Below are 286,443 nucleotides of genomic sequence, written 5' to 3' on the forward strand. Positions count from 1 at the left end.
TCCACAGAGCAGAGCTGTTCACAGGCCAGCTTCCCTGAGGCTGCTGAGAGGTGTTTTTAAGTAGGCACTGAGGGGCAATGGGGGGTGTAACCTGAACATGGCCAACACCAAGGTCAAGCTTTGCGAACTCGCGGAGGGGTCTCCGTGCTCACTCTTGCTCCTCAGCATGCATGTGGACAGGGCTGAAGGCCTGAGCCTCGGCTGCCATGGAAACACTGACACAGCTGTGGGGATGAGGACCAGACTGGGGAGCAGAGTGACGCCAGTGTGCTGAAGGGAGACCCGGGGCAGCAGAGCACTGGGATCAGAAGGTCAACTTCAGAAGAGCAGTGTTTGTGAAGTCCTCCGTGCAGTTTTTGTCATGGCGTGCTTGGCGTGAACTTTGTGAGACTGCCTGTCTGGCTGCCTCCACCTGCAGCCTGGAAGAAGGGGGACACACGTGGGCTCCGAGAATGCTCTGCTGGCAGATGGTCAAGAGCAAGAGACGGAGCCGCCAGAAAAGCAGAGAGTGAGGGCAAAGAGAGCAGAGTCTGGGCTCAGAGACAAACAAGGGAGCCCAGGAGACAGGGCAGCCTCTGGCTGGCCGTAACTCCGCTGGCCACCAGCTTTGATGGGTAGGCAGAATCATGTGCCTGGAGGCCTCCAGGCTCTCCATCAGCTCTCCAAGTGAGAGCAAGTCCATGTTCTGCTTGGGCTGTAAAGTGGGATTGAACACACAAGAGAAACTCTGTGGGTGTGACCAGGACACCCGTAGACCTTCCCAGCTCACTTCTTAGCAAGCCCTTGAGCCCCGGCCATGGATGGCAAAGCTGCAGCCTGATCCTTGAAAAGCCTGTGCCCTGGGCTCGTCCCGTGCTGTGGGCTCGTCCTGTGCTATAAGCTCACCCTCTGCCTGTGAGCTTGCCCTGTTTCGGTGAGCTCACCCTGTGCTGTGGGCTCGTTCTGTGCCATGCCCTGTACGAGTGAGTGCCCGTGAGCTTGTACCAGTGAGTTCGCCCTGTGTCCTGGGCTCGCCCTTGCTATGGGCTTGTCCTGTGCTGTGAGCTCACCCTGTGCTGTGGGCTTGCCATATGCCGTGGGCTCACCCTGTGTCATTTGCCATGGGCTCGCCCTGTCCTGATGGATTCGCTCTGTTCCTGTGGGCTCATGCTGCCTACCCTCTTCATCTCCAGTACTGGTAACTGACAGACACTGGTAAATGGCAGACAGTCATGTTCAGGGACACCTGCTGTCATAACCACAACAGGTGATGTTCCTGGGCGTCCTCGCTGCTGCCCTCAGTCATTAATTCTTAGGCCCAGTGAGGGCTTCTCTCTTCCGGACAAGAATGAAGTCATCAGCTTGTCCAGTGCTCTTACCTCTCATTGAAATGACCTAAAGAACACTCGGCCCTGTGATATTATTTCAGTTCCTTACTCCTGGCTTCATTCTGACCTTTAGGTAGCTCTAGGAATACACATGAAAGGGACAAGTAGGTGCTCACCGCTCACAACCGTAGCTTTCAGACCTGAGAAATGGAGGCCAGTTCCCATCTAAAACTCAGGATTTCACAGTGGGTCAGTGTCACATTATGACTTGACACGTGCTCCTCCAGTCCTGCTGTGGCCTCCCTCCAGCACAAGACACACACACCATCTCCACACTACTCACCCTCCCATGGCTCCAAGTGTGTGTGCCTGCCTCATCCTGGAGGCACTTGGCAAGACAGCGTCAGGTGAGGGCTGGCCTGTTCCCACCTCACCCCGCACCAGGGCTTTCTCCTACCCAGCATTCTATTGCTAGAAAGGGTCCCTGCCCATCCAAGGCAACTACTCCCCATGGATCTGTGCCACATCCATGGCCCAGATGTGGTTGGCTCTGCACCCTGCTCAAGGTGGCCCTTGCAGACCTGGCTCTGGAAGGTATGCTGGGGCCGCACTTGCTAGTCACTTCCAGGAATCTGAGACTTGCAAAGGGACCCTGGGCCCAGAGAACAGAGGTGTCCACTCCTGGGTCAGGGAGTCAGTAAGGGCGCCTGCCGTCCAGGCACTCCTCGGGGGGCAGGACCTTCCAGGTCATCCTGCTTGCACCTCACCCTTCCTGCCCGAGGTTCTGCCCTGCAGTCTGCCTCACACCCTTTGTGGCCTCCTCGTGTCTTCGCTGGTAAGGGCAGCCAGTAGTGGGAGGGACTGCTCCTACCCAGGGGGACTTCTGTCCCTTTTGCTTGTTTTTATTCTATCTTGGCAAATTGTAGTTGCAATACCACTTTATACCTCACAAATATGTATGACTTGAGTACACTGTAGAGTAATCAAACCAAGCCGACCTATGGGTCACTTGAAGCATTTGGTATGACTGACCTGGTGTGTCACACTGCGCCTAGTCAGCTGTCAGCTGCTTTACCATGGTGTGCTACAGTACAGCCTGATCCTCCTGTGTGGCTGTGGCTCTGTGCCCTGAGTCATCCACCTGTCAGGACAGCCCTGCTCTGTTATGAGCTTAGCTGTGTGTGATCCCACAATGCCACCATTATTCATTGTTGCTGTGTGCTCGGTGAGGGGTTGGAGTTCAAGTGTCATGGCCTCAGAGTGCGGGAGCAGGTACAAGGCAGAGGCCACGTGACAAGATGGAAGCAAGATGAACCACAAGGGACCAAGTCACCGTGTTTGTAAACCTGTTCTTTGGAAACCAGCTGGAGTTCCCAGAGAATTACTTCAGGGGCTGTAGAGGACAGAACCCCAGTGCAGTCCGTGGTGCCCCGCTCCACCTTGACCCTGACTGAGCATCCTATGCCAGAACTGTTAGGAAGTTGCTCAGACTGCTGCCCCCTCCATAAAGACACACCAGTGCTGTCTATGGCTTGGCGCATCTTCCCTGCTGATGCTGAGTGTTCCCTGCTGTGTGTGTGCCATGTCTGCTTCACTAATGGCCGCTTGGGTTGAATCTGTAGCTGGGCTTAGCTGACCCTCAGTAAGAAGAGTGTGGATCTCTCTGCCAATGTCCAGTTGCCTTTGTCATTCCTTTAATGTTTTCATCCAATTAAATAAGTGCAGACAAGACATTCTGGCAAGAACACTGAGCCTGGATTGGAAGTTTTGAGCCTGCCGCTAGCTGATGCATGACCTTGAGACAGCCCAGCCGAAAGACCCTCCCACCGATTTCCACGGCAGGGACAGTGAACCTCCTCAAAACCCATAGCTTATTCATTCGTTCATGTGGAACGTGCTGTATCAGAGGACAAGTGTGTGAGATGCAGGATGGACGGCGCCTCGATGCTCTGGGCCAGGTGCTGGACACTCCCCACCCCGCCCTGCCCAGGCCCTCCAAAGCCCAGCAGGACTGTCAGGAGGAACCATCTGCGCAGTGAGTCATGTGGAGAGCCGCATGGCTGGCCTGCTCTGGTATGGAAGGGCAGTATTGCTCTCAACGTGCAGCTGACGCATGACACCCAGGAAACTGACTGATGATGCCGAGTTTGCAGATGCCCCTCCTTGGGTCAGGAGAGCTGAATGATCAGCTGCCACTGCTGACTCCCAGTCTGGGCCTTTCCTGCAGGGACGCTGACTCAGGAAGTGCACCCACGGCTGCAGAAAGCCCCGTGGGGCCTGGTGCACGCAGAGTCAGCCCGCTCTAATTCTCCTGTTTGCCCTTGCAGCCTGCCTCTGGCTCCCTCACCAGCTCCCCAGAGCCCGGCAGCCTCACCATGTGCACCCTGCCCTCCCTTTTCCTGAACCGATCCATCCGTGTCACATCTGATTGCGTGTCTGTCACCAGGTTCGTGTTCCCAGGGGCATATGCGAAACCAGCCTCTGTAACTGTGGAAGAGACGCTTACTTCTTCGCCTTAGAGGGTTTGATGTTGCTACTTCTCTACATTTCTGCATAGATGCCCACGTTACTCTGAAAGAACTGCCATGGCCAGTTGTTGCTCTGGTTGCTCTGATGAACTGACCTCCAAGAATCCTGTAACAAGACAAAGAAACAGCGACTCGCTCTGTGTGAGGCCCGAGCGTGGGCAGAACCTTGGATCCTTAAGCCAGGTGCTGTGGCTTGGTTTTTTACATTTCACATTCAAGTCTTTGGATATCTAAAGTGCTGACTCCTCCACCTACACGTGTTAGGTGTAGATAGGAGATAGAGGAAAACTCGGAGCATGCATAGTTGAACAGCAAACATCCCTTCCATTGTTCCATGGGTGCCAGCATTCTTCACTGAAATAGTTAATTGTTTACAATTTTCTCCCAGTCCAACTCCCCAGCCAGAACCACTGCAATAATAATAGTAATAATAATGATGATGAAATTAAAAAGTGAACAAAAACAAATTAAGAACCTGCAAGTGCTGAAGCTACACTTGCAGGCAGGAGGGAGTGAAAGTGACACAACCCTGTGACTTCTGCAGGTGGCCATGTGCTGGAGCTGCAGTGCCTGAGTGCATGGCTCCTCATGTCCCCTATAGCCAGCCCCCTCCAAACACCTGCCCAAGGAGAGAGCTCAGGAGATGTTCCCATAGGTGCTCTGTTCTCCCAGTGAGCTCCCTGAGCTCAGCCAGCAGCCTCCTCAGTGACAGAGCCGCAAGCAACATCAGGGCTGTCAGCTTCCTCACTGCAGACACGCGTGGCTTGGCCTGTGGGTGGGGAGCCAGCCGCTCCTGCCCTGGTCCCCTGGTCCGCAGGCACTCAGCTCGCTGGTGGTGACTGAGCAGGGCAGTCTCCCAGTGTTGCCATCACAATTCTGTCAGCACGAGCCATAAATAGGCACGCACTGTGATTCACTGCGTTTGAGCTTCAGAGTTCACACAGCCCGACGGCAAACCCGTGGGAGCCGGGTGGCACACCTCGTTTGGCATCTGTTCTAGTGAATTATTTCCGGAAATTGGCTCTTGAAGTTAATCCCCTTCCAGGTTAGGATAGAGCACCTTCCAGAGTGCTCCAGAAAATTTCCCACTCACCAAGGGATGGGGCTGTCACTGCTCAAAGGCAAGGTGGTGGTTGGATGAGGGAAGGAGCACGTGTTTTGCAGTCAAGGCGGAGTTATCCAAATAATTGTCTATGTGCACGCACCAAGGGTGTCGCGCAGGACTCCCTGCTGCTGGCGGCTCAGATGCCAAGGAGACCGGCAAATGTGGCTTCCTGTGTGACCTTAAACAGCGTGTGGCATGTGCTGGGGGATTGAGGGTCTGGGTGCAGACGACATGGTGCCAGCTGTGGCGCCACCCTCTCCTGGCCTCTCTGGGGTTTGGCTGGCACCACTGAGGCTGCATTTTGGGGTATTATGGGGTTGAAGCTGGCAGTGCCTTTTCAGTGATGAATTTGTCACACTGAGTGTGAACCATGCTATTTTTCCACCCAGCAGCTGTGTAAGAGAACAGGACCCCCAGACGGAGTCGCTTCCCCTGCTGTGCTGCTAATAAGCAGTCGGTGGGAACTACCTACATTTTAAATAAAGGGAAGGGCGAATATTTTTCCACATACAGTGGGATTTCTTGATTTTTTTTAAAAAGAAAACCTAGAAGTCGATTTACAAAAGCTAATAAAGATGCTATGCATACTAATGGTCTTCACAAAATCCAAGGGAAGTTATTATGTAGGATTTGGATAACTTACAACATTTGTGATGATATTTTTATGTTTATCTTTGAAAGGCAGGGAGAGAGAGGAAGGAAGAGAGAGAGATGCTTTCTTCCACCTGCTACTTCACTGCCCAAGTACCCACAACAACCGGGGATGTGCCAGGTTGATACCAGGAACTCAGAGCTCTATGTGGGTTTTCCAGTTGTGTGTGATCATCAGTTGCCTCCCGGGATGCGCTGGCAGGAAGCTGGGCAGAAGACCCTATGGGGACTCAGACTTTCCAAGCAGTAGCTTAACTCGCTGGAGCAGAGTCCAGCCCTGGACTGCAGCCGTCTCTGCAGCCAACTAGAAAGCTGCTTGAGTGCCTCTGTGCACCACCTCCTGGCCATGCCCTCGTGTGTGCAGATGAGTTGCTGAGGGCGCTAAGCATGTGGCCGGCCTCACGGCTTTGTGTTTTCTGCTGCCACTCGGGGTCGGGGCCCACCTGTGTGCTTCCTGCTTCCGCTCTTCTGCCTGGAGCAGGTAGCTGTTTGCTGACACTGGCCTTATTTTAGCTTCAATATTTTAATACAGCCAATACACAAGAATGTCCAGGGCAAGTCTCACTTTGCAGCTGGGTGAATACTCACTATTTTCTTGGTTTCCTTTTAAGGAGAAATGGAAACAGCGGTGTTTTCTAGAGTTACAGAAACCACAAGCAGGCTCGTGGCATATTTAAAATTATCTCTGCAAACACTGTTGGAACCATTTCACTGTTTCAGTTACACAAATGGAAGCCATTTTCATGTTTTGTGGAGAAATTATGTTGCTGGATTATATTTTGTTTTATTAACATAAATGTTGACTTTTTAGGTTTTAGATCTAAGAAACATCTATTTAAATTCTTACCAAATAAGAGGGTTTAATGGAAAAAAAATAGGCTCATTGTGGTTCTAAAGTTCTACACATCTGTGATTTGAGATCTTCATCTAACAGATTGGTAACTGTCTGATATCACTTAATCATTGATACTGAGCCTGCCTGTTGCCTAAAGAGTTTGGAATCAGACTGGCCCACAAGTTGCCTTGTCCCATGCAAAAGCACTGTCATAAGTCTGTCACAGGAATTTTCAGCTTGAAACTGCTCTGAAGAACTTTTGCATAATTTTGGTACTGAGCTAGTTCTGAGGCTAACCCACTTGATTAGACACCAGCGCTGAAAGGAAGGCATTGCAGAGCTCACACCTTGGCCCAATCTCGGCACAGGGCACTGGTTATTGATTACATTAGTGGTGTCTGAGATTCTGATTTTTGTGTTTAGCCATGGCCAGAGTGAATACCAGCAAGTCATCATGGGCATTGACTGCTGCTCATGAGCCCCGTGACCCCAGGGAGTGTAACTCACATCCCAGAATGTTCTTTCAACTAAGACATGGAGTTAACCGCACACTCTTCCAGAGTATCTGAGGAATTAGAGTGAACAAGACATCTGACAAATGGTGGTGCTTCATAGCTGTGAATTTCCTGTTCAGCCTGTTTTCCTGTGGTATAACGGAGAACAAAAGTTTAGTTGACATGAAGTTGCTTTTCATAAGTAGTGAAAGAAGGGCTTTCGTAAATCCATGATGTACGGGTTCCAGCCTCATGGGCAAAGTTGTAAGTTTTATTCTGACTAGTGTGGTAGCAATGATGTGGCATATATTTGAAACCCTACCCCCCAGAGAGAAAGACCCTTGACCAAGATCAGATAGAAGTAGGCCAGGTGTTTCCCACAGGGAATGCTGGCCTGGGATAGGGGCAAGGCAGCAGGGGCTGACAGAAGAGGCTGGAGAGGGGGAGAAGGTCCTTCCTTGTGGATAGCAGCCTGTGGCAGTCCCTCCATATGTACCTCAAAGCCAAACAGCTCCCTGGCATGCCAGCTGACCCAGGGGCTTGTGCTGGTGGGGCACGCAGAATCCCACCAGCATGCCCAGAAGGAGCTCTGATGCCAGCCCCATGTCTGAAGTTCAGGAGTGAGCATCACTCTAGAACTATGCTTCTGGCAGCATTGACATAAATGACACTTCATGTGGAAGACCAGACAGATCAACAGGAACCAAGACAGGGCTGAGGACCAAGCAGTGCAGTGCTCCCCGTTTGGGCCGGAGGGAGAGCCAGTCTGAATCCCAGGAGAGTGGCATAGCCCAATAAAATGGAGAAGAGCTTAGAGAAGAGTGAAGGAGCCGCTGGGCCCATCTAGAAATCTTTGACTTTGAGAGGGATGCCAGGGATGCGGACAAACCCAGAATGCTTCTCCTGGACGTCTGTGCAGGAAGAGATGGGGAAAGAAGGTGGGGCAACACTCGTGCTGGACCCCAGAGCGAGCTAGTGTAGGGTGGCAGGTGGCCCAGGACCCAGGGTGTGAGAGGCCCAGCTGTGGAGGCTGCACCTCGGTAATGGCAGAGGGGGCCTGGGGCTGATGTCTTATGGGGTGTGGGAAGCCAGGAAATGACAGTGCACCTGGTGTGGGTGGATTATCTGGGTTGAGGAATGAAGTCCCTTTGCATTTCAGAAGTTCAGTCACACGGAGAATGCACTTCCCTTTTTACCATCTACGATGATCAAGAGATAGTGTGGTCCTTAGTGGATTAAGCTGCCTCCTGCAACACTGGCATCATGTGTGGGCACCAGTTTATATCCCAGTTGCTCCGCTTCTAATCCAGCTGCCTGCTAATGCACCTGGGATGGCAAAGACAGAATTGGTACCTGCCACCCGTGTAGCATCTCCAGTCTGAGGTCCAGCTTCTGGCTTAAGCCTGGCCATGCTTGGCTGTAGTGACCTTACCTGCCCATCTTCCGTGTGAGGCAGACACTTGCTAAAGGCAGGAGTGATTGTGCCCCTCCCCCCAAAGGCAGGGAGGGTGAGCTGCCTCACAGGCCGAGAGCAGACCTCATTTGAACAAGGCAAGAGAAAGCATCTTTGACCTGTTTGGAGCCAGCTCCAAAAATGGTCTGATCTGAGGCAGTGCCAGCCACACATGGACGGGGCCCACGGCTCAGTGAAATCATGTGACCTACTTCCAGACTACACAGATTGCAGAACAGTAACAGAGATCTGAGAACCAAGGGTGGCCCTTCTGTGGCTCTCCTGGCATACCCCTCTCGGTTCACCAGCATGCATCACCAGAAGGGCACCTACGGTCTAGGACTGTTTCTGGGAAACTGCACTTCTTACTTATGATAAAAAAATTAGACACGGCATGAGACAAAGGAAGACAGACTCCTCCATAATTCCTTTCTCCTCACCTGCAAATGTTTGGCTTTTGGAGAGAGCAGGGGGTAGTTGTCTCACCTGCCCTCCTGTCTTCTGGGGGATTCTATCCTGCACCTGACATCAAGCTCGTCATGCCTTAGCCACAGTGGCTGCTGGCAAACCTCAGCTGGATTTGTTCCCCGGGCTGCCATCTGTGCTATTTCGCCTCTATTTTTAAATATGGGAGAGCACAGTGGACTCAGACAGGCAAGGGAAAAAACTGTAAAAAAGCAAAACCAGGCTGAGGATTGACAGAAGGCTCCCTGGGGTAGTCTGTGTACGCACAGACGCGTCCCTGACATCCCTGCATTGTTCTTTCCAACAGTGTGTTCAGAAGATCCATGTTTCTTTCTTTACAGCTTACGGGAGCAGGCAGAGAAATGAATAAAGAAACAGAGACCAATCTCCCATCTGCTGACTTACTCCCCCAGTGCTCACAACCACGAGGGCTGGGCCAGGTGGAAACCAGAAGCCCAGAACTCGGGCTGGATCTTGTACAGGAGTGCCAGGGACTGGTTACAGTTAGAGTTAGCTGCCTCCCACAATGTGCGTTAGCAGGGTTGGGGTTAGAATTAGAGTTGGAGTTGGGGTTGAGGTTAGCATTGGGGTTAGGGTTAGGGTTGGGTTTGAGGTTGGGGTTGAGGTTAGCGTTGGGGTTAGCATTGGGGTTAGGGTCATCTGCCTCCCACGGTGTGCATTAGCAGGAAGCTGGAACCAGGGATGAGCTGGGCCTTGAACCAGGCATCCTAAGTGGCATCTTACCTGCTGAGCCAAATACCACACTGGAGCTTGTTCTCTGTCACGTAAAATTGCACCACACAATTAATACAGGTCAGGTGTTAACTCCACCCAGGCAGCAGGAGGCTGCCCATGTGGAGAAGCCTTCTAGTGCAGGGGGCCTACCTTCACGCTCACTTGTGCCCCCTGTGCTGCCAAAGCTGGGCCTTAAACTCTTCAGTTGACTTCAGAACAGGAAACTTAATGCAGTCCAAATGAAAATGACGTCATAAGTTAGGCTGGGTGGGTCTCCTTCCATCCAAAGGCTAATTGCAAAATAGACTCGAAACTTCAGCTTCTGTTTCTGTTCCCATATCCAGTCTTGAGAAGATAAAAATTGCTCATCTATAACATTTGGTAAAAATACATGAGAGCATCCAATATGTGGAGGAAATAATTTAAAAGTGAAATTTCCCAGTCTAACCATGCAGTGTTATCAAGCACAGCACCGCGTGTCAGGAAGGAACTGCCCAAGTACCGTGCTTTAACTGTAAAACAGCAGGATGCTGTTTGTGAAAGCAGCTGTTGACTGTTGCAGCTCGGGCTTTATCTGTGGCTGATTCAACCCTAACGTAGTTTACCTGAATTATTTTTTCCAATCATCTACACTCTGGTGTAGTAGGCAAAGTTCTGCCTTGCACATACCAGTTGGACTCCCCAGCTGCTGCACTTATCAGCCAGCTCGTTGATAATGCTCCTGGGAAAGCAGTGGAGGATGACCCAAGTTCCTGGGTCCCTGCACCCATGTGGGAGACCCTGAGGAAGCTCCTGGCTCCTGGCTTCGTACTAGTCCAGGTCAGCCGCTGTGTCTATTTGGCAAGTGAACCAGCGAACAAGATTCTCTCTCTCTATTCTGCCACACCAACTCTTTCAAATACACAGATTGTTTTTTAAAGATTTTTTAAAATTTTTTTATTACAAAGTCCGATATACAGAGGGGAGGAGAGACAGAGAGAGGAAGATCTTCCGTCCGATGATTCACCCCTCCAAGTGAGTCGCAACAGCCGGTGCTACGCCAATCCAAGTCCGGGAACCTCTTCCGGGTCTCCCACACGGGCACAGGGTCCCAAAGCCCTGGGCCGTCCTCAACTGCCTTCCCAGGCCACAAGCAGGGAGCTGGATGGGAAGTGGAGCTGCCGGGATTAGAACCGGCGTCCACATGGGATCCCGGCGCGTTCAAGGCGAGGATTTTAGCCACTAGGTCACGCCGCCGGGCCCACACAGACTGTTTTTTAAGTCCATGCTGGAGAAGCTGCCTGGGAGCAGCGTTCTCTCTCTCTCTCTCTCTCTCTCTCTCTCTCTCTCTCTCTCTCTCTCTCTCTCTCTCTCTCACACACACACACACACACACACACAGAATGAGTGCATGCTGTCTTCTGGAACTTTCCGAAGGGCTGACTTTGCTGATGTTGACGCAGCAGGAGCTCACACTGCTAGTGTCGTCCTCGGAGGATTTGCACAGAGTCAGGGTGGCCAGTGTGGCCTCTGCTGCTCAGCGGTCATCCCGGGCCCCAAGGGTTCTGTCTGAGACTTAAAGGCCATGAGGAGCTAAGAGGGACGGGGTGCTGTGCAGCAGGTGTACAAGGGGTATCTGATTGCATAGGCATTTTCGTCATCATTCAGGATGTAATAGGGATGATAATGCTTTGGATTCAGTGGAAGTTTTATAAGTTTTGGTCTCACTTTTTTTTTCATCTACTTTGTTGTAATTTTTTTTAGCTGTGAGGCTACTGAACTGGGCCCTCTATTATGCCCTTTTAATTTTTTAATTAGTTAATTTCATTTCATTTTATAACACAGTTTCATAGGCTCTGGGATTCCCCCAACCACTCCCTGTACCCTCCCCCATGGTGGATTCCTCCACCTTGTTTCAGTATTACAGTTCAGATCCAGTCAAGATTCTTTCATTGCAAGCATGTACCATGCATAGAGTCCAGCATCTTATCGTCCAGATCAATTCAACAGTTTCTTGGGAAGACCATCTCTGGTCTAAAAGCAGAGCTGGCAGAATATCATCCTGTCCAATGAAAAGCCACAACATAAGTTATTGTTGATGTTTTGTTGTAATTTCTGACACCATTTTGAAGATGTCAATTGGCAGCAGTTGTTTTCTGGAGTCTTGTTACTACGTCACTATGTCATGACAAATTTGTACTTCCATTTTAAAATTGGAGTCTGTAGCACAGTGTTGGAGGCTCCTCAGGCTCAGGAGCCCAGAGGATTCCTTGAGCCACGTCGTCTGGAGTTTGCCTTGTCCCCCTTAGCTTCTCTTGACACAGTCACAGGAGGAACTTGGCATGTGAGAATCTTCACTCACCACCGAGTCTCTGTGAGTACTCGGCACCTGTCAACATCCCGAGTCACTCGTTACAGAAGGAACATACAGGCCCGGGAGCTCCTCCGAGTCTCTGAGCTCTTTTCTCTGATTTCTTTCACCTTGGATCATGCTGACATGTATGCTACCCTATGTAGCATCTGATACAAGATCCGTGTCCAAGCTACGCATTTCATGGCCACAGTGTCTCCTAGACCTTGCAGTAATAACACGGGCTTCCATCTTTGAAAGTGTCAGAATCCACTCACCAAGGTGACATGCAAGGTGGGTTCGGGTCTAGCCTATGGGCGGTGTGGATGTGTTACATCGGCAGCCACGGGGCTGCTGGGTACGGCGCCCTCAGGGAGTTGCTTCTGGAACTTTCATCGGTGACCTCGCCTGTGTGTCTGCGCTCTGCTGAAAAGGAAAGACATGCTCTCAGAGTGTGCTTCTGGGTCTGCTTTTCGTTCTGACCAGATCAGATCTGTCCCAGCTCAGCCAGCACAGGAGGACACATGCTACCCACTATGGGTGGATGCCTCCCTGTCTCCTCCCTCACCCCCTTGCTGCTAGCGCTCAGCAGTCTCACTGTTTGTCCCTGAGTGAGAACATATGCAAGGTGGCCCAGTCCCCAAAAGAAACCTCCGGTACCTTTGGTACCTGCCACAGGTTGGAGCAGCCTCACCACAGTGCCTGGAGTGGATTTCTGAGGCCAGTTCTTGGTGAGAGTCTTAAAGTGTACTTTGGCGGGGAAGGGCAGAGTTAATGGCCTCTGACCAACAGTTCTGTGTTCAGAAACTATCTAGGAGATCCAGAGACCAAATCAGTCACAACCATCTCCAGTTCCTTCTGGAAGCTTCTTTGTGCCTGCATCAGCTGTGGGACCTATCATGTTAGTCACAGCTTCAGCCTGAGTGGGTCTCAGTTTCCGTTTTTGTGTGAAGCTGAGAGCACACTAGAAGAAGCCTTCTTCCCATTGTCACGTGCGTGGTCATGGGAGTCCTGATGCCCATCACGGCTGTTCACCCCTCGTCTGCCCACTGTGGCCCATTACCATGTACCAGTCTCAGGTCTGTGGTGTTGAGTTTATTCATCATACACCCAGTTTTGTCGCATAGTATTTCCTCATGTGAACTTGGCACATTTGTCTGTTTCCTGTTGATGGATGTTTGATTACTTCACATTACACACATGCAAGTTTCAGCCAGGTCGCAGGTTCTCATCTGTCATGGATCCACGCTAGAGGTAGGATGCTGATGGGTCATATGGTAGTATGAGCTTACCATCTTGCCAGCCTGCCCAGCCAGGGAGAAATTGTGATGGATTTTATGTGCAAGCATTCATTGGATTTGCAAGCATTTTCCTCAAGATTGTGACTTACTTGGTCATCCTCTCAACTGTTGCTTCTGAGAAATAGACATTTTTAAGTGCAAGCAAGCAACATAATTTTTGCTGAGTTGTGTGTTTGATGTTGTACCTCGGAACTTTGCCTAGCGCCAGGTCAGAAGGGCCCATGCTTTCCTCTAGATGTGGTGGAGCTTTGTTTTACAGTTACGGTTAGGATCCATGCGGAGTTCAGTTAGATGTGATACCAAGTATTCACCAAGCCTTCTTTTTATTCCTTGCTTTATAGCTGCCCAATGGCTCCAGCACTACTGGATTAAAATGCATCCTGTCTCCATTGGGTTGGCTTGTTGTCAACAGTGACTGGTCCAGGCCTGCGTGCGTCTGCTCTTCTTGGCCTGTCCCCATGGTCTAGGAGTCCATCTTGGGTCCGAGGTGCTACTCGGTGGTGAACCTTGAAGTCAGCTGTGCTCATTGTGCAGTTATTTCCTTTGGCAAAGTTGCACTGGGTAGTTTTTGCCATTGTCATCTCATCTGAATCTCAGAATCGCCTTGCCAGTCGCAGTAGGAAATGACTGCTGGGCTTTTATGTTTGCACTGCAGCTATAGCTGTAAAGCAACGAGGAAGAATTGTCATATTGAGAACTCTGCTTCCATTTGCCTAGGAAATTGATTTTAATATTTTAAAAAATATTTTTAGAGTGTAGGTCCTTTATGCTGTTGCCGCATTTTCACCTAGGTACTTGATATCTGTATGCTCTGTAGTAAGTGATTCTTTAAATTTTAATTTCTGGTCAGTCATTGCTGGCTTATTGCACTGATCTTTTCAGTTTTGAACTTGCATCCTGCAACCTTGTCAGACTCAGTATTTCTAGTAGCTTCAGATGAACACCAAGAGTCCGCAGTGTAGCATCGTGAGTAGAAGCAGTTGGCCTCTTTGTCTTGTGTCTTGCCCTGCCTTGCGGGGCTGCACTTATGTCTGGCGGCATGTTGAATGGAGGTGGTGGCAGGGTCACCTGTCTATCCAGCCCTGGGTGGTTGTGACGGCCTCTCACAGGATGAGTTCCCTTCTCTTCCTGCTCAAGTGAGTGTTTTTGTCAGACTGTCAGGTGGCTACTGAGCTGCATGCCGTCTCGGTTGTTTGTGGTGTCTTAACTAAACCCTAGTTGGCCCTAGACTTGCACTCGGTGCTCTCAGACTCCGTCTGTGTTTAGTTTAGCACTTTTACATCTTTGGATGTTGCCCTGCACTCTCTAGCCCTGCCGCTGTCTGATTGTGTTTTCTGAGAAATGTTAACACGGAGTTGGACAGTGTGTTCTCCTGTAAAACTTCCTGAGTGATTGGTGATGTTTCCTTCTCAACTTTCTGGTGCAGGGCTCCCTGGATCCAACTGGACCTGGGTTTGTGAGATGCTCTTAACTACAGATCAGATGTACTGAGTGGCACGTGTAGAGTGGCCTTGGTGACTGCGCCAGTCACGCTGTTCACAGTGTTCCGTTGCCTTCTTCGTGCTGCTGCTGCTGCCATCCTTCGGAAAGCAGGGACCGCCTGCAGCTTCTCACTCTCCCTCGCCCCGAGCAGCCAGCCTGGAGCCTCGTCTGCTTTATTGAGATTCTTAAGTGTATGATTTTGATGATTTTTTCCTCCATTGTTTTCTCACTTTAAAAAAAATTATTGCAAAAATCAGATATACAGAGAAGAGAGACAGAGAGAAAGATCTGATGGTTCATTCCCCAAGTGGCCGCAATGACCAGAACTGAGCCAATCCTAAGTCAGGAGCCTGGAGCCTCTTCCAGGTCTCCCATGTGCGTAGAGGGTCCTAAGATTCTGGGCTGTCCTTGAGTGCTTTCCCAGGCCATAGACAGGAAGCTGGATGGGAAGTGGGACAGTCGGAACTAGAACCGGGGCCCATATGGAATCCTGGCATGTTCAAGCCAAGAACTTTAGCTGCTAGGCTACTGCACTGGGCCCATTTTCTCACTTCTGTTTCACTGATTTTTCACTCTGATCTATGTCATTTTGTTCCCTCTTGCTTCGGGTTGAGTCTGCTGCAGGCTGGAACTGAAGTCACTGCTGCTGGTTCTTGGCTGGTGTGTGCCCTGGGGCTGGAGCACCCCGTGAGGAGCCAGCAGGCTGCAGGAGTTCCAATCCCGCCACAGCTCCCTGCCTTAAACCTCTGCTGTGACCCTCGACTTATTATTTAGTCCCAAAAGTTTGTGGAATTTCTCCAAAGAACTTTTGTTATTGACATTTTAGTTGATTATTCTGTGGTCAAACAAGATCTTTTTAGGACTTCAATCGTTTTAAAATTCACTGAGGCTCGTTTTTGCGTCCCGCAATGCTGTCTGCCCTGTGTTCTTGGAAATACATGTGTTCTCCAGCTGAACATCGCGCTCTGTGAATGTCAAGTGCAGTTGATTGACAGGCCCCATGGTTCAGTGGTTCTCTGTTGCCATGCACGCCCCTCTCATCCCATCCGCTGTGGGGGAAGGATCTCTGAGGGTTTGTGTTTTGACCGTGACTGGTTCTGCCTCTCCCTGTCATCCGCAGTTGCCCGTGTGTTTCCCACTCACGCCTGAGGTGCACGTGTGTCAGTTTGTCTTCTCCTCCGTTTGTTGTGCCAGTGCCCTGCATGTCCCTGGCGTGGTCCTTGCTCCGAAGGCCACTGTGTGCCTCACCCTGGCTTCCTTTGGTTGTTGTGATCATGGTATATGTTTTCCAGCACTTTGTATTTAATCTATTTGTGTCTTTAGATATACTACGTGTTTTGTAGGCTGCATGTAGTTGCATTTTGCTTTTTAACTGTTTCAACAACTTCTGCTTTTTCATTATGGTGTCTAGACAATTCAGGCTTAATGTGGATATGGATAGAGTTAGATCTACGTCTACCATCTTCCTTTCTGTTCCCTGTTTATCCCATCTGTTCTCCACTTCCTGCTTTGTTCTGGATTGATTATCTGTGATTTCACACTCATTTCTTTTGCTGCCTTAGTATTTATAAACTTTTGCTGTTGTTATTTTGTGGTTGCTTAGAGTTGGTAAAACACATCTGTTGGGCTTGTTAAGGCCTATCATCAAGCGACGCGACGTTGCCATGAGTGTGGTGGATGGTATTCAGGAGCAGACTCCTAGAGCTTGCTGTGCCGCCTTCGTGCTATTACCGTAAACTTTAGGTGTGTGACATGACTCGCCATGTGATTATTTTAAGGTTTATTCATTAAAATATTTTACAATAATAAACAAGTTTCATGCACTAAAATCTCTACCCTACAAATTGATTTTAAAGTCATGTTTCAGCAGATTTTCAATATTCAATTAATATATTGGCCCAAAATAATTTGCTTAAAGAAATGCTATTGTCATTTGCTTTTGTTTCTTATGATATGGGATGCATAATTTTATTTTATTAATTTTTCATGATACAGTTCCACGGTTACCTCCCCCTGCACAATTTTCCCCTTTATTATTACTTCAGCAACAGCCACAAGTCCATCATCTTGCTGTTTAAGTGTATCGTGACAGTGTAGGTTCAGACAGTGGCGGAGTCCAGCGTCCTGCTCTCTTGCTGGGAGTCCATCGTTGAGTTGAGGGTAGATCCACGCCGCAGCCTGGCTTCACGCCTCGATATGCTGCTTTCCAACATAAGTTCCTCAAGGTGAATGAATAGATATGCCTGTTGATCCAGATAGCTAGTGATCTTGGATTTTGCGTGAAGGTTGCCTTTGATCAAAGAGAATGTAGGATATTTAAGAAGAGTCAGTCTCACATGTCATTACATCCCAGGGTCCTGCGTGAGCCGCTGGGGTGCCTTTGACTTGGAGGCCTCCTTGAGCATTCTGGGGGCCAGTTTGCGGGCGCTGCAACTACTCCAGCTCCTGTGTGTCTGAGAAGGTCTCTGCTTTGCTCCACTGTGAACGGTCTCTCACTGGGTAAAGAGCTTTAGGTGCCTGGGAACTTCGCTGTGTGAGTTGTAGCAACAACTCTCCCATTCCTTAGCTCTGTTCCTTCATGCATTGCCTCTTCGCCCTCTGACTGCCTGTGCAAGTTTGTTTATCTGTTCTTTGGCGCATCCAGCAAGGGCCGGATGTCATTGTCCTCATCGTTCTTGTGCTTGGGTTTTATTGACTTAAAAAAATAGGTATTTCTGAGTGTCACTTGTCCTAAAATGTAGACAATTTTCAGTGACTTCAAATATGCGGGTTTGTCTGGGGTTTTCTCTCCCTTGGCTACTCCACTCTTCTACTTACGAGTCTTCTGAACACTGACCACCATCCTTTGGGGCACCGGCCATGATTTTAGTTTCTTCACATGCCTAGACAATTGTGATGAAATTTCAGGCTTTGTGAATTTAAACTTTAGGCTCTGGATATGTTTGCATTCCTGGAAATGTTTGCGTGCTTTTCTTTTTCAAAAAAATTAATTTTGCTTATTTGAGGACAAAGGATATGGAGGCCAAGAGATGCAGAGAGAGATATGCTCCATCTGGTTCACTCCTAAATGCCCACAGCTGGCCTGGGGCTGGGCCTGGGGCTGGGCCTGGGGCTGGGCCTGGGGCTGGGCCTGGGGCTGGCCTGGGGCTGAAGTTGGGGTTGAGCCTGGGCCTGGGGCTAGGTCTGGGCCTGAGGCCGAAGTTGAGGTTGGGCCTGGGGCTGGACTGGGCCTGGGGCTGAGGCTGGGCCTGAGGCTGAAGTTGGGGTTGGGCCTGGGGCTGGGGCTGGGGCTGGGGGTGGGGCTGGGAGTGGGGCTGGGCCTGGGGCTGGGCTGGGCTGGGCCGGGCCTGAGGCTGAAGTTAGGGTTGGGCCTGGGCCTGGGGCTGAGGCTGGGGCTGGGCCTGGGCCTGGGGCTGGGGCTGGGGCTAGGTCTGGGCCTGGGGCTGGGGCTGGACTGGGCCTGGAGCTGGGGCTGAGCCTGGGGCTGGGGCTGACCTGAGCCTAGGCCTGGGGCTGAGGCTGATACTGGGGCTGGGCTAGGTCTGGGCCTGGGCCTGGGGCTGGGGCTAGGTCTGGGCCTGAGGCTGAGGCTGGGCCTGGGGCTGGGGCTGGGCTGGGGCTGGGGCTGAGGCTGGGGCTGTGCCAGGCTAGGGCCAAGAGATGGCAAAACAGTTTAGGTCTCCTAGGTGAGTAGCAGGACTAAGCTGTTTGAACCAATGCTGCCACCTCCCAGAGGGCACATTAGCAAGAAGCTGGAAATGGGTGTGGAGTCGGAAATCAAACCAGGCACTCTCAAGTGGGTGCAGGTGGAGTCTTAATCCTTAACATCAGATGCCTGCTGTGCAAGCTTTTCTCTTGACAGCAGCTGAATTACTTAAAGACAATTTGTTCCATTATGATCTGGCTTTTACAGCGTGGTAGGCCACACTGCACAGTACTCAGTTTGTGGGTAAGTGTCCTCTGCTATTGGTGGGAACTGTTCAGAATGCTTTGCTCAATGTCCATGGGTTCTGAGATGGATGGGAACAGATGCTATTTCCTGGGGAGAGCTGTGTGCTCTCCCTTCAAGGGGTTCCAGGTGAGTTTTTCCTGGCCTCAGCTAGTGTCTTTAGAGTCAGGCTGGTCAACAGTCTGCTTAATACTCTTTAATTTATTTTATGGCATATGGGGAGGTAGGGAAGGAGGGAAAGAGAGAAAACTTCCATCTACCAGTTTGCTGTCCAACATCCGGGAATGGAGCAGGTGAAGACCAAGGTCTTGGTGCTCAGTCTCTTGGCCTTAACCTGCTGCCTCCCAGGATGGATGGCAGCAGGAAGCTGGCACTGAAACCCAGGCCCTGTGATTCAGGCTGCCAGGACCCAAGCAGAGTAAGCCACAGCACTGAATGCAGGGCCCTGGTGAATTCTTGCAGGGCTGCCTCTCAAGCCTTGAGGTCAAGGGCTCCTTCTTGGCACAGAGGTCCTGAGAACTGTGGGTATCTCCATCTCACTGGGCTCTTGCTGGTTGTCCTTCTGCTTGAGGTGTCACAGGCTGGAAACCCCCAAGGTGCTAGGCCAGGGGCAAGCAGAGGGCTTGGCTCTACCACGTACACCATGCCACCAGCATGCCAGGGCCCACTCTCTGCTGCCTTGAAAGCCGCTGCTTCCCAGAGCTCATCTGTCTCTGATTCCAAGTGAGCCTGGCAGCTGTCACACCATCATGGAGGAGACTGGAACCCAGTTCTTCCTTTATTCTTGTTAAGGTTTGTGCATGTATGTATGTGTGTGAATATTTATGCATACATGCATGTAGTGCAAGCCAGAGTGATACTGAGAAAGGGAAAGGAGGGAAGACAAGATAGAGAGATTCATTCTCCTAATACCCCTCTCTGTTGTCTGAGTCTGTGCCAAGAACCTGGAACTCCATCTGAATAGGGCCCAAGAACTTGGGCTGTGACTGCTGCCTTTCCAGATCCTTAGCAAGAGCTGGATCAGAAGCGGGGCAGCTCTGGATGTGGTACTGCAGGCAGTAAAACAACATGGCTGTGCTATAACCCACAGCAGCTCATCCAAGTATCTGTTTCCTCTGCTTCAGTCCTTACATGCCAGAGTCTGTGGTTGCCACCTAGCACCCCTGCCCTCCTCTGCACTCTTCACTGCCTTACTTTCCCTACAAAACAGGGGGTCAGCTCCCTATACTGTTCCCTATACTGTACCCACTGAAGACAGACAGTGGGTACCTGCCCAAGAGCCCCTGTATCCAGGCCACCCCTACACCTGGGCTCAAAACACTTTTATCAAAGTGTGGAGTTGAGGTTGGGAGAACAGAAATTTGGAGAAATAAAGTAATGGCATAACTCTGGTAGCTAAGTTTGAGGTCTGTTTCAACATTTGTTGAACACAAACAAATGTTTCAACATTTGTTGATTCAGCAATGGGTGTGGTGGTACAAGGGTTTAAGCCAGCCCTGGGGACACCCATATCTCACATCAGAGTGTCAATCTAATCCATGAAAATTCTGGTTCTGATCCAGTTTCTTGCTGCTGCGTCCCAGGAGCCACCAGAGCATGATTCACGTGCCTGGGCCCATTCCCCCTCAAGGGGAACTTGGATAGTTCCTGGCTCTTGGCTGTAGCTGGTGTAGTCCTGGTGAAGGTGTCTGGAGAGTGAAGCCCAGCATGGACACTCTTTCTCGGTACCTTTGTCTGTCTCCCTCCCTTTGTCTCACTACCCTTTGAACAGGTGAGAATCAATCCAACACTTTAAATGTGGTTGATGTGTATAGAACATATGAGAATATAGATCATAACACAAGAGACATTTTGGCGAGTAATAGATGATAAGGAAGGAAATGATAAATATAATTAGCCATGAGGTGTTACTAATAATAGTAATTCCATCTGTAAATTTAAATACAAGTTATACTTTCCATGTAGCAGAGTAATTCTAGGAGTTAAACCAAAGCACATGCATGTGCTAAATTAACAATGTATGTATTGGATTTAAAAATATATATGTATATTGTTACCTGTGGGTTTATTTAACATGTGTATTTATTGATTGTATTACTTATGCTTTTTAGTCACAACATAAAGGACACTAGAAACCAAAATAATTCTGGCCTCTCAGATCCACCTCAAGGATTACTTGGTACTTTGTCATTGAGGAGTGTGTCTTTGGAGCATTTGAGCATTGATGTGGGATCCCAGGATGTGTCTCCACAGCAGGATTCCCATTAGTAAGGGAGCTCTATGATATTAACGTACAATAAAATATTATAAATTATTGGTTCTGAAATTAATAAATGCATTGCTTTCCTAGTGTGAAGCCTTTGTGGATGTGGACACCCATTTACCTGTGTCCTCTCTGGCCCTCCAATAGGTTTGTGGTAAATTAGAGCACTACAGGAAAACCACTGGGGCCATAGAGCACTATAGTACAACCACTGGGGCCATGGAACTCTATAGGACAACCATGGGGGCCATAGAGCACTTAGTACAACCACCAGGATCATGGAGCTCTATAATACATCACTGGGACCATAGAGCTCTATAGAACAACCACCAGGACCATAGAGCTCTATAGAACAACCACCGGGGCCATAGAGCTCTATAATACATCACTGGGACCATAGAGCTCTATAGGATAACCACCAGGACCATAGAGCACTATAGTACATCACTGGGACTAGAGATTTCTATAGAACAACCACCGGGGCCATAGAGCTCTATAATACATCGCTGGGACCATAGAGCTCTATAGGATAATCACCAGGACCATAGAGGTCTATAGGGCAACCACAGGCGCCATAGAACTCTATAGGACAACCACAGGGGCCATAGAGCACTGTAGTACACCACTGGGACCATAGAGTTCTATAGGACAACCACCAGAACCATAGAGGATGCACTAGTGGTTACAGTGAAGATCTAAAGTTACTCCACTCTAAAGATCAGCTAGGTTCAGTTTGTATGTTTGTTGTATGTTGATCAGCTAGGAATGTTTGTTTATTTGTTTAACAAAAGGATTCATGTTCCAGATGTCCTAGGCAGGAATGACGGTAGCTGACACAGTGTGAAGGACACGGGCCCAGATGTCCTGCTCATGGAGGACAGTGCCACCACTAGGCTGTGTTTGGATCTGTTGGGAGAGCATGTGGAATTAAAGGGCATCACGATCATGAATGTCTAGGAATTTTGTTGATGTTGTTTTCATTTTCTTTGGTGTGTAAACTATTAAAAACTCTGGTTTGTATACCTTACATTGGAAAACAGAAATGCAGGTGCAGTTTGAAGAATTCAAATGGGTCATTTCCGTGAACTTGAGTACCTCCTCATTGGTTTGCAGGGGCTCCCCTCAACATTTGGCAATCGCAGAGATTGTCTGGATTTGCTGAGGTTCTGCAGCTTGCAGCTGATGGGAAGTGCTGTGGTGTGGGGATGGCAGTGGTGGCAGCGCCAACTGGAGAAGTGCTGCCACGTGCTGCCCTGGGCACTGCTGTCATTGTCAGGTGAAGACAGTGTCTATAGGCACTGATGGACTGTCATAGGCTGCCAGCCAAAGGTTTTGAAATAGTGCTATATTTTAATGTTTTTTTACCTTAACATGCTCTTCATACATTTCAGAAGAAAAAAGTTTGTAGTGTTCTCAAGAGTGAAACATTTAAGAGCATTTTCATCTATAGCTAAATCAAACAATTAAATATTTATTGCTTCTCCCGTTGGTGTATGTTGGTGTAGAATCTGTCTGCTCATCACATTGCTGCAAGAGGCCAGTCAGGGAAGGCAAGCCTGACCTAGCTTCTCCTTGGGGTGGGTCTCCCCAGGAAAGGCCCCGACTCACAGACTATGTGGCTGCGGAGGAAGAGTCTGTAAGCCATGGGAAGGCTCCTCTGGCAGGGTTCACATCTGAGCAAGTACAGAACTCGAATCGCACCAACCTATGGCACCCTGTCTACCCTTAGGAAGGGTTTCAGCTAAGATGTTGTCCACAGAATGGGGTCCAGTCAGAGTGGCACGGGTTGGGATGAGCAGGGGATGTGCACAAGACAGAATCCTGGCAGGAGATGGCGCCGGGGCAGGGCAGGTGTCGCACAGTGGGAACACTGCCCCCTCTCTCCTTTACAGTGGCTCCTCTGGCTCCTAGGGGAGCCTCTGCTTCCTGAGGACGTGAGTGTGTGATTGCCTGGGCTTCTATACCTGTATGCTGCTGAGAAGCCAGCACCCATGACTTCTCTCAGCCTGAGGAAGTCTGTGACGCCCCCTGAGCCCCACTGCAGGGCTATTCAGGTGGACTTTGTACTCTCTCCTCAGCAACCAGCAGGGTTAGCAGAGCTGCACGCGCACTAGACAGATACCAGCTCAGCACTTGGTAGAACAGCAGGCCACACAGCCCACGGCTCACAGGCTGGCCATCTGAGGCCAGTGCCTGCAGAGCAGCAGGCCACACAGCCCACGGCTCACAGGCTGGCCAGCTGAGGCCATGCCGGCAGAGCAGCAGGCACTGCTTCATGGCAGGGATTTGGGTTGAGCCAGGTTAAAACCTCGCTGCGTGTGCCTCCTTGTCTGCTCTAACTTAGCTACACAGTGCTTGTAATCCCGCCAGTTTCCGCTCTTTACGATAATCATACTTTCTAAGAGACTCAGTTCACATGAGCTCCTGGGGGTCCATGGGTCTGGGGGACCGTCCTGGGGGTCCATGGGTCATCTGCCTGCATGGTTACCAACTGAGCATTACATAGTCTCGTGCTATGTGTATTTCTATCATTTGTATGCATGTAAATGGAAATGTGTGCAAGTAAATATACATGTGCTGTTGCTTCATGGAACTCGTGCCCCACTGTGCGCTAATTCATGAAGGAGGCTTGGCTCGCATGTGTGCATTTTCCATGTGGCAGCCAGCCTTCCTACTCTTAGCAACACTAGACAGCACTTCTGTACCTTCCTTGGGGGTGTTTTAAACCGATCACAGAACAAGAGGGACAAGAAGCTGAGAATGTGTGGCTTCACATAGATGCAAAAAGGACACTTGGGTAAAGGCGATAAAAGTATCGACTTGTAACCACGGAATCTACAGATAATGAGGAACAACTCTGCGTTCATTTGATGGCAGACAGATTTCAGAGAGGCACCCTTGTGTGTAAGTTATTTGAATTGCAATTGTATTGAAGCATAAACTGCGCTGTTCTCTCCTCTCCTGTTCCTGTGTTGCCATGTTTGGATGTGATTGTTAAGACCCTGCAATGTTCCCAGTGGCCTGAGAAGGACAGTCTTGCCCTCCAGGTGCTCACACGTCGAGACAGGAGGCAGATACCAGCATGTTTGGTCCTGTGTGGAAGTACGGTGGAAATGTGGGCGAGAGTGACTGCATCCCTCTCAGCAGTTTTATCAAAAAACATCCATGAGGGCTGGATGGTGGACACCCACTGCTCCCTGAGGGAACTAGCCAGAAGAGTGTGGTGTGCATGAAGACAAACTCTGCAAGACACAAAGAGGTGGGAAGCCGTGGGGATCTGGGCCCTGACCCCTCAGGGGACAGACATGTGGGAGCTGTGGTCAGAAAAAACCACATGCTCCTGTTCATGTCTAATGCTTTGGACTTGACTTTGCCGCTGAAGCGAGAGGCTTCCTGAGGTAATCCTGCAGAGCGTGCTTGGCTGACAACCAGCTCTTGTTGTGTGAGGAGCTCGGTGCAGTGGAGAGAGGGAGAGAGTTCAGAGTGGACAATGCTGATAGCAGGGACAGTCACGGAAGGGAGAGAATTGGGTTTAGGAGGCTGATTTTGTCCAGAACCCATTGTGTACGGGTAGGGTGAGCCTATCTTGCCAGGATTAGTTCGTAGCCGGGAGCGTCAGCCTCCGGGCAGCCTCAGCGCGCTGCTCCCAGGTGGTTGGCGCCCTGGACCCAGCATGGAGGCCTTCGCCTGCTGTCTTTGACACCCATACTGTGCACTGGGTGGGTGGTGGGGTGTGAAAGGCCACGGCCGGAGGACTTGTTGAGCAGCCCAGAGCTGTGTCCCTCCTTGGCTGCCGAGCCCTCTGCTCAGATTCAGCCTAGCACCAGCCCTGCCAGGGAACAGCCCAGCTGGTGCAGCGCGGGGAGCGGCTGACTGTGCCTCGCCCCTTGACCTCTCAGTAGGCACCGCCCTTCTGAAAACGTGCAGTGACCACAGAAGTTGGCTTTTCACAGCGTTCAGAATCTGAGAACATGTGGTGTTCAGTGCTGAGGGTGTCAGGAAGAAGCTGGCTTTGTCCTGGAGATGCTGTGTGGCTCTGCCACCGTGGCCTTCCTCACGTCGCCCATTGCTTGTTCCAGCCAGCTCCAGCTGAACCCCCCCTCAGCCCTTGTCCCTCTGCTGCCACCTCTGCTGTCCTGCGTTCTGCCTTGTGAGACTTTTCCCTTGTTTTACATTTCTGCATGACTCCCCGACCTTTGGCTAGGTTCAGGTGTAGGAACTGTGAATATTATGAACTAAGAGTCGTGTTATTTGGCTCATAGTCGGTGTCCCTTGTTGTTGAAGGGAAGGAGCAAGCCTTCTCCTCGCCGGTGGAAGGAACACTTCAGCTGAGACAGCGCTTCTGAGCCGCGGCTCGGCCTCAGACCTGCCGTAGACCGTCTCAGCAGTGAGCTGCCTGTCTGAGAAGCATCTCACCAGCAACAGCAGCGTCTTAGGAAATGCTTCTTCCTTTGCTGCCGACTCAGCATCTGAGTGCGTGTGCTTGCACGTGGGTGTGGGTACTGGCACTTGGGGGATCGGCTGGTAGGTCATCCACTCTCAACAGCTCCACTTCACTGCTGTCTCCTGTCTGACTTCTTAGACCACTTGGACTTGGGATTTTATATTATCATTTCCCTCCATTAAACTGAGCTGTGCGTTCTTTTGCAACTCCTCACTGGTCATGCTGTGATTGCACACACATTGTCAACTCACTAAGCTGTAAAAGCAAGTGTAGTTTTAATAGTTCTCAAAAACTTGATGAGTGAGGTTTAATTCCATGGATGCCTCCCGTATGTGTGTCATTGTAGGGGATGTTTTATATACAATGTGCTATATGAATATTTATTAAGTATAATTATTTTCTAATAAGAGCATCACACCTTGCAAGACATTGTTCCTTTGTACAGTCATAAGCATTTCAACATTTTCACATATTTGCAGCTCTTACTTCTTTCATTTTTATTAGGAAAACTGTCTAGGGACACCAATATTCCCCAAATTCTTACGACAGCCCAGACTGGGCCAGGCTGACATTGGGAGTCTAGAACACAGCTGGAGTCCCCAACCCCACATCTCCTGCCTCTGGGATGGCTTTCCCTAGCAGGAGGGCAAAGTCCTGGCTGCTCCCGGTGCAGACGTTACAAGCCGAGGGGTCCACCGCTGTGCCCCACCCCCAGCACTCTGCCTCTTCAGGCGTCTCAATCTGCACCCCCCAGGAGCCTGTGCGTTGATTTTCATGTGGATTTACTGATAACAGACTCTGTTTTTATTTTCTGAACATGTCCTGTTGTTCTATTTCTGAAGGATGTTTTCACTGGATAGGCAGTTAGCTTCCTCAGTTGGTTTTTTTTTTTTTTCTTTTTAAAGATTTATTTTTATTGGAAAGTCAGATACACAGAGAGGAAAGACAGAGAGGAAGGTCTTTCGTCCGATGATTCACTCCCCAAGTGACTGCAATGTCCGGAGCTGAGTCGATCCTAGGCCAGGAGCCAGTAGTTTCTTCTGGGCCTCCCGCACAGGTGCAGGGTCCCAAGGCTTTGGGCCATCCTCAGCTGCTTTCCCAGGCCACAAGCAGGGAGCTGGATGGGAAGCAGGGCCACTGGGATTAGAACCAGCGCCCATATGAAATCCTGACACATTGAAGGCGAGGACTTTAGCCTCGAGGCCGTTGCGCTGGGCCCCCTCAGGTATTTTCTAGTAAGTAGTTTTATTGTCTTCAGAATTCCACCGCTTCTGCTGAGCAACTAGTTAATATTCTTAATGTCTTTTTTCTTGCTCTTTGGTTCCCAGCAGTTTTACTAAGGTTTCCCTGTGTGTGATCTCCTCTGGTTGATCCTTTTGGGACTCCTAATGCTTGTTGAATTTGTGGATTAATGTCTTTTATCAGTTTTGCACGTAATACTTTTGTTAATTTTCTTGCTGGGCCAGGCCAGAGCCAGGAGTAAGGAGCTTCTTTTGGATCCCCTACGGGGATGGCAGGGGCCTGGTGATTTGGGGCATCTTCTGTTGCTTTCCCAGGTACATTACCAGGGTGTTGGATCAGAAGTGGTAGCAGCCGTGACTCAGACTGACACCCAAACAAAAGCTTCGCCTGCACCACAATACTGCTCTCAACATTTGATTTTTATGGTAATTTATCTTCTGATATTTAACATCGTACGTTTTTAAAGCATTTCCATCATAATTAGGGCCCTATCAGAAAAATCCCAATATAGTACCTTCTGTTGGCTGCTTTGTTTTTTCCTGGAGTTTGGTGACATCTTCCTTCTTGAAAGCCTTGCCATATTTTACTGGAATTACAGATCCTATAGACAAATATGTACAGTGATCCACTGAGGCTGTACATTGTGTCGTAACCATCCAGAAGACTCTTTTTATGTAATTCGAAACAGAACACCTTTAGTACATTCAGGAATTGATAGTTCAAAGCTGAAGTCTATTACCCATCAGGATCAAGTTATCTCCAGTTCCGGCTTAAACTGAAAGTTTGTGGTTACCCAAGGGGATTCATTCTGGGCATAAACATATCCAACGCCCTCAGTCATGTCATTTTCTCAACCCTTTGTTAAGAAGCCTAGATTGGCATGGTTCATTTGGTATCACAAGTGCCCCAGGAACTGAAGTGGTAGAAAGCAGAAGCAATCTCTCTGGACCTATTCCTGCCTGGGATCTCGGCTGTGCACATCATGCCTGCTCTCTTCTGCCTGCGGGGGATTTCATGGGTAAAGCCCAACCTCACTAAGGGTTACTTGAGAGGATTATTCAGAAACTAGGCCAGAGGCTATGGCAACAGAAGCGCCTGTGCCTCCTGTCCACCATAACTGAAGACCACCACCGGGACAGAGGACACCTGAGACCCTGTCCAGCTCTCGTACTGTGGCATTCCATGGTAATGTGGAGACCCCAGGTGCATTTCATCCCAGGCACCTTTGGCCTACTGCTAAGCCTTGGTTCTTAGATTGGGTGGTGCAGAGCTGAGAGGCTCTGCTGTAGCCAGGGAGCTTCTTGGGCAGCCAGGTGTCAGTCTTTGCAACAGTGGGCATTGCGCTGCTTCCCTGTCCTCCCTGACAATCTCATCAGAACCCTGACCCTAAGAACAGCAGGACAAGCTTCTCTGCTGAGCCCTACTGGGTGCTTGCAGGTAGTAGAAGAGGCAGGTCCAGCAGGAGGAGTTCCCTGCTCTAATCAGGGCCGTGAGGGACAGGAGGGGTGCTCAGCTGGGTAACATTCCCGAAGAGATCCTCACGATGCCAGATTTCATGTAAACTAGGGAGCTGCACAGTGTTTGCTGTGCTCTAAAGGAACACTGGGATGAATCATAGCTATTGCATGACATTGGGCAAACCATCACTACTAAATAAGAGCAAAAGAAAACCCTAAATAACGTAGTCTAGGAAAAAATGATTTTATTTAAATCATTTTGTGTAAAATAGGAGTTAAGTCTTTGCTTCAGATATAACCCAGAGAAGGCAGATCTACCCCAGATCTCCCAAACCAGTCCCTGCGAGTCGTATGCTTGTCCGTTCAACCCTGCCTTGTTTTCCAAGTCTGCTTCTCTCATAGCCACATGAATGCTGCTGAGCTGTCTGTAATGCTTACCTTGTTTTCTTTTGTTAGAATTTTCCAGATATAAGTAGTATACCAAATACTAGACTTAGAAAGGTGATAGGCAGAATCCCAAATCCAAAATAGATCAATACCACACCACGAGCCCCACAGGTGGGAGATAGGACAGTCCACCAGCCTTCTTTACACTGGAGTGTCACAATAGGTCAATTCCATACCCCAAGCCCCACAGGTAGGAGATAGGACAGTCCCACACCGGCCTCCTTTAAGGCAGGAGTGTCAAATGCTGCAGAGGCTGGCACCTGGCTCCAGGGCACCGTGTACTGGGTTGTCAAGCATTCCAGCATTTCCACAGCCCCTGACTGAGGCTGCATTCAGCAGGAGGAGTGTCTCCTGGCCTCCAACAGCCCACTAGAGAGAGAATCCAGATGGCTTCCCACTACTGATGCTGACTCTGTCCTGGAGGCCCAAGGAGTGTCCTGTATTTCCCAGCAGCACTCCAAGTCTCGGTCCACAGAAGGCCCTGCAGCCTCATCTTGAAGGCTTTGAAGGCCCCACGGCCCACCGCAGTCCCCTGAGATGTGTAGGCCAATCTCTGCTCCCGCCCCCTCACTTTCTGGTCTGTAGCCAGCACCCGGCCCCACATCCCAGTGCTGCCCAAACCCAGGAGCATGGAAGGAGCTCCTGGGCTGGCCTTGGCTCTGCAGGGATCCATTCAAACAGCCGAACAGAAGAGAGAACAGGCAGGCATCTGTGGGGAAAGCCTGAAGCAGAGCCAGCCGCTGCCGAAAATCTGGAATGTGACAGTCTCCACCACGGCCAGCCCCAGCAGACTTCCCTGGATGTTCTGCCCCTTGTTTCCAGAAGGAGGCTCTTCTCCCAGGGCAGGCTAGCAAGCAGAAATATCATTTGCAAAATTGAAACTCGGACACATAACACCGAATAGAAGAGTGCAGGGCAAGAAGCCGAAGCTGCGGTGAGTTTCAGGTCACGTTCCTGAGACATGTGCCGCCACCCTCCTGCTCCCTTAGGGTGTGCTGTAGGGAAGCCCCCTTGTAGCTTCTCTTCTGCTGGATCTCGCTCGGGGTCTGTCTGCCCTGAGCTGACTTCACCTGATACATGTTTGTAGTGGATCATGGATCACTCAAATCAGGCCCTGGGTTTCAGCCTTTTGAATTCATGGAAAGTTACAGCAAAGCAAGCAGCAGCCCTGGGCTCCCACACAGGGCATGTCTGCCACACAGGCACTCAGCAAAATGAGGCTCCCACCATACCCTCTCCTCCCACCCCTGACCACCATCTACGTCAAGGGCCACTGCTGGACCTCCCCACCCCTGACCACCACTAGGTCAAGGGCCACTGCTGGATGCCCCCAATCCCCAACCACCATCTAGGTCAAGGCCACTGCTGGATGCCCCCACTCCCCAACCACCATCTGGGTCAAGGCCACTGCTGGATGCCCCCACTCCCCAACCACCATCTAGGTCAAGGGTCACTGCTGGATGCCCCCAATCCCCAACCACCATCTAGGTCAAGGGTCACTGCTGGACCTCCCCAACCCCCTGACCACCATCTAGGTCAAGGGCCACTGCTGGATGCCCCCAATCCCCAACCACCATCTAGGTCAAGGGTCACTGCTGGACCTCCCCAACCCCCTGACCACCATCTAGGTCAAGGCCACTGCTGGATGCCCCCACTCCCCAACCACCATCTAGGTCAAGGGTCACTGCTGGATGCCCCCAATCCCCAACCACCATCTAGGTCAAGGGTCACTGCTAGACCTCCCCAACCCCCTGACCACCATCTAGGTCAAGGGCCACTGCTGGTGGCTGTTGCAACACCCTATGTCCCCCTGACTGTTAAACAGCTGACTTCATGAAGCCCTAGCTGGCTAGTTCCAGACTGGATTTCCACTGTCTGCTGGGAGCTTCAGGCACAGAAAACGGGATTTAGGGGAAACCTGAGCTGGGAAACAAGGCCTGGATTCCCTGACTGTGCCTGTCCCCATGGCCTCGCTCTTCCTTCACAGCTCACACCAGCAGCTCCCAGTGTGGGCTTGTGCCTTGCTCCACACTGCCCTTCAGGAAGGAGTCCCGCCCCTGCCTCCAGGCTTGGCCTCTGCTAAAACACCTTGCAGAGATGCGGATCTGCTACCTGCACCAATAGTCATGAGGTGCGTTTGGAACCTGTGACATGATAATCTTAAATCCTATGTACCTGCCAGCAAGTGTTTTCTGGGTGCCGCTCATGGGCCATGCACTGTGGAGATGCCAAGGGCACTAAAGGTAGAGTGGACCTCACTGCACTCCTTTCTCTGGAGAGTAGAAGTTAACAGTAGGAAAATTGAAAATTCAAGAATGGAAGATCACAGTACTGATACGAAACGTGAGGAATCAGTGTTTTCAACAGAAGGAGCAGCACTTGGGTTGGAGTGAGCATGTCTGTCAGTAGACACTGCACGTGCCAAGGCCCACTGGCAAGGAGCGAGTGTGTCGGGCTTGCGCCTGTGCAGAGAGCCTCACAGCCAAGCTTGGGAGGCATGGCACCACCACAGCCTTTGTATCCAATGTAAGACTGAGATATTAGTAGTGCTTGCTATTTACTTATTTATTTAAAAATAAGGTGTGTTACAGGCAAGCATGAGCAGCGTATATTTGTGAGAAATAATCATGTGTTCCATAGCAGACAAATCATACTTAGGTAACAGAACAGCTCAGCTCCCACTGCCTCTGCACATGGTGTACACAGTTCTTCCCAAACCACCAGGAGGCAGTCCAGCCTCCCAGGTTCACAGGAGGGGCAGTTGGGTGTACAGGGAAGCCCTGCAAGTCCTTGGGGAGCCCCTACAGACTGGTAGGGGGGAGAGCAGCCCAGGTTGCTCTTGGTCCACTAAGATGCCAGGGCAGCCAATGTGGTCTGGCAACACTGCGAGGGCTTGGCTGCCCTGGCCCTGGCTGAGGAGGGTCAGCAACTTCCCCCGCTCACCTCACTGCAGTTCCCCTACTTCAGGCCAAGGACTGTGGCCTCTCTGGCACCTCAGAGACCAGGCAGAGCTGCTGTTGCCTGGAAGTTTTGCCTTGACCACCTGTATTTGGGCAGTGGCTCCCTTTGGCCCTGTAACTCCCAGTTCCCCATGTGAACTTGGAAAACACGAGTGCCCAGGTGGGAGATTGGCCAGAGGGAAGGGTCACAGAACACAGGGACACCCCACAGGGATGTGATCTGGCTGGCATAGCCGCCCTGTCAGGCCTGGGCATAGCAGTGGGGGTGACAGGAGACTCCTGCATGGGCACATGTGTGCCTCAATGCTGTCTGCAGCACAGATGCCTCCAGGGTGTGCGGCCATACCACCACGTCACAGAGCGTGCTGGAGAAACTGAGTGAGGCAGGGCTAACTGCAGGCAGTTGCACATCTTATAGGTTAGCCATTGCCGGGTTAGTCCATGCATGGATGTGGGAAGCAGCATGTGTGTTTGGGAGAGACAAGTTTTCCATGCTGTTTGAATAAAGCATTGGATATTTTCATGTAGACATAGCAAATGCCTGTGTGTGCCTATGCAAGGGGCACTTGCGAGCCTGTGAGGAGGAATGTGCTCTGTGCCTTAAGGTTTGGGGAATCAATGTGGAGCCATATGGGGACATGTCAGCCAGAGAGCGGATATCTGGAACTGAACGCTACTGGCTGAGGCACCCATAGCAAAGGAGACACCACGAAAGCAGATGTCGCTGTAGGAAGGGTGTATTTAGCAACGTCCTAGGTGCTAGGTTCCTCCAGGCGTTCTGCAATTATTTCCAAATTCCCTGGAGTGTGTGTGTGTGTGCCAGAGTCTGTTGTGGGAGGCCAAGCCGGCCCTTCCGATGCAGTCATCGGCACGGGGCCAACGTGGAGCAGAGCTGCACCATCTGAGGCCTTCCAGCCGTCAGCCCCACGCCTGCCTTGTGACTAGGGCCTGATGGCTGTGTTTAAGAGCAGCTCTCAGGGGATGGCTTTGATCTCCCTGTTTCCACAGGCTGGAGTGTGGGTTCTGGTGCTCACCTGGATCTGACCCAGTCTGCATGAAACTGTGATGGCTGGAGTGCCCGAGACTGGTCCAACAGATGGCATTTGTGGAAAAGCCAGCTCTGCAGCTCCTCAGGGAACCGCCAGACCAGAGCTGCTGAGTAGGAAAGCTCATCCCAGACAGGCTTGGGGAGAGCATAAGGAAGGGGACTGCAAATGTGTGCTTGCTTTGGGGAGGGCTGCACCCGTGGGAAGGGCGGCCCACAGCCCCCTCAGACCCGTGCTTGCTTGGGGGAGGGCCTCACCTGTAGGAAGGGTGGCCCACAGCCCCCTCAGACCCGTGCTTGCTTGGGGGAGGGCCTCACCTGTAGGAAGGGTGGCCCACAGCCCCCTCAGACTGTGCTTGCACGGGGTACAGAACCACCCCTGTGGGATAGGCAGTCCTCAGCCCCCTCAGACCTGTGCTTGCATAGGAGAGCTCTACCTGTTTGCTTTCCTCCTGCTGTTGTAATACGGACAGCTGTTGGTGTTCACGGAGGACACAGACAGGCCTAGCCCCCAGTGCTGGATGGCGTTGGAAGCCACTCGGGATGCTGCATGCCGTGCTGGAGTGCCTGGTCAATGGCTGCATGCATAGTCCCACCCGCCTGCCACTGTGCGTGCAGGAAGGAAGCAGGTGACGGTTGAACAGTGAGACCCTGCCACAGATGTGGGAGACCTGGGTGCAGCTCCTGGCTTTTCCCTGGCTGTCTGCTGACGTTCAGGAAGTGAACCATGTGTTGAAATGTCTCTGTCTTTGTATCTCTGCTTTTCAAATCAGTTTTACAAGGAAAAAGATTTGAATTTTAAAGTACTTATGCTATTGCTTCATGAAGGATTCAGAAACAAGCAAAAGTAAAGTAAACAGGCCCCTCTTCAGACTCACGTGTAGGTCCGGTGTATCTGTTGTCTGTGACATGCGCAGCGTGAGATATGTGTCACCTGATCTGACTGAAACCCGTTATACACATGTGGTAGAACCCATGGTTTAACCATCAAAGTCTGCACAGCTCTGTCCACTGGACTTGGAGCTCATACAGGCTGTCCCCAGCTCCAGCCCACAGGACCTGTGTCCACTGCGTGGGGCACCGTGGAGTTTCCACCGCTCTCCTAGGTCCAGGCAAGGGCTTGGTCTCCCCTGGTTGGTACTTGTTCGTTAAGCACCGTATTTAATGGCTGCTTCTGTCAGAATGCACAGGGAGACAGCAGGGCCTCTGTCCCCTGAGACTGTGCGTGCTGGCATGGCGATCTTGACTATGTGCTGGGCAGACCTGGGCCGGAGTCAGGGTCACTCACCTGCTGTCCTCTTGCCAGTTCAAGCACAGAAAGAGTCCCAAGAACATGGCAGCATAAATGGCTTCCGATTTCTTAATTTTGGAGATCTTCACATGTGTTTTCTCGAGATGCTTGGACTTTTAAACGCTTTATAAGATGTATTTATTTGAGAATCAAATTTGCAGAGAGAGAGGGAAAGATGGAGGAAGACCTTGCACAGCAGGACTTAGCTGGGCCCAAGCTAAGCGCTTCAGTTGGGTCTCCCACATGAGTGGCAGGGGTCCAAGTGCAGACCCTCCCAGTCTGCCTCAGCACGAAGCTGGGCTGGAAATAGCTAGGACAAGAACTGGCACCCGTACAGCATGCTGGCATTCGAGGCAGCAGCTTTGACCTGCCAGAGAGGGAGGGAGAAGCAGAAAATGAAACAGATCTTCCATCTACCAGTTTAGTGCCCAAAAGTCCCCAGATGCTGGTCAAAGTCGGAACTCCTCCATGGTTGCAAGGGCCCGAGTAATTGGACCATCTTCCACTGCTTTCCTCGGCACACTAGTCGGGATCTGGTTGGGTAGTGGAGCAGCCAGGACCTGAGCTGGGCTCCTATGGGGGTGCCAGCCTTAGCAGTGCCAGCCTAACCCCTCTGCTGTACCACCCATTCCTACGCAGTGACTTGAAACCCAATCCTGTGCTACTAGGGAGCAGACTCCTTGGTCAGCAGCCTGCAGCCCCCAGGGTGGGGCTCACATCCAGGTGGAGGACAGCAGAGGGCAAGTGCAGCCTGCCACAGTGTCCATTCAAAGCATCCAGGGTGGGTCGAGGCCATTCACTGTCCTCAGGTGTGGTCTTGGAACTCTGGTTGTTCCTCTGGCCTCTTCTGATGGCTGTTCTTTCCTGCGAGACTTACTGGCGATGATGACTTTTGTGGGTTTGGGTTGCATTTATTTTCCACTGAATTCCTTGGGGAGAGGGTAGAAGAAAAAAGGCACTCGCTTCCTCAGGCCCTGCTTCTCGCGCTGCCCAGGAAGTGCTTTCCAGACCACAGCAGCACAGCAGCCGAGCTTGGGCACCCTGGGTTATTCACAGCAGAGACTGTTCACCCAGTCATGTTGCTGCAACAGGCTCTGCTTCCTGTGAGAGGGAGGATCTGTTTGCACAATTAAGTGTTCACTTGGAATTCATTGAGGGATTTTATAACAGTCGATGAGGTTTATGCAAGAGTTATGTGAATTGCTGCAGGTGTGGAAGCAGGTCCTTTATGTACTAGAGTGAACAGAAGGTGGCAGCACTGTGGGGTCTGCAAATGGCAAGGTTTGTGTGAGAGGATTTGGTGGGGTGGAGCCATGAGCCCGAGGACCTGGTGGGTCCAGCTCAGCCCCGCAGGATCCATTAGGATCTGTGACTTGTGTTGTGCACACCAGCCTGGCTTCCGAGGGATCGTGGGGCTGCCACAGCTGCCCTGCTTCCCAGCAGGAAGGGTCCAAAGCCTGGGAATCCTTGCTGCCCTCAGGCACTCAAGTGCCAGTCACATGGACTGACCGGGTGAGCCTTGCACACCCTGTGACTTGTGCGTGGAGCTGCAGCGACACAAGGTGCTGAGAGGAGAATGATGTCTGCTCACGTCATACGAGGACATCATGCCAACTGTGTTAGAATCCACCGGTGCCCACTGGGCTTCTGCCGGCTTTCTGCTGCTATTTGTAAAAGTCAGTCCTTCCACAAGGAGGCTCAGGGAGAATTGTGTGTGGTGTTTTATGTGACTGAGATGTGAGCGTGCACCCCCAGAGCAGCTGTGCCTGAGCTAAGGTCATGCAGATATGCATGCACTAGAGCTCTGTTTGCATGGGGAACGTCCCAACAGCCTCCAAGGAGGCCTAGTGACCAGCTTGCCCTATGGCACCTAGGACAGAGCCCATGCTCAGAGAGCTGGCCCAGCACAGCCAAAGCAGTCTGCTGCCCGCAGGGCTGGGCATGTGTGGGGCCTGAGCCACAGCTCTCTCCTCTGACAGCTGGAAGCATCTAGTCCTGCTGGCAGCACAGGCCATGAGTCTGAGGTCCCACAGTCAGATCCAAGGGGAAAGATCTGGTGCTGATTCTGCGAACTGACAGGCAGGAGGCCCTGAGGCTGAACTCACACAGAGCCCCCACTTGCAGGTGCACAGAGCTCAGGTGAGGCCTGGGGTGTGCAACCTGGTCTAGGAGGCTTGGCAGGGCAGGAGGTTTCCGTTCTTAGAGCACTGATCTGTTTTTAGCACGTTTCTCCATCACCGGCTTCCTCACCAGGTTCAAGTCTCCACATTTGAAACGTGTCTGCTGAAAAGAAAAGCCTTAAGGTCTTCGAGTTGCTGTACCTTGATTCCTTCTACATTCAGCTACGGCCACAAGGGGCACTGGTGCAAATGGGATCCTTGCTGTTGCCCATGGAGACGCCTCGGACCTGGCCGTGACTTCAAGACCCTCGGATCTGGTCATGACTTATGGATGGTGTCAGAAGACCCAGGAGAAGCTGTCTCTCAAGCTTTGGTGTTGTTGCCACAGCCAGGAGAATGCAGTGACCCTGAGGGTACCTCTGTCCTCACAGGCCAGGTGCAGTTCCTGCTCTGGCCCCAGCCCATCTCTGCCCTGCTGCCCCCTGCCATCGGCCCCACCCCTACTCAGCCCCACCCACCTCTCTCCACTAGTTCCTTCCAGGACAGGAGGCAGCCTCTCCCTGACATCTCTCTTGAAGTTTGCATCCGCCTGGACATGCCCCCCTGCACCTCTCTCCTTGCACTGGGTCCCCATAGCACCCTGCCCTGTTAGTGCCCCAGATGCTAAGGAGGGGGCAGTGACCCTGCCCTGTGCAGTGAAGGGACCTGCCCATCCCTGGGGAGCTCCGCCCCTGATTCCCTGCGTGCAGGATCCTGGCTGTTGCTTCAGTTCTGACTTTCACCCAGTGGTACCTGCAGGGGTGTTTTTGCTTTTGTTTTTAAGACACAAGGGTGTGATTGTTCCTGCCAGCACCGAGGTCCCTGAGCCGAGTAGAGGGACTAGGGTTGGAAAAAGGACAACAGACAGTGGGTCATTTGTGTAAGGAGAATGCCACTTTATTGATAAAATGCTGCTGTTTTATGCTATTTTCTGGTGCTCTGTGCTTGTCCACCCTCACTCTTGGGGGCTTATCTATCTCTCCATGTGGCATTGTTCAACCTCTTTTAGACACACTATCAGGAAGCTGAAGTTGGGGGGATAGCGTCTAGGAGATGTCAGCCACAGCAGTTCCCATCTCTTCTTTTTTAAAGATTTATTTATTTTTATTTGAAGATTTACAGAGAGAGAGAAAGATCTTTCATCCATTGGCTGACTCTCCAAAAGGCCACAATGGCCAGACATGAGCTGATCTGAAGCCAGGAGTCAGGAGCTTCCGGGTCTCCCACATGGGTGTAGGATCACAAGGCTTTGTTCTATCCACTGCTTGCCCAGGCCACAGGCAGGGAGGTGGATGGGAAGTGGAGCAGCCAGGACACACACCAGCACCCATATGGGTTGCTGGTGCTTGCAGATGGAATATTGGCCTGCTGAGCCACCTCAGCAATTGGAAGTGGGGCAGCGGAGACTCAAACCCAACTTCACCACAAGCAGCAGCTCAACCCATTGTGCCTCAGTTTGTGTAGTTGGGGGAGCAGCTAACCCAACAGTGTGGCCAGGAACTTGCTGTGTGGGAAAGACTCCCACACAGCACACATACGTGCGGCTCCCACCGGCAGCACGGCGTTGGCTGAGCCACCACAGATGACACTCACTGCTTAGCTGTCAGAAGCAGCTCATGCTGGTTTTGAGTGCATGTGCTGTCCTGTCTGCATGGGAGATACAGAACATTCAACACCTTCTGCATTGCTGGGGACTCACAGACTCACCCGTCAGATGCTTCTCTCCCGGGCCCTGGTGCCAGTGGTGAATGAACACAGCTACTGTGCTCAGGACCCTGGGTGTGGATGGCGGCAGCAGCATTAGTGCCCTGGAGACTAAAGCCCGGCACCATAGTGGGGGTAACTGTGATCCTTACATCTCCTCCTCCCTCTCTCCCTCTCTGCACACTCGGAGGCATTGGGGTGAGGGATGGGGCCAACACATCTGGGACCTTGTCCTGGGCTCCCTTCTGTGACGGTTCTATCATCTCAGGCTGCTCACACGAGCATCCAGAAAGCTTGAGCTCCAATGCCCAGTGAAGCCGCGCCATGCTTCCTCCCCTTGCCATGTGCCCTTCTCAGGGCTGTGCGTTGGTGACACCCCCCATGCAAGTGGCTGCAGACTTGCAGCCAGAGGCCCAGGCGTCACCTAGGCCCCACATGCCTCCGCTGGCTGGGAGGATGGGCCAGGGCAGGCCTGTGCTGTGACAGCGCCAACCGCTCCTCGCTTCAGGCGCCTCCACTCTCACTGTCATTCTCTTCAGCCAGAAGAATTGTTTAATGAGCTAGAAGGGTCTAATTGTGCCTAACTACGCTTTCTGCTTAGTGCATTTATTGGTTTGTAAAGTTAACAGATCCCAGGACCTTTGTAAACTACCCTGGGAAGCAGTATGTAGGTTTGGGGAGGGGATTGGAAGAGGTACAAGACTTGTGATAATTATTGAAGTATAAATATTTAATCTAAATCTCCTGATTTTGCTTTACACTAATTGATACATACCCTTAAAACAGTAACATATCTAACAATTACCAAATTTTCATTACACAAAAATGCATGGATTTATTCTGACTTTAAATTTTAAACAAGTAGAAATGTTTCAAGTAAAAAAAAAAAAATGAAAGTCCTTGGTAGTGCTCACAGTCTTGCTTCTTTTCCAAAATGATTCTGAGAGCCATGGGGCTGGTCCTCCTGAGCGCTTCAGGGCAGTCGGACGCAGCCCCCGGTGCTGCGCTGCAGGATAGCCTCCCAGGGGACTGCTAGTGAGCAGGTGGGGTGACCATTGCACTGCCTTGCCCATGCAGTGCTGTGCTCCGTGCACTGTGCTCTCCCATGCACTGCCCTGCCCCGTGCCCTACCCTGCCCGGTGCACTGCCCTGCCTGGTGTCCTGCCCATGTGCCCTGCCCTGCCTGGTGTCCTGCCCGGTGCCCTGCCCTGCCTGGTGTCCTGCCCGGTGCACTGCCCTGCCTTGTGTCCTGCCCGCTGCACTGCCCTGCCTGGTGTCCTGCCCGGTGCACTGCCCTGCCTTGTGTCCTGCCCGCTGCACTGCCCTGCCTTGTGTCCTGCCCGGTGCACTGCCCTGCCTGCTGTCCTGCCCGCTGCACTGCCCTGCCTTGTGTCCTGCCCGCTGCACTGCCCTGCCTGCTGTCCTGCCCGCTGCACTGCCCTGCCTTGTGTCCTGCCCGCTGCACTGCCCTGCCTTGTGTCCTGCCCGGTGCACTGCCCTGCCTTGTGTCCTGCCCGCTGCACTGCCCTGCCTTGTGTCCTGCCCGCTGCACTGCCCTGCCTTGTGTCCTGCCCGGTGCACTGCCCTGCCTGGTGTCCTGCCCGGTGCCCTGCCCTGCCTTGTGTCCTGCCCGGTACACTGCCCTGCCTGCTGTCCTGCCCGCTGCACTGCCCTGCCTTGTGTCCTGCCTGGTGCACTGCCCTGCTCACTGCACTGTCCTGCCCGGTGCCCTGCCCTGCTGCTAACTCATCGGTCTGATCCATCTCACCATGTGTGGCTTTTCATTGGATCCAGTGGTTCACTGCAGTTCTCACAGTGTGTCTTGCACACATGCAAAGCCAAGAGCATGGCTGATGATGCAGACTGGAAGCACTGGGGTTGTGGACTCATGACTCTCATCCACTCTGCAGGTTCCTGACAAGGGAGCCCCATTCACTGTGCGCAAAACCACCCTGTCACCACAGGATAGCACAGGGGAGCCATGGCCCCCTTCCTCTGCACCGAGAATCCCACCAGCCCCACAAACCACAGGGAATAATGAGTTCCTGCCAAGTGTCCCCCTGAATACCCATGGGACTGGACGTTGGAAGCGGGTCTGTGCCTGCACAGGGTAGGTTTTTCAGACCATGTCCTTACCTGTGGACAGCTCTGCACTGAGAGCTACATTCCCAGCTCTTCTGCCTTGCTAATTAACATGCTGGAATCCATGATCCATTACTTACAAGTGAGTTCATGTTCTGAATGTTGGTAAAGGGCTGAAAACACAGAAATTAGTCAATTCAAGAAAGATGCATGTGAACTGAACCCTCTGAACTGACAGAGAATCCGGCATGCCGAATTACCGCAGTCACTGCACATGGCACATGATTGGCGTAGACTTAAAAACCCACACCACAGAGGTCTGTGAGCGTTAGAACTGAAAAGGGGGATTTTAAAAATTTCAATCATTGCTTCTGCTTTCTTCTTAGTGCTTCATCTTTGTTACTTCTTTTACTATATATTTTCTCTTACCTATAATATTTTTATTTCTGAAAATGACCCTTCTTGCTTTCCACTGAAAACTTGGGGATGGGCATGTTCTACTTGCCGCAGTCACCTGGACGCCCACTTCCCACCTTGTGTGAGTGTGTGAATGGGACGGACTTCCCAGCCTGGTTTCACCTGGCACAGATGGAGCCACAGTCCTTTCAGCCAAGCAGGAGTAAGAGAGAACCTGGCACCGGGACTCAAGTCCAGGCATTGTGTCTGTGTCAGGCTTTGCTCTCTGCTAGCCAGAGGGGACAGCAGAGGACAGGTGCCGTGTGGCCTGCAGAATGCAGGTGGCTGGGCTCCACCCCTGTCCACAGAGGACCTCTCTAGAGGCAGCTTTCTCATCCGACAGCAAGAGCCCTGGGGACAGGGCAGGCAGAGGCAGCACCTGGCACCCTTCCCTTTGGCCTCTCACTGCCTGGCAGCACTTTCAGCAGCCACGGTGGCAAGGCTGAATGCCACAACCTGCGACCTTCCAAAGAGTCTCCCAGACAGAGCTGCAGAGTGCAGAAAGCTGTGCATGCTTCCCCCCCCCATAAATCTGCCTTTCTAATAAACATCTTTTTTGAAAAATGTGTGTTGGAGGGGCAGCAGTGCCACCATATAGCACATGAAGTGCCTGCTGCAGTACTGGCATCCCGTATGGGTGCTCATTGGAGTCCTGGCAGCTCTCTTCTGACCTAGCTTCCTGCTGATGCACCTGGGAAAGCAGTGGAGGACGGCCCCGGTCTTTGGGGTCCCTGTGCTCACATGGGAGACCTGCAAGAAGCTCCTGACCCCTGGTTTCAGACCAGCACCAGCACTGCAGCCATCTGGGGAATAAAGCACTAGGTAGAAGAGTTCTAAGTCTCTGTCTCTCCTTTTCTGTAAACCTGCCTTTCAAATAAAAATACATCTTTTAAAAAAATAAGTTTCACTGAACATAATGGTCTCTAGTTGGGATATTTGGTTGCAAATAGTAGCATTTCATTTTTTTTTTCTAATGACTGAGTGATATTCCATGGAGTGGATGTACCACAGTTTCTTTATCCACTACTCTTTGGAATGGCATCTGGGTTGTTTCCATGTCTTTGCTATTGTAGATTGTGCTGCTGTAAACGTAGGATTACAGTTCCCCTTCTCATATGTAGATCTCATTTCTTTTGAGTATATTCCTAGACATGGGATAGCTGGGTCATAGAGCAGGTCAATTTTCTCTTAACCTTCTCCATACTGACTCCCATAATGGTTGTACTAGCCTACTCTCCCACCAACAGAGGAGAGTGTCTTTGTCCCCACATCACGCCAGCAGGTGTTAGTACAGTTCTGAGTGTAGGCCAGTCTCACAGGAGTTAGATGGAACCTCAGTGTGGTTTTCATTTGTATCTCCCTGACAGCTAGAGAGCCTGAGCATTTTTTCATCTGTCTATCAGCCATTTAAATTTGTTCTTTTGAAAAATATCTGTTCATTTCCTTCTTCCATTTCTTCACAGGGTTGTTTGTTTTGCTGTCCCTGGGTTTCTGAAGCTCTTTGTAAATCCTGGATATTAGGCCCCTATCAGTTGTGTAGTGTGCAAAGATTTTCTCCCATTCCATTGGTTGATTCTTAAAAGTCCATTTCAAAAGGACAAGTACCCTCTGTTCTCTCTGATATAAGGCAAACTTCATGCAAAATATGAGATCCATGGCCCTTTCAATACTGTTTTTACTGTATCTCAGGATGTTTTATATTTTTATTTTCATTCATTCAAAGAAAGTTTTTTTTTTTTTTAATTTCCTCACTGGCTCATAGGTCACACAATAGCATTGTTTGCTTCAGGAAGGTCTTTGATTTTATTTCTTATTTCTTCAGTAACACATTGGTCATTAAATAACAGGATATTTAACTTCAAAAACTTGTAAGTTTCCTACTTTTCTCCCTGTTGTTGATTTTGTTGTATGAATTTTCATTTAAGGGGATGTATAGTAACTGTGTAGTAGAGACTATCACATACAGATACAATGCAGTATGTGTCTCTACTTCCAAATCAAGGATGGACTCCCAATGAAACTGTTGAATGTCTCTTGACAATAGGATGCTGGACTTTACCAATGTCAGTACCCGCAATGATGAACTTGTGACTGATGGTGAAGGGCTATACTATAGTAATGGCATAGGGGAAAATAGTTAGGGGGGTGGTCTAGGGAGGGAGCAAGGGAAATCCCAGAGCTTACAGAACTATATCATGGAATAATAAAATACATTTTTTTTAAAAAAAAAAAAGAAGCTGGACATCCTTGCAGCTACTGCCAGCAGAGTCTGGCATGGAGACCAATGCCCTGGCATATGGGCATGGAAACGAAGGCCCTGGTATACGGACTCGAGGACCAAGACCCTGGTGTATGGGCATGGGGACCAAGGCCCTAGTATAAGAACTCGGGGACCAAGGCCCTGGTGTATGGACTCCTAGGTCAGCAGGGCTACCACCATATATCCAACGCAGCCCTGGCAAACCCCCATCCCCGAAGGGGGTTGCCTGGCTGGGTCAGGCCACACTAAAGGCTCCAGATTGTGATTTCTGGCTTCTGCCTGGCCTTGCCGCCCCCAGACAGGGAACCTGAGCTATAGACAGGGGACTCTGTTCTTGCCTTGCCTCTCTGACCAGGCCAGGACCAGCCATGGCTTCAGAAAAAGCGATATGAATTTCACAGTCTGATTGAGAAGCCAGAGAAGGGTGGATCACACCCACTGCATGCAGACCACCCACCGGCCTCGCGTCATCTGTGGCATCTGCAGCGGCCTGCGGAGTCATGTGCACACACGTGCACCGAGGTTGCACAGGACCCAGGCTCAGGTTTCACAAGCCGGCGCTGCTGGGCTGGGGTGGAGGGCACTTTCCGCAAGGGGTTCAAAGCTCTGCCTTGAATGCCAGGAACTGCACTGCAGATGTGCCACGAGGACGCACAGATCAAGCTCTGTGTGTGTGCGCATGCATGCGGGTCAGAAGGAGGTTGTTGGATTTTCAGACATCAATAGCTAAAGGTGAATAAAGGCCCACCTTATAGCTAGAATCACAACTGGAATATGTATAAAAATGCTGTAAAATAACCACAGTGACATCAGCCTTGAGCCGCGAAAGACTCCAGCTCGTCCTTCCCGTGGTTTCCTGTGAAGCCTCTGCAGCCCCGTGTGCAATGGACGGATAAGCATGTTCTTTGTGCGACTGTCAGCTCCCGTTGAGCGAAAGGAGATCCCATGGGTTGCCTGTCTGGGCCGTTCCTGGGAGCTTGTGCTGTGGATCCCTCACTGAGTCTCGCAGTTGTTTTGTGGGAAGTGGTTGCTCTGTCAAGAGGCAAGAGCCAGGGGCCTTTTGTGGTTGGATTTAATCTGAAATGTTGGGCTGCCACGTGGCATGTACAGTTTCGTAGAGCAGACGGCCTGGATACCACATCCTTGCCGTGTGTGTGAAGCCCACAGCCTCTCTGTTGCATTCTTTGTCCGGAACCTTCCGTTCTGTCCTGAGCAGTCCCTACTGCAGTCTGACACCTGGGATCCCAGGACCTCCTCCCAGCCTCCAGCAACCTGAAGCAGTGGCATCTGTTGGTTTTTTAGGGGATTTATGGTAACCCTGCTGCAGAGGCTGAGCTGGGCTTGGAGAGCCTCCTGGGCCTCTGCTTCACTGCCCTTCACACCTGCAGGCCTGCCACAGCCTGCATTAATGAGGCCCCTGAATCTGGGGTTAGCTCCAGAAAGAATAGCCTCCCTCCCTCCCTGCTTTGCCAGTTCATGGTGTTTGTTTTGTTTATTTCAAACAAGAGAGATTTTCTCCAACAGTATACTTTGAGATAATCTAAGCATTTCAGATTAGAGCAATCATTTCCTCTGCTGAGGAAATATTGCAGAAAAGCGCGATTCAAGCTTCAATTCTCAATTGACATGAACAAAGGTAATTTCTCCTTTTCTACCAGGATAAAATTGAACTGACAGTTGAAAGTGACCCTGTCCTTTACAGATTATATTTGCTATGGATGAAATGGTGTTTTTTCCAAGACGTAAACACCCACAGTAGCTGTCAGTTGCTGAGTTGCTTCCCAGTGCCGGCAGCACACGAGAGAAGGGGCTGGCTCTGTGGACTGGCTGGTCCCCGTGCACATGGAGTGTTCCATCGCAGCTTCACTCCAGACACATTTAGGTTGATGAATGTCTTAGTCTTCACAGTAAACAGTGTGGAATTTCCTGCCGGGATTCTGAGTGAAATCCCATTTGAACACCTTGTTGTTGGTGCTACCTCACGGTGGAGCACTGTTGGTTGTGGACACCTCGTGTCCTCAGTGAGTTCTCACGCTGTCATTCTGTCTTTCAGAAGATGACCTCAGAGGAGAGTTGGTGAACTCCCACCCCGTGGGCACTGCAGATCACTGGAAGCCAGAGGGAGCAGCAGCGGCCCGGGGAGCGTGCTGGCTGGTGGCGGATGGGCTCAGGTACTCTGGCCACGGGACATCTGCGGGTGGGCCTGGAGGCTACTCCTTGATGTTTTGCTTGCTGCCATGAGTGACTGTCTTTTGCCCCTCAGAGGCAGCTGGGAGTGGTGTGGTACGTTCTCTTCAGGCAGCCAATTTGTACTAAACTCAACCATTTGCAGTTATACCAGATGGTACATATATTGCCCTTGCTACTAAGATTGAATGGAGCAGGAGTGCCATGCAGACAGTGAGGTCTTGGGGAGCCCTTGGGCTGCTAGGGTCCTCCCCAGGAAGGCAACTCCCTATGGCCCTCACACCCAGGTCGTAGAGGAAGGGTGTTGGCAGTTGGCACGTTGTGACCTGGAGGGCAGGTGCCTTAGCTCCTGCTACATGAAGACCGGCCTGTGGTGCAGCCAGAGCCCGCATGGGTCTTATGAAGGTTCTGCTCTGAGCTGGGTGGGAGATGAGCTCCTAGAGCTCAGTGGCTCTATGCCCACGGGCAGGGGTGCCCACTGCACACCTCGCTCTGCCTGGCAGAAGGGCTCCATTCTGAGGAGCTGCAGTCTCTGGAATCCGTAAGGGAAACCATGTGTGATTTGGGATTAAAATTCAAAAGTTTGTTTGTTGGCCGACTTTGCCATTTGCTGTCTGATAATAGAGCTACTTGTTCCGTCATGGGATTATTAGCTGGGATCGTCTTCCAGATGCTGTGGCTCTGTGGGTGCCTCCATCTTTAGGAACTTGTGCACAGCGGTAGCAGGTCGCGGTTGTCCTCATTATTTTCTCAGTGCACACTGTTAGTCCTCCTCTGCCTGCATTGGCCATGGTGGAGAAGGCATCATGTTTAGCTGTATCTGCCTGTGGTTAAAAGTAAAAAACATTTACATTGGATGTTAACTCACACTGGCTCTAGGATCTGCTCAAGTCTCAGATGTGTTTTGCACATGAGACAGTCTCGTATCTAATCTGAGCTTTGATATTTGAGTGTTTCGTGTGGATCTAGTTCAGTGGCTTCCCTGACCCAGCATTTATTTCTGGCAGGTCACGTTAAAATGAGGGTGACAGCTGTGGGTAAAGCAGTCAGCACCAGCTGTGTGGACACTGGGGTTGTACTCAAAAACTGTGCCGTGTGCGGGCCACGCGCAGGCCTCTCGGCTGACCAGGAGAAAATGAGATTGCACTGCCCCAGGAGGAGCAGGCTGTTGAGGCTCTCGCAGGACCTTCTCTGCCCACGCTGAGCTCTTGAGCATCCAGCCACTCCCCCTGCACCAACACCAGCGTGGCAGGGGCCAGGGAGCTGACCTGGGGTGTGAGATGTCTGGTAGCAACAGCGAGATGCAAAGTAGACCAACACCTGTTGCAGGATACATGCCTTCCATCACCGCTTCCACTGAGTCATTGTTGGGCTTTGAGGGTCTTAGGTGAGCGTGCACAGCAGGTGGCCACACAGAGGGCAGAGTCTCTCGGGTTCCCACTCTGCAGCCTCTCCACCCGTGCTCCCCTGCTCTGGAGATTGATACTTGCCCTAAAGGGTAATCGCTGTTTAATTCCTGTATGTATGGTGAAGTCAAATCCTGTGAACCAGTATAAACAAACAGATTGGCACCACACAAGGGCGTGCATTGCCCTATCAGTCGGGACACAGTGTCCAGCCCCATCCATGGCCAACTGGGCATGCCTGCTGCTATGGGGATGGGCTGGGTACCATAACCGACTGGGCATGCCTGCTGCAGGTATGGACTGGGCATTCTCCCACATAAAGGGCCAGCTGAGGGTGCTTAAGTCAGCCACCCACCCCTGTTCTTGTGTGAAATGAGCCGCAGAGAGTAGGCAGAACCATTTACTATTCACAAAGCAGTAGTCAGAGGATCTGGTTGTAGGTGTGTTCTTCTTCAGCCTGAGGTGAAATCCTGCATACAGATGTGGCCTTCACAGCCACTGGGGGGAGGGGGACAGCTGCTGAATGAAGTCATTGTCCTGACCAGGCTGTGGGCTCATTGCACTTTGCTGATGTGTGGTTGCATGGTCAGGTTCAGCACAGACAGAAGCTGCAAAGGAATGAACCCAGGTCCTCCTCACTGGTGCTCCTCCACGTCCATCTACCTCCCTTTGCCCTGCCCCATGTCCTCAGCAGGTCCTCCTCGCTGGGGCTCCTCCATGTCCATCCACCCTCCTTTCCTCAGCTCCATGTCCGAAGTTGGCCATCCTCCCAGTAGCACCTCCACATCCCCCTCTCTCTCTTTGCCAGGCCCATGTCTTTCAGCAGGCCAGCACCATGTATCTTGACATTCCTCAGCCCCACACATATGAGGGCACCTGTTTTTTTTTCTTGGTGGTGTCTGATTTTCTTCTTATGGGTTCAAGCAAGGTGAGGAATTGCGCTACATTTAAATAATGTAAGTGACTGATTTCAAAATAAACATGCATTCCTACGTGTTCCAGATACCATTAGTGCTGTCCTTTTAAATCAAAGCTACATGCCAGACACTATGGATACCAAGAAGGAATAAAATTCTTGCCTCAAAGCTTTTTTGTTGCATCACTTACTGAGGGAAGTTATACCAAACAAAATGAGAAATGAAAAAAATGTGCATGGTTCACCACAGTGTGAAGTCAGTTGTGGCAGTGGTGTGCACTGAGCTACAAATCAGAAAGTACCCAGGAATGGGAGAGTACCCTGGATTAGTCAGCAAGGATCAAAGGTCATGAGTCCCAGAGCCCCCTCCAGGCAGCCAGGGATCAGAGGTGGCAGAGTGGGAGACCCTGCTGCTCTGAGCCGATTTCAGTTCCCCACACAGTGAGGGTCCAGGGATGAGGCGAGCAGAGAAGAGCCAGGAGTGCTGCTCTCAGGGATGGGGAGTCTTGGGTTGGAGGAGACCGAGCTGGGCCAGGGTCTCTCTGTAGGCAGGACTGTGTGCAATGGGGAGGGCAGGGGAGGGATCTGCACAGGCCTTGTGCACAGGTAGGCAAGCCAGGCCAGACCGGGGCTCAGGGCCACACCCCGCTCTCAGTGGCTGGAGCTGGTGTGAGTGCATTCAGGTCAGGGTGGGGCTCAGGGCCACGGCCCCACTTGCAGTGGCCAGAGATGCTGTGTGTGCACTCAGGCCAGGCAGGGGCTCAGGGCCACGGCCTACTTGCAGTGGCCAGAGATGCTGTATGTGCACTCAGGCCAGGCAGGGGCTCAGGACCACAGCCTACTTGCAGTGGCCAGAGATGCTGTATGTGCACTCAGGCCAGGCAGGGGCTCAGGACCACAGCCTACTTGCAGTGGCCAGAGATGTTGTGTGTGCACTCAGGCCAGGCAGAGGCTCAGGGCCATGGCCTACTTGCAGTGGCCAGAGATGCTGTGTGTGCACTCAGGCCAGGCAGGGGCTCAGGGCCACGGCCTACTTGCAGTGGCCAGAGATGCTGTGTGTGCACTCAGGCCAGGCAGAGGCTCAGGGCCATGGCCTACTTGCAGTGGCCAGAGATGCTGTGTGTGCACTCAGGCCAGGCAGGGGCTTAGGACCACAGCCTACTTGCAGTGGCCAGAGATGCTGTGTGTGCACTCAGGCCAGGCAGAGGCTCAGGACCACTGGCCCACTTGCAGTGGCCAGGATGCTGTGTGTGCACTCAGGCCAGGCAGGGGCTCAGGACCACAGCCTACTTGCAGTGGCCAGAGATGCTGTGTGTGCACTCAGGCCAGGCAGAGGCTCAGGGCCATGGCCTACTTGCAGTGGCCAGAGATGCTGTGTGTGCACTCAGGCCAGGCAGGGGCTCAGGGCCACGGCCTACTTGCAGTGGCCAGAGATGCTGTGTGTGCACTCAGGCCAGGCAGGGGCTTAGGACCACAGCCTACTTGCAGTGGCCAGAGATGCTGTGTGTGCACTCAGGCCAGGCAGAGGCTCAGGACCACTGCCCCACTTGCAGTGGCCAGGATGCTGTGTGTGCACTCAGGCCAGGCAGGGGCTCAGGGCCACGGCCTACTTGCAGTGGCCAGAGATGCTGTGTGTGCACTCAGGCCAGGCAGGGGCTCAGGGCCACGGCCTACTTGCAGTGGCCAGAGATGCTGTGTGTGCACTCAGGCCAGGCAGGGGCTCAGGGCCACGGCCTACTTGCAGTGGCCAGAGATGCTGTGTGTGCACTCAGGCCAGGCAGGGGCTTAGGACCACAGCCTACTTGCAGTGGCCAGAGATGCTGTGTGTGCACTCAGGCCAGGCAGAGGCTCAGGGCCATGGCCTACTTGCAGTGGCCAGAGATGCTGTGTGTGCACTCAGGCCAGGCAGGGGCTCAGGGCCACGGCCTACTTGCAGTGGCCAGAGATGCTGTGTGTGCACTCAGGCCAGGCAGGGGCTTAGGACCACAGCCTACTTGCAGTGGCCAGAGATGCTGTGTGTGCACTCAGGCCAGGCAGAGGCTCAGGACCACTGCCCCACTTGCAGTGGCCAGGATGCTGTGTGTGCACTCAGGCCAGGCAGGGGCTCAGGGCCACGGCCTACTTGCAGTGGCCAGAGATGCTGTGTGTGCACTCAGGCCAGGCAGGGGCTCAGGGCCACGGCCTACTTGCAGTGGCCAGAGATGCTGTGTGTGCACTCAGGCCAGGCAGAGGCTCAGGGCTATGGCCTACTTGCAGTGGCCAGAGATGCTGTGTGTGCACTCAGGCCAGGCAGGGGTGCAGGGCCACGGCCTACTTGCAGTGGCCAGGATGCTGTGTGTGCACTCAGGCCAGGCAGGGGTGCAGGGCCACAGCCTACTTGCAGTGGCCAGGGGTTTCCTTCCCTCAGGCTCACGGAGACCCCCACAGGGGAAGGCCCAGGAGACAGACAGCTCCAGCTCCTCACACACTGTCATCCCATTACTGCTCACAGAGAACCAGCATGCCCTGCTGTAGCCATCTGACTGGTAGCCGGCTCGTGCTTTGTGCTGCTCCAGGCTGCAGGCCCGCCCTCACGTGCAGCTGGACAGAGGCCAAGTGCACTGTGTACGTTTGGTTTTATTTTTTTCACTGACATAAAAGTATTGCTTGCTCAGAAGATGAAGTTTAAGAGAAACATGAAAGCATGCTTGCAGAGGAGACAGCTAGCTTGGGTGCACAGGCCATGGTATGAGGCAGGGAAGGCACGTGGGCACCCCAAGGATCCCTGATCCAAGTGGCATGACCAGGTCGGACCGGGCTGCCACCACTCCCTCCTGGCTACAGGATTGCCTCTTGTACTAATCACTCACAATTCCTTGTACTTGGTGCTCAGAATCCAAGGAAGAGCTAGGTGAACCAGGCCAGTGGCAGTGAGAGGAAGCCTAGAGCGGAGCATGCTGCCTGGTCAGCGAGGGCTCGACCAAAGTTGCACACAGGCCAAGCAGCTGTCCTGGCTCATTCATGTGCAGTGGTAGAAGGAGGGAAGAGCTGGTCTGGGAGAAGTGGTATGGAGGAGAACTCACCAAAGGCCCAGGAAGCAGCAGGACACACAATATGCACAACTACCTTTTAATCATTTAATTTTTTCGTGACTCATCATGTTTCTTTTTTTTTTTAAGATTTATTCATTTTATTACAGCCAGATATACACAGAGGAGGAGAGACAGAGAGGAAGATCTTCCGTCCGATGATTCACTCCCCAAGTGAGCCGCAACGGGCCGGTGCGCGCCGATCCGATGCCGGGAACCAGGAACCTCTTCCGGGTCTCCCACGCGGGTGCAGGGTCCCAATGCATTGGGCCGTCCTCAACTGCTTTCCCAGGCCACAAGCAGGGAGCTGGATGGGAAGTGGAGCTGCCAGGATTAGAACTGGCGCCCATATGGGATCCCGGGGCTTTCAAGGCGAGGACTTTAGCCGCTAGGCCACGCCGCCGGGCCCGTGACTCATCATGTTTCATGCATGCGCTCTAAGATTCTTAACTGAAAGTTGGCTTATGAAATACAAATATGTAATAATAGATTGCATCATTGTTTGTTCATGCATTCGATATTGGAGTTGTAATTTTAAGGTTAAAATCTAGAATTAGAGAAAAAGAGCTAGGATCTGACAAAAATGGGAGAAACAGCTCAAGAGAGAAGAAATTCTGTAGAAAAGTAATAGGGAGAGTCATTGTGTTTCTGAGTTGCTTCCTGCAGGGCAGCACCGTGGAGAGCATGTGACAGCTGGGGACTCGTGGGAGCTGTGGAGTGACTGAAACAGGGCGGCTTGCCTTCAGGTGCTGATCACACACAGCTTATCTCAAGGTTGCAATGGAGTGTGTGTGTGTGAAATGCCATGATGCCTGTGGTCTACTTCTGATGGATTCAGAAAGGCATGTGTGTGTGTGCATAACTCAGCACTTGAGCGATTGTGTGTGTGTGTGTGTGCAGCACCTGTGATTTGATCCACAAAGTCACAAGGTGGAGAGTAGAACTCTGAATGTCCTTTGTCCTTGAAAGGAGCTGTCCTGGGCAGGTTCAGTGGTTTGGTCCCTGGTCCTAGGCCCCCAGGGCCCTCCCTGCCCTCTTTGAGACTCAGCTTGGCAGGATTGACCAACACCGGCCGCCCCCCCAATCCCTTGTAGACGAGCTCAAGATGGAGAGCTTGTGCCAGGAGAACGCGCCGCTCAGGAGAGCTCAGGAGCTCTGGAAGTCAGAGCTGCCCTCCGCCCCACATGGCGTTTCCTGTTCTTCACCCAGTGAGTTACAGCAGGTTCCAGCACAATGCTCAGTACAGTCCTTGGAGGAGAGGAAATGCAGTTCTGTAGGCAAGGGACAAAGGCGAGTGCTGGTGGTAAGCGGCAGACGCATACTCAGTGAAGACTAGGGCAGTAGTCTTTCTCCTTCAGATGGTCTGAAAGCACCATGCAAAATGTCAAGATTGTATGCATATAGTATTCCGCCCAGTTCATGTTCACACAGAAAATGAAAGGAGTAGTCACCCACGTGGGCAGCTGCTCGTGGGAGACCTTGTGCCAAGTCTTGTTTGAGGAGAGGAAACAGAAAGAATTGATACTGACATCACCAAGACAGCAGAAAGGAGTCTGGGAAACTGGCCAGCATGGACCCACATGGACTAACTGGGGAGGTGGCCAGCAGGTGGTGATGCCAGGCCTCCGCCCATGCCTGTGCAGTTGCCTGCACTCACAAGGGACAGGCAGAGGAGCTTCAGATTAGAGATGCCACGCAGCACACACTGAGCCAGGAAGTGACAACCCTGGGAGAGCAGAGGCACAGGGAGCAAGGGAGGAAGGAAGGGAGGAGAGACAGGTGGCATGGGCCAACCCTACGAAGGACAACCAAGCTTACTGCTGCCCCAGAGTAAGACACCTGTGTGTGCCTTTTGTGTGGCCACTGAGATGCCCCTCCCTTCAGGCCTGCTTCCCTCCTGGTCAGGCTCCCTGCTGAAGCCATCCCTGGCAGTCAGCAGGTGGTGATGTCACCATTGCTCTGGCTGCCACACACTTAGGGAACCGGGATGGAGTTCCTGGGAGTGTTCCAGGCCCAGTCTAGCCACAGCTGTTGCAGGCAACTCCTGGGAGAACTCTCTCTGCCTTTCAGAGAATTAAGGACAAATATATGGACATTTTAATATCATTATAATCAGGAAGGGCAAAGAGCTATTTATTATTTTATTCAATATCTAAAGGAGAGTGCTATTCATAGAGAATGTGAATGGTTTTTGTAAATCAAAAAAACTGCAAGAGATTTTCAAGCTGTTGATGAGAAATGTGTATGATGAAAAACTAAACAGAATTCACAAAATTTTGCGCCAAAACAAACTTACTTTAATTCAAGCTTTAATTTTTTATTTTTATGAAGGGAATCAATTTCATTTTTTAGTATACAGTTCCAAGAGAATGTGACTTCCCTCCCTGCCCTTCCTGCTTCTCACTCCCACCCTCCTTGCTCTTTCCTTTCTTATTTTGCTCTTAACTTTTACAGTCACATACTTTCAACTTATAATCACAAACGTACTCAGTAAAATGAAGCGCTCAGCAGGTAGTAAGCACAGAAAAGCCACTGTTTCTGAAGATTGTAGACAAGACCTGTAAACAATGACCAAATCTGTGAATTCCACCCGTAAACACTGCACATCTTGTAATGTGAGTTACCACACATTATTGCAAAGACGTATGGTATTTGTCTTTGGGGACCTGGATTATTTCACTAAGCATTATGGTCTCCAATTGCACCCATTTTTGTTGTAGAAGACAGGATTTCATTCTTTTTTGTGGCTAGGACGTATTCCATTGTGTGCGTGCGTGTGTGTGTGTGTGTGTACACCCCATTTTCTTTGTCCAGTTACACATCGAGAACATCTGGACTATTTCTGTATCTTAGCTCTTGTGTTGAGCTGCTGTAACATGGATTATAACTGGAGGGGAGGACAGAAAGGAGAGGAAGGAACTTGGGGGCGGGGGAAGGGACAGCCCAGCACCAACTAAATTGTATCAAAAAACAATTAATTTTAAAAATACATGGGTTATAGATAATTCTCTCACATGCTGTGCAAAAGCTTCTTAGCTTGATGCGATCCATTTGTCTATTTTTGCTTTTATTGCCTGTTATTTTGGGGTATTTTTCAGTGCCTTTGCCTTATGCCTGTGTCTTGTCGTCTTTCTTCTGGTAATTTGAGTGTTACAGATCTGAAGTCTAGCTTCTTGATGCACCGTGATGTTACTTCCACATAGGGTGTGATAGGGGTCCTGTTTCTCACTTCTGCATAAGCAAATCCAGTTTTCCCAACACTATTTGTTGAAGAGATTGTGTTTTCTCCAAGGAGTGATTTTAGCTCTGTTATCAAAGATAAGTTGGTTGTAGCGACAAGGATTAATTTCTGGGGCCTCTAATCTGTTAGATTGGCCTACATGTATGTTCTTGTGCCAGTACCAGACTGTTTTGATTATTACTGCCCTGTAATATATATTGGAATTAGGTGTTATGATGCCTCCAGCTTTATTTTATTGCTTGGGATTCCGTAGCTGTTCAGAGTCTCTCATGATTCCATGTGCATCTTGGGGTAGCTTATTCCTGGTCTGAAGAAAAGCTCCTGGTGTTTTGATTGGGACTGCATTGAATTTGTGATTGCTGTGGGTAGAATGGTCATTTCAATGATAGTACTTTCAGTTCCTGGGAGATTTGTCTATGTGTGTGTCTTCTGTTTTCTTCCTCGATGCTTTGTAATGAGCTTTTAGACATGGCCTCATGCTTGTAGTACCACTAGGACAGCAATGAACTTCTGCCTGCTTTGTTAGGTGATCTCAGGTTTGCCTGGGACATCACAAGACAACATTTTGCTCCTCTGGATACGAAAGAAAAGTAACAGTCTGCTTTCTGCTTGCACACACTGGAGAGTATACAGAGACTATCCCTGGGGTTCAGAAGGGCACAGGAGGCATGGCCTGGACTTGTGCCAGCAGGTGACAGCTGTGCCAGGTGAGAGTTCTGCACACAGGTAATACAGCTTCTGTCTCAGCCATACATCTTTAAAATGCTTTGTCACAAATTCAAAACCAGTGGTTTACCTTACAAGTTGAGCAGGTCAGGTAAGATCGCATAATAAAGTGGTGATGAGGTTCCCACCCCAAAAATAGAAAAATTAAATTCCCTCTCCCTGGCCCTGGCCCTCCAACAATGCAACATCCATAAATACCTTCTCCCTGGCCCTCCAACAATGCAGCATCCATAAATACCTTCTCCCTGGCCCTGGCCCTTCAGTAATGCAACATCCATAAATCCTCTCTCCCTGGCCCTGGCCCTCCAGCAATGCAGCATCCAATGCTGTGGGGTTTAGTAGATGTTTTAGGGGGCTGTAAAGTTTGATGTGGCCTGAATCAGGTTAGGGGAGCCAGTGCAGTGCACAGCAGATTAGGGTGCCTCTCATGACACCATCACATCACGTGATGCTCCCCTTGCAATTCAGCTCCAGGCAAATGCACCAGGGAAGGCAGCAGAAGATACACAAGTGCTTGGGCCCCTGCATTCATGCAGGAGATCCAGAGGCGTTTTTGGAACCCTGGCTTCGGCCTGCCCAACCTGGCCACGATGGTTATTTGAAAGATTCTCATATTCATATTCTCTCTCTTTTTCTCTTGCCCCCACCCTGCCACCTCCCTGGCTACCTCCTTCCACTTCTGTAGAACTCTGCCTTTTCAAATAAATAAAATAGCTATTTAGTAGAATGCACTCAGACATCCTCAGATGGTGTCACAGGACACAAGTTATTTCTTGTCCTTGCCACAAGCTCAGGCCTGCTGGCACCCTCTTCATTTTGCAGCATTGCCGTTTGGGATTCATAGCTATCCAGCGTCCAGTGGAGGGACCGTCAGGGGCCTCCGCATTCAATCTAGATGTTAGGTGCCAGACTCCAGGGAGGCCAGGCAGTGTGGATGGCAAGTAGAGCATGCCCAGTAAGGGCACGGTGACGGCGGCCAGCCTGTCGCTGTCTCACCAAGCCAGCTTTCCTTATTCTGATCCTGCCTGACCACACATGTGGAAGTCACCTGTGGTAACCTGGTGCCTCCTCAGCCATGTCTTCAGGGCTTGCGTAGACTGGGTCTGCCAGGCTGCACAGATGTGAACATCTGAGGAAAGTTCTGGGCCAACCACGTGGACTCCCAAGGGGGCTTTCCTGGCCCCTGACCAGGCCTGCTGGGTCAGCACTTCCAGCACAGCGGCAGCTGGGTATTTTTAGTCAACACCCACAAGGTCTGCAGAGGTAGAGGTGGAAGTGGACATTGTGCTGCGGCTACATCCTCACCCCTCTGCACCTGCCTTGTGACCCTGCTGGGACCCAGAGTCTGACAGCCCGTCTGTCTGGTTCCATCCTGAGACCTAGTGGCCACAGCAGCCCCACCTTTTCTTCTCTGTTCTCTTGTTCTTTGTGGAAGAGCCCACGTGTGCCTGGGGCATGTGCCTCGGAGAGGGTCAGCAGTCTGTTCTCTAAACCGTCCAGCTCCCACCTCGCACGAGGGCTGCATGGAACAGATCCAAACCAGTGTAAAATGTAACCTAGAAATAATTCAGTATAAGTTTCCTTAATAAAAAGGCTGCCTCCCTGGGAGCCTTGGGAAGAATTCCTAGCAAGCACTCTTCGGGGATGTGTCAGTGCACAGAGCTGTGCAGGCAGCTCTGGGTCAGCCTAAGCCAGGCCCAGCCTCCTTAGCACACTGACCTCATGCTGCTCTCTGCTGTCCCCGCAGGGCCACAAAACCCAAGGGTGCTCCTCCGCCCTTCGCGACTCCCCCTCCTGCCGCAGTTTGAAGGAACTCTGCCCAAGTGTCCTCTCTGTCTGTGCTCTGATGCTTGGGGATCTGATCAGCCTAGAAGAAGTCTCTGCCAGCTTTCCCTCCCTGTGGCTCAGCAGCCAGTTTGCCTGGGCCTGAGTACAATCCCCTAGGGCTGTGGGGGCTGGCTGTCACCCCTTCTCATCATGAGCTAGGACCCCCCTTGCGAGACAGTGTGTGCTCATCAACCACCAGGGTCCCTGTCCCCAAGACAAGAGCTGGGCCGTGTGAGTTCAGCACTTGGCAGGCAGGAACGCCCGTGCCTTCATCGTGGGGAGAGGGATTTAATCAGAGATCTGGAGTTTCCTGAGGCGTTGCCTCCACTTGCAAGGCTGATGTTGAGAGCAGAAGCCACAGCTCTGGTGCATCGTGGGCCGTGTCCTCCATGCCCACGGGAGCCTGATCTGCTTCCTGTCTGTGCTGGAGAGCAGTTGGTCTTGCTGTGCCACAGGCATTCACACCAGCCTCTGAGAGCCCCTGACTTCTGGATTCTTGGGCGTCTGGGTGCATGTGTGTTAAGTAGGCGAGAAAGCCAGAAAGGCACCAAGAAGTGAGAAACAGCCCAGGTGAGGGAAAGGTAGTTGAAGGTCACCAGTGGTTCGCTGAGCTCCAGGCTGTCCAGGACGTTCGGTACCACAGCTGCTTGTATGTCCCTGTCCCTAGATTCAGGAGGGACAGCCTGGACCTGTCCTTCCCTGTAAACTCAGGACAACAGGCCCACCAGCCTCCACCTTTGCTGAGCACCCTCCCTGCATGGGTCTGTGACTTGCCGTCTGCCAGCAGTGACTAGGAAACTCTAGCACCCAAACAACGGGCCTGCGCGCTGGGTCCTTCCTCAGACAGGCGGCCCTGGCTCCACCAGCGCCATCTGCCAGGCCAGGAAAGGCCTGCAGTCACTGAGAGCCATGTCCTGACCAAATTCCAGTTTGATCCGGGAGAGTGCCTGGGCAGGTGGGCGTGGCACGAGGCTGCTGGCCTGGGGTGTGCTCAGTGCTGCTCGGGGACCCTGCCAGCCCCACAGGCTGGGTGGGTGGACATGGAGCGTGCTCAGTGCTGCCTGGGGCTCCTGCCGGCCCTGCTGCGTTATGCTCCCTGTGGACCTGCTGAACTCCTCAGCTGACCTTCCCAGGAAGCAAGAGCACTGATCCAGTGTGCCTCAGCAGGGCTGGCCACGTTCTGGGGCTGCTCATGGTGCTGGCAGTCAGAACTCAGGATGGCAGAAGCGGGGAGGCTCTGAGCTCATCACCTGAAGAGGCTGCGGCCCTGGGGAGGCACCAGCTCAGGGAGGAATGGCACACCCCAGGAGTCCTGGTGAGGTTGGACTTCTGTGGCATGTGGCTCCATGGTGGTTTCTAGAACAACCAGCCAGAGCTGCGCCTGCTGTTGACAAAAGACCCAAACTGCACAGGTGAGGTGACAGTCTCAACCAGAGACGCCAAAGGCAACGTCTTTGAAAACCAACAAGAGCATGTGGAGCAGCTCTGGCCACCAGGAACAGGAGAGCAGCCAGAGTGGCAGCCTTGGCCTTGGTCATCCGGGAGGCCTGTGCTGAGCGTCTGTGACTTCAGTCCTCTCCTCGCACGTGCTCAGCACTCACAGAGTCCCAGGGTCTGTCTGCTCATGCTCAGAAGGGGAGTCAGATCTTCCATCCCCTGGTTTGCTTCCCCGATGGCTGCAGCAGCCAGCACTGAGCCTGGCCAAGCAGGGGCCTGAGACCCAGGTCTCCCACACGGGTTCTGGGGCCCAAACAGCTAGACTGTCCTCCGCTGCTTCCACAGGCCGTTAGCAGAGAGTGGGGACACAAACGGCAGCCCCATGGGATGGGAAGGGGTGCAGATAGCGCTGTACTGGTAGCTGACACCCCTCCCTCCCCTCCTCCCTGAGGCTGCTCCCATGAGTGGTGGAGGCGCCTACCCAATAGCAGCAATGGTGGCAGCAAGGTGGTGACCGCTGGCCCTGTGCGGCCTCCTGGGCACACAGATGGGCAGGATTAGGACGCTGAAGCTGGTTCTAATGCCTCACGTCTGTGTGTGCAGCTTTCCTGTTTAAAGTGCTTTCATGTGTATTATATAATTTCATGACACATGTGTACAGGGACAAACCAGCCTCTCTTATCACTGCTTCACTCCCCAGATGTCCCCTGGCCAGGCTGGGCCAGGCCAAAGCGGAAGCCCATTTGGGCTCTGACATGGCAGCAGGGGACTTCCCTATCTCCTCCCAGGCTCACTCCCAGAGTGCCCGCGAGCAGGAAGCTCACAGGGACAGCAGCCCGAGGCCAGTGCTTACACCGGAAGCTCCTGTGTAGGATGTGGCATCTCAGCCACGAGCACCATGCCTGCTGCTGCACACAGATATGGTGAAGGCTGAGCTCTCAGTTTTACGCAGGGCATTTGTGGGTCGGCTTGGTGGCACTGCTGCCAGGAGGTGTCTCTCTAGCACCATTTCTCAGTGAGCAAGAAGCCATTGTTAGAAATTTCTGTCGCTTCACCATGTTTCATTAGAGCAGGTACTCTGCCAGATCAGTGAAGATGTAAATTCTGTTGTGCCTCAATAGGTGGGAATATCATCTTGAGTTCTCCTGCCTAGGCAGCACTGCTGGGAAAGGCCCAGACAATAAGAGCAGTTCTGTTTGGGGTGGGAACGTGACAAGGCCCAATGAAAACGTGTTTATGTCTCTCAGAACCGCTGACTGTGAGGGACACTCGTGCCTGACAAAGGTGCAGCTCCCAGGACAGCGAGTCATTCTCCTGCGCTGACATCACATGGTAATTCCAACATGGGTTCTCTTTTTTATTTATTTTATTGCATTTCATTTTATAACATCATTTCATAGGTTCTGAGGTTCCCCCATCCCCACCCTGTGCCCTCCCCCCATGGTGGATTGCTCCACCTTGTTGCAGTATTACAGTTCAGATCCAGTCATGGTTCCTTCATTGCAAGCATGTACCATGCATACAGTCCAGCATCTTATTGTCCAGATAAATTCGACAGTTTCTTGGGGAGACCATCTCTGGTCTAAAGGCACAGCTGCAGAATATTGTTCCGACCAATTAAAAGCCATAACATAACATCAGCAACAGTTTACAACATTATGGGTTAATTGGCATGGTATTGGGTGACTGACATGTTAGAAAATGCAGGTTCTTAACCACATCCTGTGACTATCATTAACATTTCAATTTTAGCTTATATACATCCGGCTTCTATCCACCCTAAAATGGCTATAGGATACTATTCAGCTGTCTCATGTCTATTTTCATTTTTGTATTTAGCCGTTTATTGTATTGAAGCATATTTTTTACTGAACTTGGCGGACTTTAGGATAGTCCAAACTGGCTTATAACTTTAACAAGGCATATGTCAACAGTTGAGGCACGGAACAGTTTTAGGAGCGGTGTGCAGAGGAATCTTTAATACCCCAGTGTGGAGTAACTTATTTTCGTGTCCTACCTAGTAAGGTATGTGTGAGTCCCCATTGACCATTTCCTGTTTGGTTCTAAGCTTTCCTTGCTGTTCTCTATTTATTCTAATTTTGTTGTTGTTGTTTGTTTTGTTGTGTTTTGTTTTTTAGGGGGGGCTCCGGGGCGACCCTGATAGCCATTGCAGGAGAGGGTGGGGATCCAAAGCTGGAACTAAGTAAGGCCCAGAGAAACTCCTCTCCCTAGTCCGGAAGGGAGATAAGGGTTCTCTTTTTTAAAGACTTATTTATTTGTATGGAAAGTCAGCTATACAGAGAGGAGGAGAGACAGTGGCTGCAATGGCCGGAGCTGAGCCAATCTGAAACCAGGAGCCAGTAGCTTCTTATGGGTCTCCCACACAGGTGCAGGGTCCCAAGGCTTTGGGCCGTCCTTGACTGCTTTCCCAGGCCACAAGCAGGGAGCTGGATGGGAAGCGGGACTGCCACTGGGATTAGAGCCAGCGCCCATATGGAATCCTGGCACTTGCAAGGCAAGGACTTTAGCCGCTAGCCTATCACACCCGGCTCTTTTTTGCTTCTATGAATACTTATCAGAATCACCAGCCTGTGCTGTTGGAGACAAGCTTTCTGATGGGAGCAGTTACACGCTGGCCCAGTGTTGACTTTATTCTCTATTTATTCAGTGAATGCCTCATTAATTTCAGGCTCCAACCCAGGTTATTTTAAATTTTCCTCTCAATTGGGTTAATAAATCTTAATTAATATAAATATTATTTAGCAAAGCAGCTCTTTCCCCAGGTGGGGAGTGATTTGAGGCCTTGGGGCTAAGAACCCCAGGAGCTAGGAAGGGTCCCCATGTCATTTTGAAGCCCAACTGGGCCTCCACCCTGCAGGGCAAGCAGGGGATTGCCAGGCAAGGACAGCCCAGCTGTCCTCCTGCAGAGACACGACCTAACTCCCCACTAACACTCCCTGCTCATGAGGATTCGGTACCCAGCCCACAGGCATCCCCCTAGCCCTAGGAGGAGGCAGCACCCTCACAGCAGACACAGGGCATGTTGATGGGCAAGTGGGGCAACCGACACAAAGGCACAGACGGCCCGGATTCAGCAGGTGAGTGTTGTGTGCATGTGTGTGTGGGAGAGCTGTGCCCTGCTAGAGCCCTTTGACACAGTGTTTCAGAATAGTGCATTGCTAGAACCCTCGTGACACAGTGTGTCAGAGAAGTGCACTGCTAGAGCCCTCGTGACACAGTGTGTCAGAGCGATGCACTGTGAGGGCCCTTTGACACAGTGTGTCAGAGCAGTGCACTGCTAGGGCCCTTGTGGCACAGTGTGTCAGAGCAGTGCACTGCTAGGGCCCTTGTGGCACAGTGTGTCAGAGCAGTGCACTGTGAGGGCCCTCGTGACACAGTGTGTCAGAGCAGTGCACTGTGAGGGCCCTCGTGACACAGTGTGTCAGAGAAGTGCACTGCTAGAGCCCTCGTGACACACAGTGTGTCAGAGCAGTGCACTGCTAGAGCCCTCGTGGCACAGTGTGTCAGAGCAGTGCACTGCTAGAGCCCTCGTGGCACAGTGTGTCAGAGCAGTGCACTGCTAGAGCCCTCGTGGCACAGTGTGTCAGAGCAGTGCCCTGCTAGAGCCCTCGTGGCACAGTGTGTCAGAGCAGTGCACTGTGAGGGCCCTCGTGACACGCTGTGTCAGAGCGATGCACTGTGAGGGCCCTTGTAGCATCATTTCTGCAGCATAGCCTTGTCTCGTGTGCCCAAGGGTGCACTCCATGGAGTCCCTCCTACTTCGCAGTGCTCTACAGAGAGCAGAAGGGAAGGCGCCCCGAGCACAGCCTGGGTTGCCGTCTCCCCCTTCCCCGCCCCTACCCCTCTGAGGAAATCTCTTCTTTTATTCCCCTCCCCTGTCACTCCATGCTCTGGACCCTGCTCTGCACTGGCATGAAGGGGAGCAGACTGAGATGAGGCGGTGCAGGGTGGGTACCTATAGCCTACACCTCGTAGAGGTGAGTGCTCTGGCCTCCTGCTTATGGCCCAGTGTAGTCTTTCTCTGGCTCTGGGAACCACAGTGCCTGGGAAGTCTGCAGCTCTGCTGCGTGGGGAAGTGGAAGGTGGCACTGACTAACATTCTGGGAGCTGTGACTCCCTGGTAACTGGGAGCTTTGGTGGCAGATGGACTGTGTCGCTAAGTGACGGGGGCTGCTGTCTAGTGAGGGGTCCCAGGTGGATGGAGCTGCTTGCTGAGCGCCCCAGCTGGCCGTCTGGGATGCATGCCTCCCCACGCCTTTGGCTGCCATTCCCACTCTGGGAAGCAGGTGGCAGCTTGTCACACGCGTCACGCTCTGAGCTGCTCCATCCCCAGACCTCATCCCCCTCACAGGCCCTTTTTAGGTCAAAACCTGAAATTTCAATAGCAGAAAATGTGTCCTCATGCCCAGATTGGGTTCTCTGAGCACACAGCTGAGACAAGCTCTGGTGGCAGTCTTGGGCTCCTGTGAGTCCTCACCCTGAGTGTCACTAACATGCAAGGTGCCTGCTGTGTGTGAGCACACTGTGTCATTCACTGTGGCTCACAGATGCCTGCGACCAGGAGTTGCCGTGTTGGCTAGCACCTCTCCTGTGTGCAGGCTGCACTGATCCTTGTTGCCACGTGCAGGCTGCGCTGCTCTTTGTTGCCATGTGCAGGCTGCTCCTTGTTGCCATGTGCAGGCTGCTCCTTGTTGTCACGTGCAGGCTGCTCCTTGTTGCCATGTGCAGGCTGCTCCTTGTTGCCGTGTGCAGGCTGTGCTGCTCCTTGTTGCCATGTGCAGGCTGCTCCTTGTTGCCACGTGCAGGCTGCTCCTTGTTGCCGTGTGGAGGCTGTGCTGCTCCTTGTTGCCATGTGCAGGCTGCTCCTTGTTGCCGTGTGCAGGCTGCACTGCTCCTTGTTGCCATGTGCAGGCTGTGCTGTTCCTTGTTGCGATGTGCAGGCTGCACTGCTCCTTGTTGCCGTGTGCAGGCTGCTCCTTGTTGCCGTGTGCAGGCTGCTCCTTGTTGCCATGTGCAGGCTGCTCCTTGTTACCGCATGCAGGCTGTGCTGCTCCTTGTTGACACGTGCAAGCTGCACTGCTCCTTGTTACTGGAGTAAGTCTGTGGTAGGTGTGATGTCCTCATGGGATACTTATCTTCACAGTGCATGTTCCTGAGCCATCCTGGGGCTAAGCTCTGCCAAGCCTGCTGGCAGACAGGCCAGGTGGCTGGACACGCTGCCCCAAGGCACAGTGCTGAAGAAGGCCTGGCTGACAGAATTCAAAGCCAGAAGCAGCCAACAGCAGGCCTCTTGTTCTCCCTGGGGAGCAAGTTGGTGCAGGGTTGTAGAGGGTTGTCCAAGGTTTTGTGGCTGGAACCATAGACAGTGCATCCTGAACTGACTGCCTGTGTAGCTTGAGGCTGTGTGACATTGTGGCAGCTCCTGAATCACCCCGGGAAAGCCATACACCAGTCTGAGCAGGGGTACTCACGTGTGCAGGGGTGATCTCCCCACGACTCCAGCTGCTCACGGGTGAGCTGTGCCACCTTGAGGCACAGGGACACACTCACTTCTTCTCTGTCCCCAGGGCTGCCTGAGAATAGAAGCCTGGGTGAGTGCCACTTGCAAAGCCTGTCCCCAGCAGCCCTCATTAGAGGAGGCCAGGCCGCCCCACTTGCCTGGGGTCCTCCTACCCTGCTCAGTGGCTCTCAGTTCTTGTACTCTGACGCCCACACATCCATCATCCCAACTGCTTTCCTCTTTATGGAAAATGAGGCGCTTGTCCCTAAGCTCAGTTGCATGCAAGTGTGTTTAACATTTCAGAAAAATATAAAATTCCACATAAATTTGTCCTCCTGTGTCACTGGCAAAGAGCTTGAAAGGAGTCTGGGGCACCACAAGGTCCCTGGACTGTAGTGCCAGCAACTCCTTCTGTTAAGAGAACAGTGCCTGGGTCTCACAGGCATCGTCAACACTATGGGGCTGGGCTCTTGATGTGCCAAGCAGGAATAGGGGTCGTATGCATGAAGGGATGTGAACACAAGGCTGCAGCTCAAAAAGGATGGCTTGTAAATTGCTGCACCGGCATTTGCACTTTAGTGCCCCACCAGGCTGGTGTGATTGATGGGCACTTACGAAAGCTTTACAGCAAAGTCTGTAAAACACAGATGGTCTAGGTGCTTCCTTGTGGCTCCAAACCATGACTTCAGGTCTGCCTTTCTGGCTGTGTGAACATGTATATCCTGTATGTATGCACTGTCCATCTTTTCTATGTGTTTCCCTTGTATGAGTACATGTATGTATGTATGTGTTAATCCTGCTTCTGTTAGTGGGCTACAAGTGGTGGCATGTCCAATTGCATCAGCATGTGCTAAGCATGCACAAATCTGTATTAATCTTTGTGAATTCATGTGCTTTTATGGATTTGTGTTCTTGTGTGGATTTGCACACATTTGCACTTGCACATGTGCGCATGTGAAGCTTCACACAGATGTGTGTCTTTGGTGGTGCTCTGAGGTTTTTCCTTTCTTTTCTCTGTTATGTTCCATCCTTTGAATTGAAAATACGTGCTCCAGCCATCCTCCTCTCCCTTTGAGCCTTACCCTGCAATGATCCTTTTGTCCCTTAGGATCCGGTAATGCCGTGAGTCCAGCAGCAGCAGAAGGGGGGTGTGAAGGCTGGGCCATTTGTGTCATGTCTTTCAGCCGCGCTGCCGCTGAGGTCTCTGTTTCACAGACAAAAGCTTGGCTGAATAGGCTCTTCAGACACAGGCGGAGGAGCTGTGCTGCCTCCGTTCAGGCCCGTCTCATTCCTCTGCCTTGAGTTGTATCTCTAAAGCCTCCCCTGAGGTCATGGTGTGCTGTTGGCTGTAGCTCAGGAGGCATGTGGGCACCAATCTGGGGAGCCTCACTGGGGTCTGCTCCTGCCCAAAGCCCCACGAGAGCCCCCCCAGGGTGTTGCAGAGAGCTGCGTGCAAGCACGCGTGACTGCTCTGCCACAGGTGCAAGCACTGCTGAGGGCGCTCTTGTCTGCGGGCCGGGCTTCACCCCTGCTCTTGTCTGCGGGCCGGGCTTCACCCCTGCTCTTGTCTGCGGGCTGGGCTTCACCCCTGCTCTTGCTGAAGGAAATCCATAGGGAGAATCAGCTAGGAAGCTGGGACCCACCCTGTGCCCCCAGGGCCCCTGGGAGCAAAGTGAGGGACCTGTTGAGGCTGCGAGTGTCCTTGCATCTTGTCAGCACTATACCTACCATCAGCTGCAGCTGCACCTGTGTGCTGGCTGATTGGGAAGCCACGCACACTCCCGTTTCAGGGCGCACTGGCAATGACCCAGCACCTTGGCCTCTGAGAAGTCATTTGGTTTAACGTGAGCGCCTGCACACAGGCACTACCATTTTGCCGGCAGGTGCTGCTCCAGAGTTCCCAGGACAGGCCCCAAGGGAGTCACCTGTGAGCGGCCCAGGTACCCACTCACCATGCTAGGGCAGAGAGGCAAGGGGCCCGTGCCAAGCCCTGCTATCCACTCATGTGTGTCTGCAGTTAGTTACTGACAAAATGTAGAATTATATGGGGAAGAATAAATTGATGGCAACCAGTTGATGGACCTGGCTCTCTAGACGTAAGGAGCACAACCGGCGGACAGTACACTGAGGTGTGCACACAGAGGCATCATGGAAAGGCCACAGAGGTCTGAACCCTGGCTGCAACTAGGACCTGCTTCTCTGTTGCCCACTGGGACTCACACCCCGCACACCGACATCTTCCCAGGCACAGGCTCAGCCAGCACTCGTTACAGCCAGACCGATCTGTCAGGGACAGGGCCTCCCACCTCACCGAAAAGCCTGACCTCTCGTCCTTGAGCCACCCACACGGAGGCCAGGGAAGGGCAAACGGAAATTACAGGGAAGCCTGCTGATGCGGTACAATGCTAAGCTGCTGCTTGCAGCACCAACGTCCACATCCAATGCCAGGTCAGGTCCAGCCGCTCTGCTATCGGCTCCTGCTGACCTGTCCTCCAGGTCGTTGGAAGATAGTCCAAGTGCTGGCACCCTTGGACTCTAGTAACTAGACTGGGATGACGTTCCTGGTTCCTCTTCTGGCTTAGGCACAGCCAGAACCTGCAGCCATTAGGGAGTGAACCAGTGGGTGGAAGATCTCTCTTTTCCTATCTCCCTCTCCTCTCCCCAACCTCCTTTCCCTCTCTGTCTCCCCTCTGTGTCCCCTCCTCCCTTCCTCCCCTCCTCCCTCCCCTCCTCCCGTCTCTCTCCCCCTCCTCCCTTCCTCCCCTCCTCCCGTCTCTCTCCCCCTCCTCCCTTCCTCCCCTCCTCCCGTCTCTCTCCCCCTCCTCTCCCCTCTCTCTCTCTCCCCTCTCTCTCTCTCCCTCTCCTCCCCCTCTCATCCTCCATTTCCCTGCTCTGCAGAGATATGAATGGAAGCTCCGTGTTAGACCTAATGCTGTTTGTAGGTGAAATTGCTGCTAACTGTCACAACATTCCCCAGTGTTGGAATCTTATAAGAACATGTATCAGTGTGTTACACCATTAAGTCCAGTGGTATGGGAGTTAATGTAAGTCTGAGGGATTTTAAAGAAATCCAAAGTTCTGTAAGTTTGTATGTTTTGTTTAATTTTAAAATGTTCCTTTATAATCAGTTCTGCTATGCAGATGCCTCATTCTGAAAGTTCAAGACACCATCCTGGGCTCTGTGTGGGCCTCAGCTGAGCCGTGTCCTCCATGGCAGGCACTGACTGGAGACAGCCCCTCTGCAGTGGGGGTCCCCAGGGTGCCTGCTTTCCACCTCAGTTAGATTTCAGAATGTCTGATGGCACATTTTTCAGATACTCAGTCCACATGGAGATCATTTTATACTCAGCAGGAGTGTCATAGGATTCTCTTTACTTGGGAGCTGTAAGTGGGGAAGTATACATGTTCTTGAGTAAATCAGTGAAGGACTTCATTGCGCCTCACTCAGTCCGTAGTCTGCTTCCAATTGTAGTATACAGTGTGCACTGCGGCATTCCCGGGTCTGCAGTGCCCTAGCCCCTGTTCCCCAGCTACCGAGCCAGCTTCCTGCCTGTGCTCAGATGGCTGGGCCTGCCCAGTGTCGGAGTGAATCGAGTCCTTGGGCTCCCGGCATCTCCTCGCCCAGCCCTGGTGCTTTCCAGCATTCGCAGGCAAAGCAGAGGTTGGATGGGCTTTCCCTTTCCTCCTAGTCTTGTCTCTAAAATTAAAAAGAAAACCAACCAGAACAAAGATAAGTCAATACACCTAAGAAAATTCAGACTCATTTTCACTTCTTGAGATGCTGAGTTTAATCAAGAACCTAGTTTTTCTCGAAATAGCCAAGAGAGTGGCAGCCACAGGGCTACTCTGACAGCTCTGTCCTACTTCGTGGAGCTGTGACGGCGCGTGTATGCTCCCAACTTTGGCCCACGCATGTTCCTGTGACTCTCTGTGGTCCAGTGGAAAGCAATGACTGACGTCCCTCTAGTGGCACGTGTCAGCTCTGTCTTCCCACGTGCCACTCTCACAGGACACTGCCCTGGACTGCCTGGCCACTGGCTTCCCCTGTAGCATCACAGCCCCTGCTGAATACCACCATTACTATGTGTGTGGTCAGTGGTGTGACTCCCAGAGGCCAGAACAAGTAGAGAGGACACAGCCTGTTCAGTGCTCCCAGGAGGGAGGACTCAGAAGGTTCCATAGCCCCTCCTACAGTCCTTGTAAGGAGTGTGAGATGAAAACAGAACACGGTAAAAATTATATAGATTTACTGAAATTGAAGGTTTCGTGACCAAAATGAGTAGAGAAAACAGGCATTGATTTTGAACCAACAAAGAAATGGGCTGTACCACCAGTGGGCCCCTGTGAGGGCAAGGCTGTCTCTGGGCCACATGTCCCAGCGACTGGAGCGTGGAGCCTGACACAGGTTTGCTATCAGGATGTTCAGCAGGACTTTCGGGGTGTCAGAGGGACCTGCAAGGGGGAGTCAGGATTGTAAGCCGCTTGCTCTGGGGCTGTGTGCTAACCCCTGCTGGCTCTACAGGAGGGCAGCCCCTGGAGGGACACGCAGCCTGGGCGGAGCAGGTTCTTTCCAGCGGGGCCTGCGAGGAGGCAGGGGACCCAGAGTGAGGAGCAGGTGTGTCCTCGTGCCCAGTGCTCAGTCCTACAGGACAGGGTCTGATGTGCTTCTCCTGAAGCTTTGCTGCATGTCCAGCTCCCCACTCCTCACAGAGGGGTGCGTGCTGTACTCCCCACTTCTCTGTCCTTCCTGCCTCCTCACCACCAATCCTTGATCTTCATGTTGTCATCAGCTACCTTCATCCGCCCAGCAGCCCATCCATCCTTTCTTGCCTATTCACCTGTTCCCATCCAGTCCTTCCCTCCCGCTCTCCCTGTCTGCCCTCTGCTCATCGTTCTCCCGCCATCTGCTTTCCTCTGCCTTGCCTGTACACCCCTTCCCTGCTGTGTTCAGAGACTATGGGATGCCTCAGATTCTGGGACAGAATGGTGAACAAAACACAAGTTTTGTTGTTGTGCTGAGCTGGCAGATCAGCGGACCACACCGGTGACTTAATTATTAATTAAACCCACAAGCATTGCTTGATCCACACAGGAGCTGTGTGCAAGAATGTGGGCAATGGCTCCAGAGATGAGCAAGTTTGAGGACTTGTGGGAGAGCTGACAATGTCCTTGTGTGTGTCAAACAGAGGCTCTCCCTGCTATTGCAGACCTAGCAGGTGCTGGTGGGCAGCACGCAGAGCAACAGGCCGTCAGCCCGGGGAGGGGTGACTGGTGTAGCAGTACATGACAGTACGGCCAACGGGGCAGCTGGTACAGGAAGCACCCCTCCCACCTCTAGAGGAGGACCACGGCTGCGACAGACGGCCAGTGCAGTGTCCATGAGCCATGTCCTGGCTGCAGACAGTGGCTGACTCACTGTGTGGAGGGATGCATGGAGCTCTGGGCTCTTCCTGTTCCCTAAAGGTACCAATACCACATAGGGGAGCTCACTGTCATGATGTGAGCACCCTGCCAAGCATCCCTCCACTCCGAAATCCCGTACTGGAGGTTTGCCCTTCAACATGTGACTCTAGGTGACATGGTCAGAAGACAGGAACTTGGAGGCATAGAATGTGGGGCACAGGACACACAAGACAAGGACACAAAACGGGGACAAAGGACATGGGACACACACCACAGGACCTATAGGACACAGAAGAAAGAGGAGCAAAGGACATGGGACAGATAGGACACAGAGGGACACAGGGGACACACAGGACACAGAGGTCATGGGACACAGGGACACAGAACACACAGGACAGAGGGGACAGAGGACAGAGCACATGGCACACAGGACACAGAAAACACAGAAGACAAAGAGGGAAGAGGGGACAGGGGACACAGGGCATAGGGGACACAGGGGAACACGGGGGACACAGGGTACATGGAACACAGAAACACAGGGACACAGGACAGAGGGGACACGGGGGACACAGGACATGGGGACACAGGGGACATGGGGGACACAGGGGACACAGGGGACATGGGGGACACAGGGGACATGGGGGACACGGGACATGGGAGACACAGGGGACATGGGGGACACAGGGGACACGGGACATGGGGGACACAGGGGACATGGGGGCATAGAGAACACAGGACATAGGGGACACAGGGGACATGGGGGAACACAGAAAACATAGGGGGACACAGGTCAGAGGGAACACAGAGGACAGGGACACAGGACACATAGTACATAGAAGTACATAGTAGGATGCCTTGCTACAAGGGATAGACGCAATTGCACTTGCTTTCTCATCAGACTTGCCAAATGCCATGGGAGAGTTGTCCAGGCAGCAGAGGGGCAGGCGTCCAAGGAGCCACTGGCCCTGGGACATGCCACCCTTCAGCAGTGAGCGCTTTGGGGCAGTGACTGCAGCTGTGGCGTGGGGAGAGTGGTGCTATACTGCTGGAAGGCATGTCTCTAAGGATGGAGCCCCAACAGCACAGGGCGTCGGGCCTGGATCCTGTACCTGAAGGGTGTGGGGGTGTCCCCAGGACAGATGGTGTGCACGTGTGTGTGTGCATGTGTGTGTGTGTGTGTGTGTGTGTGTGTGTGTGTGTGCGCGCACGTACAGCACCTCCTTGTGGCCAAGCATCAGAGGACCTTGCCTTGACTCACAGTAGCCCCTGGGTGCCCCCCAGCAAGCAGGAAATGGGCTGGGATTTGTGATTTTACTGTAGAAGCCACCCACTCCATGTCCCCTTGCACAGTTCAGCACAGGTGACACCCACAGCCTGGGTAGGAGTACCAGCTACTGTTTCAGATGCAGATCTCTGCTGACGCACTCCTGCAAGGCACTGGTGATGACTCAAATACTTGGGGAGAGCCAGATGGGGCTCCTGGCTCCTGGCTTCAGTCTGGCCCATCCCAGGCATATGGGGATTGAATCAGCAGATGGAAGGTTAATCTCTCTCTTTTAAATAAAATGAAAATAAACAACTTTTAAAAGTAACCATATGAATGGTGCTCGGCACAGCAGCCTAGTGGCTAAAGTCCTCGCCTTAAATGCACCGGGATCCCATTTGGGCACCGGTTCTAATCCCAGCAGCCCTGCTTCCCATCTAGCTCCCTGCTTGTGGCCTGGGAAAACAGTTGAGGATGGTCCAAAGCCTTGTTATCCTGCACCTGCTTGGGAGACCTGGAAGAGACTCTGGGCTCCTGGCTTTGGATCGGTGCAGCACCGGCCATTGCGTTCAGTTGGGGAGTGACTCATCGGACGGAAGATCTTCCTCTCTGCCTCTGCTCTCTGTATATCTGAATTTCCCACAAAAACTCTTTTAAACAAGATATGAATGGAAGACTGTCCTATCATATCCATCTTATGAAGTGATGGTGTCTGTAATAGAATGTTTGTACATTTGGAGTTTTCACAGAGATCCAGCAAGCAAACCACTTTCCTCGGGATTAGCCCCTGCAGAAAAATGACTTAGAATTTATAGCATAGCAGATAAGTACACTTGAAAATTTGAAGAGAGACTGACTTGATGGTCCTAGTTCAATCTGTTCCCTTCCTTTGGCGCACCTTGTTTTGGGAGGCACCTCATCACACATGTTTCCCAGTGCACATGTGTGGCAGGACTGTGCGAGGTGCCTTGTGCCAGGGAGTCCCACAGCTGGGAGTGCTTTGGCAGTGAGCAGGACTGGGTGCTGGTCGCCTGCTGTCGTCTTGGCCAGGTGGGGCTGCTCAGTGTGAAGGTATGCAGATCTCCTCTCTTGGTGTTCTGCACTGGGCAAGACCAGGTCAGGTGTGCCCTGGTGGAAACTGTGCGTGCCGGCATGGGGAGGAGCCACCATCACTCAGGCCAGCTGCTGCTCAGGGCAGTCTGTGCTGAGAGCTGCTTTCAGCTCCAAGGTAGGCAGGTAACCCTCACTCTCACTGCTGTGGATGGGCTGCACAGCGGGTTGCCCACCCTTGCCCACAGACTGCTTCCTTCTCAGGGGCCTGCTCACAGTCTTCCCACAGACGTCTGTTTGTCTTCACAGAGACCATGCGTCAGCAAGACACAGTCATTCCTAAGAACTCACGGCAGCTGAGGTGGCCCAGAGGCTAGGGCTTGCCCTCCATGTCTGGCCACTGTACCTCTGCGGGTGGTGGTGGAGTGTTTCCCATGTCCTGGGTTGATGTATGACCTGCCACCTTTGGCTGGGCCTCTGGGTCTGCTCGCTGGACCAGACTCCAGTGGGGCAGGGGTGTCTGCTTAATCAGCCCTTGAGGCGCTGGAACTCAGCAGGGATCCCTGGGTCAGCGAGTCCAGCCACCCATGTGCAGCCTGTGCACAGCCAGGTAGCTGGAAGGTAAGAATGAGGCATTTCCTCCGAGCACCTGCCACGCCTTCCTGCTGCCAGATGACCAAGCTCTGACTGCTCTGTCAATGTGTTAGGGTGTTCTGCCCTTGCCTGAACCGTGTCATGGCATTTGCAGTTATTTGCTGGCACTTACACGACAGAGCCTGGCTGGCCAGTGCAGACCCGTGCCTGTGTTAACTCACATGACATGTTCATTGAGTGTGTTTCCTGTGTTGGGCAGAGCACTGAGCTGCAGCCGTACAGGTGCGAGAATTGCACACATGCTGCCCTGCCTGCAACGTTAGGAAGCAGGGACAGGAGACTCCACTCAAGGTTTGCTCTGCTACAAAACCATTGTGCAGTGCATTCATGTGCCACTCCTTCACAAGGCTTGTGAAAATACTGGAAAAAACTGCAGGACTTTGAAATGTTTTTGTAAATAAAACTCACCTTTCACTTCCACTTTCTCAGGAGCATCTGGAAGCATGCTTGTTGACTTAGATCATCGTATTTTGTACTAAGTGCGTGTTTACCTGTTCTAGGCAGACTCACAGAAATTGTTCATTGCCATGCAGCAAGTTTTAATCGGGTCGGAAATAGACCTTTGAGGCGGTACTGTTTGCTGTGGGTGCAGCTGGGTGTGCAGTGTCTGACAGAGGCCAGCACTCCTGCACCCGGGGATGCCATAGGTGCCCTCGGCAGGGACATGAAGCGTAAGCATGCTGAGCAGCTGTGAGCTGATAACTGGGACAAGTTCTGTGAACGTCTGCGGAGCGTTTCACCCTTGCTTCTGTGAATCTCAGATAAGTGAACCTTGATTATCCAGACAGGAAAACATGAAAATGTCTTTTCAAATGTAAAGGAGAGTGGACCACTTGTGTGCTGCTGCACAGAAGTGATGAGGGTGGGATAATGGTGAGGGTGGGACGCAGGGAGGGCCAGGCATCCTTGGTGCCCATCATGGCATGAGAAGGCACACCTCCAATCTGGCTGAGGCACTCAGGGAGGCCAGGCATCCTCGGTGCCTGTCATGGGGTAAGAAGGCACCCCTGCCACCAGCTGAGGCTGTGGTCACCTGTGGCCAGCTGCCAGCTCGAGTCCCATGCACTCTCGTTTTGTGGAAAGGCCGATCTTGGTAGTCTGTGTCTGCCTGTGGGAAGTGGACCAATACCCTTTATCCATGCCCCAAACTGTGGCATGCAAGAGAAGCTGTGAAAATCCACGAGGGTTGCGCTTGTCTACTGGTTGACCTCCTACCTCTAACTGGATTCAGTGCTACTGTTTTCAAATGATGAGGAACACGGGCCCACACTTGAGGCCCTCACTGGGCCTGTGAAGGCTCCATGTTGCCAGAACTTGGCAGCTTCGATATCAGTCATCTCCTCCCAGCTCCGAGGCTGTGAGGACACCACGAGTCATTGGCGCTGTGGCCCTGGAGGCTCTGCCTTCCGGTGGCAGCTGTGTCCCTTCCATCCCATGTTAATCCCTACTCCATATTCTGCTGGCACTGCGTCAGTCACACCATAGAGGCCCTGGTGTCATGGAACAGGTGCACACACTTTATTCTCATAGCCTGCAGTGTGAGAGGCCCGAGGAGATGACATCTGTTTTTGAGGGAAGGAAAGAGCATCAGCCTACCTAACACCTGCTCCAAAATGCACAAAACACCCCCAGCCAATCGCATGTTTCAAACCTGTGGTTACACAGAACGGAAGCCAGGGTAAGGCAGCCCCTGCATGACTCCACTCAGCAGCCATTTGGGGACCTGGCCACAAGACCCCATGGGAACCAGCGTGGTTCCCATTGGGCCGGGCCCAAATCCTCAGTGGCTTTCCCTTTCTGCTCCTAGCCACGGAGTCCCTGCCTGTGTGTCTGTCCTCCTTGTGCTGGGTTCCCCCGTCTGCTTAGAGCCCTGGGAAGGAGGCCCCAGGAGGATTTCCATGTTACTGAGGAGTAATTGAGCCACAGAAAGCTGCAATGGGGCAGACAGAGGAGTCGGGTGAGATTGGAGTCCGGACAGTGAGGGGCTGGGGCACAGGGGTCACAGCTAGAAGAACACGGGGCAGTGAGCTGAGAGGCCCAGCTGAAGACCACCGTGGTCAAGGCCAGCCCCAGCCAGCCGCAGAGCAGGACCGTTTTGAAGAGTGAAGGACCCTCCCTTGTCCTCGCTGTGGGCAAGGCAGGTGTAGCTGTGTTCTCATGCTCCGGGGGTCTGCTGACCACTAGGGGCTCATGCTCAAGACAGGAGACAAACAGAACGGACCTTGAGACAGCAGACAGGCTCTCTCCTGCTGGGAGTTATGCAGCAAGGGGATGAGGGCCTTGGCTCGTGTGGAGGATGACACAGGGCACGTGGGAAAGGTGAGGTGGGAAGAATGGTGAACCAGCAGTTGAATGAGAGAACGTCCAGCCAGAGGGCAATGGACGGTGAAGCACACGTGCCTTTGATGTGAACTGTTTGCTTAAACATTTAACATAAGGAAAGTTTGATGGTCGGCTGAGCTGTGACTGCAGACAACGCTTGGTCCCGGGTCACTGGCTTGCCTATGACGATGGTTAGCACATAGTAGCCAGGGCTCTAAAATCCAGAGCTAGTCAGCTGGTTCCAACTTGCAAATGCAAACAGAAGTCAGGAGGCAAAAATCCCATCCAAGAGTGAGCCCCCAGTGAGGAGCAGCCAGTATGGGCCCTGGGGACCATGCTGCGCTGGGCCTGTGTGGACGCTGGGCACCATGCTGCCCTGGGCCTGTGTGGACGCTGGGGACCATGCTGCGCTGGGCCTGTGTGGACGCTGGGGACCATGCTGCGCTGGGCCTGTGTGGACGCTGGGGACCATGCTGCGCTGGACCTGTGTGGACGCTGGGGACCGTGCTGCGCTGGGCCTGTGTGGACGCTGGGGACCGTGCTGCGCTGGGCCTGTGTGGACGCTGGGGACCGTGCTGTCCTGGGCCTGTGTGGACGCTGGGGACCGTGCTGCGCTGGGCCTGTGTGGACGCTGGGGACCATGCTGCACTGGGCCTGTGGACACCTGGGACTGTTGTGGGCAGGAACACTGCTGTGCCAGGATGAGAAGAGCTACCCTCCCTGCACCCAGGAGCTACACCCTCAGCCAGATTCTGTGCCCAGCTGGACTGAGTGTGCTGACCCTCCATTTCCTTCACTTCGGTAGGGGGTATTTTTATCCATTGGCAAGGCCAGGAGGCAGAGATCTCCTGTCTGCTGCTCCACTGCCCAGATGACTGCGAAGCAGATGCCGGGAGTGCAGAACTCCACCAGGGACAGGGACTCAAGTGCTTGCCTCTGGAGGTCCACGTTAATAGAACGCTGGACTGCAGGCTGCAGCTGGGACAGGAGCCCAGGAACCTGAGCCAGGGGGCATGTGTTCCGGGCACACCCCAGCTGCTGTGCCGGACACCCACCCCAGAGAGCCCCCATCAGCTGCATTTCCTTATTCTCTTTCACATACTCTTCGCATGTAAAATGCTGCTTCTCACAGTCTAGTATTTCCAGCAACCACAGGTTCTTCTTAGTTACCTGAGCCGGCTATGATTAGAAAACCAGTGCCACATTTGTGTTTTAAAAATTAAAGCACTATGGCCTGGAAATAATAATCCCCAACTAGAAGAAAATGCATGTAACTGAATGTGTCCTGAGGGGCTCCCTGTGGCAGCACCAAACAGGCATGTGTTCCTGTGCTCAGGCTGGCACCTGGAGGGCTGGGGTCCAACCCGGGCTGGCCTGGCGAGGAGAAAGGTGGGGTCCAGCCCGAGCTGGCCTGGCGAGGAGAAGGGCTGGGGTCCTGCCCGGGCTGGCCTGGCGAGGAGAAGGGCTGTGGTCCTGCCCGGGCTGGCCTGGCGAGGAGAAGGGCTGGGGTCCTGCCCGGGCTGGCCTGGCGAGGAGAAGGGCTGTGGTCCTGCCCGAGCTGGCCTGGCGAGGAGAAGGGCTGTGGTCCAGCTCGGGCTGGCCTGGCGCAGGGCTGTGCCTGAGGAGTTTCCCAGGCTCCCAGAGCAGCATTTCAGGTGAAGGTTTCCTTGCACTTTGGCACAATGACAGTTCAGTCCTTGAATCGTGTTGCAGAATACAAACTAAATCCAGTGTCCTACCCCAAGATAAAAGGCTTGATGTGTTCCTCACACAAAAACTGGAATTTTCCTTTGATTGCTAGATAGCACCACTTGCCGTGCCAAGATGATGCATTTATGAATCTTTGCATTACGCCACAGTTTTCAGAGATTGTTGTTAATTGCTGATAAACAGGAATTCCCCAAGTGCCCATTTATACAGGCTAAAGGTAGTGAGTAATATGTAGCACGGTCTGTAATTACTGATAGTATTTGCTCCTTTCAAGGTCTAGCAGATTGTTCTCTTACTGGTCTGGATGGCTAATGTAGGGTGTTGGCAAGTATAGCCTGCACACCCACGGAAAATGCACGTGGACGTCCCTGTGGGCTGTGGGAGCCGTGGTCCTGAGCCAGCGTGAGGCCCCACCACCACAGACTCTGCCCAGCATGGCACGCTGCGATCACACCCACAGCCACAGACTCTGCCCAGCATGGCACGCTGCATTCACACCCACAGCCACATCTGGGGGTGGAACGGCCAGGACACGATGGCATGCCTTTGCCAGACCTCAACCTCATGCTGTACCCAGAGCTCCCGGTGGGTGATCAGCACCCAAGGGCCTGTGGCTGTGTTTGCCCTCACTCAGGCCTGAGTGCAGCAGAGCCATGGCAGAAAGCTCTCGTGAGGCTGGGGAAGGCACCTGATTGGCTGCTCAATTCTGGCTTTCATTCCTTGACTCATGTTAAAGAACATAAAATGGATAGTAAAGAAAATGAGCTGGATGGCAGTTGTCACTACTGATCACTGAAAGTGAGGAGCTGAGTGTGACAGAACTGCTACTTCATTGTCCATTTTAAAATGTCAAGAATTCTTTGTTGGTGCAGCTATGCCTGCAGTTGGCGTTCGGGCTCCTGAGTGTCTAAGTAGGGTACTTTGGGGAATTTCTAGCACCACTGGCTTTTGATAACTTCCTCAACTTTATTTATACCCTTGAATTATTAGGAAGATCATTAATTTCAGTATTTTATACCAGTCGTTTTCTTAAATTATTTTCCATGAGGATTTCAGTCAGGATTTGATTATCTTAGTTATTTTGTTGGTTAATACACTAGACTGTGTGCTTGGCACGTTGTAAGCAATTGCCCACACTGAACATGTTGAAATCATTTAGAACACGGGCCCTGAGGGGTCCAGTCACAGTTATCCCTGCCCATTGGTCCCATTCTGTGGACCCAGCGCTGGCTGCTGTAACTGCACGGCCGTGTGTTGTCACAGGTGCTAGTCCTGTCATGTGTGTTAGTGTTGTGTTTGTGTGTAATCCTGTCGTGTGTGTGTGTAGTCCTGTCATGTGTGTGTGAATGTTGTGTTTGTAATTCTGTCATGTGAGTGCTCTGTGTGTGTTTAGTCCCATCATGTGTGTATGTGGGTGTTGTGTGTGTGAGTGCTATGTGTGTAGTCCTGTCATGTGTATGTAGGTGTTGTGTGTGTGTAATTCTGTCATATGTGTATATGGGTATTGTGTGTGTGTGTAGTCCTGTCACGTGTGTATGTGGGTGTTGTGTGTGTGTGAGTGCTGTATGTGTAGTCCTGTTATGTGTGTGTGAATGTTTATAATTCTGTCATGTGTGTGAGTGCTCTGTGTGTGTAGTCCTGTCACGTGTGTTAGTGTTGTGTTTGTGTGTAATCCTGTCGTGTGTGTTGTGTGTATAGTCCTGTCATGTGTGTATGTGGGTGTTGTGTGTGAGTGTGTGTGAGTGTTGTGTGTGTGTAGTCCTGTCGTGTGTGTATGTGGGTGTTGTGTGTGTGTAGTCCTGTCATGTGTGTATGTGGGTGTTGTGTGTGTATGTGTGTGTGTGTAGTCCTGTCATGTGTGTATGTGGGTTGTGTGTGTGTAGTCCTGTCGTGTCTGAGTGTGTGTGTGTGTGTAGTCCTGTCGTGTGTGTGGGTGTTGTGTTTGTAATTCTTTGTGCTCTGTGTGTGTGTGTAGTCCTGGTCGTGTGTGTATCTGGGTGTTGTGTGTGTGTAGTCCTGTCGTGTGTGAGTGTGTGTGTGTGTGTGTGTACTCCTGTCGTGTGTGTATGTGGGTGTTGTGTGTGAGTGTGTGTGTGTGTAGTCCTGTCATGTGTGTGTGGATGTTGTGTTTGTAATTCTTTGTGCTCTGTGTGTGTGTGTAGTCCTGTCATGTGTGTATGTGGGTTGTGTGTGTGTAGTCCTGTCGTGTGTGAGTGTGTGTCTGTGTGTAGTCCTGTCGTGTGTGTGGATGTTGTGTTTGTAATTCTTTGTGCTCTGTGTGTGTGTTCCTGTCGTGTGTGTATGTGGGTGTTGTGTGTGAGTGTGTGTGTGTGTATGTGTAGTCCTGTCATGTGTGTGTGGATGTTGTGTTTGTAATTCTTTGTGCTCTGTGTGTGTGTGTAGTCCTGTCGTGTGTGTGCTCTGTGTGTGTGCACACATACTGATGGAGCACCGCTCTCCATCTGCTCATAGAGGAGCACTTACTCAATTGCAGACATCCCGTATTTGGGGCATTATCGACTTTGACAGTTTAATCATGTGGAAACTCATTGCCGTTTCCTCTTGGCGGCGGCGGCTTCCATGGTGCTGTCTGCTGGAACCACAGCTCACGGCTCTGATCTCCTGCTTAATGTTTCCTACTTCATGGCTGACAACATGGTTTTCCTGCCCTAGCTGGTTTGTGCAGTCACCTGGGAAAGAGGTGAAGGAAGAAGTTGCTTCCTGGCAAAGGTGCTGCCACAGGTTTTCGGGTGTTATATGTTGCTGGTCCTTAGCGCACACCCTGCAGACACCCCTTTTTCAGTTCCATGGCACACAACACTGCAGCCCACCTGCCGGTGCAAAGAAGGCCCAGCATGCCTGCTGCAGGTGCCAAGGCCCCAAGAATAGGCAGCCCTGAACCCCACAGCCAATGTTCAGCAGAGTATTCCCCTGCTGCCAGATTCCCCTGCTTTGCCTTCAGGTTCCCTTCACCACTGCCTTCTGTTGCAAACCACCAGATGGCCGGTGTGTGTGGGGGTGGTGTGTGTTTGTGTGGTGTGTGTGTGGTGTGTGTGTGTGGTGTGTGTGTGGTGTGTGTGTGTGTGGTGTGTTGTGTGTGTGTATGGTGTGTGTGTGTGTGGTGTGTGTTTGTGTGTGGTGTGTGGGTGTGGTGTGTGTTTGTGCGTGTGGTGTGTTGTGTGTGGGTGTGGTATGGGGGGTGTGTGGTGTGTGTGGTGTGGCTGTGTGGTTGTGTGGTTGTGTGGTATTGCGGTGTGTGGTGTGTGTGTGGTGTGTGTGTGTGGTGTGTGGTGCGTGTGTGGGGTGTGTGTGGTGTGTGTGGTGTGTGTGTGGTGTGTGTTTGTATGTGTGGTGGGTGTGTGTGGTGTGTGGTGTGTGTGTGTGGTGTGTGTGGTGTGTGTGTGGTGTGTGTGTGGTGTGTGGTGTGTGTGGTGTGTGTGTGTGGTGTGTGGTGCGTGTGTGGTGTGTGTGTGGTGTGTGAGTGGTGGGTGTGGTGGGTGTGTGTGGTGTGTGGTGCATGTGGTGTGTGGTATGTGCGGTGTGTGTGTGGTGGGTGTGGTGGGTGTGGTGGGTTTGTGTGGTGTGTGTGTGGTGTGTGGTGCATGTGGTGTGTGGTATGCGTGGTGGGTGTGTGGTGTGTGTGTGGTGGGTGTGGTGTGTGTGTGGTGGGTGTGTGTGGTGTGTGTGGTGGGTGTGTGGTGTGTGTGTGTGGTGGGTGTGGGTGGTGTGTGTGTGGTGGGTGGGTGTGGTGTGTGTTGCGTGTGGTGTGTGGTGTGTGGTGTGTGTTGCGTGTGGTGTGTGTGTGTGGTGGGTGTGTGGTGGGTGTGGTGTGTGTGTGTGGTGGGTGTGTGTGGTGTGTGTGTGGTGTGTGTGTGTGGTGGGTGTGTGGTGGGTGTGTGGTGGGTGCGTGTGGTGTGTGGTGTGTGTGTGTGGTGGGTGTGTGGTGTGTGTGGTGTATGTGTGTGGTGTGTGTGGTGGATGCGTGTGGTGGGTGTGGTGGGTGTGTGTGGTGTGTGTGGTGTATGTGTGTGTTGTGTGTGGTGTATGTGTGTGGTGTGTGTGGTGGATGTGTGTGGTGGGTGTGGTGGGTGTGTGTGGTGTGTGTGTGGTGTGTGTGGTGGGTGTGTGTGGTGTGTGGTGTGTGGTGTGTGTGTGTGGTGTATGTGTGTGGTGTGTGGTGTGTATGGTGTGTGTGGTGTGTGTGGTGGGTGTGTGTGGTGTGTGGTGTGTGTGGTGGGTGTGGTGGGTGTGTGTGGTGTGTGGTGTGTGGTGTGTGGTGTGTGTGGTGGGTGTGTGGTGTGTGTGTGTGTGTGGTGGGGGTGCTCTGACTCTGTATTAAAGACAGGACATGTGAGGAGAAGGCAGGCAGGAAGTCACTGTCTGGCTCAGGCAGGAGACAGAAATGAGCAGGAGACAGAGGGACGCACAGGCTGGGCGGTGAGGCCTTGAGTGCCGGGAGTCCCAGGACTGTGGCTGTTTGGGCGAATTCTGCACAGTCAGCACGTGCCGCAATGACCTCCTGGCCTCGCTGCAAGGTGGCCGCTCCACAGGGGTCCGGCGGGCACTCCTCCCTGGCAGCAGCAGCAGCTGTTTGTGTTGATGTCCCAGAGGCTCTTGGAAGCATTCGTCCAGCCTTGGGCTGCAGCTGGCACAGGGGAGGGCCTGCTGCAGCTCTTCTCCCGCGTGCCCTCTCCCTACTCGACTCTGCTGCCTGGTGGGCTGCCGACCACCAGCAGTCTTCAGTGGTTGCGCTGCTGACAGGACTCTGAGACCTGGCAGGAGCTCGAGATGTCTCCCATGGTCCCCATGCCACTGTTCAGCTGGCAAGGATGGCGATGGCACAGGCTGGTGAGATGAGGCTGCATGTGGGAGTTGGTCGGAATGTGGATGATTGTGAAGACAGCCCCCTGAGGTCTGAGTGCTGCCACGGTGCAGTTCCGTCAGGGTCTGGGCAGAAGCCGTGGGGACAGGACATGAGTAACGAGGGCCAAGGACCGAGGGCTAACAAGATCTGTCGTTGAAAAATCAGCATGCACGTCAAGAGGATGAACCTTTGTCAGAGATGGGATCAGCAGGGAAGCTGTAATAGGAGGCAACGGAGTGACAAACTCCCCTACCCCCTTGCTGGCTCGGTCTCCGTGGTCCCTGCCCAACATGGAGTTTTATCCCCAGCCCTTAGTGAAAGTTAACCTGGAGCAGGACCAAGCTCGGGTCTCCTGTTGTCCTGCAGGGGACATGCCCAGGCGTGCCCATCCACTGTCACGCAGCCCGCACTGGAGACGGTACGGCATGGGTCATGCTGAGGTCGAGTCTGCCTGGAGCTGGGTTTCACATGGGACTAAGCTGCCTTGTCTCAGCTCTCACCCAGGCCTGGCCCTGTGTCACCTGGCAAGGATTTGGCTAGCTCAGCCTTCTGAGATTCGCACGATGTGCTAAAAGTCCCTTTCCTTATGTTGTTCTTTGCTGTCCGCTGAGTTCCTGAGGGCATCTGAGAAGACAGTCTGTCGCCCTGAACCCATGAAAGCCTTGACAGCAGCAGCTCTGTGCGACCGTCATCTGGGCTGGGAACACAGCCGGGAACAAACCAGCAGACATGGGACCCTGGAGGACTGCGTGGCCTGTGAGGCAGTCTGATACTAGCAGAGTATGCAAATACATTTTCTCTCTCTTACAAAGGATTATGTGTCACTGAAAAGTAGAGCTGTTGCAAGGGAAGAGCTACAGCTTTGGCACAGGTTCAAGTGGGACGGCTGGGGACACTTGCTTATGGCGAGCATGCACATATTCAAGACACGGTGGAGACAGCAGGGGATGCCAGGCACTGCAGCCTGGGCAGAGGGGTGGCCAGCAGGGCATCCCAGGCACTGCAGCCTGGGCAGAGGGGTGACCAGCAGGGGATGCCAGGCACTGCAGCCTGGGCAGAGGGGTGACCAGCAGGGCATCCCAGGCACTGCAGCCTGGGCAGAGGGGTGGCCAGCAGGGCATCCCAGGCACTGCAGCCTGGGCAGAGAGGTGGCCAGCAGGGCATCCCAGGCACTGCAGCTTCAGGCAGAGGGGTGGCCAGCAAGGGATTCCAGACACTGCAGCCCTGAGCAGAAGGGTGGCCAGCAGGGGGATCCTGGGCACTGCAGCCCCACGGAGAGGGGTGGCCAGCAGGGCAATCCAGGGCTCTGCAGCCCCATGGAGAGGGGTGGCCAGCAGGGCGATCCTGGGTACTGCAGCCCTGGGCAGAGGGGTGGCCAGCAGGGCGATCCTGGGTACTGCAGCCCTGGGCAGAGGGGTGGCCAGCAGGGGGATACTGGGTACTGCAGCCCCAGGCAGAGGGGTGGCCAGCAGGGGATTCCAGGCACCACAACCCCTGGCAGAGGGGTGGCCAGCAGGTGATCCCGGGCACTGCTCTCCTGGGCAGAGCGTGTCTAACGGGGATCGTAGCAGTGCAGCCCCAGGAAGACAAAGAGCCAGCATAAGGAGCTTGAAGCCTGTGCTGTGCATTTGGACACAAAGGGGGCTGGGCCTTTGGGCAAGTGGTTGAGCTGCTGCTTGGGATGATGGTTGCCAAGTTGGAGCACCTTGGTCCTACTCCAGCTTCCTGCTAATGCAGACTCTACCAGGAAGCAGTGATGGTCCCTGCTGTGTCACATGAGTCAGGGATTGAGTTCCTGGGTCCTGCCTTTGATCTAAGCTCTGACATTTGCAAGCATTTGAAGAATCAACCCACCAGGGTTGGGCGGGGTGCCCATTGTAGTATTTCCTTCCCTCCGTCCCTCCCTCCCTCTTTCTTTCTTTCTTTCTTTCTTTCTTTCTTTCTTTCTTTCTTTCTTTCTTTCTTTCTTTCTTTCTTTCTTTCTTTCTCTCCCTCCCTCCTTTATTCTCTTTCCTTTCCTTTCATTCTCTTCCCTTCCCCCTACTCCTTCTCTTCCCTCCACAATGTGTATGTTAGAACACACACACACAAAATAAAGAAGACTGTGTAAACCTAGGGATGGCCTTGCATCTGGAGGAGAACATGGCTGTTATGACTTTTAGAATGAAAAATAATGGCAGGAGAGGGTTGATGAGCCGTGGATGATGGAAGGGAGAGGTGATGGATATTAACCTGTTATGATTTTGAACGTGATAGGAAGTCTGAAAGATCCAGCTGAAGCAGCGGCTGTGCACATGGCAGTGACCTCTGTGGACATGGCAGTGACCGCTGTGGACATGGCAGTGACCACTGTGGACATGGCAGTGACCGCTGTGGACATGGCAGTGACCGCTGTGGACATGGCAGTGATCGCTGTGGACATGGCAGTGATCGCTGTGGACATGGCAGTGACCGCTGTGGACATGGCAGTGACCTCTGTGGACATGGCAGTGACCGCTGTGGACATGGCAGTGACCTCTGTGGACATGGCAGTGACCACTGTGGACATGGCAGTGACCGCTGTGGACATGGCAGTGACCGCTGTGGACATGGCAGTGACCGCTGTGGACATGGCAGTGATCGCTGTGGACATGGCAGTGATCGCTGTGGACATGGCAGTGACCTCTGTGGACATGGCAGTGACCGCTGTGGACATGGCAGTGACCTCTGTGGACATGGCAGTGACCGCTGTGGACATGGCAGTGACCTCTGTGGACATGGCAGTGACCTCTGTGGACATGGCAGTGACCTCTGTGCACATGGCAGTGACCTCTGTGGACATGGCAGTGATCGCTGTGGACATGGCAGTGACCGCTGTGGACATGGCAGTGACCGCTGTGGACATGGCAGTGACCGCTGTGGACATGGTAATGACCACTGCTGCCCGTGGAGACCTTAGGTCAGGTGGCACAGCAGTGACCTCTGCTGCCCGTGGAGACCTTAGGTCAGGTGGCACAGCAGTGACCTCTGCTGCCCGTGGAGACCTTAGGTCAGGTGGCACAGCAGTGACCTCTGCTGCCCGTGGAGACCTTAGGTCAGGCATATGCAGCATTGACTGGGCCCCTGAAACATTCAACATTCATCTGTAAATTACTTATCAGGTGCTTGTATACTCCAGAATGTTTATATGAGATTGAACTCATGGTGTGATTCACCCTCTAAACTCATTTATCTGCTGAGAGAAATGTGGGAGAGGAAGAGTCAATGACTACCTAGTTGCTATACATACAAGAAGGGAAATGTGTAACACACGTTCAGGAGCCTATGTTATTTTACTATTTAAAAAGTATTTATTTAGGGCCCAGCGGCGTGGCCTAGCGGCTTAAGTCCTCGCCTTAAAAGCCCCGGGATCCCATATGGGCGCCGGTTCTAATCCCAGCAGCTCCACTTCCCATCCAGCTCCCTGCTTGTGGCTTGGGAAAGTAGTTGAGGACGGCCCAAAGCTTTGGGACACTGCACCCGCGTGGGAGACCCGGAAGAGGTTCCTGGTTCCCGGCTTCGGATTGGCGCGCATCGGCCTGTTGCAGCTCACTTGGGGAGTGAAACACCAGATGGAAGATCTTCCTCTCTGTCTCTCCTCCTCTCTGTATATCCGGCTTTCCAATAATAATAAAAATCTTTAAAAAAAAAAAAAGTATTTATTTGAGGGGTGTCTTGTGACACAGTAGGTTACACTGCCGCCCGTGACAGCAGCATTGCATGTCCTGGCTCATCTACTTCCAATCCAGCTCCCTGATGATGTACCTGGGAGAGCAGGAGAAAATGGCTCAAGTCCCTGGGATCCTGTCCCCCGTGTGGGAGGGTGCAGCCTCAGCCTCCTGGCTTTGATCCGGTACAGCGCTGGCCATTGTGGCCACTGGAGGAGTAAACTAGTGAATGGAAGATTTCTTTCTATCTCTCCCAGTATCTCTAAGTGCCTTTCAAATAAATAACAAAAAGCAGAGAGAGAGAAAGATCTTTCATCTGCAGGTTCAGTCTCCAAATGTGCACGGTAGCTGCAGCTGGGATAAAGCAGGAGCTCCAGCCAGGTCTCCGTGCGGGGGACAGGGGCAGCTGGGCTCCAGCAAGGTCTCCGTGCGGGGGACAGGGGCAGCTGGGCTCCAGCCAGGTCTCCGTGTGGGGGACAAGAACCCAGGGACTTGAGCCCATTGCTACCTCCATGGTGCGTATTAGCAGGAAGCCGGGTCAAAGAAAAAGGCAGGACTCAAACTTAGACATTCAAGCAGTGGCTGGCCTCAGTGTGCCACAACCACCACCCTGGAGCCTGTTTGAAATGGGTTATGAAAGGACCCTGAGAAAGTTACTTTTCTTCTAAAACCCAAAGGATGGGAAGATAATGGTGTGTAAAATAGTATTTGCCAAGGTTAGATGGGCTTCATTACAAGGCAGTCAGTCTTCAAAATGACCCGGGTGCCATCAATGAAACTCTTGGGCTGAAAGCCCAACAGGTCAACATGGAGAAGCAGTGGCAGAGTCGTCTGCCCACTGCCACACCCCATGGCTCAGTGAGGAGTCCCTCTGAGCCTCATGTGCCCCTCCTATGCTGGGATGTGACCCAGGAGGCCCCCAAGGTCTCTGGCCTCTCAAGAGTGGGGAAGCTTTTGCTGTGCAGTGGACCGCCGCCTGGGAACCTGCCAAGGCAGCAGCTGGCAGCCGGTGCAGAAGTTGAGCAGAGCCTCCCTGACAGCCAGGGTTTTACCTGTCCCCCACCATGGAAGCACTGCAGGGCAGGGACAAGGCATATCATGCAGGGCTTTTGGACTCCTTCTGTGCTGGCTGAGTGGCGCAAGCCCCACCTGGACATGGGGAGCTTCTTTGGGGGCACATCCTACCTCTGTACGGAGAGCCGTGCCGTGGTCCAGGGGCCACTGCAGCATTCCCGGGCAGCTGCTTTGGCAAATCCCTAGCCCTTGTGCAGTTCTGCCCTGCCGGAAACAAAGCAGTACCGTGTCCCCATCCCACTGCTCTGCTCTGTTTCTTTCCATTTGAAACCAGAGAGTGGGAAATGAGATGCTGTGTTTTGCCTTCCTGGGCAACAAGACCCAGCACCTGCTGTGGTTAGCAACTGCCCCCACGTCTCCCTCCCCAGCGGGAGCGGCAGCGGTTGCTTCTGGGTCACTGTCCGCATCGCAGGCACTGCGTCATTATCTTGTGACTGCTCATCCACCCCGCTCTGGGGATCAGCACTAGGCATTGGCAGGTGATGAATGTTTGAACCTTGCTCCAGGCTGCGCTGTTCTGAACCAATATTTGAGCCCTCATCCTGGGCTCATCATCAAGTCCCCCTGGCAGGCACAGATGAGAAACAGTGTCATGCAGGGCCCTCCTGGGTGGATGGAGGTCAGCAGAGGACAGAGTTCTCATGACAGGCTGGGGCAGGCAGCAGCGGCCTTTAGCATGGCCTGGGACCACCTGCGTTGCTGCTGCCTGAATGCTTCTAGGAGTACACGACCAGGCTTCTCCAGACTGAATTCTGATTAAATGAGGGCATTCAGGAACACAGCTGATGCCTGTATTCTGGGCACGTGGCTCAGCTGGTAGACTGCACAGCCAGCCTTCCCGTCACCTCCTCCTGTCAGCATGTGGGTACCTGCTGGCTGCCCGTCAGGTCTCCTGCCGGGCAGAGCTCATCCTGAGCCGCACGGAGCTTCTCTTCTGCTTGACTGTGTCTGGGGTCCTGTTAGCCATTTTCCCTTTCATCTCCTTCCTAACATCTGGTAATCACGTTTCACATTCAGGTGCTTTTTTTTTTAAACTTCATCTGATGAAAGAGTACAAATGATATTTGTCATTCTATGGCTGACTCAATTCGCAGATTTCTAGACCTATGTATTTAGCTGGAAATGCCGAGATTTCAACCTTTTTGGTAGCTGAATCATATTCTAATGAATAAACGTGCCACATTCTTGTACATAGTCACCTGCTCGTAGACGTCTACGCTGAAGAGTGGTTTAATTATAAATATATACCCTAAAACAGGACTACTGGGCTACATGGTGCAATCATTTTTCTTAAGGATTTATTTATTTTTATTGGAAATGTAGATTTACAGAGAGAAGGAGATACAGAGAGAAAGATCTTCCATCTGCTGGTTCACTCCACAATTTGCTGCAATGGCCAGAACTGAGCCAATCTGAAGCCAGGAGCCAGAAACTTCTTCTGGGTCTCCCACATGGCTACAAGCTTTCTCAGGCCACAAGCAGAGAGCTGGCTGAGAAACGGAGCAGCCAGAACATAAACCAAATCCCATATGGGATCCTAGCACATAAAAGCCAAGGATTTAGCCACTGAGCCATTGTGCCAGGCCTAGTAGAATTGTTTTTAATTTGTAAGCAATTTCCATACTGTTCTCCACAATGGTTGTCCTAATTTGTTTACACCAACATTGCATAAGGGCTTGCTTTTCTAGGTGAAGGACACGAGCAGATATATTTCAAAAGGAGAAATTCAAATGAAATAACTACTTGAAAAAATGTTCAGGCCTCCTAGCAAATAAGGAAATGCAAACAGAAACCACATCAAGAGCTTGGCATGGTAGGCTAGCAGCTCAAGTCCTTGCCTTGCATGTGCCAAGATCCCATATGGGTGCCGGTTCTAATCCCAGCAGCCCTGCTTCCCATCCAGCTCCCTGCTTGTGGCCTGGGAAAGCAGTCGAGGACGGCCCAATGCATTGGGACACTGCACCCGCGTGGGAGACCCGGAAGAGGTTCCAGGTTCCCAGCTTTGGATCGGCACAGCTCTGGCTGTTGCACTCAGTTGGGGAGTGAATCATCGGACGGAAGATTTTCCTCTCTGTATGTCTGACTTTGTGATAAAAATAAATAAATCTTAAAAAAAAAAAACGAATCTTCACACACACACACACACACACACACACACACACACACATATGAAGGTTTAACCTAACTCCAGTAAGAATAGCCTGCAGAAATCTGCTAACAACATTTTCTGGCATGGATATAGGGAAAAGGTACTCCAATCCACTGCTGTGGGAGTGTAGACTAGTATACCCACTATGGAAGTCAGTATGGAGAGTGCTCAGATAACTGAGAATTGAGCTACTATTGAACCAGATGTCCCATGCCTGGAAATAGAGCCAGATGAAGTGAAATATGCCTTTGAGAATGCAACCTGCAACCCTACACTTATAGAAACACAGTTCACAATAGAGAAGGCATGGAAGCAACCCATTTGCCCATCAAAAGAAATGGATAAAGAAACTGTGGTACATCTACTCTATGGAATACTACTCAGCTATAAAAAAGAATAAAATCCTCTCACTTTAAAAAAAAATTACTCCAACTGGAGACTATTATGCTTAGTGAAGTAAGCCAGTCTAAAAGGTAAAAACATCATGTGTTCTTTCTGATATAAGATGGCATTTATGCAAAGTACACGATAAACAGATACAGGTAGTCAAGTGCATGCATGTGTTCTGATGGATACAGTGTATACACAAACTAGCAAACTGGGAAATAAACGTACGCTGGACTCTGTGTCCCCTAAATGAAAGTAAGACTCCCAATGAAACGCTTAAATACACATGTACAGTAAGATGAGGCCATGCCATGGCACGTTGGAATAGCAGAAAGCTAAAATGGTAACTGCTGCTAAGATCTCTACTACTGTGATAACTCACAGAAAGCGGTAGGAGGGAGGAAGGGAAAGGAGGGACCTATAAAACTGTACTTGGAAAATAATTTTTAAAAGAGTTTCTTTTTCTCTACATCGCCACCAGTATTTCTTGTTTTCTGATAACAGCCGTTCCTTTGGAGTTGTGATGATACCTAACTGTGACTGATTTGTCTGTTCCCAATGGCTTTATTATTTTTAATTCATTAATTTTTATTTTTAATTCATTAATTTTTTATTATTTTTAATAATTTTTAAAATTCATTTTAAATTATTTTTAATTCATTAATTACATTGTATTATGTGACACAGTTTCATAGGTACTTGGATTCTCCCCACCCCTCCCCAAACCCTCCCACCATGGTGGATTCCTCCAACTTGTTGCATAACCACAGTTCAAGTTCAGTTGAGATTCCCCCATTGCAAGCATATACCAAACATAGAGTCCAGCATCTTATTGTCCAGTCAAGTTCAATGGCTTCTTAGGTATACCCTCTCTGGTCTGAAGACAGAGCCAGCAGAGTATCATCACGATCAATTAAAAACTCCAACATACCATCAGCAAAAATTTACCTCATTATGGAATTAATTGACATAGTAATGAGTAACCAATATGTTAAAAGTAAATGCGAGTTCTTAACCACCTTCTGTGACCACCTCATTGACATTTCAATTTTAGTTTATACGCAACATATAACAAACCCAACATAACATGTTATACATAACATCATATCATCTTAAATTAAGGCAAACATGTGGTATTTAACCTTTTGTGATTGGCTCATTTCCCTTAGCATTATGGTTTCCAGTTTGGCCCATTTGGCCACAAAGAACTGCATTTTGTTTTTTTTAATAGCTGAGTAGTATTCCATGGAGTAGATGAACCATAGCTTTCTTATCCAATCCTCTGCTGATGGGCATTTTGGCTGCTTCCATGTTTTTGCAATTACTGATTGTGCTGCTATGAACATAGGAGTGCATGTTGGTTTCTCATAAAACAATTGTTCTGGATATATTCCTAGGAGTGCTATTGCTGGATCATACGGTATGTTGATTTTGAGTTGTTTGAATGTTCTCCATACTGATTTCCATAGAGGCTGTACCAGCCTGCAGCCCCACCAGCAGTGGAGTAGGGTTCCCTTTTCCCCGCAACCTCGCCAACAAGTGTTGTTGGTGCTTTTATTCATGTGGGCCAGTCTTACTGGCGTTAGGTGGTACCTCATTGATGTTTTAATTTGGATTTCCCTTATTGCCAGGGAACTTGAGCATTTTTTCATATGTTTATTTGCCATTTGGGATTGTTCCTTTGTGAAGTGTTTGCCCATTTCCCGTGCCCACTTCTTGAGTGGCTTGTTTGTTTTGGTGTTTTGGCTGTTTTGTAGTTCTTTGTATATTCTGAAGATTAGTCCTCTATCGCCTACGTAGTGCGCAAAGATCTTCTCCCATTCTGTGGGTTGCTTTTTTACATTATTGATTGTTTCCTTTGCTGTACAGAAGCTTCTTAGTTTGATGAGGTCCCATTTGTTTATTCTGGTCTTGATTTCTATTGCTTTTGGAGTCCTTCTTAGGAAGTAAGGACCTACCCCTAGATCTTGCAGAGTGTTTCCAACATTTTCTTCCAAAAGTTTAAAGGTTTCTGGATGTAGGTTTAGATCTTTTATCCATTTAGATTTGATCTTGGTGTATGGTGAGAGATGTGGGTCTATCTTTTTGTTTCTGCAAGCTATCAACCAGTTGTCCCAACAGCATTTATTGAACAGACCTTCCCATTTGCCTGGATTATCGTTTGTCCTTTTGTCAAAGATTATTACAGTAAAGAGAAATTCGAAGAATACATCAACACAAAACCAGCTCTGGAATCTCCTCAGGAAGGTGCTAAATCCAGAAAGCATTATTTTTAATGCATGCGTTACCAAATATATTTCTTCAGAGAAATGCCTTTTTAGCTCCTTTTCCATTTCTTAACCAAGTATTTTTTTTTTAATTTGAAATGCCAAGTTACACAGAGACAGACAAGTAGACACACAGAGAAAAATCTTCCATCCACTGGTTCACCCCTCAACAGGCTGCAACAGTGAGAGCTGAGCTGATCCGGGTCCCACACGCGGGTGCAGGACCCAAGGCTTCAGACCGTCCTCCGAGGCGCTCCCAGGCCACAGGCAGCGAGCAGCGGGACTCCGCCAGCACCCGTGTGCCACTGGGCTGTTGGGGTCCTACCTAACAAGGGAATCCTGATGAGCTGCGGTTTCTTCTGAGCGTTTTCTTCTAGCAGTTTCGTAGCTTCAGGTCTCACATTTAGGACTTTGATCCTTTTTTCTGTTTGTTGGTTTTTATGTAGGGTACTTTTTCTTTTATTTCTCCAGTGTCTTTGCCAAAAATCAGTTGGCTGGATGTGTGGATTCATCTCTGTTTTCCCTAGTCTGTTCCATTGCTCTATCTATGTGTTGTTTTTTATGTCAATACCAGATTGTTTCTGGTGGAACAGTGCCATGATAGTGCTGAGATTTGGTGTTGAGATGTCCACAGCTTTGCTCTTTTCCTTCCCGACTGCCTTGGTTATTCTTGGTCATTTCTGCTTCCACATGAGTCTTAGGGTCATCTTTTTCTAGTGCTATGAAGAATGCCATTGGTATTTTGAAGGCAATTTCATTGAATCTATAAATCACTTTGGTTAATATGGACATTTTAATATTAATTCTTTAGACCCATAAATATGGGACATCTTTCCATTTCTTGTGCCTTCTTATTGTTGTTTAGTTGTGTTCTGTAATTTTCATTATTAAGATCTTTCACATACTTGGTTAAATTTACCCCTATGTATTTGTTATTTTATAGGTATTGTAAGGTAATTCTTATAATTTCTTTCTCAATAAGTTAATTATTGATGTGCAAAAACACCACTAGTTTTTGTGTGTTGACTTTATATCCTGCAATTTTAGTGATTTTATCACTTCTAAGTTTTTCTTTTTGGCAAAATTTTCAATGTTCTCCATATATGGAATCATATTATTTGCATATCAGGAAAACTTGACTTCCTACCTTTGTTAGTATTTTGCTGCTGTTCTTTCTCTGGCCTTCCCACGTTGTCTATAGCTGCTCTCTCTGTATCTGTGTCTGTGGTGACTGGCAGAGAAATGGGCAGCCTCCTCCCATCCCAGATTTTGACTGTGCTTTTAGCCTTTCCTCGTTGGCTGAGATTTTGACTGTGGAGTTCTCACATGTAGGATGTTGGTTTTATAAGTAATACGTTCAAAATTTTAATCATGATGACTATCAAATGCTTTTGCTCCATCTGTTAAAAAGAGTATTGTTTTATTCTTCATCCTGTTGCCATGATGTGTTAATTCTATTGATTTGCAGGTGATGAGCCTTCTCCATAGCACTGGGGATGAATCCCACTGGTTTGTGGTATATCGTGGGTTTCTTTTCTTTTCTCTTCTTTTCTTTCCTTTCCTTTCCTTTTCTTTTCTTTTCTTTCCTTCCTTCCTTCTTTCCTTCCTTCCTTCCTTCTTTCTTATTTTTGAGAAAGCGTTGGGTTGATTTTGCCGAGATTTCCTGTAGAATCACTGGATCAGTGTTTTCCAACAATACTCATCTATAGTTGTTTTTGTTTTCTTTCTTGCACATTAAGCCCTTAAAAGGAGGAAGCCCATGAATTTGAGGTAACTCTAATTGGATTTTCAGTTTTAGGTAAATGATGAGAGAAAAGAATTTTAACAACAATACTTTTTCTTCATCAGTCGGTTTGCCCTGACAGGTTTTAGAAGCAGGCAGCGCTCTCCCCTCCACTGAGTCACTCCCTAAATACCCACGCCTGCCAGTGCTGGGCCAGGCCATGGCCAGGAGCCAGGAACTCTGTGTCTCCATGTCGGAGCAGCACTGAGGTTCTCTGAGCCATCACCACTGCCTCCTTAGGTGCAGGAAGCTGGGGTTGGACAGAAACCCAGGCACTCCGCTGTGGGGTGTGGTTGTAATGTCTTAAGCACTGTGCCGAAGACCCACATCAAGAACTGTTCTGCAGATATTTTAAATATGCTCCTTGGCTTTGCAAATGAGCAGACGCTGGAGGTATTGTTTGGTCTGGCATTGTGACTATGGTGGTTTGCAGACCTTGGGTGGAGTGAACGCTAGGCTAGGAGATTCCTCGCCAGGCCCTGGAGCACAGGACCCACACCAGGGGGCCTGCAGAGACAGCCTGGCCTGCCTGCTTCCTGGCAACAGGAAGCCATGCTTTGAATGTTAATGCCTTGGCTTTGGAAACTGCAAACAGCAATATCCTTCCAGTTTCCTATTCCTGTGTGTGAGTATGTAGCAAGGTCATGGAGTGGAAATGGTAGCTGTTAGGTTTTTATTTGTTTTCTGGTAAATCTATTTAAGTAGATAGTCCTGCCCCTCAGCTCTCACAGATGCCATGCTGAGCGCAGCAGGGACCAGCAGGATCAGTTTAACTGGCCAGCCAGAGCGACTTTCATCTCTTATTCCTATGCTTTATTTGTCAGATTGTCTTTGTGATACTCACTTGTTAGGAAGCTGGCAAAGAACCAGTATCCTAAGTGTGTGCTTCGGAGCACCTCCCAGCAGGCCCCAATGTGCAAATCACTTCTACCTGGGGTATTCAAGGGGTGGTGATAAGTGTAGGTCAGTCACACAGTCCCCAAGGGGAGCACGCCCCTCCAACTCCCAGTGGAGGGGAGTTCACCCTGAGAGGACCACCCAGACTACAGCACCCAGTGCCCCACCTTCAACGCCCTCAGCACTGCCTTTCCCAAGCACTTTGAGATGAATTATCCATGAATGTTCATTACTTGTCCATCACACGTGACCTGCCTTCTCTCACAGGTCCTGCTGAGGGTTCCCACTCATGTGGGCCACGGAGCACCCTGGCAAGGTCTAGAGTGTTAGTCAGACCATGGGCCTGCACTCCCGGTACAGCCCCGTCTGCTCATCAAAAACACACCATTGTTGTGGTAACTTTCTTGTTCTAACTGCATGAAGCTGATACACAGGCATGGTTTTAGTTCCTTCAGTACTTTGTGCTGCTCTTCACCAGAATCATTGGTGGCTGGTCAGAAGGTTCCAGAAAGGCTGCTTCCCCGGGGAGCCCTCTGGGGGAGACACATGCAGGGTCTGGCTGGGGAGGAGGGGTAGAGGACCTTCTGAGTCACTACCCTGGGGAAGGGCCGTGCTCAGGGGACCATTGGCCAGCAAAGTGCTGGGTTCAGGGAACATGTGGGCTTGCACTATTGGCTATCGGATAGGAATGCCCACAGGAGTCCCCATTTCCCAGCCACTTGGGATGTGGGCAAATAACTCACACTTGTGTGCCTCAGGGAGAATCTTTGGCCAGGGAGTGCCTCCCTGTGGTCACCTGTGCCCAGGGCCTGGGCCAGTGCCAGGTGCCTGTCCACCGTGTGTGAATGCAGCTCCAGGGGACAGAGCTCGACAGACTCTGTTCTGTACACCTGAGGTTGGAGGCCATATCAGGGAAATACCTGCTTCTGGGTGGGGGCTCCCTGCGGAGTCCCCGATGGCATAAGGCATACTGTGGTAAGAACAGCGTGGAGCAGGGGCTTCCTAAAACCTTATGGAAACATGAAATTACTATGTCAATTAATTCCATAATGATGTAAATTTTTGCTGATGGTATGTTGGAGCTTTTAATTGACTGGGATGATACTCTGCTGGCTCTGTCTTCAGACCAGAGAGGGTATACCTAAGAAGCCATTGAACTTGACTGGACAATAAGATGCTGGACTCTGTGTTTGATATATGCTTGCAATGGGGGAATCTCAACTGAACTTGAACTGTGGCTATGCAACAAGGTGGAGGAATCCACCATGGTGGGAGGGTTTGGGGAGGGGTGGGGAGAATCCAAGTACCTATGAAACTGTGTCACATAATACAATGTAATTAATGAATTTAAAAAAAAGAGAAGTTTATCTTCAGGCAAAAATGTATTGAAATCTATGCAAAGTTGTTTTTCCAAAAGGTGTGTGTGTTGGGACTGGGATTGTGGCACAGCTGGTAAAGCCACTGACTGGGGCTCCAGCGTCTCGTATGGGCAGTGGTTTGAGTCCTGGCTGCTGTCTTCTAATCCACCTTCCACTGATGCTCCCTGGAAGGTAGCAGAAGACTGCCTGAGGCTTTGCTCCCTGCATCCATGTGGAAGGCCAGATGGACATCCTGCCTATGGCCTAGCCCTTCCATACTCTTTCAGCCATTTGGGAACTGAACCAGTGAATCAAAATGACCACAACAGCCAGGTCGCAGTTAGCCTGGCACCACGAGCCAGAGCCTCGGCTGGGTCTCTGATGAGGTTTCATGGGACTGAAGATTGGGCCATCTTCTGCTGCTTTCCCAAGGACATTATCAGAAAGCTGGATTGGAAGTGGAACAGCTGAGACTCCGACTGGTGCCCATATGGGATGCTGGGTGTCAGAGGTGGTGACTTGACCTGTTACATGAAATTCTTGAGCTTCTCTGTCACCTGGCAAGAACTTTGTTCAGCGTCCCCTCTGCCTGTAGCTCGCTGTCTCCAGGAGCTCCATGAACGAGCCAAACACACAGCACTCTCCCAAAGAACTTGACCACTGGGGAGTGATAACAGCAAGCAAAGAAGGCAGAGAAGTTCTGGAGGGGAAATTAGAGGAGGGAAAGGTGGGAGTTGGGGATGAGATAGAGAGAGGTGTCAGGCTGGGTGGGGAGGAACAAATGCCCCTGGGTTTCAGAGACCCCGGGCCGTTAGTGCCTGCCGCCACCGGCTCAGTGTGGAAGCGGACTGGAGGCTCCACCGGTGTGCAGGGCGATAGATGAACTAACCGCAGACAACCTTCCTGAGAATGTAGGCTTTTCCATAAATGGGAACCAAAAGCGAGCCAGAAATGAACTAGGAAGTCGAGTGTTTTGCGCACCAGGCGACACTCAGGTTTGCTGTTAGCTTCTAGGAACATGCTGTTCAGTGGAGACGGAATGAAGTCTGCCACTTGCTGACCCACAGTGCACACTTACAAAGAAGAGTGAACACAAGACCTCACCTGCCAAGCCCCTCCCAGGCATCAAGACCACCAGCAGACTCCTCGACTGTGATGCCTTGGGGATGCACTGTGGGCAAGGTCAGTGGTCAGCACCCCGTGGCCTCACTGCTACCCTGCTTGGCAGTAATGAGGATGGGCCACTCAAACACTGTTGTGAAGGGTTTGTGAGTCAGATTCCCAAGGGCAGTGTAAGCCCTCATCCCTGATACTGTTTCCACATGTGCGTGTTGAGGGGGATTGGTTGGAGAGGTGGATCCTGAACACTAATTCACCATCCATTCAATTCAGAATCAAAACCTAAATGCAGTTCACATGCCTACTGTGTGTCCCTGTGCACGCCTGTCCTCTGCCCTCCCCCGTGTCCCTGTGCACACCTGTATCTCTGCCCTCCCCCGTGTCCCTGTGCACCTCTGTCCTCTGCCCTCCCCCGTGTCCCTGTGCACGCCTGTATCTCTGCCCTCCCCCGTGTCCCTGTGCACGCCTGTATCTCTGCCCTCCCCCGTGTCCCTGTGCACGCCTGTCCTCTGCCCTCCCCCGTGTCCCTGTGCATGCCTGTATCTCTGCCCTCCCCCGTGTCCCTGTGCACGCCTGTATCTCTGCCCTCCCCGTGTCCCTGTGCACGCCTGTCCTCTGCCCTCCCCCGTGTCCCTGTGCATGCCTGTATCTCTGCCCTCCCCCGTGTCCCTGTGCACACCTGTATCTCTGCCCTCCCCCGTGTCCCTGTGCACACCTGTATCTCTGCCCTCCCCCGTGTCCCTGTGCACGCCTGTCCTCTGCCCTCCCCCGTGTCCCTGTGCACGCCTGTATTTCTGCCCTCCCCGTGTCCCTGTGCACGCCTGTCCTCTGCCCTCCCCCGTGTCCCTGTGCACGTCTGTCCTCTGCCCTCCCCCGTGTCCCTGTGCACGTCTGTCCTCTGCCCTCCCCATGTCCCTGTGCACGTCTGTCCTCTGCCCTCCCCCGTGTCCCTGTGCACGCCTGTCCTCTGCCCTCCCCTGTGTCCCTGTGCACGCCTGTCCCTCTGCTCATTCTCTGCCCCCACAGAGTCCCAGCTGTGTCTGCAGCTTGACGTGAAGTCACATACCTTTCTTTGCTGGCTTGTCCCCCTAGAAGCTGTTTGGAAAGCTAAAGGAAGGGCAAACCCATTTAATGCATCCCTCAGACTTGTAGAACCCCATCCAGTCCAACTCCTTTGGTTTTCCATTTGTGCTTCTCATGTTTTTCCTCCTCTCCCTCCTCCGCCTTCCTGTCTGCAAAGCTTTTGGCAGCTTTTTCTGTGCTGTTGGAGCTCCTGAAGACAGGACCCGGTGTGGGGGTGTGCAGCTTCCCGGCCCCCGCATGACCTCAGGGCGGATGGCACCTGGGCCACACTTCTGTGGACTTCCTCTCGAGTGGGAGACAAGCTCTGTGCGCACTCCGTCGCTGATGCCTTTCTGCCGTCAAAGCCCCCCCTTCTCTGTGATTATTATAATTATTATAATTATCTCACGGGGCAGTCTTGACATCATCCAGGTGACACACGCGGACTTGAGCAATCAGAGATTGACTGCTGTGAGCTGTGCCTCTGCCCTTGGCGCTGTCACATGGGTGTGCTGGGAGGGGACATGCTCCCCTGTGGTGTGCTGTCACACGCCATGCATGTCACCAGGCGTGGAAGGGCTGCACAAAACACCTCCACAAGTCTCAGCCACACACTCGGTAGTGACAGCTGAAGGGACAGGTGCAGAATAAGACCGCGACGGGGCAGTAAGGAAACCCGGGCAGCATGCATGGCCGTCTGGGATGGCCCAGGGCCACAGTGCTGGCCTCCGCTGCATTTGGTGCCTTTATCTGGCTTGGACATCCTGTGGTCTGAGAGAAGCCAGAGGCTCCTGTTCGTGCCTGTCATCCGCTGCACTCACTGACAAGGCCATGGAGCAGCCGTCCAACTCGAAGGCCCCTGGGCAGGCACAAGGTGTGAAGCTGGGGGATCCACTGGAGAGCACAAGAGCCTCCTAACCTGGAGGGGAGTGAGGGTCCAGTGTGCTCTGAAGTGCCTGGCTGAAGTTTGCCAACAGTGACCTGAATTGTGCATGGCACAGCACAGCTCCCTCTGCCCCAGCCAGCACAGTGCACATGCCAGGCCAGGGGTACCAGTGGGCTTGGGGCACTGGCAACTGGTGAGTTGGATGGGCGCCTTACGTAGGGCCATTCATGGCACAGGAATCCTCACTGCCTTTCCCCACGTGAAACTCCTGATGGAAACCTCACGCAGTTCCCCTGAGGAAGAACCAGGCCCACTGTCATCAAGAAACAGTGCCTGATCCAAACCCACCGTGCCATTGTCACAGCCACAGGCACAGACGCAAGATTTGGGACCTGTGCCTTGGCTCCATGGGCTGCGTGTCAGAGGTGGGCTGTGAGCAAACAGCACACACAGCCTGTGATTCCAGGTGACACTTTAGGTGACATTCTGCATGGCATACTGGCCTCCATGTGATAATCTCTGTGATGTTGTGGGTGTTACACTGTGTGTCACAGTCCACGTGACACACAGTACAATAGTGATCTGGGTAATGTTTGGGTGACATTCTGCATGACACTCAATAATATTCCAGGTGATGTTCCAGTACGTTCTGCACAGTGCTCAGTGTGGTGCCGGGGTGGCAGGGTGCAGTGTGGGCACCAACACGCGGGCTCCCCTGTGCCCTTCCTCAGAGCTGTCTTCATTTGTTGTGAGAATCTCATTTCCCTGCAAACCACCAGTGGGTTAAATGTAGCCGACTGCTCCATTTGGAAACTGCCAGGCCTCTTTGTGGTTTAAGCATGCGAGCTACAAAGGACATTGAGGTGCTCCTTCTATTTATGCTCCGTTCTTTACTGGGTCTCCAACGTGTGGATGATGACGCCCTGAGCAGTGACCCTAAGACTGTCCTCAGTGGACTGCAGGTAATACATGGGTCTCTACTGGCTCAGTCGCTAACACTTCCTCTCGCCCTGCATGTGGAAGCCAAGAGCAGGCACAGCCACTCTGGCACAAGTGGGGGCTGAATCCTGCCTGACCATGTGCGAGCTAGCCTGGGATGGACACGACTGGCGGGCGTCCAGGGGTTATGGAGTCTGCCGAAACCAGCATCCTACGCTCACCCTCATGGATTTTCTCAAATTGCTTTCTTTGTTGCTACCACTTGCCGCTGCTGGCCTGTGGCTCATCATGTGGGTCAGTAAATCATAACTCTGACAGCTGCACTGGGAGATGGAGAGTGTGACATTAGAAGGTTCAGCCCAGCAGAATCTGGCAGATGCAACTGGGTCAGTGTCAAGATGTGGAAGGCTTTCTGACTGCAGGTGCCCCACTCACTACAGGCAATAGGGAAAGGTCGGGGTGCCTCTCTTTGCTGAGAAACACCCAAGGCCAGACATGTGGCCCCTAAGACTCCTGATGTGGCTGCCACGGTGAGAGCTGAGACAAGGCAGGGCATGGAAAGCCCCAAGTGATTGAACGGCTTTTCCAGTCATGGGTCATGCCTATGATCAGCCTCCCTCCTGGAGATGGGTCTAATTTTAAAACAAGGATCTGTTTATAGAGGCCATTTTCCCTGAATTACTGATTTTTTAGAACATTTTTAGAATATGGCCAATCACCATGAACATTGCATTTCACTTCTTTACCTATTCTTATGAAAGAGGGGGATGGTGGGAAAAGGAAGGAGAGAGGGAGAAAAGGAAGCAAAGAGGAAAAGAGGAAAGAAAAGCAGGTTTCAAAGTTTCTGAAGAAAGTGGGCATGTGGCTGCTCTTGCTTGTCCTAGCATCACAGCCAGTGCGGGAGCCTGGATCTGTGGGAGAGCAGCGACCCTTGGAGCCAGTGGAATCTGTTGTGCGTGAAAGCAGGCTGCTAACTTGAAGGCCTTTCACTTTGGTTTCAAGCAAGAATCGCTTTAACTGAATGCACACACTCAGGTTATCTGCATGAACCATCCTATTCTTGGTGTAAAAATTCACACACATTCAGCCTTTTGTTATTTATTGAAGTTTCTGAACTTTGTCACAGACTTCCACTCCTAAAATGAATCATAGAAGACACAGATCCATTTCCCTTCTTGTTGTCATGGAAGGCGATTCAGTCACTAATGGCAAGGGCTTCTCCCAGAACTGTGCCTTGTGCAGGCACTGAGGAGTGCCACGGTGATCTGCGGTGGTCCATGGTGGTCTGTGGTGTCGGTGCTGGTCCTTAGAGGCCCTTGCTGGCCTGCAGTAGTCTGTGGTGGTCTGCGGTGGTCCTTGGCAGCCTGTGGTGTCTATGGTGGTCCACAGTGGTCAGCGATGGTCCTCAGTGGCCTATGGTGTCTGTGGTGGCCTGCAGTGGTGCTCAGTGGTCTGCGTTGGCCCACTGTGGTCTGTGATGGTCTATAATGGTCTGTGGTGGTCTGTAGTGGCCCACAGTCACCATTGGTGGTCCTCAGTGGTCTGTGATTGTCTGAGGTGAGCCACTGTGGTCTACGGAAGGCCACAGTAGGCTGCTGGAGGGTCTCACAGGAGGACTTGGCTCTCTTCTTTGGCCACTTTGTGGGCTCTGTGAGGGAGCTGTCATTTCTGAGTACTGCTCCCTCAGTTTCCACCGGTGCAGGCAGGGAAGGGGTTTAAAAATGCTGGTATTTTGCTGTGAGAAAGCAAAAGCCTGAATAAGAGCTTATCAAATATACTGGTGAGGCAACTGCTCAGTCAGATGGAAACAAAAGGAGGAAGTGTTGTCCCGGCAAACCCCAGGATGACAAGAGGAAGGGACAGAGTGTTCATATCCCAGATTAGTCTGGGACTTTTATTTTATTAGTATTAGTTTTCATGTTAGTTATTTTTTTTCACTTCCTTGAAAAGCAGAGAAGGAGAGACATACATACATCCCGCCCTTGGTTCACTTTACATATGCTCTCAGCATCCAGGGCTGGGCCAGGCCCAACCAGGAGCCTGGAACACCATGCCAGTCTCCAGCATGGGTGACCGGGATGCCAACACTTGAGCCACAGCCGGTTGCCTTCCAGGGTGCACATCGGAGCTGGCCCCTGACCTGTGCTGTGCTGTGAGGCGGTTTAGCAGCTCTTGGCATAGGAGGTGGAGGTGATGCGATCGTGTGCCAGGAACACGGAGGGGCAGGGCCCGTGACTGCCATGGAGTGCCGTGGTCCGTGGCAAAACACTTCTGCATTGCGCAAAACCACATGTTAGGTTACATTTTCCCAAGATTCATTGGGTCAGCTTGTCCTAGGAAATAGTCATCGAGAATAAATAAAAGCAGATGATGTCACAGAAGTAGCACCTCATTCTCCCATGGAAACTTGTAGGTAGGAGCACAGCTGCTGTGTTCAGCAATGGCTGTGATGTCTCCGGATACAGTGGAGAACCGGGCAGAGGGTGAGAGGCAACACCGAGGGTGAGTGGTCACCTGAGTTGAGAACCACCAGTGACACATGTGGAAAACACTGTCAGGAACAGAGGGCACTTATGGAAGAGGCCAGGTGCTGGCACTGAGGCCCCCGGGGTCCCCTTGTGTGCCAGAAGAGTGGGACGAGCCCCTCCAGTTCCCAGGCAGAAGCTTCATTTCTGTGAATGCAGAAGGACGCCCTGCACCCTGAGCAGAACTATGCAGTGTGGGGATGGGGACGGTCCCACACAGGGCAGAACAACAAACCTGGTCCATGTGCACAGTGGACGCCCACACTCGCCCACTTAGCCTGAAGCTGTCTGCATTGCCACCTGATTGTTTTCCTGAGTTAGTTGTTTGAATCTCCTTTGCAATATCAATCCCCTGGCTCCACCCTTGGTCCTTGCCTCAGACTTCCTCCTCGTCAGGAGCTGAGTGACTGCCCACGGAGGCTCAGCCCCTCGGATCCCTGGGTGGCTCCCATTGGCTGCTTGACCCCTTTCCTCACGGCCTACGTGTGGAGCATCTGTGGCGTTGGTCCTGGCTGCACAGTGCCCATTTGGAGGAGACAGTGTGGTGTGAATGTAGCTTGAGCAGCAGGATTTGTTTTTGTTCTTACAGTGGAATGGAGAGTCTTAAGTCACACGAGGGACTCCCAGGCTGTGTCGGTGCCAAGGCACTAAGCTCCTGAGACAGCCCTAGGCAGCACAGGGTGGGCCTATGTGATAGGAAATGTGGTCAGATGAGGTGCACTTGGCCTGGGGCTCACCTGCAGTGAGCTGTGGAGAGAGCCGCTGTCCCCATGGCATCGCTGTCCTGTGGCCAGCCTACACACTACCCTCTACCCTACCCTACCCGAAGCAAGTGGGTGATGTCCCCTGTCACAGCCAGTGTGGGCTTGCCAGGGAGAATGAGCCCTGTCCCTAGGACACTTGCCCCTGCCAGGCACTGAGTGAGGTAAGATGGCAGGCGGGACAGCACCTCAGTGGTCTGCATGTTGGGATGTGCAGTGCACTCAGTGGGTGCTTCGCAGACTGGAAGCCAGGAGGGCAGCCTTGAGGACACTGCTCATCGGTGACATCAGCCCAGCAGGGCAAGCTCCAGAGTGTCACAAGATGCCTGTCCTCTCACTGCCCAGTGGCCCTGTGGAGGCCATCCCTGTGACCTCAGCCCTGCCTCCATTGACAGCTGTCATGCAGCTGACTCCTGTGCTTGGGGACTTGAGGCTGCATGGCCCCAAGAGATGTCTGGCTGGAGAATTTCCTGACAGCCCTGGCAAAAGCCACGGGATCAGAGCCCACAGAGCTGCTCGGCACAGGCCAGGCCTCCCCGTCTGTGGGAGCTCACAGAGGCATGGTCGCTTCCCCACCCCACACAGGGGTTTCCTGGAGACTTGAACAAGAAACAGGCAGACTGGCTGCAGCATATGCCTACCATGAGCAACTCTGTCAGCCTCCTGGCAGGGCAGTGTCCATAGCAACCGAAGCTGTGCTGTGGAGCCATCCCCCTCCTCCTGCTGTGCCCTCAGCCCTGCACACAGGGCATCCATCCCCCCTTCCCAGGCTGTGCCCTCAGCCCTGCGCTCAGGGCAGCCATCCCCCCTTCCCAGGCTGTGCCCTCAGCCCTGCACACAGGGCAGCCATCCCCCCTTCCCAGGCTGTACCCTCAGCCCTGCACACAGGGCAGCCATCCCCCCTTCCCAGGCTGTACCCTCAGCCCTGCACACAGGGCAGCCATCCCCCCTTCCCAGGCTGTGCCCTCAGCCCTGCACACAGGGCAGCCATCCCCCCTTCCCAGGCTGTGCCCTCAGCCCTGCGCTCAGGGCAGCCATCCCCCCTTCCCAGGCTGTGCCCTCAGCCCTGCGCTCAGGGCAGCCATCCCTCTCTGCTTGGGCAGAGACCTCCAGGTATTGGTTTGCATCATGTCATTGCACAGTATTAGCATAACTTAGTTTGCATTGCTCATGTTTGCCACGCACAGGACTTTCCTGCAGATGGAGATGCATTTGGAACGCGGCCTCCGATGGTGTGCCAGGAGTAGACTGCATTATTAGAGGCAGCTGAGTGAAGAGTGCTCCACTGAGAGTGCAGACGTCTGGGCTGTGCCACGACCTTGGAGGTGGTCTGCACCTCTCCGGGGCCTCACGTTTAGGGGTGAAGCTGCTTAGAACTCTTCAAGGGTTTTCTGGGATGGACATCTGGTTGTTTCTGTCTCCATGAGTGCATGTCACTGCCCATAGCCGACGACCCTAAGGAGTGTGCGCTGGAGGCCACCTTCCAGGCTGGGAGGGGACAGGGAGACAGGAGCTGTGCCTGTGGATGCCCAGAGTTCCAGAAGGCTCCCAGAGAGACCACCAACAATGCTGACATCTGTGGGAGAGTTGGGAATCAGGTGAATGAGAGAATAGAAAGGAATTGTGTTCCCACAGCAGATTTCTGTATATATTCTTGCTCCAAACCATGTAAACAAGTTACCTAGCAACAATTCCTTGAAAAGAAGTGGGCATTTTATCCATGACCCTCAAGCAAGTGAAGAGATTGTGCCTTGCACGGCTGTGGAGCACCCTGAGCACCTGCTCTGTGCGTGCCTGATGCTTTGCCCAGATCCTGCATGTCTCAAGGGGAGCCTCTGCCCAGCAGCCACAGAACTGCAAAGCGAGTGTGCCCAGTGCCCAGTGTGGGGCAGTGCACCGGGCCGTGGAGCTCTGGGGTCATTATCCACAGTGCCCAGTGTGGGGCAGTGCACCGGGCCGTGGAGCTCGTGGGGTCCATATCCACAGTGCCCAGTGTGGGGCAGTGCACCGGGCCGTGGAGTTTGTGGGGTCATTATCCACAGTGCCCAATGTGGGGCAGTGCACCGGGCCGTGGAGCTCTGGGGTCATTATCCACAGTGCCCAGTGTGGGGCAGTGCACCGGGCCGTGGAGCTGTCCGCCATCAAGCACATATGTTCAGTTTGCTCAACAGTCAAGGCACTGAGCTGTTGGGGGGGGACCTTATCTGAGATCCTGACTCCCAGGGCTGTGGCAGGCGATCCTCTGGCCACTGAGGACAGTGAGAACTGCACCTTAGCCACACACGGATGTTAGTCCAGCTGAGCGGAATGCCTGCTTTCTCGCGCTCTCTCTCTCTCTCTCCTGGTGCCTCTGTTTCTCTCTTTCAGCACCACAGGATCACCTTTTATTGTATCATTTCTTTTTTTTAAGTTGTTTAATTTTTATTTTTATTGGAAAAGCAGATATACAAGAGGAGGAGAGACAGAGAGGAAGATCTTCTGTTCGATGGTTCACTCACCAAGTGACCATGACGACTGGAGCTGAGCCAATCCAAAGCCAGGAGCAGAAGCCCGGGGTCTCTCCCATGGGTACAGGGTCCCAGGGCTTTGGGCTGTCCTTGACTGCTTTCCTAGGCCACTAGAAGGGAGCTGGATGGGAAGCGGGACTGCCAGGATTAAAACTGGTGCCTATTTGGGATCCCGGCGCATTCAAGGTGAGGACTTTAACCACTAAGCTATCATACCGGGCCCTGTATCATTTCTTAAGCACACACTTTGGAAAGCAATGCATCCTGTTTTTAAAGAGTCTTTTTTTATTTGGGTGGCAGGGTGAGGAGAAAGAGATTGTTCTCTGGTTGACCCCATATGGGAGCCAGCCAGATTCTAGAACTCCATCCTGCTCTCCCACACGGGGGCATGGCTCCATTGCTTAGGCAGTCTTCCACTGCATCCCAGGAGTATTAACTGGAAGTGCAGCAACCAGGACACAAATTGGTGCTTCATAAAAGATGTCAGTATTTCAAGCGGTAGCTTACCTGCCATAGCACAATTCCGGCCCAAGCTGGTCTCCTTCAGTCCCACCCAACGCCTCTGTTAGAGGGCCGATGGGGGCACCGACGGATAGAGACACTTAGTCCCTAGCAGAACTAGCAGCTCTTCTGCTGTTAGGAAAGCAGGATCTCCGTGTTTACAATGAGGCACTCAGGGACTGCAGATCCAGCATGTGGTCACAGGCCAGCTCAAGTGGGCAGTGAGGCTGATGGGCAAGCTCAGGTTGGCCCTGCGGGAGATGCGCTCTGCCGTTTTCAGCTTGGAAAAGAGAGAATGTGGGCACCGCCTGTGGGGTTCTCACACTTAGGATGGGCACATGGATCTTCACACTTGTGGTGGAAACACCAGGCTTCTTATACTCAGGAAACAGGGGAGCTGACATTCCTGACAAGAAACTCCAGGATTTTCACATTTATGATAGGAGCACAGTTGCTTTCCAAACTTGAGGCAGGAAATCTGGGCCATTTCACACTTGTGACGGGAAATTTGAGAGGTTTCACACTTGTGATGGAAACTCCGGGCTTTCCACATTTGTGACAGGAAATCCCCTCTCTCCTGAAGCCTACGCAGATACATGCACAGGGTGGGCAGGAAAGTCAGTCATGCTTGATCAGGATTCTGTCGTGAACTCTGGGGAAGGGAGTGGACAGAGCCCCATGCAGCATGGTGCTCACGATGACTGAGCTGGAGGTGGGCCTGAGTGAGAGACCTGCAGTCTGTCCTGCCTGTGGCACTGCTGTCTGCTGAGGGCCCTGCCCACCAGAGCTCAGCAGAACTGCAAAGAAGACAGGGAATGCTGGTAAGGCGAGGTCTGCTCCCCCACCTTCTCAGCACAGTCACCAGCTGTGTTGGAAGTGAGGGCCTTGGGAGCGCTTCCCGGGCCAGGCCCTCACACAGGGGCCAGGCCTTTCCAGTGAGAAGCCCTGCTTAGTGCTCCACTTCTCCTGCGATGTCTGTTGGTCATGAGCCTGTCAGGAGCCTTGGTAGACTAGCCAATGTTTTCTTCATTTCTAGTCATCCCTTCTTTGTTATTTTGGGAGATCCACAATAAGATATCTAAACAGATCAAAAATCAAAAGCTGGGATTCTCTGTAAAGATGGCAAGCAGACAATTTGCTGGGTAACTGTGACTGACCCCATAGCACGTGGGAGAAGTCACAAGAGCCTGAGAATGAGTATGTGTCAGCCCCTGGTGGGCACAGATGACTGCTGCCAGAAAGTTTCAGGGAATGGAGATGCAGTTTCCCTGACTGCATCATTATGTAACTGGTACATGTGTGGACTTGCTACATCATAGCCCATAAACATGTGTGACTAATACAAGCATGTCTGAGTGAAAAAAGCAGCTTGACACCTCTAGAGAAGCAAGTGGAGCTGTGTGCAGATCACTCGTGCCTTTCGGTGACTGCTGGATGCAGGTGGTGCCTGCTGGGCTGGCGGCTGACAGTGCCTGCTGGGCTGGCTGCTTGCTGATGGACTGGCTGATGGGCTGGCTGCAGGCAGTGCCTGCTGGACTGGCTGCTGGCAGTGCCTGCTGGACTGGCTTCTACAGATTAGCGGCTCTCAGCTGCTTGGGGCTGAAATGGGTGCCAGGCAGCATGGCCCACAGGACCATCCTTCAGACCATGCTGGCCTTCTGTGGGTTTGGAAGCTATAACACCCTTTAATTTTACCAGCAGGCACTGGTGCAGAAAGGAAATCAGACCAACCCTGCCTTTCATATGACACGGGCAAGCCATGACAAACTAGACCCTAATGTCCATGCTGGTGTTGGTTTTGAGGATTGACGTAACATAAGACAGGTGGATTTGGGTTCTATTATCATTTCATATTATTTGATGTTCAGATTCTTAGGAAATAATTCACGTTAGGTCTATAGCATGAATCATGAGCAACATATAAAGGTCATGAGGAAAGGAGGCTCATGGGAACCTGAGACTTCACACCCATAAGTGGTGGAGGCCCACAGTGGAAAGGGGGGGCTGCCCCCATGCCCTGTCCGCTCCCTGCTGGTGTGGACACAGGAAGCCCATCAGTGCGCAACTGTGACAGCCACAGCCTGACTCCACTGCCTGCACTCCTGCCCACGCAAGGTCTGTTCCAGGAGCAAGGCCTCTCTTCTCCCTGGGCCATAGCCGCCATGTGTCCTCGGCCTATGATACCACCTCCCTGGGCCACAGCCACTGTGTGTGCTGGGCCTGTGACAGTCTCCTTGAGCCACAGCCACAGTGGGTCCTGGGCCTGCGACATCATTTCCATGAGCCACAGCTGCTGTGTGTCCTGGGCATGTAACATCATTAGCCTGACAGGTGTCCAAAAGAGAGTTCATATCTGACTGTGAAACCCACGTGCAGCCTGCCAGCTCTGCCTGTTGTCCACCACTCACAAGAACCTTCCAACACAGGGAGAGTTTAAAACTTACTCAATGTATTTGAAAAAAAGAAAGAGAGAAAGGAAAGAAAGAAAGAGAGAAAGGAAAGAAAGAAAGAATGAATGAAAGAACAAAAGAATGAAAGAAAGAAAGAAATAAAGAAGGAAAGGAAAAAGAAGGAAGGAAAAAAATGTTGCTGGGTGAAATTCAGTCTATATTTGCAAGGTTTCTCAGTGTTGCACTCTTTGGGTTTGGTTGAAGAATGAGAGGGGTCTTATGCATTTGTTTCAAATATGTTACCCACTCCAAAACCAGTTGTAATCGCTGCCCATCTCTTCCTCAGGGTTGCTCAGAAAAAGATCATGGTGTCACTGTGTCCCAGAGTCTGTTCGCAGCTGTGGCAGGGAACCACCCATCCCTGGTTGTGGAGCTCTCAGAACTCAGTGTGGTTCTGTTTTAGTGAAGGGATCCCTTCTCCCCAGAGCTCCGAGTGCAGGCGACAACTGCCTGGGGTGGCCCAGCGGAGTCGTCTACCAGCAGGACCCAGTGATGGCGCTTCCAGCAAAACAGAAGCTGGCAGCATATCAGCCCAGCACCTAGTGTGAGCCTGGTGTCATCAACACACCTGTCCCTGAGAAACTGCATGTGGGGGAGACATGCCCTACACCACCACAGAGAAGGGCCCAGTCCTTGAGCCAGGTGACCACAGTGCAAGGGGGACGAGGCGGATGATGGGAGCTGGGCAAGGCTGGCTGTGAGGCACCGTGTGCTGTGCTAGCACCTCCTGGACTGGTTGGGTAGTGCCCAAGGGCTGGGTAGTGACTGGGCCTTCTCCAGCAGGATCTGGGGTTACCTTCCTTTCCTGTTAGTTCCTCATACTCTGGGTTCTGTGTAACAAAGTGTACCTCTGTTTGTGCCTAAGAAGCTCGCTCTGTTACTGTGGTTTAGGGGCCTAGACCCAACTAGAAGCTGAGTCGGGGCTTTCCCTGGGCTGCAGTGCACTCAGTACGAGCTCTGCCTCCCAACCTGAGGTCAGGCAACATCCGCTTCCCAGATTTTCACAAGGCAATCTCTGTGGGAGGATGGCCTCTGCACCTTGCTGGCTTCTTGCTGAGGCCACCCTTGGCACTTGCCCCTGGCAAGTGGGCAGAAGGAGGAGAAAACCAAGGTGGAGCTCATGCAGTTCCACCTGTTCCCTGACCTGTTGTGTCACTGTAAAACAAATCTTGAAAAGTTGAGAGTATTTTAAAATGACTGAATTCATATAAATTTTTTAATTTTTATTTTTGATGATGTTTACATAGTTGATTAAGGTGGGAAGTGTCCAGGATTAGGGGCAAGTAGATGAGACCATTGTTTCTGAATTTTCTTTTCCTTCTTCCTGTGTCTGGGGGAAGAAGAGAGAGAAGGGGAGAAACCGCACCCAGCCTCGCAACTGCCTCAGTACTGGGGATGGGGAATGACCACCCGATGTCATCCCAGGGGCCCCGACGCGGAGCACACTCTGAGCTTCTGCTCAAATGGTTGCGATATTCCTGAAATGCTGTCGATCTCGCTGATTCAAGAGAAGAAATCCAAGGTCCGTTGGCTGACACAGTCCACCTTAGAGCCTCCATTTGCCCGGATATTTGCCCAAGCCTCACTTGGGACAGCTCCCAGTGGAGCAGCACACATCACAGCACTGTGTCTGATAAATATGTATGTTAGTAAGTGCCAACTTAAAAAAGAAAATAAAAACAGGTCTTAAGAATAATCACCATCTCAGTTTTTGTTCACCCAAGAATGTCCTAATTTATTCTTTATTTTTTTCTAATTTTTACATAGTTGATTAGGGTGCAAAAGGTCAAGGGCTAGAGGAAAGTAGGTAAGAACATTGCTTCTACATTCTCTTTTGTCTTTCCCGTATCTGGGGGAAGGGGTAAGATAAGGGGTAAAATAAGGGGAGAAATCACACCCAGCCTCCCACCAATCCCAGGGCCCCTGACATGGGTGCGCTCCGAGGGTCCTGCTCAAGTGGTTTTGATAGTTCAACAGTTCTGAATTGCTGCTGATCTCGCCATTCCAAGCACAATGAAATCTCTCCAGAATCCACTGGCTGACACAGTCCACCTTAGAGTCTCCGTTCGCCCAGGTATTCACTGCCAACTCTTGGTTTGTTCTGTCCTCCATCCTCTGTTGTGGTACCAGGTGTCCTCTGCAGGCTCCAGCATACTGCCATAGCCTCCAGTTGCATCTGGATATGCTGTGCACTGCTCCATCTAAGCCACTGAGGAGGTCCAGCTCTGACACATGCACTCCACAGTCAGACCATGGAACCTGTAATTTCCTCCATGGTTCAGTTCTGAGTCCAGAGGTTCAGTTGGGGGGATCCCCATAGAAACCTCGTCTGAGGTGATTTCAGATCTGATTAATTTATTCTTAATTTTTAAGGTAGAGTTTAGATAGTTGTAGTGTTATTGTGTGTCTGAAAAGCACTGACACCTCTCAGATACACAACAGAGAGTGAGCGAGAGTAAGAGAGAACATATCCCTACATGCACAGTTCATTCACCAATTCTCTGCTGCACGGGCAGGTTGAAGGCAGGAGTTGGGAGCTGTGCCTTGTCTCTCAGACGCTGGCACGGGGCAGGTTGAAGGCAGGAGTTGGGAGCTGTGCCTTGTCTCTCAGACGCTGGCACGGGGCAGGTTGAAGGCAGGAGTTGGGGGCTGTACCTGGTCTCTCAGACGCTGGCACGGGGCAGGTTGAAGGCAGGAGTTGGGAGCTGTGCCTTGTCTCTCAGACGCTGGCACGGGGCAGGTTGAAGGCAGGAGTTGGGGGCTGCTGTACCTGGTCTCTCAGATGCTGGCAAGGGGCAGGTTGAAGGCAGGAGTTGGGAGCTGTGCCTGGTCTCTCAGATGCTGGCACGGGGCAGGTTGAAGGCAGGAGTTGGGGGCTGCTGTGCCTGTTCTCTCAGATGCTGGCACGGGGCAGGTTGAAGGCTGGAGTTGGGGGCTACTGTGCCTGGTCTCTCAGATGCTGGCACGGGGCAGGTTGAAGGCAGGAGTTGGGGGCTGTACCTGGTCTCTCAGATGCTGGCACGGGGCAGGTTGAAGGCCGGAGTTGGGGGCTACTGTGCCTGGTCTTTCAGATGCTGGCACAGGTCAGGTTGAAGGCAGGAGTTGGGGCTGTACCTGGTCTTTCAGATGCTGGCATGGGGCAGGTTGAAGGCTGGAGTTTGGGGCTGCTGTACCTGGTCTCTCAGATGCTGGCACGGGGCAGGTTGAAGGCCGGAGTTGGGGGCTGCTGTACCTGGTCTCTCAGATGCTGGCACGGGGCAGGTTGAAGGCAGGAGTTGGGAGCTGTACCTGGTCTCTCAGATGCTGGCACGGGGCAGGTTGAAGGCAGGAGTTGGGGGCTGCTGTACCTGGTCTCTCAGATGCTGGCACGGGGCAGGTTGAAGGCAGGAGTTGGGGCTGTACCTGGTCTTTCAGATGCTGGCACGGGGCAGGTTGAAGGCTGGAGTTTGGGGCTGCTGTACCTGGTCTCTCAGATGCTGGCACGGGGCAGGTTGAAGGCAGGAGTTGGGGGCTGCTGTGCCTGGTCTCTCAGATGCTGGCACGGGGCAGGTTGAAGGCAGGAGTTGGGGGCTGTACCTGGTCTCTCAGATGCATGGAAACAGCCTGATCTCTATGCCTTCTAGCATTCATGAGCAGCAGCTGGAGCTCGGTGGTAAACTCAAGTAATCTGACATGGGACAGAGCGGTCTTAATGGCATCTTAGCCAGTTTGGTCTTAAGTTCTAGATTTCCTGCTTGACGATTCTTTGGTGGCTTGAATAGGCCATCCCTCTGGTCTCTGCCCTCCTTGGAATCTGTAGCTAAGCCTGTGTTAATCTTACTAATCCACCTTGTAGATGACAAGTCACTCATCTCTTGCTGTCTTCAAAACTATTTTTCACTTTGACCCTGATATATGTACTTGTGGACAAATTTGAATTGATTCTCCTCTGAATTCATTGGCTTTATTTAGTGTGTTGGTTAATATTTTTTCATGAGTTTGGAAAGTATTAAGTACCTCTTTCTTCCAGTGTATTTTTCTGGCCCTTTCTATTTTTCTTCATCATCTGGCACTCAGTATATATATATATATTGGTATGCTTAGTGCACCATGGACCTGCATTTCTCTTCATTATTATGCTTCCTTTGAGAGTATGCAGTTTTTGTTATCTTCAAATTTCTGCTTTTCTCAAGTTTTGCCTTCTCCAATCTGTTGTAAAGCCCTGAGAATGAATTTTTATTCCTGTTACTGTACTTTTAAATGCCAAAACTTTTTTGTTTTCTCATTATAATTCCTACTCTGTATTGATCTTTTGTATTTGTTGAGATGTATTGTTCATCTGTTGCAGTGATTTTCACAGTTTTTAAATTTTGTATTTGAAACGCTGAGAAAAAGGATGGAGGGCAGAGAAAGAATAAGAATGAGGAGAGAGAAGGAGGGAGACTTCCCAACTTCTGACTCAGTCCTAAATGCGCACAGCCACTGGGGCCAAGCCACCTCAAACCAGGAGCTAGAAACCCAGGCTGGGTCTCCCATGCTCTATGCTGAATGCACTGGAACCATCACCTGCCTGCTAGGGCCAAAGTTGGAAGGAGGCTGCAATCCTGAATTGAGATGGGCCTTGAACCTCGTTATTGCGGCACAGAATGTCAGTGTCCCAACTAACTTTTCAGTTGTTGCTTCAGGTGCCTACCCTCTCCTCAGCACTTTGGAGATACTTTTTCTTAGTTAGCTGCAAGTCTTCCTTTACTAACTTCAAAGCCTTTGAGGCCCTTGATGCCAGCGTTGTGACCCAGCTAACACTGGCGTTAAAGCACCCGTTCAGACCCTTGCTACTGCACTTCTGACCCAGCTGCTTGCTGATGAGCCTGGCAAGGCTTAGATGATGGGCCAAGTGCTTGGATCCTTGCCATCCTGTTGCTGGCTTGGCCCAGTTCCAGCTGTTGCAGCCTTGTGAGGAGTGAGCCAGTCAATAGAAGAGCTCTCTGTTTCGCTCTGTCCTTCCATTCCCTCCTCGCTCCCTCTGCTCCTCCACCTTGCAGATCAATCCACTAACTTGAAAGCCTTAAGGCCCCTCAGGAATATTTCCTGTGGGCTGTTTTAATTTCCCTTCATGTGTATTGCCAGGTGCCACACCTGGCTGCTTCTCTGTATCTAATGTTTTTAAGAACATTAGGTCATTTTTAGATAATATTTTCCAACAATTTGGGCATCAAATTCTTCCTTTCCTTGAGACTTGCTGCTGTTGCTGATTTTTGTTTACCACTTTGTGTTGCTTTGTTTTTCTTTTTTTAGAGTTTGCTCAGTCATTCTCTGAGACTAATGCTGAAAATTTTGTATGTGCTGCATTGTGGGACTACGGAATCCTCTGTTAACATTTCTATTTTTAAAAAAGATTTGTTTATTTATTTGGAAGGCAAAGTTACAGAGAAGGAAAGTGGGGGAGGAGCGTGCGGGAGTGCTATCTTCTCTCTGCTGGTCACTCCCCAGATTTCCACAATGGCTGGAGCTGGACTGCACCCAAGAGCTTCCTCCAGATTTCTCAAGTGGGTGCAAAGGCCCAAACACTTGGGCCGTCTGCTGCTTTCCCACGTGCATCAGCAGGGAATCAGATCAGAAGTGAGGCACTGGGGCTCAGCCCGGCACCCATATGGGATGCTGGTGCCACTGATGGAGGCTTTGGCTGTTGTGCCACAGCACCAGCCCCTAACAGTTTTGTTTTTCATGTTCTTGGGTTTGTTATTATTTTGTTCACTGTTTTAAAGCTGAGTTCCTAGGATCTCACCTGGGTCATAGAAACAAGCAGCCGGTGTTGAGCCAGTGCCTGAATGCCTTCCCCCTGTTCCTTAGGGGTGACGCTCCCACACACTGCTTGCGCAGAGCTTCAAGGTCACCGAGAGGTGATTTTTGTCGTCCTCCATCTTTCCTGGGCAGGCATACAGCCTCTCAGACACCCAGGAATAGTTCATAGTCTTCAAAGCCCCTGCAGATTGCCAGTTCTCTAAGATTTCCTTTCAAATGCTCTGCCAAGCTTTTGTTTGTGCCGGTTGAAGTCGCAGCCTTAGGCAGTGAGCTGCTGCCAGCAGTTTGCTCTTGTCTGGGTCATGCCTAAAGCCACCTCCTTTTCAGGCCACCTCCTCCCACCTCTGAGCCCCAGGACCAGAGATTTCCCAGGGAGCTGTGGGTACACATGAACTATGACTCTGCTCTGGGCCTGGGCTTTGAGTGCAGCTCTGAGCCCCACCACACTCTGTGCCTCTGCAGAGCTGTTATCAGGGCAGGGCAGCAGCCTCCAGCTCAGCCAGCACACACGGTGCCTTCCTGAAATTCTGTCATGCCCAGGAGTTTCTCTTGAGGGATTTCTGTTTCTGTTCTGTGGATTTGTTTAAAGGACCTAATTCTAAAATAGTTGATTGTGTTTTCCTGATCCATCTTTCTTTTTTTCTTTTTTCGTTCTCCAGCTTTTCCTGACTGTTAATGGCATTCACAGTACAGTTCTGGCTGCCTTTTGTGTAGCTGATGATCCAGTTGGCAAAGTCCTGCTGACCTCTGCTCCTGAGGTTCTTCCGCTGATAACCCTGTGGCATGGCTGCCCAGGCCTTGCAGTCTCTCCAGCCATGATGGCGGCCACAGGCTTAGTCTGGCCAAGTCTGCACAGTCCCACCTTGTCATTCTCTCCTACTTCTCTAGCGAAGAGTGACTGACAAAGGTTAAACATCCTCATCTAGAGGACTGTCCATGCGTCCAGCCTGTGTGCTCCAGGGTGCCTGAGTGCCACAGCCCCTGTGACGGCTCCTGCTTCTGCTCAGTGCTTCTTCCGCTCAGCCTGGCCTTCCCAGTGAAGTCCTCCTGGGGCTGCTGCTTGCTGGACCAGTGCTCCTAGGTGTGGTCCTAGAAGTGCTTCTTCACCTCGCCCTGCCTTCATCTGCTCCCATGCAGGTTGTAGTCAGTCTTGGCTTCCTTGCAGAGGTTGTTACAAAAATCAGTTCCGTGTCTAACGCGGAACATATCCTGAGCGTGTGAGCTGCTGCTCTGTCTTTCCAGTGGCCTGCCGGAGACGAGCACACACCTGGCAGGGTCTAACTGAACACTGCCTACATTCCTGACACAATAGTCATTATTATTATTCTGAATTCCAGATGGATCTTTAATTTGAACTCAGATTCATCTTTCTACTTTTTTTCATCATGATCTTCCAAAATGTATTGACACAGTATTTCTCATATATTTCTAATCACATCTTGTAGGATGAGTTTCTTGAAGCCGCTCTGATATCTGAAGGCTGGTGTATCTTCCTTTGGGGTAATCTATAGTTTTAGCCATTTTTTGTAACATAAGTACTTATTAAAAGTATAAAGGGCTAAGTGTTTGTTGCAGTAAGCTCGAGCTTACAGTACGTGTAGTAAGCTAACTGGTCAACTTTGATTAGAAAACTTCAGTAGAAGATTTGTCATTTCTTTTTTTTTTTTTTCAAAGATTTATTTTATTACAAAGTCAGATATACTGAGAGGAGGAGAGACAGAGAGGAAGATCTTCCATCCGATGACTCACTCCCCAAGTGAGCTGCAACGGGCCGGTGCGCGCCGATCCGAAGTTGGGAACCAGGAACCTCTTCTAGGTTTCCCACGCGGGTGCAGTGTCCCAAAGCTTTGGGCCGTCCTCGACTGCTTTCCCAGGCCACAAGCAGGGAGCTGGATGGGAAGTGGAGCTGCCGGGATTAGAACTGGCGCCCATATGGGATCCTGGGGCGTTGAAGGCGAGGACTTTAGCCATTAGGCCACACTGCCGGGCCCAAGATTTGTCATTTCTACCAAGACTCCGTAGATACGATTAAAATGAAAGATCGTGCTTTTGTGTGTGAAATTAAAAATAAAACAACATTTAAAAACTAAGAGGAAATATTTTGACTGTTAGAAAATAGAAAACATCTCTACCATGATTTACAATTTTTTTCTAGTGATTCGGTGAGTAAGTGGATTAAACTGTTGATTTACTCAATTTAAGTCTCTGCTCAGATTTTCACCAGGAAATACGTCATAAGCATTGTTCTTTGTCCTGTTTGGTGACGGCAAGGCCACCATCCTGACAGGCCCTTAAGAATCTGGCGCACAATTTTAGCAGCTCTAATGGAAGGCATGCATGTTGTAAGCCACATGGACAGACAAGGACTGTGAGACTTGGTCTTGCCCTTAGCCCCTGGGGAAGAGGAAGAGAGCGGACAGGCTTCCTTGAAAACAAGGGCCTAACCTAGTTGTTGGAGGATCAAGTAGGGAAAGAGAACGAGAAGGAGCAGTTTAGGAGAAGAGAAGCTAAGTCCCATTCCAGCGTGGGGCATGCAGGGCTGTGGGCAGGTGAGCGTCGCTGATGGGCGGCAGCAGCAGGAAGAGGCCAGAGCTGTGGAGACATGGCATCCAGGCCCCTGTGGAGAAGCTCAGAAGTTTTGGACCTCACACATGTATGTTTAGACCACCTGCAGTGAAATGCTTCTCATTTGTTGTTTGTTTTGTCTTAACAGTGGAAGCCCAAAAATGATTTTAAGAGAAGTGTTCATCATGTTGATAACTGGACTGACGAGCTACAGGCAGGGAAACACAGGGTGGGCAAGCAGCAAGGTCGCCCTTGTTCGTACACTGGGGAGTAACAGGACCCTGGGCCCAGGCATGGTGGTTGAGAACACAGATGGAACAATCTGGAGAAACTCCTGTTAGCATGAGTGAGGGAGAAGAAGGATCATCCCTGGCATCACTTTGGACTAAAGGCTTGCATCTCCACATGGCTCACACTGGCACCCAAACCCCCAGTGCGGGGTTGGGAAGCTGAGTCCGTTGGAAGTGATTGGTCATGAGGGTAGAGCCTTTATGAACAGAGCTGAAAGAGGCTGCCGGAAGCAACGTCCTCCCAACAGCAGCCGTGTGTGGGCACGGGAAGATGCCACCAGCAAGGAACCCAGGGCACACTCTCAGCAGACAGCCATCTCCTTGTGCTGTGGTCTTGGACCTCTGACCTCAATGGCTGTGAGAAGAAAGTCGCACTGCCTGTGAGTTGCACTGCCTGCTTTGTGCCAGCAGCCTAGTGCCCGAGCAGATATCCAGGTGGGTGGGTGGGTTTAGGCACCCGGTTGCATCAGGATAGAAGCTGTTAGCATGTTTAGGGTTTGAGAGGTTTCAGCATGCGGGTGGTGAGCAGAACCCACAAAACACACAAAAACAGTTAAGGAAGACAAAACTGAAAACCATAAAAACCCTCCAGAAGCTCTTGGTGCAGCTGTGTAGGCATCTGAAGAGGATGAGTCCCTGGGACAGCTGTGCTGCTCTCGGGGAGTGTGCGGTCTCCCACCGTGATGGACAGGGCTGGATCCCGTGGTCAAGGGTTTGAGCAGACCCTGGCCCACCCCGACCCCCAGCCGGGAGTGTAGGTTTACCTCAAGCCAGACTGCAAGAAAATGAAAATGTCATTCCTCCCATCCTGTGTTCTGTGGCATCTCCTGTCTCTAAGTCTCTCTCCTCACTTCCTTTGCCCACTTCCACTGCCCACTTCCACTGCCCGCTCCTGTCTGGAGCAGGCCCTAATTAGTTTGCTTTCCTGTAAACTTAACTCCCTCTAACAACTCAATGGATCACAATCCAAAGTACCCTCAGCGATTCCATGCTGCAGAACATCTCCCAGTCCGGCAGTCACTGGGATGTAGTTCAAGCAACTCCCCCACTTCGTAATTCATTGTGTTTGCTTAATTCTCAGCATTGGTGCTGAATCTTATGGAAAGCTTTGATCACCTTCAACACTAAGTCCTCAGTGCTCCTGATGGGAGCCTTTTGTGCTTTGTTCTTGTGATAGTGTGTGGAATTACCTGTGATTAGATTAGACAAGTTAAATTAGACAGCAAACTCACTGAGGCCAGGGCCAGTGTTGTCCTTCCCGTTTTACCCTTAGTGAGCAACCCATAATTGAGCTCTCAAGCATTTGGTGCTCATCAGCAAGCACCTAATTATTGGTGGAGCTCTGCATAGCTGTTGTATGCATCAGTAGCTCACATGGCCCTGTGCCTTCTAAAGTACTGAGTTAATCCTAACCCATCGCAAAATCCAAATTGGCTTTACCCCAGCTAGGATCTGTGAGTTCTTACTAAACAGTAACTTTGCTGTGTCCGTAAGTCAGAAAGCCACAGGTCTCAGGCCTGCTCTGTGCACTGCAGTCTACCGCTCCACTGTTTGGGCCGTTACTATTAGCACCACCACCAGTGTCAGGCATTCCTACCTTTTGAAAGTATCATCTCATAGTTTCTAAAATGTTGTCATCATTTTTCTCTTATTTGACTTTCCAAATAATTTCTGAAGAATGCAGATAAAATATAATTCTAGATGTTCATCTTTCATGGACATCAAAACAAATCTCAATGATGTCTTCGAGGACACCCAAACTGACATCTTGGCAAGAAGACTAACATCTGGTGCTCATTTCATACCTGAGCCTTGATCTTTCTGTAAAATCAGTACTTAAATTATTGATTTCTTTTGTTCATTTTTGAGCTAAGAAGTTATTTTATCTGGTGTTTTTCTGTTTTGATATCTGGGAGTTCAAAAAGCTATGCCAGGGCTGGCCACTACATAGCATCCTGATATAATACACACATGTGCAGCAGAAATGCACCTCACCACTCTATTTCACCTTCAGAGTAAAGGGGAATGAGTCAACATTGAACCTCCAGATTGCCAAACAAGTGAAAAGTCAGAAAAAGTTTAATGTTTCCAGTGTGCTTCCATTGCTTCAAGCACTTGATTTCCAGTAAGTCTATGAGCTAATGAGATGTAGAGCTGAAATTGTTTAACTGTTGATCCCATAGGCATCACAGAGCCTATATACAAAGAATGGTTCCAAAATGTGGGAAATCAACAAAGAGAGATGGATGAGTGGAAGGAAGGAAGGAAGGAAGGAAGGAAGGAAGGAAGGAAGGAAGGAAGGAAGGAAGGAAGGAAGGAAGGAAGGGAGGGAGGGAGGGAGGGAGGGAGGGAGGGAGGGAGGGAAGGAGGGTATTTCTCTTCTGGAAAGAGTAGGGGAGATTGTTAAACTTGTCAGTGGAGCCTTTCTCTTACTCAGATTAGCTTTTTCTACTTTTCTTGAGAAATAATGTGAATGGAGCAGCCAGGCATGTGTACAATGGAAAGGTCAGTTTCTTTGTTCCTAGACATTCCTGCACAGACTTAATTACCACAGCTTCACAGCAAGTTGCCTTTCCCTGGTTTTCTTCTTCCCCTTTATCTTTCTGTGTAAACACTAGGTTCCTCACAAAACCCAGGCAGCATTTGAATTAAACTTGCATTATCCATTAATACGGAGAAAAAATGAAGCCATCGCAATGTTGTCGTTCTAATCAGGATGTAATTCAACTCCCCTTTGATTTCCATCTTTGACATCTCTTAATCAAGTTCTGTGATTTTCTCTGCAGAAGTGGACGTCTTTTGCTATATTTATTATCTTCTTTGTATTATCTGGCACTACTGTAAAAATTTTCCTGACTGGCACTTCTGTGTGATCTCTATGGATACCCAGCCCTAGTCCTGCCCTCTGATATCAGCTCTCACTACCCGTCAGCTCTGTGGAGAACAAGAGTTGGGAGATGCCAGAGCCAACTCCCACCATCCCTTCAGGTGCCAGACCACTCCGCACTGCCTGCGCAACGTTCATGCTGCTGTTCCCACGTCTGTATTGCTCCCTGTAGTTCCTCCAAGAATCGGTTTTGCTGAACAGACAGCAGCATTGCTCGTTCAGCTTTTTGGTAAGAATGAAGGCCGAATCTTACATTCATAGTAATTGTACAGAAGAATATGGAGAATATAATTTTACTCATGAAGAAGCTAAAAGTGCAGAGGTCCAGTCATGTGTCCATGTCCACACAGTTCCAAAGAGGCAGGCTGTTCTTCCAAGTGTGTTCCCAAGGTGGAGCTTGCCCTGCTGCCTACTCTTGGGGTCGTTGTAACGTTGGTGTGAATTCATGCTTATGAAATAACCCAAGCACATAGGGAGCACGGGAAGTGCTGTGTAGAATTTCTTGACACACAGTTTGTTGGGTTGTTTGCTTGTTGAACTCTAGAAAGAGATCTTCCACGTGCTGGTTCACTGCCCACATGGCCACAACAGCCAGGCCTGGGACAGGCTGGAACCGGAGCCTGGAACTTCGTCCAGGTTTTCCACATGTGTGGCAGGGCTCCGAGTACTCAAGTCATCCTCCGATGACTTGGGGGCATTGGCAGGATGCTGGGTTGGAAATGGAATTGTCGTGACTCACAGCAGCAGTCTGCTACAGGATGGTGGCTGTGGAGGTGGTGCCACAACACCAGCCCCTAAATGAGCTCTCTGTTGTTATTATCATCACCATCATCTTATGCCGATTGACCACAAAGTTCCAGCTTAAGAAGAGAATAAAGTGTGAGTTTTACCCCCAATACAAGGTATGATTTCAGTGCTACATTAGAAGTTTAAAGTATTTTGGCATTTAGGAATACCAGCAATATATTTTGAGAATTGAAGGCAAGTATGCTAAGCATTTTCTAAAGAGTAAAATTTAAGCAGGTATGTTTAGGAGAAAGTAGGCAATCTAAATGGAAGAAATGGAAGAACTAGTGTGAGAAATGATTTGAAGCAAAGACAACTTCTTTAACAAAGAAATAAATCATTCATGTAGAGCAGAAGAATTTAAGTTTTCTTGCTGTTCTTTTTTGTCTAGTGTCTTCTCTCTGTCATAACTCACACCTGGGCTTTGAGATTATGAATCTGTGCGTGTAGGAAGACGGAGAGACTGATACACTGCTAAGTCCAAACAGGCAGCATTTTGTAATTTGATTATAAAAAGTAGTGTCATTTGCTCTGATTAGGAGGCTAGCACTTGATCATACAGAACAGAAAACAGCAGAGAGGCTCGGCTGCTCTGAATGTAGGAAGGGCAGGAGAGTGAAGCAGGGTGCCCCTGCAGAAGCCACTGGAAGACTTTCCTCTCCCGTTCTTGACTTCCAGCCGGGGCAATGTGATTAGCATGACTGCTAGATGCACAGTAGGTAGACCGTCAAGGACTGGAGGTGGGGGACTGAACAGAAGGCTGCCCGGAATGGGCTGGGGAGCCGCGAAGGGAGCACGGCCATGCTGGGAAGCTGCTAATGCTATCATCCGGGTTAGCTGGAATGTCTGCGTGTGACTTGACATATGGGACAGGTGGAGTATCTTGGTTATTTAAGAATCTCTGTTAATCTTTTGGATATTTTAGCTGCCACTGTAATTGGTGAGCCTGTGGAAGTGTATTCCTCTCTTAAGTTTGATTTTATACACCCAAACATCAAGTATTTATTCCAGAGATAAATTATATTTTATAACAAAGACAATAGATAAAAGTTGTTGGGTTGAGAAGATTTCCGCTTCAACAAGTTTCTCTGAAAGCTGTAAGTTTTACTAAAAAGAAACGTGTGTGTCTTCAGCTATAGGGGATTTATGTTTTCCATAGCTATCAGGGATTTCACCAGAAAGTTTTATGGCTTGGGGGGACTGAGGTTGTCATAATTCAGAATTGTGTGGGTTCCTAAGTAGAAAAAGTCTGCTGTCCAAACACAGAGACAGTCTCCCCAAGACTATGATGACAACATTCCCAGTCTGGTTTTGTATCTGAAGGAAGCTGCAGCCTGGCCAGGGTATGGGTGTGATTTCAATGCCTTCCATGTCACTCTCTTCCTGTCCTTCTGCAGTTTCCACCCTGATAACGATGCCAAGTCATGCCAGTCTGGCTGCAGTGGTTTGAATTTCTCTTCCGGTAGAGGACTTGGGGCCTCTTCAAGTTACCTGTTGTGCTGGCTCCAACTCAGTCACATGCAGGCACTGATCTTGTGTTTAGCTCTAAAATGCCTCCTGTTACTGACAGGACACCAAGAAAGACCCCCCCACACACAGGAATTCAGAGCCTGATTCTGCAGCCCCCTCCTGGCGTCACAGTCGGCTGCTCAGGAAGACGGTTGCTAACGTGGGCACAGCCTGGAATTCCGGCTTAGTAACCAGTTGCTGAATGCACTTTGCCTTTCCTTTTGATTTACCACTGTAACTCTGAGGGTCCTTTCTCACGTGAACCCTAACATTAAGGCCCTGAGAAGGAAAAAGAAGAGAGAAACCTTAGAAAATGTCGAGGAAAATCCTGTTTGGAAAGTCTCCCCTACTTCCTCCCCCTGCGCGCATGCGCAGTTTATACACTTGGAAACAGATGTAGCTATCTGCAAGACCAAGACAATCACATTGCTGAGGGCAAAGCAGTGTCCTCGCAGCACAGAGCACCCTCGGACACACAGCGTCCTCCCAGCACAGAGCGCCCTCGGACACACAGCGTCCTCCCAGCACAGAGCGCCCTCGGACACACAGCGTCCTCCCAGCACAGAGCGCCCTCGGACACACAGCGTCCTCCCAGCACTGAGCGCCCTCGGACACACAGCGTCCTCCCAGCACAGAGCGCCCTCGGACACACAGCGTCCTCCCAGCACAGAGCGTCCTCGGACACACCGTGGGTTGCTTCTTCAGTGCCAGTACAGCGCAATGGGGCAGTACTGAGCTGAGTGAGGTGCTTGGTCTGCAAGATCAAATAAGCAGTTGCACGTGTGGTGTCCTAAGGCAAAGATGCAGAAACTACTGTGCACACACGCCTAAGGTAAAACTAAAAAGAATGAAGACAGGAGAGAATCTTGATGATCAGGTGCTCATGTTGCAACTGCTCAAGTTTTTGCTAAGCTGTTTTGTCCGTGTGCTAAGGACGGGCTATTAGCTTCAGTTATACAGTTGTGCTTTGTCCGCATGGAGGTCACAGAACAAGACCAGACTAGGAAATCAAATGTGCTGGTCATGTTTAGAAAGTGATGGGACATTGAATCTGGGTGGTATGGGAAGAGCATATTTGGGGAAGAAGAATGGGATTGGGGAAATCTGAACATGATGGAAAAGAGAGAGAACTATAGAAAGCAAGTGGAGGAAATGCACCCAGAATGAAGACATTGAGATAAGTAAGATTTTTCTAACTTGTTTCAGGTATAAATGCTGAAAATTAATTCACAAGTCTTACTTAGAATCAAGTTAAAACAGAATCTGAAATGTTTCATGAACTGTACTATATGATATTCTTCCTCTTGAAAAGTACTTGAGTCTAAAAGAGAGGAGTCGATGCCAAATCTTTAGAAGTTTGCTCATTGAACATATCTGATTGAAAACTATCTTGGACTCTGCTGTTTCCTGAAACATCACTGAAATGAGAGAGTAATGTTTATTAGAAATAACAATAAAAATAACCAGCAAAAAACTGAAAGAGGAGTCGGTGACAGCAGCACTTTGGAAGCAGAGACCATGCAAGGTGGCCACTAACCTTGCCGAGGATAAAGCCGGGGCGGGCAGTAGCACCATCCTCAGAAGTGCCCACAGGTTCTGGAATCTGGCCTCTAAGAAGGGAGGGTACTGCTGGCCCAACACTGGAGGATTGATGGGAACCTTGGGCTGGTAGATGCCCAGCTGCCCTTCCGGTAGTAGCAAAGTTGGGATTTGCTGTGAGGTTTATGCAGGGTTCCCTACTGAGGACACCGTGCTCTGAGGGTGTGCAGGATGCCACTGGGAGGGGATTTAGGGGTCACTCTTCCGTGCACATTCCTGTGCAACCCAGAAGCTGTTCTAGAATCACATCTGTTACACTTAGTATGCACCAGCCACACTCTCAAGGACTTTATATTTGTATTCTAGCCTCCTAGTACCGTTGTTTGATCAGTGAAGACTCTGATACAGAGAAACTTGTGACTTGACAGAGCCTTGAGGTGCCCAGTTGGAGAGCTGCTTCCGAGTCCAATCCTGAACTGTCCTCTCTGCTAACCTGGGCACCCCTGGTCCGGTGGGTCACCCATGGGTAAAGAGGCACCATCCACGTGGATAGGCCTCACAGAGAATTCTGACACTGCCCAGTGTACACGGATAGAGCCATGGGCTCCAGCTGCATGATCAAGGTCTTCTGACTTAGAAAAGATCAAACCAAAGCAAAAGAAGGAACAACACAAGTACAGGTGCCACACAAGAGGAGCAAGAATCCCATGCCCTCAGAGTCATAGTGGGAATGAGCAGGCTATCTCAACAGACGAGAAAAATGACAACACCAAGAACGAAGGGGTTCCTTGGGATTCAAGACTCTGGGTTCAGGGAATTTGAAAATATCCCAAAAGGAAGAGTGGAAAATAGAAGTACCTGATAGGAATGAAAAAACCAAGTGGTGAAAACCCAGAGCGGGTCAGGGGGCTTGTCCAGCCGGAGCACGGTGTGAGTGACACAGCTGGGGACAAGAGCCGAGGGGAAGCCACTGCAGGGCTCAAGGACTCTGCAGCTTGCAGTCACGAGTGTTGTGGATTGAACATCTCTCCAGACATAACTGCTCTGCTGTTCACACTTACTCAGCTTCCTCTTGGGTTTGTTACATCATTGATTTGTGAGAACTACTCCCCAGGTTTAGTGCTGATCCTTTTCTGCTGTAAATGTTGTGTTTGCTTCCAGACTGTAGTTTTGGAGAAAGAAAAATAAAGTTAATGGAGAAAAACCAAGTGCAAAAGATGTCGGATGTGAGGTGCTCTACACTGCACTCGCCCGTTGTGGAGAGAATTGGGGCACTGGGCGTGAGGCTGGAGCTGAGAGCACGCATGGCAGTGTGGGCATGGAGCCACTCCGAGGTCCTTGGGAGGGGAGGCCTCCGAGCACCACTGGCAGAGCCGTGTCTACTTCACGTGTTGTCACTCATGTGTCGTTAGCTGTCAGGGAATACATAGGCATTCTTCCATTCGGAAATCAATTGAGAACTTGTTCCCCAAGGGCCTGTTTTGTTTAAAGGAGCTATGGGATGATGTCAGCAGCGCAGGGAGGATGACAGCCACAACCAAGGGAGACTGAGATGCAGTGAGCAGAGCAATGAACAGGGCCCCTCAGGAGGACCCACACCAAAACAGCCTGTGAACAGCATCAGCTCCTGCTGTCACCTGCAAACACAGGTACCCTGTAGCCCTGGGGCAGGAACTCCAAGCTGAGGAGGCAGCTGGCCAACACAGGGGCTCCTAGGTGAGCAGGGACTGCACAGCCACACGTGCGACGCCCCTCATCCTCAGCAGCAGTCCCTGCTCTAGCTCAGAGGCCGGATGTGCAGAGCCTCACTGCACTGTTCTCCGCGGTGGACAGTGACAACCTGCTAAGTGAACTGAGAAGTCATTCAGTGACTCACAGGAATGGAGGTACAGGCCAAAAGGAACAGCCAGGAGAATCCTGAGGCATCCCCAGGGGAATTGAGGCAAAGCAGACAGCTTTCGGGGAACTCCTCAAGGGGCAATGTGACCAGAACTTTAGGTGATTACACAGTGGGAGTGTGTGTGACTGGGATGAGTTCAATGCTTACCCAGTGAGTGTGTGAATGGGACACGGCTCACTGTACACTGTATGCGTGTGACTGGGATGCAGCTCACTATACACTGTGAGTAACTGGGAGGAGGCTCATTGTACACTGTATGACTGGGATGTGCTAACAGTACACTGTGAGTGACTGGGACACGGCTCACTGTACCCTGTGTGTGACTGGGACACGGCTCACTGTACCCTGTGTGTGACTGGGACACGGCTCACTGTACGCTGTGTGTGACTGGGACACGGCTCACTGTACCCTGTGTGTGACTGGGACACGGCTCACTGTACCCTGTGTGTGACTGGGACACGGCTCACTGTACCCTGTGTGTGACTGGGACACGGCTCACTGTACGCTGTGTGTGACTGGGACACGGCTCACTGTACGCTGTGTGTGACTGGGACACGGCTCACTGTACCCTGTGTGTGACTGGGACACGGCTCACTGTACGCTGTGTGTGACTGGGACACGGCTCACTGTACCCTGTGTGTGACTGGGACACGGCTCACTGTACGCTGTGTGTGACTGGGACACGGCTCACTGTACCCTGTGTGTGACTGGGACACGGCTCACTGTACCCTGTGTGTGACTGGGACACGGCTCACTGTACCCTGTGTGTGACTGGGACACGGCTCACTGTACCCTGTGTGTGACTGGGACACGGCTCACTGTACCCTGTGTGTGACTGGGACACGGCTCACTGTACCCTGTGTGTGACTGGGACACGGCTCACTGTACGCTGTGTGTGACTGGGACACGGCTCACTGTACGCTGTGTGTGACTGGGACACGGCTCACTGTACCCTGTGTGTGACTGGGACATGGCTCACTAGCAGTTCTTCCTATGGACATGATCTGTGTAAATTAGATGGCATATACCCTGGCTGAAAGACAAAGAGTATAACCTTGGTTCACATATCATGAATATTAATAAAGATAGCATTAAACAAATTGCGTAACAAGTCATTCACAATTCATGGTTCTCACCTGGAGTTTTCACTAAGGATCATTCCCTTCCCACACCTGGATATGAAGCAGCAGCGTGAGTTGCTGAGAAGGCGCCCACAGCCCCACCTTGAGAGTGAACCGGGGCTGTTCCAGGGCTGCAGGTCACTATACTGTGGCCCAACAAGGAGTGCCTTGGCGGCTTCCCGGCTCTGAGATGCTTCTTTCAACCGGAGTCTTCCAGTACTGGGCTGAATACCCTAGCCTCTTTTCAACTGCTGCAATTTTGAGAGGTGAAGAGGTGAAGGAGTCGGATTATGAAGAGTTTCAACAGGAAGCTTTTCAGGACATGGTGCAGGGGCCCTGCTGAGCGTCAGCCCTCAGTTGATGGACTGTGACGTGACTTGGTGGCAGCACGGACCTCGCAGGACCCCAGCTAGAGGGTCAGTTGCTCCTGCCTTGAGCAGCCCCTGGAGGCTGTCCCACAGTCACTGACAGGACAGGGAGCGCTGGTGTAAGCTTGTTATACAGAACAGGGTGTAGAGTGCTCTCACGGAAAGCCACTGGGCGGCAGGAGCAACATTGGCTCCGTGCCTTCAGCAGGGTCAGGAGTCCAGGACACCAGGGATGCAGCCCAAGGGCTGTGAGCCTCCTTTGCAATGGTGACACTCAGGTTTTGCGAGCAGGCCAGGTAGGGCGAGCCATGTGTTCAGATGAGGACAGCTCCCCCTGCCCCACTGCAGTGCCTGGTGTGGCTCTGTTGTCCTTGGGTTTGCCAAGCTGTGGCCTTCTACATTGCCTGCAGTGAGTGGCTTCCTTAGGAGGGAGCACTTCCTTTTCTCTGTCCTTGGCCCCTTGTAGGTTATGGGCGCAGCAGGCACAGCCTGGGACGTGGCTGTGAGCCCATGCTCAATAGGCTGGTGTTCTCCTGGGAGCATGAGCATGCTGATAGCATGCAAGACACCTTGCAGCGTGACACGTGCTGCTTTGGGCATTGTGCCCCAGTGCCGGGAAGAGGCATAAAGGTCTCACCCCCTTTGTCATTTACTTACTCCATGTGCAGTTGGGGAGCTGCCCTGCTCAGCCCTGGAAACTTGTGACACTAAGGAATGCCTCACCTGCTGTGGGGCCATGTGGTTTTCCAGAAGAGAGGAGACAAATGTAAACATATATTTGTGCAAACTTATACCTGTGGCCCATGGGGAAAATGTGACATGTCAGAGCTTTTATCTGTTTCCCATGCTGAAAACCCCATACCCTTGAGAGATCCATGGTCCCACAGCCCATAGCCCTGCCATACCACAGAGTCCTGCCTGGTCTGAGACAACGGTGCAGTCTACAGCATGAACTTTCCAGAGACAGGCTGGCGAAGAGTTAGTCCCCAAGAGTGTGATCCCACCACGTGTTCTGGAAATGGCAAAATCATAGTGAAACAGATGAGTAGTTGCCAGGGCTGAGGTGGAGGACATGGGCTGAGGAGGCACTTGTGTGTGGAGAAGGACAGCTGGGCTGTCCGAGGTGAGGGACAGCCATGTGGTGGCTATGGCAGGGCACTTGTGGACCCACAAAGGTGATGGAAATACAGAGGATCACACACATGCACACACTATACACACACACACACACACCACACACAAACTCATGCATACCACATCTCCACAACCACACACAAATTCACATGCATACCTCACATACTAGCATGTACACACAAACCACATACCTCTCCACAGCACAGCACCCCCTACTCCCATATACACCCACACATGCACACCAATGGACACACATGCATGCACCCCCCCCCCTCCGCACACACACACGCACACAGGGATGTTGGAGGAGTTAGTCTCATTCTGTCCACAACGGTAGCCAGTTTTGCTCAATAGTGTTATTATGTGACACTGAGGGAACCACACATGGGATCACTGTATGGGATCCTCAAACTGCCTGTGAGTCTGCCTCATAGCAAAGAACAGAAAACCAAGACTTGTGTAAGGGAAAGTCAGCGGCGGGTGAGCGCCTCGTACAGGCAGACCCTGTCACCCTCACCAGGGAGGCAGGAGGGACACTGGTAGGCTGGCACTGAGCCTCCAGAGTGCTCCTGGACAGGCTGCCCTGTGTTTGCATCCCAGCTGCCTGCTGAATGCTGCACATGGGAGAGCAACCCAGGATTCCACAGCAAATGCCTGCTCCCACAGATGTGCCTGAGGGGGACCAGGCAGCACCTGGCATCCCTTCCTTCTGCTAGGCCGCATTGTGAGGAAGAGGAGGGGTCTTAGGAGACCACACTGCTGGGCCATCAGCAGTGGATGGCTCCAGTTCCTTCATGCCACGAGAGAAGTTCTGTCAAAGGCGCAGTGTGCATGGATGTCCACGGGCCCCCCCCACACACACACGCCACTCAGTCTGTGGCCCAGCAGTCATGTTTTCCTGTCTTCCTGGTAAATGATTCCCAGCTGAGAACACGCCTTGAGGCAGGTGTGGCATTGCCCCTTGCAGTTCTTGGAACTCACACCATCCCAACAGGGTGCTCAGCTTGAGAGGGCAAGAGTGCTGGCCGTTCTGAGCCCCAGGGCGGGAACCATGGCCCCCACGCTGGGAGGGCGGACCCATAATCCTGGAGCAGTCCCCTTCCCAAGAATGCCCAAGGCCCTGCAAGATGTACTGTGGCAAGTGGAGGAGCACTTTGCCAAGTAAAATCTGTCTTTTTCCCCACGAAATCTTTTCACATAGCTCCTGTCTCTAGTGGCAAGTTGGCCCCCAGCCGACAGTTGTCAGCCATGTGTTGTGGAAACCATAGCCATCGCTGGGTAGCAGGTGGGCTTGGGGTTCTCCCCTAGGGTGCATGTGGAAGCACCGCTGGGGGCCCTGAAGACCCACAGTGGTATGTGCTAATGTAACAGTGTGCACAACCTGCATGGACAGCGTCCGGAGCGTGTCAGATGGCTTCGTGGCAAACATCCAATCCTGCTAATATATCCTCAAGCACTTCTTTTCCTTTCTGTTGGTTCATTTCAAAATCTATTTAAATTTTCCTTCTTGGTGCTCTTCACATGGTAAAATTTAGCTTGCATTTTCATAAAGCCAATATATTGAATAGCATCCAGACTGCTCTTAGTCAGTTTAATAATATTATAGAGCACATAGCAGTAACTGTGCCCGCCACATAAATATGAATCATAGAGGCTTACATATAACACTTATTTCAAACAACGTATGTAGAAATTGCTTTACAGCTATATCAAATACGAATTTTAAATTGTTACTTAGAATGTTGCATTTCATTTCTGATAAGCAAATGATATGTTCTTGTAAAACGTTTGGATGGAGATGACGGGGGTCAGTGGGCTGTCTTTGGAACTCCGCAAGACAAGGTCAGCAGCAGCACAGAGCAGCCGTGTTCTCACACGTGCACTGGCTGTGGTCCTCTGTGCTCCTGGAGCAGTTCAGAGTTGGAGTCACAGTGAGAAGGCCCCCTGGTCCAGCTCAGGACCCTGTGGCCTTACAGACACAAGTGCAGTTGGTGATGCCTGTGGGTGGCAGGCCGTCATCCTGGGCCACCCACCTTGGCGCCCCTGCTGCTTTCAGAGACAGGACACCTCTGGGGGCTTTGCCTCACGCTGCTGCCTTCCTGTTCTTCTCCAGGATGCCCACGTCCAGGGAGCGAGGGAAAGCCATGTAGTTACTGAGCCAGCGTGGCGTCTGGTCTCTCCGCCTGTCAGCAGAGTGTCATCAGGACGGGTTCAGGCGGCCGGAAGGACTCATGGATGGCCAAGGAGCCACCTAAAGGTAAGGACTTGGTGCGTGGATGCTGTGCGTGCGGGTGAGCATTGTCACCCTGACACAGCCTGAAGATGGCACTGTGCTTGTCTTGAACCCCAAATCCAGAGTCCTCACAGACAGGCAGCCTCCTCGCCCAGCGGCTGCCCCTGCTCCGCAGCCGTGGTGTCAGCCTTGTTGACGCCCTGGCACCCACCCAGAAGCTGCTTAGCACCACACTTCTTTCCAGTCAGATCATGTCCACCACTGTCCTGCTTAGGGATGCTTTACTTCCAAGATGGTGAGCCAGCACCTTAGTGGCACTGCCCCCGGTACCTGCAGAACGCTGGCCTTGCTGCTGAGAGACCCCTCGCCAGCAGCTGTGGCCTGGAGACTTGGGCAGCTTGGCACACCGCTGTCCCTAGCTCAGTTTCTTTCACAAGAGAAGTAAGTGTGCTTGTGGAAATACTGATCCCTATAGGGTACATATCAGCAGAGTATCAGCCACATTCACCTGCTTGTACGAGCATCATCATCCTCCAAAACGCGTCTCGTCTCCCTACCAGGAACCCTAACCCTCAGCCCCAGCCCCTGGAAGCCACCACCCCACTTACTGTCTGGTTAACCGCTGAGGACTCGTGGGGGCGGAGCCCTCATATGTCTGCCCTTCTGGGACTAGGCTGTTTCTGTGGCACAACATCTGCCAAGAGCTCCCTGGAATTCCCTTCTTTTCCAAGATGGAGTGGGATTCCATGCCCCCTCCATGACATGGCCCCTGAGGCCACTTTGCAGCTGCTGCAAGTGTGCATGTGCAGATCTGTGCTGGAGTCCCTACCTACAAGGCGGGGGCAGTTCATGTGGTCTTCCTGTGTCTGAGAGGCTGCCGTGCCAGGCTGCGTGGTACTTGCCCTAATTGCATTCCCAGCAGCCCTGCGCAGGCTGGTTACGGCTCTGTGCGTGTGCGTTTGGATGGATACCCTCACGGGTACAAAGTGACATATCATAGTGACTCAGCTGTGCCTTCCCCTCAGGAGCAGTGCTTTGGAATGTCTTTTCATGTGCTTATTGGACATTTTTTTTAAGAAAAGTCAAAGTACTTGCTTTAATCAAATCTTTGAGTTACAAAAATTATTTATATATCTAAATATGGTCACCCCTCACTCAGATACATGATATGAAAATATCTTCTCTTGTTTCATGAGTTGGCTTCACTCTTATGTGGTGTTCTTTCATGCATACATTTTTTCATATAATACAATTGTATTCATTTGTATTCATTTTCTATGAAAAATAAGTGTATTAGAAAGAGAGGAGAGTAAACAGAGAAATATTTTCCCTGTAGTTCTGTGGCTTCTTCCCCAAATGCCCGCAAATGTGCAGGACAGACCCAGGTGAAACCAGGAGCCGGGAACTCCATCCGGGTCGTCCATGCAGGTGGCTGGGACCTAAGTGTTTGGGCTGCACCTGCCCTCTCCTTCGGACGCAGAGCCTGGGGTGATGGGTGTTCCAGAGGCGCCTCCCAGTGCTCCACAAAGCACCCACCCCATTTGTCTTCCAGTTTCTTCCAGTGTTTCCGGGTTTTTGTCTATTTTTTTCCTTTGGTTGCTATACTTTTGTACTCATAGCCAAAAAATCATCAAAAATCAATTCAAAGTCATGCAGCTTTTGCTGTGTATTTTCTTCACAAAGATGGTTGGTATGAGCTTTGTATGGAGGTCACAGCATTTTGAATGAATTGCTGTGTAGGGTTAGTGCCACTCCAGCTGTGTTCTTCTGTGTGTGGACCTACTGCCTTCCCAGCTGCACTTCCTGAAAAGCTGGTCCTTTCCCAAGGAGCAGTCTTTCTACCCTGTGGGAATGAGTCCTGGTCTCGGTTCCCTTGCTCGGTGTCAGCCAGGCCCAGGCCAGGCTGTCACTCTGCAACAGGTGCAGAGTCTCCTGCTGTTGTTCTTCCCCAATGTGCTTGGGGCTGCTGGAAGGCGCCTGAGATTCCTCGTGAGCTCTAGTTCCTGCCCTTGCGACATAGGTGAATTCCACCTGGAGCCTGTGGTCCTGGGGCCAAGTCTCTTAATCACACAGAAACAGTCATTGAACTTTCTAGTGATGAATTTCCACATGAAATCTGAGCAAGGAGCGTGACTTTCTTTTCAGCTTGGAAGCCAGTCAGGTTTTAGGACCGACTTTCTGCAGGTCTGATACACATCTCTGCAAAACACACTTCCCAGGATCTGCTCTAGGACACTTCTGTTGAATGTCTGCACTTCCACATTTCAGTAACTCCTGGGTGATGGGGTCAGCCCTGTGCTGGAGCAGGCTGAGCATGCACAGGCAGCCTTCAGCGGCCTGCAAGATCCGATGTTTGTAGTGAGAGACCGGAAGACACTGAAATGTAGGTGTTGGGGGTATCACCAAGGCCACAGTCAGTCCTGTTCATGTAGGGCCTCCTGTCCCCTGTCAGTCCTCAGGCAGCAAATGCAGTCGCGCAGTGTGGGCCAGTTCTGAGGGATCACTGCTTGATCTCCTGCAGGACTGGCCACTGTCCCTGCTTGGAGCTCCCTGAACCAGCACTGAGAGCTTTGGGGTCAGACTAGACAGGTAGAATACTTATCTGGGAAAGCAGCTGAGCCAGGGCCCCGTGTGGTTGTGAGCCAGGTGGCCTGTAGCAAGCTGGAAAGGAGTGTTGCTGGGACTCAACACAAATCTCTAGTTCTGAGCAGCCTTGAACTCTCACTCATCCTGGTTCATTCTACTTCCCAGCAAATATTTGAAATTTAGCATCAGAAGTTACACAAAAGGAAGTGCCCTTGGGAGGCATATGCACTCAGAGCACTGCTTCCTGTCACTGTGCATTGAGCACCACTTTCTGTCACTGAGCAGTGGTGAGTACTTGCCATTGTCATCCATGTCTAGTGGCTCCAACGCACCCAAGGGGAGGGGCATGAGTGGGTCCACACTGCCATTGTCACCCACAGGCCGCAGAGTGAGCGGCAGGCTGGAGGGCGATAAGGCCAGATGGAGCACCTGCCTGTTGCACACGACGCCCCCTGCCCCATTCTGTGTCCCCGAGCTAGTCGTGGTTGCTCTCCTGGGTGCACAGCACACCCCGCTGAGGAATCAAAGACAGTAGGGCAGGAGGAGCTGATTCTGCATTAGTACATCAGGTAAGCAGATATGGCAGCCACTTCCTCTTGGAGACAGCAGAACCCTGAGACAGAAAGCATCAGGCCACACGGCTGGATTACAATCATGTGCATGCACGCTCCCTAGGGTCTGAGATATTTGTAAACCAGCACAGTGGGCGAGGAGCACGGCATCGTATTGACTGAGTGTGGGTGCTGTGTGGACTGAGCAGGGTGCTGTGTGGACCTAGTGTGGGTGCTGTGTGGACTGAGTGTGGGTACTCTGTGGACTGAGCAGGGTGCTGTGTGGACCTAGTGTGGGTGCTGTGTGGACTGAGTGTGGGTACTGTGTGGACTGAGCAGGGTGCTGTGTGGACCTAGTGTGGGTGCTGTGTGGACTGAGCAGGGTGCTGTGTGGACCTAGTGTGGGTGCTGTGTGGACTGAGTGTGGGTACTGTGTGGACTGAGCAGGGTGCTGTGTGGACCTAGTGTGGGTGCTGTGTGGACTGAGCAGGGTGCTGTGTGGACCTAGTGTGGGTGCTGTGTGGACTGAGTGTGGGTGCTGTGTGGACTGAGCAGGGTGCTGTGTGGACCTAGTGTGGGTGCTGTGTGGACTGAGTGTGGGTACTGTGTGGACTGAGCAGGGTGCTGTGTGGACCTAGTGTGGGTGCTGTGTGGACTGAGTGTGGGTACTGTGTGGACTGAGCAGGGTGCTGTGTGGACCTAGTGTGGGTGCTGTGTGGACTGAGCAGGGTACTGTGTGGACTGAGCAGGGTGCTGTGTGGACCTAGTGTGGGTGCTGTGTGGACTGAGTGTGGGTACTGTGTGGACTGAGCAGGGTGCTGTGTGGACCTAGTGTGGGTGCTGTGTACTGTGTGGACTGAGTGTGGGTACTGTGTGGACTGAGTGTGGGTACTGTGTGGACCGAGTGTGGGTGCTGTGTACTGTGTGGACTGAGTGTGGTTACTATGTGGACTGAGTGTGGGTGCTGTGTGGTCTGAGCAGGGTGCTGTGCAGACTGAGTGAGGGTGCTTGGAGTGAGCTTGGTACATTATGGACTGAGTGTGGGTGCTGTGTGGACTGAGCAGGGTACTGTGTGGACTGAGTGTGGGTGCTGTGTGGACCTAGTGTGGGTGCTGTGTACTGTGTGGACTGAGTGTGGGTGCTGTGTGGACTGAGTGAGGGTGCTTGGAGTGAGCTTGGTACATTATGGACTGAGTGTGGGTGCTGTGTGGACTGAGCAGGGTACTGTGTGGACTGAGTGTGGGTGCTGTGTACTGTGTGTACTGAGTGTGAGTGCTGTGTGGTCTGAGCAGGGTGCTGTGCAGACTGAGTGAGGGTGCTTGGAGTGAGCTTGGTACATTATGGACTGAGTGTGGGTGCTGTGTGGTCTGAGCAGGGTTCTGTGCGGACTGAGTGAGGGTGCTTGGAGTGAGCTTGGTACATTATGGACTGAGTGTGGGCGCAATACTGACTCATTACAGGCACTCTAACGACAGATTTGAGCACTCATGCAGATGGGGTCAAGTAGCGGTACAGTACTGACTGAATACTCATTTGTGGATGCATGACCAGTGAGGCCTGACTGTTTTGCTGGGCATACAGTGTGTGGGACACAGAAAGTTGCAGGGTTAATGTGTTACCCTTGCCAATGACACCTGCAGTGAGATGAGCCAGTCTGAAAGTGGCTGGCTGCACGTGCCCTCACCTTGTCATACAAGCCTACCTGCTTTGGTGTCCAGTGCACTGGATGAATGCTGTGTGGTCTCACTGTTGGGCAGTCCTGGTGTAGCTCCCCAGTGGCTCTTACTGTGCCACTCGTACCACCCTGCAGTGCTGTTGGGCAGTCCTGGTGTAGCTCCCCAGTGGCTCTTACTGTGCCACTCGTACCACCCTGCAGTGCTGTTGGGCAGTCCTGGTGTAGCTCCCCAGTGGTTCTCATTGTGCCCCTCGTGCCACCCTGCAGTGCTGTTGGGCAGTCCTGGTGTAGCTCCCCAGTGGTTCTCATGGTGCCTCTTGTACCACCCTGCAGTGCTGTTGGGCAGTCCCCATGTAGCTCCCCAGTGGTTCTCACTGTGCCCCTCGTACCACCCTGCAGTGCTGTTGGGCACTCATACCACCCTCATACCACCCTGCAGTGGCTATTCAACAGTCTCAGTGTAACTCCCTGGTGGTTCTGCCTGCTGTGCCTCTCATACTGCAGCTTAGGGTCAGAAACACTGCAGATTCAGAGCCCTGACCTGTGGCCTCACTCAGTGGCTTCTGGGCACCCAGGCGCTGCTCACCGCATGTCATGCCACCATATGCCCTCCTTCAGTCCGCAGCCGCCCTTGTGCTTTTGCTTCTCCAGTTAGCCAGAAGGACTTTGGCGCTTGCTCTTGTGGTAGTAACAGAAGTGCTCAGGAATGCGACTCTGCTGGAGGGCGTTTCTGTGTCCTCTGTGTCCTAATTAGCTGCTGTGATTGCTGAGCCGGGAGCACCGGGGCGCCTTTGCAGCTCCTGCTCTAGGAAATCCAGTTTCCCTGTCCCCGGAGCCCGGGGGAGGGGTGGTGGAGATCACAGCCACTTCCAATTTCCAATGCTAAGGACACGCCTGAGTGAAATTCAACACACTTCCCAAAAGCTCCGTGAGCAGCATCTGAATGGCTGTTGTCCTGCTGACAGGCTCTGGGGCACTCTGCACTGCACGTGCCTGCAAATCCTACAGTTTCAGCAGGCCAGTGAATGCTGCTCAGTCGTGTCTTGAGCGGCCTACAAGTGAGTCTTCCAGCCTGGTGTACGCTGCACACAGTGACGTCCACCTGTGCATTGGCCAAGTGCTTGCTGTTGGTCTAGCTCGTTTCCCACGCAGAAGCACCCCGTGAAGTTCATGCTGCTGTCACCCATAGTGCCCTTACAGAGACCGAGCTGTGGCCAACTGGAACTGCGCATGCTTCCACTGTCCCTGCAGAGCATCGTTGGGATTTGACACACATGTGTTCTTGGGTCTTGTCCATGTGCGTTTGTGGTATATGTGTCCTGCATACCTGTCTAACGTGTGTACACACACACAAAGCTTTGGTGGAGCTGCTAGGTTGGTGCTGAAAGCTCTTCTGATGCCCAGTGCAGTCTGCCGCAACCTCATCCTCTTTCCCCAAAAACTGACTCAAGCATCTTTCGGTTTTCGAAATCACCCTTATGCTGTGAAAGAATGGCTTCCAGTTGTCTTCACGGTAATCACTTGCATTGCTTCAGCCATGATTGTCACGATGTTTTTAACTGTTCATTACAACAATACTTATTATAATATGATGTGACAATGTGTATGGGCAGTTGAAAGTAAATGCAGTTCTCTTTGAGACTTCTGTGTAAGCCGCTCCTGCTCTTGATCTAGGATAGTGATCTGCAGTCAGCCCTGTGACTGGAACAAAACAGGAAGTCCTGAGGACCTGGAGACCATGAGTCCTGGGGTGAGCTGTGCATCCTGAAGGGCTTGGGGGGAGCAAGCACAGGGCTCAGTGGCAGGATTCCCTGCCTCCCACTGGCCTTGCTGAGGGCTCTGCGGCAGCCAGCAGCAGTCGGCTGCTGGGAGCCCTGACACCCCGTGGCCAGGCGTACTTCAGGCACGTTGGCTTTCCGGGGATTTGGGACTGGCATGTCCTTTCTCCAGTCTCCTGCCTAGACCCGCAGGTGCCAGGGCACATGCAGCAGCCTTGAAGCCTTACCGTCCCGCACAGAGCTCCAGCAGCTGTGCCAGCTCTGAACTGCTCAGAACAGAGCCAGAAAGGGCGCAGGGAGCTTTCTGGGCAGGGGTAGCAGGTGCTGTCCTGGCATCCTCAGCTCCACCTGTTTGCAGGACAGAACACCGTGAGCATCAGAGAGTCCACAGCGGAAGAGCAGAAGCCCTGAGGTGGGGCAGAGGGGCCCTGAGGGGGACAGAAGGCCCCTGAGGCCTGCTGGCTGCTGGCTGAGTGGGACCGTGTAGCCACCTGTGGCGGGTGGGGTGTGTTTGTGCAGCCATGGCTGGGAGATTTTGCCCATGTGGATTTTGTGTATTGTTTTCATATTTCCTTGTAACCATGTTTGCATCCTTTTCTTGGGCCTGACTTTCAGGTCCACATAAAAAATTGTGTAATTTATGCTCCATATTACTCATAAAGACAAATTGGTACGTTTAGACAAGCATTCTACTTATATTGCCTGTCACACCTTCCAGCTTTTTGTAGTTCGGATCAATAGCCCTTTTCTGTACAGGGAGCCCACATTTTCCTCATGAAACCGTCGTGTGTTGGACTTTTAGCTTTCTTCTAAACCACAGAAGTCGATGATTGATCTCATTTGCTACTTGCTGTGCAGCTCATTGCCCAGGAGGGCAGAAATGGGCTGATGGGCGAGGTCTTTCCCCACTCCTGAGCAAGAATTCTTAGTGTTCACCCTCTATGGATGGTTCTAGAATGGCCACTGCAGGGACACCTCCATGGATGGTTCTAGAAGGGCCATTGCAGGGACACCTCCATGGATGGTTCTAGAAGGGCCACTGCAGGGACACCTCCATGGATGGTTCTAGAAGGGCCACTGCAGGGACGTTTCAGGAGGGTGAATCAAAAGCAGATCTCAGGTGAATCATTTTCTGTTATTAAGATTTATTTATTTTTATTAGAAAGTCAATTTATAGAGAGAAGAGACAGAGGGAAAGATCTTTTGTCTGCTGATTCACTCCCCAAGCAGTCTCCCACGCACTGGAGTTCTGGAAGCACCCAGCAAAGTTCTGCTGTTATCCGAATCCAGAAGTTTACAGGAGGGGTTTGTGTGTCCCAGACTGCAGGGTCCACCAAGGCAGCAGGCACTGGCAATGGGGGCTTACCTCGCAGCTGGGAGATTGTGTAAGCTGAGGGGGAAGTGAAGCAAAGGCAAGCCGGAGGTGAGGCGAGTGTGAGAAGCAAATGAGGTGGACGCTCCTAACTTACCTAGGAGGTCACTTCCTAGAAGGGGAACCGGGCAGTGGGGAATGATTAAAAATTTATGCGAGGTTACCGAATTAAAAACACACGGCAGGGGTGGGGTCTGAAAGGTTGTTGAGGAACTCCCTCCACTCCAACTATGGAGATGGAGGAACGGAGGATGGGTCCCCTTTACACCGAATATGTGGCTCTGGTGGCTAATAGAAAAGACACAAGCCTACCAGCCACTGACATGGTGACCCAGGGCTCCCCTGGCATGGTGAGTGATTGTTGGCAAGGTCCCCAGGCCTCCTCAGTCCTCTGTCGCCATGCCCAGCAATTCAGGGTGCGAAGGGGTGCCAGTCTACAGTCCAGAACCACTATGTGCCAGGGGACAGTCGGCTCCTCAATGTCCCATCTGGCAGCCACCATCTGCCACTATGGCAGGAGATGTCCCTTCCTGCCCCCTACCCTACTGGAGTAAGGGACCTCTTAATACCTCCTCGTGTCTGGTAAACCAATCGTGAAAAGAGGACTTGGCTGCGGGAATGAGCTGCGCGTAAGGACTTTAGGTGCATTTACAACCTAACACCATTAATGTGAGAGTTAACAAACAGAAAGAAGACAACTGCCACAGGGCCATCTCAGACAAGACAGGGCCGGGGCTCACCCCGTCTCTGGCAGTGCAAGCTGTGGCGTCACGGTTCTAAGCCTCGCAGGTGGATCGTGAGTGACTGAGAGGTGCGGGCTGAGTCCTGGCAAGATCAGTGACATTTAAAAGGATGGATCTTCCCTCTGGCAACTCCACTTCCAGATGCTCAGCGCCTGGAAAAGTTGTGTCATAGGCCACATGAAGGTGACAGCCTGGACGCCGCCTGGGAGACTCCTGCCAGCAGAGGTCAGGATGCTGCCCTCAGCTCCGTCACTGACTCTAACAGCGGTTTGTTGTCTGGGAGTGTGGGGTTTAAACACTCCTCTGCTCAGCCCTTGCTTCATGCCAACACATAGCCTGGAAGGCAGTGGGCAAAGGCTCTGACACTTGAGTTTCTGCCACCCGTGTGAGAGCCGGGGTTGAGCTCTCAGCTCTGGGCCATGGTCTGGCCCAGCCTTGCTCTCATGAGCATTTGGGAGTAAACAAGCAAACATGAGGGCTCTCCCTCCTTGTGTCTGTCTGTATTTGCATGTCTGTCATTCCAGGAGAGAAACTGGGTGGGGGAGAGGGAGAGGAGGTGGAGGAAGGAGATGCCAGAGAGACCCACTAGACCCAAATCCCGGCTTCCTGCTACCAACCCCCAACCTTGGACAAACTCCCTGCTATCAACACACCTCCGTTTCCTTTTATGTACATCAGGAGTAATCACAGGATTTCTACCAAACAGGGTTGAGGAAAGCACTTGTAACATAATGACAGCTTTAGAAGTGTTGGCTATTTTGTGCCATGCATTAGACTTTTGTTACTAAGAGCTGGTTTTGGAAACAACTGAAGTGTTTCTCCAGAAGTCTGATTTAGATGTCGCCTGTGTCAGAGAACCAAGTGTGTGTGTGAATGAGGGAAGACCTGTACCTGACACAGGCTACAGTGTCTGAGAACTGCAGCAGCAGTCAGCCGCATAAGTGATACGGTCATGGGTGCATCCTGAAGAGCATCTTCTCTGCAAGGGAGGAGCACACCAGAGACTGCCTCCCAAAGGTAGGGCTGGGCCTCAGAGGGAAGACCTGGGCCTGGGACAGAGGAGGCTGGGCCTCAGAGGGAAGGCTGGGCCTGGGACAGAGGAGGCTGGGCCTCAGCGGGAAGGGCTGGGCCTGGGACAGAGGAGGCTGGGCCTCATAGGGAAGACCTGGGCCTGGGACAGAGGAGGCTGGGCCTCATAGGGAAGACCTGGGCCTGGGACAGAGGAGGCTGGGCCTCATAGGGAAGACCTGGGCCTGGGTCAGAGGAGGCTGGGCCTCAGAGGGAAGACCTGGGCCTGGGACAGAGGAGGCTGGGCCTCAGAGGGAAGACCTGGGCCTGGGACAGAGGAGGCTGGGCCTCAGAGGGAAGACCTGGGCCTGGGACAGAGGAGGCTGGGCCTCAGAGGGAAGGGCTGGGCCTGGGACAGAGGAGGCTGGGCCTCAGAGGGAAGACCTGGGCCTGGGTCAGAGGAGGCTGGGCCTCAGAGGGAAGACCTGGGCCTGGGACAGAGGAGGCTGGGCCTCATAGGGAAGACCTGGGCCTGGGACAGAGGAGGCTGGGCCTCAGAGGGAAGACCTGGGCCTGGGTCAGAGGAGGCTGGGCCTCAGAGGGAAGGGCTGGGCCTGGGACAGAGGAGGCTGGGCCTCAGAGGGAAGACCTGGGCCTGGGACAGAGGAGGCTGGGCCTCAGAGGGAAGGGATGGGGAAGGAGGAGGGAGGACCTCTTTTACGTAAGGAGGCCCACAGCGAGGCACTGCTGTGTAAAATTCCTTGTATTATATGCATGGAATAAATGTGCAAGCTGCGTGTCAGAGCCCCAAGGACTCAGAGAATCAGGGAACAGTAGTGAGCGTGTGGGCTGAGAGCATCGGCGTGCCGCAGGGAAGGGATACGTGCAGTGACATCACGGAGCACCAGGGGAACCCTGGAGAATATGGAGGCTGTCTTGGAGACCCAGCCTGGTTTGGGGTACTTGAGAGGGTGGTGGAGAGCCTCCCACTGGCATAAGCAGGGACACCAAGGAAGAAGAGCATGCAGCCACACGTTTCCAGGGTGTCCAGTGCATGTACAATTCTCCAAGCCGAGGACAGGGATCCTCAGAACACTGCTTTTTTACTGGGCGCTTCCTGAACATGTCTTGCCTGCTCTGCTAAGAAATGTTAGATACAAGGGGCAGAAGAGGGGAGATGGAGAACCCGCAGGCTAAGAGCGTTTGCCTCATTGGTCTGAGGCTGCATCTCGTGAGTAGGTGGGTGGCCTGGCTGTGCTCCGAGGTATTCAGAACCCTTGCAGACATTCTTCCCACACAGCTTTGCAGAACACGGGCTCTGCCTCTCAGCACCTGCTGGAGGATAAGCAGAGCCTGGGTATGCGGCGGCTGCAGGAACCCTGGGGCTTCAGGGGACTGCATGGGGCTCACAGCTCCTCTTACGTGCTTTCACGGGAGACTTGTATGATCACTCTCATTAGTGCAAATGGAAGTTTCTTGAATAAATCTTACAAGCTGGAAGGTAAGAAAAAAAAACAGTTTTCTTTAATTCCTCATAGATTGTGTGCTCTGGGCTTCACTTTTAGCTCGGCTGGCCTTGTTGCCCTCTCAGACTCCTGCCTGGGCATTTGCATGGAAATGGGCCATAATCAGGGTTCTGAACCTACATGTTTAAACACCCCCCCGCTTGTGCCATCATCCCGCCAAGCACGGTGTCCAATTATTGCAACTGATCCAACACACTTTCATGTGTCACTTACACCTGCTGAGAATGTCCCCCTGCTCAGGGACCACAGGGATTGCCTCCCAAAATAGAAGCGGGAGCAGGCCAGGCAGCCCTTCTTGTGGCCTGAGGGTTTTTTTTTAAGATTTATTGATTTTTTTATTAGAAAGTTAGATATACAGGGAGCTGGATGAGAAGCAGGGCCCTGGGATTAGAACCAGTGCCCATGTGGGATCCCAGCACATTCAAGGTGAGGACTTAAGCCACTAGGCCACCACGCTGGGCCTGGGTTGAATTATTTTTAAAGTGATTGCAGATCACTTCTCAGCCTTTTGGCTAAGATCAAGTGTAAAGTGATTGCAGACACAGCCCCTCTTGAAAAGATGGTCTCCACACAGAGCTAAGTCTGGACTTAGGAGAGGGCAGCCCAGCTGTAAGTGCCCAGCAGCGGTCCCTTCAGCCCTGAGGTAGACATGCGGCCCGTGGCTGCAGCACACTGAACCCAGCCCGAGCAGAGATCTGTGATGCTTGGCATTTCAGTCCCCCCTATCTGGAGACAGACAGTTCAGCTGCCCCTGAGCCCACTGCCTGCTCCCTCGCTGTTACTTGAAATCCATGCCACTGACCCTCCTTCTCCTGTGCGACTCAGAGCTGTTAACGCACCTGCTGCTGGAGCAAGTGGGAGGCTGTGGGGAATTGGACTCTATGTGGAGGTGTTGCTTTGTGTGCACAACCTAAGGCAAACGTAGCTGCTGGTCAGAGCTGACCATGAGCTCTTGAGGGACATGGTGTTCTGAGTGAGGAACAGGTGTATTGTGGATAAAGACCTTGCTAGGAATGTGCACTGCGCAGTGACTTACAGAGAAGTAGACACTTCGCATTGTGTGTGGCCACATGCACATGCACAACCTTTTGGTGTCTGAGCATGGAAAGGGAGGCTGGTGGAGGATGCTGTCATTTTAATGGAAACCAGAGATAACCACTTTAAATAGCTTTTCTAGTGAACCAAATCATTAATAACATTATCAATGGAAGACTTTATTTTGATGCTTGTTTATTTGAAACGCAGATAACAGGGATGGATCATCCATCTGCTGACCTGCCCTTAGGTGCACGCTACCTGAGCCTGGCCCAGATCAAAACCCACACCTGAATCTCAACCCAGGTTTCCCATGTGGGTGAACCGCCACCTGCCCCCAGGAAGGCCGGCACACTGGCTCCCAGGCCCTGCACTGTGCGTTGCAGAGATCCCAACTGGTGTTTTAAAGTGCTGCACCACGACTCTTACTCCCCCAGACTTTGTCCTTTATGAAGAAGTTTTTACACAAAGAAACAAAACCCAAAACTCATTGAATCCATCTTTGTCAACCAGAATAATTAAAAAGTATGTTTCCCTTCAGTTTCTTATCTTAATGGAGCTGAGTATGAAGTTAAAGCTCACCTCACCTGTTTGTGGTGAGCCGTACACATCCAGCGGATGGCCCAGAAGGGGCAGAGCCAGACGCCCTTGCTGGGCTCAGCCTCCAGGAAGGTGTGAGAGACAGAGACTGTGACTCAGGGACAGAGGACCGCGGCATGCCGCTGCCACCTGATTCTGAAGCCTCCAGGGGGGTGGGCAGGACATCTGAGCTGGGCAAGGACTCACTTGCACCCACTGCATGGTCACCATGACAACCGCTACTATGAAGCAGCCCACCAGATTCCTAGTTGAGGACATAGGCTGGAGGCCAGAGCTTGGGTCGATCTGGGCACGTGTGATTTTCTGGAATGATCTGGTAGATGGCAGAGAACATGAAAGAGACTGCAAGAGGAGGGTTATTGGGGAGAGTTCCCGAGGAGGGTTGGGAGGAAGGCTGGGCTCTGGCTGGAGCAGGATGGTGTAGGAGTGTGGACGAAACAATGCCCAGGGGAAACAACCGCCTCAGGAGTGTATCCAGGTTGTTTCTGGTGAATTGGTAAGTGAGGCCTCAGCCGAGAATAGAAGGGATCCCAGTGTGGGGAGAGAAGGGCCATGGGGTGCAGGGGGAGGGCAGAGAGGATCCCAGAGTGGAGAGAGAAGGGCCATGGGGTGCAGGGAGCGGGCAGAGGATGTGGGAGGCAGGGGAAACCCAGGTGCCTGAGCTGCTGGGAGGTCTGTGGTGCCATCCATTGGGGTGGGCGGGAAGATGAGACCTGGAGGCCATCCTGAGCAGAGCAAGAGTCTGACCCTTCCATAGCGGCTTCACTCTGATTCCAAATGCACCTCAAGGCCCTGGAGGACCAAGGAAGGCGGTTGTCTCAATGGCATTCCCAGTGGAGATGCTGTCAGGAGATCTGGGGCTGAAGTCACATAGCAGTGTTGCTACCCCAGGCCTATGCTCACTGTGTGTCCAATGACCCTGCCAGGAATGAGAAGCCACTGAGACGGCAGCCCACCAACCTCATCCGGAGAGTGAACAAATGCACAAGGCAGCATGGCTCACAGCTGTACAGAATCGGGAGACTCGGGCCCTCAGGGTCAGTGCATCCTCACGGGCAACCTCGCTGCCGGAATGAGCACACTGAGCATGCTCTGCATGAAGCACTGGGGGCTCCTGAGGGTACAAGGGATGCAATCCCAGCGACCATAGAACTGAGTGAAAAGTAGGTGGGGACCATGCAGCTGAGTGCAGTAAGCGTGCTGCACAGAACGCATCCTGCAGGTTGAGAAAACCTGTAGAATAGCAGATCTAGTCTAAGCCAAGTGATTGAAACAAGATAAAAAAGTAAGCACAGGTGCTGGGCCTGGCATTATGGCATAGCAGGCAGGGCTGCCACCTGCAAAAGCAGCAGCCCAAATGGGCACCAGTTCGTGTGCAGGCCGCTCTTCCATCCTGCTCCCTGCCAGTAGCCTGCGGAAAGCGACCAAAGGTGGAGCAAGTGCTTCGATCCTCACCACTCTTGGCTCCTGGGTTGGCCCTGGCCCAGCCACTGCAGCCACTGGGAGAATGAAGCAGTGCAGATCTCTCTCTCTCTCTCTCTCTCTCTCTCTCTCTCTCTCTCTCTCTCCTCTCTCTCTCTCTCTCTCTCTCTCTCCCTCCCTCTCTCTCTCTCTCTCCCTCCCTCTCTCTCTCTCTCTCCCTCTCTCTCTCTCTCTCTGTGTTTCCTCCCACCCTCCCTATTTCTCACTCTCCTCTCGTGTGTGTCTCCCTTTCTCAGCATAACTCCTTGAAATAAATCTTAACAACATAAAAGTGCAGGCACTTGCTCTGAGGAGAGGGCATGAGGGTGTCTTACACTGAGAGAACTGGACAGGAGCGAGGCTCGGCAGTGCCCAGCAGGATGGGCCACTGCAGAAAAGAGAGCCGTGTGGCTGGGCAGTGCCCGGCAGGAGGCGCCACTGCAGGAAGGGGAGCTGTGTGAGTCACAGGAGTTTTAGATTCTTTGAACTACAATGGAAACCTCTGCTTGGTTTTCAGCAAAAAGAATGACAAAAATAAACTCCTGGCCTGAATGTGCTGCTTCCCGTGGACTGTGAAGGGACTGTGGGGACAGATGCCACGTAGAAGGTGATGGGGTGGAGCGTGGCCTAATTGTGTTGGTCAAGAAAGAATCCAAGTGTGTTTTGGAAACAAAATGGTAAAGGCTTGTTATGGTGTGAGGCTGAGAGGAAATTTGTCAGGGTCAGGCCTAACTTTCTGAGCACATAGCTGTGACGGAGACTCCACAGCGGGCAAAGAGAGGCGTCTGCAGGGGAGGCTGGGCTGAGGAGGCTGCACTTTAGGTATTCACAGGGCCGCTGTGGGCCAGCTGGACTGCTGGCATGTTCCTGACCATGTGGGCTGTGAGGAAGAGCACTCTCCAGCTGTGTCCTGTGATGTTCTCAGGGGTGGTGTCTGATGAGACTTCATCAAGGGCTGCGTGCGTCATGACACTATCAAGGAAGCCCTGTGTGGACTATGATGTCATCCGGGATTGTGTATGATGTGACATCATCACGGGCAGCATGGGCTGTGGCATCATCAGGGTGGTGTGGACTGTGATGCCCTTAAGGGCTGCATGGGTCATGACATTATCAAGCCTTGTGTGGGTTGTGGCGTCATCAAAGGCTGTGTGGGCTGTGACATCATCAAGGACTGTGTGGGCTGAGACTTTTTTAAGGGCTGTGTGAGTCGTGACATCCTCAAGGCCTGCGTGGGCTGTGGCGTCATCCAGGTCTGTATGGATAGGAGGATGTGACATCTTCACCGATAGACAGGTTCTTTTCTGTGCTCGTGTCTACCCTACCCTCCTCTCTGTCCTGCGTTAGTAATCCAGGGGTTCATCACAGTCTCTGCGATGCGGAGCCCTGGCATCCAAGGAGCTTCTCCCTGGGCTGCCCATCCTCCTTGAGGAGGACATGACCCTCCGGGGAACCTGCTGTGGGTTTCTGACAAGGTTGTCTGTCTCTGGCTATGTCCTTCCCAGGTTCCTAGTGGGGACTTACCCTCCAAGGGAGAGTGCCTCTCACAGTCTGCTGCTGGCCGTCTGTCAGAATGTGGTGACACCAGATGTCCCTACATGGTGAAGCCTAGAAGCCATGTGTCACCTTCAAAAGGTGAAGGAGGCAGAGACCCCATCCCACAGTTCCTATGTGGCCGGCAGAGGGCAGAGTCCTTTTCCCATGGTTCTTGTGTGGTCAAGGCAGAGCCCCCATTCCCCAAACCTGGGAACAGGACTCCCAATGGACTCCCCAGCATCCATCACACCACAGAAAATTGTGAGCAGGGGCAGCAGGCTCCTTGTCTCCATGCCCTTTGGAGAACTGCATGTGAACAGACACCAGATGGGTTAGAAAGCAACGCACAAACAACTGACATCTGCTGGTGTACAACCAAAATGACTGCAAATCCTACAGGTGACGTCATGTTCTCGCCATGCCAAGAGAATGTAGTCTCAAGATACAATGGAAAAGAACACCCCTGGTGTGAGGAGTGCAAATGCACTGTTCCCATGAGTGTGTACACCCGTGGTGTGAGGACTGCCCATGCACTGTTCCCATGAGTGTGTACACCTCTGGTGTGAGGAGTGCCCATGCACTGTTCCCATGAGTGTGTACACCCCTGGTGTGAGGAGTGCCCATGCACTGTTCCCTTAGTGTGTACACCCCTGGTGTGAGGACTGCCCATGCTCTGTTCCCATGAGTGTGTACACCCCTGGTGTGAGGAGTGCCCATGCGCCGTTCCCATGAGTGTGTACACCCCTGGTGTGAGGAGTGCCCATGCACTGTTCCCATGAGTGTGTACACCCCTGGTGTGAGGAGTGCCCATGCACTGTTCCCATGAGTGTGTACACCCCTGGTGTGAGGAGTGCCCATGCACCGTTCCCATGAGTGTGTACACCCCTGGTGTGAGGAGTGCCCATGCGCCGTTCCCATGAGTGTGTACACCTCTGGTGTGAGGAGTGCCCATGCGCCGTTCCCATGAGTGTGTACACCCCTGGTGTGAGGAGTGCCCATGCACTGTTCCCATGAGTGTGTACACACCCAGTCTGAGGACTGCACATGCACTGTTCCCATGAGTGTGTACACCCCTGGTGTGAGGACTGCACATGCACTGTTCCCATGAGTGTGTACACCCCTGGTGTGAGGAGTGCCCATGCGCCGTTCCCATGAGTGTGTACACCCCTGGTGTGAGGAGTGCCCATGCACTGTTCCCATGAGTGTGTACACCCCTGGTGTGAGGAGTGCCCATGCACTGTTCCCATGAGTGTGTACACCCCTGGTGTGAGGACTGCACATGCACTGTTCCCATGAGTGTGTACACCCCTGGTGTGAGGACTGCACATGCACTTTTTGCATGAATGCATACACATGCATACATTTGCATATTTATGTACTTGCCTTGTGTGAGGCACATCATGTGGGCTCAGACATAGACATTTAAGCCATTATTGTGACTACATGTGGGCTCAGACATAGACATTTAAGCCATTATTGTGACTACTCACTGGAGTCAAAGCAGAAATAGCACCTGCATAATTGCAATTCAATAAAGAATCGCCTATATCTAGTGCATTGGAGAAGTGCTGTTTATCCCATATCATCAGTACCTGTCGGATGCAGCACAGCTGTTTAGATATTTTTCGAACATTAAAGTTAGATTGAGTTTTAAAAGTCTCTTCTCTGTCACCTCATTTATAACTGAGGACTCTGTGGCCTGATGCCATGGAGAGAGCCACTCACTGAGACCCCTTCCAAGCACACCTCCTGACACATAGTCCCATCGGGGAGCTCTCCGCCTCCCTCCTTTGGCACTGCAGTGCTTTGTCCCGTGTACCCTGTGCCCAGCGCTGTGCTTCCCAGTGGGGCCTTTTGCAGTAAACATGAGCCGGTCTCAGTGCCCAGCTCGAGATCAGGAGACCAGCATCCACTCCAGCCAGGAGGACCTTACCTCTCCGGGGCTGGAGCGCCACGCAGCAGAGCACTGTGCTCCCGGCATCCCAAATCTCACTAGACTGACTGCAGACCATAGCTGAGCTGTGGCTGCCTGCTTCTCACCTGCTTGCTCCATCCTGATGCCCATGGAGACTTACTGCATGCCCCTCCTAGCCCCTGACCTGTTGAAATGGTGAAAAGGTGAAGGGGGTAGAAGGCAGTCTGTCCCTCACCCAGGCCCAGGTATCTCCTGGCTCTGTTTTTACTCCACTTTGCGTCTGGTGAGCTCTCCATGGTTCTGATCTTCCCGCCCCAGAGCAGAGAGGAGCTGGGCTGCTCAGAATTCTGTACTGCAGGGGTCATGGGCTAGGTAGGGTTCTAGAACGTTCCACCAGAGACTTCTGTTGGGTGATAGCACCAGGGCCTGCTGGCCGTGACAGAGAGGTTCTCAGACTCCGTGGGTCTCATGGGATAACACAGACAACTTCTGCCCCAGCTTCCAGCACCTGTGCTTCTACTAAAGACCCTGACCTTCACAGCAACTTCATGGAGAGCTGGGCTGTGTCTGCAGGACACCCGAGAGGCCACAGCTACCATTGACATGGTGAGGCATCGAGCATGGAGAGTGTGGTGAGCCTTCACTGGCCAACTGCTCATGTTGGCAATGATCGGTTTCCATTTGTGGTGCTCTGGACAACCCTCCCTTATCACAAGCCTTGGAGGATCCCCATAAGGACCAGGCCCCCAACTCAGCTCATGCCTGCCTGGTGTCTCTCTCTTCCTTCCCAGTCGTGGATCTTGACCTCTTCTCTACCACCAAACGCACCCCTGTTTGTCTTTACCCTGGGCAACAGCAGAAGAGGGACATGAGTACACATACTCCAGCTATGTCCTTGCATCCCCTGGAGCCTTGACAAATATGCATTCAGGCATGCCAAGAGTGCCCGAAAGAATAGGAGTAGGTGTGTCACAAACAAAGGAAGCATCAAGCCTTGAGCTCCCCAGCTGAGGGGCCTGGTGCTGGCATGGGGCAGGTGCCCATGGAGTGGCCACAGAGTGGACTCCAGCTGGGGGCGGGCACCCACTTGACCACTCAGGGCATGTACCATTGGCCGTGTGCTGCTCTCTTTCTAGCCAAGGCCCTGCCTGTCTTAATCCTAATCAGGCATGGAATTGATTGGTTTAGATTTGCATTTTACCTTCCCGTGCCTCATTCTGAATACTGAGTTTGGATATAATTGCACTAGGTCATACCACCTTTTAAAAAATTTATCCAGTCTACAGGTCTGGGAGTTGAGGTGACATGAATGTTACATGTAAATGAATGCAAATGAGTATGCGAATGTCCCAGTGCCATCTTAGTGGGTTTGGGGAGCGTGCGAGTTGTCCGTAGGAACTGACTATACTGCCAACACACAGGACAACTTGGGCATATTCATATTCCTGCTGAAAACAACCCAAGTCTTTTTCTCAATAAGTTTCAAAATTCTCCCACAATATTTGTTTTAATGAGAAGAGCCATGTGGTTATATTCCAACTTTCTCTGTGATTTCAGCACAGAAGTCCATGTGTTCCTTACATGTGCTAGTTTTGAAGTTGATTTCAGTTCAGTACCACTGGCAGCTTTACTAACTCACCATGCTAGCTGTGGGGGAGGCCAATCGCCCTGGCTCACAGAGGAGCAGCACTGTCCAGGGGCTGGCACCTCCAATACTCACCTGGCCTGAGCCGGGGCTTCTTCCAGCCTCTCTGGTGGGCATTGTGTGGAACAGTGAAGTCACAGAAAACGTCCACAGTGAACACAGCTGTGGTGTGTGTCGTGGACAGACAGAGAGCTGCCGACACACAGACATGGCGTGTCATGCAGTTCATGTAGTCTACACCGCAGGGCAGACAGAGGGAGTCAGGGTGTGCTGTGTGGGCTACACAGCAGGGAACACAGTGAGAGGGGTCAGAGTGTGCTGTGTGGTCTACACTGCAGGTGAGGCAGTGAGAATGAGCCAACATGGAGCTCATGGACGTCTGGGCCTTGATAATAGACCCCTGACCCCCTTGCCGGTAACTCACCTGATGAGGTGAGTGCCTTCCCTGCCAAGACCAACACATGTGCACCTTGGATCTGCTTGCAGAGGGGGAGGGAAGAGTTCGGGGTGATGTGCCAGCGCAGCAGCAGAGCCTGGGAAGGCCCTGGTGATTCTGATTCCTGCAGGGGTCTGAGCATCCCACCTAGCTTAGGTTCACACACTGGGTATCAGAGCAGGCATTCTTATAGACAGGAAAGCGCTGGTGGTCAATATTTGTGATCTGTAGAGTCAGGGCACATTCACCCAGAGGTCCCCATGAGACGTTGGAGTGAGGAGAGTGTTCTGCTTGAAACATTGGAGTTGATGACAGGGCTGCCGGAAGAGGGTACCGAGTAGCAGTCCCCGGAGGAATGAGGGAGGCAGGAGGGTGCTCCGGGTTCCACAAGTGTGCATGGCAGAGGAAATAATTTTAGTAAAACTAGTGACAGACGGTGAATAAAATAAGATAATTTTAGGCAAGATAGAAAAATTTTAGATAGATAATTTTAGGCAAGTTAGAAAATTCTGGAGTTATTTGGAATTGGCATTTGTTTGAAGGAAGTATTTTAAAATTTATATAAAATAGTTTATTTTTAGCCATAATGAAATCAGGCTGGCCAAAGAACTGTGCCCAGAGCTCTGTTTCAGCTGGGGTATTGGAGTGCGGTGATCCCGAGGGCCTCTGGGGCCAGGCCTGATTGGTGTCCTGGCCCTGTGTTATGGCATTCTGCCCAGGACTCTCACCTCAACAGGTACAGTAGGCACCAGTATAAATTGAGGGGCTGGGGTGCAGTGGCATTGGTAAGCCATTCTTGGCCCAAGTCTCCCTTGAGCAATAGGCCATATAACCAGGCCAGACCCTTCTAGGAGGCACTGACTTGGTCACAGGGAGGGCATTCAGCCCAACAGCTCAGCCTCTTCACCCACACTTACAATCTGTGCATTATGAAAAAGACCCATTGAATGCTACTCTGGCAGGACTCAGCCCTGGGCCATCAGCAAGGTCAGGAAGGCATGGAGGTGCCAGGCTGAGCAGGGGTGAGGGTGTGGAAGCGCCAGGATGAGCCTCACACAGCCAGGCTGAGCAGGGGTGAGGGCGTGAAGGTGCCGGGCCTAGCAGGGGTGAGGGGGTGGAGGTGCTGGGCTGAGCAGGGGTGAGGGCGTGAAGGTGCCAGGTATGCCTGTCTGTTCACAGTGTTGCTGAACCAGAGTGAGAGGAAAGGTGCTGGCCAGCCTGGAGTGGACACACGCCTGCAGGCAGACAGCCTGTTGCAGGCACTCCCAGTGGCTGCCGAGACGCTCTGGTGTGATGCTCAGCAGTCTTGGCTGAGAGGTGGGTCACCATGGCATGTGTGGTCACAGATGCTTGGCTGGGCATGGGTTCCTTGGAGCACCAAGCACTGGCCATGCAGCTCCTCTGCATCCCACACCCTGCCCTCCTCTCTCACATCTGGATTCCCTTTCCCCAGGGTACCACTGCGCCATCTGTCTGGCTCCTGCTCTTCCAGGTCTGACTGTGGTACTTCCCTGTGTCTGGCTCCCTCTGCGCTTTGCTTGCGGTGCCCGGGGACTGCTTGTCATCCCTGTGGCTGTCTCCTTCTCGGTTCCCTCCACAGCATTCCCAGCTGTCCTTCAGGACAAAGGGAGTGCCAGCTGAAATCAGAGGACATAAAAGAGAACACACAGTTGGAGTCCTGTTGAAGTCATCAGCAGCTTGGGGAGCCTGCGCTTTTTCAGACATGTTGGGCTGGTACACCAGGCCCTGCATGAGAAGTGGGCAGCATGAGGCCTGCTATAGGCCCTGTGCTGGAGAGGCAGTGCAGGCAACAGCCCATCTGTGGTCAGCGCAAGGCTGATACCTGCCCACCAGCACCCTGCAAGTGCCCAGCACCACACACAGGGATCCTGGGTAATTCCCACCCACTGTGCACCTCAGACCAGCACCCCACCATGACCATCACCCTACCATGACCATCACCCTGTCCATCTGAGCCTCAGGTCAGCATCCCACTATCTCCATGACCCTGTCCACATGAGCCTCAGATCAGCATCCCACCGTGACCATGACCCTGTCCACCTGAGCCTCAGGTCAGCATCCCACTGTGTCCATGACCCTGTCCACCTGAGCCTCAGGTCAGCAGCTCACCATGACCCCATCCACTTGAACCTGAGGCCAGCACCCCATTGTGACCCCATCCACCTGAACCCCAGAACAGCAGTGTGGTCCCAAGGCTCATGCTAGGCTGGGCTGCCAGGCTGCAGAAGTGGCAGAACACACACTGCCTCACACAGCCCTGGAGTCTGGCACTTGAGCTCCAGGTGTGCAGGGCCTGTCGTGAGATGGGAGCAGAGTGCTGTGGGCTCTGCTGCTTGCAGGTGCTGGTAACCTTCGTGTCCCCTGGACAGTGGGAGTGTCATACCAGTCTACTGCATATCCCTATTCACATGGTAGTCTTCCTGCATGTGTGTTTATTTTGTGTGTGATGCCTACATGTGTGCTTGCATGTAAAGACAATGGCCACACTGGACTCCCCCAGTATGACTTCACCTCCACTACTTGCCCTGAAGTTGGTCTTAGTCTTTGTGTTGCTTTAAGACCTGGGACTGAGTGTTTTACCAAGAAAAGAGAAACCTTTTCTCAGTCTGATATCTGAGGGTTCCCGAATGCAGCCGCCAGTAGGCCAGTTGTCCAGGGAGGGCCACAGTCCTCCAGGGGGAGGGCCATTGTGTTCTCACAGGGAGGAGGAGTGTCCCTCTGCTGAGCTCTGCCCTACTCTACTGAGCTGTTCCCCTTGCTGAGGATGGAGGCCTCCTGACCTGTCACCACTGTCACATCTGGAGGAACTCAGTAGACTATTTGTGAGTTAAAGACTTTGCACGTGGCACATGTTGACTGATGTCATTGCCCATTGGAGGGCAGAGAGAGCTCCCACTCATGATTCATTCCCAGGTGCCCACAATGGCCAGGCCCACCCTGGCTGTGAACCAACACAGGGCTCTCCACCTGCCAGTGCCCTGGGTTCACAACAACATATGACGTGTCAATGCAAAATGTCAGCCCTCATGCTCACTGGTCCTCCCAGAAACAACTGCCTCTCAGCCCATGAGTGATGCAGCCAGACTGCTCAACTTTGACACAGCACAGGCTGGTTAACCTGCTGCTTGCAGCTTTCCGTGTGAGTCCCAGCTGAGCTGTTCCCACCCGGTCTCCTCCTTGCCTCAGACCGTCTCAGCCCCTGCACCCAGGGGCGAGTGCAGAATGCAGAATGCAGCTCCTGGCTCTGCTGCAGCCTGGCCCCCACCTGCTGCACCTCTGGGGGAGGAGCGGGTAGACACAGATCTGTGAGTCTCCAACAACGATGAGGGAACTCCCTCCCGGTACTTGTGCTACCATCATTCACGCTTGCATTTGAGTTTCCTTTTATTAGAAATCAGTGCTGGGACACTCTAAGGCTGCCAGGGAAAGGTGTGGCCATGGTGCCAACGGGAGATTATGTGGTGCTCCGCTGCCCAGAGAGGTGCATCCTGGTCAGTTCTGAGAGTTTTTGTGTTCCCTGGCAGGAGTCCCTCCCATGGGAAGGAAGAAGTGTATTGGTGAGGCTGCCACGGCAAAGTGTGGCCACATGTGACCAGCATGCTGAGGCAACCCGCTGCCTGCACAGGCATCTTCCTCACAGCCTGAGCTCTGGAGCCTCTCTGGGCCGCTGACTCTAAGAGTATCTTGGGAAATGCTTCCTGTGTCCCTGACTGGCCACCACTGGCTCCCCAGTGCATGTTCTTATTTAAGAACTGCAAGAAAGGGCCATGCCCCTTGTACCCTCACATGTCCAAGAGCCTCAGTGGAGGGAGAGATGACCCATGCCTGCCGCCGTCATACTGAACCTGGAGACCAGGTAAAGGTGTCTGTTTGAGACTACATTGTTTCCCTTGCTCTCCTGGTTAAAAGCCTCAGGTGGCCTTCTCCCGCATTTGGGTTGAGCCCAAGGTCCATCTGCAGCTTCAGAGGCCCCAGGTTGGGTAGTGCTGTCCATTCTCCATCTCTGGCTGTTGGTCCCAAGCTCTGCAAACTCCAGTTCCTGGCTCCCTTGTACCCTATAAACCAAAGCTTTCTCCTGCCCCACATGCTTGCTGTGTCCTTCATCTGGATGTTTCTTCTCTGGCTCCTCACTCAGCCACTCTGCCTTACCCAGTGGAATCCCCAAACTACCTTCTCAGAAAAGCCTCCTGCCCCAGAGCGCCCTGCAGCCCCTCCGGCCCAGCCTTCCCACTGTCCCCTCAGCAATCACACTCAGTGTTTGCTCAGTCACCTCGCCAGGTTCCTGGGTCACCTTGTGCCCAGCATTTGCCCTGCTCATTGTGGTCGTAGCAAGGCTAAGCTGTGTGGAGACGCCCACTCTGGACAGGGCAGTGGGGCAGCTGGTGGTGCTGTGCCGCTTGGGTCAGGTGCCTCCTGCACCCATCCCAGAGAAGGAGGAGGAAAAGCCAGCACCAAGAGATCGCTTAGCTGCAGCTTGAGAGGAAAACACTTTCCAGGGAAAGCTGAAGAATTGCGCTATGCCCAAGTCTGGGATGGGTTCCAGGAAGACTGGTGGGAGGCTGTGTGTCTGCTTCATTACAATAGAAAAGCAGCAAGCATGCCAGGTGCATTTGGACAGTGTGATCAAGAGGAGAGGGGCACAGCTAGCGAGTTTCGAGAGGGAGGTGGTTACAAGCCTGCACACTGCAGGACACAGCACGCCATTGGTGAGTGCTGGTAATCCCACATGCTGGCCAGTGCACTGCAAAGGACAGCTTGTCCATCTCTGAAAATTTTAAATGTGTCTCCATCCTTGAAAAGTGTAAGTACATTCACGTGAGCCTGAGCACACACACACACACACACACACACACACACACGAATCTCAGTAGAGCGTTAAGTGTTTAGTGCTGAATAAGAAAACCTTGAGTTTATGTGCTGTCACTTGATGGCTTCCGAAACTATGTGAAGTCCTAGTCTGGAATAATGGCCACCTCCATTATGGAAACCAAGGTGGAGCTCAATCCAGTGCTGTGGGAATGTTTCCAGCTCCAACTGAAAAGGCAGAGCAGCAGATGTACAAATCAGCTACATGTGCATATCAAAAGCCAAGCCAATCATATTTGCTGGGGCCGTGGGTGTGGAGGCGTTTGTATGTGGACGTCCATGCTTAGGTGTGACTGCAGGTGTCAGCGTGCGTTGTGTCTGTCTGCACATGTGTGCTGTATGTGCATGCCTTGTCTGTGTGGGTGTGCAAGCTTCCATGTGCATGTGTGTCTGTATACTTGTGTAGATGTGTGTAGATGCACATAAAACCCACAGCAAGCAGTTCTGATGCAGGAGGGCAAGAGGAAGGCTGTCTGTGATATTGGCATTCTTCACCATGGGGATGCAGCCGGGCTCAGTGAGGTCGAGGGCTTGGGGCAAACCCTGGGCCTTCTCAGAGAGACTCTGTGTTCTTGGCCTTGCCGTAGTCCCCAGGAGGTCACGTGGGATGTAGAGATAGCATCACTTCTCAGGGGAAGTGTTCATCTAGCTTGGTGTTAGTGTGGGATGAGCTGTAAGACCAAGTCAGCCCTCCCTGCTGTGTGCTTACCCCCGAAGCAGCTGTCTGCCAAGCAGCTGGTAACACACAAGACAGACAGCTCACAGAGGGCCTCCCCCAGAGAAGTCCTCTTTCTGGAGTTCAGGGCTGACAGGCAGGCAACCTAAGGAACCCCAGAGCCAACACCAGACTCGACCCCTCAGGGATACATCGACCCCTAGTCCAACAGCACTGCAGAGGCAGGAGGCTCCCGCCAAAGCCCCTGGCCAGCAGCCACCAGGCTCTAGGGAGCACTGTGCTTTCCTGGTCCTTGAGGGTCTGCAGGAATCAGAGCCTGTGTGCATCACATTGTGCCTGTGGCAGGGAGGGCTCACAGCAGAGAAGCACACGCTGGAGAGGCAGTCTTGTGGGCCAAAACCCACCCCGTGGTCAGGCACCCTTGTCACACAGAAACAGAGGCCAGGGGAACTGTAGCCACACACTGCAAAAATGTAAATTGGGATAACTGAATCTTCTACAAGAATAGTAAATTTAAAAAAATCACATGCCCCCATCTTTATTTTAAAGTCCTCGCTTTGCATGAGCCAGGATCCCATTTGGGCCTAGGTTCCAATTCCAGCAGCACCACTTCCCATCCAGCTCCCTGCTTGTGGCCTGGGAAAGCAGTTGAGATGGCCCAAAGCCTTGGAACCCTACACCCACGTGGGAGACCTGGAAGAGGCTCCTGGCTTCTGGTTTCAGATTGGCTCAGCTCAGCTCCGGCTATTGTGGCTGCTTGGGGAGTGAATCATTGGATGGAAGATCTTTCTCTCTGGCTCTGCTCCTGTCTGTATACCTCACCTCCCACTACAAATAAGAGAAATCTTTAAAATACATACACATATATATATAAAGAATATGTTGACAGAATTTCTTTTTTTTCTTTCTTTCTTTCTTTTTTTTTATTTTTAATTCATTAATTACATTGTATCATGTAACATAGTTTCATAGGTACTTGGATTCTCCCCACCCCTTCCCAAACCCTCCCACCATGGTGGATTCCTCCACCTTGTTGCATAACCACAGCTCAAGTTCAGTTGAGATTCCCCCATTGCAAGCGTATACCAAACATAGAGTCCATCATCTTATTGTCCAGTCAAGTTCAACGGCTTCTTAGGTATACCCTCTCTGGTCTGAAGACAGAGCCAGCAGAGTATCATCCCGGTCAATTAAAAGCTCCAACATACCATCAGCAAAAATTTATATCATTATGGAATTAATTGACATAGTAATGAGTAACCAATATGGTAAAAGTAAATGCGAGTTCTTAACCACCTTCTGTGACCACCTCATTGACATTTCAATTTTAGTTTATACACAACATATAACATACATAACATAACATGTTATACATAACATCGTGTCATCTTAAATTAAGGCAAACATGTGGTATTTCTTGCTTATACAATTAATTTAATCAGAATTCCCTCCTGCCCCCATCCCGATGTTCCTCTTTTATTCACTTCATTTTTGATTGTGGTATACAATATGATATGTGTAATGATCCAATTAAACTAATTCAAGTATCTATCATCTTAAACATTTATCACTTATTTGCTGAGAGAGCATAATAGCAATCCTCTGGTAGCAATTCTAAAAACGCATCGTTCTTTGCTCCCGTGCAGTGACGCACCGGGCTTGTTCCTCGTGGCTGTGCTGTTGGACCCGCAGACTGACCTGCCCCCAGACCCGCCTCACCCGTAGTGGCCATTGCTCTGCTCTCCACTGAAAAGAGATCAATTCTTGGGGTGCACAAACAAGGGGATCATGTGCTTGTCTTTCGGTGACTGGCTGATTTGCCCTAAAACAGCACCAGGTGGGCCCATCGTGTTGTTGTGGCTCCTTGAGGCTGAATGGAATCCCACTGTGTGGATGCGGGATGCTCTCTTTACCCAGTCACCACTTGATGGCCATGTGGACTTGGATTTCTGGCTGTCCTGGGTGGTTCTGCATAAACATGGGGTGTAAATATCTCTTCCACAAACCGATGCCATTTCTCCTGATCACACCCAGTAGTGGGATTACTGCCTCACGGGGTAACTGTTTTACACCATTTAACTTCACGTTGTTCTAAATTTTCTACTTTTCTCTCTGTTGTTGATTTTGTGTTATGGCTTTTCATTTAAGGGGATGTATAATAACTGTGCAATAGAGACTGCCACATACAGATGTGAAGATACAATGCAGTGTTTGTCTCTACTTCCAAATCAAAGATGAATTCCCAATGAAACTGTTGAATGTATCTTGACAACAGGATGCTGGACTCTGTGCCGTTGTCCATGTTGACAATGTAAGGATACACTTAAATAGAATGGTGGACATATGACTGATTGTAAAGGACTGAATTATTTTAATGACATGGGGAAAATGAGTGAGGGGGCGGGGACTTGAGGAAGAGGGTAGGGAAATCCTGGGGCTAATGGAACTGTATCATGGAATAAGAAAATAGATTAATTAACTTTAAAAAACAATATTAACAATTTCATGCCAACAAATTTGTAAACATGGGTAAGATACACAAATTTCCTTAAATATTCAGAAGACTATTAAGAATAAAATGTTCGGGCCCGGCGGCATGGCCTAGCGGCTAAAGTCCTCACCTTCAGCACCCTGGGATCCCATATGGGCTCCAGTTCTAATCCCGGCAGCTCCACTTCCCATCCACCTCCCTGCTTGTGGCCTGGGAAAGCAGTCGAGGACGGCCCAAAGCCTTGGGACCCTGCACCCGCGTGGGAGATCTGGAAGAGGTTCCAGGTTCCCGGCATCGGATCGGCGCAGCACCGGCCCATTGCGGCTCACTTGGGGAGTGAATCATCGGATCGAAGATCTTCCTCTTTGTCTCTCCTCCTCTCTGTATATCCGGCTTTCCAATAATAATAAAATCTTAAAAAAAAAAAAGAATAAAATGTTCACTAGTTCCACATATATTTAAAAACTTAAATTCACTTTAAAAATCTTACCCCAGGGGCCATTATGCTACAGCTGGTCAAGCTACTGCCTGGAGCGTCAGCATCCTATCTGGATGCCAGTGTGAGTTAAGTCTCACATGTTCCACATTGGATCCAGCTTCCTGCCAGTGTACCTGGGAAAACAACAAGATATGGGCCCAGCTAGGGAGACCTGGATGAAGCTCCTGAATATTAGTCCCCTATTGGTTATTGGTTGTGTAGTGTGCAAGATTTTCTCCCATTCTGTTGATGCTTCTTCACTTTGTTGATTGTTTCCTTTACTGTACAGAAGCCTTTTAGTTTGATGTCCCATTTGTTATTTTTGGCTTTGACTACCTGTGCTTTTGGCGTCTTGTCCAAAAAGTCTTTCCCTGTTCCTGTGTCTTGGAAAGTGCTTCCTGTGTTTTCCTCTAATAGTTTGATGGTTTTTGGGTGCAGGTTTAGGTTCTTGATCCATTTAGAGCTTATTTTTGTATAAGGTGACAGGTGCGAGTCTTGCATCTTAATTCTGCAAGCTGCTGTCCAATTGTCACAGCAATGTTTGCTGAAGAGATCAGGCTTTTTCCCTGGATTGTTTTCAGTCTTCTTGTCAAAGATGAGTTGACTGTGCATGTGTGGGCTCCCTTCTGGGGTTTCTGTTCTGTTCCATTGATCTTCTCTGTTTCTGTACCAGTACCAGACTGTTTTGATGACCACTGCTCTGTAGCATATCTTGAAGTCTGGAATTGTGATTCCTCCAGCTTGGTTTTTATTCTTCAGGATAGCTTTGGCTACTCATGGTCTGTTGTGTTTCCAGATGAACTTTTGTATCATCTTTTCTGAGAAGAATGTTGTTGGGGCTTTGATTGGAGTTACATTGAATATGTGTATTACTTCTGGTGATATGGACGTCTTGATGATGCTGATCTTGCCAATCCAGGGACATAGTAAGTTTGTCCATTTTTCAAGGTCTTCTTCTATTTCTTCTTCTAAATGCTTTGTGATTTTCATCATACAAGTTTCCGCCTATTGGGTTAGATTCAGTCCAAGGTGTTTGAGATTCCTCTCCTCTGTTTTAAAGGGGACTGAGCTTACAATTTCTTTCTCAGTCATGGAGTCATTTGTGAATACTTCTGCCACTAATTTGTGTTCATTAATTTTGTACCCTGCTTCCCTGCCAAAGTCTCTTGTGAGTTCCGATAGTCTCTTGACTGAGTCTTTTGGTTTTCCTATGTAGAGAATCAAGTCGTCATCAAACCAGGATAATTTCAATTCCTCATTTCCGGTTTGAATTCTTTTAATCTGTTTTTCTTGCCTAATAGTTCTGGGGGATTTCCAATACTAGATTGAATAGCAGTTGTGAAAGTGGATATTGTTGTCTAGTTCCAGATTTTAGTGGAAAAGCTTCCAATCTTTTCCCATTTATGATGCTGGCGCTGGGTTTTTCATGTATACGTTGATTGTGTTATAGAATGTTCCTTCTATGTCTACCTTGCTTAAGGTTTTTAGCATAAAGTAGTGTTGGGTTTTATCAAATGCCTTCTCTGAATCTATTGAGAAGATCATATGGTTTTTATTTTTCATTTTGTTGATGTGATATATCACATTTATTGATTTGTGAATGTTAAACCATCCCTGCATGCCTGGGATGAATCCCACCTGGTCTGGGTGAATGATCTGCCTGATGTACTGTTGGATCCTGTTGGCTAGTATTTTGTTGAGGATCTTTGCATCTGTGTTCATCAAGGATATCGGTATGTAGTTCTCTTGTTCTGTTGTTCTCTATCTGGCTTTGGTATTAAGGTGATATTGGCTTCATAAAAAGAGTTTGGAAGAATTCCCTCTCTTTCTAATGTTTGGAAAAGCTTGTGGAGGATAGGTGTAAATTCCTCTTGATATGTTTGATAGAATTCAGCAGCGAAGCCATCTGGTCCAGGACTTTTCTTGGTTGGGAGGGATTCAATTATCAATTCGATCTCATTCCTTGTTATAGGTCCATTTACATTATTAATTGCCTCGTGATTCAATTTTGGCAGATGGTACATGTTCAAACATCTACCCATTTGTTCTAGGTCTTTTGATTTGTTGACATATAGTTGCTTGTAATAGTTCCTAACAATTCTGCTTATGTCTGATATATTGTTATATTTCCTTTTTTGTCTCTGATCCTATTGATTTCATATTTTTCCCTCCTGTTTTGATTAGTTGGGCTAGTGGGGAATCTATTTGGTTGATTTTCTCAAAGAATCGGTGCTTCAATTCATTGATTCATTGATTGTTCTTTTGGTCCCTGGTTTATTTCCTTCCTAATTTTGGTTATTTTTGCTTTTCTACTAATCTTTGGATCACTTTGCTATTGCTTTTCTGGCTCCTTCAACCGAAAGGTTAACTTACCTACTTGGTGGTTTTCTAATTTCGTAATGCACGCATTGATTGAGATGAGCTTTCCTCTTAACACTACCTTGATCTTGTTCCATAAGTTTTGATGTATTGTGTTTATGTGTTCATTTGCTTCAAACAATTCTTTTCTTTTATTATTTTTTGTGATTAGTCAGATCAGTTTTTATTTCAGTAGTTCTTTTTATTAATTTTACTGCTTTTTATTATTATCATTTTATGGTACAGTTCCATAGGCCCGGGGATTTCCCTTATCCCCTCGCCAATACCCTTCCCCCTCACTGAATTCTCCTATATCATTACCATAGTATAGTTCTTCATACATAGTCGTATGTCCATCATTGCAGACATGGACAATGGCAGAGAGTCCAGCATCTTATTGTCAAGTTATAGTAAACAGTTTCATTGGAAGTCCATCTTTGTCTGGAAGTAGAGATACATACTGCATTGTATGCTCACATCTGGATATGATAGTCTCCATTACACAGTTACTGGTATATCCCCTTAAATGAAAAGCCACAAAGCAAAATCAACAACAGGAAGACAAAAAAAAAGAAATTAACAACACCATGAAGTTAAATAACATGCCACTGAATGACTAATGTGTTGCTGAAGAAATGAAATTCAAGAAACTCCTTGAAGAAAATAATGCTACTGTATGATATCTGAGTGACTGAATAATTTAATCAGAAAAAAAAGTGTTTTGAAGAGATTAAACTAACAAAAGAAATCAAAATCCATGAGCTATAGTTTTCACTGATCTTTGTTGGTGAAATGTGTCTCCTGTAGGCAACAGCTAGATGGGTTTTGTTTTTTAACCCAGTCTACTAATCCATGACATTTGATTGATGATTTTAAGCCATTTACATTCAATGTTAATATGTATGGGTGGTAATTTGGTCCTGTCATTTTAGCAATGGGTTGTTCATTGATTTGGTCTTCTGTTTTTATTTTACTGGGATGTTCTTCGCATTTGCCTTTGGTTTTAGTGGGTGCTATTCCTTTTCTCTGTCAAGAGAACATCTTTGAGCATCATTTATAGGGCAGTCTGGAAGAGGCATATTCTTTGAGCTTTTCTTTGCTGTGGAAGAATTTTCTTTCATTTTCCAAGACAAAGGAAAGTTTTACTTCGGTACATTTCTCTGGGCCAACAATTTTTTTCCTTTTAGAAGCTGAAATATGTTGCTCCATTCTCTTCTGACCTGTAGAGTCTCAAGTCTCCTATGAGAGGTCTCCTGTCCTTTATATGTCGGTTGATTTTTTTCATGTGCACATTTAAGGATGTTTTCCTTGTGTCCGATTGAAGAGAGCTTGATGATCATGTGTCGTGGTAAAGACTGTTGGGAGTTCTGTGCCCCTCCTGGATGTTGTTTCCCAATTCTTTTGCTAGGTTAGGGAAATTTTCCCGTACTATTTCATTGAATATATCTTTAATCCCAGCTTCTCTTTCTGCACTTTTTGGACTCCCATAACTCTTATATTTGGCCTTTTAATAATGTCTTTGAATTCGTGAATACTTTTTTTTCCTGACCAAGTTGTGCTTCCAGCTTTTTTGTTTGTTTCCTCCTGGTGACAGGAAATATCTTCCAATTTTGAGATTCTTTCTTCTGCCTCTTTCATTCTACTTTGAAGAATCTCCACTGTGCTTTTAATTTTCTCCACTGTCCTCGACTGCTTTCCCAGGCCACAAGCAGGGAGCTGAATCAGAAATTGGACTGCCAGGATAAGAACTAGCACCCATATGGGATCCCAGCACCTGCAAGGTGAGGATATTAGTCAATAGGCTACCACATCAGGACCCTCAGGTCTATTTTATTGATTGATTTTGGTGCCCATTTATTCATTTGTTGTCACTTGTGCCACTCACTCTAACGAGTTCCAGGTCTGGGCTCTTGTGTTAAGCTTCCACCACAGACTCCCTTCATAGCACCACCTCCTGGCTCACCACTCTTCACCTACTGTGATCCCATGCTGTGACCAAATTGTTGCCTGTACAACCTTTTTCCCATTTCCTGTTGGAACAGTTAACCAGGTGTCCTAAATAACTAGGTTGTTTTTGGTGCTAATCTTGCAAAAACCTGCTGGCCATTAGGTCTTAGGGCCACCTGGACCTGTCTGATGGAACATGCAGGATACTATGTCAGTACTGTCTTCCCTGGGAGACCAGTGTAATGCACTGAACCTGAGATGATTTTGCTGCCAGCCTAGTACATGTGCAGCCTACTGCTGTCACTCCAGTCTTAAATCCTTTTCCACACCATACAAACTGGTGCCTCGTGTGGCACTGGTGGAGTTCTGGGTCTGCTGACTGCTAGGTCTGAGTGCCGCCCAGACCTATTTTGGATGGAACCTGTAGGATGCCATGTTAGAACTCTTTTTACTGGGGGACCAGCGCAATGCACTGAACTGGGAGTGATTTTGCTCTTAGCATAGCACATGTGCAGCTTGCTGTTACCCCTCCAGTCCCACAGCCTTTGCCACACCACACAAAATGATGCCTGACGTGTCACTGATGGGGCTTTGGGTCTATTGTCCTCCAGGTCTAGGGGTCACCTGGACCCACTTTGGTTTGAACCTGCAGAATGCTACACTGGCACTGCTTTCCCTGTGAGACCAGTGCAATGCACTGAGCCAGAAACGAGCCTGCTCCCGGCCATGCCTCCAGTCCCACAGCCTTTGCCACATCACACAAAATGGCGTCCAATATGGCACTGGTGGGGGTCTGGGCTGTGAAATCCCCCCTGTTCCTGCGCTGCCCCCTGGAATCTGCTACTCTTTCACTACTCGTAGTTGAATCAAACACAATTCTTTGCCTGTGTTCACTTCCTGCGCTCCCTGTGAACTCTTTTCCACCTGGCTGCCGCTGGAGTTTGAATCACCACTCACCAGCCCTCGCTGGGTTGTTTGATCACTGTGATACTGCTCCATTGTCTCCACTGCTCCTCTGTGTCCAAGGGCCTCCAGGCACCTCTCTGCCATCAGCCTGTCCTCTGTTTTTCCTGAAATCTGTCCTCAATGTTTCAGCCTGGCTAATGATTCTCTGTCACTTTAAACCTGTCCACACCCTGTACGGCCATGTTACCTTCTCTCCTTAATTCTACAGCTGAGGTGCTGTGTTGTTTATTTCATTTCCTGCATTCTTTATTTTTAAGGTTTAGAGTTGGTTGTTTTCTATAGTTCTTATCTGCTGAATTTCTCATCCCTGACATGAATTGTCATCTTCATGTCATGGAATTGTCAGGCTCAATTCTTTCTGGGTCAAAATGTGGTAGTCCACAGCTCCCTAAGTTGGGTGCAGGGTCTGAGGGCCTGAGGGTTTTCCTGCAGGAAGTGCCTTTGGAACCTGGGTTCTGCTACACACCCTTACCACTGACAACATCCCACCTGGTGCAGGTCTACCACAAGAGATGAGCTGGCAGCTGTGGCACACTAAACTCCCTTCTTGCCAAGACCACCGGGCATCTCCTTGCTCCCACCCTACATGTTTCCCCCACATTATGTGTCACTTTAATTCTCCAGGCTTAGAGGTCACTAAATTGTCAGTGACTGGCTGAGTCCTTTCTTCAGGTGACCCTCTGCCCTTCGTCTGTGCTTCTTGTACAGTGACCAGCTAGAGGGTTAGGAAGGAAGATGCAGATCCACCACATTCTTATTGGAACCCAAGAAAATGACCAGTTGCACTTTCCACCGTGCATTTCACTGATGTCCAGGACAGCAGAAACATAAACAAAGCAAAACCTTTATTATCTTACATGTTTATGTATTGGAGCATTTGTGGCTGGAGAAAGACAAAAATGGAAGTTATTGAGCATTATGTGGCATCTTAAAAATTGAGTTGACGTATGTTGTATCTACATTGTTTTTTCTTGAAGTCCTTACCCTGCTGAATTCCATGCGGAAAATAGATTCTATATCTGTGTTTAAATTTCAGTTTATATAATGATGAATGTATGATAATAAGAAATTGACTTTGAGAATGGGATACCTGTGTATAAAACACAAATAACATATTCCTACCTCCACTAGGTTAAGGTGTTAATGTTGTGAAGAGGAAGAAGGAAACCACTTAAACCAAAAGTAGCAGATTACTTCTTTAGATTCTCCAAATTTTAAAGTATATAAGAGAAACAAAAACATACCCTTTGTCCCAGAAATCTGCATTTACAACAAGAAGCTGGACTGCACAGTTCTTTTGTAGCCAGCCAGACACCTGAGCTTCAATACCCACTCTGTCCTGACAGGCTTTGCTCCTTTTTGGAAAAACACTGGTAGTTCTCAAAGGCCAACCAAGAGCCCGACTTGTCCGGGTCAGTTTTTGACACAGGTCCCTTCTCTCATCCTCATTCCTGAGCTCAAAGAAGAGCCACAGGTGCAGCTGCTGGAAAGTGTGGCAATGAAATATGTGCCTGACCTGACCGAAGGTATTGGGAGGTGATCTCATGCATGAAGTACGGCATCAGGGATGCGTAGTGAGTCAGTCGCCTTCCTAAATCTAGCTTCCAGCCCACTGCCCAACCATGTCAGCCCTATAGCTTCGCCATTGCCAATCACAGATAAGGTGAAAAAAATTCTAGACAAGGACTTCCTGGTCTTAGCTTTGGCCTCTAAGCTTTTGGGTGGGGCATTCTCTCAGGGACACATAATTTTCCAGAAAGGTCATGAATTATTGGGCAGCCTTTATTTAAATGAGAAGCACTGTGTGTCCTGTGCTTTATCCTGAGGTTGAAAATCAATGTGATGTGCAAGTTAAAGGTACAGTAGTTGGTTATATTCAGAATATCAGAGAGACCATGTAGAGGTGAAGGACTTCCAGCCTGTTGGACTTTGTCAGCAAGGCCTGTGGAGGAGAAGGAATCCCACGGCCTGTGAGACTCTCTCAGCAAGGCCTGTGGAGGAGAAGGACTCCCAACCTGTGGGACTCTGTCAGCAAGGTCACGTGGAGGTGAAGGAATCCCAGGGCCTGTGAGACTCTCTCAGCAAGGCCTGTGGAGGAGAAGGACTCCCAACCTGTGGGACTCTGTCAGCAAGGCCTTTGGAGGTGAAGGACTCCCAGGGCCTGTGAGACTCTCAGAAAGGCCTGTGGAGGAGAAGGACTCCCAACCTGTGGGACTCTGTCAGCAAGGCCTTTGGAGGTGAAGGAATCCCAGGGCCTGTGAGACTCTCTCAGCAAGGCCTGTGGAGGAGAAGTTCTGTCAGGAACTGTGGGATTCTCAGCAAGACCAAGTTGAAGCGAACAATTGTTGGGGCGTGTGGGACTCTGTCAACAAGGCCACGTGGAGGAGAAGGACTCCCACGGCCTGTGGGACTCTGTCAGCAAGGCCACGTGGAGGAGAAGGACTCCCAACCTGTGGGACTCTGTCAGCAAAGCCTGTGGAGGAGAAGGACTCCCACGGCGTGTGGGACTCTGTCAGCAAGGCCACGTGGAGGAGAAGGACTCCCACGGCGTGTGGGACTCTGTCAGCAAGGCCTGTGGAGGAGAAGGACTCCCACGGTGTGTGGGACTCTGTCAGCAAGGCCTTTGGAGGAGAAGGACTCCCACGGCCTGTGGGACTCTGTCAGCAAGGCCTGTGGAGGAGAAGGACTCCCACGGCCTGTGGGACTCTGTCAGCAAGGCCACGTGGAGGAGAAGGACTCCCAACCTGTGGGACTCTGTCAGCAAGGTCACGTGGAGGTGAAGGAATCCCAGGGCCTGTGAGACTCTCTCAGCAAGGCCTGTGGAGGAGAAGGACTCCCACGGCGTGTGGGACTCTGTCAGCAAGGCCACATGGAGGAGAAGGACTCCCAACCTGTGGGACTCTGTCAGCAAGGTCACGTGGAGGTGAAGGACTCCCACGGCCTGTGGGACTCTGTCAGCAAGGCCTGTGGAGGAGAAGGACTCCCACGGCGTGTGGGACTCTGTCAGCAAGGCCACATGGAGGAGAAGGACTCCCAACCTGTGGGACTCTGTCAGCAAGGCCACGTGGAGGAGAAGGACTCCCAACCTGTGGGACTCTGTCAGCAAGGCCACGTGGAGGAGAAGGACTCCCACGGCCTGTGGGACTCTGTCAGCAAGGCCACGTGGAGGAGAAGGACTCCCACGGCGTGTGGGACTCTGTCAGCAAAGCCTGTGGAGGTGAATAACTGCCAGGGTCTGCAGCTCCGATTGCTTCCAGTTTCCAAATGAGCAAACTTCCGCAGCATGTTCAGCCTCACTGTCGGTCTGGGTGGCTCAGTGCTGTGACCCTGCTGTTCCAGCAGTCCTCCCAGGGCTCTGATCTGCTCTGCCCAGCTGTACTGTTCTTGAGAATCTACCATACATAGGCTCCAGAACACACCGCACAGCCACTGAGAGGTTGGATGGAATCCCAGAATTGTGGCTGCTGGCAGCGGATCTCCTGCGGAATGCTGCCTGGAGCCTGAAGCATGAGTCACAGGTGAATTTAGTGAAATCCACGAGTGAGGAAGAGGAAGATGTGGCTACACTAAGGAGGAACACATGGTTGCCAAAAACCAATGCTGTTCAAAATGCACAGTTACTGTGAAGAGGAGAAAGCAGGAGGAGGTGAGTGGCCCATCTCTGCCAACAACTCCTTGCTTTAGTGATCACCTTTTACAGACATTGTGCAGTATGTGTCCCTACAGATGTGCCACATAGTACTGGTGATGTAATAGGGTCCTAACTGAATGACAGAATTGAGTAGTGCCCACATTAAACTAACATTATCAAGACATGATGCCTGCCTGCTGATAAGGCTGCGTTTGTGTTGAACTTAATGTTAGCCAGAAGCCGTCACTGACGTGCCATCTCATGAAAACGTGAGCACGGAGATGAGACTCCGTGGTGCTGGAATGGCCACATCCCGCATCAAGGTGTCCATCCCACGTCCATCCCAAATCCAGCTTCCTGCTCACACATTCCATGGAACCATGGAAGACAACAGGGGGCGGGGGGTCTAGCAGTTAGGTCCTTGTCACCCAGGTAAGAGAGCCGTGTTGGTTTCTTGACTCCTAGTTTCAGCCTGGTCCAGTCCTGGTTGTGACACTGGGAGAGCGAAGCAGGAGATGGATGTCACGTCGCCCTCTCCAACCCGCTTTCCATCTCAGGTGGATAAATCAATCAATCAATCAGTAAAAATGTCAACAAATGGGTACTACATCATCTTCAGGCTGGGCATGTCAGAACAATGGGGAACAACTTTGCTGAGCAAACCTGACCCTGTCCCATGGCAGCATCAGCGTCTGTCCGCTCCCACACCAGCAAGCGCCTATGTCCACAGTGGCAACAGCTGTCATATTGTCATGATGTCACCACCTATGTTTTTTAAAATTGCATCCAAACCACTTGAGAATTTGTGCGGCATTCACAGAGTTGCTGTGCTTAGTGGAGGAAGACTCACTGTGAGGGCACCCAGTCGCCTGGCGTGACAGTGTCACCGTCCCTGCCCTCTCGGGGATCCTGGCGCTCGAGCCAGGGGCAGGTCATGCCTCAGCCGTGTGTTCTGCCACATCGAAGTCCTGCCTTTCAGACTGGGAAGCAGACGCTACCAGAGGCTAGTGGGCGTTGATGTAGTTGTCAAGGATCCCTTCTGCTAAACCGGCATGAAGCAGACTGGAGGGAGCTGTGGCAATGAGAGCAGCCCTGCCTCGGGGCGCACAGGAGCCTGCTAGAAGGTGGCAGCAGGTCTAACTGTGGGGACCCAGAGAAGAAGCCGAAGATGACCTGTCTATATGCCCCCGCTCACCTAAAGGGGAGCACACAGCTGCTGGTGGGGCTTTGGGCTCAATTATTAACCAGCTTTGAATATCACCTCCTTGAGATATAGCCTAGGAGGTAGATGCTTTCTAATCACCATGTATGTGGCGAAGTTAAAGAAAAATCAGGGCCTGACTTAGTGAGCTGTCGCAAGATGGCTTATGTATGAGCACACAGTTGACATCCGAGATGCGCAGGGGGTCACAACCCCTTACACACATTAGCTGCCACACCCATGGGTCCTGGGTGGGTGTGCGTTTCCATGGGGTCTGTGTAGGGACAAGGTAGACACGTAGCCTCTGACGATGGGTCCTGGTGGGTGGGCATTTCCCTGGGGATGAATATGGCCTTTCCACCTTGTCTTTCCCTCATTCCTGTCCAGCAGGCAAGCTTCTCTGCAACTCTCAGTTCATAACATTATTTTCTCTTTTTGTCTTTAAAATTGTGCTTCTAGGTGTGTTTCTCCAGTCACCATCCAAGTGGCTGCACACACCAGCAGAGAGCGCTGTGTTCCATTTAATTCTGCAGGGTGTGTGTGGTGTGCAGTTTTGCCTGACAACACCATTTGGGGTGGCAAGCAGCACCCTAGCATCTGTGCGGTGTCCCCATCTGGAGTGGGCTTTGCTCCCATCCTGGGTCCCTGCTGAGAGCGTGGATGTGTATTCCAGTACCCAAGTTCTCAGCCCCACTCTACTGGGCATCTATGAGCTGTCCTCTGCTGGGCCTCAGGCAGGGCTGTCCTCCGTCCGCTGGGCCTTGATCAGGGCTGTGTTCTATCCCCTGGGCTACTGACTGTGTGTAGTGAACCCTGTGCCCTTCAGTCTTGCCCCTCTCCATTATTGAGTCCAGCTGGGTTGCTTGCTGGCATCTGAAGGTGCCTGTGCCAGGCATCCTCTGGGGATCAGAGAGAAATTGCTGTATAGGTCATCAGAGACAGGGAACACAGTGGACGTGAGTCAGTCTGACAAGGGCCTGGTGCCCCAGGATGCCCACAGGGTCAGCCCTCCCTGCCTCTCGGCTGCCCTGTGCTCCTGCCTCAGGGCCTGGTGCCCCAGGATGCCCACAGGGTCAGCCCTCCCTGCCTCTCGGCTGCTCTGTGCTCCTGGCTTTCCAGGTACATTTTCCCTCCTGTGGATAACGCTGACATCAGAGCAGCTCTTGCATTCTCAGAACATGTCCTGACTGACATATGTTTGGCACACACACTGGTTTAGCAGGTGGTCTGATGGGATAGGGAGACCCTGTGGTGAGTGTACTTCCCAGCCCAGCGGGGGCAGCCGAGGGAGGACGGGGCTTCCCTGCCGCTCCACCTCAGCCTCAACAAGTCTGTCTTTGAAGTACAAGGTTGACAGGTAGCACACTTGACAAGTGACACCAGGTGATGTTGGGATGTAGCCTTTCCGAGAGGCCCAAGACAAGCGCATCTCTGCTGAGTGCACTGTTTCCACTCTTCTGTGCTGTGACTGACTCCAGAAGCTGGGTGCCCCTGCAGTGCGCACCCCAAGGCTTCAGACTGCCAGGCCTGGGGCGCAACCTCTGGCCCATGGTCCCTCAGGACAGAGATGCCAGTCCAGCTAGGCAGCTCATGTTGTGACCACAAGACAGCCATCACCCATGGGACCTTGTGTACCAGGGGAAAGGCCAACTGTTGGTCCAAAGTTCAGAAGGCTCCCATGGGACGCCTGCTGTCATCCCAATCCAGCCTTCCAGACTCTCACACCCGCCTGAGCCCTGCCTCCTCTCACAGTGGGCGGGGGGGGGGGATCTGGACGCATCTTCCCCCTCCCCTCGGAACACCCCTGCAGCTCCCCTCCCATGAGTGCCACAGCTGCCAACTCTCCCCCTGCTAGACAGATTCAGCCTGAATGTGCCAAACCTCATCTCATCTCCCCCTTGGTGCCTGTGGCATGGTGTGCACTCAGGTCTCAGGGGGAACGGTCAGCAGGGGCCACGCAAGCAGCACTCTGAGACATTCTTCCCACACTGGGGTCTCTAGGGTGCCATCAAGTTCCAGGTGCTGATATAGTCTGACAGTGAGGTGTGGCTCCCGCCCTTCACCCCCTAAATACACAGCAGAAAAAAACTGAGACATTTATCTTCCCTTCCACCGCAACTCAATCCTCTTCACTCTAATCAGAGGCCCACATGCATTCCTCTCAACTGTGTCATCATTATTAAAAATAAAAATTAAAAACTTTGACTATAAAAAAGTTATTTTCATTTTAAATGAAAGAGAAACAGAGACACATCTTTCATCTGCTAGTTCTTTCCCTGAATGCCCACAGCACTCTGCCCTGACTCTGTTATTGCTAGAGGTCACATTTCCCAAGCAAGGTGTGGCACAGCATCCGCACTAAGGGGGCATTGCTCTGTGGCAGCCAAGGGCAAGGCTGGGCCAGGCCTCTCCTCTGCACAGTGCGCAGGGCTGAGGTGTGAAACGGAACCCAGAAGGGGTCCCACAGCTGTTCCAGGTGTTTCTGTACGTGGTCAAGCACACCTCAGCACACGCACGCTTCTGAAGGTGACCTGGAGTTTGAGGTCTCCCAGTATCCACCAGTGGCATCAAGCTACAGACCAACTAACATACCACGTAACCTAGCAGGTGGTTTTAGAATTTAACTTTATGTGAATTGTGACATACTAAATTGCACTTTGCAGTTTGTGTTTTAGGTGATTTATCAGCACCTTCTTGTTGTAAACTGAGATAACGAGGGCAGCCAGAAGGGACGCAGGCAGGCCACTACCCACGGGGGCCCTCGATTAATGAGGGTGACAGTGAACATGGGGAAGCCATGTCCTCCAGCCTACGCCGGTGTTTTCCCAAGTGTGCGTTCCTCTCTGCTGGTCAGCGGTGACGTCAGTCAGGGACTGAAGTCAGCTGTCACAGGGCAGGGTTGAAATGGAAACTCTCAGAGGGTAGAGTACAGAACAAAATGGGATTTGGTGAGACGGCTGTGTCTGTGGTGTGCGTGTCTCCGACACACGCCGTGTATCTTACTGGACCCTGACAGGCTAGCGCTGCAGGCTCCCAGTCCTGAGGGACCTTGCTTGGTTGAGAGGCAGCATCCCGCGTCAGCACGCAGCACACCATGCCTCCATGGGGTCCCACCCTGGCTCTGCACTGCACACCACGTTCCTACTAATGTGGGGACACCCATGAGACACCTGAACTGAGTCTGCAGCCCCTGGCTTCAGCCTGGCCCAGCCTTGGTGGCTGTGGGCATCTGGGGGCTGAGCCAGGAAGTGGGAGAGCTCCTTCCCTAGGTCTGTCTGCCTCTCAAACAAGTAAAAGTAAGAATTCTTAGAAAACAACAAAAACAAAAGCCAACCACCTTGGAAACCAGTGGCCTGGTTCCATGTAGGGAGAGGGTAACCCTGGCACTGTGCAAAGACAGCGGCAGGTCACAGGACCCCTGGGCTTGGGGCGCCCACAGCCCTAGGACCCCGGGGAAGTCCATGGGCCGGTGGATACTCCACGTTTTGTCCTAGCCATGTTACTTCAGGGCACCCTGTCTGCTGGTGCTAAGCTGGCAGAGTGAGAAAGGAGCCAAAGCCGCAAACTCTGTCCAAGGCCTGGCAGGGGCGGGGCCTGGGCGTGGTGGGCAGGGCCTGGGCTTGGGTGAGGTGGGCGGAACCTGGGCAAGGTGGGCGGGGCCTCGGCCTCAGGGAAGGTTCTGGAAGCTATGCCAAGGGCTAGGCTCCCACCGAGCGCCAGGAGCGCCATGGCAGTGAGGGCGTCTGGGCCCCCACGCTGGCTGTGTGGGCACCCGGAGCAGGAGGCCCACGGAGGGAGTGGTCGGACTTGAGCCAAAGCAGAAGCCCGCCCAGTCACCGCGGGCCCTGGCTGATGTGAGGCGGCCTGCCCTCGGTCTGCCTCACGCCCCGTCGGCCTCGCGCCGGGATGGCAGCGAGTGCAGGTCTGTCCAAAAGCGAAAAGCAGAAATAAACCAAATCTGAGTATGAATGCCCCAGAGGGAACTCAGGCGCAAGACCTCAGCTGGCGTAACAGGAAAACGCAGGCAGCAGAGGAGGGTTCTGAGGGCCCCGGGACGCGATCCCCAGCCGGGTGCCCACCTCGCCCGTGGAGCCATGCTTCCCTGCGTCCAACAAGAAGCCCTGTCTGAGGGAGTTTTGGTGTCAACAAAAGGAAAAACCCATGAATGAATGTACTTTTTACGAGTCTGACAACTTCAAAGAAATCTCCAATCCAGCTTAATTTATGCTAAAAGTGAGTTTCAGCATCATAGTTTTCTTGTCACTCGTTACTACCAATCATAATTATCTAATTTTTAAATATTTTGAGCTCCTTGTATGTTCTTGATGCAACATTCAGTGGAATATTCTATGACAACTAATTGCATCTTTACCACAGCTGTGGTTGTGTAGAAGACTTTGCTAAGAATACAAGCATGCAGCATTTGGCCAACCATTAAATTCAGCGCCTGTTACTTCATTTTAAACTTTTGACAGATAATGTGTTTCATTTATTGACTTTCTGGGCATAAATTGAATATTTCCCATGGATTTTATTTTACTTAAGCAGACCTTTGAGATATTTTTGCTTTCCCTTCTTTCATGTTTTCACTTGGTGTTTTTTTATGGTCGAAATTACTTTTCTGCACATTAGGTTGCCTTGGCATCCCCTCTGTGCCTTTGAATTTGTATAGCTATGTCTTACCTACTCTGTCTTATGTTGAGTTACTCAAGTTTAGTAGAATTCCAAAGAGTAAATATCAGTTGAAAATAATTAATAGTCTTATTTAGGGAACATATAGCTTTTGCCGTATGCTTACATTGTCAGGTGTAAATAAGAAACTGAAATTCAAAAACGTAATATGTATTAAGTTTGAAATTGAAATCGTTAGGAAATGATTGCTTATTAAATAATATAAGCAAGTGATTAGACAGAAAATTGAATTGTGATTCAAAGTCATGGAATCATGAGACATTTTGCCAAGAGTGGCTCACTTGGCAGCACCGTCCCATCCGTTAGAACTCGAACATACCCCGCAGATGACAGGGAAGCTGTCTGGTCTCTTTCTCTTCTCTTCCTGCCTCCTTCCCTTGTTTCTTCCTCGCTCATCCAGTCAACAAACCCATGTTAGCTAATGACGGGTTAGGTGTATATGACACGAAGACTGATGGGAGCTGTCCTTGCTATGCTGTCCCGCACATGTGTAGTACTCTGACGCTGACCCAGTCCTAAGAGAGACCAAGAGTCCCCAGCCGCAGTCAAGGGAAGTGACCCTGTCCAAAGGAGGGGTAGGTGGAACATCTGAAAAAAATACAGACACATGTGCTGGCGCGTCTCTCTCTCTCTCTCTCTCTCTCTCTGTCTCCTTCAGAGCAATTGCCTGTTCACACACTGAAACACTGTGTGAGGGAAATGAGCCTTTGGGGCAGATTGGGCACACAAGAAAAGAGTTGATAGTTCCATCCCAGGTCCACCAAGGGAGTGCTGGGATCTGGGGAGAAAGCTGCCTTGTGTGTTCTTAGTCCTGCTCCCTAGATGAGGAAGGGCAGAGAATACTGATGGACTGCTGGTGCCAGGTATCTGTAAAACTAGACTTCAGAAGTGCCAGTGTGAGGCTGAATTCCCAAGGGCTTCTCCCTGACTCTCAGGTTTTCATTTGTAATGTTAGCATGAAGTATGGCCGATGGGTGTGTGACTAACGGTAAGAAACTGCACAACCCTTACCAGGCCAGCCCCTTCTTCTCCTTAAGGTCCCTGGAGAAATCGTAGACTGAGTAAAACCCATGCTTTGAATTCTGTGTTGGAGCTTTCCCCTAAGGCTACTGAGGAGACTGATTCGGCCCCAATCTGTGTCATCTGTCTGAAGGGGCACTTGACCCTGTGAACCAAGTGCTCAGGGAACACCAGCAGGTTGGGCAGAACCTGTCACACCTGCAGAGCTGAGGCTTGATGCACACAGGGCCACCTGAGCACGATGTGCAGCAGCCCCTCCCCCATTCCAGAGAGGCAGGGCCCCTCCCTGGGAAGGCAATGGAAGAATTCCATAGGCTGTTGAAAGATGATGCTTTTGATTGTTCTTTTCTGACATATTGATGGAATCATTAGGTACTTTATTAGTGTTTCATGTTTTTCAGATGGAGAAATCGAGGCACAGAAAAATTAAGTGACTTTGCCACAGTCACAAGCTGGGGAGGGCTGGGATTAGAACCCCAAGCGAGCCCCACTACCTGCATCTGGCCGGTGGAGTTGCACTGCCTGCCTTCTCAGGAGAGAAGACTTCGTGCAAGGCAAGTGGGGGCCCAGCTGTCAGAGGCTGGCTCGGTGTGTATGAGGAGGAACTGGGGGGCATGTGCGTGTGAATGAGTGAAGAACTGAGTGTCTGTGAGAGAACAGCTGGGTGTTTGTATGAGGGAAGAGCTGATGTGTGTGTGAGAGAGAGAACTGAGTGTGTGTGAGAACTGAGTGTGTGTGAGAGAACTGAGTGTGTGTGTGAGAACTGAGTGTGTGAGAGAACTGAGTGTGTGTGAGAGAACTGAGTGTGTGTGTGAGAGAACTGAGTGTTTGTGTGAGAACTGAGTGTGTGTGTGAGAACTGAGTGTGTGTGTGAGAACTGAGTGTGTGTGTGAGAGAACTGAGTGTGTGTGTGAGAACTGAGTGTGTGTGAGAGAACTGAGTGTGTGTGAGAGAACTGAGTGTGTGAGAGAACTGAGTGTGTGAGAGAACTGAGTGTGTGTGAGAGAACTGAGTGTGTGTGAGAGAACTGAGTGTGTGTGTGAGAACTGAGTGTGTGTGAGAGAACTGAGTGTGTGTGAGAGAACTGAGTGTGTGTGTGAGAACTGAGTGTGTGTGAGAGAACTGAGTGTGTGAGAGAACTGAGTGTGTGTGAGAGAACTGAGTGTGTGTGAGAGAACTGAGTGTGTGTGAGAGAGAACTGAGTGTGTGTGAGAGAACTGAGTGTGTGTGTGAGAGAACTGAGTGTGTGTGAGAGAACTGAGTGTGTGAGAGAGAACTGAGTGTGTGTGAGAGAACTGAGTGTGTGTGAGAGAGAACTGAGTGTGTGCGAGAGAGAACTGAGTGTGTGAGAGAGAACTGAGTGTATGTGAGAGAGAACTGAGTGTGTGTGTGAGAGAACTGAGTGTGTGTGAGAGAACTGAGTGTGTGAGAGAACTGAGTGTGTGTGTGAGAACTGAGTGTGTGTGAGAGAACTGAGTGTGTGTGAGAGAACTGAGTGTGTGAGAGAACTGAGTGTGTGTGAGAGAACTGAGTGTGTGTGTGAGAGAACTGAGTGTTTGTGTGAGAACTGAGTGTGTGTGTGAGAACTGAGTGTGTGTGTGAGAGAACTGAGTGTGTGTGTGAGAGAACTGAGTGTGTGTGTGAGAACTGAGTGTGTGTGTGAGAACTGAGTGTGTGTGAGAGAACTGAGTGTGTGTGTGAGAACTGAGTGTGTGTGAGAGAGAACTGAGTGTGTGTGTGAGAACTGAGTGTGTGTGTGAGAACTGAGTGTGTGAGAACTGAGTGTGTGTGAGAGAGAACTGAGTGTGTGTGTGAGAACTGAGTGTGTGTGAGAGAGAACTGAGTGTGTGAGAGAGAACTGAGTGTGTGAGAGAGAACTGAGTGTGTGTGAGAGAACTGAGTGTGTGAGAGAACTGAGTGTGTGTGTGAGAACTGAGTGTGTGTGAGAGAACTGAGTGTGTGTGTGAGAACTGAGTGTGTGAGAGAACTGAGTGTGTGTGAGAGAACTGAGTGTGTGTGAGAGAACTGAGTGTGTGTGTGAGAACTGAGTGTGTGAGAGAGAACTGAGTGTGTGTGTGAGAACTGAGTGTGTGAGAGAGAACTGAGTGTGTGTGAGAGAACTGAGTGTGTGAGAGAACTGAGTGTGTGTGAGAGAACTGAGTGTGTGTGTGAGAGAACTGAGTGTGTGTGAGAGAACTGAGTGTGTGTGTGAGAACTGAGTGTGTGTGAGAGAACTGAGTGTGTGTGAGAGAACTGAGTGTGTGTGTGAGAACTGAGTGTGTGTGTGAGAACTGAGTGTGTGTGAGAGAACTGAGTGTGTGAGAGAGAACTGAGTGTGTGAGAGAACTGAGTGTGTGAGAGAGAACTGAGTGTGTGTGTGAGAACTGAGTGTGTGAGAGAGAACTGAGTGTGTGTGTGAGAGAACTGAGTGTGTGTGTGAGAGAGAACTGAGTGTGTGAGAGAGAACTGAGTGTGTGTGTGAGAGAACTGAGTGTGTGTGAGAGAACTGAGTGTGTGTGTGAGAGAACTGAGTGTGTGTGAGAGAACTGAGTGTGTGTGTGAGAACTGAGTGTGTGTGAGAGAACTGAGTGTGTGTGAGAGAACTGAGTGTGTGTGTGAGAACTGAGTGTGTGAGAGAGAACTGAGTGTGTGTGTGAGAACTGAGTGTGTGAGAGAGAACTGAGTGTGTGTGTGAGAGAACTGAGTGTGTGTGTGAGAGAGAACTGAGTGTGTGAGAGAGAACTGAGTGTGTGTGTGAGAACTGAGTGTGTGTGAGAGAACTGAGTGTGTGTGTGTGAGAACTGAGTGTGTGTGAGAGAACTGAGTGTGTCTGATAGACAACTGAGTGTGTGTGAGAGAGAACTGAGTGTGTGAGAGAGAACCGAGTGTGTGTGAGAGAACTGAGTGTGTATGATAGACAGCTGAGTGTTTGCGTGTGAGAGAGGCAGAACTGAGTGTAGGAGAGACTTGAGTGTGCGAGGGAAGAACTGTGTGTGGGGACGAGAACTGCTGTGCAAGGGAAGCCCTGAGTGCGTGTGTGTGGATTGAGTGTTTGTGTAAGGGAAGAACTGCACGTTCTGTGCACGTGAGTGAAAGAAGAGTGGCACGCACACGACCCTTTCTGTGAGGAGCTCGAAGCTCACCCCATTACATGCCAGCCATGGCTTCCTCGAACCATGCGCCAGGCTCACTGGATTCTGCCTGTCTCCTCCACGCTGCGTGAAGCCTCACACTTCACACCTTGTTCCTGCTGGCTCCATGCCAGCTTGACTCGGTCCTGGTGCTGAAAACAACAAAGAGGGAACAATTTTGCCTCCCCTTGGCTCGCTCTTTCTGCCATCTCCTGGGCCAGGCTTGGGCCAATACTCTTGGCTGATAGTCACTCTTAGTGGCCAGAGCACTGCTGTTTCTGGACGTGTGTGTCTGCTCTAGGTTCTCCTGATTCTGACTCTACATGCCCACCCTGCACCCATATGGCACCTGTGGAGGGAGAGATTTAGGCAGCAAACCCTTGTCCTATCGTGGGGACCTCTGCACCTCAACCCTGTGGAAGGTGTCTTCCTGGCAGCACCAGCGTGAGAGCAGCCGTGCGGACTCTAGCTGCCGGAGCTCCTTGCTTTGCTCAGAGCGGGCCTCATCAGAAGCCTCTTCAGAAGCCTACTTTTCTTTTCAAATGACTGATGACAACACAGTTTTCCTGGGTATTTCCTGGATGAAGAACAGGCACTTGGCACAGCAGTTACAATGCCATGCAGGGTGCGTGCATCCCAAATTAGAGTGCCTGGGTTTGAGTCTCTGCTCGCTGACTCCAGCTCCTGCTTATGTACACCCTGAGACAAGAAGCTGGCGTCTGCCACTCCTGTAGGGGAGGTGGACCGATGCCAGCCCTGGCTTTGTAATAACGCTGATGAGGGAACCAACAGACGGGAGAGTCTCTTTGTCGCTCATAAAGTCGCATGTGTTAAATACCATCAGCAGAGTAAAATACATACATAAATAAGAAAATATAATATTTAAAGACAGCCAAAAAAGATAAAACCTTAAATAACTAGTGATCAGTGTTGAGGTTTCTCGGAGGAGAAGCAGGTATAGATATGAAATAGTTTCATATGTAAGAATGTGCCGAGGACCAAGCTGGAGAAGCTGCCCCCACAACCCCGAGTGGTCAGGAAGAGGTCTCACACATGAGAATGTGCCGAGGACCAAGCTGGAGAAGCTGCCCCCACAACCCCGAGTGGTCAGGAAGAGGTCTCACACATGAGAATGTGCCGAGGACCAAGCTGGAGAAGCTGCCCCCACAACCCCGAGTGGTCAGGAAGAGGTCTCACACATGAGAATGTGCCAAGGACCAACCTGGAGAAGCTGCCCCCTTCCAACCCTAACCCTAACCTTAACCCTCAGTGTTCAGGAAGGGGTGGTTTCATCAATAATGAGAAAGCTGCTCTTCCAGCAGAAGTTACAAATAAACATTTAAATGGTCGTGTCACATGACAAACCGACAATTATGAGAAAATTCCATTATGGAAATATGTACAAACTTGTGATAGTTACTGCAACATTTTTTTCTGGTGAAATAGAATATCTAAATGAAGTGAAACACCTGCCTGTTTGTAGAGGCACTTAGAGGGTTCGACTGTAGATACACTTTTTGAACCCAGAAAATGAGTTCCATCTGTAGGCATTAACCTGGAGAAATACTGTGAATTTTGGCAAGTGAAAAATGGCAAGTTATAGCAAAGCCTATGTGTGATACAGCCTGCTCTTGCAAGTAGTAAGCATACAGAGGAAGACCCACTGTCTCTTTACGTTCCAGAGCAGAGTGAACGTTGGCTGTCTCTGGACAGGAAGAGAGTGAAAGGAGATCAGTTTTAACTGTTGCTCCGTCTACCTCCAAGCCACTGATCGACACACTACTGAATACACTTCCTCTGACATTTTCTGATCTGATCATGTTTAAGAGGTAAAACCAGGACAAACAGGCATAGCTGCTTAGACTCGGGATAGTTAACAGGGAGCCACTGTGAGTTTTTGACCTAGAAAATTCCATGACTGAAAGGAAATGTCACAGCAATCAAGTGCATGGACAGACGTGGCAGCAGTAAGAAAGCAGCAGGTGTCTTGGAGCCGAGCGATGCTCCATCTTTATAGCATGTGCTCGGGACCATGGAGGCGCCCAGGCAGATGCGAGGACATGGGGGAAAGACAGCAAAAACCAGAACACGATTCGATGGAAGTGAAGAAGTAGGTCAAGTATGATTTTGAGTTTTTGGAAGGAAAGAGCAATTAGCCTATTGATTGAGCAGGTGACTTTCTAGTTGGTTCAGAGGGTACCTGTGGAGACACACACAGCTGGGACATTGAAAAATCCCCCTCACAGCTCACTGCAGGACAAAGAAATGGATATCTCATTAGGAATTGGCAGGAAAACTGGAGAGCCGTGAGGAAGTAGCCTGGACCCGGTGGGAGGAAGGCAGTTGGACAGCAGGTCATCAGAGATCACTGGCATGGGTGTTGCACAGCGGGAGGATTCAGCATGGGTGGCACCAGAGGTGAATGCCAGCACGATGTCTCTTCCCACTGGGACCTGGTTAAGTCTATGTCTTGTTTGTAAGTGGAGCTAGGGCCGACCACAGAAGTGGTTGTGAACTGAGGACAACTTGAGACAGTTCCCAGCTCCAGGAAGAAGCCTGCCTAGGGCTGTGACTCTGCGGCTATGGTTCCTGACACCAGGAGAGGTATGGAGGGAAACCTGTCCTCGACTGGCTGGAAACAGAAAGCCAAGTTGATCAAGTGGGATGAGCCCAGTGCTCTTTATTGGAAAGCGTGTTGGCTTAGAGGGCATGCACGTGGCACTGCAAGCCTGTTGGCAGGAGATGGAGACTAAGCAAAGACTACATTTAAATGAGCCCAGCAAGGGGCCCAGGTTTACCCAGCGACCCAGATGGCTGCGTACCAACCACATGGGCAGAGCTGTATTCCCTGGGCAGTGTGTGCAAAGCTGCCACCGCCTCACTTCTTTGGCTGCTTATACCATAACCTGAGGTGCCACCTCAGAGAAGCCCAGCTCTCTGGGTCTGCAGGGCTGCTGAGAAGTGGGGTTCATGAAGCCCACATGGGCACTGTTATCTACATTTGTGTAATTAAGGGAACTCAGACCCAGAGAAGTTACAGAATGTCTTCAGCAGGATGTGGCTCAGAAGGGAACAGGGAGCGTGGGGGAAGCTGAGCTCCTACCCAGGGGCACAGCCCAAGCTTTCTTCCTTGGCACCGCAGGCTGGTTTCCATGGCTGGATGCTGCATGAGGGTTGGCCTCCTTGGAGACTTAACAACTGCCTCTGTAAGAGCCACACAGCACCTGCAGGAGCTAAGGTTAAAACAAAGCTTTTAAGACCAAACCCTTAGACCTGCATGTCAGGCGTACAGGTGTGTAAGTCACTGTAATGAGCGGCTGGGAGTTAGGATGTCTCCCCTCGGGGCTTCAGAGGAGAGAGCCACGAGCCCTAGGAGGACGTGGCACACACAGGAAATGACTGCACTGGCCACGCTTCCCGACACATGCTTGACCTTGGAGTACCCATGACCTATCCTTAATAACTAGTCTTTCAGACCAGAGTTCTCAGAAACAGCACCAGGACATGCTCTGACGTCCTCAGCCAGTCTCGCAGGTCCCCATTCCCCCTACTTCATGTTTCACAGTGTCCCCTTGGTGGATGAGAAGGTTCCACTGGGGGAAATGCTTTACTTTCGTCCGACTGCTGTCTGTCCCTTGGTGGAACACCTGTGACTTCCTGCACACCTTTTCACCTTGCCAAGACATGGTGCCAACCACCCTGTCCTCTCAGAAGCCAGGGCATTTTTGTTTTGTTCAGCTCAGCACGTACTTATCAAACTGCCCTCCAGGTGCCAGGTTAGGCGCCACCTGGGGGTTGAGGAATGCAAAGATGAACCAGCCTGTGCCGGCCCAGGGGCTGTGTACCTGTGGTGACCAGGCCAGTTCCTGTGCCGGCCCAGGGGCTGTGTGCCTGTGGTGACCAGGCCAGTTCCTGTGCCGGCCCAGGGGCTGTGTGCCTGTGGTGACCAGGCCAGTTCCTGTGCCGGGCCCAGGGGCTGTGTACCTGTGGTGACCAGGCCAGTTCCTGTGCCGGGCCCAGGGGCTGTGTGCCTGTGGTGACCAGGCCAGTTCCTGTGCCGGGCCCAGGGGCTGTGTGCCTGTGGTGACCAGGCCAGTTCCTGTGCCGGGCCCAGGGGCTGTGTGCCTGTGGTGACCAGGCCAGTTCCTGTGCCGGGCCCAGGGGCTGTGTACCTGTGGTGACCAGGCCAGTTCCTCCTCGACAAGCGGGCTGTTTGCTATGAGCCTTCCATGGAAGGAGCCATTTTCCTTGACTGACAGAACAGCGGCTCCCATGCAGATGTCCCCCCCACAGGCACCTGCCTGCACCAGGGCCTTATGGGTCTAACACCTGCTAAAAAGCAACAGTCAGTGGATAAGAGGAGATTGTTGTGACTCCAAGGAAAACACTTAGGAAGGATCATGCTTCCCATCTCACCTAACACAAGTACGTGCACACAGACTTTAACATTTCATTTCAGAATAGTTTATAATTTGCAAAACAAAAACTATGAGCTAGAAATACAATTTTCATTTATCCCTCAGTTCATTTTCGCTATTGCTGGAGGCCAGCCCCAGCCAAGTTCAAAGCTGGGGAAGGCTGTGTGGAGTTGACGAAAAGAGACACAGACACAGTCTCTTGGTGCCCTCTGCCAACAGCTCAAGAAGCTGTCCTTTTATTTACCCAGATACATCACAAGCTTCTACAGAAACGTTTAATTGCTCTGTTTTTACTTTATGACTAAGAGAGTAAGCAGGTGCCCCTAAAAATAATTCTGCAAAATACTGTATTCATCATATTCTTCAAAGCAAGCCTTCAGTAGCCATGGAGCAGAGGGCAGGACTTCAAGACCAAGGCACATGTGATCACCTGCTAATCAGCAATACATTCCTACTACAATTCTATTTGTACAATTTACCCATCACTTAATGGGAAAAATAAGTTACAATGGGAAAAACTATAAAGATCCAAGACAAAAGTTTTTCAAATATTAAATCCACCTATAAACACAGGCTCTACAACCCCATAAACAATCAAACAATAATTAAAAGCATACCTCTATTAATAAAAGCATCCTTAAGTTCCTCTAGCCAAAAATCTTCAAAGCAGTTAAATCAGACACATTGTCTATGCTTCAAAGAATTACAAGAACAGGTTAGCCTTTAAGGTCCCAGTAACTGTATTTATCGCCATAGCAGTTTGATTTCATACTCGTATCACTTTCATTAATATTTAGGATACTTATCAAGCCCTTTCCCAAAAGGCATGCTGCATCTGTGGGCCAGATTCTGGGGCAATGGGTAGTCATACAATAAGGTGTCCGGAAATGGCACAGGCTTAATTATACTCCTGTGTGTAAATTTTTAAAGGCCCACTCACCAAGACATGATCAGCAACATTATTTCCCAAGCTTCCATCAGTTGCAAAACCCATTTCACAAGGGCAAACAGCAATGCCTCAATAGATTACAGAATTCTTAGCGGGGTGGTTGAGTGCCCATGCAAAGGGGGTGAAACTGTGTCGAGCTGGTTGGAGAGACATCCGCCAGACCCTGCCTTACATCTGGAACCTCCTCGTGGTCTTGCCAACAGGGGAGCTGCTCTCTTCACACCTTCGTGTCGTCCACACCCACTGCACAGACCCCAGCACACTGTGTCACAATACACTTCACCCGGCATCCCCTGTTTTTTAACCCTGAAAGTCTTTTGGCCCTCTGTCCCTCCTTGCTTCCATAAAGAACAGCCTGTCTTCAGATGGCGTGTTTTACCTTCAGCTCCCACATACCCGGGAGGACATGCAGTACTTCTTTCTGTGCCTGTGTTACTTTGCTTACCTGATGTCTTCCAATTCTATTTTGTTACGAATTGAAGGATTTCATTTTTTAAAAAAACTGAACAACATTCAATTGTGCAGATATGCCACATTTTCTTAATGCAGGCCTCTGTTGATGGGTACTCTGCTTAATCCCACATTTTGGCTAGTCTGTGAAGTGCTGCTATAAATACAGTGGAACTGTATGTTTGTTGCAGTGAATCCAAGTCTTCTGAGTATCTACCCACCAGTGGTAACCCCATTCATGGGATTACTGGGTCATAGGGCAGATCTAGTTCTATTTTTCAGATCCTCATATTGTTTCCACAGTGATTTCACTAGTTTACATTTCAACCAGTACAGCCAGATGTACAGCCCACACACACACACAATCCCACTTTTGGCTGTATGAGTCATTATAGCAATTGTGTTCTGAAAGCAACATCCCAAGCACTGATTCAAAGACGAGAGAGAGAGAGAAAATCAAATGTTAGGGTTTGTGGAAAGTAACAGAATACCCAGAAGACACCCCATTCCCTTCCCAAGTCCCATGCAGTGATCTCCAGCTCGCGCTCTTCCTGGGATGGTGAGGAGCCAGGACCACAGCGGGCAGTTCTGAAGCATCTGTCATGTGCAGCACAGCCCAGGTGCCCAGGTGCAAGTCTCAGCCACCCCAGGAGCTGTTGGAATTTTACAAATGATTCAACACAGACTCAGGATGTTCCTCGGTCCAGCATCACGTGTTATGCATGAGGACCTAGCTCTCCCACCGAGACTGGCTGCCTCTGAACCACACAATCCTGTAGATTCCCACCCAGACTGGCTGCCAGGATATGCGGCCCTGGTGGAGGGCTCACTGCTGACACACCAGTCCCAGGACACCAAGACTCTACCGTCAGTCAGGACTCTCCCACTGTGGGCCTACAGGGAAACGAAACATCTCAGAGCAGCCCCACTCCCACCTCAGTACCACTGAGTCCCTGCTGGTCCAGCTGATGGAGGTACAGAAGAGACCAAGGGAACTCGTGGCCCCTGCCCCACAAACACAGCTGCCGCCATGCCTAGATGGGCTGCTGTAGAGTGCTTCCCAGTATGGCCACACACAAGACTTATGAAGGTACTGAGAGCGCCTTTCAGGAATAGCAAGGCGAGCCTACCTAAAGATCAAATTCCTCCAGAAGCAGATATGGAAAACAAATGTGGGCCAAAAACTCCTGTGCCAGGAGCAAAAAGAGTCCTCAAGGAAGTGTGCTAAGCTAATCTTTGTTCTAAGATAGTCTGAGCCTTACTCTGCTGTGCCTTGAAATGGGGAGAGTGTTGATCAAGCTGGACACACTGGGACCCACAGAATCCCAGGCTTCAGCCATGGCACCTCCATCTGACCTGCATTTGCAGCATCCACTCTGCTCCTGCTGTGTCCATAGCCTGCAGCCTGGCCAGCAGAGGGATTCGTTCACTCCCTGTTTGGTCTGGTAACTTGCTGTCTGTGCCTCCCAGTTACACAAGTGATTCATGGTCACACCACCCTCTGAAGGTGCTTCCTGTGGAGGACTGCTTTGTTGGAATTCCCTTTCCTACATCCAGCAAGTGACTGCATCCCACAGAGACTCCCGTGAAATGATGCAATCCCATTAGATGAGCTTATGTTTCTCATTTGCCTTGCCTGTGTTCTGTCCCTGGACACCATCTGGGCACACAGCATCAGTGAGGTGATGCATGGTTACGTAATGCAGACATCGGGTCTGCAGTTGCCTATGTGACCAGAGGACACCTTAGTCTGGAGTGTGTGACGCAGCTCTGTCGCACTCTTCCCCGGGGGTACTTAGTAATCACAGGGGTCTGGAGACCTACTCTGCCCCTCTCAGGCTGACCCCAGGCCCTGGAGATCATGCAGGAAGTGCTGATGACATGTGGTGTGCAACCTCTCTCGTCCTGCCAGGAGTGCCACCTGGCTCCCACCAGCCGCTGCCGTGCTGGGCGGGCCTTGCTCCCGTGGGCTGGCTCATGCTCAGTGCCTGTTTGCAGTGGGATGTTCCATGAGCATGGGTGCTCACGTGTTCACCACACAACGTGTGCTACTAGGGGCTGCAGAGAACTTACTGAGAGTTGACATCCTGAAAACACCTTCTGCTCAGGCACTCATGTGTGAGTCACAGGGCTATGTGTCTGTTTTGTCGTGCACAGGATAAATGGTATAAAACAAATTCATTTTGAAACAACTGTGGGCATCTGACAAGGTGACCCAAGTGTAGTGAGACACAGCAGGCAGCCTGGTCAAGCGTCTGGGAATGGGACAGCTCTGTCACTGGACAGCTCTGATACAGAAAAGAGCTGGTTCTGAGGGCAGGTCAGGTATATGTCCTTCAGGTATTTGGCCATTGTCCCATCTGGCCACTTAATTCTATCAAATCCTGTCACACGTGCTGTGACCCTCTAGAATCTTACTCCCTCTAAAGTAGTGCGACTCAGCTTCCTGCTCCTCAGCATGCCTGCCCTGGCCCCTGGAGAACAAGCTGGGCAGAGCGCTGTCGCTAAGGAGCCAGGGACAGTGAGCAGCTTGCCAGGCGTGCTGACCGCCTGCTCATCTCTCCCCAGATGGATGTGGACGCCGAGGAGAAGCGCCATCGCACACGATCCAAAGGGGTCCGAGGTACGTGTGGGCCCCAATGTGTGACCGAGGCTGGCTCAGGCCGCTGAGCCAGTTCTGCCTGCACGTGGACTTTGGCGACTGCCGTGGGCGCTGGCTGGCTGTACAACCCCACCTTGGGTAATTGTCTGCAGACGTGGACACTGGCAATTGGTGATAAATTTGTATGTGTTTTCTGTCTCTCTGCAGTTCCTGTGGAACCAGCCATACAGGAGCTATTCAGGTTAGTGCTCTCCAAGTCACCTCTCCCCACCCCTACCCCCCGTCCCTCCTCACCCCAGCAGTTGAGAAAGCCCACCTTCTTTCCTGGGTGCAGCCACTAGTGGCTTCATCCGTGGCTCGCTCACACCCGCTGTACTGGTGAGATTAATTTCCCCAGACTTGCTTCCCCTCCTACCAGTTTCACAATGGCTCTTGTTCTGTCCATGTAGTCCCTCTCTCTAGGATGACCACGGTAGTGGCCGTCCCCCTGCCTGTGACATGTGTGTGATCAGTTCTTTCCTGTTGCAGCTGTCCCACACCGGGCTGTGATGGCAGTGGCCACGTTAGTGGCAAATATGCAAGACACAGAAGGTAATACCTGCTTGTCCAACTGGCGTGCTGTCTGCAGGGCTCCCGTCGGGCCCAGCGTGGAGGTGGGGGGCGTTGGAGAGGGGGACATACTGCGTGGTGGTCCTCTCTCGGTGGAGCTCTGTCTGTTGTCAGGGTCAGCCATTCTAAATCTCCTGTGACAAGGGCAAGCCCTGCCTGCCATTCATACCTGTGACTGCTGGCTGCGCGCATACTCAGTGCTTCTCTCTGCCTTCAGAAGAAGGCCTGTTTCTCATCTTCGCTTCTACCTCTCAGGAACCGCAGGGGCAGATTCAACCTTGACTATGACCTGACTTAGGGACCCAGCAGCTCATCCTGGCAGATGTGTGGCATGCACTATGGTGCCTGTGCCAGCCACAGGATGAGGCCGCAGCTGGAAGGACATTGGGGACCCGATTGCAGGCACGTCAGCCCCTCACCTGGGGAAGAAAGGTGTGCAGGTAATTGCCAGCATACTTAAGGGCGAGTCTCTCTCCCAAGCCCCTACCCCAGGTCAGTGTGCAGCATGGCCTATCCACTCGCCTGCTCTGCCTGAGACATGGGCGCTGCACAGCTGGCAGCAGGAGGCCCCAGTGTGATGATGTAGGCAACTCTGGAGGATGGCCAGTGTTTGTTTTCCGCCTTCAGGTGTGAGGACAAGGGAGGCCTCCTAACCCGTTGACTTTGGCAGCCACTCCAGGGGCTCTCCCCAGCGCCTCACATGGGACTTCCCTTTGGTACAGCACTAATGGGGAGGTGGGAGGCATTCAAGTCATTATTCTGATTGTCCTTGGGTAAAATAGAGGGGAAATGATGAAACACTCTCAAATACCTGAGCTACTTGGAAGTGGGCAGGAGTCCTTAAAGAGTACCTGTCGCGAGGCAGGTGTCTGGTCCTAGGATGTGAGGAAGGGGCAGATCTTCCTGGTTAAACTCATTGCATTGTTGTCTAAGGTTTGCAAGTTATGCCTTGAGGAAAGCAGTCCATTCTGTTACTTTGTGAAGGTTCTGTAAAATCTCAGTCTGAACGTTTGCAAAGCACAAGATTAGTATTTCCAGCAGGAAGCATGTAGGTAAAACCACAGGGACAGCGCATATTTCCTCCTAATCCTCTCTGGGCTACTCAATTTGTAAGCTTTATCTGCTTAAATTGTTAGGAAAAAAATGCTCAGTTTGGCTAAAAAGCTTCAGGAATGAACTGGGTATGATTTATAGCTGAAGTTCTGCGGAAGTATCTTGAAGTTTCCCAAGAACTCACTCAAGCACTCTCGTCCTTAACAACAATGCCTTCCCTTTCACCCAGATGTCTGTGTAGGATGCCTTACCAGCTAGGGACCTGGCTCTGCGGGGGGATCTGGGGGACTGGAACCCGTCAGCCTGGCCACCTTGGGGGTCTGGCAAAATGGTGAGAGACTAGGAAGGTTTGCAACAAGGTGTTTGCTTAAAATATTACAATCTTTTTTCATGATTCTGATAGTACATAATTGTTAGAATTCTAAACTTTTATTTTGGTAGAAACAGTTAATTAGATCACCAGGGAGGCTTGTAGGAACCCTGAGTCCTGAGTCCCCTGTGCCATTACTGTGGCCCGGGTGGGGACACTCCCTGTTGGTGTCTAAGACTCATGAGTAGATACCATTTTATGGTGGTTATCAACCCAGATTCTGATGGTTTCAATGCTAGCAAGCTTTGTTTCTGTGTGATTTTAAAGATTTACAGTCTGCAAAACTCTCCCCTCGCTCACAGTTCTCCAGGCCTGTACACACCTGTGCCTGGAGCCCGGCACACACGCTAGGGACCCAGGCCAGGGCTGCCCATCTGGGTTCAGACTGTGACTATGTTAGGAGGAACTTCTCTGTCCTTTTTGCTCCTTTAAGATGAGTTTTCTATGAACATTTTGGCTACGCTTATGTCCAGCTTGGCTGGCAGCCTAAGGAAAGGGGGATTCTGTGATGCCAAGTTGGGAAACTAGCGTTTGTTTTCTCCCATTTTGACACGGAACAGGGCAGATGGAGAGCTGGATCTTTAGAAGGGTGTGCACACATCGATCTGTCATCAAAACAGTTTTCTGGAAGGTTTTTTGCTAATTTTCCCAATGAAAGTTAGAAATAATCAAAGTTTGTTATTCCATGGTAACATTGAACAATGTACAGGAATTTCTGTTTTAACTTACTTGCAGCAGTAAGTAGAACACTTGAAATTAATTTGGATTTTTTTTACTTATTTTTAAGTAATAATTTTGCTCCAGATTCCAGTGTGTGAGGAGTGCAGGGATGGATGGGGGAGGTATTGTGGTGTAGTGGAGTAAGCCACTGTTTAGGATGCTCACAGCCCATTGCGAGAGCCAGGTATCCAGTATGATTCTGCTCCCCCTTCTCCCCTTCCCCGGCCTCTGCCTGGAGGCAGCCAGTGAAGGCTGAACTCCATAGGTCCCTGCAGCCCACGTGGAGGAGGCATATGTGGAGTTCCTACCTGCCTGTGTGGCCTGGTCCAGCCTTGGCCATTGCAGGCATTTGGAGTGAACGAAAGGTATATCTCTCTGTCTCTAAGATTATTTATTTCTATTCATTTCAAAGGTGAAGTGATCAGGTTTGAGATTGAGGTTCCCGGTAGGACTTGTCCCTCGTGGGCCTGTTTGACTCCCTGAATTTACTTGGGAAGCATACGGTAATGAGCTGTATTTACCTGTGCCCTCCTCTGCCCTCCGTGGAGCACAGAATTCTGCCTAAATGCCCCATTGTCTAACTGTAGCCTGTGCTCACCATGGATACCCAAAGTGAGGTGGCAGACACTGATAGTACATTTAGAAAACATTGAGTCAAATCATTCAGGTTGGAACTTCAAAATTAAAAGCTGCAAATGGCAGCTTCCCTTTTCTTATTAGAAAATTATTGGATTCTCTCTGGCTTGTGCACATTCCATATTCAGAGTTTTTGCATGTCATCTGCCTTCTCACCCGCCAGTGTGATTGCCATGGCGGCAGCCGCGGGTGAGTAATTGCCTGTCTTCACAGGGGCTTGTTCTGGAGCGAGAGTCGAGGGCTTGCTTCCTGATGTATGCACGCCTCATTTGCATTCTGCCAACAGCCTGGGGGCTGTATTATTTCTGCCTTGACAGAGAGCATGGTGGAAAGCCTTGGAACGCAGCCAGGTACTGGCTCAGAGACAGTGAGCTTTGCAGGCTGTAGCCGAGGGAAGCATCTATAATCCACAGGGAAAAAAGAAGAAGGAAAACGAGGAAGAGAGAGAAAGGCAGAACAGGCTCCCTGACACCTCCCTGCTGCCAGCTTCACACAGACAGAACCTCCATTTGCATCGAAATCAAACTCCCTAAAAATAATTGCATTTTTCCTAACCACACTTGAACGTTTAACACAATTTTCCACGTTTAATTGCAAAGCTGATTTTAATTAGTGAGGCCCTGCATGTGAAAAATGAAGATCCACTTGGGCACATGGGATCCATCACCATGTCTGCTGAAGGTTCTAATTAACACAAGGACACGCACACCAGGGTGCACCGGGGATACTCAGGACATGCTGTGTGTACAGCCATGTTGCCCATTGCTCCGTGGTACCTACACCCTCGCTAAGGGACACCTTGTGCCTGCTGCCCCGTCTGTGAACTTTGTAGCACATGTGTCCTTTGCCCGAATCATCAAGATACTGTAAATTAAAAGATAGGCATATGTGTGTTACCTTCACGCGATGCCAGGCAGCAACACCAAGGCCAGGAATGCCCCTGGTGTGCTGGAGGCTCTGTGTTGGCCCCAAGCTGGCAACTCCTCGGGATCTTACTGTGAGCTACTTGTGTGTAAATGCAGTGCCCCAGGAGCCAGGGTGCACCCTCCAGTAAAGCACAAAGATCTCCAGCCGTGGTCCTGAGGAGAAAGTTGCCTGCTGCACCACGGGCACAGCTCTGGTGCTGGATGCAGTGGGTCTAGTCCCACAAAACCAGCATCTTAAGGTGGAGTCCTCACAAGATTGAGACGGGACTTTTTGCTGCACTTGACAGCTATCCTAGTCCCTCTACGGCCTCACAGATCCCGTGGTCCTCTCTGAGCCACACCAACTAGTAGGAAATGCCCTCAGAGCCCCCAAACCCAGGTTAGTGCACACATACGAGTGCGTGCGCACACACATACACACACAGTAGGTGTCTCCTCACCAGGGAATTTGCCCAAACCCTAGTACTTTGTCCCAGCAGCCTTCAGTCAGATGAAGCAGGTAGGGCCTTGCAGGCTGTGTGACAGCTGCCCCTCCAGGGAGTCTGCCATTCTGGTTGGGGCCAACAGCCAAGGGACCAGGCCTGGATCATGATCAGACTACATCTTCAGAGGTAAGGAAGAAAGGCTTGTCCTAGGAAGCCACTGACAACGACAGTATGAATGAGCCTAGAACCCAAGTAGATGGGCTGGGAGGCCGAGCAGATGGAAACAGTGCCTGTGCTAGCCCCGACCAATGGAGGCTTTATGCTCCTCCCCCTCCCTGCTGCACAGTGGAGTTTCCCTGAGGCCCAGCAATTTCTAAATCCCCAAGTCGACCTTGGCACACTCAGAGCTGAAAGTCAGCAATGCTGTTGGCAGGCCTGAGCCCTGCAAGCCAAGAGTGCATCCCCGGTAGTTAGGGAGCTGCCTGGTGGGCTCACCCTGACCAGGCATGCCACTTGCAGCTTGTGCCCCTTCCGGTGCCGTCACCGGGTGCCTTTGGATCAGGACAGGTTCACTTCTGCTTCACTTGTGTTTGTATCATGGATGCACACACACACACCTCAAAGAAACATCTGAGGGTATCATGGTCTCACTTTTCTGGGAAAGGAACACATGCTGCCAACGGGCAGGACTAGGGTTGTGGACAGGCTAGCCCCCGTGACCTCGGCCTGGCCTGCCGCACAGCCTGCACCTGAGCGGATCGCAGCAGCTGAGCTGTAGATGGACGGTGCTGGTGGTTCCTGCTTCTCTTCCTCAGAGTGCCGGGCCCTGCAAGCCCCCAGGAGCCTTCCCAGGCCTCTGAATCCATCTTTAAGATAAATGCACCTTCCCGGTTCTGTGAAGAGCAGCTCTGGGCCCCTGCCTTATAATTCAGCTGATTTTAAAGGATCTGCTTATTGCCATCAACTGCCACTCCAAGAGGCCATGAATATTATGCAAAATTGCATTTGACATCACCAGAGTCATGCTTCACATACAAGTGGGTGCATTTCCTAAAGCCCTGAGGTGGAGTGAGTGTGGAAGCGAGCGTCTTGGAAGAAACCCTGTTCATAAATAATGTGTCCGACTTGGCAGTGCTGTGGACACTTCGTTAGCTCCGTCAGCCAATCTGACATTGGCCGTGCCTGTGAAGTAGCCCACAACACCCCCTCCAGGGAGAACTGAGCCTGCAGTGGAGGGCGCATGCAGGAGAGAGTGACATCCGTCCATCAGCAGGGCCATGGAGCCATGTTCCTGGTCACCTTCGTCTGCAACAGCAGGCCCCATGGCTGCACTAGGGTTGTCTCCCACGTGCACCTTGCTGAGTGTGACCACACGGTCGCCTGGGGCAGAGGGTCTGCAGGAGGGAAGGGAAGGAGCCTAGGCACCGGCCCCTGTCCCTTCCCTTCACAGGCTGTGGTCTCAGGGACCCAAGGTCCCGGCTCACAGTCAGGCCTGCCTGCCTGCCTGCCTGGCCCCAAGCAAGCCAGGGGCAACATCCCCTTTTCCCAGCCTTGAAAGTGACCTCCCCACAGCAGCTGCAGCCACTGCCTGCACAGTCGCCTAATTGCCGAGTCACTGCACTCATGTTCAGTATGATGACCAACTCTCTCTGAGGATAGGTGGACTTCAGCGGGGATACTTCTTACATGAGCCATGAGACAAGGTGGAGAGGGAATGTCAGCGGCTGGCGCCACTGCAGAGGTGCTGGGACTCACTCAGAGCAGCAGGCAGCCCCAGCTGGTGGGAGGGCACTGGTCCCAGTCTCTGCCAATACGGAACCCCTCAGCCCAGAGGGAGCCAACAAACCTACAACTCCCTCTTCAGGGGGCTTCAAGGTCTCTCATTGCCTTTTGTTGCCACTGGTTCCTGGCGGTACGAACCAGAGAAGCCTTGTGGGGGCTCAGATCCCATCCACTGGGGTGAGAAAAGCCTGATGTTCTTCCATAAGGACTTCCATCAGGACTCAGAAGGAAGTCAGGTGAGAAACAGTCCAGGAATTAGGGCCAAGCTCTGAGTAACGCTGGTGGTCAGTGGCATGCGTGGGGTCAGGCCCATCAATGGCATCTCTGCTCTTTGGGTGCAGAATGCACTGGCACACGTGGGAACACAGGACAAGAGCACTTTTGTGTCCTCCGTGTCATCTCTATGGGTAGGGAGACCCACTTTGCTCCTGTCGGCATTGTCATGGACACCTCACCCAGCCTCCCACCCCTGTGCAGCCCTGGTGACTCCCACTGCTGTACTGTCTGCTGTTAGGAGGTCAGCCTTGCTAGCTGCAGCACAGGAGTGGGACCATTTAGAGTTTATCCTTTGGTGCTTGATTTATCTCCGTTGCCACCATGTCCTTCAGTTGCATCCACAATGTGACAAGCAGCAGGGGTTTATCCTTGCCATGGCTGAGCAGTAAGCCATTGTGTGGTACGCACTTACTAGAACATGTGCCCAGGGACAGCTGGGCAGATCCACATCTTGGTTACTGTGGCGAGTGCTACAGGGGCACCATTAAATCCCCATCCTAGACGGGGCTAGCTGGGTCCATCATCACCGTCACAAGGGACTGCCTTACTCTCTCCGTAGTGCCATTCCGATTGTATTCCCGCTGTGCTCACTAGCATTTGCCATTTTTGTCTTCACTGGGGTGAAGTGATACTGCAGTTTTGATTTGCAATTTTACGTGGCTGTTAGTGATGTTGAGCATGATTTTCCGTAGATCTGTTTGGCCATTTGCACATCATTTGAGAAATGTCTGTTCAGATCTTTAACCCCTCCTTGAATTGATTTCTTGGTGTGTTTGTGCTGCTAGATGTTTTGAGTTTAATCCCTTACAAAATGAGTGGTTTGCAAATGTTTGATTCCCCTCTGTTGGTTGACTCTCGGCTTTGTTGATTATTTCCTTGGCTGTGCTGAAGCTTCTCAGTCGGCTGGAATCCCATTGATTTAGTTTAGTTTTCGTTGTCTCCTGCGTTTTCAGCGTTACCCAGAGACACCCTTTGCCCATGTCGATGTCTTTGGGTGTTTCCCTAGATAGTCTCATATGATAGATGTTATTTTATATTTTTGTTTTGTTATTTATCATTATAATATGTGCCTTTTACCATGTCATGAAATACTTCAATATTAATTTTCATGCCTACCTTCCATCCAGTGGCTGCATTATTATTGACACAGATGCCTTTGTTGTTAAAAGTTGTGTATTGTTTGTCAAGTTTTCCATGTTACATGGAAATCACGTTGGATTTCTGATGCTTTGTTAGAGCTTCCACTCTGCCTCTGGCTAAGCACCTGAGGAGGAGCACAGGGTTCGTTCTGGTGAGACAGGACCTGTTTGCCTTCCTGCCAGCTGAATAGGACACTCCTGTGGTCCTCCTGTGGCCAGTGGGGAGTGCAATCATTTCTAAGACACTTCCTTAGTGTTCCGAAAGGTGTCATCTTATTTTTAAAAGAATCACTTCTAAAGCTTAATGGTTTTATCTACCAATGCCTTTGCCAGAAAGTTATAAAGAATAGTTAGCATGGTAGAATGGCGCTTTCCTGTTTTGCATGGAGGATAGCTCCCCCACCACACCCTCCCCATAGCTGAACAGAGCTTGTCACTGGGCAGAGAGCTGCTTGCTGCCGTGCAGAGACCACAGTCTCATCACACTTTACGCAGCTTGCCCAGCTATGCATTCCAGGCACATGTGCTTTGGAGAAGAGCTGATTGGCCAGACACTAGGGCAATCTGAGCCAGCAGGGACACCAGTCACCAGCGGCTCAGGGCCACTGACTATAAGGAGCCCTGTGCCCTGATCATCGTTACATACCTTTGGCCAGCAAGCAACTAAAATGTCTAGACCTTCACTAAATGCAACTCAGTTTAATTTTAAATTGGTAAATGGTGCCTCTCAGTTTGTCACATTTCTGATAGAAGCTTCTTTCTGGTAGCAAATCACTACCATCTGACTTCCCATGGGCTTACAAGTAGAGAACAGGGACAACCAACTTCTAGCCTATACCAGCAATCTCTGCTCAGAGGGCCCCTTTTCTCTGGATGAAACCTCCTCTTCCTCCATGGGGCCACCTGCTTAGAGTACTCTCTGAGCGCACAGGAAGTTAGGGCTGTATCTTGTTCTTGTCCAATCTGGCCTGCAGAAATCCTTCACCTTCTGATTAAGTAGTACTGCCAGGAATCAGAATGTTCTGATTAATTCTGTCTCCTGGGAACTGGTGTTCCCGGAGATGCTTCAGTTGCTCTCTCCCAAGTTGGGTGTGTGATCTGCTGTCCTGACACAGGTGACTTAGGGCACCAGGACTGCCAGCCCAACTGGTGTTGGTCCCCAGACGCAAACACACTTGACCCAGTATCAGATGACCCCCCAGGAAAGTGTCTAGGGCATTGGCACTGGTGCCTGGAGCAGGGCTGTGAGCCACAGTGCCACCCATGCCTCAGGATTTGCCCTGAAGCCTTAAAACATCCCTGCTATGTGTTAAGTCCTCAGTGAACATTTTTGTAGATCCATAATTCTGCTTAGAATTTTTTAATCAGAAAATTTTAACCTTGGCTTTTTCTGAGGTAAAATAAATAAATGAATGACAAGTGAGAATGTATAGTCCTTGGCAGCGTTTTCTTGGGTCACTCAGGTTGTATGTCTGGTTCCTGGAAGCATAGTGCCTGTCAGTTACAACAGCCCAAGATGACCATGCAGGTTCTGGCCCCTCTGGCTGGGCACCTAGGCACCGTTGGCTCTGACTGCTGCTGCCGTGAACTGGAGCTGACAGTGCCCACAGACAAGCGGGCGTTTTCACCACAGACCCTGTGAGGTGCTGTCTCTCTTGATGGACAGCCACTTTAGATAAGACCCTGCCTGCAGTACACAGGCTCAGGCACGGACGTGTGTGGCACAGTGCTGTGCCGGGGACCTTGGACACGGGAACATACCAGTGAGAAGAATCTGATGAGGAGGGGCAGGTGGCAGGGCAGACTCCACATCTGCGTCTTCGGCCAGTTTGGAAACTTATCCAGCCTCTGTGCTTCTGTTAGGGAGTTAGACAGAAGTAAATCTGGGAAGAACACTGCAGGCATGGCCAGGCCAGGGTGACGCTGCTGTGGGCTTCAGGAGGGCTGCACTGGCACTGCAGGCATGGCCTGGCCAGGGTGACGCTGCTGTGGGCTTCAGGAGGGCTGCACTGGCACTGCAGGCATAGCCAGGCCAGGGTGATGCTGCTGTGGGCTTCAGGAGGGCTGCACTGGCTCTGCAGGCATGGCCAGGCCAGGGTGATGCTGCTGTGGGCTTCAGGAGGGCTGCACTGGCACTGCAGGCATAGCCAGGCCAGGGTGATGCTGCTGTGGGCTTCAGGAGAGCCACTCTGGGAACTGCGTGTCCACAGCACCTGCAGCTGCCAAGAACACAGCAGTGGTTAGCCCTGCAAGAACACATGAAGTTCAGTGCACAGCCTGCAGCAGATCTGGAAGCTCCCATGTGTCCACACGTAACAGGAGACAACAGAAGAGTCCTGGCAGAAGCCCAGAGCAATGGACACTTGGGCATGCTTTCTTGAAATATAAGCAGGATTCTCCCAAGGCCTCTGCCAGCAAAATCTGAGACCCAGGCCAGAGAACCAGTGTGGAGTTTGAGATGGCCAAGAGTCTGCTGGCGATGTTTTCATGTTCTTTCTTGCCAAGTACACATCCAAAACACTAAGCATACTGTCCTTAGTTGAAGAAGTAGCTTGGACACAAATGTTCCAAATGTGCTACCACTTTAAGAAAGAGAAGTCAGAAGATTTTTATCACCCCCACCTTGGCTCCATGGAGCCATGGGGCCTACAACAGCTCACTCTACACTCTGTTATGGAGACAGGGGCTGGTATTACAGTGTAACCTATAAAGCTGCCACCTACGAGCACCAGTTTGTGTCACAGCTGCTACACTTCTGATTCAGCTCCCTGCTAAAGGCTGGGACCTGGGAAAGGCAGGGAAGTAGCCCAAGCAATCAGGACCTGCTAAAGGCTGGGACCTGGGAAAAGCAGGGAAGTTGCCCAAGCAATCAGGACCTGCTACCCACATGGGACACCGCAATGAAATTCTGATTCAGCTCCCTGCTAATGTCCTGGAAAGGCAGTGAAAGACAACCTTAGTGACTGGGCTCTGCTGCCCACCTGGAACACCGCAGTGGGCTCCTGATTTGGGTCTGTGTGAATCCTGGCAATTGAAGCCATCTAGCATGTGAATTAGTAGATGGAAGATAGATCTGTGTGTGTCTCTCCCTGTGTGTAATTCAGATGTTCAACAAACAAACAAAATATTTTTACAAAGAAGAAATAGAATGGGCACTGACCGTTCTAAGCTGTGCATGTCCGCCTGCCCAGATGCCCAGTGACCCTTCACTTACACCAGGAATCCTCTGGGATCGCCTGGTGAGGACAGTCCCCTCCTGGGTTTGAACACCATTCAGGGCTGGTGGTTGCCAGCACTTCGGGCCTTCACCAAGTTCTTGGAAAATGCCACTGGAAGAAACTGCACTCTTCATACCCTGTGTTTTCTGTCCACTACTGCTCATGCCCCCCAGATCCCGGCATCAGCTCTTAGAAAGGCAGTAAGTTCTTTGGCTCAGTACCCTCCCCTGCTGCCCTGTAGTGCCTCCTGCAGTGGAAAGCTGTGCTGCCCCTGAGGTAAAAGGTGGGACTGTTAGGTGGATGACTGAGAAGCAGGATTTCTGGGGCTGCCTCCTCCGTCCTCATCTCTGTTGCTCCCACAGCTTGCACGGGGACTGAACTCTGCTCCGGGAAGTGCACCTGGGGGCCTCCTTCACCCCCCCCAGCTGAGGCTTGGACTGAACCAAGGAGGGGCAGAAGCGGTAGGTCCTGAAGGGATGGGGCTGGGACTTCCCAGTGAGCACAGGAAGCTGCTGTGTAGAGACTCCTGGGCAGGGGGCAGATTTTGACACGAGGGAGACATCTATGCAGTGAATTCATCTGAGGGCATTCACTTGCACACTAAGCTGTGGTCTCGGCCTAGATGAGGAAACCACTTCAGTAGCTCACAGAGCAGAGAAGCACCAGCGCTTCAGTGCTGACGTGAATGGTGCCGTGGCTGAGTGGCAGACCCCTTGGGGCAGGGCGGAGTGATGGCAGGGTGAGAACGGAGCCATGAAAGAAGGGAAATCAGGTACCTTGAGGCCGGAGAGAAAGCAGTGGCCTAGAGGCGAGAGGTGGCAGCTGTGCGGGGCCTGCTGCTCCAGATCTGGTGCTGCAGAAGCTCACACTCAATGAGGCTGTGCAGAGTTGGCCTCCTGAGCAGCGCCTGATGGTGCCTGATGCATGATGCATGATGCATGATGGTGCTCAGATGGCACCCGTGAGGAAAGCAGAAACCAGGGAACAAGCAAGGCAGGAGAGTGTGAGCTCAGGGCCCAGGGTGCTTACGGGAGGACCTGCCACCTGCTGCCTGTATCTGGGAAGAGAGGTGAGGTCTGCAGCCACATCAGACCATCCGGAGACCTGAGCCAGGCATGGGAATAGAAAGAAGGGGCTCGGATCAGACACTGCACCAGGAAGGCAGCACCCATTGCTGACTGGGAGGCCCAGGATCTGGGCCAGCCTGAGTTTGGTGCCAGGGAGGGATCCCAGGCCATGGCAGGGTGAGAACCTCTGTGGGACATCTGCCCAAGGCCACACTTCCTGCTGCCAAGAATTAGCACCCAGTGCGACATGAAGTGCTCAGCCTTAGATGCTGAGTGTCAGGGTCATTTAGAACATCCCCATGGGATGCAGGTCTTCACCCAGAAAGGGCTCACCCTAAAGGTCAGAGGTCAGCACCTACAGAGCCACAACCACAGGGCTGAGACCCCATTGGGTGCCAGGACTGTCTAGCAGTGTCCAGATATGGCCCTGAACCCGTGGAGTGCAGACAGCTGGGTCCAGGGCTGTCTGGTGTGAGCCGTGCCTCTGGCTGGCTTTGTGTTTCAGGTTCTGTCCGGTTTTTCTGTCCAGCTATAGGATGACATGACACCTTTGGTCTTTGATGTCACCGTGTGTCATGTAGCATCCAGCACTGAGAAGCCTGTGTTCCCAGGGGCCCTGGGTCTGTATTGCTGATTCTAACTCATTTTTTCATGTATGGCTGCTAGTTTTTAATTTGTGAGGCTGACGTATTTCTTTTTTTTAAAAAAAAAAAAAAGGTTTATTCATTTTATTACAGCCAGATATACAGAGAGGAGGAGAGACAGAGAGGAAGATCTTCCATCCGATGTTTCACTCCCCAAGTGAGCCACAATGGGCCGATGCGCGCTGATCCGATGCCGGGAACCTGGAACCTCTTCCGAGTCTCCCACGCGGGTGCAGGGTCCCAATGCATTGGGCCGTCCTCAACTGCTTTCCCAGGCCACAAGCAGGGAGCTGGATGGGAAGTGGAGCTGCCGGGATTAGAACCGGCGCCCATATGGGATCCCGGGGCTTTCAAGGCGAGGACTTAAGCCGCTAGGCCATGCCGCCGGGCCCTGAGGCTGACGTATTTCAAAAACTTGTGAGGAACCCTGACTGCAGTCAGAGCTTAAAGGAGACACTAAGGAATCCAGGAAAGGGGCCTTGACAGTCAAGTGAGCTGCTGACTTCTGACCCCTCACATCCCTGTGAAAGTGCCCCCAGAACAAGGAGCCTAGCATGCACACGGCTGGGCAGAGACCCCCAAGACACTGCTCAACACCTGTGCTTCCAGAAAATGCAGCAGAAAGCCCTGGGCGGTGTGATTATGCCTGCCTTTGCCAGAGGAGGAACCCAAGACCTCCATGATAAAGCCACCCACAGTGCCCGACAGAGGCGTGGAGTCCGGCAATTCTGTCCCCAGACCACTGGCCTTTCCCAGGTGAAAGTTGTTAGAGCCTTGGCATTTGGAGAACTTAGGTTTATCTTGCTACTGACAGTGTGGGAGTGGTGACTCTTGTGAAAATTCACAGAAAAGAGAAAAATGATGACCCATTTAGAATAATCAAGTAAGGAGACAGAGAAAGTTGCTCTGGGCAGCATCGTGGTGGTGTTGTTTCGATAGACCTGTTAATGCATTAGTAGTCTTACATGTGAGTGAGGATGCTGCTGCTTAGATTTGGCCAAACAGTCCTGGCTTCCGCTCCTAGGCTGCATGGTGGAAATCATGCCTGCAGGTCTCTGCAGCTCTGCTTTCTCACGCAAGTGGACCTGGCTGTGCTTGAGGACCGATGAAAGCTGAAGGCAACTGTGGATGCCCTGCTGGCCAGGACACTGGAAATGCAGCATGTCACCAAAGTCTCTTATTACTCATTTTAAGTCATCAAAAACTACTAAATAGGAATGATCTGGAGGGCCTACTAATGCCAGGTCTTCATTCTCCGTGGCCAGCGTGGCTTTTTCAAAGGAAGCATCAGAAAGAAAAGGGAGAGCTGGAGCCACATGGCTCAGATGTCCGTGCTGCAGAGCAGACAGAGCCAACGCCCTGCTGCCTGTCAGACACATACAGCATACATACATAGCCAGGCCGATGGAAGAACAGGAAGGTGATGGATGCATAACAATAATCATAGACAGACAGGCAGACAGAGACAGGTAGATCAGACACATAAACATGATAGAGAGGGGTCGTTAGAGGCACAGATGGGAGCTAGATGACACCCAGATGCTGGTTACACACATAGTCATTGTATGACATCACCCCCAACACGGGCACACTACAGCAAGCACACAGATGCTGTTTCAGCCACAAGGGGAGTCCTCTTGACCATTGAGGGGTCCCTGTCTCGATTGCAAACAGCTGGGACAGAGGTACTGAGTTCAGAGAACGGAGATGCAGGAAGGGAAACTCTGAGTATTCTGAACCTGCTCTCTAACACCTTTCCCAGAAGATCCTATTTCAGCTCTATTTGTAAAAGATGGGATTTTCTGTTTCTTCTCACCAGGCTACTGTGAGAATGGGGGCATTACTGCTCAAAACCAGTGTTTTCTGTCCCAAGAACATCAAATATCTTGTGTCAACAACATTTTAAAAAGAGAATGCAATCTAGTATTGACAGAGGTCTCCAGCCTTGAGAAGAGTGTCAGGGGAAAATCCAGCAATCCACATTGGAGTCCCACATGTGGTGCCTTTTAGAGTACGTGCTGTCCTTGGGAAAGTGTTTCCAAAAGTTGTCTGTATCTTGAGTAGGCAAGGGCTCGGGCATCCACATGGGGTTCCCTCAGCGCTGTGGAAAGGGAGGGAAGACCTGAAGGGAAATGGGGCTCCTTTTAAGGCTCTGCTTCAACAAGACATACAAACACAACAGCTTGTAACTAACCCTTGTCTCTGGAAGGAAAACCAAGGAGATACATGTTGAAAACATGAAGATTCGAAGGCTTGTTGTTAGTAGCCTGATGCTCATGAAACTATTGAGCTGTTGGAAAATTCATGTAACAGCTTATATTTTGCAGAAACTCATTAGAAAATTGCATGTTTAAGAAGATCCCAAGTTTCTGTAAAGAGTTATATTTTTCCTGGAGATAGAGAAACATCAGTATACACACAAACATAATCACAGACACACAAAAGCATATAGACACATACAGGATCTTCAAAAAAGTTATTGGAACTAAATATTATTAAGAAGTTATACATGGATTTTAAACTTTTCATACAAAAATAATCTTACATTTTAATTTAAGCTTATATTTAATTTTCCCCTGAACTTTCTGAAGTACCCTTATACTCACGTATATGTAGTTTCCTATGCCATGTTTGTATGTGTTCCTAGATACAGTCATTATCCTTTGAGTGAGGAATGTTCAAGTTTAACTCTCCTTCACCAAGCCAAGAGTTTATGTATCTCAATCTTTCTGCTACTGGAATTGTGAATACTCTACAATTGAATAATGTCTTTTTGTGTGTATTTGAGGAAGAATAGGAGATTTGGGCTGAAGTTTTCTATATTTTCCTTTAAGTTTCCCTGGGATAAATACATAGCTGTTAGGATCATAAATTCTTACAGTGTTTGTTTCTCAGTTCTTTAGCTCCATCTTAAATGCTGCACTCCAGTAAGAATACTGGAATAGCTTCAGAAGCACTTGGGGAAGTGACCTGGGCAGGACCAGTATGGCATCCAGTTTCTATGATGGTGCAAAATCCAAGAGGAATTTGCTGACAGTACATTTCTTCCTGTCGATGCTGCCTACATGGACTGGACAATTTGAGCTGCTAGTGCTAGTGTTAAACATGACTGAATGCTTTCCTGGTTTCTGAGAACATCAGTGTCAGCTCACGCTTATCCAGAAGGACAGAGGCCATGCCCACTGGACAGTCCCTTCTGTGGGCCCAATTCTTCCCATGAACACCACTAGGACTGATAGCAGTGCCTGCACCTCTGCGCTAGTTATCCTCTTCAAAGCATTTGTTTTTTCTGGCAAAAGTTAATTTGCTTGACAGAAAAGCTTGTTTGGGACGTGTAGTGTTTAAATCAAGTTAACTGACACTTTGGCTTTGACTGCCACTTGGTTTTCTAGAAGAAAACATGGTCTCTAATGTTCCTCCCACCTCCCCATTGCTGCCGTTCTGAGGTTGCTGTATTAGTGAGCTTGTTAACTATCTCAGCTTTCTGTCCATATAGGATTTCCTGAAACACTCTTGTCAGCCTGTGTGTATAGAAGCTTCATTTGCTGATCTTACTGCCAAGAGGCAGACTCACCATGGGCGTGCTCTGCCTTAACATTCTGACCTCCCAGACGTGGAGCAGTATGGTAACAGAATGCCATACGGGGCACATGAAGCAGACAGTAGGCCACTGCCTGATGGGCCAGTATAAAAGGGTCAGTGATGTCGGTCTATAAGGGAAAACTAGCAAATACGCACCCTTCTATTTGTCACAGGAGCACTTGGTCACTTGGAATTAGTTTTTCTTTTGGCAGGGTTCCTATAGCCAAAGAGAAAAAACCATGAAATTGAAAAGACAAATACCCATGAAAATTCAAGAGCAGTGTAAGTTAATTGCCAACTCAACAATATGTCATAGATTGAAGATCCTGAATTTTGGGGTTTGGGGAATAATTTGAGGGAGAAGGAACAGGTTGAGATGGTTCTCAGAGATTCAGTAGAAGAGGAAATCCTAGCCAAGGGGAACCATGGATGATTACAGGACTGTGGGATGAAAGTGGACATCATAATAAATGTGAGATCTAAAATGGTGTGGAAAGTGTGTAGTCAAAATTAAAGCATGTTCAAGTTCAAGTAGACCAAACACATTTATTTATTAGCTTCTGCTGTTTTTGCAAACCTCAGTAGAAAGAGTGAAGATTGCACTTTGTACACAATGTTCACAGCTAGAGGGAGAGGTGTTGTGGCACAGCAGACCATGTGCCTCTCGAGATGCTTGCGACCCGTGTCCGAGTTCCAGTTCAAGTCCTGGCTCTTCCACATGCAGTCCACTCAATGCAGATGTGGGCTCTAGAGCGGAGGCCACTTCTGTTCACATGGAGACCCAGTTGGAGTTCAGGGTTCTCAGATGTGGCCTGGCCCAGCTTGGCTGCTTTGAGCACTTGGAAAGTGAACCAAGTGATGACAGATATTCGTATTTTCTCACTCACTCAATCTCTGTCTCTGTTGCTGTATCTTTTACACAATGAAAATAAATGATTAACATTAAATTATTCTGAAGGAAGAAGACAGTTAAATGATGTGTGATGTAGCTGTTCTACTCATCCCCCCACCACGAAACTGGATCTTAGGCTGGCATTTGAGGACACCTGAGAGTCAGTGGTACCAGGACTTGTGTAAGTGGAGGTGAGCTTGGGTTGGAATGCAGTAAATGGCTCCACTTCCCCAGATGTGCCTGCCTACTCCATGCAGCCCCGAGGTGAGGATGGCACTCTTGACAGAGCACGCAGGGTCGTTCATGGCAGACAGGAGCACCGAGCAGCCGTTTGTGTCCTTTCCTGAGGTTCTGCCCAAGCCAACAGGAACACACAGAGACTTCCATGCTGTGCCAGCTGGCAAAGCAGCTCACAGAGTAGAGTGGGTTCAGAGCTCCCCCAAAGATTAGACAGATGAAACAACAAAAGCAATAAAATCTAAAAACACCTTCAGAAACAGATGATGTAGAAAGAAGGAAACTTAAAGTAGAAAATCATAATATTCTCAAAGGAATGAAAAGGTGATTTCCTTAGAAAACAAAAACAAATATGATATCATTCAAAGCTCAAGAGAATTGAAGAAAAAATTGAAGAACTATCCCAGTTAAAAAAATAAATTATGAAAAAAGTAGGGGAGAGACATGAAGACATGAGAAAAGCAGTCCAATAAACACAATATCCAAATAGTAACAATTCCAGGAGAGGAAAACAGTAATAAAATGGTGGAAGATATGATTTTTTTTAATGTCTTTGATGTGACTTTCAGATTAACACAGCCCTGCAAGTGTGCAGCGCAACAAGTGAAATTACACCTGCCACCAAGCGAATTTCCCGAGGGGCCCCAGGCCCTATCTCTGCAAGCCCTGACATCATCAGTCAGTGGCCCAACTGCTTGGCGGCCATTTGACACTGTCCAAGAAACAAGAACGAGGAGAAAGATGTCTCCCGTCCTAAGCAAAGTCTTCAGGGTTTAATTTATGCTCAGATAAAAGTGTAGAACAAAGATGGTATAAAGTAGACAGATTTCAAAACTAATCCATCAGTGCCCCCTCCCCAGTCAAGCTGCAGATTGCCCACCAAGATGAGGAAGATGAGAACCCACTGGAGAAACCTTGGGTACAAGAAGCAGGAGACCATGCCCAGGAAAGAGCAAGGCCATACCCGGCTGGCTGGTGCTGGGCTCCCAAAGTGCAGAATCAAGTGAGGGCAGGTGAGGATAGGAGACAGATGGGATGCCCAGGAGGCAAGGGCATCAGTAACAAGCACACATAAGTTTGAGCAAGTGAGGCCTGCCCTGTGCTCTGTGACACTGGGACTGTGTGAGTGCAGCTCAGTGAGACAGTTCGGAACGATGAGCAAATGAGCCTCTCCGCTTGTTTCCTTGGTAAATATATAGATACAAAAAATATGGAATTCATTAGCCTTGACATTTCAAACATATTTTAATTTAAATTCATTGTTTTTATTATTCAGTTTACACATAGTACCTGCATGTATTGTAGCTGTGATTGTCAAGCCCACCTCCTCACATGTATTTTGTTTTCTTGTGGAAGAATGTTAGCAGTTCTTTTTCCATCTAACTGCATCCTTGTACCACTTCACCATCCTCCCTTCATCCTTCCCCGTACCTGCCCTGGCTCTGGTGACCACTGTCCGTTCTCAACTTACTGAGACCCATCTTTGGCTTTCACGCATAAGTAAGAATGTCAAGTATTTGTCTTTCTATATCTGACTTATTCGACCTATTATCCACCAGCTTCGTCCATGTTTGTTCCATTGTATATAAACTCCACAATTTCTCTATGGGTTCATCAGTCAGTAGACACCTAGGCTAATTTCCTGTCTTGTCTGTGGTGCTAGAGCTGTTGTAGGCACATGTACAGATACTTCTCAGGCTATTTATCCTGGTTCCTTTGGGTATATTCCCAGGACAAGAGAAGATGATCATCCAGAAATTCTATTTTGGGCATTTTGAGGTACCTACTTACTGTTTTTTGTAATGGAAAACCAACAGCATGTAAAAGGCCCCCTTTCAAAGCAACCGCAAGAACCACAAAGAGACCTTCTGTCTTCTTCATAGCGGCTGTGCTAATGGTGGAATGCATAATCTCATGGTGCTGGTGGTGGAGATGCGTTACCTCACTGTGCTAACTGTGGGGTGCATATCTCACTGTGCTAACTGTGGGCGCATATCTCACTGTGCTAACTGTGGGTGCATATCTCACTGTGCTAACTGTGGGGTGCATATCTCACTGTGCTAACTGTGGGTGCATATCTCACTGTGCTAACTGTGGGTGCATATCTCACTGTGCTAACTGTGGGTGCATATCTCACTGTGCTAACTGTGGGGTGCATATCTCACTGTGCTTACTGTGGGGTGCATATCTCACTGTGCTAACTGTGGGTGCATATCTCACTGTGCTAACTGTGGGCGCATATCTCACTGTGCTAACTGTGGGGTGCATATCTCACTGTGCTAACTGTGGGGTGCATATCTCACTGTGCTAACTGTGGGGTGCATATCTCACTGTGCTAACTGTGGGCGCATATCTCACTGTGCTAACTGTGGGCGCATATCTCACTGTGCTAACTGTGGGTGCATATCTCACTGTGCTAACTGTGGAATGCATATCTCACTGTGCTAACTGTGGGTGCATATCTCACTGTGCTAACTGTGGGGTGCATATCTCACTGTGCTAACTGTGGGCGCATATCTCACTGTGCTAACTGTGGGTGCATATCTCACTGTGCTAACTGTGGGCGCATATCTCACTGTGCTAACTGTGGGGTGCATATCTCACTGTGCTAACTGTGGGCGCATATCTCACTGTGCTAACTGTGGGCGCATATCTCACTGTGCTAACTGTGGGTGCATATCTCACTGTGCTAACTGTGGGTGCATATCTCACTGTGCTAACTGTGGGTGCATATCTCACTGTGCTAACTGTGGGTGCATATCTCACTGTGCTAACTGTGGGTGCATATCTCACTGTGCTAACTGTGGGGTGCATATCTCACTGTGCTAACTGTGGGTGCATATCTCACTGTGCTAACTGTGGGGTGCATATCTCACTGTGCTTACTGTGGGGTGCATATCTCACTGTGCTAACTGTGGGTGCATATCTCACTGTGCTAACTGTGGGGGCACATATCTCACTGTGCTAACTGTGGGGTGCATATCTCACTGTGCTAACTGTGGGTGCATATCTCACTGTGCTAACTGTGGGGGCACATATCTCACTGTGCTAACTGTGGGGGCACATATCTCACTGTGCTAACTGTGGGGTGCATATCTCACTGTGCTAACTGTGGGTGCATATCTCACTGTGCTAACTGTGGGTGCATATCTCACTGTACTGTCACGGCATCTTTGACTTGCATTTCGGTATGACTTATGACCTCAAGTGTTTATACATATACTTTGTTGGTCATTTTCAGAAATATCTATTAAGTGATTTGTTCATTTTTTATCTGGGCCTTCAGTTTTTTACTATTGAATTGTTTGATTTCTTTGAATGTTGTGGAAGATAATTAGCCATCCAGTAAATGGTTGGCAGATTATTTCTGCAATTTCATCCATGGTCTCTCCCACCTGTTGTCTATTTTCTTTGCTGTACAGAAGCATGTTAGTTGGATGTGACCCCATTTGTCAAATTTTGCTTTTGTTGCCTGTGCTTTGGTGCTGTTTCCCAAAAGCTTGTGCCTATGCCAACATCCTGAAACATTTTGCTTATGCTTTCTTCTAATACTTTCATGCCTTTGAGTCTTATACCAAGCTTTTCTTTCATTTTGAGTTGATTTTTGTATAGAGTAATCCCTCTATTTTCCCCACAAATGGATGTCTGCTTTTCTGAGCGTCACTAAAGAGACTCCACCTTCTGCAGCATGTGTCTTTGCCATCATGGTCAAAGGCCCTTTCTGCAGCCCTGTGGATTGATGCCCAGGTTCCTTGCTGCCGCCTGTTGGTCCAATACTGTTTTGATGTCGGCATTGTACTGTATGGTTCATATCTTTGGCAGCCATGGGCTGTGGCTCCCATGTTGTTCTTTTTGCTCCTGATTGCTTCCAGTAGTTTTGTTTCTGTATAAATTTTGATGTTTCTCCATTTTTGTGAACAATGTCACTGACATTTTGTTAGGAATTTCATGTAGATCACTTTGGGTAGGTTGGACATTAATGTGTTGACATAGGGCATCCTTCTGCTTTTGTAGTTATGTCCAATTTCTTACTTGTCATTGTAGACATCATTGCTTGGTAAAGTTGATTTCACTGGGGCAGGGCCGGGGAGGGAAGACTTACTATTGTGAATGGGTCTGCCTCCTTGAAATGTTTCCCAGAAAGTTCATTATTTATGTTTTTAAAAACCACTGGTTTTTGCATATTGATTTTGTATCGAGCAGCTTCACTGTATTCGTTCATCAGTTCTAACAGCATTTTCTTCGTGACAGCAGTAGAGCTTTCTGTCTGCAGACGGATGCTCTCCTTTCTCCTTTCCCTTTTGGATGCTCTCTGGCTCATTCTCTGATTGTATTTCTCTGGCTAGGATTTCCAGTACTTTGTTGAATAACAAATGTCAAGGTGAGTATTCTTGTCTCATCCCTGATCTTATTGCTAATACAACACAGTAGAAATTACAGGAAAAAGCACAAAACAGCTTGAATGCATCCTTATGTTGGCCCAACAGGAAGGCAGGACATGATTAATCTTCCTCTTTAGAAACTCCACAGCCATGAAACGGGAGAGAGGTTGAGCCCCTAACTGCTGTTGCTCAGCTGTGTGCTTCAAAGAGGCTCACTCACAGTGGAGACTGTAGCAGTGTTCACCTCAGAGTCTTGGTGAGGATTTAAGGAATCCATCCACGACAAGATTCTAGAGGTCACCAGGCACATGTGTTCTGTAAGTAGTGCTGGTTTTCTCTGGTCTGGGATTGGAACGCATTGCCCAGAATTGTGTATAAAATGCAAAATAACCATCTTAAAGTAAACAGTAAACTGTGAGGTGAGACGATGAAGCAGCACGGTCAGGTCTCTACCTAACTTTGGCCATTGCCTGCGTGCTGAGCAGCCCAGGAGGAGGCAGTTCTGTTCCAGGCCCTTCCTCCTTCCAGCTGCTGCAGAGAGAGCAGACTGCCACTCCACACTTGCTTGTGTTCAGTGACGGAGCCTCAGAAGTATTTTAAAACCAAGAAAATCACAATGTCGGGGACAAGCGAGCTACAAGTAGCATGAGGAGGCACTGTGCTCATCACAGTGGTTAGACAGCCCTGTCACCACCTGGGTTCCTGCCTCTGCTCCACTCCCAATCCAGCTTCCTGGTAATGGCACCCTGGTGGGGGCAGGTGACGACTTCTTACCAAGTGCTTGGGTTCTTCCACCTACACACTTCCTTTGGATTGAACTGCCTTTGGGCCCAGTCCTGGCTATGGCAGGTGTTGAAGGAATGAACCAGTGGATGACAGAGCTAACATTCCCTCTCCCTCCCTCCCTCTCTCTTCCCTCATCTCTACATTTCAGCTTTTTAAAATAGCTTAGAAATGAGCCTTTAGAGCTTGTAACTAATTATACTGCTGTATGCCAGTTCATCAAGAGGATGCCATAGAAAGTAACCGATTTTTCAGACTAGCCTGATGCAAAAACCTAAAACTCGTTTAAGCCAAGTTAACAACAAAAGGATTATAAAAACTGCAACAACCGAAAGAAACTTTGAGGTATGCAGATGAGTGCAGTATTCCGAAGCAGCAACAGAGCACCGAGGAGCACAGAATTAAGTAGAAGAAATAGTTCCCTTTGCAGCTAGGTCACTTAAGCAAGGCTGAAATGCTAAATCCCAGCTTTATTTTTCATTTCTAAGCTAGCGTTGGGTTCACTTTTCACTCTGTCACTGGACAGGTAAATTGCATGGTACCTACAGACAGTGCTTGCCATCATTCTCAGAGACAAGGTCACTGCAGCCTCATGCCTCCTTTCTGTGGAAGCAGTCTGGGAGTTGAGCAGCTGCTTTCCGTAAGTACAGGACTGCTCAGCTGCCATGTGCTCACTGATTACTGTGTTTATCAGCTCTTTTGAGTGAAAAAAAATGTATACTACATTCCTCTTCACATGCCCTAGTATTGCATATTATTTTTCCCATCATTATAAAATACTGTTATTTTATGATATAGTTCCATAGGCTCTGGATTTCCCTTACCCCCTCCCCAGAGCCCCTCCCCTCACTGATTTCCCCTGTATCAAGTCCATCATTGTGCTATTTCAGTGTATCCTGGCATTGTAGGCATGGACAATGGCAGAGAGTCCAGCATCCTATTGTCAAGATACATTGAACAGTTTCATTGAAAGTCCAACTTTGATCTGGAAATAGAGATGCATACTGCATTTCATCCTCACATCTGGATATGATAGTCTTCATTACACAATCACTATACATCCCCTTAAATGAAAAGCCATAAAACAAAATCAATAACAAGAAAAAACAGAGATTTACAATGCCATGAAGTTAAATAACATTCTATTGAATGACTAATGCATCATTGAAGAAATGAAAAAGAAATTCAAGAACCTTCTTGAAGAAAATGATGCTACTGTGTGACTTATGAGTCAGTGAAGAATTTAATGAGAAAAAACTGTTTTGAAGAAATGAAAATAAAACAAAAACATCAAAATCTGTCTTCTTCTGATCTGTTAGTCAGATATATCTCATATAGGCAACAGACAGATTGGTTTTGTTTTTTTAATCCAGTCTACTAATCTGTGATGCTTGGTTGATAAGTTTAAGCCATTTACATTCAGGGTTAATATGAATAGGTGGCAATTTGGTCCTGTCATTTTAGCAATGGGTTGTTCATTGTTTGACTTAGTCTTCTGTTGATATTTTACTAGGATGTTCTTCACATCTACATTTGGTTTTGGTGGGCGCTATTCCTTTTCTCTGTCAAGAGAACTTTTTTAAGTATCTTTTGAAGGGCAAGTCTGGAAGACGCATTTTCTTTGAGCTTTTCTTTGCTGTGGAAGAATTTTCTTTCATTTTCAAAGACAAAGGAAAACTTCACTGGGAACATTTCTCTGGGCCGGCAACTTTTTTCTTTTAGTATCTGGAATATATCACTCCATTCTCTTCTGGCCTGTAGAGTTTCCTGTGAGAGGTCAGCTGTGAGTCTGATTGCAGTTCCTCTAAATGTAAGTTGATTTTTTTTCACATGCACATTTAAGGATCTTTTCCTTATATTCAACTGAAGAGAGAGCTTGATTATCATGTGTCATGATGAATATCACTTTTGGTCAACCCTGTTGAAAGTTCTGTGCCTCTCTCCTGTTTTCTGTTTCCCAATTTTTCTCCAGATTTGGGAAATTTTTCTCTGTTATCTCACTGGACACATTTTTAAACCCAACTTCTCTTTCCGCTCCTTCTGCAACTCACATAACTCTTATGTTTGACCTTTCAATGGTGTCTCTTGATTCTTGATTACTTCATTTAGCTTGATCCAGCTCAGCTCCCAGCTTTTTGATTGTTTCCCCACTGTGAAAAGAAATATCTTCCAATTCTGAGATTCTTTCATTCATTCTATTACAGAGACTTTCCACTGAATTTTTTTAAATTTTTTTTTTTTTTAAGATTTATTTGTTTTTATTACAAAGTCAGATATACAGAGAGGAAGATCTTCCATCCGATGATTCACTCCCCAAGTGAGCCGCAATGGCTGGTGCTGTGCCGATCCAGAGCCATGAACTTCCTCCAGGTCTCCCATGCGGGTGCAGGGTCCCAAAGCTTTGGGCCATCCTCAACTACTTTCCCAGGCCACAAGCAGGGAGCTAGATGGGAAGTGGAGCTGCCGGGCAAGGACTTTAGCTGCTAGGCCACACCGCTGGGCCCAACACTCCATTGTGTCCTTCATTTCCAACAATTTGGCTTGATTTTGTTTCAGGGTTACTATTTCCTGTGTGACACATTCCTTAAATTCCATAAACACCTGCATGTGCTTCTCTGATGATAAAAAGCTTTATAACAAGTGCTTTGAATTCTGTATCCTCCCATTTTCTCTATGTCTTCCTCAGTTAACTCTGAGGTTGTAAAAGCTTTTACTTCTTTGCAGGGAATTCTTCAATAATATTCATTGTGCCTCTGTCTTTTCTTTTGTTCTTGGTCATTGCACTTCTGTGCCAGAGTCCAGCTCCAGCCGAGTGCAGAGCTCAAGAAGGGCGCATGGAGTAGGCATAGAGAAAAAAGAATTAGACCATTATGATTTCATGATCATAATGAACAGTGCAACAAAGCTATCCTTTTATTTACATAGAAGCCATCACAAACTCTGGCACTGACTTTTCACACCTGGTCAAGTGGGTATTCCTAAAGATAATTCTGCCAGTTGTTTCACCTTGAGGCATGTTATCAGCCATCCTAGCCCTGTGGTCAGAAAGTTCTCAATAGCACGTATCAATCAGTAACACATCCCTACTACAATCCTCATTGTACAACTTAATCTTGAATCAGTTAAGGGAGGAAGTGCATCACAGAAGGAGGAACCTAAAGATCGAGGATGGTCAGTCAAAGCAGCAGAGACAGAGACAGCATGAATTGTAAAAGGCCCTTTTGCGAGACGTTATCTGCAACATCAACTTCCAAGCTCACATTGATAGTAAAAATCAACTCAGCAGCAAACAATGCCTAAATAAATTACAGAATTCTCAGTGGGGTGGTCCAGTGTCTATGCAAAGGGAGGTGGAACTGCCTTCAGGTGGTTGCAAAGACATCCACCAGGTCCTGCCATGCAGCAGAAAATTCCTCGTGGCCTTGCCTGCAGGGGAACAGTTCTCTTCAAGCCTTAATGTCCTCCATACCCACTGCGTGGACCCCAGTACTCCTGGTTATCTGATTCTTCTCCTTAGGGCAGGATTCTAAGCTGTGTCACCCATAGATCTACAATTTGAATTAATTATTATGGTTGGTACCTGGTTCTTTATTTGCAGTCACTTGTGCCACTCCCTCCAATGAGTTCCAGGTCTGTGCTCTTGTGTTACACTTCCACCACAGTCTCCAGAGCCCCAGCTCCTGGCTCACCACTCTCCATCTTCTGTAATCCCATGATGTGACTGCACCATTGCCTGTACAACCTTTTCCCTCTTCTGGTTTGAGCAGTTTCCAGGGTTAGGGAGACACCAGATATCCTAAATAGCTAGGTTGTTGGTGGTGCTGATGTTGCCAAACCTTCTAACAGTTTGCTTCTAGCTCAGTGCATGCACAACTCAATCTTATCCCTCCTGTCTGCCACACAATACAAAATGGTGCCCGATGTGCTACTGGTGGAGTTCTGGATCTGCTGGTCATTAGTCTGGGAGCTACCCGAACCTATTTTGGATGGAACCCGTAGGATTTCAAATCAGTGCAACACCCTAAGGCAGAAATGAGTTTTCTCCCAAGTTAGTGCATATACAATCCTGTCTCATAGCCTTTGCCTTTCTACACAAAATGGCACCTGATGCAGTTCTGATGGGGGTTTGGGAGGTGTAATCCACCATGTTTTGCACCACCTGTTTGAAATCTGCTGCTCTCTCTGCCTCTAATCGAACCAAAAAATTCAGCAGGGCAGACAGTTCTTTGCATGGGTTCAGCTGCTGAGCTCCCAATGAACTCCCCTTCACACCTGGCTGATGGTGGAGCTCAGATTGCCACTCACTGACTGCTACTGGGGTATGTGGTCACTGCAACACTGCACTGTTGTCCCCACTGCTTTCTTGTTTCTGTCAGTCTCCAGGTGCTCTTCTGCCATTGGCCTGTGTTCTCTTGTTTCCTGGAATGTGCCCTCTCTGTTTCACCCTGGCTAATGATTCTCTGTCTGTTTAAAAGTGTCCTTACCCTATTCTGCCATCTTGATGCTCGTATTGAGCATCATATAGCGCACAAAGAGTGGGAGGACTATGAGTAAATATTGCATCATCTGTCAAATGCTGCAGACATGGCCCTGGCCTTCAGGGCATCCCCACTCTGGGCGGGGCCAGAACCTGCAGTTATGGCTGCTGGAGTAGACAGGACTCCTTTTGAGGCACCTACGGGGGCCCTACTCTCTGATGTCCTAACGGCCAGGTATGCTGGCCTCCAAATCCTTGGTGGCCCTAGGTGAAACCCAGTCCTTCTTGCCTTAATCATGGTATCGATCTTAAGAGAAACTTTCATGCCTGCACTGAGCTTTGTCATACTACATCTGCAAGGAGCAACAAGGGAGTCAAGTGAAATAGGCAGCAATTACGTGTGTGATGGCAGGAAAGAGGTGAAACAGGAGCCTCCATACCATTCAAAGCTTCTTGTTGCCAGATGGAGTGAAAAGAGCATCACCAAAAAGCATGAAAGCAGTTAAGCTTGACTTTACTTCCTAGCAATCTGGATTGATTTCACAGTTAAAGGTGGGAATGGTTATCATGTTTGTGTAACAAATGTTGGTTGTGCAAAGCACCCTGTATCAAAATCTGGTATCAGTGAACTGAGAAGAGGGATGAGATGGGAAGAGAACAGCAGTCATTGGGAGATCCTGAGTGGACCTGGAAGAGCAAGCCTACCTGCTGCCCTCATTGGTTTGGACAGAGGGCTACTGTGAGGGGGAAGTTGGCTGGTGGGGACTGAGACTGGTTGTTTCAAGAAAGAGCGCCAGGCCCCAGTGAAGATGATTAACTCAGATTTTCCCTGGTGTATGAAAACATTCATGCCAAAGAAGCCTCAGAAATCTGTTGGTTTCATGTTAAAAAGTGACATAAGCAAGTATGTTGCTTCTGTGCAGGCTGGGTGTAACAGTTGCTATTCTTCCTATGTGTTTAGAGGATGATAAAGAATAAAAGGCAGGTATTATAAGTCAACCAGGTATTGTGGGGCTGACAGAGTCTGAGAAATTACTGCACTGTCTTCATTTTGCCAATAAAACGGCTCCAGTCCCAGCTCCTGGTGCTTGCTGCGTCAGCATCCCTAGGGCACAGCTTACTACAAGTTTCTCTGAGAAATGCAGAGAAGCTTTCCATGGATTCCCACTCACTGGGCAGTCTGGCTATCTACCCTGTCTTTCAAGTTGTTGATGTGAAACTGAAGCAGTAGAATGGATAGTTCTAGAGCTGCCAGGAGCAGCCTGGTTGCTAGGTAACTGGATACCTGAAATATCATCATGACAGGAGTAAGTCATGATCATCATGTGTATTCACAGCAGCCAGTATCATTCGTTGAGTACCTAATATGCAGGGACTCTACCATCCTCTTAACTATATATTTTTTAATTCATTTTTCAAACAGTCACATAAGATGAATGTTTTATCATTTCACAGGTTGATAGTGCTAAGGTGCTTTGTAACACCTGTCCAAGGTGCCCAGTCAATAAAACCAAGACACATTCACTTGGCCACCAAAGTCAGCCAAGTGGAAGGGTCCCTCAGCCAATGAGCCCCACCTTAGCAGGAAAGAGGCCTCCCCTCAGTCAGATGTCCCCTGTTGCAGACAAATCAAGCACATCCTATACTGACTTCCCCATGCTCCCCATCTGTTGCAGCCTAATGTGGCTGTGAGCTTCACTGGGGGAAGGGGCCCTCCCTCAGGACTTAGTACCCTTTCAATGGACTACGTGGTGGCAGCTGGAGACCTGTGTGCTGGCTGCTCTGCCCTCCTCTCTCTATCTGTATCCACTGTGTGTGCTCTCCTGCTTCCTGGACATTACCTTTCTGACATGCAGATTTGATTGCATCATTGAATGCTTGAATGAGCTCATGTAACTCCCTGCTTCCTGCATAAAATAGACTCTCACAGTATCCTACAAGGTCAAGCTGACCCTTGTGACTCAACTCCCACCTCTCATTTCTTCTTCCCGTCTTAGCCTCACACGCTTTGGTTTTCTGAGCCTGTTAACAACAGCTGCTTATTGAACCCCCATCTTTTCAAAGTTGTTTTGCTTAAAGTGTGTTCTTGCCCTCCTAGATTTGGCTTATATACACTGAAGGGTTTGCTTGTAGCCTCACTTCATACTGGAGACCCCATAGTTATCCTCATCATCACCTCTTCTTTCTCCCATGGCTTTGTGTTTTTGTTGGACTGTTTTTTATACTCAAGCATTCCACTCAACAAGTACTTGTTGAATGGCTGTGACATGCTAGGTATTTGGTGTAGTGTGAGTAACAGTGGTGAGCATCAGTCTAAGTTCTAATTGGTATCCCAGAATTGTCTCAGTTTCCCATGGGACCAGAGCCCTGGAGTGAGGATGTGTACCCAGCACAGGTAGGGTACAACAAAGAGGAGTCTTCCACTTGAGTGAGGCCTGCAAGAGCCATGGCATGCCCCACCCAAAGCTAAGCCCTGCAAAGGATGCTAGTCAGGAAGAGAACACACGTCACATTCTAGACAAAGGGAATGTTTGCCCACAGCACTTTTGTCTCTGTGTTCCCCTCACCCCTTATTCCTTGTAGTGTATATTTGGTTTTCAGGAAGAAGGAAGCTGATTTAGCAATATGACTTTGGAAAACTTCCCCTTGTTAAAGAAACATTGTGAGTTCCCGTTTTCAGGGTCTTATCCAAATTTGGACCAATTTCAGCATGATCTGGTGCTGACAGTCAATAGCAATGAACTTGTTTCCGGAATGCTGAGTAAGGGATAGTGCTGAGGACGATTGTTCTGTGCCATGTTGTAATTCAGTTATTCCCAATAAAACCAGCAGCAAGCAGTCACAATTCAGCTTGTTAGAGCAGGTTATTGTGTTTAAAAATAGATGAATTTTATTTGTGTAACCCACAAATCCAAAGATATGCATATACATATGCATTCTTAGGTTTTACATAAATGTGCATGTGTTACTATATCATGCAAAAACTAAATCTTGTTTTAAAGGTACATTACACGTAGTATTTACTTGGTAAAATGTTTAGTAGGTTGTTATATTATTAAATGCACACAGTGCATATTATGCAAGTTTTCCATAAGTCATCTTCATGGATTTTACTAGAATTTCTATGTTAATTGAAATTACTGTAATGAGGCTATTGGAGATAGACTAAATGTTACTGGGGACTAGACAAGTGCAGGCCATATTTCTCCATGAGCATTCCATGTACAGGTTTTGGCCTGTGTGCGATAACGTGCGAAAACACACATCTGACAGCCATGCTAGTGATGTTTAGCTGAGCCTTAAACATCTTCATCATAAACTCCTCTTATGCTAATCTCCAGGTTGTAACTCAGATCTTCCCTTTCTCTGTCTTTTAATCAGTGTATATGGTTGTCCTTTGGCTAAGAAAAGAAAAACACAAGATAAACAGCCTCAAGAACCTGCACCCAAAAGAAAACCGTTTGCAGTAAAGGCAGACAGTTCCTCAGTCGATGAATGTTATGAAAGTGATGCTACTGAGGACATGGATGAAAAGGAGGAAGACGAGGAGGAAGAGTACTCAGAGGACAACGATGAGCAAGGGGATGAGGAAGAGGAGGACGAGGAGGTGGACAGAGAGGAAGAAGAGGAGATTGAGGAAGAAGAAGAAGAAGAAGATGAGGAGGAGGAGGAGGAGGATGGAGAAGATGTAGAGGATGACGATGAAGAAGAGGAGGATGAGGAGGAGGATGAGGAGGAGGAAGAAGAAAACGGTAATCTTTAAAATATTGGTAGTGTTAAGCTGTGATTTGGATCAGTTTTTCAAAATGAATTGCCTGCTGTTAATATTCATGATACATGAATGATTGTAACATAACTAAGTCTGCTTAACCAATAGTGGAATGAGTTAACTGTCAGAAAAGTTAACCTCTGCTTTACTGAGTTTCTTCAGGTTGTCTGTTAAACTTGATTTAGTTTATTTCAGTTAAACTGTGATTCAAGTGGATTATCATATCGATGTACTAGGTTGTTTGTGGTATACGTAATAAACAGGCTGAGTATAATTTATACGTAGTTAAGTTAGTGCACCTGTTTCTTGGTTGCTTTAGTCAAGAGATACTAGCAATTACAAAGCAATGTTGGTGGGCAGCTTCAGTCTGCATCTCCTGGTGGGGTAGAAATCCTGAGTACAAATTGGCATGTCAGCTGGGAGTATGGGTTTGGGTGCCAATTATCAAAGCTGTGCTTTCATGACTGCCAAGTAATTTGGGTGAACAAAAATTCTCACAGAGTTAGTTGGTTGGCTTATTGTCTGCCCCTATGTTTGAAAACCATTTGTCTGACGTAAGGTGTCCAACACCTTAGAGACACAGGATTCAGGTGGAAGCAGTGAGCCTGTTCGCGGTATTGAGGGGAATTCACACGAGGTTCTCTTCATCTTGGGTCCAGTTTTCTCTTGGTGTCATCCAAAAATCTGACTTCCAGTGCTTCTTTTCCAGAGCAGAGAGGCATTTTCTGAACAGCCTGTGTATAGTCTTCACTGGCCCAGGGTTTGCATGATGGGAATGATAACATTTGATGGAGAGGTGAAGGCAGTTTTTCTGCTCATGCTTCTCCAGGCACTCAGAAGCTCTTTCCAGTCAGAATTCTGGGAGGGAATTTATTCACACAGAGGACAGAATCATGCATCATTGATTGAGACAGCTTGCCTCACAAGTCCTACTAGTTTGTACTGGATTTTATGCAATAATCCTGGACTGTTAGAGTGGCTTAAGATCCTAATGAGAACAAGTTACCAATTTATATATATACACACACATATATATACATAAATCCATACACACAAGTAAATTGCACAAATTTATTTTCACAAGATATTTTCATCCTGATACTGCAGAGTGCTATGTGGAGAAGGTATAGTGGGATTTACAAGAACCCAAGCAATGTGGTGATCCTAAAACCACCAGTTTTGTGGCATCATGCCCCAGTATCGTTAATGAACAATTCAGAATGAAAGAACACAGCTGCACTGTGAAATATGTAAAGAGCTTGGGCGAAGATCAATTTGGCAAATTATTCCTGGGCGCTTACTGATATGTGTGGCTGGGGGTGATACCCTAGCTGTTAAGGTGATGACTGTGGCCTACACTGCTCTTTGTAATTCCCATCCTGTGTTTGGAAAGCAAGAGACATTAATGGTTAGGTTATGAATATCCTGTGTATAATGGATTAAGGAATGGGATCTGTAAACATACATCTTTGAACCAAGGGTTTAAACTAAATTTTAGATTCTGCTATCCATTTCTCTTTTTTAATTTTATTTTTAGTATTGATTACCTAGTTAAGAGGGTTGCATGCCCATGTGGGCCTCTGATTTGGGTAGGAAGGCTCGAGATGTGTACTAGGTGGGTGAGACAAGTATTTTAGTTCTTCTTTTCTTCTTCCTCCTGTGTCCACAGAGACTAGGGAAAAAGGAGGCCCGTTCCTGTTGTCAAACTGCATCAGTGCCCAGGGATGGCAATGGTCATTTGATGTCGCCTTAGAGACCCCAGTGTGGGGGAGAATGTGGGTTGCTGCTTGAGTGATCTTGATAGTTTTGAGAAGTTGCCAGCTTCCTTGCACCAAGATTGAGAAAATCTTTCTAAGGTCTGTTGGCTGACCAGCTCAGACATGGATGTTTGCTGCAAAGCCTGACCAGCAGAGTTGTTTAACTTGTTTTGTTTTCCAACTTTGATGAGGTACTCAGCATCCTCTATTGGCTTAGTGAGCTGGCTTTCATGACTGTCATGTATGTCTGAGTATGTTCTCTGTTGCCCAGGTGTCAGCAGCTGAGAAGGCCCAGTCCTGATACCCCGTCTCCAAGGTCAGATCATGTATGTTGCATTTTCCCTGAGGCTCAGGTTTGAATCCACTGATCTAGTTGGGAAGTCTCCCATGAAACCATGCCTGGAGAATCCTCACACTTGACCTTTGTGTGTCCCAGTTTGTGTAAGGTCAGATGCAGCTTCTTTCTCAGTTCCTCCCTCAGCCCCATCACTCACACACACACCTGTGGGAGCCTAACCCAGCCTGTCATAGGTCCAGCCCTCATGCAAACCAGCAGATGCTGCAGCCCAATTAGGGTAACCTCCAGTAACCCTCACCAGCCTGCCTCCAGCCCCAGTTTTTGCATGTGCTGGCAGGTACTGTGACAGTCCAGCCATCCTGCACCTGCTTGGCTCTCATGTGCACCCATAGTTACTGTGGCCTAGCTCAGCCTGTCCCATACTCAGACCTGGCCCACATTCATACAGATGGATTCTGTAGCCTTTTCCAGCCTGCTGCACCTCTGGCTCTGTACTCACCAGGTGCAGGGGGGTCCCCAAAGTTCCCCAACCCTGAATTTTCCACATACCAGGGTGTTTTGACCCTGCCTAGCATGACACATACCCAAAACTAGTGGGTACTGCAGCCTAGCCCCACTCAACCTGCACCCTGTCCTGGCTGTTTGTCATGTCAGTGGTTGTTACAGTCTAGTCCAGACTGGACCACCCCCGACCCATGCCAGACACATGCCAACAGGTGCTCCCGCTTTACCTGGCATGTCCTGCCACCAGCTGCATCTCTTATGCTCACCAATGGGATCTGTGCCTAGCAGGAGAGTCCTTTTCCAGCCCCAGATCTCACACATGGCCCCAGTCCCGGCTTTAGCCAGACTTAGCAGACTTGGCAGATGCTGTGGCTAGCCTAGCCCAGCCCATCCTTGGGCCTGGCTCTCGTGAATGTTGGTGAGTCCTGTGTTCTTGCCCTACTTGACCCACCACCAGCCACAGTTCTTGCAGACTGGCAGGTGCTGTACTCCCACAGGGCTGAGACTCTGTGAAATAGCTTCTGGGTATGACTGCACAGAATTTGAGCACTTAGAATTTGACTTGAGCACTTAGACACACCTGTTTTTGAAGCAAACTAAAGACATTTGACAGGAAAGAAAATCCCAGTCAGTGGGCATAACCAATGGGGTGTGATAGATCCATCAAGGATACCTTGCCGAACTGTAATGTAGATCCCAGTGTCCTAGTGCCCTGACCACAACTGGCATGATGACCTCCTCTCAGGGGTCCAGCAAGGGTGGAACTGCAGCCTACAAGGAAGCAGCTGTCAGAAAGTGAACACCAAGAGGTGGCAGAATGCAGAAGATACCCTGTAGTCCTCTACTTGAGCGGCACTGAGGGGCCTGAGTGCGGACTCTGGCCTTGCTCTCCTGAGATGCTAGGCTGCCTCCTACTGTACATCTCATGTGCTGACTGTGGTTAGCCAGGCCTTGGGATGGGTGGATCATCTGCACAGAGTCCCAGGGAGCCATTTAGAAGCAGCAGCTTTCTGAGAGGGCCCTCACTGCAGCCTGGATCGGGTCTGAAGGGGCACCAAAGGCTTGCTTGATTTCTGAGTTAAATAGGAGCCTCCCTCTGGCCTTCCAGGAGCGGGTCTTGAGACTCCCACAGGCATCTCAAGCCCTCCGTGTCATGGAGAGAATCTTTACTTGGAAGCCGCATGCAATAGTAATCTCCCAGGCAGCCAGTGTCACAGGAAGATCCTGGGTGGGCTCTTCTTCAGGTCTCCCTTGACCACCCGGGTCAAGAATCTTTAGCTCAAATAACAGTACAGCTTTCTTGGTTGGGCAGATCAAATCTCTAGTCGGGTTGAATTTATTAAAGCAAGACAGTGAAAGGACTGTGGCTGTCAGCCTAATGTCTCTGTGTATTCACTTGTAGAGCACACTTATGGTGTACAATTGTTACATTTAGTGCCAAATCCACCATTGAAAAATGTTTATTAATTTTCTGCTATACAAGCAACATTTAAAAAAATTTGATTTGTAAGATACTTACAGAGTAAGATGGTGGGAGGGAGGAGGCAGAAAGAGGGAGTGAGAGAAGGAGGTAGATCTTCCACCCACTGGTTCATTTCCCAGATGGCCACAACATCCAGGCTGTGCTAAGCTAAATCCAGGAACCTCTTCCTGGGTACAGGGGTTCAAGCACTGGGGCCATCTTCCACTGCTTTCACAAGCAATGAGCTGCATCAGAAGTAGGACAGCTGGGCCTTGGACTGGCACCTGTGTAATATCAAAGCAACCTAACACTACAAATGTAGGCTGAGAATTCGGTGTTCCATTGATTACATATGACAGATGTACTTTCAAACCCCAGGAAAGGGCATGACACAGATCATAGTCCTAAAAGGTAGGGCCATGATTACTTAGGTTGAAAACCAGAACCCTGGGCCTACTTGGTGAATCTGGTATCTCCACGTTCCTGGGTCACCTGCACAGTCCCTCCCAGAGCACACACAGCAGCAGTGAGAGTGGGAGCACAGTCCCTCCCAGAGCACACACAGCAGCAGAGAGAGTACAGTGGGAGGCAAAGAGTGAAGTGAGGAAGGCAGGGGACACTTAGCGGAGAGCATTTACCGGCTCTGAACAGATGTTCCTGTGTGAAGAAGTACAGGCAGCTGACCCATTCCAGGAGAGAATTGAACTGAAACTAGCTTTGCGAAGTACCTGATGTCGCTGCTGGCACCATGGAGGAGCACTGCCATCTTCCAGCTACTCAACCTCATGATGTAGCATTCCTTGAGAGATTGTTTCAGAAAAAAAATAGAAGCAAAAACAAAAACTATTTAAACGAAATGCCATAGAACTACAACTGAAGCTGAGCATGGTACAGCTTCCGGCCATTGTGTGCAACCTGGAGATAAAGTATTGGTTTTCCAGTGTTGTGTACTGTCAGTGGGTACACTGGTGTACCTCACACTTGGTCTTCACAATGACCATGAAAGGCAGGCAAGTGCAGAACTGTCCTACTGTGTCATGCAAGTTAGAAATAGCAGTCTTCACCCTGACAGCATAGGGCGTGTGGTGATGGAGCCAGCACTGTGGACTAAGATACCACCTGCGACGCCAGCATCCTGTCTGAGCCCCAGTTCCAAGTCTTAGCTGCTTCACATCCAGTCCAGCTCCCAGCCAATTAGACGGGGAGACAACAGGTGCTTTGGAAGCCTGCCACTTAATGGAACTCAAATGGGATTCCAGGCTCCTGTCTTCGCCCTGGCTGAGTCCTGGCCACCAAGGCCATTTTTGGAGATGCAAGCTTCTCACTCTCTGTCTCTCCCTCCTTCCCTCCCTTCCCCACCCCCTGTGAAACTTGTACCATCAAGTAAGTATTTTAAAACAGAAGGGGCAGGGAAGTAAGGACCTGATTATAACTGTGACCTTCACACTGCCCATGGGACACATGGTAGCAGAAGTGTCCTGCTGTCATTGTGCCTCCTACAGACAGGACTCCAAGCAGGGCACGGCTTTCCCAGAGCTGTGGGTGTGGAAGCTTTGTGTCCTTTCAGGCTTACCTGAACAATTGTTTGATTGTTGTGGGAGACAATGTCTGACTAATTCAGATTACATTCAGTTCGTGTTTAAAGATTGCATTCATTGCATAGTTGACCTAGCATAGGCTAGTCTTTCACAGAAAGGATTTTATTTCCAAAATACATGGTAAGGTTTAATTTCACCTTTACTAAACATAATTTCCTTTTTTATCCTACAGCAAAGCATGCTCAGTGGTCATAGATTTTTTTTTAGTAGATTTGATAGACACAGAAACTGGAGAAGTGTATATTCAAAATTGTGCAGTGTTGAGGGAGTATGGTCAATTTGCATACTCCACTCCGGTGACAGGGATAATCTTTATTTATTTTTTTATTTAACATTTTATTATTATTGTTATCATTTTATGATACAGTTCCATATTCCCTTATCCCCTCCCCAATTCCCTGATACAGTTCCATATTCCCTTATCCCCTCCCCAATTCCCTCTCCCCCCAGTTCCTCTATATCATTACTCAAGTATAGTTCTTCATACTCAGTCATATGTCCATCATTGCGGGCATGGACAATGGCAGAGAGTCCAGAATCCTACTGTCAAGATATAGTGAACAGTTTCATTGTAAGTCCATCCTTGTCTGGAAGTAGAAATGCATACTGCATTCTATCCTCACCTCTGGATATGTTAGTCTCCATTTCACAGCTACTGTACATCCTCTTAACTGAAAAGTCATGATACAAAATCAACAATAGAGAGAAAAGTAGAAATTTACAATGCCATGAAGTTAAATGTTACTACTATTGACAGTCTCCATTACACAACTACTGTACATCCCCTTAAATGAAAAGTCATGATACAAAATCAACAATAGAAAGAAAAATAGAAATTAACAACACCCTGAAGTTAAATGACATGTTACTAGATATGACAGTCTCCATTACACAGCTACTGTACATCCCCTTAAATGAAGAGCCACAAAACAAAATCAACATCAGGGAGAAAAAAGAAATTAATAACACCAAGAAGTTAAATAACATGCTATTAAATGACTAATGTATACCTGAAGAAATGAAAATCAAGAACCTTCTTGAAGAAAATGATTCCACTGCATGATCCATGAGTCATTGAATGATTTAATCAGAAGAAAGTGTTTTGAAGAGATGAAAACAACAGAAAACAACAAAACCCATGCGATATAGTTTCCGCTGATCTTAGTTGAAGTGTGTCTCCTCCAGACAATTAACAGATGGGTTTTGTTTTTTAATCCAGTCTACTAATCTATGACATTTGATTGAGCTTAAGCCATTTATATTCAGAGTTGAATACACATGGCTGTTACTTTGGTCCTGTCATTTTAGGAATGGGTTGTTCATTGGTTTAGTCTTCTGTTGTCATTTTACTGGGATGTTCTTCCCGTTTGCCTTTGGTTTTGGTAGGTGCTATTCCTCTTCTCTGTCAAGAGAACATCTGGAAGTATCATTTGTAAAGCAGGTTTGGAAGAGGCATATTCTTTTAACTTTTCTTTACTGTGGAAGAATTTTATTTCGTTTTCAAAGATGAAAGAAAGCTTTGCTGGATATGTTATCCTGGGCCGACAATTTTTTCTTTTAGAATCTGGAATATGTCACTCCATTCTCTTCTGGCCTGTAGAGTTTCCTGTGAGAGATCTCCTGTGAGTTTAATTGGCATTCCTTTATATGTCAATTGATTTTTTTTCACGTACACATTTCAGGATCTTTTCCTTATGTTCAATTGAAGAGAGCTTGATTATCATGTGTCGTGGTGAAGATCGCTTTTGATCAAGCCTGTTGGGAGTTCTGTGCCCCTCCTAGATCTTGTTTCCCAATTCTTTCTCCAGATTGGGGAAATTTTCCTTTATTATTTCATTAAATACATTTGCAAAACCAGCTTCTCTTTCTGCACCTTCTGGGATTCCCATAACTCTGATATTAGGCCTCTTAATAGTGTCTTTCAATTCTTGAATACTTTTTTGGCCTGATCCAGCTCTGCTTCCAGCTTTTGTTTGCTTCCCCCTGATGACAGGAAATATCTTCCAGTTCTGAGATTCTTTCTTCTGCTTGCTTCGTTCTATTTTGGAGACTTTCCACTGTACTTTTAATTTGCTCTACTGTGTTCTTAATTTCTGATATATTTCTGGATTTGCTTTATTGCTTCCTTAAATTCTTTGAACTCTTGTATGTGTGTCTCATTCTTGATCAGAATCTTTAAAATGAGTCTTATGGATTCTGTGTGCCCCATTTTCTCGATGTCTTCCTCAGTTAACTCTGAGATTGGCATAGGGTTTTGCTCCTTTGCAGGGGAGTTTTCAGTGATATTCATTGTGCCTTTGTCTCTTCTTTTGCTCTTGTTCATTGCACTTCTGGTTAGCAGAGTCTTCTGCTTGGAGCAGGTTTCTAAGCTGTGTCACCCACAGGTCTACAATGCGATTTTACTTGTTGCGGTTGGTACACAACTTTTTATTTGCAGCCACTTGTGCCACAACCTCCAGCGAGTTCCAGGTCTTGGTTCTTATGTTAGATTTCCACTGTGGTCTCCATAGCCCCAGCTCTTGGCTCACCACTCTGCTCCTCCTGGGATACCGTTCTGAGACTGCACCGTTGTCTCTGCTACCTTTCTCCCACTTCCGGTTGGAGCAGGTCCCAGGATTAGAGAGACACCAGGTGTCCTATATAATTATGTTGTTGGTGGCGCTGATGTTGTCAGAACCTGTTGGACATTAGGTCTGGGTGCCACACAGACCTATTTTGACCCTTACGATGCCACAGTCGGTATTATTTTCCTACAGGACCAGTGCAATCTAGTAGCTCAGCAAGTTCTCGCGAGATCAGCACATGCACAGTTCACTGTTGTCCCCTGCAGCCCCAAAGCCATTGCCACAGTGCGCAAAATGGCGCCTGAGCTACCACCACTACGGTTCTTGATCTGCTGGCCATCAGATCCGAGGGCTCCCCAGACCTGCTCCGGGTGGAACCCGTAGAATGCCACGTCATTGCAGTTCTCCGAGTCAGAAATGAGTTCACTCCCAGCTCAGCATATGCTCAGTCCTTTCCCTTGCCCTTTCCTCCTTACTCAAAATGGTGCCCACTTCAGCTCTAGGGGACTGACTGGGCTATGAAATTCACCCTGTTCTCTCACTGCCTGTCTGAGATCTACTGCTCTGTCTCTGCTCCTGGTCAAACAAACAGACCTGCAGGACGAATAGTTCTTTGTGTTCACCTCCCAAGCTCCCAGTGAAAGTCCCTTCCCACCTGGTTGCTGGTGGAGTTGAGGCTGCTGGTGGAGTCCAGATTACCGTGCTGGAGTATCAGTCACTGCAACACCACACCATTGTGCCCACTGCTTTTCTGTGTCTGTCAGTCTCCAGGTACCTCTCTGCTGTTGTTCTGTCCTTTCCTATTTCCTGAAATATGTCGTCTCTACTTCATCCTGATTAAATGTTTTTCCATCGTATAAACATGTCCTTACCCATCTTGATTCTCCCGACAGGGATAGTCTTTAAATGCAGCTCTCTCCACAGGCGTGTGTGTGTGTGTGTGTGTGTGTGTGTGTGTGTGTGTAGAGCACATCTGTCTCTCCATAGTCAGGAATGAGAATTCCATGAGGAAGAGCAGTGTGGCAGCTCCCTACAGTGTGTGGCCAGCCTGGCCACACAGCACGCTTGGTGCCGCTGAGGTTCTGTTTCTGGATCTGCTGAGGAAGCTGTTGCTGCTTTCTTTACTTCGTGTCAAGACTGTCTCAGACAGCCAGGCTGGGACAAACGGCTCCATGGGAGGGTGGGGAAGTGCTTAGCTGAGGAGCTGTGCCCTCTGAGGATGAGTAGGAGCAGGTTCTCTAGGACCTCCTCAGCTGGACTGTGGACTCAGGGAGGAATTGAAACGCAGAGAGTCAGATCAGAAAGGCTGATGACTGACGCTCTGAGCTATGTGAAGAGTGGTGGAGGGTGGGCTGCAGGTCAGACATTGCTGAGCTGCAGTAAAGACTCCATCCTCCCTGCCTTCCCCACGTCCTTCACGTAGATCCTGACCCAGGCTCCATCCTCCCTCCCCCGCGAGAACCCCAAGATGGTCCTGACATGAGGCTGTCTTCCAAGGGCATTTGCCCACAGACACTCAGCTCCTTCTGCAGAAGACACGAACCAGTTGGCTTTCCTCAGCCATCGCTCCAGTTTGGCTTCGCTCCCTTGTGAGGTTGCAAGGAGTGTGTCTCTTTGATGGTGTGGCACACAGGGTTCAGGTCCCAGAAACTCCCTCAACATTCGTGACGGGCAGCCTCACATCCCCGAGGACACCCCGCAGGTGATCACAGCCTGAGCTGGGGCCTCTCGTGCCCCCGCTTCCCTTGACCCACACTTCACACTCATGAGCCATCATCCCCGTGCTTCCTCAGGACACAGCCAGGCTGTGAAGGTCCAGATTAGCCACCCAGAGGCAGAGGTGTCACTGGGTAGGCAAGGGCTGGAGAGGGCTGAGAGCTGACCAGCTGAGGTCCTGCCCCATTGCCCTCTTGCCTTGCTGGAGGGTGGGTGTGTGCAATGTCTGGGCACCAGGGTCACAGAGCTGCACCTGTCCAGGTGCCATTGGGGTGAACCCTGTATGACTCCAGGAAACTGAGGCGTCTCCGTCAGTTCAGTGCAGGCCAGAGGCAGTGCCATGTTCATGTAGTAACACACATCAAATGCAAGGGGAAATCTTTTTTTTAAAAAAAAGGTTTATTTTTATTGCAAAGTCAGATATACAGAGAGAAGGAGAGACAGAGAGAAAGATCTTCCATCTGATGATTCACTCCCCAAGTGACCGCAACAGCTGATACTGCACCAATCTGGAGCCAGGGGCCAGGGAGCTCTTCCAGGTCTCCCACGCGGGTGCAGAGTCCCAAGGGCCATCCTCAACTGCTTTCCCAGGCCACAGGCAGGGAGCTGGGTGGGAAGCAGGGTCGCCAGGATTAGAACTGGCGATCCTGGTGCATTCAAGGTGAGAACTTTAGCTGCTAGGCCACCGTGCCGGGCCCGCAAGGGGAAATCTTTTTCATGTAATGATAGACATCAGAATTAAGATAATAGGTCAGATGTTTTTGTGCACTTTGTCCTCAAGGCCCACTGTTAGCAACTTACCTGGGGAGTCCTGTGATGTTCGTTTCCATACCAGGTGCTGTGTCCCCAGTGAGCAGTGTGATGTTTGCAGTTCGGCTTTCCTGCATGACTTGAGTGGTCACTTGTTGCACAGGAGCTCAGCTTGACCTCATGCTTGGTCCTGGCACCTGTCCCTCACTCACCTGCTGCTCTTTCCCACAGCTTCAGACAATTACAGGATAGCAAATGATAGACAGGTGTACAGCCAGGCCCAAGCAGGAGTCACCATTGCATTGGAGAGTGGCTTTAACTTGTTCAGCTCAGCAGTCACCCTGAACCTGAGGTTCATGCCTGCACACAGCAAGAGTGTGATGAATGGCCAGGCTGTGAGGATGGGCACTGGGTGGCTCATTTCAAGTATAGGTCCTGCTATGAGCACGGGGGCTGTGCAGACCCCCGTCTGAGAAGAAACTGGAGTACAGAAATGCAGAGTGTGGGTCCTCAGAAAACTCAGGAGTAGGAGTTGAGAGCTGAGAATCAGTTGAGGGCCGTGAGATTGAAGGCATCAAGCAAAATCAGAGCTGGTCTGGCCCTCGGCACAGGTGCAACTCTCTTCAGGGCTGGAGTCAGCCAGAGAGCAGGACAGGGGCCCTGATGTCCTGCCACACTGCTCTTCCTCATGGAATTCTCATTCTTGGGCCTCATAGCCCAAGAAACCTGTGTGAGCAGCCATGGGCTCAAGACTCCTGGAGAACAGAGGGCCAGGGCTTCCATGGGGCTGCCCCAGACTCAGCCCACCCAGTGCCCAGCATCAGGTCCAATGTGCAGGGCTTGCCCTGGGCAAGGCAGCCCAGCTGTACTGGCAGAGTCACTGGGAGAGGGAGAGACAGAAGGAGTCACAGAGAAAGATGCCGAGAGAGGATGGAGAGACAGACACACAGGCTCAGAGAGATTGAGAAAACAGAGGGCGAGAGGCAGAGAGAGAAGTGGGGAGACACAGAGGGAGGTCTGAGGCAGGAGATGACCCCAGCAGCACGTGGGTCCCCTCCATCTCCATCAGTGTGCTTTGGGACAGAGATGACAGTGTCATTTCCCAAGCACCCTCTGTTCAGGTGATCAGGCAGGATGGCCCCCAACCTCATGACTAGGTCGAGCCTCAATCATTTGGATCCCTGCACTCATTTGGGTCTCCCAAGACTATCTTGGGTCGGCAAACACGATTCGGAACCCTGCCTTGGCAGCTCGTGCCATTACCTCTCTTGTGCACCTGCAACCTTTTCCTCAATTTAGCTTATCTAAGCAAGGGTTCACGTCAGTGTCACGGGTGCCAGGGGATGCTTCAGGTCAGGGGGTGAATCCCTAGAGCCTGCCCCATGGGCCCGGCCTGTATGACAGGGCACAGGTGACAGCAGTGCTGTGAGACACGGGGACTACCGGGGGCAGGGGTTGGGCTGTGGGATTTGGGGATGGTGAGCCAGCAGCCACCCCTGACTTTGTTGCTCAGGGACATAGCTGGTGCTGGCTGAGCGCTTTGTCCATATGCCACATGGTGAGCCTGGTGGTTGGAAGAACTGACCACATACCTGCTTTGAGCACCAACCTCTTTGGCCCTTCAGGGACCAGAAACCCTGCAGGGCTCGGGGATCTCCCTGACCACCCAAGCAAGGGAGAGCAGACTGCAGCCCTGAGGTGCCTGGGAGTCGCTAGCACATGTGGACAGAGGTGTCCAGTGTGGTGCTGGCCACACCATGCAAAAGGTATGTCCCTTCTGCCACCCACCGTGTCTGTGCTCAGTGCTGTTCAGGTGGTGCACAGCATCACTGGGGCCAGGAAGGCATGGCCAGGACCCACACCAGCCATCTGCGGGCTCAGGGCTCCTGGCTGACTCTGCTGTGCTCATGAGCCTCCTCGGCGGTCATAGTGAGAGGCGCCCCGTTTGTGGCCGGCAGCAGGCAGGGATACGACAACAAGGACAACCTGCCATCCCTCCTGTCCCCGTGGTCATGCTGGCTCCTCTGTATTTGCCCATGGCCTCTCACAATCAGGACCAGACATCAGAGAAGGCCACACCATGTCCTGAAGAAGCCCTTTAGGGACAACGACTTGAAAGCTGGGGCTCCTCTAAGTGACACTCTGAGACCCGCACACTTGGCCTTGTGGCAGAAAGTAGCCCAAATCCTTCACCTGTTGGTCTGGGGGTGTTTGCCTGTCTCGGAGCAGGAGCTAAGTGATGTGATGGGCAGGCCTCCAGTGCTGCAGAGAACTCATAGGTAACAGTGCCACAGGAAGTGCACAGCCGTGAGGCACCAGTTGCTGTTGGCAGGCCCACAAGAGATCCCTGGAGAGGGCACATTCTGCCACCCTGGCTCCCCTGCCCTTCATGAAAGTGACTGGCCCAGACCTCCTGCAGACAAGCCGAGGTTGTGGGTCCACCCCCACAGCAGACAGACACCTGGGACTGCACCTGCATGCAACAGCTTCCTTCCCTCTAGTGTTACCATAGCTCTGCCAAGGGGCAGATCTCCAATGAGGGCGAGTGGCCAGGTTTGAGCCTCTATGCTGCCCTCTGAATGATCACACCCTGGCCCTTGGAGCATGAACTTGTGCCTTAGAACATTCTGTTCCTCGCTCATGCATTCTCCTGGTCTGGAAGAACATAGGCACCACACCAGCTGGAGCTCGTTCTGTGGGTGGCTAGTGCCGCCTCGAATCTGGGTAGGCACAGAGCATGCCAAGCCCTTCCCTCTGAAGCTCACTACATCAAGGGTCTCAGCAAAGCTTGGCAAATGCAGAGGGTTTCCTGGACTTGCAGAAGCACAGGTGGAATTCTGGAAGCTCCATGTCCTAGTTGAGAATCCTAGGCAGGATCCCGATGTCCTGAGGCAAGGTCATCCTGAGGTGAGTGGAGGGCTAACCAGGAGCCGTGTCCCTGCAGCAGAGGGATGCTCCCTACAGAAACAGGGTGGCCAGCAGAGGCGAGGATGTAGAATGCAGACCCATGCAGCCTCTGCAAGCAGCAGGGGTCCCAAGGCTGCCGCCTTTTCTGGTCACGATACGCCCTCTGAGTCCAAGTCCCTCAGACAGCCTGAGAAGACAGTGGCAGGAACACCACCTCCTGCGGTAGGGGTGCCTTTCCAGGCTCAGCTTGCAGACATGTCAGCATGTTCCACACATGGCCTTGCTCTCAGGAGGAGCACAGATCCCCAAGCGAGCATGTGCTTGTGGCCACACTGCTGTCCACAGCCAGTCCTCCACATACACAGCCCAGACACACCAAGCAGAGACCTCGCCACTGTGTTTCCGAGCAGTCTTGGGCCTCGTGACTCCCCTTGGGGCTTGTGGCCTGTGCACCTGAGAGGTGGCAGCCCTCTGAGCATGTCCATGGCTTGTGTTTCTTTTCATCTCACTCCTTGGGGATGCATTTGTCCTTTCATACAGCAAATGGCCTGCAGGAGAGAAAGTGTTTTCTTCACACCCTGGAGGTGCTCTCTAGCAAATGGTAGGTTGGATTTCCTGATGTTTATAGAAGTGTGTCAGACCTTACATGTTGTGGCTCAATGCAGGATAACAGGATGTTGCTTCCTGTTATTCCTAGATTGAACTAAAATATTTTTTCAGTGGGCCCGGCGGCGTGGCCTAGCGGCTAAAAGTCCTCGCCTTGAAAGCCCCGGGATCCCATATGGGCGCCGGTTCTAATCCCAGCAGCTCCACTTCCCATCCAGCTCCCTGCTTGTGGACTGGGAAAGCAGTTGAGGGCGGCCCAATGCTTTGGGACCCTGCACCCGCATGGGAGACCTGGAAGAGGTTGCTGGTTCCCAGCATTGGATCGGCACGCACTGGCCCGTTGTGGCTCACTTGGGGAGTGAAAACATCGGATGGAAGATCTTCCTCTCTGTCTCTCCTCCTCTCTGTATATCCGGCTTTCCAATAATAATAATAAAAAAAATTTTTTCAGTAACGAAAGTCTTTTCTGCATAAAATCCATAAAGTTCCAGAGGTTTCACATCTCAGCCCTAACCCAACCAGTATTTTCTGCAAGTCTATGGACCTCATTTCTTCAAATCATTAGTCGATATTAACTATCCTTACTGTGATTTTTAATACAGACAGCAGAGAAGAGGTACGCAGATAGTGTGCAGTTAACCAGGTCCCATCTAAGGGAGGAGATTCATTTGAAAGTCATTCATTATTTGTTGGAGATTTATTTATTCGGTTGAAAGAGTGAAATGGAAAAAGCAGAGAGAAAAAGAGAACTTGTGCATCTGCTGGTTTACTCACCCAAGTGAGCGCAGCAGCCAGGATTGGGCTAGGCCACCCCAGGAGCCTGGTACCCACCTGTGTCACCACACAGATGACAGGGCCTAAGCCTGTGAACTGTTAACCACCGCTTTCCCAGGTGCCAGAGCTGGGCCGGAAGTAGCCAGCAGGACTTGAACCAGCACTACAGCAAGGCCCACCAGCATGGCAGGCGTCAGCTTTCCCTCTAGACCACAGCACCATCTCCCAGAGCAATTACATTATCTCTGTTTTGCAGCACACCCGTAGCAGCCCTATCACATGGTAAGTGGAGCCCCACACCTACTCTGAGTACAAAACAGGTGAAACACGTGGGCAGTGTGTGACTTCCCATGATCTTCCTGGAGAAGATAATCTAAACCCTCTTTGGAGATCCTATACTGTGCCAGCTCTACAGAGCATCCTGTGGCTGTGTGCTGTGTGGAGGTGTACCACACATGGCAAATTGATCACATACCAGAAGAACATGTCTAAATGTTGCCTCCTGCTCCTCAAGCTGTCTCAAGGCCATCGGTGACGGCTGTCCTTTTTCTGTCCTATGCCCCCAACCTGTAGATACACATGGGGAGCACAGAGCTTCAGATTTCCTTTCCAAACCTCACTGTGAAATTCCTGACACTTCACTGTGTACTGGGACATGTGGTCTCAAAGTATCAGATTCCAGTTAGCTGCTTCACCCACAAGATGTGCCTGCCACACAGGTGGTGCTCAGAACAAGGCATGCTTTCCTGCACAGCACCACCGTGGAGACCGGGGTGGCCACTGACAGCCAGAGGCCTCTGGGGAAGCCAGGTGGCAGGAAGCAGGGGTCTAGTGCCTGCACCTGGAGGGTGGGAGCTGCAGGCAAAGGAAGCCAGTGGAGGAAAGGAGCCTTTCTGAAGGCTGAGGAGGACTGGTGGGGAGTGAGTAAAAGCTCTGTCTGTGCGTGGTGTGCACCACGTTTGCCCCTTAAGGTGGATGAAGGGAGACTGTGGTGCCCAGCCAGCGTCTGGGGGCCTCTTGCGCAGTCCCTTCTGCTGGGCTGGGCGCCCGCAGCCCCCCACCAGTGGGACTATGGGAGTGAGCACAAGAGTGAACTTGCGGCCCTCGCTGTTGCGGCTAAGCCTCACTCTCTAGCCATTGCTCTTCTTCTTTCTTTTGTATCTGCTTCACAGACGGCCACCAGATGAGTTGTCACAGCACTCGAATCCTGCAAGACGCGGAGAAGGACGACAACAACAACGACGAGTATGATAATTACGACGAGCTAGTGGCCAAGTCACTGCTCAATCTCGGCAAAATTGCTGAGGACGCAGCCTACCGGGCCAGGACCGAGTCCGAGATGAACAGCAACACCTCCAACAGCCTGGAGGACGACGGGGACAAAAACGAGAACCTGGGCCGCAAGAGTGAGCTGAGCCTGGACCTGGACAGTGATGTCGTCCGAGAGACTGTGGACTCACTGAAGCTGCTGGCACAGGGGCACGGGGTCGTGCTTTCCGACAACCTCCATGACAGGGGCTACAACGACAGTGCGTCCCAGCAGGACAGCCGGGGGGGCGTGAACTACGTCATGCTGGGGAAGCCCGTCAACAATGGGCTCGTGGACAAGATGGTGGAGGAGAGCGACGAGGAGGTGTGCCTGAGCAGCCTCGAATGCCTGCGCAACCAGTGCTTTGACCTGGCCCGCAAGCTCAGCGAGACCAGCCCGCCCGAGAGGAGTCAGCCGTCCAGCGTGAGCACCCGGCAGCACGCACGGCCTGAGGACGACTTCCCAGGGAGGACACCAGACAGGAGCTATTCGGACATGATGAACCTCATGCGGCTCGAGGAGCAACTGAGTCCCCGCTCTAGAACGTTCTCTAGCTGTGCAAAGGAGGATGGGTGTCGTGAGCGGGACGACGACACCACCTCTGTCAACTCTGACCGGTCCGAAGAGGTATTCGACATGACCAAGGGCAACCTGACCCTCCTGGAGAAAGCCATCGCCCTGGAGACGGAGCGGGCCAAGGCCATGAGAGAGAAGATGGCCCTGGAGGCCGGCCGGAGGGACAGCCTGCGGTCATACGAGGACCAGTCTCCACGCCAGCTCTCTGGGGAAGACAGGAAGCCCAAATCCAGTGACAGCCACGTCAAAAAGCCATACTATGGTAAAGGTAATGTTTCTACCTAGTGTTGAGTGGCTGGCCGAGGAGTGGCTGGCAGGCCACAGGCACAGCGTCCAGTGTACACCATGGCTCTGGCTTCAGAGTTCTGCTTTGCGCTTGTGTTTCTAAAGAGCAAACCTGGAGTTGAAAAAGTGCAGGGAGTGGCACAGTGCCATCTTGTGAAGGCAGATGAACAGTGTGGGAGTCCTAGGGAGGTGCAGCCCCTGGGAAGAGTAGGTTAGTAAGCAGAGCATCTGGGCAGGCTGGGACTGTGGTCCAGGAGTCGCCTCCTGCCAGGAGTGGTCAGGGCCTCTGCAGCCATCAGTCCCTCAGGAGGTGTGCGGTCATTCAGTGAAAGTCATTGACAAGAGCATCTCGAATGGGAGGACGGATGACAGCCACCAGATCAGGAGCACGGAGCCATCGGCTACACAGATGGCCATGGCTTTGGCTGAGACCAATAGCAGCGTCCCTGCCTGCTCACCCCTGCGTGGCTTCCTTTCCGTGTGGCTTTCCTCAGACGCAGCGTGTCCCTCAACCCTGAAAACTATCCAGAGCGCTAGTTTTAGCTGGACATTCTGTGATTAAATCCACAGGCACGCATTTGTATATGTCTATATATTTAACTATATATGCATACTTGTGCTATACATATACATTATAAATATATCAATTTATACAACCTGACTTTATGTTGACAACAGTGGCAGAAACTATGTTCAAGTTGAGGCCTTCTGCAGAGCCTGGCACTGCTGGTGTCTCAACAAAAAGCTTCTTAGAGAAGTATTTGGGAGGATGAAATCAGGGCCGGGCCCTCTGATCCTGAATCAGGGTGAAGTCTAATCATTGTGTTTTCTCGCTTTGAACCTGATAATAAGGGCCAAGGATTCAGCGTGGAAATCAGTTGCTGCATAAATTCTGAGCACCCAGTAACACTGCACTTGTCCTGGCGTGCTGTAGGCATGTATTCTCTCAGTGTGCGCCTCTGTTCTGTGCATGTTGCGCACTGCTGTGAACACATCCCTGCCGTGTTACTGTAAGCTGGAGGCTCGATAGCTCCCGGGTGGAAGCATGGGCCCTGGCAGGTGTAGAGGGTGCAGCGGGGAGGACTGCCCTGCTGCCAGGCATGGGGTGTGGCAGAAGAAATGATTGGCAGCTGAACAGAGTTTCGGACTTGCTGTGGAGAGCCCAAGACCAAGATTGAGCACCTCTCAGCTGACTCTCCCTCAGGAGACTCTCAAGTCCAGCTTGTCCAGAAGTGTGGTGAGATGTTGCCCAGCCTGCGGGCTGACATGGGACCAGGTTCCTCTCTCAGGGCCACCTTTGTTTTCTGTGGTTTCTCTGGGTTAATTTTGGCTCATTTTGTCTGATTATTATTTCATTTTGTTCTGTTTGCTAGAAATGGAACTTAAACAGTTGCTTCTGCAGGATGAATGAAGCAAAACCAGTGGGGAGCTGCCTTTCCCCTAGTTAGAGCAGCCAGAGCCCGTCTGCTGCTGACAACCCCACTTCTCCAGGTCTGAGTGCCGTGCCTGCCCTGCCAGGGCTCCCTGCACTGCACCCAGGCTCCTCTGCAAGTGGCTGTGGTTATGTCCAGGACCAAGTTTACCACGCCCAGCAGTACCAAGAGAGCAGCTCCCTTTAAGAGCAGATGATGGCCTAACGTATCTCACAGGAGAGGTAGTTGAGTCCCCGCCACCATGTGCAGAACAAGGGTTCTCTAACCTTGGCTAATGACGGGGAGGGTGCTGGCATCCATTCTTAGCCCCACACAGACTTCTCAAACTGACGCCGAGTGTCATAGAGGAGCAGTTCTAGGATCCTGAGCTAATGAGGGGTCAGTCTTGAAGCCTGGCGAGAGGTCGAGGGGAGCACATGAAACCCAGCCCCCCCCAAGTGTCTCTGTAAGTTGGGGCAGCGTTTGCACTTATATTGTTGGTTTTGGTGGTTGCTTGGGTGTTTCATGTGAGCTGTTGTTTTCTCTTGAGATGGGTTGGGATGGTGGGAGACCAGAAATCTTGGGGAGAGCCATCCACACCATGCCTGAGCCCGGAGGCCATGCGTTGAGGCGACAGTGTACCCTGTCATCTTCCAGACCCTGAGGGGACTTTGAGCCTGTTTTTATACAAACTTGCTGAAAGTCAGAGCACTCTTGACATTTGTGAAACATGATTTGTTGAGAAGTCACAGGGATCCTGATGAAATAGTCTCTTGATGATTAACTATGCTAACAGCCTTTTATCCTGATAAGTATCTATATCTGGTTAAATATCCCTTATCTCTAGCTCACAGTTTTAAATAATAACTATTTTCATTCAAAATTTCTTCTGTACACTTACTGTTTCAAAGCCACATGAACTAAGCAGTGCTCACTCGAACTGTTCTGAACTCAGCAGGATTTGAGTGTGTGGGTGTCAGTGAAGTTCTGGTGAAGTGACTAGACGTCAGGTCCCAGCCACCAGTGTGTGGTAGGAAGTGCTGCCTGATGGTGCAGCCGTAGCTCTGATGGAGGAGGCTCTGAGCCTGGGAGACCAGCAAAGGAATCTGGCACCCAGAAAAGTGCTTTTGGTAACAACACGGTAACTTTTGTATACTCCAGTGAGTTCTTGGTCTATTTCAAGTTCACACAAGTGACTTAAGAAACTCCAACAAGAGTACAAAACTTTTCAAGCAGAACTTTTTCCTTAAGGTAAAGAGTGAGTTCTTCACCAAGACGCACCTTTCCTGGCACCTGTGGCTGGCCTGGTTAGAGAGCCATCGTGTGAAGAACCAGACTCCCTCAGAGCACTGCACTGCAGCATTCTGGGAGCCAAATCGCAGGGGGAACTGACTTTGAGCAGCTTGTTTTCAGACTGGCTGAGAACAGACCAAGGCCTGCTGCTACCTGCCGGTCTGAGCTCTGCTTTAGAAATGCTTTCCGGGGTCAGTGGACCGCCCAGTTTGCAGCTGTAGTCAGTGCTGAACATGGAAATGGTTTTATGAATGAGCGATTTCATTTCATCGCTGGCATCTCGCATTCAATGCTGGACGCAAGATCGGCTCCACCCCACCCTGGCTGGGGTTGCCAGGGAGGCCACCAGGACTGCCACACACCATGGCCTCTCAGTCCTGGGTTGCATGCAATTTGTCCCCTGGGACAGGCCAAGGAGCCGATCCCATGGCTGCTGCCCACCCCGCCTGTCAGATTGGACCCCAACTCCTGGCCGCTGGCTTCTAGGGCTTCCTGAGAATTCAGTTTCTGTGCAGACCCTGAGTTGCTGTGCATCCCTGGGGAGCAGACCCCGCCATGGCGTAAGTGCAACTGCTGTGCACGGCATCTGAACACTGGCCTCCCATCAGAGGAGCCACTCGGTGCTGGCGACCACTGTCCCAGCTCAGTGGACGGTGGCGTGCCCAGCAGCACAGCTTGTCATGTAACACACGGGAACATACTCTGCCAGAGGGCAAGCAACGGCCAGGCTCTATCCTTGGGCAGGCCCCTGACACTGGCAGCAAGGCAGCCACAGCTCTCTCGAGGTTGTTGAGTAGTCACGGTCGTCTCCATTGGTAAACACTCGTTCTCTTGGCACCTGTTGTCGCTTTTAGATCCCTCAAGAACAGAAAAGAAAGAGAGCAAGTGTCCAACCCCTGGGTGCGATGGAACCGGCCACGTCACGGGGCTCTACCCGCATCATCGCAGTCTGTCCGGGTGCCCGCACAAAGATAGGGTCCCTCCGGAAAGTAAGTCCCTGCCTCCGCGTCCCCGGGCCACACCCCACCTGCCTGACATCATCTCCATCTCCCCAGGCCCTCTCCGACCTCCGGGGCAAGCCTCCCTGCAGAATGGGGGAGCTCACTGCCTGTGCCCAGCTCGCCACGCCACTCTGTTCCGACTGGCCCCATGACCTCAGGCAGGTCACTTCTCTACTCTCCTCCCTCAGCTTCTCGACTTAAGCCAGACAGAGCCCGACACACCCCTGCCTGCTCCCTAGCAGCCCATCCCTGCAGGTCCTGGGACCTCTGCCAGTACTCAAAAGGTTTTCCTACCCACAACCTATGAGGGCCATTCAGGGTCATAGTTCTCCTCATGCCAGTACCCGCAGACTGCCCGTGTGGAGGCTAACCTGGGACGGGTTCTGATCTCAGTGTGGAAACAGGCTTGCCTTAGAGCCAAGAGGACACACATGGTCCTCCTGCTCAGTGGTCGGATGCGCCAGCCGCTTGGCTGCCTTTAGAGCAGCTGGTCCAGGCCGAGGCACATTCCTGACCCCCAAGATGAGGACATAGGTGGCAGGTCCCGCCTGGAAGCCTGGGGCATTACAGGGTTCCGCTCATCACTTGAAAGCCCACTGCCAGTAGTAACAAGGCACCAGGCTGACTACTTTTCAGAGCCAGCACACTGACAGTGACACGCTGGCCAGACAAGGCCACCTGAGCCAGGAGAGGTGTGTGGGGGTCTGAGGTCAGGAAGTGTGGTTAACCAGCATGCAGGAGCAACAACTCAGAACCTACAGGCTAGGGCTTTCCCAGTAGCTGCTGCGACAGCCGCCTGGCGAGCAGGTATCCCAAGTGTGCGGCTGCGGTCCCGTGTGTTACATGAGCAGGAAAGCAATGGAGTCCCAGGCCAGCAGCTCCTCCCAGCAGACACTGTCCTGCGCGGTGAGCCAGGAGCCTGCTGCGGAGGGTAAGGAGAACCCAGGGAGCATCCTCTCCCCTACCCCAAGGATGCGGGTGTGGGCAGGTGCTAACTTGCCTGAGTGAATCACCCAGCTGAGAATAGACCCCATCTGGCACCCCCAAACCTGCCTGTCTCCCGCAGGACCTGGCAGGCTGTGACATGGAGCATGGTGCACGTTGTCCACACTCTGCTTTCCTCATCCTTGGAATGAGGCATTAGCACCTAGCCCTGACACTGCCAAAGGAAGGTTTTCCATGGCACACACCCATCTTTGACCCAGAGTATTGGGCTCTTCGTGCAGCCCAGAGCTTCCTCACTTGGTCCTTTGACAGGCAGAGGTCAAAGCTGCAGTGGCAGTGTGCAGACCGTGCCTGCCCTAGGTCAGGCCACATCTGGGGTTGCCTTAGCCCAGGAAAAAGCAGGGCTCACACAGTGTAGTACAGAGCCACTGGGGGCAGTGCTTTGTAGTACCCTAAAAAAAGGGGGACCCCCAGCGGGCTCTGTCTGCTTGCTTGCTGGCATGCTCTTCCGGGTTGGCTTCTTACGCCCTCCGTCCTGCCTAGCTGCATCCGACGGAGACCTCTGCAGCACACTGCCCAGGCTGCAGCTGGCACACCCCCAGGCAGGGGTTCTCCTGGCTGGCTGAGGAGAGGGCCTGAGTCCAGGCAGAAGGCCACTACCCCTGCCCAGTGGAGACTCAGCCCCCGGATATGGGGTGGGGTGTTGGGTGACCACTCAAGGAGCTGCATACTTTCCTGAGGCTCTGTCCTGGCCATGCAGTGTGTGGAAGGAAGCCACGGCATTCTCCAGAGGCTCTCATGGGATGCACATGAGCCACCCCCACTGCTCTCTTCCCGCACCCCACCCGCCCCCAGGCAGCAGGGTTGGAGGGACTGTGTCAGTGCAGGGAGCAGGGACACCACTGGATGCTGAGAGGGAGAGGAAGGGGAGCCTGGGCGGAGTCCTCAGTGAAAGTGGGGGTAATGAGAGCAGCACTGAACACTGGAAGCTGAGTGTAGGACCACGTCCTGAGGGAACCTGTGCTTGAGCTGAGGTTCAGGCTCTCAGGAAGATGTGAGAGACCTGTAGGGTCTCCAGGGACACGTCCTTCCAGCAGCATCCATAGATGCTGCAGATGTGACTGCCCAGGGAGAGGGCACAACGTGGGAACAAATAGGAACCAGAGACAGGAACAAGGTCGCCAGTAGGCAGAGGATGAAGCAGAGCAGGAGTGATTGGTAGGGAGCCTGCCAGCCGGAAGCAGAAAAGGACAAGAAGGCTGGGGTTTCTGAGGACATGCACCTGTCAAGACAGCACCCAGGTTCCACAGGATCCCAGGGTGGGCTGCGGAGGGACAGAGGAGAGGGGCTACTGAGACCATCGTAAGGTATGTGTGAATAATGAGCTACAGGAGCTCCAGGTTTTCAAAGCTTGAAACAGGTTTGTTCAGCACATAGAAAAAAACTCTAGACAAAGGCAACAGGCAGCTTCCTCGCAACTTAGCACCTGCGGGTGGCACCGGGCCTCTGGCTGGTCAGCTGCACGGACAGCTGGACATCTGGGTCCAGGCCAGACATCAGGCGCTTGCTGCCTCCACGGGAGCTTGGAGAGGAAAAGAGGAAAAGAGCCTTGCAGCCTGGGAGGGAACCCTAAGTGGATGAGTGCTGTCCTGTGGGCAACGTCCACCCAAATCCTGAGGACTAGGAAGGGACAAGAGAGGGGGTGGTTCCCCTAAGGGAGGGGTCAGGGCCTAGAGCCCTACCCAAGCCAGACTCTGCACTGGTGGGCCCAGGCCAACTCTGTGGCTTTTTAAAGATTGATTGACTGTGTATTTACTTGAAGGCAGAGGGAGAGAGAGCTCCCACTCACTGGTTTCCTCCCCAAATGCCCATTAGGGGCCAGGGACTTGGGTAGTTGTTCACCGCCTTGCGGGTTGTGTTATTAGTAGGAACCTGAGGCCAAAGTGGAGAAGTATGGCCTTGACCTGGCACTGCAGTGTGGGACATAGTACCTACCGCTGTACCATGACACCAGCCCCAGTGCCATGGTGGTTTCATTGCTGTCTACTGAGCATGAACCAAATCTCAGGGCAAGGCAGGAGCTGTGTGAGCCACAGGGACTGAGTTTAGAGGAACTGACTGGTGGCAAGAAAGTATAACAGACAGATAAGAGACGCATCATGTGGACGTTGGGCCCAGTGCCTGGTGCACCACAGCACCTCAGGGAAAAGCCACTCACAGAGGACCCATGAGGGCTCCTGTCTGTCTTCACCACCTCCAGGGAACTCACAGGACACCCATGAGGGCTCCTGTCTGTCTTCACCACCTCCAGGGAACTCACAGGGCACCCAGGAAGGTTATTTTCTTCTGTCTCCAGTTTGGGGTGACTTGCAGCAAGGCCAGGTGGCAGCATTCTCATTGTCTCTAGGCCTGTAGCACCCACCTTCTCCCAAAGCCTGAAATCTGACTGCTCAGTACATCCAAAATTGAGGAGCACAGACTGAGCCAGTCAATCCCATCCATGGGGGTGTAACAAATCCCTCTGCAGCAGTGGACAGCAGCCACCCCAACAGGAACATCCCACTGCTGTGTCGCTGGCTGTTGTGGGATGCTAAAATGTTTATCCTTGTTACATTTCAGCTCATTCAGCTTAATTAACAGCCACAAATTGAGTCATGGATGAGAAGGTGTAGATTGGTCTGATGTGTTACCAGGCCTTATTATTCTCACCTTGGCCCACCTCCCAGCCGTGACAGAGTTCCCCAACACAGGCCGCAGTGAACAGTGACACTTCAGCTCATGTACAGTGAGGTGGGAAGAGGCCCAAGTTCAAGAATATTCCCTCTCCCAATCAGTCTTGGGCTGGAGTACTTTATGGAACTTGAAAAAAGGTTAAAAAGGTTAAAAGCCCTCCTAAATTGACCATCCTACATTGAATGCAGGTGTTACCTTCCCTAGGTACCCCACAGATGTGTGTGACTGAGCCTCAGAAAGATCAAAGGGTCCATTGTACACACTGCTTCCCAGCCTGCCTCGGCATTCTTAGTCATCTCCCACAAGGACAACTTGGGAGACCCTTGCTTCATGGCACCACAAGGCACGTGTCCACTTACATTCTCTGGCCTCCATGGCCACTGCCCAGCACAGCCCACTGGGCATGCTCCCTCCTCCCTCCTCCTGTGTGTGTGTGTGTGTGTGTGTGTGTGTGTGTGTGTGTGTTCCTGACCATGCCCATCCCAGACGCACGAGGACTGTCTGTCGTGAGTCCGCTTGGCCTCTGTGACGATGACTGCATTTTGGTGTGTCCTGCCATGTCTCTGTTTAATGCTGGGCTGTTTTCTCTGCTCTCCTTGTCAAGTTCTCGCCATGCACGAAAATGTGCTCAAGTGTCCCACTCCGGGCTGCACAGGGCGAGGGCACGTGAATAGCAACAGGAACTCACACCGAAGGTAAGCTGCCCCACACCGCAGCCCCTGGGCGCAGGGGCCCACCTCTCCTGGCCTGGGGGCATAGACAGTCCCCAGCATGTGGTTCCTGAGGGGAGGTCAGGCGCTGGGGTCTCCATTTTGCACGTTGGATTTTCTAGCCTGTCTCACCCACCCTGTTGTATCAATAGCCCCTAGAAGGTGCCAGTTGGTCTTCAGGTCTAAGCGGGAGATCTGAGCGCTTCTGCCCAGGCTGCACCATCCTTGGGGAGGGGCCACATTGGCCCACACCACCCAAAGGATGTCCTGATACCCGATGAGAATAGGTTAAACCCAGGCATTAACACAGACATCACCAAAATGTTAGCAGGGGTTACCTGGGGTGTTGACATGGGCCACGGCCATCAGCTCACGTATCGGGGGTTGCTGTGTTTGGGTCGAGCTGCAGCCCACTTCATGCTGGTGCCAATGCTCTGTGGTAACCCCAATGGCTCTGGGGAGGTGGCACCTGGCAGTGATAGGCTCTAAGCCACAGCAGAAAGGGTTCTGGGGAGCAGACGCCTCAGCCTCTGGCGGTGCTGTAGTGGGAACTGCTGCCCATGCTGCTCTGCCTGGCAAATATGGTGTCCTGAGCTGATCTGGATGAGCAAGGCAGAGCTATGTATCTGCTAGAGATTTCCGAAACATGACCAGCAGGAGGAGGGCAGTGAGAGGTGGATAGGGCACACAGAAATATGTCCCAGCCTCAGCTGGCCAGACGGCTGCAGGACTAAGCAGTGCGCAGAGTGAGCCACCGGGCAGGCACACTCAGAGACCTGGCTCTCAGATGTGGGAGTCCTCATGGACTCTCCCTGGAAGAACAAGCACCAGCTGATTCCAACAGCATTTTCTGCTGGTTCTGGGGCCATGCTGCTTTGTCGCCTGGTCCTGTGAAACACAAGGAAGCAACCAGGGACATACAGGGCCCCAGGAGGGCCATGTCCACAGCGCTAATCCCTCATCTGCAGAAATGCTGGGCACCCAATGAAGTCTGTGCCCACACCCTTTGCTCAACCAGCACCCGTGACAACACAGAGACTGGGGAGACTTGGCCATCAAGCCTCCAGGGCAGCCATCAGCACAGCCTTCTGGGCCAGCAGGAGCCACATCATAAACTGCCCCACTTGTGCTCCCTCCAGGGTCCCGTGGTGGGGAAGATACCTGCCCTCTCTCCTGCTCCAAGGGCTTCTTATGCTGAGCAGGAGAGGGAAGCTGCGGGGGCAGGGCACGGCACGGCATAGCCACACACATCACACCGACTGAATGCCCTCTCTGTATTCACAGCCTCTCAGGATGCCCTATCGCCGCTGCAGAAAAATTGGCAAAGGCCCAGGAAAAGCACCAGAGCTGTGACGTTTCCAAGTCCAACCAGGCCTCTGACCGAGTTCTAAGGTACCAGTTGGAGCCCTAGGTCCCTTGTGGGACTTCATATTCAGCACAGCATAAACACAGGTCAAGGCATGGGAATACACAGAGGGGTGAGAGTTCACTAAAAATACCGGAACACAGGCAATGGAGGGGTGACAGTCCACCAGCACACAGAGCAGGCACACGGAGGGGTGACAGTCCACAGGCACACAGAGCAGGCACACGGAGGGGTGACAGTCCACAGGCACAGAGCAGGCACATGGAGGGTGACAGTCCACAGGCACAGAGCAGGCACACGGAGGGTGACAGTCCACAGGCACAGAGCAGGCACACGGAGGGGTGACAGTCCACCAGCACACAGAGCAGGCACACGGAGGGGTGACAGTCCACCAGCACACAGAGCAGGCACACGGAGGGGTGACAGTCCACAGGCACACAGAGCAGGCACACGGAGGGGTGACAGTCCACAGGCACACAGAGCAGGCACACGGAGGGGTGACAGTCCACCAGCACACAGAGCAGGCACACGGAGGGTGACAGTCCACAGGCACACAGAGCAGGCACACGGAGGGGTGACAGTCCACCAGCACACAGAGCAGGCACACGGAGGGTGACAGTCCACCAGCACACAGAGCAGGCACACGGAGGGTGACAGTCCACAGGCACACAGAGCAGGCACACGGAGGGGTGACAGTCCACCAGCACACAGAGCAGGCACACGGAGGGTGACAGTCCACCAGCACACAGAGCAGGCACACGGAGGGGTGACAGTCCACAGGCACAGAGCAGGCACACGGAGAGGTGACAGTCCACAGGCACACAGAGCAGGCACACGGAGGGGTGACAGTCCACAGGCACAGAGCAGGCACACGGAGAGGTGACAGTCCACCAGCACACAGAGCAGGCACACGGAGGGTGACAGTCCACAGGCACACAGAGCAGGCACACGGAGGGGTGACAGTCCACAGGCACACAGAGCAGGCACACGGAGGGGTGACAGTCCACAGGCACACAGAGCAGGCACACGGAGGGGTGACAGTCCACAGGCACACAGAGCAGGCACACAGAGGGTGACAGTCCACAGGCACACAGAGCAGGCACACGGAGGGTGACAGTCCACAGGCACACAGAGCAGGCACATGGAGGGGTGACAGTCCACAGGCACACAGAGCAGGCACACGGAGGGTGACAGTCCACAGGCACACAGAGCAGGCACACGGAGGGTGACAGTCCATAGGCACAGAGCAGGCACACGGAGGGTGACAGTCCACAGGCACACAGAGCAGGCACACGGAGGGGTGACAGTCCACCAGTGTGGAGCAGGCTTATGTGTTTAAGCCCCTCCATCATGTCAGCTTTGCCCGGACCCTAACCCTGCCCTACCACTTCACCTCACTCTGTGTGAGGCTGAGAAAGTCCCTGCCTCTCTCGAGCCCCTCTTGGTCTATATTTTTATTTTTAATTTTTTTTTCTTTTTCTCTTTGAATTGCAGAGACAATAAAAAAGAGGTCCTCTATGCAAAGCCCCGAGTCAGGAACTCCCTCCAGGTCTTCCCCATAGGTGTCAGGGACCCAGTACATGAGCTGAGGTGTAACTTGTGGCCTGGGCAGATGCTGCAGGTGGCAGTCCGATGGAAGAGTTGGGTGTCACCGGCAGCATCTTAATTTGTAGACCAGTGTCCCTGTTATTAATTTTTCAAAAAGGACTTAAACAAAATTGTGGTTTTCCTCTTGACCTTGGAATTTCAGTATTCCATGGGTGCTAGTTGAAAGGAAAGCTTTAAGAAGTCATGAGGTGCATTGGTTCCATTGAGCTCCATGGCATGGGGCTCCGGGTTCCTGCCCACAGGAGGACAGTAACCCTACAGGAGTTGTGCGTCATGGCCCAGGCCCTCTCCCTGCACACCCGTGCCCTGCAGGAAGCTCCTGGCACCCTGAGCTGGAGGCGGGAGTGGTCGTCCTCACCACATGCAGAAGACGGGACGAGGGTTCTGCTAAGCCCGCTGAGTTCACACGTTAAGACGGTGATTCTCAGCTGTGAGGAGGAAGAGGAAGTGCCCCCCACTCCCCCGTCTCCATGGTCTTCCACCCCTGCCCTTCCCTCACCAGTGGGAGCCCTTGTGGGTCATCACGCTTCCCAGCATCTGGGCCGTCCCACTGGGCCAGGGTCTAGTTGGGAACCCAGAGACTGTTCCCAGCTTCCCCAGCTGCCGTTGCCCACGTGTTGGCATTTTGCTCCTGTGGAGTGGTTTCTCGGGGATAAATTGCTAGGCACCTGGTTGAGTGTTTCTGACGCTCTGTGTTTGCATCACAGTGTTCATAAAGGACTTTACTGCGGCAGTTCATTGAAGTTCAGATATTTTGAAAACATCAACAGGATTCAATTAAGCGAGAATAAGAAAATAGAAGCCTTCTGTGCTTGTATCCAGTGGGCGTGTAAGCTTGTGGACCGTCCCGCCTGTGGGGCTCAGGGCTACATTACACCCAGTGTGGCCCCTGTGTCACTGTCCCTCACATGATCTCACATGACAACAAGACTGAATGCTGAACAGATGACAAGACCTTGTCTCTCTCAGACGGCAATGTCACCAGGCAATCCATCCACTGCCCCACTGCCCAGAAAGTCTCCCGATGCTGTGTGAGTCACCAAGGTTCACTTACTGACAGAAGGAAATTCTGCAGAGTGGAATGGATTTTTAAACTCTCCTGGGCCTGTGTTAAGCAGAGCCCAGCAAGCTGAGCCTTCCCAGGAGTTGCCTCCCAGTTGGTCTATGCCCACTGTTCCTGGCTTCCTGCAATGGAGGAGTCACCCAAGCAGTGGCAGGTGAACCCTGGTCACACACCAATTTCCATGCTACACCTGCTGGCCAAACCACGTGCTATGCTTGCCATTGGCTGCCAGGGACCTGCTGGGGCCAGAGCAACAATGCCCAATTGGCCACCATCGGAGTAGGCCTGGCAGGAGTTCTGAGCCTCACCGACATGCCAGGTGGATAGACCTGGAGTGTCTGTTCCATTAGCTTATGGAGCTGACAAGAGGCCAATCAGCCATGCTGCTGATGACCTGGTGGACAAGCCAGGGGAGGAACCAGTGAGCCACACCAGTGAGCAACAGCAGGAACTGGCTGACATGATTCTGTGGTAGCCCACTGTCAAAATGATAGCTGCCCCAAACCAGTGAAAAGCAACCAGAGAAGAAATAGATCAGGCACATGGGTGAACAGTGAGCCACAATCTATTCTAACAGAGAAAATTATCTAACATCAGAAAACAGCTGACTTATATTCTGTTCACTGCTTTTAATATTGTGCAGCCATTAAAAATTAGTTTTAAAGCCTAAGCAACAAGGGAAAGTTAAAAACATTAAAAATAAAGATCAAAACACATAGAAGTGTAAGATCCCATTTAAGTACATATAAAATGCACTTAAGGAACCAGAAAAATTACCAAAAACTGGACAGTCTTTATCTCTGAAAGAATTATAGATGGCTTTTTCCTTTTATAGTTTTTTGTTGTTGGAAAGTCAGATTTTACTGAGAGAAGGAGAGACAGAAAGATCTTCCATCTGCTGATTCACCCCCCAAGTGACCGCAGTGGCTGTGTCTGAGCCAATCCGCAGTCGAGAGCCAAGAGCTTCTTCTGGGTCTTCCATGCGGGTCCCAAGGCTTTGGGCCATCCTATGCTTCCCAGGCCGTGGGTAGAGAGCTGAAAGGAAAGAGGAGCAGCCGGGACACAAACTGGCGCTCATATGGGATCCCAGTATATGCAAGGTGAGGACGTTAACCACTAGGCTATCGCTCTGGACACCCTTTTCATAGTTTTCTTTTTTTTGTTAGTATTTCAATAAGTCCTGTAGTGGTGCCTGAATAATTGTTAGACACAAGTGTTACTGCTCTTATATGCAAAACACATGCAGCTGACCCAAGCACCCACAGGTGCACAACCTTTCAAAACAACAGGACTTGGGAGAACATACAAAATATGTCCACTCAAAAATAGCAGCAACACTGGTGAGAAGTACACCATGTATGGGAAACACCGGACCTCTTGGTTCCACAGCCTCAGGGCGGCCAGGGGGAGCACAGTGCACAGATGTGCCATCTGGATCCACAGCCTCAGGGCAGGCCAGCGGGAGCACGGTGCACAGATGTGCCGTCTGGATGCACAGCCTCAGAGCAGGCCAGCGGGAGCACGGTGCACAGATGTGCCATCTGGATGCACAGCCTCAGGGCGGCCAGCGGGAGCACGGTGCACAGATGTGCCATCTGGTTCCACAGCCTCAGGGCGGCCAGCGGGAGCACGGTGCACAGATGTGCCGTCTGGATGCACAGCCTCAGGGCGGGCCAGCGGGAGCACGGTGCACAGATGTGCCATCTGGATGCACAGCCTCAGGGCGGCCAGCGGGAGCACGGTGCACAGATGTGCCATCTGGATGCACAGCCTCAGGGCGGGCCAGCGGGAGCACGGTGCACAGATGTGCTGTCTGGATGCACAGCCTCAGGGCGGCCAGCGGGAGCACGGTGCACAGTCCTGCTTTCGGGAGAGTTTCCCACTGCCCTGCACCTCTGCTCTGTAGGTGCCATGATTTCATAGCATGCCCCGTTTTCACACCTGTTCTAAGGGTTCAAGTGGTATTTGCAGATTTGACACTAGTAATCAGGAATTGCAATCTTGCCCACAATCACTGTTCTCCACAAGTTGATTGTGAACTTAGCAGTAATATATCAATTTATCATCATTTCAATATTAAAAACTCAGCCTTCACTAGTCCTTTATTTTTAATGTTTTATATAATCTAGAAAGATGAAGAATCATTGGGAAACTGTGTCCGTAGAATTCAGGATTTGGGCATGGTTGCAGTATTCGAGAGTGGTAAGTGGAAATGTCTGTGTTTTTACAGATGCATTCTCTTGAGAAAAGTGTAAGGCAATACAAGTCCGTGTTTAAGTTTCTGCATCTGAGTTGTATAAAGGGTATAATGGAATCCCTTGCAAATGGCTTTCAAACTAAAAGTCTGCAAGTTGCACTCTGTGAACACAGGGACAGTGTGTGGCCAGCAGAGTAAGTCCCGCTCAGGGTCTCTGCATTCCATGTGATCACGCCATCTCCATGTGGGACCCAGCTTCCTGCCAGAGTACACCCTGAGAGGCAGAGCCGGCGACTTAGATCGCCACCGGACACTTGGCTGGAGCTCCGGGCTCCCAGCTTTGGCCCCGCCTAGGCCTGGCTGTGGCGGGCAGCAAGGGAGTGGACCAGCAGTTGGAAGATCATTCTTCCTTTCTAACTCTGTCATTCAAATAGTGAAAATAGATCAAATTAAAGGTAAGTGGGTCAATGGGACATGTACTGACTATCTCTGAGTAACGCATGCAGGCTCCTCTATTTGGATGATCAAATGCCCACTAAGGCAAAGTGCTGTGAGCCTTGGTGAAGTGTGCGAGCAGCTGCCTGGTCCACAGAACACCAGCTGGATTTGTTCTCAGCTGGTCTGGGCTCTATCTGCTCGCCGACAGGCTCTGCTTCTTCATTTGCTCTGATTGTTTCTAAGGAACGTTTCTGATTGGCTCATGTTCCGTCTGTGTGTGATTCTGCTCCCAGTGTCCCTGCCAAGAAAATGTGCAAGCATGAAGTCCACATACTTGTGACGAGAGTCACACCTCCCAACCTTTCACAGAGAGAACAGAGACAGGCATTGGAAGAGTTGTTTCCTGTTCCTTTTGTGGCCCTATAATTTATTTCCCGCTATACAGAGATATACTTGGTGTTTTCCCGGAAAAGGAAAGTGGTGGCGTCGGTGTGCCCAGAGCCTCCATGCATTTCAGAGCCACCTGTCCTTCAGAGAGCGAGCTGTGCTGTCGTCTTGTTCCCTTGCAGGCCTATGTGCTTTGTAAAGCAGCTGGAGATCCCCCAGTATGGCTACAGAAACAACGTCCCCACAACCACGCCACGCTCCAACCTGGCCAAGGAGCTGGAGAAATACTCCAAGACATCGTTTGAGTACGGCGGTTACGACGGCCATGCTTACGGCAAGAGAGCCATAGCTCCCAAGGTGCAAACCAGGGATTTGTCCCCCAAAGGATATGACGATGGTAGGAGGTGCACACTCTTATACGTGAGAGACCGTTGCCATTATGATGTTGTTGTTGTGTATATCCATGTGCTACACGGTGGGCCCACGTGTGCTCACGTTGAGGGGTGGGGAGCCGCGGTCCCAGGAAAGCCCCTGGCAGCTGCAGGGAAGGGGCCGTCCCACAGCCGCATGTTGGGGCTACAGGTGCAAGAATGACCACTGGTCATTGCCATACCAGCAGCCTGGTCTAACAGATCTCTTTGAAGTTGACGGGCCTGCGCAGTCAGCACAGCCTAGTGAAGCAGCTATATGCCAGGGATCAGCTTAGCACATCCAGAGTGTGCTAAGCTGCCGAGGCAGCCACAGGCAGACACAGTAGGGCCTGCTAAAGTGTCCCAAACCCTGGGGTTTCCAACTTGTGAGCAGGGTGACCGCTCACCTCCCCAGCCTCCTCAGGCCTGTCAAGAACTTTGTGTTTTTGTCTGACTGGGGACAGTGACGTGAGAAGCGAGTGGTGAAGGTGGTATTGGTCAGAAAGCCACTCACTTGCATTGTGTGGAACCCTGTGAGATCCGACACCTCACAGGAAGGGCCACTGTGGTTTCCTGGCGGTCCAGCGTGCTAGCCTGGGAACCACATCACTGCAGAGTTGATCTGGCAGGCAGCTTGTCGGAGCTGTGGAGAAAGCCAGTTGTTCCCTGAGTTCACTTGTCGGATGCTGTGTGTTCTGTGCCCAGGATGCCGAGGCCAGGGGCAGCGCTCTGGCACTGGGGCTGGGGTTTCTAGTCAGGACGGTGCAGCAGAAGGGAGGGTTAGGTCAGTCTAGACTTCGTGGCTCCTGGAGAAGGACATTTCATGATCAGCACAGCTCACACACCAAAAGGACTTGCACGGAGTCCTCAGGAGAATCCTCTCACAGTGCAGTGTGAGTTTCTGCATGTGTGTCTAAGCTGTGCTGTTTCTTACCTTAGTGGCAGTTTGTTTACTGAAAGAGGTGTGGTTCTTTGGTGGATCATCTGTTGATGACCCTTACATATCATTCCTCATGACAGGAAGCTGTGAGTGCAGGTGTAGCTGGATCCTGACTGGGCTTTGTCTGCCTGTGCAGTGTAAGAACGTGCTGCTTGCAGGCTTTGTCACCTCCTGGGTCCCCGTGAGGACCGGGAAAAGTTCCCTTCCCACCACTGAGGCTCTGCTGCCATCCCCAGGTCCTTGGCATCTTGGGGCAGTCTGGCAAATTCCCTTGGCAGAGACTCACTTCTGTGTGTCTGTTTTGAGGCCGCTGCCCTGTGTGGCCTGATTTCATCCACCTGGCTGTGAACTTGGCTGCAGCCTCACGGCGAAGGGTGTGTCTGGGAGAGGCTCTGACCTTCAAGAGTCTGTCCACAGCCCTGTCCTGAGAGGACTAGAAACCAGACCGCCATTCAGGGACTGTGTGACCCCACACAGCTGCGTGCCTCTTGGCATCCCAACCCCAAGAGCAGAGTTGGGGGTAGGAGTCCCACGCTGCTCCCTGCCCAGGCCATTGTGAAAGCCAGGCGTTGGCCAGCTGTGGATATGTGGTACCCACTGTCACTCCTGTCATGTGCCGGGGCAGCACAGGAACACGGGCGGACACATGGTCACCAGCCCTCCAGAAGGCAGGAGTTGCTGGAGCAGCCATGCGAGAGCTCAAAGCTCGTTCCTAGGCTGGCGGCACTGATGTCACAGCTCTGAGACGACAAGTTGGCAGCTCTTTGGGCATAGCCTCACCTACCAATCTAGCAACGTCGCAGGGAGGGTTTGTGAGGACCAGGTGGCCTGGGCTGGGCTGTTGCAGGGACACAGTCCAGGACTGCTGACCTGTGCCTGGGTGCTGGCTGGCAGACGCTGGGTGACTGTACCTTTGCCAAACCTTGCTTCGGGTGTCCAAAGCATTGAGTCATCACTCATTAGAAACAGAGCAATCAGCCTGTATGGGGGAGGAAAGGACCACAGCCAAGGAGATGCAGATGGATTAGAGAAGAAGGAGGGTGCCCTGCCCAGACTTGGGGTGCCAGGATTAGGGCCCTGCAGCCTGCCAGGCTCTGCCTGGTAGCCTGTTGGCTTTAGACTGACTGCAGCTGCCTGTGTATGTGTCCATGCATTGGACTGGCTCTTGTTTCCAAGAACAAGTGAGAAACAAGCCCCGACACGCAGGGAGGCCCAGTCCCTCCTGCCTGGGAGAATTGCTCTGAGCTGTGCCCACAGGGATAATGTAGGCATGATCCCAAACTGGCGTGGACATTATGTAAAGGCAGGTCTACCCATTGGCTGGCGAGGAAAGTGGGGTCCAGAGAAACTGGCTTGGAGCTCTGGGTGGGAGAGGGAGAGGAAAAGAAAGGATGTCGTGCCGTGTGTACACTGAGGAGCTGGGTGCCTCCTGCAGGAAGCACAGATCTGGGAGGGCTGACCAGGAGGGTGGAGGCACCCTGTCGCCCATCCCTGCTCTGGAGCCACCTGCTCTTCCAAAGACTTCGCTGGGCTGCTAGCCACCCTGAGCTGCTCCCAGGTGCTCCCAACAGCCCGTGTGCATCAGCCACTCATCCCCAGCTAACCTCAGGGAAGATGCCTTATCTGCCTCCTCATCATGAGTTCCTGGCAGGCAACTCTGTCTGCTGGCTTGCCTGGACCTGCAGAGGCACCCAGACCCTCCGTGAACATGAGGAAGAGCCTGAAGCAAAGCTTCCTCCCTGTTGGGTCTGGTGGGAAATGACTTGTGTTGATCCAGCAGGACATTCTTACCAGAAAGTACCTGCTGTTCAAGCCAGATTCTGTCTCCATGTTTCGGTTTTTTGGTGGTGAAACTGCATATAAAACGCAGGAGCCGGTGCCCTAGGTTGAAACGAGGGAGCCTGAGTGGGATCAGACAGCCCAGCTGCTGGGTGGCTTTCAGGGCATGCTGCCTGTGTTGACTTTGCCTGTCTAAGGAAATGGCCCATCTAAGACATGGGACCACACCCCACAGGAGGAGCAGGCTGCTGGAGGGCTTGGGGAGGGAGGGTCTGATGCTGTTTGCAGCCACAGGGGACTCTCAGAGCCTTCTACTTGCTTCTCTGCCATGCAGGGTCCGCTGCACCTATGAGGCTGTTCTGGCGTTGCAGCAACCCTGGAAATGAACAGCTATGCTGCTAACATGCCTAACTCCGAGTGCCTTGGTCACTAGCTGTCCTTATCTGCTAATTGCTGTGACGCCACTTCCCTGAAAATAACTTGTTTGTCAGAGGAGAAAGCGGTGCTGTCCTTATTAAGCTATGTCCCTGACAAAGCTGGGCTCAGGAGACAGGTTAAGGAGGCACCACCCACCTGCTGCTCACGACTGCAGCACTCCCTGGTGGCAGTGGGGTGAGCACAGCAGTGCCACGTGTGGCAGGAGTGATCTGCCGGGAGGCCCTGGGGACAGTGCGCAGATGAGCCTCAGTTATCTCCAATAAAGGGCTGCCATTCCAGGGTGACCAAAGGGACGGAAGGCAGATACTGTTGTTTTGAGAACCATGTAGTAAAAGGAAATAGAGAAGAAAGCCAGTGCCAAGTGGTTGGATGAGACCTGCTGTGTCCACACAGCATCATCCCAAAATGGCCGCTTACAATTTATGCACCTGCCAGGGAGCATGCAGTCAGGGTGCCTGAAAGCCATCCAAGTGAGAGGAGGTCAGGAGCTGTGGGTTTATGAAGGACTCCCAGTCCTTACCTTTCTTCTTAATGCAAATACTTCCTGTTTCCTGAGCTGGCTACAAACTGCCAGCAGTGTACTGATACTTCTCCAATGAGAACTTGAGGACTGAAGTCAAAGGCCTCGGGCTGTACCCAGTTGTAGCTACAGATTCCCCATGGCTCTCAGGGAGCATGGGGCAGGCCTCGACCTTACCCCTGGTCCTGCAGTCCATCACTGGATGTGGACATCTGCATCGCCAGCTCTGGGACGTGTTGGCACAGCCCAGTGGTATGGTATGTCACACTGTGCAGGCTGCCTGGGTGCTCCTGGGCTGTATAGTGGAGTCTGGGTGTGACCTGGTATCTGTCAGGGGCTGGCAGTAGCCAGTGTGGCTCCTCTGGAGTGCCCCAGATGGTCAGGGTGACACTCCAAGGTGCTCTATCCTCATGTCCTAAGAGCACCAAAAGTGAAGCTTTTAGCAACCACTCATTTCTCTCAATCTGAATCCGGTGTTTTGGCATGCTTCTTGGGAAGGCTCATGCTGACCATGTAAGCAAAGTGAAAGGTAGTTGTTCAGCTTTCTTCCCTCTTTCTTGGAGGAAGTCGGGCCCAGGTCCAGAGCTGCTCATGCCACAGCAAACAGCCAGGGGAGCAGGCGGCTGCCAAACCTTTGTCCTCCCAGCATCAGGAGCGTCAGCATGGAGCTCCGCCCGTGAGGACTAGGGCAGCCCATGCACAGGCAAACCCAGACACACCCCTGCCCACTCCTGACAGTACCTTCCCAGGGGCCGCCCCAGAAATAAGGAGCCGAGAAAAGGAGTGACTGGCACAGCTGCGAGGCCAGGAGCCCCAGGTTCCCTGGCTTGTCCCCACTGCCCCACTGAACTCCAGCTAGAGCGTCTGGCCTCCGAGCAGACAAGGGTGCTGCAGCCCTAACTGGCAGTGCTGGTTCTTAGCAGTCACCAGCCCAAAGGCCACGTAGCCTGTGTTGGGAGGAGTCTTGAGAACAGCTCTAGCAGACAGCCCAGGCTGCTGTCAGACAGGCGAGGGGCACCTGTGACCATGCCTGTGCCCACAGCTGCAACCCGTGTTAGGATTATAGGACAGGGATGCTGTGGCCCCAAGTCCACATCTGTAAACCCATGGTGCCCACAGGCCCAGCAATGGCTACTGCATCCCCTCCCAGCTGAGGGAGCCTTGGCATGTGACAGGTGCCACACCCGGGGAGCTGAACTGGTGTTCCCTAAGGCTGACCCCCTGGAGCAGCTGCTCCCCAACCTGGTCACCTCCCACTACAAGTGTGTGCTTTAAAGGGACTTGGTGACCTCCTGCAGGGCAAACCCCTCCTTGTCCCTCTCACAGGAGGTGTAAGGGAAGGAAGCCACCTGGGGGCTGCTTGCCTCTGCATCAACCCCTGCCCCACGCTGTGTGTGTGAAGGCGGGGGAGGGGAGGGCGAGGGCTGGGCTGTGTTTCAGTTGCACCCTGGGCCGGCAGTCAGCCCTGCCCATGTCCCTGCAGCCAAGCGCTACTGCAAGAACCCCAGCCCCAGCCCCAGCAGCAGCAGTAGCTACGCACCCAGCAGCGGCAGCCTGAGCTGTGGTGGCGGCAGCAGCGCCAGCAGCACATGCAGCAAGAGCAGCTTCGACTACACGCACGACATGGAGGCAGCACACATGGCAGCCACAGCCATCCTCAACCTGTCCACGCGCTGCCGTGAGATGCCGCAGAACCTGTCCACTAAACCTCAGGACCTGTGCGCCACGCGGGTACGCACCCCTGGGTGGGTGGGTGCGAGTCCACAGAAGACTGGGTCCTGCACTATGCTGCCTGCCTGGCCCAAGTGAACCTGGGCACACAGTACAGCCCATGTCATGCCTGAGACCCCTGGAGAGAATGCACAGCCGCTCACACACCCCGCATGCTCAGGACTTTGCCCAGTGAATCCAAGGCAGCTCTGGCTGGCGTGGACTCCCAGATGCTGTAATAGGGTGCAGATTCGGGGTTGGAGGGGGCAATTAAGGGTTTCCCATCTGGGCTCGAAGTTCCTTCTGCCAGAAAGAACATCCTGGTCACAACCCTCCCCAGACACACAACCACAGCAGGCTCTGCAGTCTGCTCCACCGTGGCAGCTGATGAGCCCGGCAGGGGAGCAGTAGCCACCAGTGACCCAATGGGGCCAAGAGCAGAGCTGGCCCAGGAGAGGAAAGCCAAGGCTCGCCCCACTCGCTCGCCCCACTCGCTTGCACTCAAGCAGGCATTAGGAGCCCCAGAGGGTAGGGAGGCTAGAAGTCAAGTCGGGGAGGGGCTGGACTTTACAGAACAGCTCACGTGCTTGGGTGAGTGCCTGCAGGATGGATCTCGCCTTGGGGCGTGTTGGGTGTGGGCTGGGCTGTGGCTCTGGGACTCTGCCTCCTGGACACACCCCACCCTCTCCTTGCTGGCTTTTGCCTATGCCACCAGACCCATGCACAATCCAGAGGACTTCAAAAAGCTCGTGCAAGGTGAAACACAGGTTTAGTTTTGTGCAAAAACTGTTGGAACTGTGCAGCTTTTTTATAATACTTATTTCCTGTGAACTGGTTGAAGATCCCTCATATATACAGATTTCAACAAATTTTATACCAAAATATAATCTTTTCATTGCATCTTCCATGAACTTCTAAAGTTTCTGTTCACCCACACCTCCCCTGTTTTGGTCTCTTGGGTACTGAAATTGGGGAGAAATTGAAATTTCTCCCTTCAATGACCATCTTTTGCCCAAGCTCATTTCTAAAATTGGAAATATCTTTGAGAGAAAAGGGAGGGAAAGAGAATAGAAGGCAGCAAATACAGAAATAGAGGGATGGACAATGGCCAGATGGTGAGTGCGTGGATGGACAGAAAAACTGCAGCGGGTAGGTAGGTAAAGGGCCGGTGAAGAGTCAGATGTGTGGACAGGTGGGAGACAGGTGGAGGGCTGGGTGTGTGCGTGGATGCCTGGGCAGACTGGTGGAGGGCTGAGTGTGTGTGTGGTTGCCTGGGTGGACAGGTGGAGGGCTGGGTGTGTGCGTGGGTGCCTGGGCAGACTGGTGGAGGGCTGGGTGTGTGGGTGGGTGCCTGGGCAGACAGGTGGAGGGCTGGGTGTGTGGGTGGGTGCCTGGGCAGACAGGTGGAGGGCTGGGTGTGTGGGTGGGTGCCTGGGCAGACAGGTGGAGGGCTGGGTGTGTGGGTGGGTGCCTGGGCAGACAGGTGGAGGGCTGGGTGTGGGTGGGTGCCTGGGCAGACAGGTGGAGGGCTGGGTGTGGGTGGGTGCCTGGGTGGACAGGTGGAGGGCTGGGTGTGTGGGTGGGTGCCTGGGTGGACAGGTGGAGGGCTGGGTGCGTGCATGGCTGCCTGAGTGGACAGGTGGTGGGTTGGGTGTGTACGTGGGTACCTGAAGAGACAGGTGGAGGGTTGGATGCATGGGTGCCTGGGTAGAGACAGGTGGAGGGCTGTGTGTGTACGTGGGTGCCTGAGTGGACAGTGGAGGGTTGGGTGGGTGCATGTGGATGCCTGAGTGGACAGGTGAAGAGTTGGTGTGTGCCTGGGTGGACAGGTGGAAGGCTGAGTTTGTGGGTAGACATGTGGAGGGCTGGGTGTGTTGGGGGGTGCCTGGGTGGATAGACTTGGGTGGGTGGATGGACAGACGGATGGGTGGCTGTGTGGGTAGGCAAATGACTGGGCAGATGGACAGTTGAGTGGGTGGACGGATGGAAGGTTGAGTGGGTGCATGGGCAGGCGGATGGCTAAGTGTACAGACGGATGAGCAGCTGGGTGGGTGAGTGTGTCCTTAAGGGTCTGTAGCTGCACCTGGATAGGCCGGGTGGCCCCTGCAGGCCTGCTGTGTTCACCTAGAGGCGCTGGGAGGAGCTCCTCTGTGAAGGCATAACTGTGGCCTGGGGGCTAGACAAGGCACTGCAAGTGAGCCAAGCCAAGCCAAATCACCCCTGTTTGTATCCACAGAATCCTGATGTAGAGGTGGATGAGAATGGGACCCTGGACCTCAGCATGAACAAACAGAGGCCGCGGGACGGCTGCTGCCCCATCCTGACCCCCCTGGAGCCCATGTCCCCTCAGCAGCAGGCGGTGATGGGCACACGCTGCTTCCCCCTGAGCGAGGGTGACTGCTGGGACCTGCCTGTAGACTACACCAAAATGAAGCCCCGGAGGATAGATGAAGAGGATTCCAAAGAGATCACCGTAGGTCCCTCCCCTGACCCACCGGGTGGTGTGCGGGGCTTGGGAAGGGGCCGCCAGGTACACAGGTGCTTCCAAGTGATGGATGCTTCTTGCTGACAAGTCTGTTTCCTTACCAATCATTTCTCTAAGAAACGGTGTGAATGGCACCCGGGGTCATCCTGTGGTGAGCAGTGCCAACCCAGCATTTCCTCCAGGAATCCATCCCTCGGCTGGGGTGCTGTGCACTGTCTACTCACTGCCTTCTTAAGCTGCAAGGAGAGTGACCTCAGGGCGGGCTCCCACAGCAGCACCAAATGTGAAAGGCAAGAGCACGTTTTTAAGGTAGTCACTATCTGAACCTTCAGGTGATTAAAATAGATCTAATTCCTCTTAGGCAAAGAAATGGGTTTTCATTTTGTTTGCTGGACCTTCTCTTCCCAGTCCAGTTCTAAAGAGTGTGGCAATTAACTGGAAAATGAGCATATTTTAGTACAAAACGGAGGCCACCATCAAAGTGACAGGATCCTACAGCGTCAAGGAGCGGACTGGGGTGCAGGGAAACGGCTCCCAGGTGGGCACAGGCAGTAGAGGCGCCCGTCCAGGAGCCACTTTCCTTATTCTTCAAGTTCACTTAGCCACCCAAGCACCATCAGACTAACTGCAGTTGTGTGCCAGATGTCTGCTCTCCTCTCCTTCAGCGTGGACGTATGTATTTTAGTGAAAGTGAAATCCTCAAACCACACTCAAAGCTCGGCCTCTTGTGGCCACAAGTCTGCTGACATTGTGGGGTCACTGCGACCCGACGCCGTTAGCCCGAGCAGTAAGAGCGAGTGACATGCACTGAGCACGTCTGGTCTATGTAAAGTGATTCCAGCTGTTGGCACAGACTCCTCGGGCATTTGTAGGTGTGGCACTTAGCCTGTAGGAGTCCGTGTACAGCCAAGGTGCTGCCCGAGGCAGTGGTGCCCAGCCAATGGCTGGTGGTGTGTGCTGACAGAGGCCAGCATAGACCGGTGGTCAGCGGCGGCTGACCAGGTTCTAGCACTGAGAGCAGGGGATGAACACACCACTTGCTTTTGCAGAAGGAGCTTGCCAAGCCAAAGCTTCAGGATATTGCAGGCTGAGCAGGCTGAGGCCGAGCCCCATGGGCTGCCCCACACTGCCCTCCTGAACCTGTGTTTTGCCTGCAGCCGGAAGACTTGGACCCATTCCAGGAGGCTCTGGAGGAGAGGAGGTATCCCGGGGAGGTGACCATCCCGAGTCCCAAGCCCAAGTTCCCCCAGTGCAAGGAGAGCAAAAAGGACTTAATAACGTAAGCATGACATGAGGCGGGAGCGGCTCTCTGGCCCCCTTTCTGCCTATCTTTAAACCCGGACCTGCACAGGCCTTGCGTTTGAGCATGCGACACCTGCAGCCCTAACTGTCTTGAGCTGCGGTCGAGCAGAATGAGGAGCTGACCGTGGACTTGCTTGTTGTCACCGCTGCTGCCGTGCGGTGCGTCCCGCAGCTTCCCTTCTGGGTGCTTAATTCCCCTCGCAGACATTGCAGCTAAACTGGAAACAATGAAACTTAAAACAAAAGTTTAAAAAAAAAGAAAAAAGAAAAATCCTACTTACTATTTTGGCTGTTTTTTGTTTTTGTTTGGTGGCAGATGTCCAACTCCAGGGTGTGATGGGAGTGGTCATGTGACTGGTAATTACGCCTCACACAGAAGGTGTGACTTCATTTTTTTCATGGTGGATTCTGTCTTTTCAATTTATTGTTTTCAGCTTACCTCAACAATGCTGTCAAAGTAAAACTGTTGAATTCTATGTCAATCCTCTAAGTGCTATATGTTGACCTTCAAAAGCTTGCTGATTTCTCTGGTGTATAATGTCTTTCAATTCTTAAATGAGCTACCTAAATTCACAAAATCTTCTCAAAGTTTAAACCAAAAGACATAAGTGTTTTATCTTATTTTTTAAAATACATGTATTAGCAGCAATGCTTTCCTAACTTGATCTTTGGACATATTCAGAGTGGATTAGACCTAAAAATTCAATATACAGCACTTGCCCCATTGCCCCATTCAACTTTTTGATTTTGCCCTTCATGTTGTCTTTGTTCGGGAGGCGGCGCTGGCCAGCGGTGCACTCACCTGCCTCTCCTGGCCTGTCTTGCAGTCTGTCCGGATGCCCCCTGGCGGACAAAAGCATCCGAAGCATGCTGGCCACCAGTTCACAAGAACTCAAGTAAGCCTTATGGGAATGGTTCTCTACTACAAAGCTGTTGGTGCGGCGGCTCCTAGGCGGTGGGGCTTGGCCAGGAATCACGGGCATCTGTGTGCCTCGAATCCCCGAGGCTGGCCTTGTGTCCAGGCCACCCTTCTGCCTTTGTCCCTGACCTTTGCCAACTCCAGTTCTATCCCATCAGACCCTGTGTGCCTCCTGCTTGAGAGCCCTGACAGCTGGCCGTCAGACACTTGCACGTGGAGCTGCTCAGACATTCAGGAAGCCTTTGTAATTTGGGGAAACTCTAAAGCATTGCACACATTGGAAATGTGGATGCTTCAATAGCATCAAGGCTAAGGTTCTGCTAGGACAGAAAGTGTCCTGTGTCTTACATGTCACGTGGCCTTGGTGGATGCTTCTGTGGTCACGTGCTCACCGCATGGACACATGCGTCCTCTGGTAGTTCCACACCCTCCGCTGCCCACCTGTGACTTTGCAGCATGGGCATGGCCAGTGGAGGCAGTTAGCACCAGTTTCTCCTCCTTCTGTGTGCCCCACATTCAGGCCCCACGCAAGTTTGGAAGAAGTAGGGACAAGTCGCAGAGAGCATAGCAAGGCCATACCTGCCCGGGTCCAGCAGCTAGGAGCATGAGTAGGAGAGGAAGACGCGTGCTTGAACCTGCCACAGCTCCTGTCGCGATGAGAACTAGGGCTCCCGAATCGCTCTTGGCGTCTCTCGGCATCCCATCCCACTTGGTAACGCACTGCTGGTTTTCTCTCAGTGTCAGAAGGCTTTGCTCCGCAGGCAGACAGCGCTTGTTCCCAGGCACACACCTGGTCCCTGTCCAGGCTTCCTGGCCCAACCCCAGCCCAGATTGCGGGCAGGGCTTTGTCTCATGCCGTGTCATCTCTTGCAGGCTCCCTGCCCAAGGCCCTAGTGCCATAGACCACCTGCTCGTCTTCAGTGACTTCCTGTCCTAGCCTTGGCCTTTGCTTCTGCAACTCGGATGCCCCAGGCTTCCTCGGCTGTGGCGCAAGCACAGCACTGCCTCTGGACAGACCTCAGAATTGGGGCGCTGGCAAGGCCATATTGGCCCAGGGGTTGGGATGTCCCTCTGCCCAACCACACATGTCACGGCCAGCACATGGCCTACGCACGCAGCGCTGGGCACACTGCCCCACATTTCTTGATGAGAGTGCCTGTGCATGCTAGCCACATCTGCAGGCCGCAGAGACTGGCTGTGCATGGGAAGGAGCCCCGCCACCTGCCCAGTTCCCAGGACCCTGGAAGCAGGCTGTCCCCGTGGGTGTGGCTGTCACAACCCGCACTCTCATGCCCAGCCTGAAGCTCATGTTGATCCAAGGTCCCCGGCAGACCTGCTCTTTCTCTGCTTCCAGCACTTTCACCTTATCTTCCTTCACCATCAACATCTTCAGAGGTGGGCAGCCTTCTGGGCACAGACCCAGCCGGGCCTGGGAGGGGCCCATCACCTCTCTTCTTCTGGGCGGTGGCCTGTGCCTGATTCCGCTCTATCCGAGAGCCACACCCATTGCTAACCTTGTCTCTGCAGAAAGTGGGTTCCATACTGATGGTCCGTTCTGGAAAATATGAGCCTGATTGACTTCCCAAAATGGTCTTTCTCAGTTAAGGACTCTGCAGAACAGGAGTTTCAGCTGCAAGTCTCTTTCAAAAAAGCTGAGTGTTTAAGCGACAGACATTGGCTTGACGCATCCTTGGAAACTGGTGAAACCACAGACTGTACCCGTTCTCCTTCTAGCCTTGTCACTGACAACAGCTTCTCCTCATTGCTGGTCCATTTGTTCATCCAAAAATGGTCTTTTGGACGGTTTTACTGAGCGCAGAAGCCTGCATTCATCTCTTTAAAGCTTCCAGCAGCTTTCTGTAGGACAATCCGGGCATGTGCCTTCTTGGACTTGTTATCCGTGTGTGTATGTTTTTAAAAGCTCTGATTAATCTGCGGCAGTATCTTGCTACCTCGGTGTGCAGTGCAGTGCTCTACTCTTCCCAAAGACATCAGAGAAGGACTCACAGTCTTCTCCAATGGGCATCAGCCAATATCTGAGAGGCTCTGGATACTTTGCTCTTGCCACGTCCAACATTGCATCTTGGGAGTTGGCTGTTATCACACACAGACATATTCTGCCCATAAACTCTGGGTCCTGCCTGAGGCAACACTTGGACTGGTATCATCTTGGGCAGCTAGTATGGGGCAGCAGGCAGTCTGTGCCTGGTTTTGTGTAGCATGTAAACTGGGCACGTATTAAAATGTAGAGCATGCACGAATCTTAGTTGATCTTTGCTCCTGGCCCATTCAAAGGGGATGCTTAGTCCTGGGCCAGAAGAGGCAGTGGCGGGGGGGAGAAACTGGACAAGGTGAATGGGGGTCACCCAGGCCAGGAACCCTTGTGCTCTAACACACAACCTTGGTGCCATGAGCTAAGTCTGCAGTCACACCGCACCTGCCGTGAACCCGGAACACGGAAAACCCGCAATAGCGCTGGGCACACCCACATGAGTTCTCTTGGTGAGAAGTCAGCCTCGCACCAGCTCTGACTCCAAAGGGAGGTTTGTTCTCTTACAAATTCCTGGTAGAGCCTACAAAGCTTATCATTACGGTCAGGCTTTTCACCTTAAGGAACCATGTTTTCCCAACCAAGAGCTCTTCTGCCTCTGGACGGGTCCTCAGTGGCAGACACTGGCATGATGTAGGTGTGTTAGCCCCAACAAAACCCCGTGGGAGCCAGATCAAGTGGGCTTTGATCAGAGGCAGTCAGCCCTAAAATGGGCTTCCACTCTGCTAAACTTAGAACTGCTTGTTGGCTGCTCCGTCTCCCAGTAGCACGGGTTCTGCCTGTAGTGTGTGTCCTTGACAGGAAAGCGAGTTGAGGCCCATGATTCATCTTCTTGTTGATCGCTGAGGGGGGCATGAAGCTGTTTAGTTTCCTGTCTATATCCCAGATATTTGAAGCTTAACCAGATAAGAATTTTATCACATGGAACATACATCCATTTTCATTAAACTTAGGTTATGTTGATTTTGAATAAATCACAAATCAAAGAGATAAAACTATGAACTTCAGCCCAGATTTTACATTTCCCCAAATGTCACTGTAGGTTGTCCTGGCTGGTTGCTCAGGTGTGGGGCAGTGTGCTGCAAGGCCTTACCTACCTGGGCACGTTGGACATGCTCACCCCATACCCCTACCGTGCCGACGGCAGGGGCAGGGGAAGGGCTCCTGGGGATGTCCTTGCCCTCGTCCCGCCTCCTCTGCATCATGACAGCCAGATCTGTGTGCACTGCCCACAGACCTCTCAGCTTGCTTTACCACTGACCTCAGTGTAGGTCTGGCCCCTCAGCGAGAGGTGCCCCTTCAGAGACGGCTGCTGCAGACCACCTGGTTCCTGTGAGGGAGGCTGCCCTCCCAGCAACCACCAGGGGCCCTTTGAGATGTGAGTGGCAGAGCTGTGGTGAGACGGGCATCCATGTGCCATCCCCAAAGCCACTTGGTGCTGCTCTGATGAAGTGCTGCCTGCCTGGGGAGAGCAGGTGGAAGTGAGCTTCACCCTCAGAGGCGGGCAGCAGTCAGTCCTCTGGGTCAGGTGCACAGGGAGCAGCCGGCGGAGCCAGCGCTTGCATGCCTCCTTCCCACGACCAGCACTGGCTCGCATCCCCTCAGAGCCTGGGAAGCAACAGAGAATGGCTCACGTGGGCCCCGCCACCCTCGTGAGAGACCTGGATAGGGCTCTGGCTCCTAGCTCCTGCTTGCTGACACCTGGCTGTTTCAGCCCTTCGGAGAGTGAACCAGCAGGTGGAACATCTATTTGTCTACCTCTTCCCCTCTCTGTCACTGTACCTCTTGGATAAAATAACAGATCTTTGAAAAATGGCAGAAGTGTAACTGTAGCCATGTAATGATCCCTCACACACAGTCAGACCCAGGCCACATGTACACATTGCATACACACATACACAAACAAGCACATATGTAGTGTACATGTGTGTAAGCATACTTACTGGGCACAGACTGCGTGTGACCACGAATGTCCACATGCACATGGATGCACAAATATTCTCTCATACACTCATATGCCTGTACACACACACTTAGTCTCACAGTTTTACTATAACCAAGAGATTTTTATGTGTATTTTTAAAGATTTATCCATCATTTATTTGTTTGAGAGGGTGATAGAGGGGGCAGACAGACAGAGACGGGGAGAGATCATCCCTATGCAGGTTCACTCCCCCAAATTACAGCAACAGTGGGGCCGAGTCAGAATTGAGCCAGGAGCCTGGAGTCTGGCCAGCTCTCCCACATGAGTGCCAGGACCCAGATCCCTCAGCCAGCATCCTCTGCTTGCCAGGGGCGCTGGCTGGAGGCCGCAGCAGCAGCAGAGACGCTGGGATGCAGGTGACACCCAGCTACAAGATGTGGGCATTGCAAGCCAAGGCTTCAAGAACCTTTTCGCAGCACCCATGTCCCCCACAGTGCTTGTAACATGGGATCAGCCTGAGCAGTGTGGCACTTCTGAGCTGAACGGTGATGGTGTACAGCATGGACTTAGATCCATCATCTTTATTCCATCTGTAAAATAGATGTGTAACGTTGGCACTGTGGCTTTTCCAAATACTCCGTAAGACAGTTTGCTGCACATGGGTATTCTTTTATTAGAATAAATAGGACCAATTTAAAATAAGCTCCATATAGGAAGTGTTAGCTAAGTACAATATAACAAAATTTCTAAAATAAGAATGTTCGAGAGGACTCAAATTATCTATGCCTGCTCACACATGCACACATGTGTAACAAATGTGAGCATGCAGCCAGTAGTAAGTGGACCCATGCTGCACAGCTCGGGACCTAGGGCATTGGCCACATGAAGAGAGGAAGTCCCAGAGCCCAGGGTCCTGCTTCTGAAGTTGCCATCGCTGTGGCAAGCCCGGCAGGAGGCTCCCACTGCTGGGCATGCCCACCTGTCCAGGGTCCTGGCGCTGCTGCTCTGCTGGAGCCCCGCTCAAGTCGCCTTCCTTTCCTCTTAGGGAGCAGCAGGCATGGTGATGCCGCGACGGCTTCAGGTGTGTTGCTTTGGGGTTCTGTCTTCTTTAGAAGTCAAACAAGAACAAGACAACAAGAAATGCTAATGTGCGGCCTCTCCCCACTGCCCCCTGCCCTCAGGGTCTTTGTGACAGGTGGCAGGCCTGTCACTATCATTGTCACTATAGTTGATAATGTCCGATATAGCTCACTTGAAGTTGTACAGCTCAAAGTAATAAGTGAATTCATGGGCAGGAAAGGTAGAGCTAATATCTTCCGAATGACTTGGCGTCGATTGTAGTTTTGATGTGGCTGAGAAAAGGGTCGTTTTTCTGCAGCTCTCTTGAGCTCTACTGGCAGACTTGAATTGAGCCCTTGAGCAGTCCAAAGGAACAGAGGAGGCTGGGACCTCAGGACAGACGCATGCCTGGTGTGTCCTGTAGTGAGTGCCATGGGGTGTCTGAGTATTAGAGTTGAGGTTGTCTCATTCATACATGTGCGTTGTCCCAGCTGGATCCCAGCACCACAGTGAGCTTTCCTGGCAATTGCTCCAGTCCTGGCATCCCAGGACCTTCCTGGATGGGGGAGCCACCTGAGAACCCCTGTGTGGGCTGACTCCCTGGGCACAGAATGGGAGCACCCTGACCTGTACGTGGTTCATTCATTCACTTCACACATACCCTATTACTTCCGGAGTTTCTCCAGGCGCTCACAGCCAGTTAAAGCCAAATAAACAGAAAACTCTGAAAACACAGATCCTAAGTATGCCTTGACAATAGAGGAGGCAAACAGGATCTGGGGCTGAGACCAGGGTGGGGTCAGACAGTGAGGCAAGGTGAGTGAGTAGGGAAGCAGTGAGAGCTGGCCGGGCAGCAAGTACATGTGGAACAGGAGTTCCAATCAGGCAGAACAGGTAACTCATCCCGAGTCTCGGGACAAGAGGGCTGTGGACAGAGCCTGAACCCAACGGAGCTCAGAGAGTGGGCTGTGGGGCCAGGGATTGGAGTGAGGACAGCCCATGAGACACCAGAGGGGACCAGCAGTGGGGGTTCCCTACAATGAGTCCTTCAGAGGACCGCCTTTTAAAAATATATATATTTATTTTTTATTGCAAAGTCAGATAAACAGAGAGGAGGAGAGACATAGAGAAAGATCTTCTATCTGATGATTCACTCCCCAAGTGAGCACCAACAGCTGGTGCTGTGCTGATCTGGAGCCAGGAGCCAGAAACTTCCTCCAGGTCTCCCACACGGGTACAGGGTCCCAAGGCTTTGGGCCGTCCTCGACTGCTTTCCCAGGCCACAAGCAGGGAGCTGGATGGGAGTGGGGCTGCCAGGATTAGAACCAGCGACCAAATGGGATCCCATTGCATTCAAAGTGAGGACTTTAGCCGCTAGGCCACTGCGCCAGACCCGAGGACCACCTTTGTCACAGGAGAGGAGGGTGTGGAGGAGAAAGGGTCCCCAAGGCTCCTCCCGTGTGACCAGGGCGGGGAAGCTGCTCTGACTGATCTCTGGGCTCTTGCAGGGCACCTGAGAGGAAGGGTTTACATTTAGCTGCTACCTAGGCCACTTAGGTTGAAAAGAACTTGGTGCCACCTTCTGTTGAATATGGGGTGGGTTTGCAAATCTGCTAAAGCCTGATTGAAAAGGTGGAGAGCCCACTGTCCATCTTGTCCACAAAACATAAAACCTGCTTTTCCATGAACATTCTGTCCTGTGCTTTCCCAAACTGTAATGAGTATGGGAAATGCAGACAGCATCCCAGTCCCCAAGGATGCACGGTGTGAGCCTCCTCCGAGTGCCCTGGAGACCTGGACACGCCCTTGGTACCAAAGTTCAGCATTGCACATGGTCATGTGCTGAGCACTGAGCAGGGCTGTACCGCTGACACCCTGTGTCCTGAGCAGGGTTGGACCCCTCACACAGACTCTGTACTGAACAGATTATAGCCCCCTTTACACGCTCTGTACTGCCACCTAGATGTGGCCCAGAGATGTCACGTCTCCATGAAGTTCCCCTGTAGTGCCTGCTGGCTTCCTGGCCCCTTGGCCATATCCCATACAGGCCTCTAGCCTTTAGTGGCTGCCAGCCTGGCACTCTGGGTTTAGGAACCCTGCGCTCTCCCAGCGAGTGGAGCTTGCCTTGTTCACTGTGACAGCCTTGGGGAGCATTCTGGGCAGGTCTCCCTGTGGCTTGTGTCTCGGGGTCATCGTGCAACCCTAGTGCAGAAGCCGGGCCTGTCACTCCCCCTCAAGCAAGAGATGAGTCACTTGTCAGCCACTAAGGTGTGAAGGAACACACCTCCAAATAGTGTTCAGAGTCATTCTTTGAATGAATTAACGGCTTTAACTTCTGGAGGAGTTTTATTTTCAGAACGTACATAGTGTATCAGGTACCTATAAACAAAATGAAAATACTGCTTTCCTTGTAGTTTTAAAGATATTTATTGGGCTATAGAAGCACATTATAAATTTGTACACATGCTCATGCACATACTTGCACACACGTGTCTTGCTCAAAAGCTGGGCTTTAGGGCCAGACACACTCCCTTCATGGAGCAACTCAGCTTCTCTCTGACCTCCTCCTGTCTCACGAAGCTGACCTCTGAACTGTGGGGATGCCCTGCTCCTGTCCCTCTTGAGTCTCTTGTGTCATGGGCTCCCCATTTGTGCTCATCGCCTGTGCCCTAAGCCGCAGGCAGTGCAGGCATGTATGATGGAAACACAGGCCTGGAATTGCAGGTTGCGCTGGCCTTTAACTGTAGACTTGAATTTACAATCACCCTACTAATTTATGGCTCCCTGAAGCAAAATGAATGAAATTGGAAATAAAGTGCATGTTCCCTTTGGGAAATTACTGACAAGAATCTGGCGGGGGCGGGGCGGGTATCTTTACTGTTCCCGGAGAGAGGATTGTTGGCTGTTGACCATAAATAAGGTGTTGAAGGGACAGAAGGGCCGTCTGGTGGCCCGGGTGGGCAGTGGTATCCAGGCTCAAGGCAGTTCAGGTGTGAGTCTGTCACGTGTCTGGCTTTCTGTGATGGTCCAGGAAGTGTGGCAGTTCTTGTGTTGCATTTAAGGCAAAGGGTGTGTCCTGGCATACTGAATTCTTCCTGGTACACAGTGGAAGTCTGGTCTGTGGACTCTGAGCCCACTAGTCCTTCTCCAAGGGGAACCTGGGAATATTCTGTAGGACAATGTCCACTGTAGGTAATCAGGAAAAAATGCATCCCAGGGTGCATGCGGCTCCAAGGTGCACCGTGCTGCATGCAGAGAGGCGTCCGGGGCTTCTGTCTGCAGCTCTGCTGCCCAGGCCCAGGCCAGGAGAGGGTTCTGGACAGCGCTCACAGGCCTGTGCTGGACTTCATGTGTTCTCAGGCGGATGTTGCCAGTGTCTGCCGGCTAAGAGGGACAAACTGCATCGTTATTCTGGGAATCTCCTGTCTGAGTGGCTCCTCTGGCCAGAAATCCAACAATCCAAGGCCTGCACGGCTGACGAGCTTGGCCGATGCTCGGGAAGACGCCATACAAACAGGCACCTGAGCTTTTTGTAGCCAGGCAGCCAGGAAGGCCCCTGCTGAGCTGTCACACATGCTGAGATGGTCATAGGGAGGCCAGAGGTGGGCAGGAGGATGTTCTAGCACATGAAGTAGAGGGTGCAGGGGTGCACCCTGGGGCTTGTGCTTGTAGGGCTTCCGGTCCTGTCCCGTGAGAGGGTATCTGATGTGATTAGTCCCTCTGCCACCCAGTAACGTGCATGTATGCTGCTGGTGTATGTGGAGGAGGGAGCTTGGGCAATTATCGAGGCAGAGACTGTGATTCCCAGAACAGGGGCTGGGGAAAGCCCCAGACCCCAGACCTGTTCCTTCCTGTGTGGGGTCATGGGTAGGGCAAAGCGGGGAAGAGGACCAGCGGCTCCACTCTGGCCTTCAGGTTTCCATCCCATCTGCTGCCCAGGAGAGGACGCCTCCTGTGTGTGCGGGAGCTCAGATCTGCTGCAGACCCCAGCACCGGGTGGAACAGAGGCCATGGGGCTGAGCACACCACTAGGCAGGGACCGAACCAGAAGCAGAATACAAGGACACTGGCCCTCTGACTGTAGCTCAACTTGTCGCTACCACAACAAGTTGACAGAATCCCTGTGCTTTGTGGGTGGAAACAAGGACATGAGATCATTGCAACACCCAAAGTTCCATCAAAAATGCCACATCCAAATGCCTCACTGCCCTGGAATACAGCATCCTCCCACAAGACCCCAGGAATCGAGCGCGAGGTGGACCTCACAGCTTGGACAAGCAGCTATGTTCCAGCGTTGCTACCACTGCCCCTGCAGAGTTGCATGTCACACTTAGCCCCTCAGCCCCATAAGGACGGCAGAGCCATCTGCACACTGCTTCAGTAGGATTTGGAGGGCAAATTCTTCCTTTCATATGCTGTTGAGATGTGGGATGTGGCATGGGGGAGACCCATGGGGAGACTGGCACCTCGGGCAGTGGAGCAAGCAGCAAGAGCAAGGCGACGTCACACAGAATGAGGCCCAGGAAGAGCTGCGATGAGAGGTGCTGAGCGCAGACTTGGCCATGATCTAATGCTTCCAGGATGTCCACCAGACTGTGCAGGCAGAGGGGCAAGGGGGGTGCAAACTGTGGGTCCGGGGTGTCCACAAGGTATATCTCTGCCCCCTGAACAGGGATCTGTGAACCACTTCACCTCAAGGTTTGAAGACGGCACAGTTTGAACACATGCATTTCCTTCTTTGGTTGACCACAGAGAATGTGTGGACATGTCCTAGTGCGGGAGTGATGACTGCCCTCAGGATGACCTTCCTGACCTGCCCGCTGCAGCCACAGCCCTTCCCTGGTTTGCCCACTCCACTGTCCTCCACAATACAGCGCACCTGCGGCCCATAGTGCTTCTTCATCGACAGGGGCTTGAGGCATCAGCACTCAGTGCAGGCTCCCTGAGGTGTTTCTTCACTTACCTCCCAGCATCTAACAACAGGCACCTTGCACACTTCCAGAAATCCAAACTTCCATGTCTATGAGCTGCTGCACCATGGGGAATGGACTTATGTGTAGAATGTCACCTTGTAAGGAATTAGAATTGATGAGGGCCAAGTGCAGGGACAGCAGAGAGGCCAGCAAGCCCTGGGCATATGAGGACACTTCTCTGAGCACCTGCCACACAGGATGGCCAGAAGGTCTACATCCAGCTGACACAGGGATGACTGCTGGACCCACGGGGAAGGTGGCAAGCAAGGGTCTGGCTGAAGCACCACGTAGAAGTGACAAGAAGGGCCATGCAGAAAACCCTGAATCAGAGCCATGGGAGTAAGAGGCACACGTGAGGACAGAGTACACAGTGCAGAAAGCACATGCGAGAAAAGTTCAGACATGTATGAAGTGCATGTGTGGGGGGAGCTCACAGGTGGAGGGAGCTCACAGGTGGGGGGAGCTCACAGGTGGGGGGAGCTCACAGGTGGAGGGAGCTCACAGGTGGGGGAGCTCACAGGTGGGGGAAGCTCACAGGTGGGGGAAGCTCACAGGTGGGGGAAGCTCACAGGTGGAGGGAGCTCACAGGTGGGGAAAGCTCACAGGTGGGGGAAGCTCACAGTTGGCGGGAGCTCACAGGTGGGGAGAGCTCACAGGTGGGGGAAGCTCACAGGTGGGGGAAGCTCACAGGTGGGGGAAGCTCACAGTTGGAGGGAGCTCACAGGTGGAGGGAAGGTGGAGGGAGCTCACAGTTGGCGGGAGCTCACAGGTGGGGGGAGCTCATAGGTGGGGGAAGCTCACAGGTGGGGGAAGCTCACAGGTGGGGGGAGCTCACAGGTGGGGGAAGCTCACAGGTGGAGGGAGCTCACAGATGGGGAAAGCTCACAGGTGGGGGAAGCTCACAGTTGGCGGGAGCTCGCAGGTGGGGGGAGCTCACAGGTGGGGGAAGCTCACAGGTGGGGGGAGCTCACAGGTGGGGGAAGCTCACAGGTGGAGGGAGCTCACAGGTGGAGGGAAGTTCACAGGTGGGGGAAGCTCACAGGTGGGGGAGCTCACAGGTGGGGGAAGCTCACAGTTGGAGGGAGCTCACAGGTGTGGGGAGCTCACAGGTGGGGGAAGCTCACAGGTGTGGGAAGCTCACGGGTGGAGGGAGCTCACTGGTTGAGGAAGCTCACTGGTTGAGGAAGCTCACAGTGGGGGGAGCTCACACTGAAGGAATTCATATGTGGACAAACCTCACCACCATGCCCTAGGGTGTGTTAATGTCCTGAGCTCATTTGCCCTCAGCTGTGCCATGCGTGCTTCAGGGAGGAGTACTAGGTATTACAGAGGACAAGCGTGGCCCAGAAAGAACAGCAGTCGGTTGAAAGGGAGACTCAGAAAACACCCACTGCCCAGCTCCTTCAGGCTGCAGATGAGGAGTCCAGGGCCAGCACAGTGCAGGCAGACTTGGGTCTGCCCTTAAGCTTAGATCGGCTGCCCAGTACTGAAACCTGTACTAGGAAAAGGCAGGGTCGTGCACCCACACGACTGGGTGGACAAGTGTTCATGGGACGCCAGGCCTCTCTCCAGGGGCTCCTTCTCTCTCAGCAGGCTCCTTCCAGGGATGGCTCTGCACACCTAGCGTCTGTTATGTGAAGGGTAGTTTGGAGCTTTTCTGTTAACAAGTTTCAGGCCAAATAGCTTTGTGTTGACTGCTGCCCAAAATGTTTCAACTCTGGGGGAAATATGAGGGGTCTTCAAGAGGATGTGGAAAGTGTCTCATGGAAGTTCTGTGAATAGTTTCAGTAAGCGGTTTCACCAAGATAATGTAGGTTTTACCTCTGCTTGCCCTGGCTTTTCCCCTGAGGGGTCTGTGGGCTGGATTTTTCTATTTGTTGAGGTTGAGATGTGTGCTGCTTCTTGCTTAGTCTTCTGGAGCTCAGCTGGGTTCCCTCTGTGGGCGCCACCTTCAGTCACCCAGTGAATGCTGGTGTGCTACTCAGAAGAGGCTCCCACAGGGCAATGGCACAGCCAGCAGGCAGTGGTACCTCAGCGCTGCCTTCCTCATGGGCAACCTCGCAGTCCTGGCACTTCTCAACTCTCTCTGCCCCCACCCAGCCTGTCTCTCTCTCTCTCCGGGGTCTCAGATCTCTAGCAGGCTTCATCTTTTCCTCCCTCCCTTACGTGACAGCAATTTCACTCTTGGAGATGCCCATCCACCCTGGCCGGAGTCCCCAGGGCAAGTCTTCAGACCAGAAACACCTCAGTGTTTTACTTTCCTTCCATTTTGCAAGTTTAGAGTCTTTCTATTGTGGTTTTCTTAATGAGTTTTTCTTTTAAATAGTTTCTTTGAAATCTATCCAAGATACTTAAATTGCATTGATAAGGATGCCTCAGAAGCCCCTTTCCTCCTCCCCCCACCCCAAATCTGGCAATTTCTCCGTAGCAGGTGGCCAAGAGAGCTAAAGACCTCCCGAGCTCAGGTCCCATAGGAGAGAGGCCACAGTGTGGGGCAGTGTGCAGGACAGATAGACGTATCTTTTAGTGATGGTCAGACAGGGGCCAGAGCTTCTCAGAGTGGCTGGAGGGCAAGGCCAAGGGGACTGGGACACTATGCAGGATTAGGAAGGTCACAGAAAGAGGACAGAGAGTATTAGCAAGCTAAAATCCTAGCAGTTCCAAAAAGAATGAAACGGAACTTCATCCATTTGAAACTCGAACAGCCAAGATCAAAATATTTCAAAGATAAAAGAATTCCATTTTCCTAATGTCTTTCACTCTTGTCTAATATGATACAATTTTAAAACACTTATATCAGACTTGCAAATCAGTTTTTAAATAATCAAATAAAAGTGTCCATCAGCCCATCAGATCCGCATCCAGGCTAATCCACATGCCCTAATTTCCCTCTGCCCTCCCCACTTTCTGGATTCCTAAACAGTCTCCAACAGGCATGTTTTGATCGTTTGTCTGTCATTTCTTTCTTTTCCAACAGCCTCGCATTCTTGCTTCAGGTCTCTGTGTCAGCTGGCAGGTTCTTTGAGATGCTGACAGAATGACAACTGAGGCGTTTTCCCTCCCCAGGGGCTGCAGGGAGTCAGAGCAGCCCCTCTCCCAGGCTCTTTGTCTCTACCTCCGCTTTCCAGGAGTCTGACTAGACTGGGAGCCTGGCTCCTCCGGGGTCTGCTCTCCCATGGAGTGTGTGCGTGTGTAAGCACAGCTTCCAGGCACACCCAGCTGGGGGCACCCCGGGTAGCCAGTGTCTCCCACACCATGACCTCCTCCATGAGTGACCTTGACACAGAGTCTTGCTCCTGGATCCAGCACTTTCCTGAGCCTCAGTCATATCACATGTGGAAAAATAGCAACCCCACCACATGTGCCTCTCAGCCTGAGGAGCCACTCCAGGAGGGCAGGATCCTCTGCACACATGTGGAGTGTGACAAGCTTGTCAGGGGATCTCAAGAGACCCATCTATGTCCACAGCTCCGAATTCGTTCAGCCAGTGGCAGGTCCTAGAGAAAAAGATGCCATCTCTTCTGAATGTGAGTACCTTTGCATGCTGTTACTCCCGTGACAGCCACAGAGCACTCACCTGCTCCTAGGATTGTGAGAAATCTCAAGATATTGTATCTGGGAGGATGTGTGTGAGCCTGTGCTATAACTGTGCCTTTTAGAATATTGATTTATTTAAGAGGTAGCAGAGAGAAGATAGCGCCTACCACCAGTGCGCTCACATGGATGTCTACAATGGGCAGGGAACAGAGAACAAGAAGAAACTCAAGGAAGGAGGCAGGGATCGAACGCCCAGAGTTGCCACTGCACCCTCCCAGGGTGCACACCCCCAGGAAGCCAGAGCCTGGACCTGAAACCAGGGCTCAGCTCCAGCTGTGTGGACACACGGCCGCTTGTCCACCCGAGGCCGTGCTCTAGAAGCTTCTCTGGCATCCACAGACACCCTCCTTGATTCGGCTGTTTTCCAGGTACACAGCCTGTTTGTTACCTGACCGTTTTGGAGTGCATTCTTTCTCTCTGAAATCAGGATAATAATTACAAGCATATTCCACATCTAAGATGAGAACTCACTGACGTGAGCTAGCTTTTAACTGCGTTGTATCAGCAACTTGCAAGCAGCCAGAGATAGAAGAAATGAGGAAGCATTGGCTGCCGTGCCATCAGTCCTCATGTCTTCAAAGTAGGCTGCTTCTCTCCTACCCGAGAACGCGCTTCCGCTCTGTGAGTGCGAGGTACCTGTAAGGCATGCAGTCCTGTCTGGGCTGGAGCGACCACGCACACGCATCACACAATAGCACACACGTGAAGACATGCTTGTGTGCAGAGCGCACATCATATGCTGGGAGCACCATGTGCACACACAAGAGCACAAGTACATGCATGTGTAAACTCATTGCATGGATGCGTACCACAGGAGGACACATACGTGTACACCTGCAAATACATGGCTGGCTGGTCTTTTCCAGGATGTACCATCATGGCCTCCATTCAAGATCCAGGGATTCAGGCTTTAACTCAAAGTAGATACACGGGATGATGGAAGAGCCAACGCATGATCCTCTCTGTGTTGCTGGACATGCGGATGCTGACAGCCGCCACGGCAGACAGCCCCGGGGCAGGACGAAGCCACCACGCCATGGAGGCTGCTCAGCATGTGGCTCAGGTTCCTTTGCAAGAGGCAGCTGGAGCTGAACCCAGCTCCACCCACAGACCTTCCTGCTCAGGGTCCCAACTCCCCACCGCACCCCAGGGTCACAGTCCCTCCTTCCTCACTTTGCTGCTCACCAGCCCTAGACCTGAATGAGGCTTTCTTTTTTCCCCTATGCCACAGGGAAGGGGAAAAGGTGCCTGGCAACCACATTGCCATGGCAACTCCTTCCACACTCCGCCAGCCCCAGGGCAGGCCCCAGACTGCTGAACACCAAAAAGGAAAACAGAGGGTGCCAGCAACCTTCCTGAGATTCCCATCCAGGCAGGCAGCTGAGGCTGCAGGCACATCTGCTCAGCAGATGTGAGGACAGAGAACAGCCACCCACCCTGAATTGCCTTAGTGAAGAGGCCTGCCCGCCTGTCCCAGACCTTCCCATGCTTGCTTACAGCTTCCAGAAGACAGATGCTCTGGAAAACACAAGGCTTGCCCTAAGAAGCACACTTTTGGTGTTAGGCAAGAGAAATGTCTTACTCTGAGACCGGCATATTCAAAACACGTTTCTTAAAAATGTTAGAGCCAACGTTGCTGTACGTCCTAAGGTCTGCCAATGCAAATGGCTGTGGGGGATATGCCACAAGCATCAGCAGACCCCACCACACACTCTCACTTGGCAACTTCCGGGGTTAACAAAGGTGACGCTGTGACAAAGAACAGCCCAAGGCCACACCATGGCCAGAGCATGTCTGTGTCTGGCAGATCCTGCCACTGGCCAGCTGACCAGCCATGGCTTCCTGCTCATCTTTCCCAGACCACAGTGCCTGGTGATACAGTCAGGAGCGCCTGCAGGTCCCTGTGCTCAGCACCAGTGCTCAGACCTACAGCAGACAAGCAGCACAGGGCCAGGAAAGGGCAGCTGCAAGCCTTCAAAGGGAAAGTGGCTAGCCCTCAGTGCTCCCACACTCCCTCCTTGCATGGGGCCACATCCACACCAAGACACGCTGGAGCCAGTCCTTTTGACCTGACTCCCTTGTGCCCTGTCCCTAATTTTGAGGAATGAATACCCCCCAGGCAGACCTTCTATCATGCCCCAGCAGCCCTGAACCCTTGCAGGCATTTACACAACTGCTCTGCCATCTGCATGGTCTCACACACGCATCCCTGTCAACCTTGCAAGTGCTGCAGGACTGACAGCTAACGCTCAACTCCCCTTATACTGTGGCAGACAGGAAGAGACCTGCAGAGTCCGCAGGGTCAGGACGGCCATCCCTCACAGCAGCCTCGTCCTCTCCAGGGGAACTTAACCAGGCTCTGTGAGGCCAACGGGCTGCAGACAAGGGACCAGAAGGTGGCCAGGGGCCTCCAGGAGCTCCAGGACAGTACCCTGGTGCTAACAAGGCACTTCAGAGTGCTGCTGGGCACTGGGATTCCATTGCCCTGGAGGCAGAGCTGAGGCTCAGTGAGGAGGAAGACTTACTTGTGGCTTTCAATGTAGACCGCAAAAGGGAGTCCACTTCTTCCCTGCTTCCTGCCTCTCAGCCTAACACACTACAGGGCCAGAGCAAGGCAGGTAGCTGGAACTGCAGTCCACAGGCTGTGGTCCGGAGGGGGCAGATACCACCATGGTCTGCTCCTTTACTGTAGCGAAGGCTAGGCCAACCCAGATTTTATTGTTCTACCCACCATGTCCCCAGCCATCAGCCCACACACACTGTCCACCATGTTCCCAGCAATGAGCCCACTCACACTCCCCTCCGTGTTCCCAGCCATCAGCCCACACACTCCCCTCCGTGTTCCCAGCCATCAGCCCACATACACTCCCCACCATGTTCCCAGCAATGAGCCCACACACACTCCCCACCGTGTCCCCAGCCATCAGCCCACACACTCTCCCCACCGTGTCCCCAGCCATGAGTCCACACACACTCTCCCCACCGTGTCCCCAGCCATCAGCCCACACACTCTCCCCACCGTGTCCCCAGCCATGAGCCCACACACTCTCCCCACCATGTTCCCAGCCATCAGCCCACATACACTGTCCACCGTGTTCCCAGCCATCAGCCCACACACTCTCCCCACCGTGTCCCCAGCCATGAGCCCACACACTCTCCCCACCGTGTCCCCAGCCATCAGCCCACACACTCTCCCCACCGTGTCCTCAGCCATCAGCCCACACACTCTCCCCACCGTGTCCCCAGCCATGAGTCCACACACACTCTCCCCACCGTGTCCCCAGCCATCAGCCCACACACTCTCCCCACCGTGTCCCCAGCCATGAGCCCACACACACTCCCCACCATGTTCCCAGCCATCAGTCCACACACACTCCCCACCATGTCCCCAGCCATCAGCCCACACACACTGTCCACCGTGTTCCCAGCCATCAGCCCACTCACACTGTCCACCGTGTTCCCAGCCATCAGCCCACACACACTGTCCACCGTGTCCCCAGCCATCAGCCCACACACACTCACCACCGTGTTCCCAGCCATCAGCCCACACACACTGTCCACCGTGTCCTCAGCCATGAGTCCACACGCACTCTCCCCACCGTGTCCCCAGCCATCAGTCCACACACACTCCCCTCCGTGTCCCCAGCCATCAGCCCTTGTACACTCACCACCACGTTTCCATCATCCACTCCTGGTACTCCCACTGTTGTAATAGATCATGTACTGCACCCTCAGGTCTCCTGGTCTTTTCTACTTGTGTATGAATCTTATCCTACAGTTCTTTTCTGAATAGACAGAAGAGACCTTACATGCTTCTGCAGGTCCCGGTTAGGAAGAAGAGCCTTACACTTCCACAGACAGTGAGTCTCAGTGAGCATCGGAGGTGCTAACATCCTCATGGTGAGGCCGAGTCCCGGACCTGTCTGTGCAGCTGGGATGACGTCATGGTGTCGCTGTGCGGGGCTTTACACGCCGCAGTGGCCCCTGCATAGGGTGTCTGGGAAGAGACATCATCTCTCTGGGATCATTCCCACACTGCTCTGCTATCCAGGGTGCCTTTGTCACCTGGGAGACAAGGCACCCTTGAGTTCCCTTCCAGAGAGGGGTGCACACCTGGTACCACTGCAAATGCCCTGCAGGGGTTCCCCGGAGACAGCACTCCCACGGGGCTGCAGTCGTTATCAACATCTGGATAGCAGTTTCTTCCTCATCGAATTTGCCTTTTGGGTGTTTTAGGGAAGAATTTTTTCAAGTCTCTCCTCCCCTGCAAGCTGTGTATCCTCAAGTATGTTTTTCTTCCCAACCGCTGGACTCAGTGCCCTCCTCTGCAGGGGCACGGCTCAGTGCTGGCCACACTCGATGCAGGAGGTCACTGCAGGGCTGCAGCTCATGGTCTGCTGTTTCGCAGACCTGCGAGTCCTTGCCTGTGAGTCCTTGCACCGTGCCCCTGTTCTCACTCTTGAAAGTGTGTTTTTCTTTCTCCCTCCCATCCACTTCTCCTGCCATGTTCTTTAGGCAGGTTCCAGGCAAGACAGAGCTGGCCTGCCCGTGGCAGGCGCCCCGTGTAGGTCATGTCCTGACTCTCTTGCTTGGTTCCCAGTCAGCAGCCAGAGGAATAGCACTGGCAGCGCTTGCCTCACCTGGGCTGCAAGATGGGGGTGGAGGTGGGAAACCACCACAGCTCGCTGCATAAACTGAGGCCTCACCATCCAGATCCCCCATCTGGCCACCTGTCATCCTACCACAGTGCCGGCCCCAGCACCAAGGGCTGACTGTGGCATTTGCACCAGCTTCTTCTGAAGTCCACTCCCCATGCATCCCTCTTGGCTCCCTCCCAGCTTCCATGTACTCTGCATTCATTTCCCTTTCCTGAAGGTCTCCTTCCACCGACTCTCTGCAGTTCTAGGCTGTTCCTCAGCAGAACTCATCTGCGTGGTTCCAGGTCAGATCATTGTCGTAGCACTTCTGGAAGCTTCCATCGCAGGTGCTCTGCCCTCTGCTCTCCAACCTTTTCAACTGTTGTTCTCAGCTGTCTTGGGAGCTATCCTGGCCCACGAATCAGTGGACAGGTTCCTTTCTAGCAACTGCACTAGTCATGTCTTTGTGATAAATTGTGTTTCACATTCCTAGATCTCCTTTCCTATTCCCAACTTTCTGACTCCTGGAGAATCAAAATGAATCCATGCAGAGTACAAACAGAGGAACAAATTGGTCCCTGTGCTTTCCTAAGCAAATGCACCTGCCCTTGGAGCAAACGATGGGTCACTGCAGGCTCAGGGTAAAGGAGGCGGGAGCTGTCAGCAAGAGAGCCCTGGCCTACAGCGAGCCATGTGGAAAGGCCAGGGGAAATGAGGCTTCCTGTCAGCTCCACCTGGCCACTTCTCGTATGGCCACAACCAAAGTCATCAATGTCCTAGATCTGTTTCCCGAAGTGCAAAGTCAGCGTGTTTTGTTCTCCTGTTTTCTAATACCTGCAAAACCAGATCGAGGAAATAGATACAGTTTCACAAACAGATAGGATTTTGAATCAGGAATAAGTCAGACTGCATGGGATGGACAGAACAGGCTCCACTTGTTTTCAGACAAGAGGGTTAAAGAGGGGAAAGTAAACTGAGAATTAAACCAGAAAGCACCAAGAGAAAGTGGTGGCAGGGAATGTAAGGAAGGAACCAGGGTCTTGGCAGTGGCCCTGGTGTGAGAGACATGAGGAGTTCTCACAAGGAAACAGTTTTCTCTGAGAAGGGAGTGACTCACAGGCCAGAAGACTTGGAAGTGACAGGACATCGGGCACGGGGACACGGGACCCTAACAAGACGACCCAGGAATGCGGAGCCCTGACAGGACACCGGGCACAGGGACACAGGACCCTAACACAACGGCACGGGAATGCAGAGCCTTGACAGGACACTGGGCACAGGGACACAGGACCCTAACAAGACGGTGGGCACGGGAATGCAGAGCCTTGACAGGACACCGGGCACAGGGACACAGGACCCTAACAAGACAGTGTGCACGGGAATGCGGAGCCCTGACAGAACACCGGGCACAGGGACACGAGACCCTAACAAGATGGGTGTGCACAGGAATGCAGAGCCTTGACAGGACACCGGGCACGGGGACACAGGACCCTAACACAACGGCATGGGAATGCAGAGCCTTGACAGGACACTGGGCACAGGGACGCAGGGCCCTAACAAGATGGTGGGCACGGGAATGCGGAGCCCTGACAGGACACCGGGCACGGGGACACGGGACCCTGACAGGACAACAGGCATGGGGTCACAGGGAAGTGACAGGGACAGGTGGGCAGCACCAACTATGACAGAACAGCAAGTGCAGGGATGTGGGGAAGTGACAGGACAGAAGCTTTGAAGCGGCAACTTTGACCTGAAATTCATGTGTGCTTGAGGACCTGCCTTTCTCGGCCCCCAAGCTAGGCCCTACCAATATGAGGGGATACCCAGAGTCCCCTTGTCTTATCGCAAGGAGAGGACAGGGACAGCAGGGGCATGTCCTCTGTTCTCCAAGACATCACAGGCCAGGCCAGAGCCTCATGCTGGAGTCCCACCCCACAGCAGACTGCACTGCCTGGAGCCGCCCGGCACTTCCCCATGCAACATGGGGCTGTAGGCGTCTTGCGGGTGTGGCTGTGGCATGCAGTCTTTCTGTGCTTGGTAGCCCTGGAGGTGGCAGACAGAAGGCCCGTCTCCAGCTCAAGCACAGCATTGGTGCATGAGCTGAGAGAACTGGCAGTAACGAGGACAGCCCTGATGAACAGGCCCTGCTGGCCCCAGCCACGTATCCTCAGGAAGCCAGGGCCCAGGTGCTCATGGCGGAGACTGGCTGGGGACAGCCCGGACATTGCAGGAAGCTACTCTGCACCCCATGGGTCTGAGTTCAGAGTATGATAGAGGTCAGTGCCAGGTTCCATCCTGGGGGCCTGTGGCCGGCAAGGAATGTCCCCTACCCAAACGCCTTTTGCACATGGGTTTCGTGACCCACTGGTACTAGCTGCCCTAGAGCTCCGTGTAAGCAGCTACAGGTGAGTACTGCACCCTGGGCCCTGCCCCTGCCCCGGCCCCGGCCCCCTGCATGCCTGCCGCACTGTGGACATTGTGGTTGGATGCGCCCGGCTCCCTGGTGAGGGCGAGAGGTCAGGAGCGGGGGTGTCGGTTGCCTTGGGCCAGCTGCACTAGTCACCTGTTGTATCTTTCTTTTTGCATGGGTCCTCCGAGTCCAATTCCAATTCTGACTGCAGCTGCCCCCGCCTCTTGTTTAGCTGCTCCCCTGCTGCTGGACGTGCATGTGCTCCGGCAGCAGTTTCCCAAGGACACCCCGTTAAGTGAATGGGACGTCAGGATGTGCTAGGTACGTTCTGCCCAGGGCACCGGACAGGGGCCACTGCCAGGTGTGCCTGGGGACACTCAGTGGCGCAGCAGTCACGTACAGGTCCCGGGTCCCAGCCAGGCGTCCGCCCAGGGCAGCAGGGTCCGCACGGACAGCCCCGAGGGAAGGGTTGCAGGCTGCATGATGAAACGCGCCCACTGCACACCTGCATGCAGCATGGCACCCTGAGAGACAAGCCGCAGCCCCAGGGTCCGCAGCACAGACCCAGAGTTACACCAGACCTGCCGGCGGTTCTTTAGGATCCCTGTCCTCAAGGTTGCGCCCGGAGCCGGTGCAGCCTAGGGAACTTGATGGGGCCAGAGTTGGGCGGGGCAGAGAAGGGAGGGAGTTTGGTCAGGGCTTGCCAGAGCCTTGCCCCAAGTTGAAGGCCGGCGTGTGTCACTCTGAGTCACACCTGAACTCATGAACCAGTGTCCTGTGACCTGCAGGTGGCTTCATGGAGAGTGGCATGGGGTCTGTTCATGTCACTGACGTGCGTGAGGGCCCCACTGAGTGGTACCTTGGCTCTGCTGCTGGCACCAGTCAGCAACATGGCTACTCCTGGCCAGAGGCTGGGGGGTGAAACCAGGACTGTGCTTGCCCAGCAGTCCCAACTAATCTGTTCCAACTCAGAGCGGAGATGCTTCTGAAACATCGTTTCAGTCCACTTTGAAAGTTCTTCTCCATCTTTTGGTTTTGCACAGCTAGAAAGTGTTGGAACCAAAAGGAAATAGGGTGTTTTTGTGTGTCTGCATCACGGATACTAGAAAGCAGGCTGCTGCCCACATGTCCCCAAAACAGAGCACCTGGCCTCTGCTCGCAAGTGGGCAGGCCTTGCTCTGGTCACAGGCCTCCCCAGCCCTGGGCAGCCACGCAGAAAAAGGCTCCTCAGGTTCTCAGGGGCACAGGAAGGCACGAGGGCAGGGAGGGCCTCGGGGCACAGGAAGGCAGGAGGGGCTCAGGGAGACAGCAGGGTAGGAGGGCAGAGAGGGGTCGGGGGACACCAGGGCAGGAAGGGGCTCAGAATAGGGGGGGTTGGGGAGTAGGGAGATGGGGCAGACAGGAAGGCAAGAGAACAGGGTGTGGCTTGGGGGGACAGGAAGACAGGAGGGGCCTGAGAGGTGGACAGGAGGGCAGGAAAGGCCCAGAGGGACAGGAGGGCAGAAAGGGGGTTGAGGAAAGGAGGGCAGGAGGGTCCTTGGGAGACAGGAGGGCAGGGAGCGTGAGATGGGTGCAGGGTGAGCTGTAGGGCTAAGGAGCTGCACCAGCGAGTCCCTAAGGAGAACCCCCTGCTAACATGGGTCCGGGCTCTGAAAAGCAAATGCCACGCTGAATGTCCGGTCAGAGGTCGCTGTCAGGTCCCATGGGTAGGCGCTGATCTCTGGAATTTGGAGCAGAGTTCATTAGGATGTGAGAAAACGCATTAATTTTGCATTTCCATACATTTTTTCATTGTTTGCCATTGACAGAGCAAAAACAACCAAATACATGTTTGGAACCAGCTCTATTGAAATCAAAAAGTTTTCTGAGTGATGTTTCCACGCCAGTGAGGTAGAGGCTGGTATGTGGCTGCAGTCATTTCTGTGTGATGAATTTTTAATATTTTATTTATTTGGAAATCACATATGGTTAATATACATTAGTGTTAAAAGCATCAAGAGCTTAATAACTAAAAGGCCACAGTGCAGCAGGGAATCGGGCACAGGTTCTAGACAAGACTCAGAAGAAAGGATGCTGCAGATACGCTGTTGCTGGCCTGGCCGAGGGCTGACTTCACATTCTATGGCATTAAAGATCACCTTTTCCATATGTGGAGTTTGCTAACGTAGCCCTACTGGTGGAGTGGCCATGAGCAGAGTTGCAGAGGGCTGCTCCTCAGACTGTGCTGTCTTAGCCACAGCCTGCCGGGACCCTCAGCCTCCGCTGATGGAACTAATCAAGCAAACGGAAGAGCCTGAGTGCTTTCAGGACACTTCCTGCAAGCCGGGTCTGGAATAGGCTGCTGGGCCACAGGCTCACAGCCCCGGGCCTGGGGGTACCTGTGCACTCAGGCTTCAGAGGGTGGAAGGGGGCTCAGAGTGACCCCATGCGAAGTGCAGCAGAGGTCACGCAGGACAAAGGTTAAGGATGCTGGGTGGGCCTTGGGCTCCTGCCTGAGGGATGCAGTGGCCCCCTGCCAGCCCTGGACAGCTCAGGCACTCCTGTGGTTAAGAACATGTGCTTTTGAAAGTCTCTTTCTTGCTTAACATAGACAGAACATCTGATGGGCCTTCCCGAAGGAGGGAGGATGGGAAGCTAGAACAGAGAGAAAGCTCTTTCCAGACCTTGCAAGTAGCTGAGCAACCACGCAGCTTCCTTCTGTAGGTAAGCTGTCCCCAGCACTGCTGCCACCCTGTCCAGGGCTGTGGACAGCAGAGAAGACCTCCTGGGGGAGGTCCCCGCTAAGGAACAAGCAGGGACAGCAGAGGAGCAGGTGGGCACAGGCACATCCGCGGCTCTCTGTGATGACGGACTTGAATGGAGAGCTGCTGGACTCCTTGCTGGCGCTGGAGGACGTGCTGCTGCCTCCTAGAGGTGTAGCTCACTGCAAGCAATCCTTTGCTGGTAACCATGAGGAGCAGGTCAGTGAGAAGAGGTTTGGGGAGTCCTTGGTGCCTGTTAGACCCTGTAACTTGACAGTCCCCAAGGCAAGGGCTTCTGCTGGTCACCACTAACTCAGAAACCATTCCCAGCATCTGAAATGTGCTCATTTATGACCAGGCAGAGAGATAAGAGCTCCAGTTCAGTTACTGCCCAAATGCCTCCAAAAGCCAGGGCTAGGTTAGCTGAGGCTGGATGCCAGGATGCCATCCAGGTCATCCACATGTGAGGCCATGCCAGGTATCCATGGACAAGAGCCCCCACCCACTCATTTCCAGGGCGTGTGTGAGCATGAGTGTGGATCTGAGGAGGGGCCAGAGCTGCATGCTGGGATAGGCAACCCTAGGCCGAATCTCAACCCCTTTCGTTACTATTTTTCTATCGCCATTATTAGGTATATAAGACAACATTTTCAGCCAGATAAATATGACCAAAAATCAGTTACTGTTACTATTGCTCAGTCTCAAATCAGACAAGAGCTGAGAGAGCAAGGAGCACACAGGAGCAGGATCCAGACAGGAGCAGGACCCAGACACAGGAGCAGGACCCAGACACAGGAGCAGGACCCAGACACAGGAGCAGGACCCAGACACAGGAGCAGGACCCACCCACAGGAGCAGGACCCAGACACAGGAGCAGGACCCAGACACAGGAGCAGGACCCAGACACAGGAGCAGGACCCACCCACAGGAGCAGGACCCAGACACAGGAGCAGGACCCACCCACAGGAGCAGGACCCAGACACAGGAGCAGGACCCACCCACAGGAGCAGGACCCAGACACAGGAGCAGGACCCACCCACAGGGGCAGGACCCAGACACAGGAGCAGGACCCAGACACAGGAGCAGGACCCACCCACAGGAGCAGGACCCAGACACAGGAGCAGGACTCACCCACAGGAGCAGGACCCACCCACAGGAGCAGGACCCAGACACAGGAGCAGGACCCAGACACAGGAGCAGGACCCACCCACAGGAGCAGGACCCAGACACAGGAGCAGGACCCAGACACAAGAGCAGGATCCAGACACAGGAGCAGGACCCACCCACAGGAGCAGGACCCAGACACAGGAGCAGGACCCAGACACAGGAGTAGGATGCAGCCTTGTGGGTCATTAACTTGGCCCCACAGAGATTTTCCTTCAGCCTCGGGCTGCCCAGAGGCCCTGAGCCTGTGACTGCTAGCCTGGACTGCCCCAAGGCACGGAGTGGCCATCTTTGCCACTTGGCCAAGGGGAAGCCCTCTGAGTGTCCTACACAGGCACCCCTTTCCAGAAAAGATGTGCTCTGAGCTGCTTCCCTGCCCCTCCCAGGATAGGCATCCTAGGCTCGGGCTGCCTGAGAAGCAGAGTCCCTTGTGAGGCCCCTGGGTCAGTGGGCTTCTGAAAATTCTGGAGATCTGTATGCAAATTTTAGAACTTTCTAAGGCCTTCAAGCCTCAACCAACCACAAAGATCGATGAACGGAGTGCACCGAGGAAGTGCTGATGGCCACAGAAGACCTCCTGCAGACCTGAGCGCCCCTGAAGATAGCCAGCGTGGGGCCACAGGTCCTGGTCTGGCCTTGCCCTGTCCCACACCTGGACATCCCACACCTGGACACTGATACGAGGTGGCAGCAGTGTGTGCATAGCCATGCCTCTGAGCTCCAGCCCCACCCCTGGTGGCCTCAGGCTCAGCAGCTCAGAGTCCCCCACCCACAGGGCTCAGCACCCTGTGAGGCAGCGCCTGCGCACCACCCTCTCCACCCACCCTGCAAACTCTGAAGGTAAAAGCAGAGCAAACCTTGGAAGGAGGAATGGCCCTTCTCCAGTGATTCCTGGAAATGTTTTTGTTTGCTTTCATAGCAAAAGGGGCACTGGAACCCCTGTTTTCTTATCAGATGATGGATTACACAGTACTTAACACTTGCTGCCAAAATTGGTGTTGGGTACTAAAGTCTCAACTTCGTTGCTTTGTTTTTGCTATAATGTTGCACCTTGAACTTGAGCAGAGTTATTTCCTCCCCTCCACCAAGACACATAGTAGGATTTACTTGTGTTAGAGGATGCGTCTTAAATAAACTACACTAGGAAGAACTGAAGAGTCGCCCTTTCTTGCACAAAGGTCGCTGTTTGGGGCAGTTGGCAGGTGGCTGCAGTGAGTTCTCAATCGATAATCAAAACTGAAACAGGCAGAGACCGGACTCTGCACAAAGCGTGTGTACACATTCAGAGGCTCTCCTCCAGAGGAGTCCCAGGGTGGGGGCCACATGTGGGGTCAGCCTGTCCAGCCACTGAGTGACCACCAGGAACGCTGACTAGTAGCTGACTGAGCTGCCCTGCGGCCACTTTGTAACTTTAACAAGAATTAGAGGCCAGTGTGGCTCTGGGAGCACGGAGATTCCATGCTAACTCCCTCACCGCTTGGCTACTGGCCCCAGGATGTCTAGCCCTGTGGCCCAGCTTCTCCACTACCCACGCTGTGCACAATCCCACAGTAGCATCAGGGAAATCCAGACCTCTGCATCCTAAGATCTGTAATACTAAAGGGGAGCTAGCTGCAGATCATTTATATAGCCAGGTGTCGGACCATGGCATTCGTGCTCACAGGCACCCCAGGCACATGCATTTCTCCATTTACATTGGCTCCTGAGAAAGCCTATCTGCCCACACAGAGGAGGGGGCCCTGGTCTCTGTTCCCAGGGTCCTGAGTGGGAAGCAAATTGAGATCTGTCAGCAGGAGATGCATTTACTAAATTTTGTAAGCAGGATGTTTGTGTATCCAGAGGATTCAGACAGTGACTGGGGAGCAGCTCAGAGCTGGACCCCTAATGGGCCCTTGAGATGCTTGGGAGACATGTGTCCTTGCAACCCATACATTTAGTGGCGAGAATGAGGCGCTCTGAGTCACTGTCATCAGTGTGTGTGTCCGTAGTGGAAACTGATGTCTCTGAGAAAGCTGGGAGTACAGGTGTCTGTGGTCCTGGGTGTCCTTGAGGAGGTGCCTATAAGGAGCTATCAGCTAAGACAGAGACATGGTGATGCCACCCCAGGACCCGGGGCCCAAGCCATGAAGCAGTTGGGCCTGTTCTGGGCATCTCTGCTAACTCAAGCTGCAAGACCACCATGGATCGTGGTCAGTTCAGCACACCGGATGTTCGGGCACACCAGGCCACATGTCCACCTAGTGCTCTGGTTTGGCGTGGACAGTGGTGTGCATGGGTGCTGCACTCCTGGGCCCCGCTGGAGTTGGGTGAGCAGCAGGGAAGGCGCTGGCCAGGAGAGGCAGCCTAGTGACCTGGGACAGTCTCTGGACAACGCCCCTGTGCCTGGGAGGATAGGCAGTCGGAGGTGTGGGTCAGTGGCCTGGCCCAGCTCACTTCCGCCTCCTCCACAAAGTGGTGGAAGCAACTGAGGGAGTCTGCTTTCTTGACAAATGCAACAGTAATGGTTTAGAGGATTTTGTTTCTTGCCAGTAAATGCCCAACTTGTTTTTGTCATTGTAGGTGTCCCACCCCTGGCTGTGACGGTTCTGGGCATATCACTGGCAACTACGCTTCTCATCGAAGGTAGGCAGAGCCTGGGGAGGGACTCAGGGTGGAGACCAGCCCGGGGTCATGACCAGCACTGCCCTCTGACTTCCCTTGGCATGAAGCATCCATCTAGCCAGTGCTGTGGCTCCTCTGCTGGTACCTCACTTAAGATCCAGATGGCCACTGACAGCCCCCGCCCCCAGAGCAGAGTGGCCTCTCACATGTCACTCCAGCTTAGAGGCCAGCAAGCTGACCCCACTGGAACATGATCCCTTACACACTGAGCCACAGCCGAGCTGCACTCCCTGAGCTGAGCAGCAAAGCCCAGACGCTGGCCCTGTGGCTCCCAGAGAGGCGCACAGTGTCTCAGCCAAGCATGGCCTGTGCAAGAACTGGTTGCCACACTCCTGGGTGCGCATGTGCCAAGGGGACTGGGAGGAACTTCGGGCACTGTTCTCAGAGCACATGCTCAAGATGGCCATGCCAAGGGCACCCAAGGCACTGGGCGGGGCTGTGCAGAGAGGCATGCAGCAGGGGCCACAAAGACCAAGGCTCAGGCGAAGTTGACCTGACAGGGTTGCTGCGAGAGAAACCGCACTTGTGTGGCCCTCGCTCATCAACATCTATGAACTGGACTCAGCAGCCTGGGCACAGTGGGAGGGAGGGCAAGGGCAAGGGCAGCAGCAGCCCCCACTTCCCACCAGGGAGAGCTGTGGACCTCCATGCAGATTTGGAGGTGCTTACCTGATGGCCCCATGCGGACTGCAGACAGAGCTCCCCCGGTCGCTGTGACTCTAGCTGAGTTTGAAGGCTCAGCCTGCATGGTGCTTATTTGAAAAGCGGGGGCCATGTCCACGCATGGAATGGATGGGTGTGGGTAACTGGGTGATGCTTCTTCCATGGAGGACGGCTCCTCTGGCTTGTGCTTGCAGGAGAGCAGCACCCCGTACACCCTTCGTCGTCCTGTCCCCATGCTCAGAGCAGCAGGGAGAGACCTTGCTAGGTGCGGGGATGCAACAATGTGAGTCTGAATTAAAGCTGAAACAGTACCAGTTCAACAGGAAGATGAAGTATACACCATTGCCCATCTTTGCTTTGTTTGGAAATGCCTTAGTTCTAGGGTCAGGGCTCCAAAAGTTGTGATATGCATACAAGCCAGAATGGGCAGTTGTGGCTTGAGTGTCTGCTTCCCACCACTCATCCTATGCACCTAGGGTCAGCACCATACAACTTTAGTCACAATTTATCTTACATCTTAGAATTTTAGATGACAGTATTCCATAAT

At 51.5% G+C, this 286,443-nt stretch overlaps 1 protein-coding gene and 1 long non-coding RNA gene across 2 annotated transcripts in view; both read left to right on the forward strand.

The window, feature by feature from the left end:
- The first annotated feature begins 44,495 nt into the window (after positions 1–44,495).
- Positions 44,496–173,252, forward strand: LOC131480949 (uncharacterized). The gene is made up of 3 exons (XR_009245910.1): positions 44,496–44,615; positions 128,385–128,528; positions 173,120–173,252. It is a non-coding gene; the product is annotated as an uncharacterized LOC131480949 (long non-coding RNA).
- A 10,982-nt stretch (positions 173,253–184,234) lies between these two features.
- MYT1L (myelin transcription factor 1 like) overlaps positions 184,235–286,443 on the forward strand; it is a 128,193-nt gene continuing 25,984 nt past the window's right edge. The window contains exons 1-14 of the mRNA XM_004582577.4: positions 184,235–184,289; positions 184,476–184,509; positions 184,797–184,859; positions 214,868–215,238; positions 231,364–232,338; positions 235,921–236,055; positions 240,350–240,440; positions 241,740–241,847; positions 247,697–247,911; positions 253,085–253,332; positions 255,548–255,784; positions 256,954–257,075; positions 257,926–257,994; positions 285,132–285,194. Of these exons, the coding sequence (XP_004582634.2) occupies positions 184,235–184,289; positions 184,476–184,509; positions 184,797–184,859; positions 214,868–215,238; positions 231,364–232,338; positions 235,921–236,055; positions 240,350–240,440; positions 241,740–241,847; positions 247,697–247,911; positions 253,085–253,332; positions 255,548–255,784; positions 256,954–257,075; positions 257,926–257,994; positions 285,132–285,194 (2,786 nt within the window). The remainder of the gene's footprint in view (positions 184,290–184,475; positions 184,510–184,796; positions 184,860–214,867; positions 215,239–231,363; positions 232,339–235,920; positions 236,056–240,349; positions 240,441–241,739; positions 241,848–247,696; positions 247,912–253,084; positions 253,333–255,547; positions 255,785–256,953; positions 257,076–257,925; positions 257,995–285,131; positions 285,195–286,443) is intronic.

Source organism: Ochotona princeps, chromosome 8 (assembly GCF_030435755.1).
Source record: "Ochotona princeps isolate mOchPri1 chromosome 8, mOchPri1.hap1, whole genome shotgun sequence".
NCBI classification, from domain to species: domain Eukaryota; kingdom Metazoa; phylum Chordata; class Mammalia; order Lagomorpha; family Ochotonidae; genus Ochotona; species Ochotona princeps.